This window comes from Talpa occidentalis, unplaced genomic scaffold (assembly GCF_014898055.3).
Source record: "Talpa occidentalis isolate TD23 unplaced genomic scaffold, MPIMG_talOcc4v2.1 talOcc4.3, whole genome shotgun sequence".
In the NCBI taxonomy this organism is placed as follows: Eukaryota; Metazoa; Chordata; class Mammalia; order Eulipotyphla; family Talpidae; genus Talpa; species Talpa occidentalis.
The window spans coordinates 121744257-122032614 of record NW_023603184.1 but is presented as its reverse complement, the minus strand read 5'-3'; the positions used below and the strand labels follow the sequence as shown (position 1 = coordinate 122032614).

The 288358-nt window shown below is 36.0% G+C and overlaps 1 long non-coding RNA gene across 1 annotated transcript; it reads left to right on the top strand.

The window, feature by feature from the left end:
* The first annotated feature begins 93047 nt into the window (after positions 1-93047).
* Positions 93048-211367, top strand: LOC129146651 (uncharacterized). The gene is made up of 4 exons (XR_008553629.1): positions 93048-93094; positions 118929-119017; positions 200947-201137; positions 211281-211367. It is a non-coding gene; the product is annotated as an uncharacterized LOC129146651 (long non-coding RNA).
* Positions 211368-288358: the final 76991 nt, after the last annotated feature.

Genomic DNA, 288358 nt, shown 5'->3' with positions numbered 1-288358 from the left:
AAGTTGAGCTCATGGTATTCACAAAGCAGGCATGTGTAACCAGCACATCTGGCAGTGTCTGAAATGTAGGTGAATCCCCAAAGACAGAAATTCAATTTCCTTCTAACTTGTAGAGAGGTGAACTGTACCACTATAGTCCATGGACCAGAAAGAAAATTCAAAAATTTTAACTGAGAAATGCCATAATGGTTTGTGTCTTATAGGGCTTCAAATCTGAAATAACATGTAGCTTAAACCTGGTCTTTGATATACAAAATACTTAAACCTGGTCTTTGATATACAAAATACTTAATGGGAAAATGCTGCTGGGCTCTCTGTTAATGAAGAGAAGAGTAAGATGATTTCTTCCCCACCCCAAACATGGAGATTATATTTTAGTTGGGAGGTAAGAGGCATAAAGATTCAATCAACTTGTGTCTAGAACAGCTGAAAATAAAATAAAAGCAAATATCTAATACAACCCATGGTTACTAAATGCACATTTAATAAATATTTGTTAGATAGATGATCGATAGATGATTGAAAGATGATAGATAGATAGATAGATAGATAGATAGATAGATAGATAGATGTTGGATTATCTCAGGGCACCAGGAGAGTATTTTGAAAATATCTTATGATGAGTCAAAAGGGAGGTTCTGATGTTTTATTTTACTCATTAATAATAATTGATATTATTGCAATATGATGAATGAAATTGTTTTGCTTGGATAAGACAGGTTTCACTCTTTCAATGACTTCAGTAGTAGAAAAGATTGAGTCACTGCCTTGGGAATGAAATAGATGGAGGAAAGGAAGGAACAAATCAGGTGAAGATGAAAACCCTCAGCTTGGGGCTGTCTTTATATTTAACCAGAGAATCACTGAAGAAGCTTTCCCACTCTGATTTTCAGGTTAATCTGCCAGACACAGCTCATAAGTGGGAGTGGAGGTAGGGTTTTGTTTTGTTTATTTTTAATTTTGATTTTTTCTTCATCCTTTCAGTACACAAGGGGTAGATTTGGCCAGGGGCTGCAATTGAAACTGCTCTTCTTTTAAGTTTTGAAGAGGAGCAGAGTTGACTTGACTTACTTAAAATTATTGTTTTCCCTAAATGAAACTCAGGCTTTCAAAAAGAGAATTTGAGGAGTAGAAAAGATGGAAGGTATTTGACTTAACCAGTGCAGAGGTCTACTGTTTAAGGGAAATATAATTGAGACCTTCTAGAAATAATACAAGGAAATATTTCATTCAAGTGAAAATATGCCATGAAGGAGCACCAACTAGCTATATCATTACCGTTGTATAATAAAGGTGGTGGCTTAAATTTTTAGCTAGTTGGATTCCTTATTTTGTTAACCTTACTGTTGATTGTCTTTCCTAAATGTATTTTCTGTTCTGTAAGTACCTAATGGGTAGAAGACTTCTAAATGTCAAACCTGAAAGAAATTCTTTACCTCTTTAGTTCCACATTATACTTTTTTTGCAGAAAAAAATAATTTGAAAATTTTTCTCTATATTTCTTTCTCAAAATCTTCACTTTAACATGGCATTTTGCTGAATAATCAGTTTGTGCAAACATACCTTTGTACCCCTGCATCTGAGAGCTTATTTTCTTGGCTTTGTATACCTGTTAGAGAAATCCTGGTATGTGAAGTTAATTGGGAAAATGCCTTCCTCTTTCAGACAAACACTCCATCCTTCCCACTCATGGGGGTTCTGATTTATGTTTAAGTATTATTCTAATATGTGTGTATGTTAAAAATGGTCCTGTTCAACAAAGGACTGAAAAGTTGTATGGTTCTTCTTTATTCATGTGTTGATGTTTATTTGAATTTGTGTATTGGAACCTGCATCCCTGTGGTATATTTTAGGTTATAAATTCTTAGAGGACAGAAATTGTTACTCTCTGATTAACTTTGTATATCTTCCAGCATGGGTCTATGTATATACAAAAACTTAATGTATTCAATCTGTTGAAAAATTGCTGGGCCTGGGATTCTTCAAGGGTAAAATTGTATTCTATGATATTTTCATTTAAACATGGAATTCGTCCAGACTGATTCTTTCACAAAGCTGTCCTAATGCAAGATTATATATGGAGGAGAATGAAAGCCAATGCTCTGATTTCACCAAGTAAGAACAGAAAGGGCATAATATATATGTAACTTGCATCTGCTGTGTGACAGGTAATTTCACTGCTTTGCACAGGTTACCTGTAAAGGATAAAATAGTGTATGTGATAGGTCATAATATTTAGAATAGACTTGCTTGAGTTTGAATTCCTTCTCTGCTAGTAACTAAACTGTATAATCTCGAGTATTTTACTTGACTTCTCTTAAATTCTATTTACAGTTTAATGCCTAGCTCATAGCATCATTACAAGGATTTTAAATGGTTGCAATTGTTATCAAGTAAGAGTTGAACTCATTTGGTAAAGGACAAAACTGAGGGCAGAGTGTTACTGACTTACCTAAAGTCCCATTGCAAATGCCTGGCAGGTTTTCTTTTCTAAGTCCTATGAATATTTAAGAGCTAAATAACGTTAGATTATATTTTTCTTAACTTGGCTAGTGGATGTGATCTTGCTGAGTTCTTAACACTGCATGAGGGACAGTCATGATATCTGAATGGCAGATGAAGGAGAAACTAGACTGGGATATTTGCCATTGTATTAGTTGAGGTTTTGCCGTACTAAAAGAAGACCCAAGACAAGAGTGGACTTTAAATCAGAGACATCCTGCAGGGGAAGAGGAGGGAGAGGGATCAGAGGGAGGGAGGGAGGAGCACAGGGGACTGAGGCGATGGCACACGGGAGCACTGGGGAAGGAAATTCTGTGGGGACTACACCTGGGGTGGGGGGGAGCAAATATTGTTTAAAAATGAACAATAATGTAAAAAAAAAATTTTAAAAACTTATGTACTTTTATTAAAAAAAAAATTAAAAAGTAGAAGCATGCTTCTCTCTCAGACAAGTAAATACAGTCTAGAAAATGGTCCAAAACACTGGGGATTCACAGTTGTTCTAACTTGTATTCTGGCACTAAATCAAACTCAGCTCCCAACTTGTAACAGATGATAATTGTTCCTTGTCCAGAGCACCCAAACAGCAGGATGAAGGAAAAAGTCAGGAGAAGGCATCCTCTTACCCCTTAGGGCCTTCTAGAAAGTTGTGTCCACCACTTCTGTTACTATCTGTTGGTCAGAATATGGTCACAGGCCACACTAGCAGGAGAAGCTGTGCTGCCATGAACTCAACTGGTCTCTAACTGAGGAAGGAGATCAGTTATTAGGGGACAACCATTTACTTGAAATTTTTGTCTTTGTGAAACTAGTTTGAATGAAGTTGTCTCTTTTTTACTGGTTCTTATGCCTTCAATTTGTTTAAGAAACTATTTTCATTGATTAAAAAAAACTATTTTCATTTTTATCTAATGGAAAATTGGATTTTCAATTATAGTTCATTCGAGGGGATATATAAAAACTGAAAATTATATTTAGTAATAAATATATCATTCAAAGAGCCCAGTATTAATTGAAGTTTTATATTAAAATATGATGCATATTAAATTAATAAGTGAAATGGCTAAGAATTATAAGCAGTTTTTTTTTTGGAGATGCCATTCACTTATTTTTTCCCCACCACCATCCCTTATATCTCCTTGACTCTTTCTCTCTCCTCCCTTATTAACCCAGTTAGCAATCCTTTTAGTAAAATTTAGCAATTTTTTATGAATTTAATATAAACTTGAAGCTAGACTTATTAAATCCAAAGTTAACTTACTGGACTATTACTTAAGACCCTTCCTTATTTGCCTTTGTATCCTGGTCAAACTGGTCTATTGTAAGTTATAGACTATAGTACATAGAAGATGCTAAATGTTTTGCCAATAAGTGAATAAATATAAGAATGAATATTTGAGGCATGTAGTGCAGTAATAAGTGTCTCCAAAGTGAAAAAACACTTTTAGCATTAATTTTTTGTGTCTAGGGTGGCTCTGTTTCTCATGCCCAGTCATTGGGAAGTCAGAAGGTACTCATTTCAAAGCCCTTGCAGAAAGCTCCGTTTCTCAGACAGCCTAAATCTTGGGGTACTTGTTACTAATTTATGAATAAGAAAGTCCTGGTTAGTCTTCCAAGCATTTTCTTTATTCCTTCATTTCATTTGTCTTTTGACTTTTGGGAAAACTAACCATTCTTGAAACACAGTTAAGCTGGCTTTCATGAAAACCTTGCACTAATCTTTGCCCTATTAAACTATTTACTTTTCAGTCTACCCAAAATCTGGTAATCCTACATTAGAAACTGAAGTACAGATTCAACATAAAAATTTTACTTTCTCTGTTTTTCAAATAAATTGCTGAAGATTTAGAAGTAAGGGGAAAAAAATTAGGTGATTAAAAGTTACCCATAATTACCTGAAAATGTATATAATTAAAAAACACTTTAATATATTTCTCCAGAGTATTTATTTACCCCTTCCCTTCTTCCTGCATTTCTGCCCTATACTTTCCCTCTATTTCTTCCTTTAATTGTTTTTTATTGAGGTAATGTTGGTTTATACCATTGTTTGCATTTGGGGTATACTGGCAATCCCTTGGCCCTTCAAGTGTTATTACCATAGTGCAGGTGCATGAATAGTGGCATCCAGAGTCCACCATCTTAGTCCTTTGTGCTTCCCTCTCCCATCCTCCTCTGGATTCCTCAGTTTAATAATCAATTTCCCAGGGTTAGCTTTTTTAAATTTGGCCTTATCTATATTGTCTAGTTTCTCTATGTTCCACTTACAAGTGACACCATTCAGTATTTGTCTTTTGTTTGTTTGCATATTTGTTTGTTTTTAAAGATTTATTTATTCATACAAGAGCTGGGGTGTAGGCCAGAGGTGCAGGGAGGTGAGAGGATTCACCAGAGACAGAGTAGGGATCAGAGCAGGCAGATTGACTGAAATACACTGAGGGGAGCAGTGGGCGAGACAGGAGAGGTCTGCTGTGCCATGTGGGTCACCTCCCTGGCTGGGGATGGAACTCGTGCCTCAGTGGCTGTGGATTGCATCATAGTGCTGAGACTTAACTCCTTGCACCACCAGGGATGCCCCAATATTTGTCTTTTTATTTGTGACTTATTTTCCTTATCATAATCCCTTCCAGCTCCATCCATATTGCCGTGAATGGTATGAGTTTATCTTTTTTTGACTGCAGAGAAGTATTCCATTGTGTATAACTATCACAGCTTCTTGATCTGCTCACCCATTTGGGGGCATTTAGGTTGTTTCCATATTTTGGTTATTCAAAATGGTACTGCTCTATCTATGACCATACCACCCTGAATACAACTGATCAATTCTTTCTTCTTTATTTCCCTCAACCCATATATAAAAATGGGTCATTTTGTAGATATAACTTTGTATCATCTTTATTAAAAATCATAAGTAGTTTTCCACATTATTAAATGTTATTTGATAAATGATTTAGAGCACTATTATGTTTTATAGCATGACTTCAGTGTCATTAAGCATTCATCTATTGTTGAGCATTTGTGTTTGGCACATGATTCTATGCAATGCTACCAAACACACCTTAGCATATGATTAATTGATAGCTTTCTAATTTCCTTCACTATATTTCTGGCTGTGGAGTTAACATGTCAAAAATACATCACCTTTGAGAGAGAGAGAGCGCCAAATCCTAACAATTAGATAACCAGGGACAAGCTTACATCACCTTTGAAAGATCACAAATATGTATTTGGATATTATGTTCCCCGGAGAGACTCAGGTTATACATCTGGTGTTGTGTGAGCACCAGTCCCATCATACCACTCCCATTATTGATAGTTGTAGGAATTTTACTGTTTTTCAAACTGTATTTGTGAAAAATAATAGCTACTTATAGTTTTAATTTGTTGTTACCTATTTCATGTCATACACAAGTACATATATACAGTTATGAGGGAGAAATAAAGCCTCTCAGGCACACAAATCTGAAGGAGTTTGCCAACAAAAGACCACCCCTGGGTATGTTGAAAGGAGCAGTCCTATCTGAATCAAAATCAAGAAAACTCACAAGAAGTTAAATTAAATAGCTAGAACAAAAAATTTCACAAGGAAAAGGGAAATTTATAAAGAATAAGAGAAAAGTTATTAACATATTTTTCTTTATAAAGGATGCAATACAACAATAGAGAATATTTTTTAAATTCTGTGAAGGAAGAAGTTTATAAAACTAGACTTCTGAATTTGACCCAGACAGAATTCAAACACCAGTATCAAGTAATTACTCAGATATATTCTCATAGCAAACAAAAATAAAACCATGACAGAAATGTATGCAGGATTCAGGAAAAGAGGGAAATAAAGAAATGAATAAAACATATTTCTAAATATATGAAAAATTACACTAAATGGCTTAAGATAATTAAGAATTGAAAGTAAGAATTAATATATTGCCAGTATAGAAATAACTGGTGATACATACAATATATAAATATATATAGTATATAAATAAAGCAACTGTATGATCAATTAAAATGGTATGTATTAAATTTATACATGAGCTGATAAAATTGGGATGATGGGAATAAGTTTATGGGAAGAGTAATATTGTTCTCTTGTTTAATCCAGTAAGAGGCTATTGAGACTGATTAAATTATCATTCTAGATACTGTTTTTAAAAAGATGACTTTAAATATTTCAAGAGTTAGGATGTTTCAGTTGCAGTAATAAAAAGTATAACTCAAAGTAACCTAGATAATGGGGTTTTGTATCTTCTTCTCTATGAAGAAGTTCCAAGGTAAGGCAGCTCCTTGGTTTATTCTTCTGGTGGCTTAAATATAACCTAAGGAACTGAGCTGCTTTAACTTTTCGTTCTGCTGTCCTCAGAGGATGGAGGTTTCTCTTCAGAGTTGAAGACATCTGGAAAAGGATATCAGCTTTTTTGGATAATCATATCTATTTAGGACAATACACTGTGAAAGAAGAGAGTTTATGTTTTTGTGTGTGCTTTTATATCTTTCATCAATGTAGAAAATGTTTCCCAGTAACTCCCAAGATTTACTCTCATTAGACAGAAATTGCATCACATGACCATGATTAAACTAATCACAGCTAAAAGACTACCCACAATACACCTGAACAAATAAAAATCCCTGTAGGACCTGCCTGTCCTGATGCAGATGAGTGTGCAGAAGAGAATGAATACTTAAATGGAAGCAGAGTTCTTTTAGAAAGGATGGGAAGAGAAGGCCTCTCCTCGTGGTGCAGCGGTTGAGTGCTGGGTTGCAAAGATGCCCGCAGCCTCTACAGCACTGGTTCGATCCCCGGCCACCGGGCGAGGGTCCCACAAGGCGCACAGACCTCTCCTGCCGCCTGCTCTCCCCTCAGCAGTGTACTTCGGTCCTTCTGCCTGCTCTGCTCCCCGCTCTGGCTCTGGTGAATTCTCTCACCCTCCCGCGCTTCTGACTGTACCCAGTGCTTATATAAATAAATAAATATTTAAAAAAAAAAAAAGGATGGGAAGAGAGAAGTAATGAGTGTTGGCAGTATATGATATATCCAGACTGCAAAAGGAATAAATATGGGTTTAATAAATTTTCTTAAGTAGTATAAATATCTGGTATTAAAGTAATAAAAGAGAACCAGTGAGAAGGCATGAAAAATATAAAAAGTAATAAAGTCAACATGTCAGTAATCATAGTAATTATAAATGAATTCAATCCAACTTTTACTATATATTTAGTTTGGGTAAGAGAAGAATATATATGAACATACATGCCTACACACAATATATACCAATAAGAAAATGATATTCTCTTCAATAAAAAGTTTCTTTAAAAACTGTTGCGACAGGAACTTTGTTGCTGCTTTGCAGTGGGATGGCGATGAGGGACACAACATTTGTGGGGCAGGTTTGTAAGGCAGGACTCTGCTACTTGAGCAGAAGTTCTGTCATTTATTGAAATCATACAGGCTAGTAAAAGGTGATCATGAGATAATGGTAGGAGGAGTGAGGTCCCCAGGGGGCCGAAGGTTTATGAGGAACAGAGAAGGGGACATTGTTACCCTACGTCAAGAGACATTTGCGTCAGCCAAGTATTTGATGTTATCACAGGCAGAGTTATCTCAAGACCACCATGGAGATAGTCACGTAATCAGGTCAATGGTGGCCTAGTCATTTCCAGACCTGCCTTGTGATATGGCCTATTCTCTGTAGGTTGTCAGGGAATGTTTTACTGTGATTTACAGATAGCAAATATTTCACAGTTGCCCATGAGTGGCCATTAGTAGCCAACTTATAGGAATAAAGAAGGAAATTTGCAAACCCATGTTCATTACAGCGCTATTTACAATTGCCAAGCTATGGAAAAAACCCAAGTGCCCCCCAAAAGATGACTGGATCAAGAAGATGTGTTATATATACACAATGGAATACTGCTCAGCAATCACAAAAAATAAACTAATACCATTTGCAACAACATAGATAGAGCTGGAAGGGATTGTGCTAAGCAAAGTAAGACAGAAGGGGTAAGATTAATACTGATGGTGTCGCTTATATGTAGGTTATAGAGAAACCAAACAGAGGGTTAGATAAAGACAAACTTTAAAACCAACCCTTGAAAGCTGACCACAGAACTGAGGCAACCAGAGGGGAAACAGGAGAAGGGCAAGAAGAAAGTGGGGAGAGAGCACAATGGTTATGGTGGAGGACTGTGGGTTCTTTGGTGGTGGGTGCACTATGCTGACTCTACCTGAAGGGGGAGATGGTGACTACACCTGAAGGGAAGACCCTATGCTTCCAAAACACTAACAGGAATGTACACCAATATTACTTAAAAAAAAGTAATAAAAATGTTTGAAAATAAATGGAAAACTGCTAATGAAAATAAAGTAGGTATAATAGACCATGACCTGATACAGACCACCAAGGACATATAAGGTAAAATATAGAGGAGCAAATAATATGGCATTTAATAGAGGTGAAAATGTTAGAAATGTAAAGAGAAATGTAGAACTTCAAAATACAGGAGACATTGGCATGATTCTCTGAATAGTCAAAAGATCAAGTTCATAAATTTAAGGACTGGGAATTTGGAACAATTAATACCAACAGACACATGTGAAAAGATTTATTAAATTTATTCAAGTGTGTGTGCAAAATACATGAAAATTGACCTTGAATTCATAGCATTTACTATTTTCCAGGCACCATTCTAAACTTAAGCCTGCAGTCCTAACCATTAGGCTAGGTCACAAAGAAATTGTAGATAATTTCTTCAAAACAAATATACTAAGCATGATATTTAACCACAATGTGATAAAATTAAGAATTAGGAATCAAGAGAAATAAAAAATATCAATACACATAAAATTTTTAAAACACCCAATAAATAATTCCGGGTTAGAGAGAGAATAAAAATTCAAATAAAGTATTTAAAAATGAAGCATAATGAGAACATTACAAATAAAGGGAAAAAGCCTTCTGATTTGGCCAAAATGTTGCTAAGAGAAGAAATAATGACCTTAAATCCATTTATTAGGAAACAAGAAAGATTAAAACCAAGTGAGTCTAGTATTCAACTGAAAGAGCTGCAAAAGTCTACAAAAATAAACAAAATATAAGCAGGAGGAAGAAGTAAAGATAAAAGCAAAAATTAATAAAATGGAACACCACTAAATTTAAAGAAAGTAAACTTTATAAGGCTAACAGTTTCTTTGAAAATAATAAACCAATCTTCAGCAAATGTAAGGATGAAAAAATGAATTTAAAACCATTCTAAAAGAAACAGAACAGCACTACAAATATAGAATCGATTTTTAAAGAAAATACATTTTTTAGGAAAATATAAATTATCAAGAAACTGGGCCTCTCTGGTGGCACAAGGAGTTAAGACACAACCTATGAAGCTATCCATAGCCACTGCAGCATGAATTTGATCCCCGGCCAGGGAGCAACCCACATGGCGCAGCAGACCTTTCCTGACTAGCCTGCTGCTCCCCTCAGCAGTGTATTTCAGTCAGTCTGCCTGTTCTGTTCCCCACTCTGTCTCTGGTGAATCCTCTCACCCCTCCACCACCCCGCATCTGGCCTGTACCCCAGCTATTGTATGCATAAATAAATAAATCTTTAAAGAAAAAGAAAATTTTGAAATGACAAATTTTGATCTAGCCAATGTCAAAACATCATAGAGTTACTGTGTCAAGGCACGCATAGAAATAGACACTCTAATCAGATAGATGCATGAACTAAATGAGTCAGTACATGGGGGATTCCTATTTGAAGTGAGCTTCATTGTAGTTTTAAGAGGGCTATCTTTGGAGTCTTCATTGGTTAAAATTCTCTGCTCCATTCATCACTGAATATGTATTAACTTCAGGCAAATAATTTGCCCTCATTTATAAAGTAGGAATAAAAAATACAGTATTGTTGGGCCTCCCCGGTGGCGCAGCGGTTGAGCGCTGGGTTGCGAAGCTGCCTGCAGCCTCTGCAGCGCCGGTTCGATCCCCGGCTGCTCCCTGGCCACCGGAGGAGGGTCCCACATGGCGCGCAGACCTCTCCTGCCGCCCGCTGCTCCCCTCAGCAGTGTACTTCGGTCCTTGTGCCTGCTCTGCTCCCCGCTCTGGCTCTGGTGAATTCTCTCACCCTCCCGTGCTTCTGACTGTACCCAGTGCTTGTATAAATAAATAAATAAATAAATAAATAAATAAATAAATATTTTAAAAAAAATACAGTATTGTTAAATACATTTTTGTATAAATTAATTTTTGCAAAAGTATTATGTAGCTCATACCTGCTCAAAAAAGAGATTTAGTAAGTTTTAGCTCTTATTATTACTATAATTCACTGATTTAGCAAGCATTTATTTATTACCAGTTTGGACCAGGCTTGGGAAGTTTTGATATTGTTGTTGCTATTACTATTTCTATTAAGAAGAAATGGACTATTCAAGAAGTTGTAGAGGAGGGAATGGATTACTTGTTGGGGAAAAAGACCCCTAACTTCTAAACTGTATGCAAAAAGTTTCCCACATAGATTAAATATGTTTTAAAATACATTAATAGTGTTGCCTGGAATTTGTAAGCCAAGTATCAACTACATTATATATGTAATTATACAATGTACATATAATTATACATGCATTAATTATGTGTACATTTTATGTACCTAATTATATCTAGTATATAATAAAAATATTCATACATGTTATATGTGTGTGTGTGTATGTGTATGTATATATATATTGAACTGTAGACCCAGGAAAACTTTTCTACTTCTCATTCAAAGACTAAGACTTCTATTCCATTTGCTTTGATCTCTTCAGGTTTACTAATTTACACAGGTTAAGTATGTTTCCTCCCTCCCTCACTCCTCTCTCTCTCTCTCTCTCCCATTTTCTCTTTCATTCTTAACTGTTCACCTTTCACTCGCATATCTCAATTCATTTTTTGCAGTGTCAATTTTGTTTTTTATTTCTTATGAGGCAGATTTTCGTAGTCTTAAACTTGACAATTTTAACTGCCTTGAACTGCCTTTTCAAAACAAATTTTTGTCATTTGATCAGTTTTTTTACCTCTTCCTTTATATAGATCATATTTTTTTTGAATGTCTTTAAGAATCACTGGAAAGATGTTTCCTAAAATTTAGCTTTGTTTTCTGTAATTAAACCTTTGCCTAAGTATGCTTCTTTTTCAATAGCCACTATTTTCTGACTTAGTGTTTTAGAATCCTTTTATTCCCTTCATGTGAATGTGTGAATGATAGCTATTTTGTTGTTCTTTCCTACTTTTTCATACTTGAATGAGAAAAAAAATGACTCTGGTAGATTTCAGTCTTCCTGGTTGGTAGTAGATTTTCTCTTGGATTTGAAGTGAACACCTTGAAGAAGGTGCTCCCTATGCATATCTCTAGCCTAGTTTCTATGCTGTGCTCAGGTCTTATTACCTGCATGGCTCTCCTGGGCTGAGGAGATTCCTGAGTTGGTGTCAGGGTGATCTATTCCTGAGCACTGCAGTTTGCCGGGTGCTCTGCAGTGTCTGTAAGGGACTATAGTGTTAGCGCTCCACAGTCTTTTCTCCCAGTCTGCTGTGTTTACCTCTTCAAGTACTGAATTTCTCCCCAGGATTCAATCCTCTACCACATTTCAACTTTTGTCTTCAAAAGTGTATATAGAAAAATATAAACACTGAGGGATAGAGACTGAGATGCCTTGTGGAATCTCAGGGAATTATAGAGAGGCTGTTTCTCTCCTTGTCTTGTGGAGGGTTTCAGGATTCTCAGGTAAACAGGGGCAGTTCAAGGTACATGAAAACTCCACAATTCTGCTAAAAATCTTTTCATTCCTAGAAGGTGGGCCTGTGTGGGCTGTGATGCAGGTGGTGACCACTGCTGAGAGCTTGCTGTGAAGCTACCATCTCAGCCTTTCATCAGTATTTCACTAGGAAGATGAGTATGGGTGAAGCAGAACTAACAGTTCTGCTTCTGAATAACACATTCAGTTATTTTTGCTTATGAAATAGGTTACTTTATTTTCTAACTATAAAAGTAGCATGTGTACTTTAGATGACACATGGTGGGGTACTCTGAAAAGCTGAGGAGACTAGATTCATGTGACGCATTCTTGCCACACACACACAAAGTAAGGGAAAACAAATCTTTTGGAAGTAATTGGTATATTTATTACCTTGAGTGTGGTGATGGTATTATGGGTATATGTGTATGCCTAGACTCATGAAAATCACTGACTTAGTTTTATTTTTTTAAGACAAGCTTCAGTGTAACATCGAGTAGAACTCTAAGTCACGGTAGGCCTAAGTCTGACGTTTCTCTGTTGATAGGCTTGCTAGAAGACAACAGTTTCTCATGGTTTGATTTCAGCTCTGAAGTAGTTTTGATCTTGCTAGGACATTAGGTGGCATATAGTTCTGTTATAGGGCAGCCCCGATATTGAACGGGTTGCCTGGCTCAACCCGTGGGTCCTCACCCGCGCGCTTAAAAGGGACTTATTAATACTCCACTACAGGCACATGCAAAAGGTTAATAAAAGGTTTATTTACAAGGGAAAAGGAAATAAGGAAAATGTACAACTCAGGGAGAAAATAGGGAAATAAAGTCTTTAATGCGTGCTACCCGATCCGCCGACCTGGAAACCCAAAGTAACTCTCAGAGCTGGCCGGACACTGCTAGCTGGTGGAGAGCCAAAATGGGGGGACCTCCCCAAAGCCCACGTGTCTGTCTTTATACTCACTTTGCTGCTTAACCCCACCCTCAGGTCCCAGCCACCTTCCCTTTGGTGGTGATGGGATTTGGAGTTCCCAGTGTCTTTGGCTTTGGCCTGGGGTGGGGGTGGAGTCCACAAAGCCTGTATGGAATTAGCTTTAGGACATCCTTTTCCCCCTAATAGTTCTTAGGAAATATATACAGTGAAAAAATATATACATTTAGACATACAATTAAAATATATGTATAGACTCTCCGACCAGCAGAGAGGAGGAAACAACAAACCAAAACGGCCAACAAGAACAAACGACGCAGCAAGCGGGACTGGGAGTGGAAAGGAACTATTGCAGCCACCACACCCCGTGAACGGGAGCTGAGGCGAACCCTGCAGGATCCGCCGCGGCGGTGAGCGAACAGCTCCGGGCGCCATTAGAGAAGAACAAAGACCCCGGGAGACGCGCACACAGCCCGGGCTGCCGGTAAGCTTGCGCGGAAACGCGGCGCGCTCGGCGCGCTTGAAAAGCAAGTGCAGACCTGGATCGCGGCTGCCCAGGTCCCCGCGCCTGCGACCTAGGCTTGCGGGGAGACGACCTAGGCTTGCGGGGAGACGCACGGAGGTCCTCACTGAGGTGAAGGTCCCTCCCTGAGTGAGCAGGAACCAGGCGCCCAGGCACGGGAGCGGTGCAAAAGGCGCCCTTCCTGCGCCACTGAACTGGGCTACAGCCCGCTTCCTGGAACTGAGGGCTTTGAACTGAGACCCGGGGCACGAAAATTCGGGGCGTGGTTTCTCCACGACGGTGGGGCACAAGGCAGACACAGCACCCCAAAACTGTTGAGGTGTACCCTACCATTCCCGCTCTGTTCTCTGTCCCACGGGGTGGGGGGAGGTGAAAAACAGCCCCCCAAGGACAATAGGAGAGATCTCTGGCGCCACCTAGCGACCAGGAAAAAAAAGTCACTAACACCCTATAAAACAGGACATTTCTTAAGACTGCTTGAAAAGGGCAGAAGGTTTCTGGAGGACCCAGTGGCCAGCCGGGAAGTTATTCCACGCCAGGCCCCTTCCGACCAGCAGTCTGAGCCCACAGAGGGAGCAGGCACCCACGTCCAGGGCAGACCGGGTGCGCAGAAGAGTGTGCCTGAAACCGGAGGCGCAGGGACTGCATCCCGCTTCGCCATTTGAGAACAGGGACATTTCTTCAGTAAAAACTGCCTAAAACCAGCAGAAAGCTCCCCCAGAAGACAGAGATGGCTCCTGGAAGAGCCAGAGGGGAGCGGAGAAGTTCACCCAAGATGTCAGTCAGTCCGAGCAACACAGTGTCCCAACGCATACGACAAATTAGAAAACAGACAGTAGGGAGTAGAAGAACCACACGCAACCTAAAAACTCCTCAGGAAAGAAGCACACCACAAAAAGAAAACCACTCCCCAGATTGCAACGACAGCAACTTGGAAGAACTTCTGAGCCTTCCAGAAAGAGAATTTAAAATTGCCATGATTAAAAAAGTGATAGATCAGAAGAAGGAAATTGAGTCCCTAAAGAGGGAAGTAAGAGAAATGCAGGAGATCAAAGAATTAATGGAGGAACTAAAGAACTCTGGGAAAAGCAATGAAAGCAGAATAGATGAAATGGAAGAACGAATAAGTAATCTTGAAGACACAGAAATAAAAAGAACCAAACAGAAAAGGAAAGAGAAGTACGAAGGAAAAAGAATGAAGAAAGACTTCGGGAACTATCTGACTCCATGAGGAAAGGAAATATAAGAGTTATAGGAATTCCAGAAGGAGAGGAGAGAGATGTAGGAACAGAGAAAATATTCATGGATATAATTGAAGAGAACTTCCCAAATGAGAAGAAGGAGCTGAAAATTGATATACAAGAAGCAAGAAGAACACCAAACTTCCACGACGAAAGGAAAAACACAGCAAGACACATAATAGTAAAGCTCCCAAGAATCCAGGACAAGGAAAAAATAATGAAGCTGACAAGATGGAGGAAACAGATAACATTCAAAGGAAAACCAATCAGGCTGACATCAGACTTCTCTGAAGAAACACTACGGGCAAGGAGAGAGTGGAGGGACATAGTCAACAGACTCCAAGAAAACAGATGCCAACCAAGAATACTCTATCCCGCAAAGCTCTCTTTCCTCCATGAAGAAAGAATATGGACCTTCCCAGACAAAGAGAAACTCCGGAATTTCATTGCGACTAAACCCCCACTCCAAAAAATACTACAAGGAATCCTAAAGCCAGAACCTCAGAGGGACGAATAACAACGAAAGAAGACCAAAAAAAAAAAAAAAGTTATTAAAAGAATAAATAAATAAAATCAAAGAAAGACAAATAATGGCAAATACAGATGCTAACATATCAATATTAACTCTAAATGTAAATGGACTAAACTCTTCAATAAAAAGACACAGAGTTGCAGCCTGGATTAAGAAACAAAACCCAACCTTTTGCTGTCTCCAGGAAACACATTTAGCTACAAAAGATAAAAATAGGCTCAAAGTCAAAGGATGGAAAACAATCCTACAAGCAAATGGGCCAAAAAAGAAAGCAGGAACAGCTATACTTATATCAGATAAAACAGACTTCAAACTCAAAAAAATAAAAAGAGACCCCAATGGTCACTACATTATGATTAAGGGGACAATACTTCAAGAAGAAATAACACTCATTAACATATACTCACCAAACGAAAGAGCACCAAAATATATCAGACAACTGTTGTCCTCTCTGAAAACAGACATCAGAGAAAACACATATGTAGTGGGAGACTTCAACACACCACTATCAACAATGGATAGATCAACAAGACAAAAAATAAGTAAAGAAACTAAAGCTCTAAATAAGGACCTAGAGCATTTGGGCTTAACAGACATCTATAGAACACTAAACCCAAAAAAAACGGAGTACACATTTTTCTCAAGCGCACACGGATCATTCTCCAGGATCGATCACATACTGGGGCACAAGACAAACATCAACAGATACACCAAGATTGAAATCATACCAACCATCTTTTCTGACCACGAAGGCATCAAACTAGAAATAAATCATAAAAAGAAGGCAAGGAACTATCCTACCTCATGGAGATTAAAAGCCACACTACTGGAAGACCACTGACTAACGAGGAGATCAAAGAAGAAATTAAAAAATTCTTTGAATTGAATGACAAGGAGGACACCAATATCCTAAATGTATGGGAGGCAGCAAAAGCAGTAATAAGAGGAAAATATATAGCAATAGAAGCTCACATCAAAAAACAAGAAAGAACTCAAAGAAACAACCTAATCTCGAAGCTCAAAGATCTAGAAAAAGAACAACAAAAAAACCCCAGAACCAGTAGAAGAAAAGAAATAATAAAAACCAAAGCAGAAATAAATGAAATTGAAACTAAAAAAACAATCCAAAAGATCAATGAAACCAAGAGCTGGTTCTTTGAAAAAATAAATAAAATAGACAAACCCCTAGCCAGGCTCACAAAGGAAAAAAGGGAGAAAGCACAAATACACAGAATCATAAATGAAAGAGGAGAAATCACAACGGACACAGCAGAAATCAAAAGAATAATCAGTAACTACTATGAACAGTTATATGGAAACAAGTTCAACAATCTAGAGGAGATGGACAAATTCCTACAACTCTACAATCACCCAAAGCTAGATAAAGAAGAAATAGAACACCTAAACAGACCAATTACAAGCAGCGAAATTGAAATGGTAATTAAAAACCTCCCCAAAAACAAAAGCCCAGGACCTGATGGATTTACAAATGAATTCTACCAAACATTCAGAGACGAATTAGTGCCTATCCTTCACAAACTCTTCCAAAAAATTGAGAAGGAAGGGACAATACCAAACACGTTCTATGAAGCCAATATTACACTAATACCAAAACCGAATAAGGACAACACAAAAAAGGAAAACTATAGGCCAATCTCCCTAATGAACACTGATGCAAAAATCCTCAATAAAATTTTAGCTATCAGAATCCAACAATGTATCCATAAGATAATTCACCACGACCAAGTTGGATTCATTCCAGGGGCACAAGGATGGTTTAACATCCGAAAATCAATCAACGTTATCCAACACATCAACAAAAGAAATATAAAAACCATATGATAATATCAATAGATGCTGAGAAAGCTTTCGACAAAGTGCAACACCCATTCATGATAAAAGCCCTTGAAATTCTTGGGATACAAGGAACATACCTCAACATCATAAAGGCCATCTATGACAAGCCAACAGCCAGTATCATTCTCAATGGTGAAAAGCTGAAAGCAATTCCATTAAGATCTGGAACAAGACAAGGATGTCCACTCTCACCACTGCTTTTCAATATAATACTGGAAGTCCTAGCCAGAGCAATAAGACAAGAGAAAGACATCCAAGGAATCCAAATAGGAAAAGAAGAAGTCAAACTATCACTATTTGCAGATGATATGATAATATACATAGAGAACCCCAAAATCTCCACAGAAAAACTAATTCAACTCATCAATCAATTCAGTAAAGTGGCAGGATACAAAATCAACACGCAAAAGTCAGTAGCCTTCCTATACACAAACAATAAATCTGAAGAAGAAGAAATCAAAAAAACCACCCCTTTTATTATCGAAACAAAAAAAATCAAATATTTGGGAATAAATCTAACAAAAGAGGTAAAGGACCTATACAAAGAAAACTATAAAACACTGTTAAAAGAAATAGAAGAAGACACAAAGAAATGGAAAGACATCCCCTGCTCATGGATTGGAAGAATAAACATTATTAAAATGGCCATCCTACCAAAAGCAATATACAGATTCAATGCTATTCCAATCAAAATCTCAATGGCATTCTTCAAAGAAATAGAACAATTATTGATGAAATTCATATGGAATCACCAAAAACCCCGAATAGCCAAAGCTCTACTGAAAAAAAAAGAAGGAAATGGAGGCATCACACTCCCAGACTTCAAACTATACTACAAAGCCATAATCATCAAAACTGCATCGTATTGGAACAAGAACAGACATACAGACCAATGGAATCGAATAGAAAATCCAGAAATAAACCCACAGATTTATGGTCAACTAATCTTTGACAAAGGAGCGAAGACTATGCATTGGAGCAAAGAAAGTTTGTTCAATAAATGGTGCTGGGAAAACTGGGTCGCTACATGCAAAAGAATGAAGCTTGACCACTACCTCACACCATACACAAAAATCAACTCAAAATGGATTAAAGAACTAGACATAAGACCTGAAACCATAAAATACATAGAAGGAAATATAGGCGAAACACTACGGGATTTGCACATCAAAGACATCTTTACAGACACATCACCCAAAGCAGTGATAGTGAAGACAAAGATAAACAGCTGGGACTACATCAAATTAAAGAGCTTCTGCACAGCAAAAGAGACAATAACAAAACAAAGAGAAACCCCACCAACTGGAGAACATTTTGCACCCAACACTAATGATAAAGGACTGATCACAAAAATCTGCAAAGAGCTGATGAGACTCAGCAACAACAAAGAAAATAATCCAGTCAAAAAATGGGCAGAAGAGCTAAAAAGAAACTTCTCTGAAGAGGAAATGCAAATGGCCAACAGACATATGAAAAAATGTTCAACATCACTTGTAATCAGGGAAATGCAAATCAAAACTACCATGAGATACCATCTCACACCAGTGAGAATGGCACATATTAAAAAAACTAGCAACAACAAATGTTGGGGAGGATGTGGAGAAAAAGGAACTCTTGTGCACTGTTGGTGGGAGTGCAAACTGGTCCAACCACTATGGAGAGCTGTGTGGAGATTTCTGGACCTACTAAACATAGAGCTTCCATATGATCCAGCAATTCCACTCCTAGGTATTTACCCAAAGGACACAGAAACATCAATTCCAAAGAGCACCTGCACTCCTATGTTTATAGCAGCACTGTTTACAATAGCTAAGCTTTGGAAACAACCCAAATGCCCAAAAATAGATGACTGGATCAAGAAGATGTGGTACATATATACCATGGAATATTACTCAGCATTCAAAAAAGATAAACACATGCAATTTGCAGCAACATGGATGGCACTGGAAGGGATCATGCTCAGCGAAATAAGCCAAAAAGAAAAAGAAAAATACCGGATGGTCTCACTCATAGCAGGAATCTAGAAAACTTAAATAAGGGACCAGGAAAATGAATATAAGAAAGTGAAAATCAAAATCAACAAAAAACTATGAACCAGAGACACTTTTTGGGGGATGGGGGGCGGGAGGGGAAGGATTGGGGTCAGAATGGGGCGTTTGCAATTGTATGGGGGAATATAAAAATAAAATTTAATATTTAAAAAAAAAAAATAAAATAAAATATATGTATATGTAGTTTATACATACCTACATGCACATGTATTATGCATGTATATAGAAACATACATTTTAAATTGTATATCTATACATTATGTTGTATATAGATTGGATTTATTAGGTATTGTATCTATGTGTTAAATACACATGTAGAACATGTCCAAACCTCTTAAAACCTGAAGAACCAAGAGGGGGCTACTCTGGGCTGACTAAGTCAGAGCCTGGCTCAGGCATGGCTGGAGGCCCAGGGGACTATTAATTTCCTCTCTGATATGTTGACTTTGAAGCTTTCCAATTATCTACCCAGATTTGTGGTTTCCAAGGCAGGAAGTTTTTTGAATCATTGTGAACAGAATATCCCCAGTGCCAATTCACTCAAAGGGAAGAAATTGGCATTTCCGTATATTATACAAGATTGAGCAATCTGATTGGTTTTAGTTTGTTTGCAGTGAGAATTTGTAACACTCTCCACAGTAGGAAAATTGGGTTATAAAAAATCTCTTAAAACAGTTTGACAATTTTAGCAAGATCATTTCAGGATTAAATTTACTTCTGTTTGTCTTTTATGACACTTTTGAACTAGACAAAAAAGACAAAATTTTCCCTAATGAAAGTTAATCTGCCTGTCTTCACGGCCACTTACACTGTTGGAATTGATGGTGTTGCTGATACAGATGCTGTATGGGGTTTAGCCTTGTCCAGTGGGTGACTTGTCTTTATTGGTTTCTTGTTTATCACTTAGAGAGATATTTGGTCCTCCACCACAGTCCATGGTGCTCCCTTCCTCCTCTGCTTTCACTTCCCCTTGATAGCTTCCATTCTACAATCAGATGTCTATGGTTAGTAATTGGTTTGGTTTTATCTGATGCCTTGTTTTGTTTTTCTATGTCCCACATATAAGAAGCACTAATCTGTATTTGTCTTTCTCCTTCAGAATTATTTTGTTTGTATAATACCCTTCAGTTCCATCATGTCACAAAACAAGTTAATCTTTTTTTTATATTTGAGTTGAATTTCATTGTACACACACACACACACATACACACACACACCCCTTCACGATCTACTGACATGTAGATTGTTCCCATAACTTGGCTATTGTAAATAGTACTGCTGTGAACATAGGAGTGCATCTATCCCCTTCAAATTAGTGATTCAAATTAGTTTTGCATTCTTTGGGTAGATACCTAGAAGTAAATTGCTGGATAATAAGGTAGATGCATTTTTAATATTTTGAGAAATCTTTAGACTGTTTTCCATAGGGTTGGGCCAGTTGGAATTCATACCAACAGTGTAGGAGTGTTCCATTTGCTCCAAATTCTTGCCTGTACTTGTGTCTGTTCTTTCAGATGTGGGCATTTCTTATAGGTATGAGGTGCTATCTCATTGTGGTTTCCATTTTCATTTTCCTAATGACAGTGATGGTGAGCGTTTTCTCATGTGCCTGTTGGCCATCTGTATGTCTTCTTTGGAGAAGTGCCTGTTTAGCTCCCCATATTTTGATTGGGTTATTAGTTTTCCTTTTGTTGAGTTGTGAAAGTTCTTTGTAGATCTTGGATATCAACACCTTGTGAGATGTATGGTGTTAAATGATTTTGGAGTCACTGAGGGAATGCTTTTTCTTTAAATATTATTCAGATATTCCTTACAAATTGATAATGCAAAAAATACTATAAATGTGATTCCTTGTCATCTAGAGTATAGAAATGGAGTAAACTGTGATTATCACTCTGAGTGGCCTGCTGTATATACACTGAGTATTCTGAACACCAAAAGGCTCATAACATTTGCAAAAAAAAAAAAAAAATCATCTCGATGCAAAATTATGAGTTAAATGTGAGGGATCTTTTGTCTTTTTTTTTTTTTTTAAGATTCTCCTCTATTCACAGTAGAGGGTATAAAAGGAGGCCAAGCAATTTTATGTCCTACATCACTTTTTCTGAGTCAATAGATACATTCATCCTTTAGATAAACATCTATTCTATGAGCACCCAAATGTTATGTGCATCAGAGAAACATTCTTATTTGCACAAAGTCGCAGCCTATTTTTTTTTTTTAATCAGTCTGAACCTATAAAGTCAACTATTTTTTTCACCAAGCATGCACTCTGTGACTCATTCTTTTTAAAATTACAAGTTTGGTCATTTGTTCATAATAAATTTCTAAGAAAACATGTTAATTGTATAATTTGATTAGTATTTTAAAACCTAAAATAGATTCATTACATAAATAAAACTGAACTATTTCATAAGGTACAAACTTAACTATTATAATGTCTATATTATGACGTTATTATCACAAAATTATTGTATTAGTTTTTTTTAGCACTAGGAAGATTTGACTATATCCTTTCCTTAAAATGCTAAACTTTTTTCCTGAGTGGCATTTGTCTTTATTAGAGTTTCATGCATTTTACTGTGAGGGGTGTGTTTTCTTTTTAAAATTAATTTGCTATTATTTTCCCCTTCCTGCTCCAGTTAACTGAGTCATTTATAATTTTGTCAGATTTATTTATCTATCCAAGGCACCAAATTTATCCTCAAGTCATTCTTTTAAACAGCAAATGAGACCAAAAAAGAAAACATTAAAGCACTCAATTGCTCACAAAGAAACTGCCAGTTTAGTCAACAAAATTTAGACTTCCAGTAAAAACAGAAAACTCTCTGAGGTGTAGACCCCAATGGCTAAGAAAAGCCACAAGTTCAAGTTGACCTCGCCAAAAGCATTTATTCTTTTAGCCAAACTTATTAAAAGCAAAATTCATTTGAAGGGAAGAAAAAAACCATGCTACTGGATTTCATAACATCAAGATGACAGGCTACAAAAGGATTTTATTTTTAATAATATTACCTACTGAACATGACTCTAAATCTGTTTTTCTTTCAAGTTCCTTCCTTTCCAGCTACTTCTAGAATAGGCAGTCCACCCTGTGACTAGAAAACAAAACATCAAATTTGACAGGATTTCATTTTCAGGAAGTATTGTGTTTTCTTATTAATATTATAATGTAAAGACTGTCCCACCTAATCCTAGGACAAAAGATAAACTGACATTAGATCAAATGCTTTAAAAAGACAATAGCTGCTTGATGCTCTTTCACTTTATAGAAGCCTAAAATGGTTCAAAGGCAGAGCCCAAACTAAAGTGCAGGCTTCTCTCAGAAACCAAGCTTTTGTTGTTTTGTGTCAGGGAAGAAATGTTATTTTAAAGTTGTTTGCATTTAATAGACTATGTATGGCTGGCAGCTGGAGGAAGCAAAGTCACTGATAGCTGAAAGGAAAAGGATCTGGCAGGACTTGTGAGGTTCACAGTCAACACTAAAGATCCTGAAATAGAATTTTCTACAGCAAGAAAAGCCATGACCTTCATCATTCCAATGGCATTGCATATCAGGTGGAGATGTAGCAATATTAACATTCTCTTTTCTTGTCTGAACTTTCTAATCAGGAACCAGAATTGAGATAGCATTGCTAAACAAAGGGAAAATGTTGGACTTGGGTGGCTCTAGATGGGCATTTAGAAGATATTTGGAGGAGGTGTTGAGATGTGATAAACATTTAGCTTGAGCTGGATTGTAGAGTTTTATATAAAGGCTGGAATCTGACGTCATCATTGGGTAATATATTCAGTTGTATGTATTAGCATGAAGAGCTGTGACTCACCTTCTTGGGAAACAGTTAAAAATGAGGGTATAAGAGGATATGACCTTCTCCTTATGTCCTACCATAGGGTAGTATTGCCGATATTCTGACTTAGCAACACAAGAATACGAAGAAGAATTTAGAAAATAATTTTGGTCTAAGTGCAGAAAGTAGAGAAGTTAGAGATTAGCTTCAGATAACAGTAAAAGCATCTCACATAAAAGAGCAACTAAACACAAGAACTGCTGAGGGATACTGGAAAATTTCTTGGTTCATTTAATATAAAACTAAAGCATAAGACCAGCAAGTCTATTTAGTATAGCATTTGCTACATAAAGCTCTGGGCTGTTTGTTCACATAGGTTGGTGTTCAAGTTTGAATATGTCTGATGTAAATAAGTATACTATTTCTAAGGCCTTGAAGATTATATCTTTTCTTCAAATGTTAAACCTGTGTCTTAAGGTCTGTTTTGTCAGTTAGATAGGATTGTTGGATTCTTTTGAGGGGAGAGGTGTCACAAGTCTAATGTATCAAGCCTTAGAGAGTTCTCTGAATATCTGTAAAAATAAATGTGGAGAATAAATTTAATGAGACTGTGGTAGTTCTAAGAATATTACATGATCTCAGCATAAATCAGAAAAATTTTTCTAATTGGCATAAAGTTGCAGAGATGATTTTTAAATGATTTAAACTAAAGCTGAGCTTATAAGCTATTACTATATGATAAAAAGATACATATATTAACATTATTTAAAGGAAGCATATTATTCAAACACTATTCAAAAATCAATACTGCATTTCCCTCCTTTTATTTACATTAAGTTATGCTTACATCTCATGGGACCTTAGTTCCTAAAAGAGGAAAGTTTGATGACTTTTAAGTATGGCTGTTACGTAGGAGTTATTTCAGTTGCAGGATTCATGGGGCCTTAGATTTCATCTAATAACTTCTCTAATTTTATCTGGAGGTGCATGAAGAAGTTGGGGAAATATATTTGAGAGTGAGCAGGGAAAACAGACTTGTGTACATATCTAGAATCTCCTGATAACTTTAAATGCTTCTGTTGCCATAATTACCAATATATATCTCACATTATACATGAGATCTGGTCTTCACAAAATACCTGCAACTGTTTTTTTTTTTTTTTGAATGTTGATATAAATCTACTTTTATGAAAAAAATCATATGAAGATAAAGATATTTCTCTTATTCTCTGCTTTATTTCAACTACCTAGAACAATTTCTGATATACATTAAATATTGAATATGAGAAAATATTCTGATACAAATAAATATTGTTGGATAATGGTATTAATAAATTGGCAAGTTAAAATGGAGCAGAGTCCCATAATAATTTTCTATCAATTCAGTAGTGGCGGGCCTCCTCTGGTGGCACAGTGCTTGAGCGCAGCGCTGTGAAGCTGTCCGCAGCCTCTGCAGCGCAAGTTCAATCCCAGCTGGCTGGTGAGAATCCCACATGGCAAGGCAGACTTTTCCTGACTCACCCGCTGCACCCCTTAGTAGTGTATTTCAGTCAGTCTGTTCTGTTCCCTGCTCTGTCTCTGGTGAGTCCTCTCACCCTTCCGCACATCTGGCCTGTACCCCAGTTCTTGTATGCATGAATAAATAAATCTTTAAAAAAAAATTAAGTAGTGGCTAGGATTTTTTTTTTTTTTTTAAATCTAGCTTTTCCTTAATCTGGTTTATTTAAAAGGCATTCTAGCTGTAGTAAAGGATATTGAAAGTTTTGCCTTTTTTATTTTGATAAAATCTTCTCAAAATTAAGGAGTAAAAGTCAATTGAAAAAACAGTTTGTCAAGAGTGTACACCAGCTCTTAAACTTGTATCTCTCTTCTCTCCAAACCCACCCTCCATATTCTGCTTTATGATGCTGGGGCAGGGTTGCAGCAAACCACATTTTTGTTTCACCAGCTGGTTCTCTGTTAGGCTCAGCCAATAGGGGTGCTAGACAGAGAAGGGAAGCTGCTTTTTCTATATCCTATTACTGTCATTGCACATCAACTGCCTGTGGGTCCTGACTGCTCCCTGTTCTTGTGAGCATCACCCCAGTAACACGTCTTCATCTCGTGGCAGCAGTGCCATTCCATAGCAGTACATGAGTCAAATTTATAGTGATCCAACTGTAGAACCAGCCTTATCAGACACCTAGAGACTCAGGCACAAGCCCAACAGGGCCTTTCCTCAGAAGTGTGGATTTAGGTTCCACAGGATTTCTCCTCCAGCCCTCTAATTTTGAATAATTCTAATTAGTTATCTTTATTCCTTCACACCTAGGCATGGCAATTCCTTCTCACAATCGTTACCTTCTCAACACCTTAATGTTTTTTTTTACTTATTTAGTTAACAGTTGTGTAAGCAGTTAACACTTCTTAACATTAAATTCTCTCTGTCCAAATAACTGGCATCATTTTTGACTCCAAATGGGACCTCCTGATTTTTCTGTTATTTTTATCAAGTTTCTCTCCTTGATTTCTTGAATTGTTCATGCTACTTGATTGCATGAAAAATGTCCATTTAAAAATGCCAAGTGATGTAAGCAAGAGACATTGCAAAATTGTGAAATAACTGAAATGTTTGGAACACTTCTACCATCTTCTCCATCCCTTGATACTTGCTTCCTCATACTTGTTTCTTCCTTTGCCCTACTCCTTTTAAAGAGTCCATCCCTCTGGATATTTCTTCCTCTATTATTCCCCCTCTCATCTTGAAAATTTTCTTCCCTTATTCTTACCAAACCGACATCCTCATCATAATCTCTTTTACTTTTGAAGAGGAGGTGAGGTCAGTTCTTTCTTCTAAACTCATTAGACAAAAGTTAGTTACCTCATGGAAAAGAGAGGGGGACCAAAATCTTTATGCAAATCGTTATCTCAAAATCTTTTTGAGATCAAATTCAATGACCCCTTGTCAGTGACCATCTGGCAGTTGTGCACTTAGGATCTACCACCAATTTACACGGAAGGACCTAACACTTTCCTATTTTCTCCTACCTTTGTTTATAAATAGAAAGTGGACGATATTCTATCCTAGCAAAGAACTGGAAGGACTTGTGGCTGGATGAGCCCCTAACTTAGAAATATAAATCTCATAGACAGACCCATATTTGTGCAGCCATGCTGCCAGAATCACCCTCTGATCTTAGCTCTTTGGTTCCCATAGTTTGATTGGAAGGTTTCTTAATGAGTGTCTAGGTTTTCCATTTCTCACCATCACCTCTAAGTGAGAAATTTTTTTCTAAACTCCAACTCTTAAGGGTTTTACTATGGCTATCTTTCACATGGGAGTAATTTGCTTTTCTAATCTGTTCTAAGGTGTCAACAGTTTCATAGGTTGTGTTGTCCAAGAATATTTGTATTTCAAAAGAGTAGGTTCAGAAACATCTTTTCTTAACATGAATGTTAAAGATATTATAAGAGGTGAATTATGGCCATAAAACAAAAATTCTGTTTTTTTTTTTTGTTTTTGTTTTTTGTTTTTTTTGGTTTGGTATAATTTTCAAAGAATATATTTCTTCATCCTCAAATCAATCAAGCTGAGAGTGAAACCAGTCTGATCTGACTTCTACTCCTGGAATGCAGCTATATGGTTCAGGAAGTTTAAACATCACATAACTATATAAATAAAGATAAATTGCTTTTGCATCTTACCAGAGATATGTTTCAAAAGAGAATGGCAATAGAAAAAAAAAATGTCTGTAGTCCTATTATGGTAAGTATAAATCAATGTAAGGTGAATTTATTTTTATTATGCTAATTGTCAAGCATTCATAGTCTCTGCCAAGAAACAGTTTGTTTTTCATTTGCTTTTTGACAAAATTTGAAAAATAAAAGTTTGGATCTGGATCAGAAGGGGCTTAGAAATAAAATAGCAATGTGTATTATGAGATATTTTTTGGAGTATGGTTGCAATGACTATTACTTAATAATATGTGCTTTTTTTAATTTTGAAAAAAAACCTAGTTTTGAATTTTAAAAAAGTTTGTAAGCTTTTTATTAAAACTGTCCTCACATACATTTCCTAATACAGTCATGTAGACTCACAAGGGCTTCACAAAGTGTTTTACTACTGAGTATTAGAATTTTTATTTAAAAAGTACTGTGATTTCATTTCTGAGAAATGTTTTCTTTCTCCTAATACTGGTGGTATCAGGTAATATAAAGTAGTTTTGAGGACTATTACCTAAAGGTCATGGAAGAAAGAGGTAGGCACTAACCCCGCCACCAATTTCATATTCTCACCAATGTGGCAGAATCCTTTGACTTCTAGAATACAGATGTAGAAAAATCAGATATCTTAAAGTTTCTTTGAATTTTCCCCAAAGTTATTTGGCATTTCTTGGGCATTCATTCTACACTCTCACAGAGGAAAAACAGTTCTCTTTATTTCACAATGTCTTCTGAAGTCTGTGCATCCCCTATAAGGAGACATAAAACATAAGGTGTTGAAATCTAAGCACTATGGACAGTAAATGTAGGCCAATACCAGTGTAAGAAGATACACAATTTTTTATGAGAAATCTCTGATCTTCAGAGGAAAGGTTTCTGTTGTATGTATGCACACACACTTGAAATTCTTGAAATGAAGTGGAACATCTGGTCACTTCACTCTAGTATTTCTTAATTTATAAGGATGTGAAAATTTTAACATCCAGTATCAGAAAGTCATCAATCTGTGATAATCTTTTCATTCACTTTGACAGAACAGGTTTCTTGAGAATATGGCATGAAACTATTATTAAGAAGTTGCATTTGTGACTCATTAGGAAAACACATCTGTGAACTGAAAATGGAGTCCATTTATGACATTAAATCTAGGATTCAGGTAACAGAACCTGTTGCTTTTGCTGTAGATTAATTCAAGATTTTATGAAATACGTATGTTTTATATGACGAAAAATAAGCATTCCTAAAAAAAACAAAAATAAATTTTGAAGTTTTTAGACTTTTCCTAACTTTTCAGGATTTCCATATTCCAATATATTTTCCTTGAGTTAATTTTGACCTACATGTTCATTTTGAATAGAGAAGTTATGCTAAGCTGCATTAGAAGTACAATATAATTTAACACTCTCACTAACTTACAGATGTCTAAATGAGTTATATTGCAATGTATAGTTACTCACATTCAGGTGATCTATTAGAGAAGAGAGACAAATTTATAAATCCTGGCCAAAACATTTTATAATACCTCTGGACCTGTTTTATCAGCTATAATTAAAAATGATAGAACTGATGATACATTCATTTTCATCCACTTCTAAATGTTAAGATTCTATCTGCATTTCTATTTTACATTTTTATTATAAACATAGTAAGTACTCACCTATATAAGTAATATGGAAAGCATTTAGAAGATGTTAAAGGAAACATTTTAAATCCATCTATAAAAGGATAGCAGTTTGTACAAGATCTTCCAGTCTTTTCTTTACATTGAACAAGTAATTTTTTGTACTTAGAAACATGCAATCTATATATGTTCTTCTAACAACTTTTTACAATTAAAAAGAACAAGTGGAGGGGCCTCCCCGGTGGCACAGCACGTTGAGCGCAGCACTGTGAAGCTGTCCTCAGCTTTTGTAGCATGGGTTCGATCCCGGCCGGCTGGCGAGAATCCCACATGGTGAGCAGACCTCTCCTGTCTTGCTCATTGCTCCTCAGCAGTGTGTTTCGTCAGTCTTCCTGTTCCATTCCCTGCTCTGTCTCTGGTGAATCCTCTCACCTTCCCATGCATCTGGCCTGTACCCTGGCTCTTGTATAAATAAAAAATAAATCTGAAAAGAAAAAAAAAAATGAGTGGATTGAGCAAATGTGGTATATATGCACAATAGAATATTAGTCAGAAATCAAACATGATAAACTCATGTTATTTGTGGTAACGTGGATGTTGCTGGAAGAGATTATGCTAAGCAAAAAAAGGCAGAAGGAAAAAAATAAATACCAGGTGGTTTCATGTATTGGTTTATACAGAGAAAGCAAACAAAGGGTCAGACAAAGACAAAGCTTGATAGCTGACCATATACCTGAGGCATCCATGAGGTGGGAGGGAGAGAAAGGTAAGGGAGGAAGATCAAAGCTGACCAGGGGACCAGCACAGTGAGTTATATAATGGTGGGAGAGCTATAGTGACCTCACCTGAGGAAAGAAATCCTATACTGTCAAATAATTAACAAGGATGTTATTTCATTAAAAAGAAAGTGAAGAATATGGCAAAGCTGAGAACACAAAGAACTTTTCATGTGAATGAATATACGTAAACATCTTCCTTTTAAAAGGATACGGAAACTCCCATTGTATGGATGCATTAAAATGCTCTTTAGAGTATTTTAGATAATTAGGTTCTTCTCAGTTTTCCTTATCATAAACCCACTGCAATGAATTATCTTGTACATATTCTGTTCCACATATGTTTGTGCATGACCAATTGGTCTTTTGGAATAAGCACTTAAAAGAGAAATCATTGGGTAAAAGATATACACACTTTTATTATATGTTAACAAATTGCCTACCATATGGTTCAAAAAACATGAATGAAAATAAGGTTTAAAAATCATTTCTATCAGCAATTTATAGAAGTGTGATTTCCCTCATCCCTTCCAATATTGAATAAATTATTAATATTTTATTGAAAACTGAGAATCTTCCCTTCAAAAAGTGTTAAATAATTTATTATATTATGCTTGCACTTTTTTTACTGATGAAGATGACCATCTAATATTTTTGATCTCTTATATTCCTCATTTTTTAATTGCTTGTTCATGTGTTTAGCTCATTGTTTTCCCTATTATGTTTGTCTTTATTCATACTGGTTATAAGCCTTTGTAGTTATATTAGTTTTTTGATAAATCTGTTACAGCGATTTCTCCCTAGACTTTCATTTGTCTTTCAGTTTTGCTTGTAGTGTGGAAATATTTTCTTTGTTTTCAATAGCTTTTAAGTTTTTTTGTTTGGGTACAAAATTTTAAAAAATATATAGCATTCCATGTAAATAAACTATTGTGAATAGAATTTGGTGCCTCAGGTAGACCCAGACAAAAATAAATTTCCTTGGAGCATCTTCCATGGAATCTATAGTCCTTGGGGACATAGGGCTTTATGTATATGTATGAAGATTTGAGAATTGGGGGATTAAGTAGTTTCCTGACCATTTGAAATGCAGAAGAATTCCAAAAATAGATTTGGCTCACTATACATATTTGCCTGGACAGTGTCCAGTGTTTGGTTTTTATCAACCATGATATAGTTCACAACTAACAAGTTCAGATTGAATAGCATACAATGATTTTTAAAAAATTAATACAAATTTGAAAGGATGAGAGATCAGCAGATCTCTATTTACATTTACAAATAATTTTCTGGTAAAGTTTTTGATTCATGGAAAGAAATTATTTTATCCTTAAAACAAAATAAGGAATCTAGTCAAACTTTGTAAGTATTTGATATGCTTCTCATTATATATTATTTACAATATAGTCTTTCAATATAGTCATTTATTTTAAAACATAAATACCTATGCTCCGTGTCAGAAACAGAAATATAGCACAAATAAAACTGAATTTAGATCTGGCTCATACTTAGAATTTTTGCCACTGACACGCTATAATTTTGGAGAAGGGCCAGAATTCTTACATTGGTCAATCTGTCCACTTTTTTTCTTTCTTTTTTCTTTTTTGAATAGAAGTTCTTGCCATTTCATGCCATCCAGATTCTCCTAAAGTCCTTTGGGAATTTAAAAGAGTCAAGTAATAATTTTTATTTGATTAGGAAGGAAGATACTTTATAAGCATTTAGGTTCAGGCAGATGATGCTGTGGAAGGAAAATGTCCATCATTCACACTGTAATTTCAAAAGATTTCATTTCTCCTTCAGCTTCGCTGTCCTCATTGCCCCTTTTCTCAGCTAGTGAACTCACTTGTTCTTAAAATAAAAGGATCAAGGCAGACATTTATTGATTCTCATCTTCATCTCACACTAATTTCTTTATTGTACAGAACACATTCAATTTTTCTCAGTCCCAGCAGAAGAGCCTCAAAAGTGCTAACCCTTTTTTGCTTCACTAGATTGAGGTATTTTGCCCCCACACTTTCTCTTCTCCATTCCATTTCTCCCTCCTTTGGTTTCAGTAGTTCACATCTTTCATCTTAAGGAAGGCTTTGCTTAATTTAGCTGCCATCCTTCCAGTCAAATTCTATGTACTTTCGTTTTACAGTAGACATCTACCTATATTGTCTTCCCAGCATCATTTCTGCCCTTAGCCTTGAAGCATAGTTTTCATCCATCCCACTTACTTTTAAAATGTTCAAAACTCACCATTTTTGTTTTCAAACACAATGATAGATGCACAGTCTCCTGGACCTGTTTGCAGTTTTTGACATGATTCACTGTTTTTCCTTCTTGAAACTCTACTTCTTTGTCTTTTGTAAAATGGCCCTTTATTAGTTCTTTTTCATCTACTTACTTCTGTCCTTTCATTGAATGATTTTTCATATGTTTATGTTCCTTTTATATATTCTGTCAGTTACCATATAGTATCGTGAACGTTTTGGGGCTCAAAACGTGACAGGTTTTTGGTGGTATGACTTTGGGAAATAATTTACTGATCTGTTACTTTCTTCTCTGTAGCATGAAGATATATACTATCAGACTTGAAAGGAGATACTGAGTGATGTCATTTTTGAGTCAGTGGGTTTGGGGTGCAGGGTCCTTGGATTCACTCTGGGAAAGGTTTCAACAGAGCGCCCCTTTCAGCGGCACATGGGGAGTTTTCCAGGTGGGTTTCTCCACCAGACAGAGACTTTAGTTATATTGAAAAGAGCAGGTTTATTAGGGAAAGGGACAGAACTGAGTAAAAGACACTGGCATAGACATAAGCGGGCAGGAAGAGCTGCCCCGAAAGGGACAGGATTGCTGAGAGGTTGCAGGCGGGCGGCCATGAGGAGAGCTGTCTCAGCTGTGGGAGGTTGGTGAAGAGAAGCCCTGGCAAGTTCTAGGTCACAGGCAGGCCGGAAGGCTGCTGCCCTGCGGAGGGAGAACGAGTTGTTGAAAAGGAGCACCTGCATAGATGCACAGTTGGGCAAATGGACTGCTGCCCCCTGCCAGTGCAGAGACTGCACTGATACAAACTTCATCTCTTTGGGAGGGGCTCACTACTTCAGGGAGTGGCTAGTTTGTTGCTGACTTTGAATAGACTATGTAGAATTTGAAAGGGACCTGAGATTCCATGATGGGCCTAATCTCCATATCTTTACCTTTGGGTCTGAGCTCTTGACAACCCCTTCAGCAGTCTAATACCTGCTTGCATCTTATACTTTGTAATCTAGGAATTGGTGCCTAAGGGTCCTGGTTTCCATAGCTGGGTTAATGGCTATGCTAATCCCTTCTACCCCCACCTCCAGCTCTTGGGATTGTGTGAGCCAGATTTCTGGTTTTGTGGTGCCTCCTTTCCAGTTTTTCTATTCTTAACCTCTATAAATGAGAACCTGTGTAAAGGTGTTACAGGGCAGGGAGAGGGGCAGCCCAAACCCCACAAACCTGCCTATTCTATATGGGTTCTGCCATCCGCTGCATTAACACAAAACATGAGACTTTAATGGAAAGGAACTTTAATACAATTAGGAAACAATACAGGAAAGGCAAAGAATCTAGTTTCTAAATCAAGCACCCAAAGTTACCCATCCCCTCGTGGGTAAAAGTCCATCCAAATGGGATTGCCCCAGAGCAAGGCCCCAAAGCCTGCCACAAGTCTAAAGCATCTTCCAGTGGGGACCCACAGAAAAGGGTCAGAAACAACCAGACAAGCCCGGAAGGAAAAGAGCAAAATCAACATCAAGATAAAATCTGCCATTGTCACCTCCCCACGGGTCTCACCCACATCTGTGTCACCCAGTCCACGACCAAAAGACAAGCAGTTTCTTCACATGTCTCTAGTCTCCATGTGCCTCCTCCAGGTCTCCTTCTGGCTCCATCCTGCTTCCTTCCTTCCTCAGTCTCCTCTGCAGCTTCTTCTCTTCCTGCTCAGCTCCACCCTTCCTTAGGTGGGGCAGGGAACCTGGAACCTCCCCCTTTCCTGGGGACCATCCTATTACAATGGCACCTAACATGGATATAGCCAGAGTTAATGCTAACCTACACAAGTTTTTCATGTGTGATTCTCTCCTTGACATCTTTCACAATTTTAGCGCTCAAACTTTTCTTCTTTTCTGTCCACATGTAGTTTAGGGAAGCATGTACTATACAATTTAGTCTTTAATTATATGCCAACTTTTATCATTAATTACTGTTTTATGTTTGTTTTATCAAATTACAAAGTAGACATCATCCCCAGCAATTCAACTGTATGTCTATTAGCACTAATGTATGGTCTCAGTTTTCAATAAATGATAGATATTTATGAATGAATTGACCTGATGCTTTCACCTTGCCCAGCTTAGGATTTATAACAAGTAGTTCAGAAATTATCAATATATAAGGAGTTTAATATCACCATGGTTTCCTTGCACAAATGTGATTACACTCTAAAATAAAAAATATGTGGGTGCTAATTTGTTAGTAATGACCTTCATACTCTAGATTCCATTTTTCGATAACACCCAAACATCTTTTCAACAATTCGTTGCAGAGGAATTTCCAGACACTGGCAAGATGGTGAATAAAACAAGGATTCTTCTCTTAAACAACTCCAATGTTAGAGGGAGACAGACAAATAGGCAAGCAATTCTATTAGGGTGTGGTAAATAATATCAGATGGCAAAGAGCTGGGTATTATGATATACACAGAAAAAGTACTTAAATTATTCTTTGGGGGCAGGATAGTCTGAAAAGCCTTCCAAAGGAAATACTTTTTAAGATGAAACTTAAGAATTTACTTCAGACAATAAAAATAGGATTAACATCATTTGCATAATTACATTTAAAAAGGGATGCACATCATTTGCTTTTAAATAAAATGTTTTAATGTTTGCACTCCCTCCTCTCTTTTTTTCCCCCAAATTACTGCCAGATTCTGGATCTCTAATGCCCTAAACTAGGCTTCTAGTTAAGAAATGTTGGAAAGAATAATTTAATTTTAGCAATCAAATAGAAGAAAAATATGAAAAAAAAGTGAATGGTCAATTAAAATAGACTTTTCCACTCAATCACAGCAAGGGGGATCATGACAAAAAGTTTCAAATTTACTACTCTATATTTAGAAGCTATTAAACACAAATTTTAAAATGGCATCTAACATACAGAAATGGGTAAAAAAAAAAAAAAAAAGAAAATTCATTGGATGCAATGTCAAAACCACATTGTCAAAGACCTGAATTAACACATATACTCCCACAATCAATGTGAGGCAGAGAAACTATTTTACGACTGGGAAATGTCACACCAAAGGACATTTATCTTTCCTAACTTGGTTGTGTGTGGAAAAGGCTTATGGTTACTCCTTTTCTTCATGAATGAGTTTATTCAAAATGAAGATAACATCTATACCTCAGAGGGGATGGAGAAGAAAACAAAGACAAGATTTGAGTAGTGCCTGCCCTGACCTCAGAAGAAGTCATTGTGTTACAGGGCAGGGAGAGGGGCACCCCAGAACTCCCAAGTTACAATTGTATATTTTTTTGGTGAATAACACAGTGCCCACAAAAGGGTAAATATTCAAATCAATGAATATTGTCTTGTTCCCAATTTCCTGTTTAGAAAGAAGGGAAAATGTTTCCCTTCCTTTTTCCTACTGCAGCATAAAATTAAAGCAAATAAAAAAGAATTCAGCTTATCTAAAGTCCCCATTGGGAAACCAATGGCTCCCATCTCACAAACTCTTTGTAATTAGCTTTAGGGTCTCTCACCTAATTCTTTCATTTGAATTAATTAAAGTATGTTTGAATGTGACAGACATTTCAAAATTCCCTATAATCCAACAGGAAGAGCTTTTTTTATCCTTTTTCATTCTTCTTTTTCCCTCCATGACTATAGAAGTGCCAAGCTCCGCCGATAGTGCCACAATGCTGCAAGGTTGTTTACCTTCGCTCCTTCACAAAAGATAATCCAACAAATTACATTAATTATAAACCAATATGTTCCGTTCAATTCCCATATGAGCCAAACCTGGCGATGAGCATCTGCTCTTATTTTCTGAGCTTGGTTTTGAGGACAAGATTCACAACAATGCTCAATCTATAATTAACAGAAAAATTAAAGATGCAACATCCCGACATCCTGCTTTTTGAAGCAGTATGCTTAAAAATATACATGCCTACTCCTGGCAAGCTTTTTTTCTCCCCAACTCAGAAATAGTCTATTGTTACCCCTGGCATGGTTTTGTTTGTTTAAAATATTTGCATCTATGTTGAACTTAAAAAAAAAAATGCAAATACTTTCTACAAAAAGAAAGAACATCAATTTCCCACTGTTGCAATTTTTTCTTAAAGTTAGGGCTTCTTGTGTTCCCAAATAATTTGCTCTCTCCATCCCCCTTTAAAATGATGCTTATTGTATATTGAACATTTTGTTTCATGTTGAAAAAAATAGAAATGAACCAAATTTATTTAGGATACCTGATTTTCTTTTTCACCTGTTTGATCCACAAAAAGACATAATAGTAAGTTGTACCAGATACCCATATACAACTACACATATATTTAGCACATTCATCTTTTACTGTATTCATGGAAATCCCAATTAAACATTTGGTGGTAAACAAATATTTAAAATATCTGCATTATAGATACCTAATTCATATAAAGCATCCATATGTGATTGAATATAAATAAGCACACTGTTTAGTACACCCACACACTGCACACAAAATGAATGGAGAGCAGGACAATGAATGAGCTTCTGTTTTTCTTGTTCACATTGTAACACCTGAGTCTGATGTAAAAGTGAGCATTTTTAACATAACCATTTTGAGATTCTGAGAGGAAAGGCGTCACAAAGTGAGTTTAAATCTCTGTTTCTCTGCAGTATTTATTTTCATTTATCTTTATTGCAAATTCAGTCACAAAAAGGAAAGGTATTTTGCTTTCATTGAACTTCCTCTGCTGATCTTCAACACCATCCTGTTAAACTTAGAAATTCTTGCCAAGATGGAGTTAACTTTGTCACTAAATTTGTAACTGTTGGGGAGAGACAGATATAGTACAGGGTTACTGGTTCTTTGAGTGATAGTGTTACGGAGCAGCCCCGATATTGAACGGGTTGCCTGGCTGTGGGTCCTCACCTGTGCGCTTAAAAAGGGACTTATTAATACTCCACTACAGGCACACACAAAAGGTTAATAAAAGGTTTATTTACAAGGGAAAAAGGAAATAAGGAAAATGTACAACTCAGGGAGTAAATAGGGAAATAAAGTCTTTAATGTGTCCTACCCGATCTGCCGACCTGGAAACCCAAAGGCACTCTCCGAGCTGGCGGGGAGCCAAAATGGGGAATCCCCCAAAGCCCACTTGTCTGGTTTTATACCAAACCTGGCTGCTTAAACCCACCCTCAGATTCCAGCAACCTTCCCTTTGGTGGTGATGGGATTTGTAGTTCCCAGTGTCTTTTGGCTTTGGTCTGGAGTGGGGGGGCAGAGTCAACAAAGCCTGTATGGAATTAGCTTTAGGACATCCTTTTCCCCTTACAATTGAAAGACCAGGCAACCTTGTCTGGGTCCCACTGAGCACCGTGTGACAAGATTGGAGTCTAAGTGCTGAGAACACCTGGTCTGATCTCCCACATACTCTAAGCAAAGAGGAAGTTTATAAGTGGGGGAGGCAGCTGATTCTGGCTTCCAGTTTATAAGGGCCTGTGATTTCCATGTTGATAATCTCTCCAAAGGAAGTGTTATATATAATTGTAAACAAGATTGAAAAAAGGAAATACTAAGAGTAAAACCAACTTAGTTGAGTTTCTTTGAGTAAGTTATTGTTAGACGAATGTTGTAGTCACAAACTGGCAGTTCTAGTGGATAGATGAAGTCAGTGAGGACAGATCCAGGATTTCCCATGTCTTCACACAGTCACCTTTAACAGTTTATTTTGTTCTCAGTTTTGTCATCATATTATTTCAAAATGAATGCCAGATACCCATGCAAGATAGCCTCATATGATATAAGGTGGCCATTACCAGGCTACCTGGGGTTCACACTACAGATGTGTGTGTATTTAGCTTTTCTTATACTTCAAAAAAAAAAAAAATAAATGGCACATGCGTCTCTCAATCTGTATGATGTATTGGTGATAGAGTTTGCCAGATATATGATCATAAATATTTGTTACTTCTCTTTATCTCAAATTTTCCATGTGTGAAATTGAGATAAAATTTTTGGGCTGCCTGATTGATCCTATTTTGTGGTGAAGAAGCCAATGTGTGGATTACTTGAAACCTCATTGGGAGCAAAAACACTATGTGATCCGTATTTCATGCTCTTTATATTTGACACTGAACTAAAGTGCAAAGACAGGTGATGTATTTGCTGTGCACCCCAGGCCCCAGTGCTAGTCACCGTGAGGACTTTTCCAGGAAGGAGCAGAAGTCTGCTTTTTGCACTCACCCTCTCTTGCTGCCTAGTCAACCACAGAATGCCTCAAAAGGCAAAACTTCTAACCACTATTCTTATTGTCTTCTGGGGTAGTTTGACCCTGTCAGGGGACACTTCCCAAACATCACATTATTCAATTTATGATTGATACTTGAAGGGATTAAGTTGACCCTGAAGAGTCTGAAATTAAGGCTTTGTAAATCCCAGGTTCCTGAGGTTTTATCTACTCTGCCAACTCTTCAATGAAGTTTACTGGCACAGCCCATGATTTCCAGTGGGCCACATTGGGAACAATCAGTTTGGAACTCTCACCATCCCATCAGTCAATAAGCTTCTTGTACCTCTTCTGTTCCAGATGTCACACACAAAATATGGTCAGACTTAAATCTCTCATGTGGTTGGGGACATTTTACATTTAGGTGAGGACTCATTATCTTCTTTAATTCACAATATTTATTGATTGCTCCCTCTGGTCTGAATATTCTTTCATGGACTTAAAAGAACAGACATAAAACCACACATTAAGGAGTTCAAAATCTAGATGAGGAGATAAAATCCACAGGCCTAAAAGTATTTTTATAGCACTTATTGTAGTATGTTTTCAATGTGTCCTTGTCTCCATTATATTTCAGTGCATTTGTTTTATAAAGAATATTTTTTAGAGAAGTTTTAGTTTCACAGAAAAATTTAAAGGGAATTGCAGAGATTTCCTGTTTATCTTCTGCATCCACACCAGAGCAGTATATTTGTTACATTTTAAACTGACACAATATCATGAACATCCAAAATCCGTAGTCTACATTTGGGTTCATTTTTGGTGGTGTATATTCTATGGGATTTTACTAATATATGATAACAAGTATTCATGATTATCGTATTATATATAAAGTATTTTCAATACCCTCAATATCCTCTGTGCTCTGCCTACTCATCCATGTCCACCTTCTTCTGGTCTTTGGCAACCACTGATCTTTTCATTGTCTTTCCAGTTTTGCCTTTTTTAGAATGTTATATAGTTGGAATCATGCAGTAGTAACCTTTCAGATTGGCCTCTTTCTAACTTATATGCACTTAAGATTGCTTCATTTCTGTTCATGACTTGATAGTTAATTTCTTTTTAATACTGAATAATATTTCCTTGTCTGGATACATCATGGTTTATTTCTTCATTCATCTACTAAAGCAACTATTAAAGTTGCTTTAGGTTTTGATGACAATGAAAAAAATTGCTATAAATATGTGTAGGTTTTTTGTTAGGACATACAGTTTCAAACCCTTTTAAGGTATGTTACCACACCACTCTGACCACAAAGGCACTCATAGTCCTCCAACATGATCCATTGTACCCCATTCCACTTTGCTCTCCCCTCTCTCCTGCCCCCTCTAATAGCCTCCATTCTATAGTTTGATTTCTACGGTTTGTTATATTGGTTTATTTTATCTGAACCTTTGTTTTATTTATTTCTGTTCCACATATAAGTGACATCATCTGCTATTTGTCTTTATCTTTCTGACTTATTTCATTTAGCATAACTAAACCCTTCTTGGTCCATTAATGTTCTTGTGTAAAGCAAGTTTATTTGTTCGTTCATTCATTCATTCGTTCATTTATTCATCTGAGTAGTATTCCATTGTGTCTATATGTGCTACATTTTCCTAATCCACTCATCTGTCTTTGAGCACTTAGATTGCTTCCATAAATTGGTTATTGTACATAGTGCTACAATGAAAATGGGAATGAATATATACCTTTGAATTAGTGTTTTTGCATTCTTCATAAGACCCAGCAATCCTGGGTCTTATTTTTTTGTTTTGAGAAATTTTTAATGTTTTGAGAAATCTCCATACTATTTTCCATAGGAAAACCAGTCTATATTCTTACCAACAGTATATGAGATTCCTTTTCCTGCATATCCTCACCAACACTTGCTGTTTCTGATCTTTTTTGATATTCTCCCATCTCACGAGTGCGAGATGATATCTCATTGAGGTTTTGATTTGAATTTCCTTGATGATAAGTGATGAACATTTTTTCATGTGCCTATTGGCCATCTGTATGTCTTGGAGAAGTGTCTACTTAGCTCTTTGCCCATTTTTTGATTGGGTTATTTGTTTTCTTTCATTGAGTTGTATGAGTTTTTTGTAGATCTTGAATATCAGATGCTTGCCAGATGTATGGTGTGCTAATATTTTCTCCCATTCTGTATGGTGTCTTTTTGTTTTAGTGATAGTTTTTTTTTTCCCACTATACAGAAACTTTTCAGTTTCTGAAAAGTTGAACTATGTAGGTTCTGAATTCTTTTCCATTGATCCATAGGCCTGGTTTAGTTTCAATACCAAATTGTTTTTATTATTATAACTCTGCAGTATAGTTTGAAATCTGGTGTATGGTACTACTGTTGTTCTTTCCTCTTCCTTCTCCTCCTCATTCTTCTCCTCCTTTTATTTTTTCTTTTTTGTCAGGATTGCTTTGGCTATTTGAGGTCTTTTCTGGCTCCTTATGAATTTCAATACTGTTTGCTCTATTTCTTTGACAAGTGCATTGAAATTTTGATAATGATTGCATTGAATCTGTATATTACTTTTGGTTAAGATTGCCATTTTACCAATATTCTTTTAATCCATGAGCAAGGATTATATTTGCATTTCTTAGTGTAGTCTTCCATTTATTTTTAACAATGTCTTATAATTTTCTTTTTTTTTTTTTAAGATTTATTTATTTATTTATACAAGCACTGGGTATAGTCAGAAGCGTGGGAGCATGAGAAAATTCACCAGAGCGGGGAACAGAACAGGCAGACTGATGAAATACACTGCTGAGGGGGGCAGCGGGCACGGCAGGAGAGGGCTGTTGCACCATGTGGGATCCTTGCTGGTGGCCGGGGATGGAACCGGCGCTGCAGAGGCTGCAGGCAGCTTTGCAGCCCAGTGCTCAGCCACTGTGCCACCAGGGGAGGCCCAATGTCTTATAATTTTCATTGTACAGGTCCTTTACATATTAAAAAAAATACAAAGGATGGAATTATTTCATATTTTTGTCTACTGCTCAACTTAATAGAAAGGAATTGGAGTCTCATATCTGCTTGTGCATTCAAACTGTTGTAATGCATGACTTGGGTTGAAGAAAATATAGACTTATACAGACATATAATAAAAAAGGAGGAGTTTTAAATAACCTTTTTAAATATGAATATTCTGTTTTGATATCATGGCAAAACTGGACAAATGGAACTTTATTAAAGGTAGCTGCAATGTATGCTTTAAATCATTAACTGATGAGCTTTTAAAATTTTGATACATTAAAATCCATTGATTTTAATTACTTATTTTTTAATTAATTACTTATTTTGAATGTATCTTTTACCCAGGCATAATTTGATTTCTGTATTGCTCATTTGGAAAATACTAAGTTATGTAGGTCTTCAAATGTTGCCACATTTTATTATACTATTTTAAAATTCACATTTGTTTGTTTCATCTTTGATCTCATCAGAAAAGTCTTAGGTATTAGAAAACTATGAAGCCCATAGTGATATTTATAAATTTTCTATAACTTTTATTTTTTGATTGTATTCTCAAATTTACCTTTGGTGCCAAAAATTCTCAGTTTTTATTAGTTGAAGCAGTAGAATTTCTGTGTTCACTTGGGGTAAAATATCTAGTAATCATCCAAACTATTGTCAGAATGATATTAGTTTATGTTCACTCATTCCTTTAAAGAAAAATAATATTGAAATAAAAGACAAATGATTATTTCAGCTTATAACCCAAACCAAGTGCCTTTACACAAGAAAATCATTGTACTTCAGTGTCTGCAGCAAAAGTACCATGTGTGTAATTCCCTTTTTCTTACACAGATGTGACTCAGATTTGCAATATAATAAAATTAATAAATTTTATAGCTTCATCAAGGAATTTCTTACATGAGACCTACTTTTTCTTGATAAGTAATGAATAGCAAATGATTAACAAAGAATACAGTAGCAGTTTGATACCTTTCCCCTTGACTTATGCTAAGGGACCAATGGTTGTATCCATCAATTTTATTATGTCACTAGTATAAACGTCAATACAGAAAAAATAATAAAAATCAGAATATAATTACAAAAATAGGTTGACCTCTTATATGTCCTAAAAGAGTCTTGGAGACCTTTAAGCATGTACATACCACAATTTGAGACCCTCTGATTTGGAACTCCAAAGGGTATATGGAAGGTTTATAACACTGAATGTTAATAGGTTTGTATATTTCTCTTAGGGTAATGTCCAGAGCCTTCCCAGATTGCTAGAGATGTCACATGAGCCCAAAAATTATAAGAAAGATAGGATGTCAGGAGCCATCCAGTATGTTGAAATGTAACCAAGCAGAAATCTCAGTACTTGGCTACTTTTCAAACAAAGAAATTTTGCTTTAAAAATTTGCCTTTTACCAAAGTCACACAGCCTGTACATGGTAGATTCAGGATAGCATTTCCATTTCTTTCAGACTTTAAGCTCCATATTTTCATACCCTATGCTAAACTCAAGATAAGGGATTTAAAAAAAAAAGGCACAGGAATGTAAGAATGGTAAAGATGCAGTGGGTGACCCCAAGAATTTTGCAATCTAGAAAGGAAAATGAGGCAAATAAAAAAGTTTAAAACACAAATACCATAAAAAATTATAGATAACACTCACCTAGAGTAATTGGGAGAGAAGGACTTTAGGTAAAGGGAGTCTCTTCAAATTCAGAGACCAAGAGAGACTTAGTGATCCTGGAAGGAAGATGACATTTGGGATGGATCTGATGGATGGTAGGGTTTTATAGAATAGAAGAGATTGTTAGAGATAGAAGCAATGACATAAACACAGGCAGGGAGCCAGGAAATTGAGGGTTGTGTGTGGGAAACCATGAGTAATCTATTTCAGCTGGAGTGTCTGGGAATCATATACAAATGAACTTGGTAAAATGTATTGGAATAAGACTGCCATATGCCAACCTAAAGAGTTATATAAGGCCTGGGGTTCCACAGTGCCATTGAAAGATTTTTGAATGGGGTTGTCATATAATTGGACCCTACTGCTTTGGTGAATTCTTGGTATAAGAGTATTTAAAGAGTAGTGTTTATTTAATGCCAGGCTATTTTAAATTGAAAGAATTTATGAAAAACAGTTTATTGTTGATGTTATAACGATAAAAAAGAATTATTTCCTTTCTCTGGTAAAAAGATGAATGAACAGTCTATTGAGAGTGGATCTCCATAGTTGCCTGAGAACATTTATTTGCCTAGACATTTCCTGCTTATCATTGGATCAATACAATGGAGCCATTACTAGAATTTGTCAAAATGATTTCTACTCACACTCTTTGGCCAATGTTGAGTGTGTGACCTAACAAGGGAAAAGAGCATCAACCAAGAGTTCTTATTAGTCTGCTAGAACTCCAATATGAACTGCTAAAACATTTTTAGATCTTCTTGGAAAGAATAAAGGAAGCTTCAATGTAAACCGTAATAGAGGATAATGAGTTAATGAAAGCTGGAGTCCCATCGTCTTGTTCTAAAGAAAGATCATCCATAACTAGGGGACTTCCTGGCCTTCTATTGCTAAATGAAGGTCCCTAGTCACAGTGACCACCACCCTAGAGGTTGGTAGGAGTAGTCACCAAACTTCTAGGTATGGGAAGTCTGAGGTTGTTTGCCTCCCTCCATGTGTCTCACAGAGCTATTAGTTGCCTATTAAATGGTTTCTAATTTAAATGAGAAAGACTTATTAATACGCAGGTCTCCCACAAATCCAAAGCCCTAAAGATTCATTTAAATGTCATCTTTCTGCTAAAAATCAGTATACTATTGTCTGAATGCTACAGCCACTATTATCAGTACCAGCACCACTAGTATGGTAGTGACCATTGATGATGGTTATATGGTGAACACTAGCTATTGGACCTGTGCAAAATGCTCTCTATGCAATCATCTGAGGTTTTATCTCCTTGATTTTTTTTGCAAATAACCTGAGGCTTAGAAAAGTTAAATATATTTTTCCCAAAGACAGTTGTTAAAGAGAGTCTGTCCACAAATCTAATGCCCCAACTCTCTTCCCTTACCTAGCTAATGCCAACATATTCGTGTCTCAATTTAAATGACTTTGCTTCAGAAGGTTTGCCTAATTCACGAGGCTTAGTTAAATTATCATGTTATAAGTTCTTATGTTCCTCTTACTTGTAACTGATGCTGATCTCATATTGTACATACTGTTTAATGTTTTTGCCACTGGACTCAAAGTTCGATTAGGGAAGGGACAATATTTTCCTATTTTCCTTCAGCATCTCTTCATTGATATGGTGAATTAACATAACCTAAAATATTTATAGTACTCATGTTTTTGAGATGTTTCTGTTCAAAGAATGAAGCTATCTGAGAAAGCACATATTTAGGTATTACTACCATTACTGCTTCTTTGGAACCTCTTATCTCAGAGACCTAGAAAAACGTCCTACAAAACATGTAAGTTTTGATGAGACAGAAGAGGAAGTAACTGCTAATAGGCACTAAAACTGGTTGAGTACCCAATGTGGTGACCCCAAGCAATGATGATTTATAATGAAAATACAGGTCATCCAGGATCATCAACCCCAAAACAGAACAAGGAAAGTAGAGATAAGTTTGCAACCTGGGGCCTCCCTGGTGGCACAAGGGGTTAAGTACAGCACTGTGATGCTATCCACAGCCTTTGCAGCACAAGTTCAATCCCCGGCCAGGGAGCTACCCACATAGTGCATCAGATCTCTCCTGTCTCTTGCCTGCTGCTCCCCTCAGCAGTGTATTTCAGTCAATCCACCTGTTCTCTCCCATTCTGTCTCTGGTGAATCCTCTCACTCCCAGCACCTCTGGCCTATATCCCAGTTCTTGTATGCATAAATAAATAAATCTAAAAAAAAAAAAGTCTGCAACCTGTGTGTTTTCCACCTAGGTATACATTCACCCAAAACATTGTTTATTCTTTGCCCTCAATAGTAGCACCAGGTATATTTCTTAGAGTAAGGAAGACTAAGTAAGTATAACCAGTGGGCAAAGTTGAAATTTGAAGAATATAAACTCAGAACTATTTGAGATCAAGAAACAATGTTCTTCTCTTTGGTTGATCAGGCACTAGAATATAGTGTATATGTTTTGATCAAGTTATTATAATTTTTTTTTTTTTTTTTTTAAACTTTTTTTTTTTTTAAAAAGATTTATTTATTTATTTAGACAAGCACTGGGTACAGTCAGAAGTGCGGGAGGGTGAGAGAATTCACCAGAGCCAGAGCGGGGAGCAGAGCAGGCAGAAGGACCGAAGTACACTGCTGAGGGGAGCAGCGGGCAGCAGGAGAGGTCTGCGTGCCATGTGGGACCCTCCTCCGGCGGCCGGGGAGCAGCCGTGGATCGAACCGGCGCTGCAGAGGCTGCGGGCAGCTTCGCAACCTAGCGCTCAACCGCTGCGCCACCGGGGAGGCCCTTGATCAAGTTATTATAATTTTCTGAGGCCCACTAGTTGGCTAAATCTTATTCTATCCTTTCATGGATATTGTTAGATTATTTGCTTTCTTAAACTTAGTAAACTCTTGTGAGTTTATGTTTTATAGAAATTAGCATAACAACTGAAGTCACAAAACAATACTGCTTACTTTATTATGTGAAGAGCAAATTTATATGTTCTCTAAACATTTTTTAAAATGCTGGTTGACATTGGAAAAATTGATTTCATGACCCAGTAATGGATTACAGAACTCTTTGTTGTGATTTTTATTTTTAAACACATACACATACATTTCTGACTATTCAGGGTCAGTGTGTAAAATACATATTTTAACATCCCAAGCAAACAAGTTTGAAAGGTTCTATTCTAAATCAATGTGGAATTCTCTTATCACTTCTTGTTTGGAAAAATCTGGTATACCCTTTGCTGAAAACTCTCTGTTAGGTCTCCTAGCACATCTGTAGCCTGAAGGCAGATCTCCCTTTTTTTCAGAATTGAAGGATTTCTACATATATTATTGATGCTATGATCTGTCTTGTTCAGAGGCATCCAGACCATCAACAGTTTTTTCCTCTTTTGGAGAAATACTCAAGGGTAAGGAGGAGCAAAGGATGAGTTCATTACTGATTGGGATGGCAAGTCTTTTTTTTTAGTTGTTGAGCATGGCTTATAAACATAATTATCCTAGTATTTCTCAAGTGTCATGGAGTAGAATTTAATGAAGTTCAGCTTTATTAACTAATTTCCCCTTTTCTTGTTCTTTTAAAAAATTATATGTCTGTGAACTTTTTAAATGACTGAGTTTAAGAGCATCTTTTCTAGCTGGCTTGAAGGGGAAAAGAGTTGTTTTGCCTTTTAGTAAAGCATTGTCAATATCCTCTAAGATCAGTTAAATCAGAGAAGAGAAAGATGTGAAAAAGGGAGATTATGCAAGTTTTTACAAATATACAATTTAGGCAGTGATGAGATTCGAAGGTTAGTGCAGTTAGCTCACTGGAGAATTTATTAGGACAGCATCCTGCAAAAACTAGAACATAGGATTATTTATTTTTCCAGGGTAACATTTTAACCCCCAGTCTGTGAACAAATATTTTTCTTAGTTTATTTTTTAAAGTCCAGTCATCAAAATTTTGACTTTAACCTTGTTCCTCACAAATGAGATTTGAATCTGCCTTGATTATTGTTTTGGGTATAACATGTAATGGAACTATTTTATATCTTTAAATTAAAAGTTTTTTTTTTTTTTTTTTTTTTTTAACAATCTCACTATATACAAAGTATGAAGAAGTAGAGTGGGGGATTTGAAGATGAAACAAATACCAAGGAACATCCACAGAAAATAAATATGTGCCTATTTGAGGCACTTCTCAAAAGAAGACATCCAGATAGCCAACAGGCATATGAAAAAATGCTAACCATTACTTACTGTCAGGCAAATGCAAATCAAAACCACAGTGATATACCATCTTACACCTGTGAAAATAGCCCATATCAAAAAAGATGTGAAACAATAAGATTGGCCAGGATATGGAGAAAAAGGAATCCTCATATACTATTGGTAGGAATGTAGACTGGTCCAGTCCTTATGAAAAACAGTGTGGAGTTTTCTCAAAATATGAAAAATAGATCTACCATATGATCCAGCAATTCCACTCCTAGGTATATGCCAAATGAATGCAAAAACACTAATTGAGTGGAAACATCCTAAGTTCCCAATGACAAATGAATGGATTAAGAAGATATGGTTGTGCGCAGACCTCTCCTGCAGCCCGCTGCTCCCCTCAGCAGTGTGCTTCAGTCCTTCTGCCTGCTCTGCTCCCCGCTCTGGCTCTGGTGAATTCTCTCACCCTCCCACGCTTCTGACTGTACCCAGTGCACGTATAAACAAACAAACAAACAAATAAATAAAAATACATGCCTCTTAAAAAAATTAAAAAAAAAAAGTAGATATGGTATATCTACATAATGGAATACTACTCAACACTGAACAAATATGAAATCTTGACATTTTTGAAACATGGATGGAGGGGATTATCTTTAGATGCTTTTCAAAATTCACCTCATTAGTCTAAACCTAGTTGAGGTGGAAAGGGCTGAAGAGTTTTCAGAAACTGTGAGTAAGAAACCAAACATTAGGAGAGTAGATGCTCTTATTTTTTTATCTCAAAAAATTCAAAGTGTTTTGGAAGCTGTGAGCTGGGAACCATGAATGAAGACCAAATATATATGAGAAATACTTCACACACACAACAAAATAAGTTATAATATCACATAAGGTTTAAGACGAGACTAGGGTAAAGACCAGTTCGAAAATTGCAGTTATAACTCAGGCAAGTTGACAGCTATTGAGATGATGGACTTAATTAACATAACAAAAAGACTTATTGTATGTTTCTGGCTTGGGTGACTATGTGGATGGTTGTGCTGTATATCCAGGCAGAGAATAAAAACAGAGCATGTTTTTTATATTTTGGTAATAGTTGTGGATTAAAGCAATAAAATGAGGTTGTTTTTTTAATAAGATTGAGTTGGAAATGCCAAGTTGTAATTAGTAGGACAAAAATGGATTTATAGTTCTGGTGCCCAGTGCTGAGCTATGAGCTAAATATTAGACTTGAGAGAATTAACAAAAAGATAGATGTTGAAACTGTAAAGTGAAGAAATCACCTAGAGAGAGTATTAAAAGAAGAAAGCAGAGAACTTAACTATTGAGATAGACATGGAAAATAGGAACCTTCAATGGAGACTAAATAAAATTGATCTGATGGGTAGGGGGAAGGCTTAATGACCAATGTCATCTAAAACAATGGAAGGAAGAGTTTGAATAAGAATGGTATGGTGAGCAGTTTCAAATGCCACAAAGATGTCAATAAAATTAGAACTGAAATATTTTACTAGAGCTAAGGTTATCAGGAACCACAACAAAAGCACATTTAGTAATGTGATGGAAGCAGAAATGATATTGCAATGAGTTGAAATATAAATATGAGACAAGGAAGTAGAGACAAATAATACAAACTACCTTTCTGAAAATATTGGCTCTGTAAGGAAGGAGAAGCTAAAATAACTCTTAGAGAGAAATTAAGGTCAGGAGATGGTTACTTTTTAGAAAAGAGATACACTTGATTGTAAAGGTGGAAAATCAGATGAAAAATAGACAGTGGAGGTTGAAGATATAAGATAGAGAGACTTGATAGCAAGATGTTTGAAAAGATATGGAAAGCAAAGCAAGATGAGGAGATAGATGCTCAAGAGGAAGTGTCATACTCATATTGAAACTACAGCAAATGAATAGCTAAGTAAGGATAAACTTATATGGAGTGGAGTAGGGGAGTATTTGAGAGTCTCTATTCACAGTTGGTCTCTATTATCTTTGTGAAGCAAGATATCAAGTTTTATGTTATAAGGTAAGAATCATGGGAGGTGGATAGGAAGAATGGAGAAAATTTGAAATAACAGCAGTTATATTAATAATAGAGTGAAGATTAGTAAAGACTGAGGACATGGAGGATTTCTGTGCAGAGCTTAAAGTCCAAATGATGTTTATAATTGTTTTGGCCAGATTTTAAGTTGAGTAAAACTAGTATGAGAATAGTTGTGAGTGGGAGGTGTAGGCTCATTTATAAAATATTCTAAATGCTAGGCTAATGAATTTTATTAGACTGGTAATAATGGGTGCTTGATAAGGTTTGGGGAAGGAAATTAAGGGAATACTGGATTAGAACCAATTGTAAGGTACTATTCAGATGATCAAACAAGAAACAATTTCACTACTATGAAAGTAGTAAGAATGAAGAATCAGAAGTAATTTTTGAACAGTGAAATCTATACGTTTCAAGCGCTGACTTAATGTTGGCAAAAGAAAAGGAAAAGTTGATGGTGATTTCAAGGTTTCCATGTCTAGATGATTAAGAAACTGGAAATGGCAAGGTCAGGCAGAGGTTATGATGGGATTGGTGTTGGCCATGCCCAATTTGAGATGCGACCATGACATTCAAAAGGTAGCAAAGCAAAAATTATTGGACATGGAAGGCTACTGATGGAAGGGCAGGTGAACAAACTTGGAGAGATGTATTGGGTGAATTGGAGTGTGGAGCAAGTGGGAACAATTGAGATGAATGGCATACACAAGTAAAGAATGATAAGGGTGTCAAAACCACAGGGGTAGTTTAACTATGTAAAATATATACTATATTTTATTGGCACAAGATACACAGTTTTCACAATTCAAAGTTCCTGAAATTAAAATATAGATTACAATTAATGTCAAAAAATTTTGGTAATCTCAAGGAGGAAACATTAGCTTTTGTAGAAATTATCTGTCTCTTCAATTATTCTGTTAATTGTTTGCACAGGTGGATTCATATGAGGTTAAGTTCAATGTGAATTCCTAGTAATGACTTAAAATCTCTTTTAAAGGGTTACACTTCTTGTGGTATCCAAATGAATAATAGAATAGAAGACTCCATGACTTAGCATTCAATGGAAACTGCTGAATCTTTCAGATTAAATGAAAGTATTTTAAAATCAAGAAGTCAATGTAAACAATTCATAAGTTTGAAGGGATGTTACTTGTAAAGTAACATCAGTTTGTCAATGGCATACAATTAACCCTAAAGAGAATATTGTAAACTTCAAAACCTAGTTAAGAAAATGAAATATAACAAGTTTAATGAAATAGAAAATACATATGTAGCACAATGTTTTTTTTTAGGGTTTTTAAAAAATATTTTATTTTATATAGTTCTTACATCATTTTTCATTTTTGCACAATGTGTGCATTATCATTTTGGTTATATTCCCCATAAATTGCACCCCCCCTCTTATTTTGACCCTAGTCCTTCTTCTCCCCTTCCCTCCCCCGCCCCCAGTTTGTCTCTGGTTTATAGATGCTTGTTGATTTTGATTTTTACTTTAACCCCATATTATTGATATGTTTTGAATCATGCCTTTCTTAAGGATTCTACTGAGTTATTAACATAAGCAGAATTTTGAAAAGAAACTTGTTACTGTAGGGAAGTTTTGTTTTGTTTTTTTAAAGATTTATTTATTTATTTATACAAGCACTGGGTACAGTCAGAAGCACGGGAGGGTGAGAGAATTCTCCAGAGCCAGAGCGGAGAACAGAACAGGCAGACTGACGAAATACACTGCTGAGGGGAGCAGCGGGTGGCAGGAGAGGTCTGTCGCAACATGTGGGACCCTCACCCGTTGCTACAGTGACTGCGGGCCAGCGCTCAACCGCTGTGCCACCAGGGAGGCCCTACTGTAGGGAAGTGTTACCTGGAGAGAGTCATAATTAATTTAGAGAGATTTAGGCTTAGTCAGGGCTATATTAGCTGTCTAGGTTCATGCTTAGGAATACTGTTGTAGATTACTGTATATTTTATACAGAGAGTCAGTTAACCTGCCCCCAAAGGTGTTAATCAATAATAGATCTTTTTGTACTTATTTTTAGACCCAATTCAAAAGATATGTGAAGTGAATGAACTTTGATTGCATACATATCTACCACCTCCACAAGAAAAATCATGTAGTGAATGAATATTGGTTGGGCATGCTGCCACTTCCTCACTTTTAGAAATCTCTCCTTTTGCTATTTGCAACAACATGGATGGAACTGGAGGGAATTATGCTAAGTGAAATAAGGCAGAAGGAGAAAGACAAATACCAGATGGTGTCATTTATATATGGAATATAAAGAAACAAAACAAAGGGTCATATACAACTAAAGCAATTACTAACACTAGAACTCTGATTGTAGAATTGAGGTTACTGGAGGGGAAGGAGGAGGGGAAAGCAGAGTGGGTGGGGGCACAGCTGACTGTAGTGGAGGATTATGGCTGCCTTAGTGGTGTGGTAATATAATTCTGAAAGGTGTAATGTTATACCCCTAAATCATATAAAACATTGTAAGCCTATGTTCCCTCAATAATGCAGGGGATTAAATAATCTCTCCTTCTCCCAGATGCACTCACAACCAGTCTGGTATCCACAACCTACCCTTTGACTCTGCCTTCCTGTAGTTCCTGCTCTCCAAAACATATCAACTCCCTGGTCCTGTGTCTTATTCCTCTACATCGTACTGTCTGTAGAATGAATGAATAAAAATATTGATTAACTTTTCTCACTCCCATTCTTAACAGCCACTCTATACAGTTATGGTAGTAAGTTGAGACACCAAATTATAAGAGCTGAATATTATAGACCATGTGTTCTTTGTTCACCATAAACTGATGCAGTGATGGAGTGAAACTAAGCTTATGGGGATTGAACTAGATAAGTGTGTTTGGGGCTGTGCGGGAGGGAGAAGGAGATGGAAAGAATTTGGGGAGGAGAATTTTATATATAAATGGATGTAAATCTAATAGTAGATAGTTGAACACAGTTTTTATGAATAACTAGGGCATGTATATCTTGGTTAAATTGTTTATTTTCTTCCAAGAGTTAAGATATGTTTTATTTTCATACTTTAGGGGCATGAAAATATAAAGAAAAAATAATCCAGTATTTGAAAAAATTATTTCATACACACATATATATACACATATGTATGCACACATACATACATATAAATATGCACATTATGTATTCCTGTGAGAATCCAGAAATATTCCCTTGGCCTGAAGACAGATGCTGGCAGCTTAGAGAAAGAATCATATCTCTGTAAATGGTATTCTGGAAGCAGTCTTCTAACCAAGGAAGAGCAGAAGCCAAGTGTTCTAGTCCCTGGTGCTCTTGCTTTCCTGACCACAATGTTAGGATGGGAATCTGGGAATCTTTCTGGGAATCCCAGGGATGCTGTCCTAGAGCAGAAACATTGACATTGGGAAATTTCCTGACATTAGCAGCCTTCCATACTCAGCTCTCTCAGAGTATGTCAAAAATGCAGTTAGCCCAGGGGACTGTGGTGATGGGTCATAAGTGCGATGGTGGTAGGAGAACTACCGGGACTATACCTGAAGGAGAAATCAAATACTATCAAAAAATTAACAAAGATGTAAGACAATGAATACATAAATATGCAGTTAGTGCTTTAAATAATATTAGTTTGAAAAATCTAGTAGTCCAATAGGTAAAACAATCAAGAGAAGGAGCAAGAAATATTGACCAGATTGTATTGTTTTGAATCAAAAATGTAAATCATTGTGAAATGTCAGAGGTGACTCTGAAGAAAAGTCTCTAGTTGTGGGTTATTTCTTCTGCTCTACTGTTAATTAGCTAATTTCCTTTAGCTTTCTCACTTCTAAAATAAAGGGAAATTTACAGTGTAACTGCTGAAATCACTCTCCTGTAATATAATTTTAGATTACAGATTTTGGATCAGGTGACTTTGAGAGTTCAAAACCTTTTTTCTTTTTGATTTTCTCTGGTATATCCTGATTTACCCTTATTTTAGCATTTTCCTATATGCTGAGCAATTTGTTCCAAGGTCTGGCCTGGCTTCTATTATCTGAGTTCTCTCTAAATGGTTTTTTTTTCCCCCAAAGTTGAATGTATTAGACCCTCCTAATATGCTTCAAATAAATGACAGGGTTAGATAAAAAAATTATTAATTGCATCTGGAATCCTTGTCTTTGAATTGTTTTCATAACTGAAGCCTTACTGGAATTTGTACGTGTGAGGAGGAGCATAATAAAGCATTTGGAATTTACTGATGATTTTACTTTATTTGGTTTGCAAAATGCATCCTTAAGTGAGCCTGGAGCCTCATTTAATGTGGGATCCTGTTCTAAGTGAATGGAAAATGCAAGGGAAAAATTAAATAAAAGAACAATATAATCAGCTAAAACCAAAATAGATGGGAATTGGGATTGAGACTGTGAGGATAAAGAGGGGTGAGCAAAGGAGTGAGGGTAAATAAGCACCCAAAGCATTTACTAGCCCACATTATTTATTTATTTTCCCTAGCCAATCTGCCTTTCAGTGGGGTCATGGGTAATAAAAATAATAAAAGCAGTAGGTCCAGCTTCCCAAGTGGCAATTCAGCAGTGGTACAATCAGTTAATATTAGGCAACTGTGGTTGGCACAGACTGTAATAATAGTACAGTGAGCTGGAAGGGGTTTTCGGATGGGAGTTCTGCCCAAGATAAACCTAGACAAGCAACCAGTGACCAATAAAGCTTCCAACCAGGGTTTCTAATTGGGATCCAGTGTCATTTTCACCTTGCTGCTCAAGTTAGTACAAATAAATATAATTAATTTGTAAGATACCTCAAGGAAACAATAGAATGCACAATAAAGGAAATAACTCAAAAATAGAAGTCAGTCACATAAAATGAACTAAATAACAAAATAACTTTTATCCTAGGCTCAGCTCTACAAGTCATGGTCCTTACTGCCTCCCTCTACATCCTTCCCCAAAGCATATTGTGTTGAACCTCCTTTACTTTTGACCCAAAGCAATTTTATTCTTTCCTCTGGCTTCTCTTATTTTCTCCTGCCCTCTGCCTATTTCATATTATAATCCTGCTAATAGTAGTAGAGCTCGACCATTCTGCCTATGAGCTTGGTCCTATTTGGTTGTATTCTTGGGCACATTGCTTAATTACTTTAAACTTCTATATTCTCATCTATAAAATGGATCATATATCCACCCTGTGGAATTTTTATAAGAATGAAATGATGCCATGCTTATAATATTTATTTTATAATACAGTCTCTTGCACACAATAAGCACTTAATAAATAGAAGCCACTATGAATTTGTCATTAGCTGCTTAACTCTTATCACATAAATTGCATATAACTAATTAATTTTACTTAGATTTTTCTTTCCAATTTGATTTTGTTTGCTCAGGTTGCTTACTAACAGAGCATTTGTTTAACAAATGTAGCGCTAACTATGGACCACAACTAGCCCCAAGCCAGAAGCTTTCCAATTTTTTACTTTTGCCTGTGATAACCTAAGTAACATTAAAATTCCTATTCCAATCTTTACACATGAAATCTTCCCAAATGTCCTTAAGGAACACCAAAATTCCTTTCCAAACTCAATATCTGTGTTGCAAAAATGAAACTTTATTACTTTGTTTGCCAATTATTTCATGGTGAGTTTTTCCCTTCCTATATCTTTGCTTTATTGTGAACTTTAGAGACAGAAACGTTCCTTATCCTAGCGCAATGTTGAATTTAGAATGAGCAGACACAAGAGTGAATAATTGACTTCTTTCCAAGCTGGCTAAGTTGACTAATCTAGACCAATACCAGATTCCTCAAAGTTGACTTCTGGCCCTAAAATCTTGCAATATCAGGTTGCATTTTGTAGTAAAGTAGCTTTATTCACATATATTATTGTCCTCATTAAAGACACTATAATGAGATACAAAGTTTTGACTCACATTTTGAAATGAACTAACCAGTGTTTTTCCAGGAAAAATAACAGAAATATTTTACCTTTGGAAAACGTATCTAACAGGGCATACATTCTTTAAGTATCTAACTTTAAAAAACTTGAATAACTCCCTCTATATCTATCTGTCTGTCTGTCTATCTATCTATCTATCTATCTATCCATCCATCCATCTATCTATCATCTATCTATCTACCTATCTAACTACCTATCATATGTCATTTTGAGTGAAGAGATGCTATGGGGAGATACAGCATTATTTTTAAAGAGTAATTTAATTTTTTTTAAAGATTTATTTATTTATTTATACAAGCACTGGGTACAGTCAGAAGCGTGGGAGGGTGAGAGAATTCACCAGAGCCAGAGTGGGGAACAGAACAGGCAGACTGATGATACACTGCTGAGGGGAGCAGCGGGCGGCAGGAGAGGTCCGCACACCACGTGGGACCCTCGACCGGCGGCTGGGGATTGAACTGGTGCTGCAGAGGCTGCCGGCAGCTTCGCAACCCAGCGCTCAACCACTGCGCCACTGGGGAGGCCCAAGAGTAACTTAAATTTATAGCTAAGGGAAGCACCCGACACTTATGTGTGTTGACTAGTTTCTAATGGACCAAATTGTTCTTAAAGTAATCCCTTCAGAAGCTCACTGAAGTGCTAGAAGCAGCTAAAAATGATTTCTAGTTTTCTAAAATAATTTCTTTGCATTCAGATTTAGATAGAAACATCTTGAGTGGGAATTTCTTCTCCTTGGACCAAACCCAAGACTAAAAAAATACTTATGTTCTTTTCTTTCTTTCTTTTTTTTTTTTTTTTATAATTACGAAGTTAATGGTCTACTTTTTGCAGTTGTGGGCAAGTCAGGTTTCACGTTAGAATACCTCGAATATTATAATAGGCTCCACTAACTATCCTGTTTTCCATGGAACTAAACTGTTATATTCCACAGAATTTTATTGAAACGGGAATCTATGAGTCACATTTGAATTCATCTCTTTAAAATACATTGCAACCCTCTATTATTTTTTTTCAACCCATCTTCTCATAAAACAACCCTGGTTAGCCACTTTAATGAGCAATTTTGTCCCTACTTTTATTCCTTAATGAACTTTTCCCCTCTGGCTGAATCCTAGTCTCATAGTTTATTTTCATTGCTATAGTGACATCGGTCAGGGACAACTCTGTAAAATTAATCATCACATTAGACCAGGCTTCAGCACGAATTCTTTGTTGGAGCAAAATGTAGTTCCATAATCTCACTAGCATATCCTCCTTTGGTGTTGTAGTTCTCTTTTTTTCAATCTCAAGATTATTTTCTATAAATCAATAGAATGTAGCAAGTTTGGGACAGAGTAGAAAATACAATGACATTCTAACAAACCAAAGATATAAGAGAATTACTTTGCTTCATGTTTATGTTATGGCTAGTTAAAAATGTATCATAAATTATTGCTGAATTAGGTTTTTAAGGATTTTAAATAAAAGCATTGAAGTTACTCATGATTTATCTATCTTCTTAAGTAAATTTATATAATAAATAAAGATAGTGGTTCAAAGACTTAATGGGGTAAGCATGTTGGTTGACCACACATCTACCCTTAACCATAGCTGAATCATATAGTCCAGTAGACATGACTCAAATAAATGAACATTCTTCAGAGACTTGGACTTGAGATAATTTCCTTTGTGCAACACTTACTGACTCTGTCCCCAACTGGTAAGGCAGTGATTCTTCCTGCAACATTTGTGCGGTTTAAGTGAATTTGAGATGAGCTTTTAAAGAGTAAGAGTGTCTATAAGCTAAAATTCAACCTAACTATAGGTGTAACTGTAAGTCATTAAGTTAAATGTCTAATATCCAGTAGATTGAGTAAATCTACTTTGTTTGGATTTGAGACGGTGGAAAAAAGTTGTTCTCATGCTCTGTGCTGTCAAACAACTCCTGATAGTTTCATTAATTGATTGATCATAGTGTTAATATAGCATAGTACAGTATAACTTTGTATTATTGTTTCCTTAAGAGAACTTTGATTTAGTTCTTTATTTAGTAATTCACATTGCTGGTAGGAGTATTTTCTCCTATAATAAATACTGGTTTATGGCTTGTACCTTTCAGGGCATAAGCCCTAGATTCCTTGATTCAAAGTATTCAAGGCATCAGAAAATCAGAGGCTCCAAGAAATTAGGTTATTTGCTGAAGATATACAGCTGATTGTTTCTGAAACTTGGTTCTCCTCATTCCCATGTGCATTCTTATGTGCTTCCTCTAAATCTCTTGTAGTGTTTATTGCTCAATCATATTCATTCCTCCATTCATTCAGTAATCCATCTTATCTTTGATTCATTTCAAATTAATTTGAAAGTGTCAGTTCAGTTCCCCCTAAATATTTCATTGTATGTTTAATTAATAGCAGTTCAATATTTTTTAGTTTTTCTCTTGCTAGAAAATTTTCATGCAATAAAAAACATAAATATTAAGTATATATGTACTCTGAAGTGTGATATATGCATACAGATGTGTGACTCAAACCCTATTAAAAATAGAGTGTTGCCATCTCTCTAGAAAGCTCCCCATGTCCCTTCTCAATCAATTCCTGCTCTTAAACAACCAGTGAAAATCACTGTTCTAATTTTTCCCTCCAAGAAGTAGCTTTTTCAGGTCTAGGATTTAATATAGTTGGGCTTATGTGATCTATATTCATTTATGTAAGTTTTCCTTAACATAATATTTTTGAAATTCATCCATGTATTATATGTAGCACCACTTTGCTCTCCTTAGTAGCTAAGTAATATTCCTTTTTGTGAGTATACCACAGTTAGGTTACTCATTCTTTCATTAGTGAAAACTTGGGTTTGTTCCCATTTTTTACTATTATGACTACAGCTGCTATGAAGATTCTTATACAAGTTTATTTTTGTGTGAATGTTTTCATTTCTCTAAAGTGTTTGGAAATTCAATACTGATCATCAGGTATGTGTAGGTTTAATTTTATAAGAAACTGCCAGATTTTCCCCAAAAATAGTCGTTGGCGTTTTTACCTACAATACATGGGAGTGTTGATTTCTCTACATCTTCACCATATTTGGGGGTGTCAGTCTTTTCAATTTCAGCCATACTGATGACCTCTTGGTATTTCATTGTGGTTTAGCTTGCAATTCCCTGGTGACTAATGCAGTGAAGCAAGTTTTCAAGTGCTGACTGGCTAGTTTGTATAGCTGTTCAAGTATTTTGTCCATTTATCATTGGATTGTCTTTTTTGTTTTAGAGAAGTTCATTCTATTTCCTAGGACTATTTTTGTCAACTATTTTGTGAATATTCCCTCGCAGTCTGTGGACTGACTATTTACTTTATTGGTGGTGTCTTTTAATGAGTTTTTAAAATTGATTAAGTCTAAATTATCATTTATTTATTTTATAGCTATTGCTTTTTGCTTCCTATAAAATATTTGATTACTCCCAGTTATAAAGATTTCCTCTGACATTTTCCTTTAAGAACTTTATGACTTTAGCTTTTGTATTTAGATTTTTATTCATCTCAGATTTATTCTTTGTGTCTTACATAGAGGTTTGAGGTAGTTGCTTTTTCTTATATCAGTAACTGGTTATTTCTACGCCTTTTGATAAGTAATTGTTTTTTAGTTGGGGATTGTCTTATGCTTTAATCAAAAAGCAAATAACTGTATAAATGTGGAGCTATTTCTGGACTTTCTCTTCTGTTTCATTCATCTATCTGTCTATCCTTAAGGCTATGCCACCCTATCTTGATTACTATGTAACTTTACAGAAAGCCTTGAAATAATCGTGTGGAAATATACCTTTCTCTTCCTTTTCCAAGATTGCTTTGGATATTACAAGTGCTTTTCACTGTAAAAACATTTTAGAATCAGCTTGTTAACTTCTACAAAAGTTTCTGGTAGCGTTATAATTGGTCTACATTAACTCTATAGATTAATTTTCAGATAATAAAGATTTTAAAAACCAATTTGAAATACTTTTTAAAAAAAAATATTTATTTATTTATTTATACAAGCACTGGTCTGCGCACCATGTGGGACCCTTCTGCGGTGGCCGGGGAGCAGCTGGGGATCGAACCGGGGATCAAACCAGCGCTGCAGAGGCCGTGGGCAGCTTCGTAACCCAGCGCTCAACCGCTGCGCCACCGGGAAGGCCCCAATTTGAAATACTTTTAAAGTCACAGACAATTCACAAAAATATCAAAGAGTTCTTATATATCTTTTAACCCAATTTTTCCTAATGCTCACATCTTACATCATCATGTACATTATTAAAATTAGGAAATTAACACTGATATAATACTATTTTATAAACTACATCTTAACAGTATTGATCTGCCAATCCAAGAACATGGTACATAGATTTATTTGAGTTGTATTGAAATTCTGTAAGTAATATTTTTAACTTTTAGTATAGAAAATCTCATACCTTTTATGTCATGCATTCCAATTTTATTTTTGATATTATTATAAATGGATTTTACTTTTCAATTTTTGCTGCTAACTTATGGAACTGTAATTGCTTTTCTACATAAACAGTATCATCACCTGAAAATAGAAATAATTCAGTTGTTTCCTATTCTTGACTTACTCTCAGGTTAAGGGAGAAGTATAAAATATTTCATCACTAAGTATGATACTAACAACAGACATTTTTTGGTAAGTATTCCTTACAAAGTTGAGGAAGTTTTCTTCTCTTGCTAGTGTTTTGTCAAATGCTTTACTCTGTCTACTAAAATGATCACATGATCTTTCTCCTTCATTATCTTGATATGATTTTCATGTAATAAACTGATCTTACATTTATAGCATAAATTCTACTTCATGCTATTTTATCTCTTTCGCATAGTGATAGATTTGATTTTCTAATAATTTCTTAATTTTTTTGGATCTATGTTTATGAAGGACATAGATCTATAAATATATTTACCATTTCTTTGTTGTTAAATAGGGTCAAACAGCTTCACTTTACTAATAAAATGTTAGCAGAAATGCTGTGTGCCACTACTCAGTAGAAGCATTTACTTATCAGTACTCAGTTACTCAGTCCTTTCTTCTGATATAGCAATGGAGGAACACATGTTGAAATACAGGTTGACGGGACTGACACATTGAAGAACACTGAACCAACTCATAGTGATGAGCCACCCTGGAGTAATGAACAGTTTTTAAATGTTGGGGTTACTCTGACAAAACCTAGTCTGTCATCTTTTTAATATGTGGGTGCCAAATTTTAAGGCTATACTCACCTAAGTTCTTTTCATTTTTTGAGTGCTGCTGGTGGATCTTTACATGCACTTCATTTACTAGGAGTCTGTTTTGAAATGAGATCCTGTTTGCACGGTCATGCTACTCCTACCTCAGATATCCCAAATATTAGCAGATGAAAGAGTTCAAAAAGCTTTAATTTTAAAAAATGAATGACAAGTTAACTTACATTCATTAGGAGAGATTTTGTTATCTGAGTATTGTAAGAATATTGGATGCATTCCCTATTTGCTGTCCAGCCTAGCACACCAAAACAGTACTTAACTCAATATTCAACTCATTTACAAACAACAAAAATAAGGAATAAAACAGTGAGAACATGTTTGGGAAGGAAGAAAATGAGTTTATTTTAAACTTAAGCAAGTTTAAGGCCCTGTAGATCATTGAAATAGAAGCATAGGTTTGTATCTTAATATGACTTGAAGGAAGTATAGATTAAAGAATGCTGATCATAGAGACAGCAGTTAAGAACATGGGACTTAACAATGCTTTAGATGAAGTTAGTAATGAGAGGAGAAAAAAGAAAACACTAAGTATCTAGAAAGGATGCCTGCAAGGACCTACAAAGATCAGATAACAAACTGCAAAAACGTGAGGAGAAGTAGAAGAGAAAGAAAAAAATATAGTGGGAAGAGTTTTAAGATAGAAGGGATGACCTAGTCTGTCAATGGGTAAAATGAGTGAATAAAATGCAGACCAGGGGCCTCCCTAATGGCGCAGGGAAAGACAGTGCTATCAAGCTATTGCCAGCCACTGAAGCATGAATTTGATCCCCGAGTTCGATCCCCAAGTTTGATCCCCGAGTTCAATCCCAGGCCAGCTAGGGAGTCAACCCACATTATGAAGCAGACCTCTCCCGTCTTTCCCACTGCTCCCCTCAGCAGTGTATTTCAGTAGATCTGTCTGTTCTGCTCCCCACTCTCTTTGGTTAATCCTCTTTCACCCACCCCCCACCTCTGGCTTACACCCCAGTTCTTGTATGCATAAATAAATAAATCTTAAAAAATTTTTTGACCAAAGCTGTGCCACCAGATGTGGCTATTCCTTTGTTGCTATGGTGAGAACTATTTCAGAAGAATGTTCAGAGTAGACCTATACTCTAACTCTTGATGTTATCTTAAGAGCATTTGAAAACTCAATTCCAAAATTTTACAAACATATTTAAAGTTTGAAGTTTGACCAGGAACTAGCATATTACATTCTCCAAATGTACAATGATCATATGATCCCAAAACAACTTTTTCAGAAAAGTTGAAAAAAATTTTCATAGAATCAAATGCCTCCTACATACCAGACATGGGGTCAGGTCCAGAAGTTGTAACAAGTGGAACAAAGTGCCTGTTGTTCATGGAGCTCTCATCCTAATCATATGTTGAAGATGAACCTGAATGATATGTTGAAATACTCAAAAGGAAAGCATTATTCCTAAAAACATAAAACGTAAGAAGCAGCATTTAAACATTGTGAAAGCGTATTCATACATACACTAAACCAGTCATTTGATGGGTCTTAAGAGGTAGATAATTCCTTTGAAAGATGAATAGACTTTGGATGTCTATTTAGTCATCATAGGAAACCAATACATTTCCAATGATACTAGGGTCATGCACAAAACAAATCTGTTGGCTGGCATTTGAAGTTCTAACTACCTGCCCCAACAAACAGAACCACAGAGGTGAAAGCCACAAAAATAAAATTCAGTCTTGATTGCTGAAGTAGCACCACTGTACTTCCATTTCAGTAATGCGCATTAAGTTTTTGAGGCTGACTTATGAAGCAATGGAGCTACACAGAAAATTTCAAAGAGCCATTCTTGCAGAGATCAATTTTTGACAATATGTCATTTTATTTACCCTCAACATGTTTCAATTAACCCTTATTCATTACAATTGTTATATTTCAAGGAACCGTCAATGATTCACTTTTGTATTCTGCATCATCGCAAAGAATGATATCTTAACATGTTACTATGGAAACAAATTTGCCATCAAAAATACATTCATCATTAGGTTACTTGTATCATTTGGGGGGAATTTAAAAAAAATATTAAGTCAATGTTTTTACCTCTACACTCTACATAGACACTCTGTGGTCATCACACCAACGCAATAAGATAAATCAGATAATCGTTAACTAAAAAACTCCATGAAAAGAAGCAACTACTTGAATATGTTATGAAAAAAAAATATTCTGAGTTCTCAAGACATGTATCCCACCCCATGTGTTTCCTTTTAAATTTGAAGCATTGCAACAGAACTTTATAGAATAAATATTCACTGTGCAATGGAATGTGTAGATCTCACACTTAAGGCTGTCAAACTTGACATGATACTATCCTTCTTAGAGCATTACTCTCTAGAAATTAATTACAATTTGGGTAAAAGTCAGGGAGTAAATTGTGGCCACTTTGAATAATTCCATGCAATCCTTTAAGGAAATGAATTTGAGATCACTTTTTAAGCATGTTACTAAAAATATATTTTTCACCTGATGGCTCTGACTTAGAATATAGAATCAATAAGAGCATCGTCTATTTCTAAATAAAATTTTTGTTTGACTTGAATTTAATGGATATCTACTTCAGAGAATAATGCTTACTATATCTGATTCAAAAAAAGAGTAATAAAGAGCCTAGACTAAAAATATTTACAGCTTAGAATGAAATCAATTAACTATAAGCTATGTACCATATGAAGGAACGCTTAGATCTTTTTTACTACAACATGGCAAATGTATTTGAAGGTAAATATACTAGGCTCTACATTTGCAAAGGTGGAGGCTTTCAAACATTGCAAATTTATGAATACCACTAGAGTATGAACATGATTTGAAACAGTGCAGCTAGTCTTGCTCTGCTCCTGGATTTTCATTTGATTGAATATATATAGTCAAAGAAATATTTCCTTGCACCTTGATATCCTGGAGTTTTATGGTAGAATAAATATAATTTAACCTTAAAGCTTACTGGGTTACCATCAAATACGTATCAGTCTGCCCAGGGCTACCTGAAATCTTACCCTTGTGTTTCATTCTTGGATATGAATGTTCTTGAAGGCATTTTCTTGCATTGTAGGCCAGTTTCATCTGCTTTCAAGTCGTTACTCTAAACTTTCTCCTCTGTGACTTTTCAGTTCTCAAGAAATATTCCTCTGTAGCAATGTGATCAGCCAGTGATGCTTTTCCTATAAACTTCACATTATGAAGCAATACAGATAAACTCCACAAAGCTCATCAACCAGTTTTACTTGTAATAGAGATTAATTTTGTAGGCTGTTCTTTTTTTTCCTCTTATTGCTTCAGTTTACAGGTGTCTGATATTTTTTCTTAATCACCTATCCATATAGAATTTTAATCATTTTTCATATATACTCAAACCACAATCAAATAAATTTTGATTGTTATCTCTTATTTGATAAGACATTTGACTGATTTAAACAGATCCCTGAGTCATTCTTTCTCTTTATATACGTATTTTGGACTGGAGTTTAACCTTCTGTTCTTTCATTAGTTTATGAGTTTAATATTAATTTCTTTCCTTTAAAAAACAAATCTTTGTTTTCTCTTTATTTTAGTCTTTAGCAGGAAAATTTGACTTGGGGAATTTGACTTGCGGAATTGACCAGATAACTGTTTTCTAAAGAAATGTATTTTTGTCAGTTCATGGTAATTTCTACCATACCTGGTACCAGAGCAGAATGAGATACAGAGAACAGGGAGCTAGGTGGGTGCGCACAAGTTAAGCGATTCACTCCTGCATATCAATCAGAGAAGTACACACATTATTTAAAGCAGAGAAAATTCTCACTTGTAGTTTTTTATGATTGCTAAACAAATATTCAGGCAACTAGACAGTCATTTCTTGTGCCCATTTCTTCTGTACTTCTTTTATATAGTCATGAAAAGAATGAATTACCACAATATAATAATGTAATAAAATTAATGTCTTTGAGGGAGGAATAGTATGTACTGATTCATGAAGTTTTTTTAACATTTGCATAAAACAACTGTAAGAACAAAGAAAGTAGGGCTAGTGTTGTCTAAAATTTCTCCCTCTAGTGTGTATTTATTATGTTTTTAGCAGACACAGCTCCCTAAGTTTGTAAATAGGCCACTAAATATACCAGCATATTGTAAAGGATGCCTCCAATAAATAGATGTTTTGGACATGGCCACACTTACAGAGGTTTCTAGTGAACCAGAAGATAGGAGATGCAAAATCTTCTGATTTTGATGGGAACTCAGAGCTATCTCCCACACAGAGATACTCTGAGGACTGTCTCATTTTGTATCTCCTAAAAGTCTCTATCACATGCTCTATAAGTGTCCATTAAAGGTCACCGACCACAGTAATGACTGACTAATCTTAGTATTCTCTGAAGTCAGTGCTCTAGTAGACAGGTGGGCAGGAAACAGGAAGGAAGGTAATATATTGTTACTCTTTTTTGTCAATTCTCTCTTCCATCTTTCTTATATCTCAAATGTAAAAAGATAAAAGTTAAGGTAGAAAACAATAATTATAATCAAAATAGTATCACTTATTTAATACTTAGTATTATTATAGTAGCAAGTGCTAAATTCAGAAGCTCTTATTAAACTACCAAAAACCCTTTAAGGTCAGGGTAGAGATTTGTCAATATAATAGGTGAAAAATTTAAGGCTTGAAGTGGTTAAGGAACTTATCCAAATCATACAATTTCAGAATTTAATTTTTCCTGGCACTGCCGAGTCAAAGTTCTAAGCCACCATGCTTACTTCTATCACTGGGATGGCAAGTTATTAACCATAGATTAAAAAAATAAAACTATTGTAAACAGAAATGAACCAAATTTCCTTTTTTCTATTCCTGTTGTTGCCCCAACCCTAAAACATATTGATGTATGTAAACACCTTCCTAATATAATTAAACTTAATATCCACCCTATTCTTAAAAAAAAATACAGCATACACATTCAAATCCCATTATTATTGAAAGAATAATAATACAATATAGCATTATCATTTTATATTATTTATGATGGCATTTAAAATAGGATACTAGTATTACCTATTGTGACAGTTGAATGCAATTATTATAATGTGATTAGGCTTTTCTTTTAATGGTTGTTTATATCCTTAATTTTCCACATACTGTGCAAATCTTATTTTTATAAGGTTAATTACAATTACTCCGTCTAGGAGACCAGTATTCTTGCTATTTAGGATTTTTAACCAGATTATGGTGACAACTTCACATTATGTCTTTGAAAGAACAGACAATCTTGTATGTCTTCTATTTGCCATATTTTGAGCCTTAGGCTTACAAATAATACATTAAGAAATAATCAAATAATAAGATACCATACTCCAATTTAATTCAGCAACTAGTGATGACTCAGTTAGTTTTTTGGATTGTTTATTACATGGAAAACACATTTTTAAATTGTAGCTGAATATGCTGAAGTAGAGTAGACTAAAAAGTAAAATATACCTTCGAGTTTTTTTTAATAAGAATAAATAATTCTAAGTAATCTTAAACAAATTCACAATTATAAACACACAGACAACTTTCTTCAATTTTTCAGAACTGTAGAAATTATTTCTATGATATATTTGCAATTTAGAATTTATGTCATCACATGAATTCATGAACTCTTTTATGGATTACTAAAATAATTCTATAAATGGTTTTCTTACCTGTTAGCATTACCATCAATGTTAATTAAAAATTGCACAGTCAGATTAATCTCCTAAAATAGAACGTTTTATGTTACTCATCTAAGCTCAGAATCCTTCCAGATGATCAGGAGATTCCTCAACATGGCATTCTCATGGCTACAGCCTCTCTTTTTACTTTCCTATACAAAACCACACTGAACAGCTAGTCGTATATTTACCATACTTGCATTTCTTTACCTCTGTTCATGTTGTCTTTTATCCCCTTTCATTGAGACATATTCATATGTCAAATAATAATAGTGTGTCTTATAGTATGCATAAGATTCTGTTTACATGTCTTTCCTAGCTTCTCTCCCCCACTGTCCCTTTGCCTCTTTGACAATCTTTATTTCATACATTCTGCTTACCGTGATTGCTATATAAGCTCCAGAAAATTCCCACTCAATTCTGGATTCTCTACTGCCTTATAATACACAACCACATACATAACACACACAAAGCGCAGCATTTTTTCATGGTTTATTTGAGTCCCAAATTCTGGAATTACATAAAATGAGAAAGAAAAAAAGATGAAAATTGAGTTACATTTGAGTTTACAACTTTTAATGATTCTATGAAATGTTAGTTTGAATTCTGGGTTTACAACTTTTAATGATTCTGAGAAATGTCAGTTTGAAGTTAGTTATGATTCTGTTAGATACATGTAATAAGAACCAAATTAGGAGTGGCATATAAGAAACATTACACATGTAACAGGAAGTTCAGATTGTCAACAGGATGTGGGTAGATTCATCCAGTGGTCCAATATTACCATCAAGGTACCTTTCCAGCTCCCTATTTTGCTTTGAATTCTGATGAACTTACTGGAAAATAGATGGGTGTTAAGAACAATCAGAACAACTTGGGTTGTGTTGTTGACCTTTGACAGGAAAGTAAGGATCCCTTACTGTGCTAGAAGGACAAAGAAGAGCTTTCCCTAATGTTACTGGTCACCTTTCCTTGTATTTCATTGATCCAAAATGGGTCGTCTGCCCATTTGTAAACTAATCACTGTCAAAGTGTTTAGCATGTGAACAACCAGTCCTACCTTTGTAGTAGAGGAAGGGGCAGCTTCTGATGAGGCACTTGGACTATGTGGGGAAGAGGTGGTGATGACCAAGTTTGAAGTTGTATTAAGGAAATGCTGGTAATGGAAACTGGTTGAGCAAGGGGAGTGTCTACTGCAGATAGACAATAAGAATGCCATGCCAGGATGTTTTCAGATCCTGCAGTCTTGTTTCCAGGTCAACTCTGTATTTTTGTTATTGGTTGTGACTTTTGGAAACAGATCTGCAATAATTCATTAGGATGTTAATATATTAAGATGTGCCTTCCGTGATTATTGGCTGATTCACTGCCATCTGGTCAGGCAAGAGATACATTATACACAGCAAAAAAGGAGAAAAATAAATGATGGAATCAAAATATTATAAAGTAAAATATATGAATTAGAAATAGGCTATGAAGAGTAACATGAGTATTTTGGAAGAGGTATATTGAAAATTTCTTTGTTGTATCTATTTATAAGGTGGTAAATGAGTTCTTGTTTTCCAAGAACTGAAACATTTAATCACTCTCTAGGTAATTTTTCTTTCCCCAAATCCTCAAGCCTTCTATAATGATCACATGGGTTTTATGGTTAGGAAAACCAGGTTGCTATCTTATAATAATCATTGGCTTTTTCTCATTGCAGTTACTTATGTCTGATCAATATCACTTTATTTTGTTAACATTAAAAATGGGGATAAGTCCTCTGTGCTTAAGACTACTCTTAAAATGCTGAACTTTTAAAAACATTAGATGAAAAATATAAATATTTTGCACTTGACTTATCCTTCATCATACTAAAATATAATTGTGTTGATGCCTTCCTCTAAAGCATTCAATTTCTTGAATTGTCTATCATGGGCAGACATTATCTATTGATTTCCCACTCTGAAAAAAGTATATTGTTAAGGATTTAGTATCTCTACCCCTCTATGTACCTGATACTTTCCTGTTATCTCCCACTGTATTAAAATTTAAATAAGATCAATATTCATTATTGCGATCCATTAACTCAATTTAGAGTCAAGTAATGTGCCATGGTATAGAGAGTAAAATTTAGGGGGAAAGTATATGTATTTTTCTATTAGAGGATGAATAGAACTGGTGCTCTATTCCCATAGTTTCATCTTGTTTGCCTAAAAAATTCTACATTTCTTGGAATTGACAACTGGTTAAGTAATTTCTCCTACCATTTAAGGAATTAAAGCTGTGCATACTTTCTGATTTTGTGTGCTATTTGGCTTTCAAAGTTCTTGAAGACCTCCCATATTTGCAACTGCCCCATGTTTGCAAATAGCTTGTTTTGTGCTGGTTATTTGACAGATAATGTTTGGATGTTTTTGTTGCTCCCTGTTTTTATATATAGGTACAATTGCGTAATACGTTTCTCTATGTCAAATAAGGTTATTTATTTGAACTTGACAGAATCCATGCCTAACATGTTCAGGCCCTGGTCTTTGCCTTTCTATATAGATCTTGTGCTCACTTTAAAAAACCCTTTTAGAAACATTGTCTCATTTGAAGAAAGAATTAAATACAACTCAGAGTCTCATGTAGGACTGAATCTAATTTGATCAACTGGTAGGTGGACATTGTTGTGTTAGATGGAAAAAACAGAAGCAGTGTCATTAGGATTTCATGAAGACAGTCTCTTTAAGGCAGCAGAGACCACAGCTATCTCTTACTCCAAATAGTAACAATATTTATCTGGGGGAATGCAAAAGGAACAAAACTATTTAGTGTCCATTGTTTATGTAGCTTTAAACTACAGACACTAATGCTGCCGAGTCCATATTCTTAAGTGTGAAAGAAAATACTTTCTTCTTCTACCTCGTTAATCCAAATTTTATTTGTAACACTCCAAATTACCTACTACATAACTATATGCATAATTGCCTTTTGTTATATTAAATTACTTCAGTCTCCTGAAAATATTGTGAGATAATATATGTGGAAACACTTTGAGAGAGTACTCAGCAAATGATATTATTATTAGCAATTTGGCAAGCTTTTCTAATAAAAAGAGCATGTATATCACAGAACTGGCAACTAGAAGAATTCTTTTTCATTTTAGAACTTCGTCTAAGTCTGCATAAACAAAAACAAATTGTCACTTTGTCTCCATACCACTTGAACCACAAAAGCTCACCTATCCATGCACTTCATCTGCTAATATTTTGGTTTTATATCCTGAGTTAAAATGTGAGATCATTCTCCCCCAATTTAATTTTTTGACAGTGAATATTTATACTAAATTTAAATTAAGTGTAAAAGAGCAGATTGATAAGAACACCAAAAACCTTGTAGATCAACCAATAACACCAGCTGTCCAAATTATTCTACAGCATTGCAAAGGTTCCTCTAAACTGCATATTTATTGCTGGATACATTCCATCCATATGACGTACAAATTTGAGATTTATACTTTTAAACATAATAAGATGGAGTTCTGCCATGCCTACTGGGTGATAAGTAAATGCATACACAACCAATTTGGTTTAAATCTCAGTCCATAATATTTTTGCATTAATCTTAGACCATACGACTTTTTTTTTAGATGAAGTACTTATAATTGTAAAATGTACAATCTCTTTTCTATAGACTTTCTTTTCAAGGTTTCATAAAAACCTCAAGGAACCTCAGTCTTACGAGAAATATGACAGTATCATTTCTGTTTTATGTACTTAAAATGTCCTGATACAGACATTTATTTATACAGTGACTAAGTAATGCTTGCTTACAAACTACTGAGTCCATTTATAAAATGTATCTTTAAAAGCTTTTCTTATTTCTCCCATGACCAAATAGTTTATAAATAAACAAGTTAATGGTTGAAATATGCAGACTAATATGAAAGTGAAGTATTTGGTGGTACTGGGAATAAGAGAAACCTCACTGATTTTTAAGAAATTAGAAAATACTGGGCAGAATTAGTGGGCAAAAAAAAAATCAAAGAATATTTTAAACAAATACAATTTCATGCCTTTCAGTTGCACACAATGGCTCAAATTAGGTTAGAAAAGAGTGCCCAATTGTTGTTTTCATCAATAGACAAGTCTGTTTAATTAGTAAACATGTTTTACTATATAAATGAGCATTTCTCAAGCTCTGAGAGTTTTAACAATCCTTGTAGGGTGAGTGAAATATGTGTACATATGGAGGGATGAAAATGTACCCCAAAGTTATATAGATATGTAAATGATTGACAAATTATTAAAATTTGAGGAAAAAAAAAACAACCCTTTATAGAATCTCTGTATTACCCAAGAAAAAAGGAAAGTAAATGTTAAGTTCAATGTAAAATGGTGCGTAGTTCAGAATTGAAGGGTTTGGAGAATTTATACTAACAAGGTTTTACTAATGTGATATATAATCAAGTAACATATGAGATGTTCAGAGTGTTGAGAAATTTCTGACTTTAAATTCTATTATTAGTATTATTATTGCATATCATGCTCTTCACCTTGTTCAAGGGTAAGCTTATCTGATCTCCAGTAAGTCTTAGGAATTTAACAACAGAGTTAATATGGCTTTAGTAGAACACCAAGATCTTTCTATTTATAGATTTACAATGCTATCCTATATGTATTACCTTAAAACACACCCTTTTGTGGAATGTGCTCAAGAGTAATACATGTGAAGTTGCTCTTTCTTCTGACTTTGACTTTCGCCAATTTCTGTTTCTTCAAAGTAGTCACCGAAGTGGAATGTCCAGAGCCTTGGGTGTGACTGATAAAATCATTTTCAAAAAGAAAATTTTAGAATTGCTATTTGTGTACAATTTTATCTGATCCAAATCTGTTTCTTTTGAATATAATTTTTAGCGCACATATTGGTGCAGTACTCTCTGTTTAAAATTTGTAAATATGCAAGTTGAGGTCCATCAAGTAACATGTTTATGTAAAGAGGTATAAGGATGATTGGTTTAAGGGTTCTTAGAGCTGTTCCATTCAGCTTTCCACCTTATTTTGGTTTGTTATATGTATTTTCTTATTGTTATTTCCTTTCCTAAAAGGCAATACAGTGTTTGCTCATCAAGCACACAAGCTTGTCTTTTGTCTTTCCCTTTTTGTCCTGATATGCTGCCTACACAAAAGTTTAGTTATTTTTTATTTGAAATGATAAAGTGCTGTGATTTCTTTATGGTCCAAACAGTTTTATTTTAAACATTATAAACATTTTTTTTATTGAGTAACATTGTTTTACAACACTATTTATGATTCACAGGTATAGGATCACAGATCTTCTTTTTCATGATTGGAAGTTCATTTTTCAAGTTGTAAACAGATTTTAATTTCTATTCTAAGTGCCTTGTGACCTGATGGAAGTTGAAGGGCTACTATGATTTGTTCCTTATTGGTCTTCTATTGAGTCAGCTAGTCTCCAAGGCTTCCCACTTGCCCTCCTGTAATGAATGTACACTGTTCATATAGCTGTAGACGATATTTGGTGCATATTATGGTTATTGTTGTTCCTGTTGATGTCGTTTTTATTGCTATAGACTTTTGACTTATAATAATAATCACATAATGAACAGAAGCCAGAGCTGTATAACTAGAGACTTTTTCTTTTTAACAGCTGTTGTCTGCTCAGAGGTGTAACTTGTAAGGTTCAATCCTTTTCCCAAAATAATAATATAACTTGCTAAAGGCACAATTAGGTCAAGAAAAGTTCTCTTCCATTTGTGATTTGTAATATAATAATACTGTGTTTGCTCAAGGCGGGTAGGAAGTAGATGGATGTATTTATAAATTTGTATGTCAGATTTGTCTTTTTACCTGTCTATATGACAGAGTCCAGCACATTGTAGGCACTCCATAAATAGTTAATGAATAAGTGAGTACATGAATGAACAAACGAGTGAAAACATTTTATTTAACAATACTTTGAAATGAAAATTTTAAAAGCTCTTTTGAATGATTTAGCAGTATAGGCTTTGGTTATCCTTGAATCCTAAGAGTGCTGAATTAAGTACTGGAATTGGGAAACATCTGTACAGGATACTATGTAAGACAAACAGTTCTTTGCATATAATTACACATTTTCTGGGTAGAACTTGTGAAAACACAATTGACATTAAGGGAACTAGAAAAAAAATACAACGCTACATTTTAAATTCAGATTTGTAATTACTCAAATGCTAAAATATGAACTAAATTTGTAGTGAATGGTGCCAAAGATACCACTGACCCAGTATTATGAAGGGGATGGGAATTATATTTTTAGAAGTAGCAATAGATTAATTGTGATCTATGTTGTTTTGACCTTCTTCTCTTTGGAGCTAATGGCATATCCTTGTATAGATAACCTTAACAGAATTATCTTTTTCTCTGTTATACCAAAGCACAGAATGCAGTTAACTTTTATCTCTGAACACCAAAATGGTTCTCTGAACTTACTGGAACAATTTCCTCATCAATTGAGCTAATCTTCCTAATTCTAAAGGCTGTATAAACTTGACCCAATAGGGGCCTCCCTGGTGGTGCAAGGGGTTAAGACAAACACTATGAAGCTATTCACAGTCACTGCAGCACCCAGGGAGCTACTCATATGGCACAGCAGACCTCTCTAGTCTTGCCCGCTACTCCCCTCAGCAGTGTTGTTTCTGTGGATCTGCCTGTTCTGCTCCCCATTCTGTCTCTAGTGAGTCCTCCCACCACCCCCACCCACACATCTCTGGCCTAACCCAGCTCTTGCATGCATAAATAAATAAATCTTTAAAAAAAACTTGAACTAATTATAAATGGATAATGAAAGAATCATGCTATCTATAAGTTTATGACTTGTGTAACATTTTCCTCTTTAAAATACTGATATGAGCATAATATTTCTTATCTTGATAGAGACCATTGAAGGTCAAAACTACTACTAGAAGTTTTAAGAAGTTAGATCATGTCCATTTACTCACATCTTTAGCCTTATTTCTGACTTCAGTTATCGGTAAATTGCATTTGACTTATTTTTATTATTTAAGTTTCTGTTTCAAGTAGTTAGGTTTATATTAGTTTTCTTTGTGGTCTGGACCCTGAACATAGGACCTAGTGAGTTCCTGGTTTTATATTTTGAGAATTTATATTATGGAGGAAAAATCTAAATAAAAATGATGTCTCATACAAGTTGGATATTTCTGTTGTTTTTATTATTTTTTCTTTGTTGAGTTCCAGTGATGAGGTTCTATCACATCTTTATTATTAAAAAATTTAGCAACTTTAGGTACAAATGTGGGGAGCTCCTCAATCTTAATCTAAAATGGAATCTGTTCAAATTGGCACATCCTTGACCAGAAAATAGATATATATTGATAGTACCTTTGAAAACTCTAGCATCTTCCAATTGGAGACTGTGAACAGAAATAACTGCAGAATAATTTTTCTCATTGAATATGTACTGTTTGAACACCCAAGAATTGGGCTTAAAATGAGGGGTTGTTTTTTTTTCTGAATATGAAGCCAATGATTAACTTCATGCCTTTAGTCATATTTATCAAATGTTTTATTTTAATAGGTGGCATACAACAGAACTCAGGTACTATTTTTAAGTCCTTATACCAAGAAATATATATACTCGCTTTTGAAAACAAAAAGGTGAACTTTATAAAAAATAATTTAATTCCCTGTTCAAGCTTACTTTCTAATATTTTCTAAAGTAAAATATTTCACGTTACTTTTAAAATGAAACAAAAATTGAAAAATCTTTTTTATATGAAAGTAGGACACTTTTAGAATATAGGCAGTACTAAACCATATACATTAAAACATAGCTTTGGCTCTTTTTAGTAAACACAAATATAGATAAGTTAAATGGGTAATTATTTTGATAGGGTCAAAGATTAATTATGTTTATTTGAAAACTGCTTATAATATTACTTTGGATGTATGAAGCAACAAACAAACAAATAAAATGAGAGTCTTTGTGTGGCTCTATTCTTAGAGGAAATGTGTATTTCCCAGGATTTTTAAGTGTTCATAACTTGGATGTCTACCAGTAGTCACCCTTTTCCCTTCCTTGGAACATCAATCACTTTCCACACAGCACCTGGACTTGAAATGATGCTTCAAATTAATACATGTTAAAAATAAAAAATTTAAATTTAAAAAAGTTACCCAAATGCTCCTTGCTTGTGACAAGAGAAACAAAAAGAGAAAAATCCTTATTTGTAGATTTTTTTTATATAATCTTGCTCAGCTCTGCCAGAACTCCATTTTAAAACCTTCACATCCATTGTAATTGGTGAGTTGCTCTTTTTTGTGAGCTAGGTATGTGGTTTATTACCCTTTCTCTGATAATACTGGCTTAATTTTTCCAAAGTCTTAGTTTAATAGTAAGCTTAAATGATTATAAAAAAATAAATTATATACTTATATTTCCCAGTTTTAATGAAACATTTGGACAAGCAGAATTATTTACATGCATAATCTATGCTCCAAATTTTTTAAGATAATTAATAATTTTTTCCACATGGATCTACTTCTTTTTATTTACTGGTTTAAAGGATAAGTCTATGCAATAAGATTCCATCTGCTCAGTTACGTATAATTCACCTACTTAATTTTCATATTACTGTTAGAAACAGAAGATAAGAATCATATTAAAATATGCCCACATTTCTTGTCACTGAATCTCAGGTCTTCTGAGCTGAATACTGAGGAAAGTAATCAGTACTAAGGTCCTGCATACTCATTGCTTAATAAAAATATTGTATCATAAAGCTATTTTGATCATATAAATGTTTATTATATTTAAATTAATGCTTATCATTTGAAGTTAATAAAGCTAGCAAAACCTTAATAGATAACGACAAACTACTATTAAAAATAATGTATATTCCTTTAGAATATAGCAAGTGCTAACACAAAAAGGAATAATTGACATTTAATGTGCTCTTGAAATTTGTCAAATTCCTTTATTATATGTATATATATACACACATATATATTTCATATATTTATATATACATATATTTTATTTACTTTTCACAAGATTACTTCAAAGTTAACGTTAGCATCTCTTGTTTTACATAAGAGGAAACTAATAGCCAAAGAAGTTGTATAATTTTTCCAAATCATACAGCCAGGAAACAGAAGGATCAAAGATCAAACCTTGTATTATTCTATACAGTGCCCATGGTCTGATCTTCCCCCTATACCATGCTATCCATGGATTTGATTTTGGAGCTCATCTAGTTCAAATCTTCACATAAAGAACTAACGTACAGATGCAATTATGATTTGCTCAGGAGTTATAGCTCAGAGTAACTTCTACTTTGCTCCCACTGAATGATCTGAAGCAAACTGCAGGGATTAGAGAAGACTGAATGAATGGGATGGACAGAGGATGAGGATGGGAGTCACGAAATTGATGAAGCACTATACCAGGAGTCAGGAAATGGGACTCTCTAGACCTTAAAAAAAAAAAAAAAAGATTTATTTATTTGTGCATACAAGAGCTGGGGTGCAAGCCAGAGGTATGGGGGTTGAGGGGTGAGAGGATCTACCAGAGACAGAGTAGGGAGCAGAGCAGGCAGATTGACTGAAATACACTGCTGCAGGGAGCAGCAATTGAGACAAGAGAGGTGTGCTGCACCATATGGCTTAGCTCCCTGGCCAGGGATTGAACTTGTGCTGCAGTGGCTGCCTAGAGCTTCATGGTGCTGAGACATAATCCCTTGCGCCTCCAGGAAGGCTCTAGACCTTTTCTTTCTTTTTATGACCCATATGATCTTGAACCTGTTGTGTAATCTTTTTATGCCTCAGATCCTTCAGCTTTGTAATTGGAGTCATGTTGTCATACTGTGCTTCTTACCTTAGACAGCAGTTGAAAAAATCTATTGAGTTAATGTATTAAAAATTGACTTTGCAAATGATGAAAGATTTTATAATGTAAATCATTTAAGATCTATAGTAACATCCATTTAAGGGTACATAGTTCAAAGCACACATAATATTCCATAAACTTTATAATACTAGTCACTCAGGGAAATGATATATGACATACCAATTAGTCTTCATTGGGCCAAAAATTGTGACTGGCTGCTGCAGAAGCCAAGTCAAATTTGGTTGCCAGACAACAGAAGGTGATGAAGGGATTCTTTCTGGGTGGCTCAGGGCATCCCTAGAAGTTAAAATATCCAGTCCCTGTTTGATAACTCTCTTTTTTGTCTAATACCATTACATTAAAATTCTAATGTGAGGAGAGCAATATGGATTCTTTAGACATAGACCATTTGTGCAAATAAGAGCAAAGCATCTCTACATCAGCACATCTAATGAGTCTTAAAGTGGATCTTCAAAAGAGCAATTTATGCAATTTATTTCACATAGAATCTTTTAAATTCTGAAAACACGAGACAGTGAGTAGACAAATATAAAGCATGTGAATTTAAGTGAGTTGACCAAGGACAGAAAGTAGAACAAGTAAGGCTAATATCCAAAGGAGGTTGGACAGTTAGTACTAAAGTATAATCTATTAACTTTCAGTTCAATAAATAATGTATTAACATTTCTTTGGAAGAACATACAGGAATCTGGGAGATGATGTTTTATGAAGTCCTCTGAAAACCAGACGTGGGCTTGGAAGATAACATCTTGCCTTAGAACAACTCTTATTTCAAAGGTTTACAGTGAATTAATCTTATATTTCTCTTCATGGCATTCCCAGGAAGCAGGCAAAACTGGAGGCACATTATAAAATCCAGATACAGGATACTGGGACTCAAAGAGTTTGTGCTCTCTGCCTATTATCATAGGGGCAGCAGGTGTTAGAGTGCGGGAATTTTGACTTACAACTAAATTATTCCATGTTGCATCTTTAAGAAGAGAATTCAAAGCTGACCTTTGTACCTTTGCCATGGAGGACATTGTTGATAATTCACATTACCACTTTATGTATAGAAAGCCGAAGATAAGTTTTTTAAGCAATAAAAACCATATTAAAATGGTTTGCCTGTCATTTTAATCTCAGAATCTAACTCCCTTTGAAGCCAAAGGAAATTTTTAGATTAAATGGGGGAATATGAAAGAGAAAGCCTAGTTCTTAGCTCAGATTGTAAATAGCTTCTCTGCTAACCTAGTACATCTTCATGTCCCCTCTTGTCTAGCAGGATTGTAGAGAGTGTTGTTTTTGAAGTTCCATCAATCTATTAAACATTAGACAGAAGGTTTTAGGAAACAGGCCATGTGTATTGTGACGTACAGTCCTGGAAAGAAAAATGATCAATCTGTGTATTTGCCTTTTAACTAGTTGTAGACAAGTTGGCCACATCCTTGGCACATTAATGAATTCTGTCATATCTCATCTCTACTGCTCTCTTATTATATGAATTCAGATCTCTGTTTGGCAATAAAAATAAAGTCACTGATTTAAGTTTCCACTTCCAAGCTACAGCTCATGGTCCCTAATAATCAAGAGACTGAACTACCATAAGGAAAAGAAAAAGTTTAGTAATGCGATTTGTAACATGTGACTCAAGTTAGACTTTATTTTCTGTAAGTCCATTCACAGAGATTGATTTTTGTAAATGTTTTCTTTCAGTAAGTATATGGTCCTACATGTCTAGCGACTTACTTTTTCTTCTTCTAAAAGAAGATTTCCAGGTAGATGTAGGATTTTAAATGTTATTGAAAATGTAGGGGCTTTCTCATTTTCTCATGAATTGATTTAAATATAAATTCTTTAAATCTCCACCAACACCAAAACATGTGTGTGATGTGTTTTTCCCAATTTGCAAGGAAGTGATTGAAAAAAAAAGCTCAGAAGTCACCACTATATCACCCCCATCCCCAGCCCCTAGTGTCTCTCCCTTGAAGAGGCCTTTCTAGAAAATAGGGCTACTTTTCTTAGCATCTGGTCTCTTTTATCTGGCACATTGATTCTGGCTTCTTTTTATCTAGGACAGCCTATTTATAAATCAAGTATAACCACTTAGATCTCTCAATTAGTAACCCCACCCCCCGTGTATTTAAATTACTCTTTAGGATAGATGCAAGTTCTCCCAAATGATGTGTGTTAAGAATTTAAAGGCTTTTTTTCATTCATTGGATAATGTCAAAAGGACAGAGTGAACAGAGCATTTAGAGAATAAAATCTATATATTCTAGACATTATCTTGAATATATCTTGGCAAGTATGTCTATACTCTGAAACCTATGTGTTTCTTTGAACAAAATCTTTCTATTACAAACCTGGTCTGCTTTTCTCCTTATTTTGGACTCTGATCATTTATTCTGTCTCTATAAACCAGTAGTAAGAAGATCTCAGCAGTCAATTTGATCAACTTAAGTTTTCTTTCCCTATACTGTGAGTTGCAAATATGTCTAGTGAATAGACATAACACTAGAAAAATATTGATAAATTAATATTTAATCTATGATTCCATTGTTTTTTCAAGTCACGGAATACTTGTTCCTCACACTGGAGAATTTTCCATGATAAAGATTATCCCCAAAGAGAAATTCACTTTTCATCATGTATACACTATTTTCACCAAGCTCATACCAGAGCATTGTTATATAAAAACTATAATTTAGTAGAGATTATCAAAACCAGGCATTTTCCTTCTACAGAGGCAAGCTTGCCAGGAGGTTAGACTTTTTCTTATCTCTGATTGTCTTGGTTTGCAGATTATTCTGAAACTTTGCAAGTTAAAAATATATCCTCATATGTTGGGGCTAAGCCTTTACTAGCCTGCACTAATGTGCAGTCAATACACTGAGTTATATGTCTATACAATTCTTGAGGATGCTCGAAAGGAATATAACCAAAGCCCATTTTCCCACGTACTAGTTTAAGACAATGCATAGACTTAATTTCTAAGTGAAGCCCAAAGTCACTTTGTTTTCCACAATGTCTATGATGGGAAGTTCAGCATGTTTCTTTTTTTTTTCTTCACGTTCTCCTTTAAAATGTGTTTGGAGGACTGGCAGCAAGCAAGCTTCCTCCCCAGAGAAAACAAACCCTGCTACTCAAGTCACTGATGATGGCTTATTTACTTCAGTGCTGGTGTGTAATCGCATTGGCACTTAAATAATGATCCTGTCTTTAAATATATGGCTTTCAAGTTTTTATTTTATGCACTAAACTCAAAGTTATTGCTTTTATCCTTGACATTGCCATTGATTTGGTAAGGAGAACTTTCAGTATTTTTTTTTAAATAAAACAAACAAAATTCCACTTTCAGTAAAATCTGCAAGCTGTCTCAACTTTGTAGAGTGACATTATCAAATGACAAAACCCAGAACCTTCTAGAAAGCAGAACTTACCTTATAAAACTGAAAAAGAAAAATACATGTGCATGCATGCACACACATGGAGCCTTTGGTAATCTCATCTTTGAAAGACGGTACAAGCACCAGAATTGTATAGAACCAGAGTTGTGCAGTCTTTGACATTCATTGTCTTGTCAACCCTTAAATAAATGTGGTTGCAAATAAAAAGACAGTTATGTGTAAATAAATGTTAATAAGCACATTTCCAGAGCTTCCTCATATGTATGCTTATATGGGAGAAGTGAATAGACATACTCCTGAAAATCTGGCCTTTCCAGTAGATTTAGAATCATCATTGAGGAGAAGTGTCCAACTAGGAAATTTAAGTAAGTTTAACAAAAGCCATGTTAACTGAACTTCTCAGTCCTTTCCTCACTTCTCCAAAAATCCAAAATCACAACCTAAATATCATTTTATAAGATTCCTCTTTTAACACATTGATTTGTTAATTATATCATTATGTAAGATACTCTTTTTTTTTTTCTTACTTTATGGAGAAGTCTACATGATGTATTGAAAAAGTGTGGATTTTGGAATGAGTAATAATTGAGTTCAAGTCCAGGCTATGTTATTGACCATGACTTTTAAAAATTACTTATTCTTGACTTATATGCTGTAAGATATGGATGGATAGAGAATTAAATAATAGTAGATAGTCCATAGCAGATATTGAAAAAATGTTTTCTCTTACCACTCTCAATTTTTTCCTAATTAAATAAAATATTGAGCATCACATTCCCCATGAAAAATTAATTTTCCTACCATTAATTGCAATAATTTGTGTAATAGAAACAGGTGGGATATGACAATTTAATAGAAAATTAGGACATTGAGAGTGACAAAATAAATGTAAGCACATTTAAATGAAAGGAGAAGCAATTTGGTTTGATTATATAAATTGTAGCTTAATAATAGTGCACAATCTTTTGGTACGTAGCAGACTTTTAATCAGTTTCTCTCCAAATCCTATTTAAATCTCTAGACACACAAAAAAATAAAGTGATATCAGCACCAAAAATGAAAACTCTCAGGTAAGCTAGGGAAGTAATTTGGAAGGGATTCATTCCATCCACATGAAATCAATAATGACTCAGGAGAAGCCAGGAATTTACAAGGTTTTGTTTTTTTTTTAATCATGGAGCAGTCCCTTGTAGCTGACAACTGGAAGGAAAACATTCTCTTATGTTCTGCCTCCCAGGTGAGACATAGGATACATTGACTTATAATAAGAAACAGTATAACTGGCCAGTAATGAGACAAATGAAGGGACCCATGGAGCATTCACAGTGGAAATTTTATGGATTTTGATGTCATGTTGCTGATGAGACAGTTGTGTTTGGTGTTAGAAGCCCGGTGTCTGCAGTTATCCTTGGAGTGAATCCTTCCCCCAGTACTCATTGAACCAGATATTTATGGTACACTGTCCTCATCTGTGAAATAGAGATTAAAAGCATATGCTGTTTTAAGAATTAAATGATATGGTACATAATAGTGTTTGTCTTAGAGTCTGTCACAGATTAGGCCCTCCATACATTTTATAACAATAGATACGATTATCCTTGAAAATGTAGAGAATATTGTGATATAAATTTATAGTACATTGATGTGTCTGTATATGAGTGTGTGTATGTATAAAATAACCTCACATATTCATATATATATGCATGCATCAGAATCTTAACAGTGTGTATTTTAGGCAGTGGAATTGTGAATCATTATACTTTGTAATTCTGCCTATTTCCAAGCTTGTTGATAAGAAACTTTTATATTAGCTTTAGTATGGGGGTGGGAAATTAGGAAATAAAATGTTTCAAACTAGAGTAGATTTCCTATAAAGTCTATTTGACTCAGTAAACACTGAACAAATAATTTGAAGACAAGAATATGAATCTAAACTCTTCTGAGAATGGCATACAAAGTTCTACACAACCTTGTTGAAAATCACCTTTGCTTTTTCTTTTATTTTCCTTATACTACAGCTTAGCTACGTTACTCATCACTTCCAAACACAAGGCTCCTTTGCCACCTCGACTTCATTCTCCTGTTACCCAGATCCCCCCACACTCATTTCCTAACATTTTAGGTTCAGGTCAAGTTGTTTTGCCAAATTCAGATTAGAATTAGCTTCATTTTTTTTGTTGTGTTTCCATAGAAATGCATTTGTATATTTAAATACATTGTTTAAGTTTAGCTACATTATTTTCCCCCCAAAGTAGAAAATATGCTTCCTTTTAACCTCTGGGAAAGAGGATAAAATGGTTCTGCACTTTTTATAGATAATCTCTTTAAAGATTTTTATTTTGTGAAAACACATGGTGAAAATTCCAAAAGTACAAATGAGTGCTGTATAAATGGCACACAGTTATGCTTCCCATAAACTCTGTTCCCTAGCACAGAAGAAAACTCTATCATCAGGTTTTTGCATATTCCAAGGCCATTCTATGGCTGCAAAAGAATATATGTTGTTTTTCTATTTTTAACATTCAGCTTGCACTTTGCTTTGTAGATTTAGTACTACATTTGGGGGATTGTTTCATCTCACTATGCTTGCTTCATATGACTACATAGTATTTAATTATATAAATTTAACAAAAAATTAATACTTGTTGACAGTATTTATCTGTCTATTTATTTATTTGTTTGTTTGTTTATTTATTTATACAAGCACTGGGTACAGTCAGAAGCACGGGAGGTTAAGAGAATTCACCAGAGCCAGAGCGGGGAGCAGAACAGGCAGAAGGACCGAAATACACTGCTAAGGGGAGCAGCGGGCGGCAGGAGAGGTCTGCGCGCCATGTGGGACCCTCCTCTGGTGGCTGGGGAGCAGCCGGGGATTGAACCGAAGCTGCAGAGGCTGTGGGCAGCTTCACAACCCAGCGCTCAACCGCTGCGCCACTGGGGAGGCCCTGTTGATGGTTTTTTAAACTGTTGAAACTACTTTGCAATTATAATGTGAGAATAACCATAAATGTATGTATTTACACATATATGAAAATATATCTAAGTTTCTAAATGTGAAAATTTCATTTGTACTTTGAATTTTAACATGAACTTCAGAATAAGCTTCCTTAGATTCAAAATAACCCTGTTTCTATTTTATTAGAATTCTAATTATGGATTAAGGGTAATTGATATACATATCATGTTACATTGCCCTAAATGAAAATTACACTGTTCTACTATTTGTTACACATTTTTTTCTTTAAAGTTTGGCACATTTCATGGTTTTTGTTGCACTTGTAAATGTGATTTTATTTACACTGTACTTTCTGATTGGCGTTTGTATAAAGAAAAATTGTTGGTTTTCATGTATTAATTTTAGTTCTAGTAACTTAGTGAGTCTCATTGTTTCTGTTTTTTTTTCCCCCACATTTATTTGGAAAGTAATTACCTTGTCTACAATTTTTAATTTTACTTTTTCCTCTCCTAATTTGTTATACCTTATATCTTGAGAATGTGGTTAAATACTCATTACATAGTGAGTTTAAATGAAAAATGTTGCTTTTCTGATATGAAATTGCTTCAAATTATCCCATTAATAATCATATCAAGAAGTAACATATTCATATACTATCATATTTTTCTGAAGTGTTATTGCACTATAGCCTATGTACAACCACTTTTTAAAGTGTACAACTTATGAGTTAATATATGTATGTATCTTGAATTATCACCATAGTTAATGTTCTTATTTGTAACCCCCAAAGTGTTTTTTATTCTATTTTTGTTATTTTCAAACCAAGAGAATTATTGATTTTTGAAATTGTTTTATTGAGATAAATCTACATCCCATATAATTCACCCATTTTAAGGGTGCACAGGGTTTGTAGTACATGTTCACAAAGTGATACAACCATCACCACAATCCAGTGTCTTCACAATTTTACATTCTTACCAGCAGTATGTGAGACTTCTGATTTCATCAGATCTTCACCAATAATTTGTTGGTATCTGAATTTCTATTCTAGTTTTCCTGGTAGATGCGGTAACACATTGTGGCTTTTAATTCCCTGATGATTAATGATGTTGAGTGTCTTTTCATGTGTTCACTGACCATTGACATATCATTTTTGTAGATATATTAGATCCTTTTCCCATTTGTAATTGATTTATTTCCTTTTGTTGAGTTGTAAGAGTATTTTATTCTCTCTAGATACTAGTCCCTTATTAAATATATTATTTGCAATTATTTTCTTCCTTTCTGTGGACTGAAAATCCACTTCCTCAATGTGAGTATTCTGGAACAAAAAAAAATTTTTTTAAATTTTGATATAGTCCATTTATCTATTTTTTGTTTGTTATGCTTTTAGTGACATCTAAGGAACCGTCAGCTCAACAACAAAAATAAACAACACAATTAAAAATGGGCAAAAATTATTTTGCCTGTAGATCTTTCTCCAAAGAAGATAGACAAATGATCATGTAGTATAGGAATCTGACATTAAGCTTTTGATCGTTAGCTTGCCAATGCAATCAAATTAGCAGAAAGCACCTCAATGTTGCAGCTACTGTAAAACAACTAGATATGGAACCAGGATGTCCCTACCCATAAAGTTCCCCTTTTAGAAAGCCTTGTATAAACTAGATAACTGACTGGTTGGGTCACCCCACTTTTCCTTTTCCTCACCCCATTTGGACTCTTAGGTTTTAAATTTGTCAATAAAGAATGAATCTGTAAAAACCTAGGCTACACTCCTTTAAGCCCTTATAAAAACAGAGTTCCAGATCATATCTGTTCCTCACTAACTCTTTCTCCACTCTCACCAACTGTGTAACCTTGGTGTGTAGACCACCTAGGACTTGTAAGTCATAAATCATTCTTTTTCTCATTTTTTGCTGAGGTGAGTTTTGCAATCCTAATAAGAACTACAAGGTACAATTCAGCCACAACATTGATTCCATGTCTATGAGGTCTTGCCATAAATAGTCGGGATCCTAATACTCATCTCAGCTATTCCTAGCCAGTAGCATCATTATATATGCTCAGATCTACAAAAAATAGATGAATAAGCATATAAAAAGATTCAGCATCATTAGTCATTATGGAGAGGCAAATGAAAACTTCAGTGAGATACCATTTCACACCTGGTGGGATAAATAATCACAAAAGAAAAAAAAATACAAACTTTGTCAAGGAACTAGAGAAATTGTAATCTTGTTTACTATTGATGGCAATGTATAATTGTACAGCTACTGCAGCAGGTGGTTTGGTGTTTGTTTTTTATTTTTTAAATTAATACTAGCATTTGACTCTGAAATTCTACTTTTAGGTATATACCAAAAGAATTGAAAGCAAACACTCCAAAAGATACCTGGACACCAATATTTATAGCAGCTTTAGTTATAACAATGTGTGAATAACCCAATACCACATCAATAGATGACTGGATACAAAAATGTTATAAATAGATTCTATGGAATATTATTCAGCCATAAAAAAGAATGAAAATTTTACATACACTACAGCATGGATGGACTTTGAAAACACTATGCTCACTAAATAATCCAGACACAGAGCACGGGTATTATATCATCCCACTTATTTTATGTCCCTAGAATCAATAAATTCATCGAGGCAAAAAGAATAGAGTGCAACAGATGTTGAGAGCAGAAGTTATTATTTAATGAATATGGAATTTTTGTTTAGGATAATGAAAAGTTTGGGATAGAGATAGTAGTAATGATAACATAAACTTCTGAATACTTAATTCTCCTTTCTAGTGTGAATGATATTTTTTAAAGATTTATTTATTTATTTATACAAGCACTGGGTACAGTCAGAAGCACGGGAGAGTGAGAGAATTCACCAGAGCCAGAACGGGGAACAGAACAGGCAGACTGACGAAATACACTGCTGAGGGAAGCAGCAGCTGTGGCAGGAGAGGTCTGTCGCACCATGTGGGACCTTCCCAGCCCAGCACTCAACTACTGCACCACCAAGGGAGGCCCTAGTGTGAATGATTTTTATCTAATTTTGTTCCCTAATTATCCTGTTAGAACCTCAAGTAAAATATTTAATAAAGTGGTGGAAGTAAATATTCTTATCTTGTTCCTGATCTTAGGAGGAGAGTATCCAATTTTTCATCATTAATTATAATATTAACTATGGATTTTCATAGATATTCTTTACTAGATTCAAGACATTCCCTTCTATTTCTAGCTTGAGTGTTTTTGCCATGAAGCTGTGTTATATTTTATGAAGTAGCTAAAGAGATGACATTGTTTTTTTCTTTCTGTTCTATTGATACAGGAGGTCACATTAATTATGCCTCAGATATTAAACCAACCTTGCATTGGTTGCCTTAGTTCTTTTATGTTGGAGATGTGAGCAATGAGCTAATTAGGTATTTTGGTACATTTATTTCTCATCAGCTAAGTTTGAATGCAATCTGTTTTATATACTTATAGACCCCTTGCAAATCTCTAGCATAATTTCCTTACATACAGTAATTTTTTCAAAATCTAGATATTTTTATGGAGTTGATATATTTAGGTAGCCACTACTACAATTTTTATCTCATGGTGACCTTTGCTTGTAGCTCTTCAGTTTCAACTTGGAGCTTAGCATATATTAATAAGAGAGGTCATGAGCAACTCCCACAAATCGAAGATATTGCCTTTCTCTTATTCACACACCCCCACCTTAGCAAAGATTATATCCATAAGTCAATCAGCAAAAGCCACATGGTCCTGGAAATGGCTCTGTGTTGTTTTCCATGACTAAATTAAATTTTTAAATCAGGTTTCAGATTGAAAACAAGGAATCAAAATAGCAATTCCAATGAAACCATTTTATTTATTTTATTGAAGTATTGTTTTACATCCTTGTTAGTGTTTTCACAGTATAGGATTTCCCCCCTCAGCTATAGTCACTGTAGCATCCCACTACCAAAACACCCATCCACTATAGTCCATTATGTCCTCCCTCCCTCTTTACCACTCCTTCTTCTCCCCGCTCTGAATGCCTTAGGACTGTGGTAAGCTTTCAAAAGTTGGTTTTAAAGTTTGTCTTTGCCTGGCCCTTTATTTGTTTTTGCTATATTCCATTTGTAAGTGACACTGTCTGGTATTTATCTGTCTCCTTCTGGATTATTTTGCTTAGCACAATCCCTTCCAGTTCCATCCATGTTGCTGCAAATGTCCTAAGTTTATCTCCTTTGTTCATGAGTAATATTCCATTGTGTATATATACCACATCTTTTTGATCCATTCATCTTTTTGGGGGTGCTTAAGTTGTTTCCATAGCTTGGCTATTGTAAATTGTGTTGTAATAAATATAGGAGTGCAATTTTTCATTCACATTAGTATTTTTATGTTCTTTGGGTATATACCTAGTATTTGAATTGCTGGATCATAGGGTGTTTTGAGAAACCTCTACATTGCTTTCCATAGGGACTGGACCAGTTTACATTCTCTATAACTATCTAAGAGGGTTACTTTTTCTCTACATCCTCACCAGCATTTGTTGTTTCTGTTTTGTTTTGTTTTTGATGTGGGCCATTTTCACTAGTGTGAGGTGATGTCTCATTGTGGTTTGATTTGCATTTCCCTGATGATAAGTGATGATGAACATTTTTACATGTGCCTGTTGACCATCTGTTTGTCTTCTTTGGATAAGTTCCTATTTAGCTCCTCTACCCATATTTTGGTTTTTTTTGTGTGTGTGTGTGTTTTTTTTTTATATTCCCCATACAATTGCAACCCCCTGATTTTGACCCCAATTCCTACCTTCCCTGCCCCCCCCCAAAGTGTGTCTCTGGCTCATAATTGTTTGTTGATTTTGATTTCTTTCTTTCTTAAAGTTATTCTTTTTCCTGGTCCCTTATTTAGGTTTTCTAGATTCCTGTTATGAGTGAGACCATCCGGTATTTTTCTTTTTCTTTCTGGCTTATTTCGCTGAGCATGATCCCTTCCAGCACCATCCATGTTGCTGCAAATTGCATGTATTTATCTTCTTTGAATGCTGAGTAATATTCCATGGTGTATATGTACCACATTTTCTTGATCCAGTCATCTATTTTTGGGCATTTGGGTTGTTTCCAAAGCTTAGCTATTGTAAATTGTGCTGCTATAAGCATAGGGGTGCAGGTGCTCTTTGCAATTGATGTTTCTGTGTCCTTTGGGTAAATACCTAGGAGTAGAATTGCTGGATCATATCAAAGCTCTATCTTTAGTAGGTTAAGGAATCTACACACAGCTTTCCATAGTGGTTGGACCAGTTTGCACTCCCACCAGCAGTGCAGGAGAGTTCCTTTTTCTCTACATCCTCGCCAACATTTGTTGTTGCTAGTTTTTTTAATATGTGCCATTCTCACTGGTGTGAGATGTTATCTCATTATAGTTTTGATTTGCATTTCCCTGATTACAAGTGATGTTGAACATTTTTTCATATGCCTGTTGGCCATTTGTATTTCCTCTTTGGAGAAGTTTCTTTTTAGTTCTTCTGCCCATTTTTTGACTGGATTATTTTCTTTGTTTTTGTTGAGTCTCATCAGCTCTTTGTAGATTTTTGTGATCAGTCCTTTATCATTAGTGTTGTGTGCAAAAATTTTCTCCCAGTCTGTGGGGTTTCTCTTTGTTTTGGTTATTGTCTCTTTTGCTGTGCAGAAGCTCTTTAATTTGATGTAGTCGAGGCTATTTATCTTTGCCTTCACTATCACTGCTTTGGGTGATGCATCTGTAAAGATGTCTTTGAGGTGCATGTCATGTAGTGTTTTGCCTATGTTCTCTACCCATATTTGATTGGGTTATTTGTTTTTGTTGTTGTTGAGTTATGTTAGCTCTTTATAGATCTTTGATATAAGTCCCTCATCAGATGTGTGATATGCAAATATTTTCTCCCATTCAGTATGGTGCCAATGAGACCATTTTAAATGACAAATAAAGATGTAAAATATTCCTTACATTGATAATTGAAAGGAACTATATTGGAAGATCAAAGTGATCTCCTTTTAGAATGACGAATTTCTGAATATTTCATTTTCTGAAAGTACTTGCTGCTCATATTCCTAGCTGGTTGCAAAATATTGAGTTGTAAAATTCTGTAATTTTATCATTCTAATTTACTTAATAAATTTAATTCAACTTTTAAAATATTTTTTTTAGTCAAGCATATAACCTCAACATTTAGAAATCATTATCACAGTAAGAACATTCTTGGTGGCTTTATTTTTTTTTAAGATTTAGTTATTTATGCATACAAGAACTGGGGTGTAGGTCAGAGGTGTGGGGGGTGAGAGGATTCAGCAGAGACAGAGTGGGGAGTAGAACAGATGGAGTCACTGAAATACCCTGCTAAGGGGAACAGCAGGCATGACAGGGAAGGTCTGCTTTGCATGGCTGGGGGTTGAACTCAGGCCACAGTGATGATAACATGATAATGCTGAGACTTACCCCCTATGCCATCAGGGAGGCCCAATATCTTGGTGTTTTTCAAAAACAGCACACTACCAAATTTCTTAGAAAAGTGACCCATGAACCAAGGCATTCAAGTAAAATTTGAAAAAAGAAAAAAAAAATAGAAGCATAATTTCTGTTGTTCCTAACAAAAGTTTCAGGACATTGGGGTTTCACTCAAATATATGGGGTAAGACTTTTGGTGAAGTAGGTTAGGACAATCCTTTCTAGATCTAATGAAGTAGTATAAAAACTGAAACTAAATTATGACAGTCCAATAAATTGTCTTGATATCATCCACGGAGTCACTTTGCTTGTTATATATGTCACCTCTAACTCTAGATCACCCTGGAACAACCTACATCTATTGTAAAATTCTGTTTCTCACAATTGAGGCTTGTGTGCTCGCTGTCAATCTGACTTCTCATTCTGGAACCGCTTATGGATTTTGGTTGAAGAAAGGTGCTTTTCTTGTTTTTCATCATTAATATGTGTATATATGTATGTGTGGAGGGGTAGTGGGTAGATAGATGGATGTTTGGGTATGTAATTTTATAACCTCATTAGGGCTAAAGATTGAACATTCTTGCTTTGTTTTCAACATTAATATGTGTTTGTATAAGTGTGGGGGGATGCGTATATATCTAAAGACAAAAATTCAAATAAATACATAATATAAAATTCAAATATAAAATAAAATACTTTCCACTAAGGGTTTAAAACTACACAGAAAGATGGTACATGCTCAGATGACTTCTATAATATTTTGATAACCAAAGCATAAGACCTGATTTTTTTAAAAATAGGCTTCATTTTTTAGAGAAGTTTTAGGTTCACAGCAAAAATTGAGTGGAGGGTATAAAGATTTTCCATTTTCCCCCTTTGCCCACATATGCACACCTGCCTTCATTATCAGCAGCCCTCCCCCCCACCAGAGTTGTGCACTTACTATACTTGATGTATCAGCTTCACCATAAATCTATAATGTATATTATGACCACTCTTGGAGTTGTATCTATGGGTTTGGACAATATATATTTATATACATCCATTGTTATAACATCAGCCAGACTATTTTTTTCTGTCTTAAATATCTGTGTTCTGCCTATTCATCCCTCCTTCGTGCCAACCTCTGACAAATGTCTCCATAATGTTGCTTTCCCAGAATATTACAGTTGAAATAATTCAGTATGTAGCTTTTTCATATTGGCTTCTTTAGCTTTGTAATAATCCCAAAAATTACCTTTTAAGGGGATTTCTTGGTGGTTAAATCCAGGGGTTAAGTGTTAGCGTTATCTCTGCTATGGCCTGAGTTCAATCCCAGCCAGGGAGCTAACCCACATGGCGCAGCAGACCTCTCCTATCTTGCCTGCTGCTCCCCTCAGCAGTGTATTTCATCAGTCTGCCTGTTCTGCTCTCCACTCTGTCTCTGGTGAATCCTCTCACCCCCCACACCTCTGGCCTATATCCCAGTTCTGTACACAGACACATACAATGCATTAGCCTTTAAAAATATCAAATAATGTAGAAAATAAGCTTTCCTACTCAGACTGCACTCCCATCTTATTTTGGTCTCCACTCTCCCTCTAAATCTTGCCCTAGTCCTAGAATAATAAGTGAAACTAAGATCAATGATAGAGCAAGGCTTGGTGGTCTAGTGAGGGGCAAGACAGATATAAGGCTCTGTATAATTACAGGATAAGCTGGTTAGGCTGCAAAAACAATTCACCCCAAAATTTCAGTGATTTAAAATGAAATGTCTTATTTGTCCCTCAAATTACATGTCCACTGAGATTGCTTGTACTAACTTAAAAGCCAGAGTGATACCAACTGAAACCTGAGTGTGTTAAAGGGAAAGGAGGGTTTTGCAGGCCATTAGCTCCCAGGAAGGGTTCTAGTTCAGGGTGACACGCACTGCTCCTTCTTATAGTTTAGGGCTCCTAGTCATGTGACCCTCTCCCACCACATAGGCACAACCACACAATCCTTAGAATAGTGAAGTGGACATTGAGCAAACTACTCAGTGTTTGTGAGCAGCATTAGTAAGTATGTTTCTATATCAACTTTTTTCATGTGATGTCAAAATAGCTACAAAATCTGGGGTCACTCCTATCTTTTAAATATTATATGCTGCCATCATTTCCTGGACATTTTAAAATAGAACTGTAACTTCTGTTAAGGTTCATTGCAAGTGTTGCAAAATAGTGTTTTGCATTACTGCAGAGGCAGGAAAAAAATGGATAACCAATGTCATAGAATAAACATTTTTATAGAATCTTAGAAATGGAGGGAATTTAACCACTATGTAATTCAATCTAACTACTTTTAGATATTGTACACATTTATGTGTAAGTTCATACATATTTATGTTTGTGTGTACACATGTATACATATGCACAATTGAATATGATAATCATATGCATACACACATATATATATACATATTATTATTATTCTTTTGGCATCATATATGTAGTTAAGTCCACACTTAGCATTATTGATAGGTTCTTGGAAACTGTGTCTATTTTTTTTAAAGATTTATTTATTTATGCATATAAGAGCTGGGGTAGAGGCCAGAGAAGCAGGGGGTGACAGGATTCACCAGACAGAGTGGGGAACAGAGCAGGCAGACTGATTGAAATACACTGCTGAGGGGAGCAGCGGGTGAGACAGGAAAGGAGAGGTCTGTCTCGCCATGTGGGTTTCTCCCTGGCCAGCCGGGGATCAAACTCATGCTGCAGTGGCTGTGGATTGCTTCATAGTGCGGTGCTTAACCCTTTGCACCACCAGGGAGGTCCCAGAAACTGTGTCTTTAAATGAAATGGTGTCCTCAAATATTGTCATCTTGTTCAAATTTCCCAGGGAATTTTTCCTGGCAAAAAAAGCAACATCAAATGAGACATCATTTGAGGATCTTCTATGCACATGTTATCACAAATATTAAGCATCTTATAAGATGTGCTTATAAGTAGGGATGCTTATCATTCATATATATGGTATTTGCTATTAGAAAAAATAATTATTTTGTCAAATACAGTGTCTTGTATCTGTACACAATCTGACCTATATAACTAGTGAGGGTGAAAGGAAAACTTCAGTTTCCATCTCTTCTAGCTAGACCATCAACTCTTGAGTTGATTCAATTGAGTGTTATAGCTAAGTTATTCCTTCATTGTGCTCTCATTACTTGCATATTAGCTTTCCTTGCAGAGATGCTTAGAACCTAGATGGAAATGAATGGAAAGTTTTGAGCTTAATTATCATCAGTAATAATTTAATGATTGCAATAAAATATTAAAGAATTAAGTATCAAACTTGAAGACGAAGATAAAGTATGATCAGGATGAAGACCATAGAAATGATTAAAATATAAAAAGAACTAATAATTTATGTGAGAAAATTAAGCCTTTGAGATGTTTTGGTTAGTACATGCCAATGGGTATAAACCTGGACTGATACATCTGTAAAATCTGTATTTTTTTTTTTCAGTCTGCCTGTGAAGCAGGTGGTCATATACTTTCCCTTCCTGAATGCAGGGAAAGACCACATTTCCTATGCTCCCTGAAATTGAGACTATATGACCAAGTGGGTGGAATTTGTATATGCCACTTCTGAGGTCTAGCCAAAAAAGTCATTTGAGGATCCTTGGTTCTCTCTTTCCTTGTCAGAGCAAACTCTGAGCGCATGTGTTATGGCGTCTAGCTCCAAAATGGCAAAGCTTTGGTCAGCCTGGTCTCTTGTACTTCACACCAACTTTCACTGGGCATCATAAAAGCAAAAACCTAGATAGACAGATAAATGGACAGATAGGCCCATCTGGATGTAGCCAGTGAGATCCTGTAGTTATCTTGTAGATGTAACACAATCTAGTCCATCCTGACTAGAGCATGTAGTTAGAATTTTGCCCTTAATTTAATTACAATCATATGATTTGGGGGGGGGGAAATATCTCTCTGATACAAAGGAAAAATAAATCTAAACTTCTTGGTTTAAAGAATGTTCTAAACACTTTAAATACTATTTTCTCACAATATATTGATCCTATTAGACAGTTATTTTGGGTATTTGGCATGCTTTTTAAATTTGACAAAATTGAGTCAATATTTTGAAATCAATAAGGATGTAGTACCAACTTTACACCCTAAACTTTGTTAAACCAGCAGCGTGTTGTAACTAGGTATTTTCCACCTATAAACTATAGATTGTTATAAGTCTGTAAGTACTGTAAATCTGTAAGTCTGTAAGTACTTTTAAATATGAAACATCTATAGAATTATGGGAGAAACTGCACATTCTTTGACATTCATTTATCTCTAGCTACTAAATATATTGCTCAAATAGATTGCCTGACACAGACCTGATCTGATCCAACATGCTTTGTTTGACCTAGTGATCTTTTCATCTTATAAAGTTATGTCAATTTTATGACATATCAAGGAAAAGAACCTCAAAACTTCCCTGCTGGGAAACTGACAGTCTTTTTGCATAAAATACATTCCTACATGAGAGCTCTTATTTATTATATTAACAGAAAACAGAAGAAAATTTGCATTTTGAGTGCTATGGAAAAAGATCCCAAAGTCATCAGTTGTTCTGAGCAACATATTGTACATGTTCCCACATGACAATTGAGACACACACTCATTTGTTAATCTCTGCAGCAGCAGCTCTTACCATTCAAAATGGAGCAAACCTTTTTCGAAGAAGTTCATTTGAAAGAGGTTAAGAGCAATAGCCTTATTATGACCTCAGAACAGAACCATTTTCTGCTTCATTCAGAATTATGCATCTGAACACAGAGTTCTTGCTGACTCCTAAGATGCCTTTATGCAAATCAGAAAAGGTAATTCCCTGAGTGATCAAGTTAGAAAGCGGGGTGCCTGGCAGTGCACCTTTGTATGTTGTACAAGCTCTACAACAGCATGTTCACCCTGTGAACATCTTTAAATAAGACCTTGATGATTGGTAATGTATGATATTCTTTACAGACTATCGTTAGTCAATTCTAAGAAGGTCAGAATATAATTACAACAGCTAGGTTTCTATTTCTCTCTGAGGATTCCTGGGTAACATCCATCTGAAGAATTGCTACTTAGCACAGCTGTGAACCTCCTGGAAAAGCAGCTCATTCTCCTCAGCTCTTTATTGGAGCTGAGAGGAAGTAAGAATCAAGTTCTTGGTCTACTCAGGAGTAGTCAGGACACTTCATGGCAATGACAAAAACCCAAGTCAACTTGACTTTGGAATGGAGATTGATGCATTTGAAAAGGTTTCTCAATGTCAACACTAATGGCACTTTGGGCTGGATGATCTTTGTTATAGAGCATTTATGGGCCATAATTGGACTCTGCCAAGTGGTTGCCAGTGTCACTACTCACCCAAGGAGGTAACTAAAATGTCTCTAGATATTGATGTCCCTTGGGGGCAATATTTCTCCTAGTTGAAAATCAATGAAGAAAAGTCCAGGAATATCACACTCATACCCAAACAAAAGGGACCCAGGGCAGACTTATTTTCTATGAGCTCAACATGTCCAGGGGTATGAGGGTGTAGGGAGAATCTTTCTCCACATACTCCCAGGCAGGGCACATCTTAAAGTTCAGGAGAGGACTAAGTAGTTCTTTTCTTTGCATTGCCCAAAACAATTCTGTCTGCCTCTCCTCCTCTAATCTTCCTAATAAGTGGAGATCTCAGGTCAATAATGAGAAAGTAAAGTACTTGGTTGGGAAAAAGAAACTCACATTAATAAAGTCTAAACTGTTGCGCTTATTACAAGAGTAACTATCCTAAAAAAAAAAAAAAAACCTTATATAATTTTTCTGAGAAGGGAATTTCAAGGGAAGGAGTGTTTTCTGTTGGCCCCACTGCACATGTATTATTATTCATTAGGTGTCTGCTGCATATTTGACAGTGCCAATATTTGAGTCTCACCAATCTGGCAACAATAATCCCCACTTTCATGGCTGTCCTGAAAATTAACTAATTGAGCACCTAACTCAATACCTGCTATGTAGTAGGCACCAACTGGTAAATGAAAAGCATATACATTTCTTCAACCCATCTTTTGCTAATGTGTAGCTTCTATTGTTGTGTTCTAGTTAGGGCTAATCTATGTCAATTCTCAAATTCAGTAAAAGCTGATCTATTTGGTAGACCACCAACTGGATATTCTTAGTCTGTTCCATCTACACATTTACAAAATAGTTATGACTTTTATCCTGCAAGTTCCTGAGAGGCCTTTGGAATCTAAAACTAACTGAATTCTGAATTCTGTAAAGTCTCCTTTTAGGGCTAAGTATATTTTGGCTTAATAGTATTTCTCTGAAAATAACTAATTGTCCCAAAGATTAGGCAACCAGAAAAAATTTGCTGACAATATTAGCTAATTTAGAATTTCCTATATGAAACTTTATGTCCTATTCATTTCAAATGGGTCCCATGAGGCAAACTTTCTCTAAGAAAATAAAGTTGTGACTCAGGAGCTGAATAAAGGAACTGGTAAGATATAGAACATTTGCCCCCTGAGTCATCAGTTCAAATGTGACCCCAAATTGTTAACATCTGAGTGCTGTTTGCTAACCTCAGCGTGATCACTGGAGGAAGAGAAGCCACATCACATGTACAAAAAAAAAAAAAAAAAGCCAGCAAAATTGTGGGTTGTTCTCAATAGAGAAGCAAGGTTAAAATGAACCCTAGACCTTACCTTTGTCTTCGCCTGCATCTCCCACAGCATTGCCCTAATATAAACCAATGCTGAGATTGATTTTCCAAATAAATCAGGTGTTGCTTTATGTATTTTTTCCTAAATAAATGTCAACTAATAAGACACAAGTATTGTATTTTTGTTTTATCAAAATATCATTGACTAGAGTAGGTTGTATAATGAGTGTAATAATTGCTATAATATCATAACTATAAATAATAAAATAGTACTAATAAACATTTACTGAGAATCTATGATGTGTCAAGCACTATGCTAGCATCTTACATAGATTCCATGATTTAAATTTCAGAACATTACTAGACAGTAATCATTTCAGAGTTGAGGAAATTGAGATGCAAGTCACTTAGTTATTTTATCCAAGCCTACATGTAGCTAATTAAATCCAAACTCAGGCTTTTTAATCCCTGTTTTTCTGGCTCTACAGTCATATTATTTCTGTTATGTGTTTTTATTTCTCACATCTTGCTTACATTGACTGTTTTTTATTCATTTATTTTCTCTATTTTGGGGGTTATCATCTTGACTAGAGAGTCGCAGACTGACCATTAGATTGTGTTTCCAGTTAACCACACTAAGATGGTCAAATCAAGTTATGCTTTAGATTAATCTAAAAAATGTGATACTTAAATCTCTATAAAGGTAGCTTTTATCCAAAAGCAACTTTTTCTAATCATTTTTTAACTAAATAATTCATGGATATGTGTAATTTTCTTAAAATGAGAAATTAGGCAAAAGGAAACCTTAACCATATGTTCGGAATGACCTATATGGAAATTAAAATTAAAAGAAAAATCAGAATAAATGTATAATTTTAGGGAATTAGAAGATGCCTTAACTTTCTTAATCTAAGTGATCTTATGCCATTTTTGAGATGGCTATGAAAATCAATCATTTTTAAAAAATTATAAACTTTCTCATTGACTTAATAATTATGTTGTATAAAGCAAAACCCACTGGAACTACATGAAATAATTTTAGAAGTTCTTAGGAAGTTAATGTTCTGTAAAGTCAGTTTCTAATTGAATTGAGAAAACATTTGTCCTCTTGGCAATCAGAGTCTTAGGAAGAAATATAGATTGACTCGAGTTAAGTTTCCTATGTATTTCTAAATATTCGTATCATGGTTGCAACCATGGAATGCTTGCTTGGTATGGAGTACATTCTAAAACAGAGCAAACTATCATCTCAGTTACCATATAAGTCATTGATTCCAAGTTTTTCATTCTAGAAACAATAGTTTTAGGAGTGACCAATTTTCAGTTAATGGATCTCATTGGGAGAATGAGATATCTCTGGGTTCTGAGTGCTCATGAAGTTGAGGTCAAAGAAAGACCCATTTGGACTAACTACAAGGTCAGTCTAGTGAAAGGCTTCCCCGTGTAATTCAAATGTGGCCAAAATCTGGTAGTGGTGCATGGTAACTGATAGCACATTTTAGCTGGAGAAATTAGCACAAATATCATGGAAAATATACACTTGGGCCAACAGCAACATTAACCACCAAAAGAATACCACCAAATTTATAAGGCATGGGATATTACATTTAATGGGCTATAAACCATAATTAAATTACTTACATATTTTCACTATCCAGTAATGGTGAAGAGTCATGGTTATTAGGTTTAGCTGCAGGAATCTCACCTATAAATATGCTGTGGGGTCAGCAGGATATCCATGTGCAGGGACAACCATGGGTACCCTGCGTCTGAATTGACCTTTATTAAAAGCATCAGGGAGAAACTGTAGGGCCAGCCTTGTTTGACCTCTCAGAACTTTTGAACTATAGTTGTGGAGCACAGTTGCTATAGAAGTCCTATATTCCCCTTGTATTTGACTGCATTTAGAAAATCACTCTGTTTTACAAATTCCAAAAAGGGAAATATCTGTTAGAATCTAAGAGACTGATTCATCTTCCTGGATATTTGGGTAAATTTGAGCAACATTTTTAGGCTGGAGTGGTTTAAAGACATTCCTGTGTACTTCAATACTTAGGCACAGATTCCATTTGCTGGATTAAGTCTAAAATCATAGTTTGAAAACTGGTAACCTGTAGCCTGGATATGACTAACAGGCATATTATGTTTTAAGAAATGTATTTCATTCCACCAAAAGCTGTAAGCATACAATCCTGACCTAATAACCATCCACCAGAGTGGGTTACTAGCTGAGCTGCCACTATGCATGAGCCACCATTTCACCAAAGAGGACCTTGTTGGTTTCTTTTTCTACATACCTGGAGGAATGTAAGTTTTTCACCTCTAAGTTAAATAGAGGCCATTGAAAGAAAATCAAATTCAATTATTTAAGTCCTACCTATTCTGTGGTCCCAAAGTCTAACTTGCAACCTCTGTCAGCACATTCTCTCTCCTTCTCACCAGATCTTAAAATAAAATAAAATCCCCTTTAAACTAATAGTGGCCTGGAATTATCTTTACAAAAAATGTAAGATATAATGAAAATAGGTAAATTATAAAGGTGTATCATTTGAATCTCAAGGCTTAAAGTTACCTTTTAATTCACCTGCTCTTTCCAACAAACCATCACAAGAATTATTATAACCACATTTCTGGTGAATGGTTAGTCAGCTTCTTTCTAGTGCCAAGGAGATTTGACTCACAGAAAGGAATTGGTTCCAGTATCAAAAATCTTTGTATTAAAATAATATTTCTTTTTTTTTTTTAAGAGGCATGTGTTTTTATTTATTTATTCGTTTGTTTTTTTGTTTATACATGCACTGGGTACAGTCAGAAGCGTGGGAGGGTGAGAGAATTCACCAGAGCCAGAGCGGGGAGCAGAGCAGGTAGAAGGACCGAAGTACACTGCTGAGGGGAGCAGTGGGCGGCAGGAGAGGTCTGCGCACCATGTGGGACCCTCATCTGGAGGCCGGGGAGCAGCCGGGGATCGAACCGGCGCCTCAGAGGCTGCGGGCAGCTTCGCAACCCAGCGCTCAACCGCTGCGCCACCGGGGAGGCCCTAAAATAATATTTCTTAAACAAAGCTTATTAGTATCTGAACTTAATTTGGTTTTAATCCAGAATAATGTGTCTTTTTGGTACTGGAATGAGAATCATGATAGACTGATTTATGAACCTTTTTGATGAATGGTCATTATTAAATTAACAAAGAAAAATTTCTTTGACTTAAACACAATATCTTTTGAAAACTAGGTTATTAAAGGGATAATTTTATAAATTTATTTACCCTATCCTTTTGAAAGTCAATAAGGATTTGTGTTATCTCACACAGGAAAAAGAAACCCAGTATTTTCTATATTATAGGGGAAAAAGTGTAGCATAAAAAAATTGCTGCTACTTCTGCCAAACACTTCTTCCCCAGAGGAGTGTTACAAGGCAGTGAAGAAAGCCTTCTCCTCTCCAGAACTGGGTGAGTTTGTAAAAGAAGAGTGAGAAGAGAGGAAGCTGAGGCTGTCAAATAATTTGTCTTGTGTCCTCTCTTCTGTGGCATCTATGAGATTGGCATGTTAGATAGTTTGAACGAGGAGAGGAACAGGCATATTTTCCCACATGGAACAATCAAAGGAGGAGGGTCATGCCAACGTGGGTCTAGTCCATTCAGGAAGAGGGAAGAATGGGTTGGTCATATAGGCTTGGGGATGACCAAAGAAGGGGGCCAATAAGTCAGGGAGCCAGAGACTAGCAATTGGCAGCCAGGCCAGCTAGTAGGAAGCTGTCTCAGGGACAAGGAGATGAGCTGTGAGTGAAAGTGGATCCCAAGCTCAGCAAACGCAGACCTGAGCACCGAGTGGAGTCAGTGGGGCAGCACTTTGTCCACCCACCTGGTCATCACCTGAGGGGAACCCCCAAGGGATACAGGAAATTGTCTGAGACACTGAGCCCTTTGTCCAATCTCAGGGACAATTTACATGTTTGGAATTTCTAAGTATTGAGAGTAGCTTTTTTTTCCCCTGCAACCTAGCAGATGTGGGCTCTGGAGGGTTCACCAGGTTATTTCTAGAATAAAGGAAGGAGCATTTCATATATTAGCATGAGTTAAAGTTTGACACTTTAACCCTTCTTGAAAATTGTGTTTAAAAACTAATGTTTCCTATTTGGTGAAGTTGCCATTGCAAGGCTGGTTTGCAGCCCCTTTGCCGGCTCCTCCTTCCCAGGGCACACCACCTCTCTCCCAAATCCTAGGCAACCCAGAGAGGGTCATCACATCTGTGTTCACACAGAAATCTCACTGGAAAAGGACCCATTGTGCCAGTTTTCTTCTGTCCTGACATCCCTACTTGTCTGGCACTTAGCCCTCGCTGAACATGAGAAACCATCTAGAGAACCTGAAAAACGGACACAGGTCAGGGGATGTTCCTAGTTAAATGGCCTGACTGAGATCACAGGCATAGATATTCCTTCAGAGCGCCTCAAATGACTTTTTATGTGCAGCCCAAGGTGAGAACTTAGTGTGCTGGGCCGAGGACTCTGGCTTTGGGGAAGTTGTAGCAAAGTGTTCACCTGAGGCAAGCTTCCAGTTGGCCCATCATGTGGATTTCCTGGGCGTTGCTGCTACTTTTGCCAAATACTGCTCCCTCCCTCAGCTCAGACAGCTCAGCCTGCCCCTTCAGTTTCCAGCAGAGGTGATGCTGATATGCCAGAGTCCATGAGGAACCTAAACTGGGCTTCACGAAGCCAGTTACCAGTTGGGCCAGGGTTCAAACTTCTGACACTGACTTTATCACCAGTGGACTTCATGAAGGGAAAACAAAGTCCAATATAAAGGAAGCTTCAAATCAAATGATGTTTTCAGTCAGTGCAAAGATAAGACATTGGCCAAATATGATAGGAGAGAACTGTTTCACTGCAGTGTTCATTCTCGCATCCTGAATCTGTATCTGAAGAGGCTGCCATGCTACCCTGGATGATTACAGACCATCCTGATATCTCGTGGAGAACATTCATTCAATTAACTTCATTTAATGATGACTCCTGGTGTGAAGCTCTGAGCTGAAAATAAAATGAGTGAGACACCCAACTTCCTGCCTTTGGGAAACTCATGTTTGTCTGTTTGTTTCCAATTTTAGGAACAACTTTTATTTAGTCAACATATAGGAACATAAAATAGTATACAGTTTCACTTGTTTCCAAATAGATTCAACATAGTTACTGCACTAACAAATATTCTCCAAAATAAGGACAATATGATATACCCTGGTGAAGGAGAGTGAGTGAGCAGGGTAAGGAAGAAATGGAAAGAAAATCTCATAAAAACTAATGAGTGCTGCCAGCAAGTAGTATATTACTTGGCTCCATACTCCTGGAAGTGCTAGGAGCGGGTTCCTTGATTTAGCTCAGACTTTAAATAACCTCCCAAAAGAGTCCAATCCATAAACTATTTAACTGAAACTTTTTATTTTATAAAATAGGTAAGAATTTTGAGGGGAAGGAATGTAGCAATTGGGAGAAGTCAGCACATAGAAAGTGTGATAATAAATGTTACCTTTCAATGGGAAAGAATTTGAGATAATTTCCTGAGTAATTCATGAAAATGGAGCATACAGGCCTGTGGCCTGTTAAAATCTTGAGCTCATTTCAATACTGTCTTGCTATATGTCATAAACACCACCCAGATTCAGCATGTGGAAGAACCCGGAATGGGAACTCGCATCCCCTCTAATGCCGGTCATGTCTCTATAGCAATAACTAAACTGATCTGGAACTGGGAAAAATTTCACAGAGGTGGGGCATGGTGAGAAGTTTTATAAGATGTCACATGTGTTGGAAACTTAGTAATAAAAGTTTATAAAATTTTAACCTTCAGCTTTTCCTTTTAAAAAGGTGACAAAGCAAATAGGGAAGTGATAGAAAAATGTATTTTTAACAGTGTCAGGAGAGCAATGAATTCTAAGTTCAAGTCGGTCCTTTTAAACGTATCTTAAAACTGCAAACAAGTAAGAGTTGGACAAAAACTATGGATCACTTGTCTGTTTTTGGCCATTTGTTGTGTGATTCTCATTCATCCAATTCTCAGAGCATGATGAAGAAGCTCTCCATTTACTTTCATGCTAGGTTATTAGTATGCATAAAATTGTATGTCCAGCATCAGAAATACTAGGTATAGTTTTCCTTTTTAGAAAGTGCTCTGCAGTTATAGAGTTAAAAAAAAATACAGCTTCTTGATAATCTGTAAGAGAGTTAATGCCGTTCAAATTTATTTTCTTTGGGAAAAGTGAGTATGAACTGCCACATTCTGACGTCAACATTCCACCCTTTTGCTTATTCTCTAGGTCCACAGCATTATTTCTGGAGGCAATGAGTTAGGCATTTTATTGAGAATAGTTTGTGTCTGAAATAATAAGCGTGTACATATTTTGTAAATTAATTATCCAAAACCAAAATTTATTAATTGAATAGATAAAAACGTCAGGCATTTTATAGGAACAGTCTAATTCAGAACCCGAAGAGGGAAGAGTAACAGCGTACATCCCTGGATGAGACAGGAAGCGCAAAAGATCACACCACTAATCCCAAATCCATTTGATTGGGTCAGAGGCTTCCCAGGTGCCTTTGTGGCACTAATTATCTCCTATGCTTACTTAGGTGTGTTTCTTTGTTCCTGTGTTTGTTTAAGAGTATAAGTTTAAGTCATGTCCTGTTATCAATCATTGTTACAGCTCATAATAGTTCAATGAGAAAGTCAGTTTATGAAAGGGAAGGCCTTGACCTGAATTAGCAGTCAGGTGAGTGAAGCCACCTTTGAGCTGAGAAATGCTATATATCAATATATCATCAACCAAACTCTGTTTATTATCAGGAGATTAAGATTTGCATAGAATTACATATTTTGCCAATATTTGGCCAAAACACTGTGATTTTGGATCTATTTGCCAATAGCCCTAACTGCTGGAAAGATGCCCCCCTATGTTTGAATGACTTAAAAGCTGTGATAAATTCTCTTTAAGTGGAGATAAGATTTACACAGGCTAGTTACTCTACACTGTAATGATTTTTAGAAATAAGTGAATAAAAATTGCTGCAGTTATAGCTGGGGTCAGTAAGGTGTTTGTAAGACTTAAGCAACTTACATTACAGATACAGAACAGTGATTCTTTACATCAGCAGTCTCTACCCTGAAATTATTTTAACCCTGATAAATTTGTGATCAGGAAACAGCAGATGCTTTTTGGAATGCCTGTGTGTGAGGCATTCTGCATAGGGTGCAGAAGTCAGAGAAAAATGAGAGACATCATCCTCACATTCAGGAAATTCACAATTCTTCACAGTGACCCTTAACTTGAATATTGTTAACCAACACTACATTTGAAGTGTACCTATTTCGATTAGCAATGGAATGGGGTGGGGGCATACATTTGCTACAGTGAATTAAAAAGATGTCAACAATAGGGGAAGCACTTCCTCAGCCTGCTTCATTTACCTCATTTATCACCCTCTTTGTTTACACTGTTTCCCCCCTGTCCTGGCTTTTGGTAAGCACATGGAGGAATATTGTTCTCTCAGATCTGTATTCTAGATTCCCCTAGTCCCACCTTTTTATCCCTTTTAAAATATATTCTATTTCATTTGAAAGCAGTGTGCTGAAGGAGGAAGAAAAGTGACATGAAAAGCTTTTAAAGAATGAAATTTCAAAAATGTATTGGTGGCAAGGACTCTTACCTACTTTACCTTGACAAAGCAAAACAAAACAAAACCCCCAAACAAAAACTCATGGCAACATTCCTTAAAGCAGCCCGCTCGCTCACCGACAATACAGGCATGTTGGAGGTCCTGGCTGCGGAGCAGGCTGCTGTGCTTCTGCTGCAGGAGCCGGTGGCAGGCAGCCCCTGCCGGGCGCTCACTTGGCTACAACAGCAGCCGCAGCAGCAGGAAAAAAACAATTCCTCCCCCAGTCCTTCAAGTTGAGACTGGCCATAACAAGTGCTTTACTTTCAGAGTAGCAGAGCTTAATCTGTCTTCCCTAACTATCCAAATTATCTAGACAGCAAAGGAATTGTTCTTCAGCATGTCGATGGGTGCTTTCTACCTCAGGTATGACACATCAGAACTTCAAAAGCATCAGCTTCTTAGGGTTGTTATTCCAGTAAAGTTCGTGTGCACTGCTGAATTGAGACATCAAGGGTAGGCAACTGGAGAGACCGATGAAATGGAGTAGTCTGTGACATTTCTTTGAGCAAAGCATTTTTAAATTATTTTTTAATTTATTATTAATTTATTACACCCTTCATATGTAATCAGAAATCAATCTGATATTCAATAATAATGGTATTCTGAAGCATGTTAGTAGACCTAGGAACAGTAGGATTCTGTTGCTTTATAATAACTCTAATTTACAAGAGTACAAATAATAAATCCTTGCTCTGGACTTGGATGGACAAGGCATCATCGTAAGAGAACAGTTGAACTTAGAAGTATTGTTTAGTATCCACATTGAGTAAGTCTAATTTTACTTTTTCTGTTTTCTGATACTAAGTATTGGATAACACAGTCCTAATAGAAGTGAAATAGCATTTACATGTCAGATTAACTCTGATGTACAGCTTCCACATCGTGCAAAACATAATGAATGATCAATATGCCATAAATATGAAATAAGATAAAAGATATAATTTTAAATAGTGATGAGATTCCCGATTTTGAATTCCTGAGCCCTTATTCCTTAAAAACTAGTGCCGATTTCTATAAGAAAAAGCTTAACTTTATCAGAATAAAAATAATTTTAATTCACTTTAATCAAATATCTACATTTTTAATAGATCCACATGTATCTCCCCAGTATTATTTTTAGGAAGAAGAAATTAAGGGAAATAAAACAAATTCCTACTGACTATCTATCACAATTCTACTTTATCCTCCCAGCAACCTGTGATGGTTTTATTACCTCTGCTTTTGCAGAGGAAGGACTTCGGTTTAAGTAACTTGCCCAGGTTTGTAGGGTAAGTGGCAAAACAAAGAATCACTGTCCAGGCAGTCTACCAAAATTTTCCATCTTATCTATCTCCAAAACTCTGATAAGCCATCACAACATAAAGGGAAAAGTTGTTTGCTTGTGTTTCTTTGGTGGAAGGATGTAAAGTTAGAAAGATGGTAATACTTTGAGTTTAGTGTGCAGACACCTAAATTCATCAATTTCCTTTCTCACCTAGCATGGGAGGAGATGATGGATCTTGTCATTTTTTTTATCATTCCTGTTCTAATAATTTTAAGAATAGTGAATAGTATAGGAATAATTAAATTGTTTAACATTAACAGACTGAATTATTTTAACTAAATATAGTCTTTATGACAGTCAGAAAAGCTGTATTTTAACTTCAAAAAACAGTTTTTCTTTCTCTCAAAATGTGATTTCCACAATGACTTTTATTGGCTTAGTGGGAAGACTGCCATCTACTGAATCAATAATACTTTTTCATGTACTACCTGATAAATTCTTAAAAACAGTACTGTATAGAAGTTAAAGGCATAAATACCTCTACATATATAGATATGAATCCGTCTACACATGCAAATGAGAGTCTTGCCACTTCCCCTTTGCCTATTTACCTGTGACTTGTTCTTAGACTCCAGATATGCAAAAAAGATGCAACCTTTGGAAATTCAGGCACTCAGCTGAAAATCTAATTTGTATAGAATTGGATTTATTTACTACAAAAAAATTCTAAATGATCTGCTCCATTGTTTGTCATCAGGCCTACCAGTCATGATATAACTAATGGGCTAAAACATATTTCTCCCTCACATCTCTGCTCCTACCTCATACTTTTATCATAAATCCAGAAATAGAAACTAAAGTTTTTCAAAGTGACTTTTATAATTTTTCACTGTCGTTGTGAACATAGGCCCTATTATCTAAAAAAGTTTGTTGCTAAGTTAAAAACAATCCAAAAAGACAATTTTTTAGGACACTCTTTGTCCTTCAGCCACATGGTCATCTCACCAAAAGGAAACTGTTTAATTTTCAGATTTATTATAATTAGTGATACAATATCCAATCATGCGGATTAATTGAATGGTTGCCCCCTTTCTTGCCCTGAGTTGCCCATTTTTTTTTAAAGATTTATTTATTTATACAAGAACTGGGGTACAGGCCAGAGGCTCAGGAGGGTAAGAGAATCCACCAGAGACAGAGCAGGGAGCAGAACAGGCAGACGGACCAAAAACACTGCTGAGGGGAGCAGCAGGCGAGACAGGAAAGGTCTGCTGCACCATGTGGGTATTTCCCTAGCCTGCTGGGAATCAAACCCCCACCACGGAGGGTGCGGACAGCCTTGCCACAGAGGCTGCAGACAGCCTCACAGGGCTGTGCTCAACCGGCTGCACCACCAGGGAGGCCCCCATTTTTCTTCTTTAGCTCACTGACAGCCCAGCATTGAAGTTAGCAGCAAATGAGTATATTCCCTCCTACTAGATCTTTTTGTTTATTTGTTTTTGGTTCTTGGGATATGTTACCCTTTGGAAGAATGAAAGTTTTGTCTTGGGTTTGATCATTTGAAGGACAGCTAAGTTAGGATTTAATACTTTTCTTTAGCCCAGGACTCCAATAAAGTGGCAAGTGGGTTTTGTATGAAAAATCTTTCCACCTCTATAGGTGGAATATAGATAAAGGTAATATAGCTATTACCTTTCTCTTGATTGATATTTCTAGAAAAATGCCATTAAATTTTGTAAAAAACTGACTGAAACACATTAAAAAGTGCTGAATTTTCAAAGTTTGTATTTTAATATAATATTCAAATACATAAGATTTTAAACTTAAAAATGATCAGGAAAAGAGAAGATGAAAAATCTACAATATTTCTTCATTATAATTAATTTCAACAAATGCTTATGATATATAATCTGTATTGTTATGTAATGAAAATATGTAATAATAACTGATACATAATATATATGACAAAGTTGATTACTTTGTTTTGTTTTCATGGATAATTAAGTCCATTAATATTGCAGATATATAAATCAACGTATAATGAGCTTTAGGATAATCCCTATTCGTATGGCTTTATTAATAAAGATAACTTAATCTGTAGCTTCCTAGAAACTGCCCCAACTTCCTCACACATATCTTTGTAATTAAAGTTTCCCACCAGGGCCTCCACGGAGGCTCAACAGTTGAGCGCTGGGCTGTGAAGCTGCCTGTAGCCTCTGCAGTGCCAGTTTGATCCCCAACCGCCGGACGAGGGTCCCACATGGCGTGCAGATCTCTCCTGCTGTCCGCTGCTTCCCTCAGCAGTGTATCGTCAGTCTGCCTGTTCTGCTCCCACTCTGGCTCTGGTGAATTCGCTCACCCTCTTGCTCTTCTGACTGTACCCAGTGCTTGTATAAATAAATAAATAAAATCTTTAAAAAATAAAAAATAAAAAATAAATAAAGTTTCCCACCAAAACTTCAAAATGAGAAGGAAATAAATTACACAATTATCACAGATTTGTTGGTAACCAAGATTTAAAAATGGGCAAGATACAAACTGTTTCAAAGTGAAACTATCCTCACTAGAAAAGATGAGAAAATTTCCCAGAGAAAAATAATAGAAAATATAAATGTTATATGTTTGAAAGAAACATTTTAAAGTTGTTGAATGTTTGGTGATTCTGCCAAATATGTTGCCCAACTATATGACTATTTAAACACTTCAGATTTCTGATGTACTAGGTTTTTTTTACATATTTAAAAGGGCAACAGAGAACATAGAACTATATAACCTAAGATAGTTCGGATGAAAATATTGAATACTTTGTTGTTTTCGTTCATCTATAAAATGCGACTTTGAGGATTTAGTCTGCAAGCTCATGTCCAAGTCTCTGATGGTATAATTTCATGAAATGTCTATATATCATTACTTTTTCTTCATCCTGCTTCTTTCCTGTGTTGTATCCACCTACAGTTATAACTGTAGCATCCTCCCTCCAGCATCTCCGCTCTCCTGGATCAGTCTTCTGCTAAGAAGAAAGTTGGTGAATATTTGTGTAGCATTTTGCCTTTTAAAAAAATGATGATGATTCCACAAAAAAGAAAATGTAAAAGTCTACAGGTACAAATACCATATCAGAAAAGAAATTTTTCATTTTTAATGAACATTCTCTAATTATCCTGAGCTTTCACTTATCATTCTATCATTTCTTAGACTTTTCTCAGACGTCTTAGTTTCTTTCTTCTTCCCAAATCCTTTATTCTCTGTTTATTGCCCTTGTATAGTATGGGGGTTAGGCTTTTATTTATTTTAACTCCTCCAATGTACATTTGACTTTTACCATAAATATTCTATTTTTATTTTTATTTTTTTTTTTAAATTTTTTTCTTTTATAGAGGCATGTTTTATTTATTTATTTATTTGTTTGTTCGTTTGTTTTGTTTGTACATGCACTGGGTACAGTCAGAAGCGCGGGAGGGTGAGAGAATTCACCAGAACGGGGAGCAGAGCAGGCAGAAGGACCGAAGTACACTGCTGAGGGCAGCAGCGGGCGGCAGGAGAGGTCTGCACGCCATGTGGGACCCTCCTCCGGTGGCCGGGGAGCAGCCGGGAATCGAACCGGCGCCGCAGAGGCAGCGGGCAGCCTCGCAACCCAGCGCTCAACCGCTGCGCCACCGGGGAGGCCCCATAAATATTCTAATGAGCACTTACGTCAGCTTTATCTTCCTGCACCCATGAGCCAGTTCTGTTTGTGAAAACTTTGGTGAAGGATCAACTCTCTGGTGGTTTGAGTACAGAACTAGAAATTAAGAAATAAGTATTTTAAACTCGGTTCTGTTAGATAAATTGTCAACTATAGCTTAGAGTTTATGTAAATATCTTTTTCTCTCCTCATTGTAAACAGCTATAAGTGCTCTGGAACTAATGTCTGGAGGAGGATAATACTGCTTTACTATACTCACCCAGGTTTGTCTAATACCTGCTAAATTCCATCTAAGGACAAAGGCTACTGTGAAGAGTTACTTGAGGGAGAAACTAGAGTTCTTTTCATAGTTTATTTCAATTACACTATTTAAAATTATGTAAATGTAACTCTTGAGTATTGTTTTTCCAATGGGATTTGTGCTATACCAGTAAGTTACTCAATCTTGATTACATCTAGTCCTGGTAACCATATTAACTAAGAAGACATATTTAAACAAATTGTATGCATCCTAACAAGGCTTCATAATAGTGCTATGCTTCAAATAAAAAGAAAACATATTCCTTTTGTTTCTTTGACTTATGACTAGAAGAAAAGTTTGATGGAAATATTATGACTTTAGCTTTCTTTTTTTCTTTTTAAACATTTATTTTTTTATTTTATATATTTTTACATCATTTTTCATTTTTGCACAATGTATGCATTTTCATCTTAGTTATAGTCCCCATATGATTCCTACCCCCCTTGTTTTGATCCTACACCCTTCTCCCCACCACCACCATAATGTGTCTCTGGTTTATAGTTGCTTATTGATTTTGATTTTTACTTTATCATATTAGTCTTTTTCCTGGCCCCTTATTTAGGTTTTCTAAATCCCTGCTATGAGTGAGACCATCCGGTATTTTTCTTTCTGGCTTATTTCACTGAGCATGATCCCTTCCAGCTCCATCCATGTTCCTGCAAATTGCATGAGTTTATCTTTCTAGATTGCTGAGTAATATTCCATTTTGTATATGTACCACATCTTCTTGATCCAGTCATCTATTTTGGGGCATTTGGGTTGTTTCCATAGCTTATCTATTATAAATAGTGCTGCTATAAACATTGGGATGCAGGTGCCCTTTTGAATTAATGTTTCTGTGTTCTTTGGATAAATTCCTAGGAGTGGAATTGCTGGATCACATGGAAGCTCCATCTTTAGCAGATTGAGGAATCTCCACACAGCTCTCCATAGTGGTTGGACCAGTTTGCACTCCCACCAACAGTGCATAAGAGTTCCTTTTTCTCCACATCCTCACCAACATTTGTTGTTGCTAGTTTTTTTTAATATGTGCCATTCTCACTGGTATAAGATGGTATCTCATTGTAGTTTTGATTTGCATTTCCCTGATTACAAGTGATGTTGAACATTTTTTCATATGCTTGTTGGCCATTTGCATTTCCTCTTTGGAGAAGTTTCTTTTTAGCTCTTCTGCCCATTTTTTGACTGGGTTATTTACTTTGCTTTTGTTGAGTCTTGTCAGCTCTTGATAGATTTTTGTGATCAGTCCTTTATCATTAGTGTTGTGTGCAAAAATTTTCTCCCAGTCGGTGGGGTTTCTCTTTGTTTTGGTTATTGTCTCTTTTGCTGTGCAGAAGCTCTTTAATTTGATGTAGTCGAGGCTGTTTATCTTTGCCTTCACTATCACTGCTTTGGGTTATGTGCCTTTAAAGATGTTACTGAGGTATATGTCATCAGTTTCACCTATATTTCTTTGTATATATTTTATGGTTTCAGGTCTTATGTCTAGTTATTTAATACATTTTGAGTTGGTTTTTGTGCATGGTGTGAGGTAGTAGTCAAGTTTCATTCTTTTGCATGTAGTGACCCAGTTTTCCCAGCACCATTTATTGAACAAACTTTCTTAGCACCATTGCATATTCTGACTTTAGCTTTCTGAATCTAACTCACGGGCAGTGTTTTGCGGAGAAATTACAATGTCTATTGTCTGAGTGGTGAACAAAAATAGGAACTTTCAAATTATGAATTGTGCTAACATCTGTTGGGCAAACTGTTTGCTTAGCCTTATTTTAACATTTCATTTCCCTCACTACCCCCTCTGTCTCTTACACATCTGGGAATGTGGTGAGTGGACCACAGAGGCAATTATAAAGCCAGCGTCCAGTGAAGGACCCTGAATTTTCCATTTTTAGCTTTTGCTGAAATCTAAGGATGTTCCAAGTGTGGCCTGCATGGACTCCACAGGAAGCAAGGTCTTGATTTAAAATACAATTAAAGATAAAGTTGCAACAAGGCAAAAGAGAGACTTTGCAAAGGCCAATTAATGCAAAACAAGCCAAACTCTAAGGAGTTCATTTGCCAAATATTATTAAAGACACTGAAACCCTTTCATTTGAGGAGATCACATCATCCATTAAAAGTATTTTAGAAGCAAGAATTAAAAATTCCAACATTCTGATGGAAACCGGTTCACACAGGCAGCTCATAAAAATTATCAAGGGCAGAAGTTTTGGGGTAGAACAGCTCTTTGTCCCTAACTTGGGTCTGTACTTCTTGATTTTCTTGGTAGCAAGTCACATAACTTTTTTAATCCTCAGTTTTTTTCATGTGCAAAATGGGGCTATGGTAATGGTAATGATGATGATATCTACTTCACTGTTGTAGACTTGGTTATCACATGCTTGACACGTGATAACCAAAATAAATATTATGAATAGCTGCTGATTATGAGATTGTTGAAGAAGGACCATGATTGATGATCATCTATGGAAACATTAAAGAAAGATTTAATACATCCCAATAGTGAGACTGTGACAGTGATTTTTGTGATGAAATGGGAAGCAAAGTAACTGACCAAATAGCATATGTTGGGGCCACTCACTGCAGAAGAGGCATTATCTGATTTGTGCTAGAAGAAACATAGTTCTGATGCCTTTCCTATAATCCCATCGACTGAGTGGGGAAGCATCTCACAAGGTCTAACAGTCCACATTTTCTCAACGACTTCTCACATTGCTACTATATTTATAAATTGGACCTGAAGACATCAACTACAGTGATATCTCAAAATCAATTAAAACACCATTCATTCCTCTCCAATCATTCCAGGCTTCTCCAAAAATTCTCTACTGGGTGCTAGTAATGTGTTTTTGTTTCATGTAAAACTGATCATAGCACTCACATACACAGACATATTTAAAAGGTTCCACTGCTGTTGCCTCAATCAGCCGCCACAAGGATAGCCCCCTGCGTGCTCTAGCCAACAGTAGTATTGGCCAGTTGCCCTGGTGCTTGAAGTCTCCTTGGCTTCTATTACTTGACTTATATAATATTCCCTCCTCTTTGAACACTCTAACTCTGGTCATTGAAAGGCTAATTTCCATTTTCTTTTCAAACTCAGGCATATTTCTCCTTGGGGAAGGATTACCTCTCCTTAATCCCACTTCACTCTAGCAGTTAGGGGAGCCCAGGAATATAATGTCCTATCCCTGTGAAACTTAAATACAGTTCTTTTTTTCTTATTTGTATCCACAGTATCCCCCAACCGGATTGTAAGTTTATGAGGTTTTGTTTATTGCTTATGTTATAGGACAGGGAGAGGGTCAGCCCAAACCCCGCAAACCTGCCTATTCTAAATGGGTTCTGCCATCCGCCGCATCAACACAAAACATATGAGACTTTAATGGGAAGGAACTTTAATACAATTAGGAAACAATACAGGAAAGGCAAAGAATCTAGTTTTTAAATTAAGCACCCAAAGTTACCCGTCCCCTCGTGGATAAAACTCCATCCATATGGGATCGGCGCAGAGCAAGTCCCCAAAGCCTGCCACAAGTCTAAAGCATCTTCCAGTGGGGACCCACAAAAAAGGGTCAGAAACAACCAGACAAGCCCGGAAGGAAAAGAGCAAAATCAACATCAAGATAAAAGCTGTCATTGTCACCTCCCCATGGGTCTCACCCACATCTGTGTCACCCAGTCCATGACCAAAAAGACAAGCTGTTTCTTCACGTGTCTCTAGGCTCCATGCGACTCCTCCAGGTCCCCTGGCTCTATCCTCCTTCCTTCCTCAGTCTCTTCTGCTGCTTCTCTTCTTTCTGCTCAGCTCCACCCTCCCTTGGGTGGGGCAGGGAACCTCCCCCTTTCCTGGGGACCACCCTGTTACACTTATAGAATAATCTCAATAAATATCACCTGAAAGAATGAATTGTTCCTATGAAGCTTTTCCAGACATGCCTTTTGTCTTTCAAAATGAATATTCATAGTTTCTGATTTTTACTCATTTGCATTAATATGACCCTGTTCTCCAAAGGTACAACTACTTAAAGTCTTAGGTCTTAAAGACATAAATGTAGAAGAAGCCTTAAAAAGTTATTGTACCTGCGATATATGCCACAAAATCAGAAGAGTAAAAAGTGGCTTATTAAAATTTCAAGGAAAACTCCAAACATGAACCTCATGCTTTATATTTGAAGAGGGCTCTCAACTTGGTTCTTATCCCATTTTTAGAAGTCTGGGTTTTCCCTTTACATAAAAACATTCAAGATTCATCAAAACCAGTTGGTGTTTTATTCATCATAAAATACATGCTTGGCATACATGTTAAATAATGATAAATGTTAAATAAGGATAACAATGAGGCTAATCAAAGACTGGTTTTAAATGTGTCTTATCTGTGTTAAATGGAAAAATCAAGCCCCTCTGTCTACACTGGCCACCTGTTTGTTGTCCTCACTGCTCTTGGTTTGAGGATTATAACATGTGATTAAATTACGGTCGTTTGGACTTCCCTGGTGGCGCAAGGGGTTAAGCACCACATTATGAAGCAATCTGCAGCCTCTGTAGCATGAGTTCAATCCCTGGCCAGCCAGGGAGCAATCCACATGGTGCAGCAGACCTCTCCTGACTCCCCGCTGCTCCCCTCAGCAGTGTATTTCAGTCAGTCTGCCTGTTCTGTTCCCCACTCTGTCTCTGGTGAAGCGTCTCACCCCCCCACACTTCTGGCCTGTACCCCAGTTCTTGTATGCATAAATAAATAAATCTTTAAAAAAAAATTATGACACTTCATAGCAGGATTGCAAAATTTGTTCACTGTCCTCTCAAGTCCCCTCCCAAACACCTGTAATCATGAGTGACGCAAATTTGGCTGCTGTGTCATTGTTTTATCAAGTTCTTAATTCCCAAATAACGTTTTTTAATTTATTTTTTGCACAACATTAGGTTATTATTTGCATCTTTAGAATTTGTTATAAACTACCATATTCCTCAGTATCTTCAAAGAGAAAATAAGATGGCTATAAATACAAATATGTGGGTAGAGGCAAAGGAATGGACCCTAAGAAAGAAATCCAAAGATAGTCTGTTAAATTAAGAGGGCAACTGAATACTTAACAAGGATGGTTTATTTCTCTTGCCCTGATTCTTTTATACCTCTCATTTCATCTGCTGTGCAATACCCCCTCTTTATGTAGTAGTTCCATGTACAGAAGAAATGTATCTACTTCAATAGAATACAAAACTATGTCCAACTGTATTCTACAATGGGAAAATAGTCACAAATATGAAATGAGTCAAGGCATTCAATTATTGCTCCTTTTCCTTTGAAGTAAAATGATATTTTGATTGTCAAATAGAAAATACAGTAGCATATATGTTCAGAATAAATTTGTAACTATCAGAAAGCCATTCATTACCTGGGAAATCTAATTTTCCCCCAATTATGCTACTCAATGTGTTTAATCATTAACTTGATAGGAGAAATTCAGTTAAAGAAAAAAGGAATCATAAGTCTTCATTGTTATTGCTAAATTATCTCTCTATTAGTGTATGGTAAGCATTGAATGGCAAAGAACATGAAATAGGTTTCTTAAAAGATAAAGTTTTAAGATCTCCTCTGCAAATTGATGTCAAATCCAAATAATTATTTGGAATAATAGAAAAGGTTCCCTGCCCCACAGATGAAGGGAAGATTGAAATTTAGAATTTGCAATAAATAATTAACTCTTATTTCTTGTATAATTCTTTGATTTCTTAATTGTCTTTTTCAATAAAAGATAATATAGTTTTGAGATCCCCAAAAGTTCTTTTACTGAGTTGCTTGGGATTTGGATATAAATGAAAATAATATTTTCAAAGTTCAGATAAATGAATCAGACCATATTTATAGTTTTGCCTTTGAAACACATGGCTTCAAACTGGAAAAAAATATGTTCCATTTAAAATAGTTTTTAAATGCATTTTGCAAACATTACTGGTGAGTGACATTGGTAATTCAAACCAAAATCATACTTAAAGTCCATCTTGTCTTAAACAAATGATATGCCTATGTGTATTAAGAAAACAATCATCAGGGCCTTCCTGGTGGTGCAGGGGGCTGGGCACAGTGCCTTGAAGCTGTCCGCAGCCTGCAGCACAAGTTCAATCCCTGGCAGGCCAGGGAGCTACCCACATGTCTCAGCAGACCACTCTTATCTTGCCCACTCCTCCCCTCAGCAGTGGATTTCAGTAAATTCACCTGTTCGGCTCCCCAGAGACAGAGTGGATCCTCTCACCCCCTCCCCCACTTAGGCCTGTACCCTAGAAGTATGCATAAATAAATAAATTCTTGTATGCATAAATAAATAAATCTTTTTTAAAAAAACAAGAAAACAATCACCATATGGTAAAGGGATTATAAACCTCTTAAATTTTACATTCTGTGTACATGCAAGTGATTGAACTAGTAGAGACATAATTCTGTGCTGTTTTTGCTCACAATAGCCCTAGAAACTATGGAGAAATTCAAAGAGGAGAGTTTTTTGTCACCATGAAACCTGAAGGGAGAACATGGCTGTCCCCACACATGGGTATATACAAGTTTTTTTCAAATACATTTATTGGGCATGTCCTATAAATTCCAGGTCCAATGTTAGAGAATGATAAAGTCAAAATGAGTAAGACACACCCCATCAATTTAATTCAGTCCAGTGGGGGTGACACCTATGTACATGGGGGCAGGAGAAGGATATTGTAAAAAACACTTCAGAATAAAAATTCAAGGCTAACTTCTATGTGATCTTTTAATTACTTTGTCTCCACAAGCGAAACTTCCTTTGGCCTTTCTTGTATAAATAGTGAAACAAATAGTAAATTCTGCTTGTCCTTGTAGGCAGCTGGTGAGAGCTCTCTAAGGTATCAGTGTCTTTAGGTTTCCTTTTGAAGCTGGGTTTAAAGAAAGAAATACTAGACCATAGATAGATACTACAAATGTTTGAGGGTAACTGAATACTCCTCTTTATATTTTCCATTCCCATTGTTCTGCTTTTCTCCCTCTGAATGGTTACTTATTCTGTATATTTTTACATATCCATATGTGGAGAAGATAGGCCCAAAAGCATTTTATGAAATGTAATTATAAGATACCACAAAGCCACAAGGAGAGAAAGAGCTTAAAAGAAAGGACAAAGCTAAAACTAAATCTTCCTATTTCACATACAATCATTTATCCCTCGGCAGGCAGGGTGACCTGGTAATAAAAACAGGTGAAAATGCAGAGGAATTGCTGCTTTCAAAGTGCAGAGACTTCCTGGGAGGTGGAGTTCCTGATCGTGGGAAGAGCAGAGTCTTAAGATAAAAATGCCAAATCGGAGATAGGTCCAGTGTGGGGAAATGACGATGTAAGATTCATGATCAGTTACTCTTATTTTATTTCACATGATTATTGTGATTTAGAGCAACACTTTTAAACATGACTTTCATAAGTCTGTGTGTATTCAAAGAGCCTGATTCTGAGACACTGTCTGAAGTAGGCAATCCAGTGGGTTTACAACCCTCCCCTAGCAACTTTTGAACTTTATTTGGACAGGATAGTGAGTGAGTGTGCGGAAGGGGAGTGGATATAAATGTGTTTTTCTAAGCAATTTCCCTTTAATTAAAAATGTGTTTTGGATTTATATTTATTTACACTTGAATTATCAAAATGTTCCTTTGGAAGAATTTTTTCCCTTTGAGGCATCTTAAGTCACCCTCCCGGAAGCCACATTTTGCCATAAGTAGAAAAACTCCACACCAAGAAGTTGGAGTTTTGTTCCAGACTCTAACCCTACAATTTTGTGTGGGTTTGAAACTTGGCAAAATGCATGATCCCATCCCTAATCACAATCCATAATAGTACAGTGTGTGACAGTGGGGACAGAAGAAGGACTCTCCCGAAATATACCAATAAATCCTCTTGGGATAGTTGTCTGTGTTTTACTGTTCCCTGTGTCCAACCATCCCAGGAGGATTTCCCTCCAAGCAGACCTTTCTTAGTCCCCAAGATATTAGACAAACAGTGATCCTGACACCTATGACAATGGCCCTCACACTGTAAATTACAGCTCTTATTACAGAGAAGCCCATCTCATGCACAGCTTGCCACTGACTTCAAAAGCACATCTCATGTGTTCTGCCTGAATTCTTGGGACCTGAAGCAGACTCCATCTAGGACATTCCCACATGGCTGTCTCTCTGACACACTGGGTTCTTCATCCCGGGAATAGTTGTGAATTGTAAAGTTTCCTTTCTCAAGGGCTGAGTATAAAAAGACAAGGTAGGACTTACACCTAAACCCACTAATTTGATCATTTTCAGTTATCCTATCACCTTATTGGGAAAAAGTAAGGTTTTCTCTGAGTCATCCAAAAGGAAACAGATATTTTCTTCTCTGGGGGACTGGGGAGTAAGGGGTAGGGCCTGGCTAATCTCAACAAAGTGTCTCTTACCTTTGCCAGTTTTGCTTTCTGTAAATGTGGCACTGTCTGACCTTCTAGATAACAAAGTGCTCCACCCTTGAGCATGGGTTTCTGTGCTGAGGCCTCCACCTGATTGTTACCCACAACCTCTAAACCTCTGTGGGTGGAAGCTCAGGTCTTTTACTGCATCTAATGGCATAGGTGGAGAGTGCAAAAGCAGCAAAACAATGAAAGTAATATGAGTGTCTTTAAAAGGTATTTGTTAGCACTTACCCATGGCCCTAACTATTATTTAAGGGAAACATTATAATTGTGGTGAAATTATAGATTACTGTTTTTCTCAGACTTCCTACAGTTAACCTCTACCCATTATGTTCCTATATTTGGAACAGTCCACTGAGCTACTTGGAGGAAGGCCATTAGCTCAGTGCTTGCAACTGGAGTTATAAGAGAAAAAAATAAAAGTGAATTTTTATGATAATTCTTATTTCATAAAGTGTCACGCTATTTATAGAAAAATGAGACAGTAAAGTGTGCTTTCTTTTAAATCTGGCCTTTACTGCACCCTATAATTTATGGTAATGTAATAAGTGATTTGAAAATAAAGATTTGAGACAACATTTCAGCATTAGTGTTTTTAAGACAAAACAAACATTCAAAATAAAACCTAAACCGCCAAAGTGAACTCTATCATTAAATGCCTACTTTTTGCTAAATTTGTAGTTATGGCAGCTCAAAATCTCAAACTCTTCAATTGTGACCTCTTGCAAAATAAAAATAATTGTATTATTTTCTGTGGCACAGGGGCATTATGGCCCATTATTTCTTTCCTCCCCAAAGTCCAAGTGGATTTGCTTCAGTTGCTATTAAATGGGATTAATGAACTTAGAGGATTTTAAATAACCATATGAGATTTCAGAGATGAGCAAACTGCCTATAATATTTCAGGCTCCTGATTCTGAATTATTTCAGTGTTGTCTTATCAAGCCTCATTGAATCTTACTCCATTGTACATTTATAAATCAGTGTGAACTTTTTAGCTTGTGTGAAATAAATTCAGACACCTCCTTTCCTGCCCATGGTATGAAATCTTCTAACATACTATTGTGCCAAAAATAAATGTGAGAAATACTGTAAATAATAAATGCCAGACAGTTCAATTGAGATCATTAATATTGTGAAGCAATTCTCTCATCTTCATTCATTATTTTTTCTGTCATTTAAGAAGAGCACACTGCCTAACTCAGTCTGTCATACAGGGTAAAATGATACAGAGGAGAAAGCCCTAAAGCTAAGGACACTATAACAATTTCCCTTCCTTTCCCACTCCCACAACATACTTCCCTCACTGGGTGGGTTGCTCTAAAATATTTTTATAACATCCTACCTTTGCACCCCTAAGTTCATCTTCCTTGCCAATGCCTAGTGCTTGCTCATGCTGTTTGATAACCCACAGGTGTCTCTGAGAACATCACAAAAAGGATCAGCCCAGTTGTTACTGATGTCAGGGATATGAGAAGTGTCAGACCTAATTGGAGGCTCAGGAGATGCAGAACCAGTAAATCTGGGGTCACACAAAGATTAATATCTAAAGATAATTTGTATGAAACTTGTGAAACAAATCATCAAGGATGTTGTCCATAGGTGGCATACCACACATTACTTTCTAACTCTTTCCTATAGTTAAACTGTATTCAAAATGGCCAACCAATGAAGACCCCATGATGGTCTTCTAAAGTCTCACATTCACACTCAGCGTGTGGTTGGCAGGTGTCTCACACCAACAGCACCTGAGTGTCCATCAGAAATGCAGCATCTACTAACTCAGAATCCACATTTTTAACAAGATCCCCAGGAATCCATATGCATAATCAAGATGACGAAGCATGTTCTAAACATTTGTTCTTAAAATGTGAGCTACAGACCACCTTAGCTGTACCACCTGGGGTGCTTCTTAAATATTCCTGTTTGGCTTACCATCTGGGTCCCATTTAGATCTTCTTAATCAGATTTTCTGAGGGTGATGCCCAAGAATTTGCATTCTAAAAAAGTACTAGGGGTCCTTGATGCTCAAAATGGATCCAAAGACTGACAGGATCAGCATCACCTGGAAGCTTGTTAGAAATGCAGACTCTCAGGCCCCACCTGCAACCTATTGAATCAGTCCCTGCATTTTAACAAGATCCCCAGGTGATTCCTGTGCACATTATATTCTGAAAGTCATTGCTCCAGGTGATTGTGCATACTAACATAAAAAAAAAAAAAAACCAAAATAAAAAACAACAACAAAAAACCTGTTATAAAATACATAATATTGTTGTAGGTATAAAAAAAAAAAAAAACAAACTTTGTGGTATTTGATCTCCTGTAGTTTTAAATGGCAAAGAAAAACACAAGCTCTTCCACCAGGCTCACTCCTCACAATTGCAGGGCCTGGGATAAACAGACAGTTGAGGCTCATATATAACATGTCTAAATGTTTAAGTTCTTAAATCAAGTTTAAACAATTGTCAAAACATTCTCTATCATCCTACTTGTAAAAATTTACCAAGTTTAAAATCTTTAAACTCCTTAGATTTTTGTGACAAAATGTGACAGAGCAAAGAGAACTCCGCCCAACTCTTGGTTTGTGACCTGTCTCTCTTCTCATTGCAGCCCAGGTTCTGTCCCACACCATGAGACCTCAAGGACACTTTTGTAGATACTTCACCCTACACCGTGGCAGCAGCTGGATATAGCTAGAGGTATGAGCTGACCCAGTTTTCCTTACTCTTGCCCAGAAGAACAATCCCAGAGAGGATGCCCATGCTGGCCCCAAGGGCCAGCACAGAGCCTTTCAGGAAGCAATTTCAGCTTCAGGTGCTTCAGGCATAATGCAAGAAAGGACATGTGACATGTCCTCTTGAAAAGTCAGTTCCTTAACCTGGGTTGGGGCCCATGTTAGAGCTCTCCTTTCAGTCTAAAGGTATTACCACTGGCAAACTGGATGCTGATGAACCCACCATATCAGAAGAACATATAGAATCTGACTAAGGGCATGCAACCCAAAATTTTGTAGCTCCTTAGATTCATTACTTCTCTGTGTGACTTTGAGCAAATTATAATCCTTCATTTTTTGTCAATAAATGAGGGTCAGAAATGAGAACACCTCATAGGACTGTTGTGAGAACTAAATAATAATCTACATTTTAAGCAATTAGCACAATACCTTCAAGATAGAAACTTAGTAAATGCAAGGAATTATCAATGTAGATTATTATTTTCCTAAATTTCTGCTTAGGCATGATTTATACTGCCAAAAACATTTGCTATCACATTTTGTAATATTTCATATTTTAAGTAAAGAAAACATTTTTGCTCATAACTAATAGGGCACCAGGAGATTTTTAGGTAGAAAACAAGTCTTTTTTTTTTTTTTAAGAAATATTTATTTATGCATACAAGAACTGGGGAACAGGCCAGAGGTGTCGGGGTGGGGGATGTGTGAGAGAATTCACCAGAGACAGAGTGGAGAACACAACAGGCAGAATGACTGAAGTACACTGCTGAGGGGAGCAGCGTGGAGAGAGGAGAAGTCTGCTGTGCCAAGTGGGTTTCTCCCTGGCCAGGGATCGAATTCATGCTGCAGTGGCCGTGGACAACTTCATAGGCTGCGTCCCAACCCCCTGCGCCACCAGGGAGGCCCACAAATCGCATTTTTTTTTTAAGGACAATATTTCTAGCACCAATCAGGCACAAGCTAGTGCCAAGAAAAGTAAGAGAAGGTGAACAATAATGACAAACCAAGTTGTAGGGTAACTGAAATGGTCAGGCTTTTCTGCCACTGGCCTGTGCTTATCACCTGGGGCCTTGAATACAGGGTGCACTTGGGAGTCTGGGCTCGGGGCACACATGCCTGGTGGTGGACACCTGTAGTATGGTGTGGGCATGCGCAAGTGGGCACACACCTGAGCCTGGAGGCTGAGGCTATAAGGGCAGCATCACAGAGAGTGAGGATGGTGGCAGAAGGACTACCAGAGGATGTATGACTACAGAGAGGCAGGATCACAAGAAGACCCAGAGAGAGAGAGTAAAGATTCACCAGGGCCTGGGAGGCCTGCCAGCCTCTGGGACCCTGGCCTCCCTGCCTTACTGGCCTGTGGGCCTGCCCCACAACATTTGGTGTTGAAAGAGCATTAAAGCCTGGAAAAAGCCACTGAGGACAGCAGGACTCTTCTTTTTCCGTCTGCCTGAATCAATAGAGAACCTGCCGAGTGCTTGCTGGCACTATACAAGTTAAACAGTGGGGCAGAAAATCAAAGAGAGAACCTTGAGAAGAGGGTACCTGGGGATCTGAGGAAGGAGGGAGTAGAAAATTTCATGCATTAAGAGACTACATTATGCTAAAGAAAGGTCAAACACAATGAGGAACAGAAAATTAATTCTTCACCTTTGCAGGAAGATAGTAATCGGTGATAATATCACCAACATTGCAGTGAGTTGGACAGATTGGCTGAGGAGCAACTGGAGTTGGAGGGTGTTCACTTCTCTTTTAAGAAGTTTAATTGTACGAGAAGAGGGAAAGAAAGACAAATGACTTCTTCAGGGGGAACAAGGTTAGGAGAATATAATCAAATACTTTTTAGTTTGTCTTTACATGTTTGAGAATAGAGACACCAACGACCCATTTATTGAAATATTGAAAGCCCCCTACTTATATCAAATTCAAAGTTCTTAGATTATGAAACAAATTTGAAAGATGAGAGGAAGATTCAGAGGACAGGGATAAGAACAAGAAGACATAGCTGACCCATCAGCCTCCCAGGAACACAGAGGGATTCTGACTTCTGACTTGAAATTATGGGACTCAGATTTTTGAAGTTATATTTTCTCTTTAAAAATAAAAGATCATCTTCTTAGGGTGAGATGGGTGGGAATGGAGCAAGGAACATGAGATGTTCAGAATGTCAGGCTTAAAATTGTGAAATAAACCTAACAGGTAAATATACGTTTTAGATTTGGTTATCTGGATATGGCTGGGTGGGCAGGCTTTTTTATGACTTTGATTGTGTGGATAATTGCCTCATATTTCCACTGTCTGGGTAGATACTACTTATGGATTTTAGATGTTTCCCTAGAGCTATGAACTGTCACCATAGTTCAAGCCTTACAATAGAAACTAAACAAGGCTTTTTGGAAGGAGAAAAGAAATGTTTTGCATCAAACTTCATGACGTGCCATGCTGCTAATGCGTTTTGAATTCCACACTCCAAAACATCTGGCAAGGCTCCCATGATTCATACATCCATTGAGAGCTTAGAGCTCCAAATTTAGTTAAATAAATTGTTAAGAATGTGTTTTTATTATATAAACTTGAGCTCCAAATAAGTCCAAATACTCTTGGAAATTTCAAACATGAATCCCATAAATAGTTCTCTAGACTTTGACTGTAAGGATCTTCGTGGCTGAATGATTTTTTAGCGATGATTTCAGTACAAAGAACATACCAATGAGTTGTCGCTTTGCTTTAGCCATTGCAAAGATTGTTTACTGACAGGAAATTTCAGTAATCGATAATTGATATTTAGTATGGCTATTTCTGCCCTACAAAGAAATATGTATACACTCAAAATATTTTGCTGTGTTTTGAGCAAATTTTAAACCTTGAGATAGTTGGCACCATGCCTAGAGTAATTGTTTCCTAGTGAAACATTCTCCATAACAATAATTAAATTTGAATTTATGAACGTGTTAAGGACATTTTACATTAAAACGATAATTAACTACAAAGAAGCTAATTTTAAATTTACTCTAGATGCTCTAATTTATACATTATTTTGAATTCTCCCAGTACCTAAAGCTTTCATGTGTACAAAAATCACCTTGGAGATCTTGACAAAAATGCAGATTCCAATTCAGTACGTCTGAAGAAGGACCTGTAACTGCATTTCTAACATATCCCCTGTGATCCCTGGGCCTCGGGACACACATTGAGTAGCAAAGAACTAGCGTCTTTCAGAAAGAGCAACCTGCAGATAGTTTAGGGATAATTTGGGAGCTGCCCTCTAGTCAAAATAATAAGGAAAGGCATTCTATAGTCAAAAATTTCTGTGATCAGTGCTTTTACTGATTTCAATATTTTTCTTTTGGAGATAGAAACTTCAGGTAAGCACAAAAGAGCCCAAACTCTCATGTTTTAATATTATTGCCATATTCACCCACCGCAATCAGAGAACTCTTGAGCATTCTGTATACTAGTAAGTAAGCAGCTCCTTTATTGCGACAGGAACTTTGTTGCCACTTTGCAGCCTGAACAGGAATGCCATGAGCGAAACAGCAGTTGTAGAGCAGGTTTGCAAGGCAAGACTCTGCTACTTGAGCAGAAGTTCTTGTGCCAGTTATTGACAGCATATTAGCTAGTAAAAGCTGATCATGCAACGATGGCATGAGGAATAAAGTCCGGAGGGTGGGATTGGAATGGGGGACAAAGTTTTACGAGAAACAGAGGCAACATCATGAACATATGTCAAGAGACATTTGCGTCAGCAAAGTATTATCACAGGACCGCCATGGAGATAGTTATGTAATCAGGTCAACAATGGCCTAGATGTCCCCGGGCCTGCCTCATGATACGGGCTATTCTCCGTAGGTAGTCAAGGAATGTTCTGCTGTGATTTGCAGATAGTAAATAGGTCACCGTTTCCCGTGAGTGGCCAGTTAGGAGCCAGCTCATAGGAACCCACACTCCTTCATTAGAGTAGCTGCTCTTAGACCACAAGTTCTAAGAGAAAGTACATTCTTTCTTTCATCACAAATGTGGAAAGGTGTTCTTATGAATCCCTAGGAATTTTTCTTTTTTTTTTTTAAGATTTATTTATTTATGCATACAAGAACTGGGGTACAGGCCAGAGGTGTGAGGGTGAGAGGATTCACCAGAGACAGAGTGGGGAACAGAACAGGCAGACTGACTGAAATACACTGCTGAGGGGAGCAGAGGGCGAGTCAGAAGAGGTGTGCTGTGCCATGTAGGTCACCTCTCTGGCCGGGGATCAAACTCGTGCTGCAATGTCTGCTGATAGATTCAAAGTGCTGAGACTTAACCCCTTGCACCACCAGGAGGCTCTGGGAATTTTTCTTTAGAATTATTTCTTATCAACTAATCAACATGGTGTGCATAGACTAGCCTACAAGTCCTTGCACACATGCCCCCTGCCTAACCTTTCAATTCTGTCACTACTCTGTCCCCAGAGGAATCTACATCTGCCCTATCGCCAGTGTGACCAGGTGCCCTTCTTCTCACTGTTTCCTTCGCCTTGTGCACTTTGGCACTCACTCTAGATCCTGAATCTCAACCCCACTTCCTGCTTAGACTATTCATCTCAGCTCAAGCATGGATTCTCTCCCAGGGCTTCTCTGAGACCCTGGCCCAGGGTAAATTCCCCCAGCACCCTTTTCCCAAGTCAGTTAACATAATTAGCAATTACACATGTGTTTCTTCCCTCAATTATTTAATGTCTCCCACTGAACCAAAAGCTCCATAAATACAAGAATTGGGTATGTTTTGTCTCCAGTTCTTGTCATACAATTGGGCTCTCTTAGGGTAAACAGTGGAGGAAGAAAAGCCTAAATATTTCCTTTCACTGGAAATATTTTATTTGCGCTAGTTTGGAGCCCACTAAGGGACATTTTATAAAACTCCTATGACTGTGAGGGAAGGACTTTAACATCTCCTTGATACTACCAACTCTATGATGATGGTTATTAACATGATATAACTCTAGAGCAAAAGGACTGACAGGGATTTAAATTTACAGAAGGAAGAGGGAGGCTGATTTTACTTGCTACACTCAACTAGTTAGTGTCCTAGGAGGATTAGAACCTACATCCTTGGCCCACAGGGATCATAACCAAGTGCATGTATGTTTATATTGCAGAAGAAATGTTTGCAGGGCCTCACCTGGTGGTGCAGGTGGTTGAGGGCCACACTGTGAAGCTGTCTGCAGCCTCTGCAGCACCGGTTCGATCACGGCTGGCTGGCGAGGGTCCTACATGGCGCGGCAGACCTCTCCTGTCTCGCTCGCTACTTCCCTCAGCAGTGTATTTTGTCAGTCTGCCTGTTCTGTTCCCTGCTCTGTCTCTGGTGAACCCTCTCAGCCTCCTGCACATCTGGCCTGTACCCTGGTTCTTGTATAAATAAGTAAATCTTTAAAAAACAAAACAAAACAAACAAAAAGAAATGTTTGCAAATATGAGTGAAGAGGACATTTTATGCAGTTTCTGGTCTCATTGAATGAACTAGCCAATGGATTAATATCTATAGTTTAGGATGGGTTTAGACATCAAACAACACAACATTTTCACTAATTTATATATTTTAAATCTCCCACAAGTAATATCACTTGAACCTGTTTACTCCCATCAGTCTCAGACTGCTGTGATTGTCTAAATTAGTTATTTTCTCCTGCATATATTTTTGATGCCTAGATTATTATATATATGTTCCTTATGGGTGAAGAGTTCCTTTACAATTGTGAGTTCCTAAGGGGCAGCGTATCTACAATTCTTTCTGAAAATTCACACATTATTATCAGAATAAATATTGTTCATTGACTTTGACACTAGAAAAATGAGCATGAAGTGGTATAACGCTACTTGAATAGAATTCATTTATTTTCCCTCTCTTTCCTTCTCAAAGAGATATCCTAAATTTGAATTTGTATTCTGCACTAATTATTTAATTTATGACTCACTTTCACATCCCCAGAAACTCTATTTTCCCAATGTAAAGTAAAATAAGAAATCATGCAGTAAAGTCTGTTAGTGGTTAATTCTGAAAATAAGTATTATAAAGGTTCAAAGATGCTGATGAGGGAAACACACAAGTTCCACATATGAAAGCCTTTAAGGAATTTGCCAACGCTTCATATGTCACTCCATGACAACCTAATATTAATGAATACATGTCTTGAAGGGGAATTCTGAATTAAGTGATGGTTTTTATTAATTTCTCAAACTGCTTTGGCCAAGTGAACCGGGGGCTCTGACTACAGAAGGTGGGGAGCATGGGCTCTGGCCCAAACGCTGTCAAAAGTTAAGAAATGGCTCCGACAGACATCAATCTGTTACTGTTCACAGGGCTGTCTCTTCCCCTCCTTCTCCTTCCAGTTATTAAGCAACAGTGTCAGTCATGGGCCCGTTCCTCTTTTCTCTTTTTATTAATGATTTAACATGGATATGTCATTACTGCTCTATACATCTTTATGCAGATGGCACGACTGTGCATTTTAATGGCAAATCTGTTTCTCACTTAACTACTGAACTGCAAAAAGACTTTGGCAGACTGGTTCCAGGAAAACAAACTGGTTTTAAAAGCAGCAAAAACTAAAACAATGGTTTTTGGCTCTATTGCTCATTGGAGCTTGAATAGTGATTACTTTAAAAACCAGAATGATTTTAGAAAATGGCTTATTAGAGGCAATTTTAAAATATTAGGTTAAATTTGTATACATGACTCAGAGTATGTAAAATATTGCTTTTTGGAAAAGTTACAAGACTGGACTATTGAAAGAATTTCCTTGAATTTAAGGGACGGAGTTGTTTTGCTTTTTTAAAAAAAAAAAATTCTCATTTTACTAATTAATCCCAAAGTCAATTTTTCTTTTATTCAATTTTCCAAAGACTAACCATTCAAAAATAAGTTGGACTTAAAAAATCTTAGTGTTTAATATAGGTACTCTCTCTATATATAAACTATATCTGCTGAAATTATTTTTAAGAATGAACAGTACCTGAAATAAATATAAGTAGGGACTGATTTTGGTTACATAAAACAAGTCATACTTCATATTTTAATCTATATAAAGTGTTTTAAAAATACTGTGCTTTGAAAAATCAACCCGGAACTATGGTGCATTTTTTTCTCCTTATTTCTGTTCTCTTTCTCTTCCTATCTTTCTGTACATATATTCAATATGTAATAAATAAACATTTAAATTAAAAATTCCTGTAAAATGCATGAACATTTTAAAATTGTTATATGTTTATGTTCATTTCAGGGTTTTTTAAGAGTATTCATTTTTGGAAAATAATGAAAATATATATTCACTGTAGAAAATACAAGGGAAAAAAAGAAATTAAAAGCCCTACGTATTCTCAGCACACAGAGTCCTTTTAATTTTCTTTATTGCTTGTGTAATCTCAGATTAGAAAGATGCTTTAAAGAAGTATCATAAAAATAAATTAATATTAGAAAGACTCTAAATGGTCATATAGCTCAGAGATTTCCAAACCTGTATTAATTTTGGGATTCTTTCATTATTCCAAAATTCAGTAAGTTGAACACATTGAGGAAGATCTGCCCAAAGAAGAATAGAAAAAACACCACCATATTATTCTGTTTTCCCTCTTCTCCCATCCTCTGGAAGAGCAGTTTAAAGTCAGCTTTTTAGCTCAATCCCCTTATTTTACAGGCAAGAAAAGCTGTTCCCAAAATGGTTACTGATTTGTCCAAGGCCACACAGCTAATACAAGAAATTAATTGTATTAATAAGAGAGGATTTTCACTCTCAAAGTACCCACAATGGAATGGAGGACCAATTATTGCAACACACTGTGACTAGGGAAAGCAATGGAGGCAATGAACACACAAAGGATAGGGCTTAACTAAGCTCATTTGATTTTACTTGAAAATCAAAACTTCCAAGCCAGTGTCTGAGCTTATATAAGGTATGGGATGGAAATCATTAAGCTTTTTTGTTTTCTACCAGTCTTCATTTCACCTTTAATTGATAAAATCAAAGTTTGTGAGATCAGAGTGTATAAAATGCAACAGAAGTTAAGGAACCCATGATCATTTGGAAACATTTGTACCCATCTAGTCTGAGTTAGTATAAATCCCTAAGTATTCCTGAATTACATAGAGGAATCATTTTCTCTTCTTTCCTTTTAGTCTTGCACTATTATGGGCAATGCTTTCCTATGCCCAAAAGAATAATAATGATCCCCAGTGAAATCACTATCAAAGTAATAAATATGTGTGAGTGTGCATGTGCACACACATGTAATCTAATGGAAATCAACTTGCTCATGCATGAATAGTGCAAGGCCCACATATTCTATGAAGTCAAAATACTATCAGTCTAAACTATGTGTTTAAATACTGGGAGATAATGCTAACCAAAAGCAAAACCCCTCAAGAGTTCCCATATAAGAAATGTCTTCTAGTGCAGCACATGCAATGAAGGTATGTTAGGTCACAGATCTTGAGGCACTGAATTTTAATTCATAATTTGGTCAGTACTAGTATCTACAAAAATGAAAAGAATTGTTGCTTTCTCAAGAAAAAAAAATTGGGAGTAGATAAGAATTAAGACTTCAATGATGGTCAAAATACTATCAGTCTAAACTATGTGTTTAAATACTGGGAAATAATGCTAACCAAAAGCAAAACCCCTCAAGAGTTCCCATATAAGAGATGTCTTCTAGTGCAGCACATGCAATGAAGGTATGTTAGGTCACAGATCTTGAGGCACTGAATTTTAATTCATAATTTGGTCAGTACTAGTATCTACAAAAATGAAAAGAATTGTTGCTTTCTCAAGAAAAAAAAATTGGGAGTAGATAAGAATTAAGACTTCAATGATGGTCTCATGGTAAATGCATCCATCCTTACTCTCATGCTAGTTGACCACAGTCCTTTTAATATCAACCACCAAAGCATGTGCAGAGCAACATCTATAGTCATAAATCAGGAAGGACTTGTTTCAAGAACACTGTATATATTTTTAAAAGCTTCACTTAAAGCATCCTTTCATGACAAAGTATAATGTCACTTTTGTTCCATCATAAATAAAGGGGATGCAGGAGAAATTCTTGGCACAAAGTTACCTGCCAAAAGCCAAATGTTTGAATTTATCATAAATGATTGATTGCCATTATTATGATTCTCTGATGCACTGGGTTAGTGGGTCACATCATTTTATAGGCTACATTGACTTCTTTCCCTTCCCTCTCTTCAACTTGTATTATGGAAACTCTCACAGAGGTGGGATGAATCTAAGGGGGTGAAAGTGTTGTGAACTGGTTTTACAAAAAGCTTTGTTTATTATTTCCACATAAGTCATTCCTCTCTGAGGTGGAAGAAAATGATTGGCAGGATCAGTGTTCTGGAATGGAAACAAACTTTTCTTTAAAAGTTCAGCTATTGGGCCTCCCCTGGTGGTGCAGCGGTTGAGCCCTGGGCTGCAGGGCTGCTTCTGCGGCGCTGGTTCGATCCCTGGCCGCTGGGGGGGGATCCAATCCCCGGCCGCTGGTGGGGTCCCACATGGTGCGACAGACTTATGCAGCGCCCGCTGTCCCCCTCAGCAGTGTGTTTCATCACTCTGCCTGTTCTGTTCCCCACTGTGGCTCTGGTGAATTCTCTCACCCTCCCGTGCTTCTAACTGTACCCATTGCTTGTATAAATTAAATAAATAAATAAATAAACAAATCTTTAAAAGTGCAGCTATTTATCAAAACTATTCAGTGTCTATTTACCACCTACTCTGTGCTAGGCACTGAGAACTCTGGAGAGGTAACAATAAACAACAAAGGTTAAGTCACTGTCCTCTTCAAGCTCACCTTTGTGTGGCAACATCGACAAATATTGTATCAAGGCGGTGAATGCTATAAAAAAAAAAAAGGCATTTGAGAGCAAAGAGTGAATTTTGGTGGACTGAATATTATTTTATGTAGTCTGATCAAATGGATTGGATTTCTGAAATAAATGGAACCAAGGCTAGTTTAGAGAAAACAAGCCACTAATGAGGAAAAAAAAAATCACCATTTCATTAATATTTTGAGAAATTGAAATGAAAACAACAATAAAGGAAATAATATGATCACAATGATTTCTAAAGACATGCACTTTTGGTGCAATAGAAATTTTAATGCAGATTCTAACTTTTCAGTTTGTACTCATAAAGGATTCAGATTTCAGATTTTTTTAAATGCTGAAGTAACTGACATTTTGGAATGAAGAAGTAACAGAGTATTAAAAATGCAGTTCAAAAGGCAGTGCTAATATGCTCCAACTAAAGGGTTTCTTGTTCCTCAGTTTTGAAAAGCATCCCAGGTGGCAACAATGCCTTTAGAAACCAAGAAGCTACCAGTTTTTAAGGTAGGAAACTTGCCTTTTTCCAAAGGCCTCTCTGAACATTTAATCCCATTTCTCTTTCCTATCCACTAAGGAAGGGTCATGTGTTAATATATCACTTTAATTGGAAAGCTTGCATGGTCTTGAACCCTCCATTCATGTGAACTTTGGTTATTAAAATGAACTGTACAACTCACGTTGAGGATAATTTCAAAAAAAGACATCCAAATAGATCCTTGGCTATATTAATTCTTGGATATATTAATTCTAGAAATGAATAATAGTAAGATATTTCATGTTATAATTATATAAGTTAGAAAAATGTAGCTAGTGCATTGTGCACTGCTTATTTTCTCCTTTATGGAGAAACTATTGATACTATAAATGTTAAATTTAAGATTTAACTTAGCAGGCAGAAAATAGAATAAATGTTAAGTTTAACTTCAATTTTTCAATTTATTGTACATGAATGTTCATCTAGACCCATGCATATATTGTCATGTTAAGTACATAGACATTTTGTTTTATTGTTAGAAGACTCATCATGGACGGATAGTTTGTTTTAGCTAGGAACTCGGTAGTGTTGATAGCATTGACACACACTGAAATCATCCTAAAAGATGTGGATTTATGATATCTGTGGAGTGAGAGTCACACTGGCCAACATCCAATCAAGGCATTAACATTTAGAGGCGGATCTTCCAGAATGAGAGAATAAAATCTTCTTTGTGTATAAATTGTTTTATTAGATAATGTGTTGATACTGCAATATTTCAATTCAGGTAGAAGACATTTTAATTAATATGCAGGTTAAAATACCTATAAATTTTAATGAAAATAAAATCCACCCTGTGCTAGATGCATCTTAGTCAGGCTACAAATGGAACAGGTCCTTGAATGAGACCTTGTATTGGGACCCAGGCTGCTTAACCTGAGCCTTGCTTAAAAGTAGAGACTTATGAAACTGGAGACTTTCAGACTCCAGTAATCTCAGCAGAGTAAGATAAAATTCAGTATGTCTGAAGACTTCATACCATCAAATTTGGCAAGGCAATGTGTTAGACATGTCTAGTCCTAAGAAAGGCTCACTGGTCTTGGCACCAAACATTCCCTTTGATGTCTCATAAACATGCCCTCCACCATTACTCTGGAGATGGATTTTTCTCTATCTTCTAATAACAGCCTGAGAGATACTATTTTTCAGAAATTGACTGACTGATTAGTACATGTATGAGCATGCAGAGAATCAAAGTAGTCTTACATAGGAGCTAATTGACCCAAACTCCCTCAGTGGAAAGGAAGAAACTTTTGAAATGGTCAGAAGTAGCCATTTCTATTGGTTCGTGCCGTCACTTGCATCCGCGAGGTCTCATTTTTCTGACCATCAGTTCAGAAAATAGGGGTGATCAGAATGACCACTAAGGTCTTTTACAACTTAAAATATCTAAAATTTTATTTTTCTCAGTCCTGTCTTAATATTTGTTGATATCAATTTTTAATGATCATCCATTACAACATAAGTGAGTTACCGTAGGACCCAGGCACAGGATTGATGATTTTTGATGTTGAGGATGAATAGAAGGTCAAGGGCAAGGAGTCCTCAATAGGAGATCACTGGTCTCAGAAATAGCTTCAGCTTAGTGAAAATTAATCAAGTGTAAAGAAAAATAAAAGTAGATTTCAAGAGAAACTAAGTATTAATTTATGAAACAAGTATACCTAGTATTTTTGTCAGGATTATAATTTTCTTAAGAACATGCGGATTAGGGGAAATTATGTGCTCTTCAAGGTTCGTTGCTTTGTCTTTCAGAATGTCTCATTAGTAGTCTTTGTCCCCTTTCTCATTACTACAAAACTAGGAGTTACTTAAATTCCCACATAAAATCCCTTTATCCATAAAATACTCTAAGAACACTCTTCATTATCTCTCATTCCTTTCTACTCTAATGTTTGAGGTTCCTTCGAGTATCTAATACAGAGGTTAAAAAAAATCGACTCTGCTACCTACAGGAGCCAGGCATGTTATGGAAATGAGTGAAGCGGCTAGAATAGAGTAATAAAGAGGGAAGATCGTGGCAAATCCAGCTTGTGTATTGCACCAAGCAGTCTGATTTTCCAAGATGAAATCAGAAATCTAGATTTATTGTGTGAGATATCCCTATGTTTAAAACAGTATGGGCCAAACAAAGTATGTCTTCATATCTGCAACAGAATTTACCTGTAAGACTACCAGCTTTTGGGTCCTGGATCTAGAGCATTTATATTCTGCATTACACAACAGAATATGGACACCCGCACCCGCATCCGCACCCACACACACACACACACACACACGCGCGCGCACACACACACACACTCTCTCCTATATGTTCAATATCATTTCATAAGAATTAAAGCGACCTCAGTTTGTCTGAACTGTATTTCTGTATTGTTAAAATGTGTAGTTCAATGCTAAATGTGTGGACTAACCAACTATATAAATGAGCCATTACATATGTTTGAAGCTACCACTGCTGTCTAATGACAGATAACCCTTGTAATGAAGTAGTTATTATACTCTCCTAAGCTATAGAAATTTTCCTCTTTTGAGGGCAGCAAGATCACAGATTTTTACTGATAGAAAAGTCACATTAGTTCACATATTTAAATTCTATCTCAATTTATTACTATTAATACTTAATTAAGTCAATTTGTATCTGTCAGCAAATGTCAGATCTGTCACATTTAGTGATATGGTTCAGATGACATTATTAGTGTCACGTGCTTTATAAATTCACTTTCCAACAGAATTTTGTTTCCTTGAAGCAGATAATTTTAGTAAGGCAAAGTGTTTGGCACACATGTTAGAATTAGGCATCTGTAAGATCTGACAAATTAAGTAATTTGCTGTATCAATTAAGTAATATAGTAATGTTTACTAATCTTACTGATTCATTAATATGGTAAATTTTTTATTTGATACATCCAGCCTTCACCAACTGCATAGTTTAATGAATCAGGATTTCATTAAGCAGTTTCACTTAAAAGAAGGATGAGACTAGAATCACTTTCTGGAGAAAGAATTAATAAAGATGAATTTCAATTGGATTCTACAAAAAGGTGTTTTGTCAAGGATATATTGATGGAGATAACAAGATATAAATGACAAAGTCAAGAAGTCATGAAAGCACTGGTTCTCAGGAAAGAACAGAACAGAGGGCTGGGGCTAAATTCAGAGATTAGGGGGCAAGGGGATGTGACTTTCACAGTGAGCCACTTGCATCCACATAAAAATCTTTTTTTTAAGATTTACTTTATTTATTTATGCATAGAAGAACTGGGGTGTAAGCCAGAGGTGCTGGGGGGTGAGAGGATCCATCAGAGACAGTGTGGGGAGCAGAACAGATGAATTTACTGAAATCTACTGCTGAGGGGGGTAGTGGGCGAGACAGGAGAGGCCTGCTATGCCATGTGGGTCAGCTCCCTGGCCAGGATCGAACTTCTGCCTCAGTGGTGATAGCATCATAGTGCTGAGACTTAATGCCTAGGCCACCAGGGAGGTCCCACATATAAAAATCTTAAGGCTTGGTGGCCACAGAAGAAGGGAAGAAGGGACACTGGGCTGGCAGGGTTTGTGCAGCAAGGTCCCAGTTTGCAGCGTAAACACAGTGCCCCAGGGTGTGCTTTGGGCTTTGCCTTCTATAGCAGCACCTCTGTGGCCTGGTCCAGGCTCTGTTCTAGGGAACTGACAGTCACTAGCCATGGAAAAGAATTGGACCATGTGGGATCACTCAAAGGGCGTGCATTTTAGGATGCAGATAGTTATCACCTGTAGAAAACAATCTCTAAACATCCTTGCCAGGCCCTGTTCAAAAGGCAGCCTGGCCAGCTCACTGATCTCCTCATCATAGGCACAAATGGGGGAACCCCACTGTGCAGTGACTGGTCAGAAGGGTACTGTTGGTGAGTCAGCAGCTCATTTCCAAAGTCACTTTGAGTGTCAGTGTTGGACAGAACTGGAGTGGAGACCTGGAGCATTCGCTCCTGTTCATCTCTCTGCTGTTACGGCAAAATGAGGCAACCTCTCTCCTCACCCCTCGCATCCCCTGGGGCAGGGGTGGTTAGTGGATTATCATCTGTGGGTAGTCTTTCCATCCTATTCCTTCAGGACTTTGCTTTTGGAGTCTCAACCTGTTCAGTCCTCAAAATACTACATATGGAAGCTTTGGCTTTCTGACATAGGTCTCAGTAGCCCCTTTTGGAAACCAAGACTGAACATTACTTCTTTGTCATGAAACTTGCCCAAAGGAATGAATTCTTCCAACTGAATAGGAAGATTGTCTACTATAGGTATGGAAACACAAAATACACACACACACACACACACACAAAGGTTTAAATTGCAAAACACACACACACACCAAGGTTTAATTTAAATAGCAATGCCACAAAGTTGAAAAGGGAAAGCTTTTTGTATAGCATGGGAAATAATATAGCATTAAAATTCATTACATAATACCTGATTTTATTTCAGAGGTTCTTTCACTGACTAGACCACCATTATATATCACCTCTTCATCCTTCATTTCTCACCTAAAGAAGTCAAGTGAAGTAGGACCTGGGGCAGAGGAAGGGGAGTAAATAAACTGAGGGAACACGTGAGGATGGGGAAGAACTACACCTTGATTATCCTCTCTGCTTGAATAGGAGACCTAGTGCCTCTCCGGATTACATTATTTTTCTACACAGGAAGAAAGTTGATGATCTAACAGATGTATATCTTCCTAGTAGTTTCTAATTTAATATAATTATCGTATTGGGATGGTATGAATTGTGTACAGATACTTACTCTTATTTTCCCAGGCTCCTGGGTCTTTCTCTGAGGAGAGCAGGAGCTCTGTGGTAGCAAGGCAGATCTATTCTGACATGCCAGCAGTCTGAGTTCTTGCTGAACTTGCTGTGTTTGAGAGCAGCAGGGCTCACAACTTGAACCCTACTTGTATGACATAATTTACAGAGATACCTACCCTCACTGCTATGTATTATTGGGTAAAGTTCTGAAGATTTCTAAGCCCCAGTGACTTCATCTGTAATCATAACTCCTAAACAAAGTTGTTGGGAGAACTATGAATATAAACGATATCAAATGACTGTTACAGAGCAGAATTCTCTCAATATCAACTGGGCAATTTGCCCCCATATAGAAGAGCTCAGCCTTCTTCCAATTCAGAATTTTTGGCTGGGTGTTCCTTTGTCTAGCTTTTATTTTTCTTGTCTCACATAGTTTACTTTTAAGGTAAGGAAAAGTTGACAGCTTTATGAAAAAAAAATCTGGGCATGAATTTTAATACTTAATTTACTTCCAAAATGCATTAAAAAAAAGGCCTTCTTTTTGTAAAAAGGCACATTCGTATTGTGGTATGACTACCAGTTCATGTGGTAGATAAGTTTGTCTGTAATATTGAATAGAAATGGAAATTTCCTGCAGTATCTAGAGGTCATAATTATGACAAATAAAGGACTTGAAATTCTCTTTCTTAAAATGATTTGGATATTTGTGACAAATTTGATAGTTACCTACTTGAAGTAGTGACATCTTTTGATAACTGAAATGAGCAGCCTCTTCAGATTGAAAAAATTCTTTTCTCAAATTTGTTAAAATTGGCACTTTTGGGGGGTGGGGGCGGGAGGGGAGGGATTGGGGTCAGAATGGGGGGTTGCAATTGTATGGGGAATATAAAAATAAAATTTATTGTAAAAAAATTGGTTTATCAGTGTCAAATACTGATGTGAAAATAGATTTTAGTATCATAAGTATGATATGAATGGAATAAAGTGACCCAGCATTGAGTCAGTAAACATTTATATGCTTTTTTCTTTCAATGCTTTTTAAAAGATATACTACACACTAAAGAAACAGTTAATTTTTTAAATATAGAATAAAAAATAAGGAATTAGCATTAAGGTGATCTGTGAACTATAGAAACTTGCTAAAATGAAAAAATAACTATAACCACCCCCCACTGGTAAATAATTGAGGTTTTAAACAATAGCCTATCTATAGAGATATACCTACAAATACATTTGTGACTATACTATTTAAATGTAAATAAAAAGTAGAAACATTTTTTTTAAATAATAAATTTTATTTTTATATTCCCCCATACAATTGCAAACGCCCCATTCTGACCCCAATCCCTCCCCTCCCTCCCCCCCCCCCCAAAAAGTGTCTCTGGTTCATAGTTTTTTGTTGATTTTGATTTTCACTTTCTTATAGTTATTCATTTTCCTGGTCCCTTATTTAAGTTTTCTAGATTCCTGCTATGAGTGAGACCATCCGGTATTTTTCTTTTTCTTTTTGGCTTATTTCGCTGAGCATGATCCCTTCCAACGCCATCCATGTTGCTGCAAATTGCATGTGTTTATCTTTTTTTGAATGCTGAGTAATATTCCATGGTATATATGTACCACATCTTCTTGATCCAGTCATCTATTTTTGGGCATTTGGGCTGTTTCCAAAGCTTAGCTATTGTAAATAGTGCTGCTATAAACATAGGGGTGCAGGTGTTCTTTGGAATTGATGTTTCTGTGTCCTTTGGGTAAATACCTAGGAGTGTAATTGCTGGATCATATGGAAGCTCTATGTTTAGTAGGTCCAGAAATCTCTCCACAGTGGTTGGACCAGTTTGCACTCCCACCAACAGTGCATAAGAGTTCCTTTTTCTCCACACCCTCGCCAATATTTGTTGTTGCTAGTTTTTTTAATATGTGCCATTCTCACTGGTGTGAGATGGTATCTCATGGTAGTTTTGATTTGCATTTCCCTGATTACAAGTGATGTTGAACATTTTTTCATATGCCTGTTGGCCATTTGCATTTCCTCTTCAGAGAAGTTTCTTTTTAGCTCTTCTGCCCATTTTTTGACTGGATTATTTTCTTTGTTGTTGCTGAGTCTCATCAGCTCTTTGCAGATTTTTGTGATCAGTCCTTTATCATTAGTGTTGGGTGCAAAAATGTTCTCCCAGTTGGTGGGGTTTAAAAGTAGAAACATTCTTAAAGTTCCAAACCTGGAATATTACATAAATGAAATATATACACACACACACACACACACATATAATACAATACTACTACAGCTGGTAATTGTTTGTTAAAATACTTGAAAAGGACTGTAAATATATATCAAGTTATAATTGATTAAGCAAGTAGTCATGTTACCAAAACGTTTGCATGCATTCCTCAAGATATCAGACTTTACCAACTATGGTCAGTAAAAAGGTCATGACTGTACAACTTGGGACACTTGATGGTAAATTAGTTGAGTCCACTTGTTATATATTAGAGTCCTACAAGTTTTCTTGCTGCCATTTAAGGACTTCCCTCTATGCCAGACTCTGATCCTTTATGCTCCTCGATATCAGCTGTCCTCTGGAGATCTGTCCTTCTCCACTGGCTGCAGCACTGCCCATATTTCGGGGGGGAGCTGGAGCAGTTGTGGCACGTCAAAGCTCTGTGCATCCTGAAGATACAACCACCACCCATGTGCTTTTCCTAAGGACAGGCACTGTGTTGCCTGCTTACTTGAGACCTCAGAGGTACTAAATCCAGTTCTGTGTTTATCCTCGATGTGGGTCTCTGCTGCTTGTCAAATTTGAATGGACCTTAAGATATTCTTTGTATGGATACTGTTGGAAACCCTATGGAAAAACTGCCCAAGTCCCACATTTATTAATCTTGAAGATCTAGTTCTTCAATATGCAAGCAGTTCTTCTCCCCAGTGTATCAGAATGGCAAGACACGTGGCTTTGGTTTGGGGGTCTAAATCATCAGAGGAGACTCTCCTACTTTTTGCCCTGGTCATCTTTTCCCCTTATATGGGCTCCACTAGGACCCTTCTGCCACCTGGTCTCAGTGCTGTTGCATCCATTGGGTGTTTGATTAACCTTGAACCACAAAGTGAGAAGTCTTGGACTCAGTCTCTGTTCTCTCAAACTTTCTGGAAATGGGCAATCAAGAGTATCATGGGGGATTTCATAATATCCTGAAAAATTTACATCATCTTTTTAACTTTATTCTTAGCAGAGAAGTCACTGTGTGTGTGTGCATGCACACACCCTTCTCCCTAATAATAAATAAAGCTTCATATTGCATAAAATATACAAACTCCATTATTATTAGTTTCTCCCTTTCTTCTTTATATCACTTTAGCTGTGGAAGAATATATTTTAGCTTATATACTTTCAGATCTGAGTAGGCTTCATCCCTGAAGTCAGTTTGGAAATGTGTTGTCATTTTAGTTGTGAAAATATACTGAGTTCATCTAACCCCTATGCCATCCAGACATATAATTATTTTTTTCTCTTATGAACAATTAAAAATTGAGTATCCTGACTTAGTTCCTAGTCTAGATCAACATATCTTGAGCTCTCCTTGGTTCAAGGATTAGTAGAGGAATCCGGTCTATATTTCAATAATCTTGGACTTTTTGTGGTCCTCAATCTCTAAAATTTAGAAATATCATACCAGCAATGCCCATAATTGGCTCTCAAGACAATTGTATATTTTTTATTTTTCAAAAATACAAGAAACAACAATGAAAATTTCAGTCTTAAAGTTAATTTGGTCTGTTGGAAGCTGAGACTTACTTACCAAAGATGTATTCTTAATTACTTCCATTAGAGATAGGCCAAAGTTGAAAAGGTCCACTAGGATGGAAAAGAACAGGCAGAATGAAAGGAAGGAGACAGAAAGGGAAGCAGGAAGAAGAAAGAAAAGGGAAATAAAAGATAAGGGAAGGGATCAAGATGAAAAAGTTTTAGATACCTATAAAATATCTGCATGAAAAAAGAAACATTTTCAAAAAGAATCTTATCTTGAAACTATTTTTTACCCAGATATTTGGTCCCTGAGAGGACATATTCTACAGACAATGGACTTTGAAAATTTCTGATACCTCCACAGAAGTCTATTTTTGTTGAACTTGTATCTCCACCAGCTAAATCTTAAATTTTGGAAAAATTAGAAGTAAGTTATGGTAACTCTTTTCTCGGAATAAATCTACATGACAAAAGGAGAGAGCAAATAGAGTGGTTTACATTGAAGGTATCCTATTCCAAAATAAAGCTTGAATATATATTGAAATTTAAATATGTCTATGTGAAGCAACTCTTTTGAGAAGAGCTTGAAATGATGTATTTGATATGTGCATTATACGATTATTGAATTAAAAATGACATTGTTAGATTCTAGGGTCTCAGGAATCACTATCTGAATGAAACTTAGAAATACCCAATTGATATCATGAAGTTTCCACTGGCTCCATTATGAAATGTGAAGAGCTAGTATTTGATTATTTTGCCAGGAGGTTTTAATTGTGTTTCCAGCCAGCCAAACAGATGACATTGTGAATACCTATATTTGAGGCTAAAATCTATACTTAAGCCAGTAAGTCTTTCACCTGATCCCACTAGATTTAAAGTCAAAAACAAACAAAAAAGAAGTTAAACGTTAGAATGAAATGAATAGTCCCCAGTGTAAGGAATAAGTCGGAAACTATGATAGAAAGAAAGAAGTGGCAGCTTTAAATTTTTATCTTTAGTGAAAGTCTTGATTCTAAAAAAGGTGGATGTCAAGTCAACTCTCTCCCTCCTTCCCTTCTTGGTTAATGATTCATCTATATGTCTTTTAAATATCACAAATTAATAAATTATGATCTACACTAAAACTGAAAATTAATGCTTTTCCCTAAATTTAAATGACCTTGTTTTGTGGGTTTAATGTATTTAATAAAAAGCAGAAGTGGGAATGTTGGACCTGGCATATTTGGAAACCATAAAAGAAGTGGATTTTTACTTGAAAATTAAATATCTAAAATCTTATATTAATGTTCTATAAAAATAGATTATAATGGAAATATAATGTGTTACAAGTAGAAAAACTGATTCTTAATGAGTTCTAGCAGAAACTTAATTAAATGTGCCATATAAAATTTTACTGATACAGGTTCCTACTATCTATTTACATTTTATAATATAAAATATTGATAAACTCTAGGTTTTCTTTTTAAAATGAGATTTTAGAATTATAAATTTAAGAAGCATGGGGTAAATATGCTGAAAAACTTGAATTCTTTGTGAAGGCTATCTTTAATTAAGGAATCATATATATGCCATATATTTGTATAATTTTATATATTATGTGTTAAGTTACATGCATTAAAATTATATACTTTCATGATATGAGTCAAGAGGATTTTTGATAAAAACTCAAAAATGTGGGTTTTTTTTTTTTTTTTTTTTGCTAATCTAACTATGAATTCTTTTGGGTCTTTATTCTGCAAACTTCATTATAACAATACATCGCATGAATATTGTGTTGATGAGGAATGTATCTTAGTGTAAAAAAGAAAAGTGTTTGTGCTTTCGAAAAGGGAGCAAGATAAATTTAAAAGCTTTAATATCAGCCCCAGATTTAGAAAAGTTGTTATGTATTTGAATACATGAAAATATGACGGTTCTAATATCACTAGAAATTAAATAGTAGGAAGCAGATTTTCTTTTTTTGTGTGCCAGCCAGAACTGAAATATATAAATCTTGCACTTATAAATATACATTATCTCATTGTAGATGAACCAGATGGTGATGAAATGAAACTCATGCACAAAATTTCAGATACTGAGCTGCTCAAGTTTTCCTATCTTCTCAAGGTGCAGAGGGAATGTGGACTTCTCCCCCTTGTAGGAGGTGATCTCTGCCAGCAGGAAAAGACAAGTGACTGAAAGCAGTCACCTTCTAAGAACTCCAAACCTGCAGCAGCACATACACCGATATCTTTAAGTTAAAAATGAACTGAAACTATTGCAGGAACTATCCAGGGAAGCCCTTATATGGCCAAACTGAGTGAGAATTTGTGAATGACTAGAGAATAAGGAGGTTTGTGCATAGCTGGTTCAGTGCATAGGGGGGTGTCAGGTGGGGGTTTGGGGAGAGGGATAACCTGGGTTCAGGCAAGAAGGGTGTCTTGCCTCAAAAGAATTTAGAAACAATTATGCAAGTGACTAACAGCCAGTCTGCTCTTTATTATAACTTGCACCAACAGTTGTAACAATATTAATGATAAGATGTTCTTCCCAGGGGACAGATGGCTCCTGCTGCCCTCCCCCACCTTTATATATTGTCTAGTTGGGTGCATTTTAAGGACAGAATAGACTGCACAGAAAATTTTGAACTTCAATCAGGAGTGTTATTTTATTATTATTGGCACTGTTATTTTGAAAGAAAAACTTAAGATTGTCAGATAAGAATTTTACTGATTTTCTCAAAGGACTATGCTTTTCATATAAAGAGGAATGGAGATATATGATTTTTAGAATTAAGAAAGTATAGAAACCCTATGTTGTTAGAATTAAATCATAAACATGAATATGGTATATTCCTGTGTCCAGTAAAATGACCCAAGCAGTATGTGTTAGTGTGATTTGTCTTAGTGTCTAGATTATGATCTCCGGCACTGTTTTTTTTTTTTTTTTCCTAATGAAACATGAGTATAATCTAAACAAATGGCTAATTTTAAATCAGAAGCCAGGACATGTGCCAATTGAATGTCTAGTGCAAGAAACAAACCCATTTCCAGATAGCTGGGACCATAGCAAAAGGACACAAGTCCCAATCTTAAAGGGTTCCCACTAGCCAAAACTGCTACAATGTGAACATCAAAAGGAGAATTTTAATTATGGTTATTGAAAAACATAAAATTTATGAAAATTCACAAGTCTCTGTTGTTACACAAAAAGAAAAAAGTTTGGGGTTCCCCTGGGGGTGCAGGCGGTTGAGCACATCGCTATGAAGCTGTCCGCAGCCTCTGCAGCGCTGGTTCCATCCCGGCCAGCCAGCGAGGGTCCCACATGGTGCAGTAGACCTCTCCTGTCACACCCGCTGCTCCCCTCAGCCGTGTATTTCGTCAGTCTGCCTGTTCTGTTCTCCGCTCTGTCTCTGGTGAATCCTCTCACCCTCTGGCGCATCTGGCCTGTACCCCGGGTTCTTGTATAAATAAATAAATCTTTAAAAAAAAAAGAAAAAAGAAAAAAAAAAGGTTAATCTAAAATGTTCTAAAGACAGAGAATAAAACTCACTCTTCTTGAACAAATTGGTTTATTTGACTCACTTATTGTATCAATGAACAACCCAGAAATTAATGAATGTCAAATAAATCTGTAAAAAGGCATTTCTGGCTGAAGGAGTCATGGCATTAGAATGACCCTATAAGTTGTGCCCACCAGGAAGACAAAGACAGTACATTAAAATTTAATTAAATATCACATCAAATATCCATATGCATTATATAGTCCAAAGAATACAAAAATGGGAGACTATATTAAATTCAAAGCTTATACAAATTTCAAAGTTATTTAAAGTTAAAAGGATATGTCATTTTTAGTGAACAGGAACCTAGGAAAATGGGCATAGATGATACTGCAGTAAAGTTTATGCCTCACCAGACAAGCACTCCCAATTTTCTTCCTTTTTCCTCTACTTTAATAAACCCTGTTTTGCTGTTGTTATTTTTTAACTTCTTACATTCCAAGGGCAAGGAACCCCAATCAGAATTGCTGACTACCACATGATGGCAAGGCAAGCTGGCTCAACCAGAATATGCGGATGGAGATGCTGATCCCCACCTACTCTGCCGTCTACTCCTGTGTAACCCTATATAAATACCGCCCCCTGCCAGAGTGGGACAGGGGTCCTTCAAACTCTGGTCTGCTGCCTTTCACAATTTGTTGACAAATTAAACTTCTTTCCTTCTCCTCAAACTCTGTTTCATTTTATTGGCCAAGGGAAAATGGAACTGAGACCGGCCAGCATTGGTATCATAAAGGTCACTTCTTTTGTGAGTTATGGAACCACAGATACAACAATTATAAACAGAGTACAATGAATCTTATCAGTCATGAGTTAGAATCTCTTCAACATTACTCCAATTATCATGTAATTGCCTCAGTTACTTGTGATGGTAATTCTTTCCCTTGTGTCAAACATCTCCCAACTCTTGGAGAATTTGAATTTATCATTAAAAAAAAAAAAAACTCAAAAGAGTCCAAACCATAATACTACAACTTTTTTTTTTTTTTTTAAAGATTTATTTATTTATTTATTTATACAAGCACTGGGTACAGTCAGAAGCGCGGGAGGGTGAGAGAATTAAGGACCGAAGTACACTGCTGAGGGGAGCAGCGGGCGGCAGGAGAGGTCTGCGCGCCATGTAAGCAGCCGGGGATCGAACTGCAGATGCGGGCAGCTTCGCAACCCAGCGCTCAACCACTGCGCCACCGGGGAGGCCCATAATACTACAACTTTTTAAATAAGAAATAATTTGTGTATATTTATGAACTATAAAACAAATGATTGTTGTAAGGTAAATCTAATGTGAAATAAGTACTTAATTGATTTAGATTTAGGATTTTATATTACTGATTTTATATTAAGTATTGAAGCTTTTAAAATAATTTAAGTTCTGGGGCCTCCCCAGTGGCGCAGCGGTTGAGCGCTGGGCTGTGAAGCTGCCCGCAGTCTCTGCAGCGCCGGTTCGATCCCCGGCCACCGGCTGAGGGTCCCACATGGCATGCAGACATCTCTTGTTGGCCACTGCTCCCCTCAGCAGTGTATTTCGCTGTCTGCCTGTCCTGTTCCCCACTCTGGCTCTGGTGAATTCTCTCACCCTCCCACGCTTCTGACTGTACCCAGTTCTTGTATAAATAAATAAATCTGAAAAAAAAATTAAAAAAAATAATTTAAGTTCTGGATTATTTATAAATTTAACTTACTAGAATTTAATAATTACTCATTAAAGAAGTTTTATTTGAATTAGTTAAAAATTTATTTGAACTACTTAAAGAGAACAGGTTAATAAATGCACTTTTAAATATTCTAATACATATGATAAGTCAAGGCTTTAATGGGATCAACTATTGCTTAAATTTTCCTTAAAGGAAATTGTTTAAATGTTAGATTTAGAATAACATGATTCACAAGATAAACTTAAAAGCATAGAAAAGGTGTCCTATGCTATCTCACTGGTCTCTTTCAGTTTTAGCCAGATACGTCTTGCTCTAGTCGATGATATGGCATGACTTTGCACAGCCACTTAACTTCCATGAGCCTCATCACAGTCATCTCTAAAGTGGGGTAAATTCTAATTTACAAAGTTGTGAAAAACATAAAAACAAGAAGACAATCTTTAAAATCTACAACAGGGGATGATGTATCAAAGTTGTCCCATAACCCTTAATTCTTTTTGTTAGTAACAGTTGAATATAAAATCTTAATGAGAAATACCTTCACTAAGCATCTACTGCTACAGGTTAAAGTTCAGATGCTTTACCCACAGGCTCTCATTGAGGAAGCTGGGGAACATGTAGCAGCTGGGGAAGATGTAGCATTATCACATTTTACAATTGAAAAGCCTAAGGCCCAAAGAAGTATGTAAATCTCCAAGGGTCACATAGCTTCTAAATGATTTGGGATTGGATGCTGAGTCCATCAACTTCATGAGATGGTTCTCCCATGCCTTTCTGCCTGAAAACTGAATTGGAGACAAGAAAACAAGAAATGAAGTGGGGGTACAACTGGCAGGAGCCTATTATCAGAAAGTTCATTGGGCCCTCATCCCCCTTTACACCCTACCCCCCACCCATCCTCCTCTCTGGTATTCTCAGGTCAACAGTCAGAATTCAAAGGTTTTGTAAGGTCAGGAATGGCCATGGAGCAGGTTTTCTATGATCCCATGCAGACGGGGTAAAGGAGGAGAGAGTCCTGGAGACCTCGGCGGGTTTTCAGGCTTTTATTGGGATTTACCGGGTACATGGCAGGTAGGGGTGCTGGGGGGCTGGGAGGCTGGCAGTCCTCCCAGCCCCCAGCAAGTCTTCACTCTTTCTGGGCTCTCTGGTGTTCTCTCTGCTTCTTTGCTCTCCTGCTTTTCCACTTCTCAACTTCTGCTGGCGTCCCCATGACACCGCCCCTAAAGCCCAGTCTCAGTCCAGGTGAATCTCATCTACCTATGTCCACACCCTGCTCCAGGTGCCCACCATCAGGCATGCATTCAGGACCGCAGGGTTCCCTCTGCTCTCCTAATGGCGGGAGGGCAGAAAAGCCTGATACTTTTTACTTTACCCTACAGATTTGTTTTGATTAAGTTTTTTCTGTTCCTTTGGTTTCCTTACATTCCACATATGAATGAAATCATCCAGTATTTGTTTTTCTCCTTCTGACATTATGTATAGCATAATCCCCTCCAGTCCCATCCATGTTGTGGCAAGTGACAAGATTTCATCATCATATATATATATATATATATATATATATATATATATATATATATATATATAGCCGAGTAGTATTCCCTTGTGTGCATAGGCCATCTTCTTAATCCATTCTTTTGTCATGGGCACTTACACTGCTTCCATAACTTGGCTATTGTGAATATTACTACAATGAACAAAAAAATAGTATTTCAATTAGTATTTTTTTTAATTGTTTGGTTAGATACCTAGGAATGGAATTGCTGGATTTTTTTGGCAAATCTATTTTTAATATTTTGGGAAACTTCCAGACTGTTTTTGTTCAGGGGAAAGGATGTCCTGAGCAAACTCCATACAGGCTTTGTGGACTCCACCCCCAGGACACTGAAAACTACAAATTCCATGATCACCAAAGGGAAGGTTGTGAAGACCTGAGGGCGGAGTTAAGCAACTAGGCTCTCAGTTGGGGTATTTAACTGGCATGTGGCGCATCCGCTGGCTTGGCCATGAGGTGTGCTAGGTTTTTCACCAGCTCAGCGGGTCATTGGGATTCCAGGTCAGCGGAACAGGTAGGACGCATTTATGAACTTATCTCCCTCTTTTTCTCCCTGAGTTATTCATTTCCCATTTCCCTTCCCTTGTAAATAAGCCTTTTATCAACCTTTTGCATATGTCTGCAGTTTAGCATTAATAAGTCCCCTTTATGCGCGCGCGGGTGAGGACCCACAGTCAGGCAACCCCATTTTATATTGGGGTTTGCCCTGTAACATTTTCATAGAGCCTGGACTAGTCTACATTCCTAACAACCACATAGAAGGGTTCCTTTTACTCTACATGCTCACTAACATTTGCTTCTAGGCTTTTTAATATGCGCCAATCTCACAGGTGTGAGTTGTTATCTCGTTGTGGTTTTGATTTGCATTCCCTTGAGATAAATCAGATAAGGGTTGTTTTCATGCACCTATTGGTCATCAGTATGCTTTGGAGAAGTGTATTTTTAGAGTCTGCCCATTTTTGATTGGATTATTTGTTTGCTTGTTGTGGAATGGTATGAGTTATTTGTAGAGCTTATCTGACCCTTGTCAGATATATTATGTGCAAATATTTTTTTCCTACTCTGCAGGGTGTCTTTTCATTTTAGTGATAGTTTCTTTTGCTGTGAATAAGTTTTTTAGTTTAATGTAGTCTCATTTGTTTATTTTTGCCTTTGTTTCCCTTGCTGTGGGAGTTGACAACATATTTTCAATAGCAATCTCCAACCAGTTTTCAGAGTCTCTACAATGAAATTACTCTTTTTGTCAAAAAGACATATTTTGGTGTGTCAGGTTTTCATTACCCTACAATAACCTTGAAAAGTAAGTCGTTGCACTTCATTAACTTCCGAAATAGTAGCCATTAGCCACATATGGCTATTGAGTAATGAAAATATGGCTAATATGAATTTAGTTATACTATAGGTGTGAAATATACACTAGATTTCAATGTCCTACTATAAAAAAGATATAAAATATCCCATTAATATTTTTACTACTTATTAATTGAAATGACAATAATCAGATATATATGCATAGGTTAAATAAAAATTTTTATTTTTAAATGTGTTTATTAGAAAATTTATATATGTTTTTTGCATCGTATTTTTACTGGACAGCACTGCTCTAGACATGGATCATAATATCTAATAGTTAAAATGAGCTTGATTTTAACAAGGGGTTTGGTATTTCATTTGTTCTTACCTCCATCCTGAAGAGCTGCACACATTTTGGCATATAGTAGATTTCTCTGTTTATAATATTAAAAACTCTCAGAAGTATATATAGTCTTTTTAACATCTTTATGAAGTTTAATTTACATAACAATTTTTACAGGATCTATACTTTAGAGAAAAAAACAGGTAATTACACATACACACACACATTTGCATTACCACACAGTTGGAGAATAGATTTATTTATGTAGAATGGATGTAAGCACAATGTGTCCTTTTTTGTCTAGTTTTCAACATTTATTAGTGCCTGCCATTTGTTCTAAGCACTTACATGCATTAATTCATTAAATCCTAAAAAGACTCTCTGGGCCTGCTAATCCTAAGTGGCCTGTTAGGCCACCATTTTGTTACCTACAGTTCTTTCTTTTTTTAAAGATTTATTTATTTATGCATACAAGAACTGGGATAAAGGCCAGAGGTGGGGGTGGTGGTGAGAGGATTCACCAGAGATAGAGTGGGGAACAGAACAGGCAGATTGACTGAAATACACTGCTGAGTGGAGCAGTGGGCGAGTCAGGAGAGGCCTGTTGTGCCGTGTGGCTGGCTAACTCCCTGACCGGGGATCAAACTCATGCTGAAGAGGCTGACAGACATCTTCATAGGTTGCGTCTTAACCCCTTGCTCCACTCGGGAGGCCCTGTTACCTATAGTTCTAAATCCTAAGCAAGGTCGGAATGGTCCGGTTAGGTACAGGAGCCCAACCCTGCAAGGGGCCTTTCAAATTAATCAAGAGCACAAAGCTGGATCACACTGGGAAGGCTATGCATCCCGAGGTATGACCAGGAATGCCCAGGGGTGTAGAGGGGGGTGAGGACCTACCTTTAACAAGGGGCCCCAGAAGCTGATCAGTGGACCACCTTGTTGATAATATTGAAACCATGGCTGGGGAACTAGGGCTTGATTTCAATTACAATACCGAGTCATCAAGCAGATAAGTGCCTGGAGAGTAGACTCACAATCCCCGATAATATAGATGTCAGCACATTTTCTAGTTACCTTCTTTCCCTTTTTCTTTTTTCCTTCTTCCCATTTTACAACTGATGCTATATCATTCTTCCATCAATAAAAAGGTCAGAATCTTGCTCTTCAGCAGCATCCTGCATTGTGTAGCCTGCTCCCCGACTCCCATTTCTTTATCAGTGTGGTATTGCTCGACACAACAAGACTCTAGTCTCAGAGAGAAGGAAACGGAGGTTTTCAGAAGTTGAGTAGCTTACCTATGGCCCCATAGCTAAGAATTAAATGTACCAGGGTTTAAAATCCAGGCATTCTGACTCCAGAGTCCCACTTCTATCATTATGTAGTACTTCCTTTCATTACTGACAGTTTTTGACTTTGTAAAATGAAAAAGCAAAATAGATTAAGATTTGGTGATTAATTACATGGATAGAAAGAAGACTATAAATATTACAAATTCTTGCTGCTCCTGTAAATAAAAATCTCTCCTTTGGCATAAGTCTCTGAAAGTACCTCATTGTTACCAAGTTCAGTGCAGGCACTACTCCCCGACACCAAAAGATATAAAGGTTCACTGGAACTTGCATGCCCTGTGCCTTCTGATTAAAGCCAGCTGACACTAGGTCTCTTTTTAAAAAATTTTTTCACCAAAAAAATGTATCTTGCTGAGAACTTAGATGCCAATTTCATGTGTATTAAAATATCAGAATTCCCTTCAAGGATTATAATGGGAATCCTGGCAGACCCTTCCTTGCATCAGGTTTGAGTGGGTGGTTCTGCTGTATATATCTGTTGTCATGGCATATTTGTGCAATAAAATTAAAATCTTCGTCAGGAATCAGATAGAAGTTTGATATTTTTTATTCACTCTTCTCTGTTATTGCTTATCATCCTTGAAAAAATATTTTTTTGGCATCTTGAAAATAAAGAATCTGGTTCCTATTTCTTTAGGCTATATAAATATACCCTGTTTATATTAAAATGATAGGCAAATACACTTAATGTTGGAAAACATGACCACAAAAAATATTATTTTCCTCTCTTTATTAAATACCCTGATGTACATACACTTTTATTATTGGTGAAATTTTGCTCTTGACCAAAAAAACCATCACTTTTAACATATTTAGAGATTCCTTTTATGTGGTTGAATATATTCTATGGTACATATTATTGTGGTTATAAAAATATGGAAGCCTATATTTTATAAGTACAATACAGCAATATATGTTCTAGTATATATGGATAATGTATTTTGGATAATGTATTTGTGGATAATATTTTTTACAATTATAAGTATTTCAGCATTTTACATTTTACTAAAAATTTAACTTTTAAGACAGAAATGCAAGTCAGGACGATAGGGAGTTGAATCCATACTTCACTATTTACATGCTGTATGACTTTGAACAAGTCCTTTAACCTCTCAGATTCTCAGTTTCCTTACATTTATAGAAAACAATATTTTTTCTCAGGTTGGCTGTGAAACATACAGAATTAACACAAATTTAAAAATCTCACATAGTGGGTACTCAATAAATATTACCTCCCTGTACCTCATCTCTTTTGTCTGTGTCCAATTTAACAAATTCACCTAAAGACAATTTTTATGTTCATGACTATCCATTCACAATTTTGAAAACTACTTATAAACCACACTAAAAAAATCATATTCTTTCCATTTTTAAAGGGCAAGTTTGTCCTTCATATAGATTTATAATGTTTATATTTCCTATGTCTATCTGTTGGCTATTTTCACTTTTTTGGAAGACATCAGTAATTTCAGATGATATCTAGCAAATAAGAACATTTTGTGTAAAATATCAAATCATAACATCAACTAATATTTTCTTCTATACATGGACTACTTGTGAACAATTCTTAACTGTTAATATTAGATTGTATTCAGCAAATTATGTTTATGAAGTAAGTTGAGATGAACCTCAGGTTGTAGCAGATACTCTTAGAGCCTGGCATTTCATCACCCTGTGCTACTTCTAATTCTAGCTTTCTCAGATGGGTACAGTGTGTCCCACCTTAACCAAATGTACCATCTTGCCTTTCTGTCCTTCAGGACAGTTAGCTTTGGTGATATGCTTTGTGTTGGGAATAAGAAAGCATTGATTGGTTGCCTTGTGGATCTGAAAAATAGTAAAGTTATGTGATCCATTTTCTTATTTAAGATTTGTTTATATAAGAACTGGGGTACAGATCAGAGGCGCTAGAGGGTGAGAGTATTCACCAGAGACAGAGCAGAAGCTGAACAGGCAGATGGACCAAAAACACTGCTGAGGGGAGCAGTGGGTGAGACAGGAGAGGTCTGCTGTGCCATGTGGGTATCTCCCTGGCCAGCCGGGAATCAAACCTGTGCTGCAGAGGCCGCGGACAGCTTCACAGCACAGCGTTCAACCTGTTGCACCACAGGGGAGGCCCCTGATCCAATTTTTTTAATGAATGTCAGAGTTGTGGGAAAAGAAAGTAATAAAGATTGAATTAAATAAAATTTCTGCATCACTATAAAAGTTGTATCATTGGATATTCTTAAAGAAAGGGAGAACATGAAACAGTTGGGTGGGTGGGATGAGAAATTTCCAGATACTACCTAGATCTCTAGCTCTATCTCTAATTCTAAATCATTTATGGTGTTGTATTATGGTGTCCACATTGCCTCTATAGTAAAAATTAATACAATTTTTTTAAAAAGTTACTGAAATGCTAATGAATATGTGTAATAGCCAACTCAATAGGTAATATACATAAGAGTATAGTTTTTTTTTTTTAATTATCCTGCATAAAGCATTATACAAATATGCCTGACCCTTATTGTCTTTTGGAGAACAATATAAGATTTTACATGGTTTCCAAGCACAACTCTAATATGTTCAAAATGGGCTGAATAAGCTTTTGTTTGGATCAGTCACTGATATCACTTCACCTCAGTGTGGTTTTTCTTTGTTCTAGAAGTGAATTAGACATATAATGTAACAATGTACAATGAAGACACAGATAATTTAATAACAGAATTTCAGGGAAACAAATGAGTTAGTGAATTGAAAAAAGGTAGAGTATTACACATTTTACTTTATTAGTGTCTTTCTTAATAAGCACCAAATTCTCATAAAAATGGTTCTTATTGAAAAGAATAATTAAAACTGATTTTCTTTTTTAAAATTTTTAATTTTTCTTCAAATGGTCTATCAATAAATATTTTAATATTTGTGATCATGTTAATAAGTAAAATTTAAGCCACAAAAGATATAAAGAGCATATCCCTTAGCCATAGATCCGTACCCCCTTTTCCCCAGGAAATTCAACATGTTTGGGCATGATTTTAAAAGTTTGATTAGAATCTGAAGTAAAACCTCTCAAAATAATTCCCCCAAATTTGACCTATCTAGAGTTGATCATGCACCTTATTAAAATTGGATTCTTCTGTTAGCAGCACGTGGGATATTGTATCAGTTAAATCATAATAGTGAATCCTGGAATCAAAGCTAAAATAATATCTCAAATCCATCATTAGTGCTTCAAATAACAAAAGCTGACATTTTGTGCTCATTTGCAGTCAGCAGGAATTTGGCAGGAAGATATCAAGTAGAGGGTTTCAGAAATTTTTCACAGAACTGATAGGACATCTGTATGGTACTCTTGCTGGTGAAAAGCAAACTTTTCTCACCAGTGTGAATAAAAGATTAAAGCTAATATGTGTCCTATCAAGCCACTCTTTTGCACTTAGAAAAATGGTACTTATGCAGACCATCCTCTGTACAACAAAGTGCGCAAAAAACCTGTGGTATTCATGCAAGCTTTATTACTTTATTTTTCACAATAGATTTTCTGCATTGTGTACCCTGGCAAGTGGGCAGATCATTTCTCACTACCCAGACTGTGCTTTCCAGGCTCGTTGGCCTCCCTCTTAGGAAACAGAAGTCACCTAATGAGAGCATGGCAGTCAACTCTTATTTCTTGTGATATTCTTTATATTTGAAAACTAATATAATTAAATGTATTTAAAACACTTTTTAAAAAAATATTACTTTTAAAAATTTTAAAAATTTATTATTTTATTTTAAACACTTTTATTTAAAAATAAAATTAAAATACCTAGTATATATCTACCATATATGTATATATTTCTATATACATATATATATACACAATGTATATGTATATATACATTTTTTATTTTTAAAATAACCTACTACAGGGCAAGCATTTTCCAGGTTCTGGAAGATAGCAGAAAAACAGTGTTTCTGTTATTACCTAGCTGAGGTGCTAGTGAGGAGATAGACAATAAAGACACATATGCCAAGTTGTGAGAAGTGTCCCCCCCCAAAATAAAAGATAAGAGTAGGGTTCTGAAGGGGTTGTTAGAGAATGACTAAAAAATGGTCAAATTGACCTCTGATGTCATGTGAGGAAATAAACCTTATTTCCCTAATTGATCTGAAGACCCTCTATTCAACTTTCCAGAGAATGGTTGCTTCTAGCTGGCGAAGGGAGGAGATGAGATTGGATGGGTATACACATGTTTCTAATTGACTGATACTGTTCTGTGTCTTAACCTTGGTGGTAGAAATATGGGTGACCATTTTATGTTCTAAACTATAACGCATTTTATCTGTTTTGTGTGTATACTATTTTTCGCACAGATACTATATTATTGTATATATGCCAAAAATATATAATGCAATTATTATATATAATGTGATTGTAATATATGTAATGAACAAATGGAAGAAGGAAAAATAATAGATTTAGGGAAGTGTCTTTTCGTAATTTAAATAAATAGATCTGGGCTACATTGCTAGGAATGAGAATGAAACAGAAAGTGACAAATGGGAAATGACCATGGAAAACATAATGCAATCACAGTTTTGATCCTGGAACATGGAGTAAGAGAAGGGAGACAATCTAAGATGTCTCCATGTTGTGAAGCAGCAGTATTAAGAGAGAAAATGACTTAAAGTAGCAAGTAGAGGGTCTCCTGGTGGCGCAAGGGGTTAAGACAGAACCTATAAAGCTATCCGGAGCCACTGTGGCATGAGTTCCATTCCCTGCCAGGGAGCTACCCACATGGTGCAGCAGACCTCTCCTGACTCACCCACTGCTTCCCTCAGCAGTGTATTTCAGTCAGTCTGCCTGTTTTGTTCCCCACTCTGTCTCTGGTGAATTCTCTCACCCCTCTACCCCTCTGGTCTGTACCCCAGTTCTTGCATGCATAAATCTTTTAAAAAAAAAAAGTAGCACGTAGAAAGAACCTTACCCAGGAGCAAGGTTAGAGATAGAAATTAATATTTGATAGTCATTTGGTTGTTATGATAGTTGACTAAAGAAAAGAGGATGCATTCCTTAAAGAATTTCTTTGTCAAGGGAGAAAGAGGAAGTTAAATAAAGCCTGCTATCCTTCAATTTATTCTTCACAGTGATGCCAGAATAGTATTTCTAAACCACAAATTGATCATGTCACCTCCATGGCCAACCTCTTTATAGCTTTCGGATGATTTCCAAACTCAATACTCTGCAACAAAATGTTATTTATGTTCTGATACTATCTCCAGCCAGCTCCCTCTCCTGTGATGATCACCCAACCAGCCTGTATGTCAGTCTGACTGGAGGGCAGGCCACCTTTCACTACTGCATGACATTGTAATTACTTTCCCTTTGGCGGGATAAAACCTGATCATCACAGCAGATCCAGCAGCTCCTCCTTTTAGAAGCTTTTTCTTACTCCTCTTAATTGACCTGAAGGTCCTCTATTCAACTTTTCAAAAACCTTCTTATGGCACTATTGTGCACTTACATACTCTTATAATGTTTCATATTTTGTTTCTTGCTTACAGACTGGGCTAATTTTCATTTCTGGATTTGTATTTTTTTGCTATAATTACACCAAATGGGTTTTTAATTAGTGTTAAATAAATGAATGGGTGATCAGATAGGTGAGTAACAGATGCATTAGCCAAAGAAGGCATCAGAAAAAATGTCAGGAGGGATTTTCGAAGAGGAGTGAAAGGTGAAGATATCATGTTACATCCAGGCTATGGAGAATGGGAAAGGCAACAACACTTGCTTTTACCAGGAGGAAGAAAACAGTGAGCTCTTTAAGTTAAAATTCAGCCAGAGCTGCAAAAAGGCCACACAATATAGGGTGGGCACTGAGACTTAAGTGCAGCATGAAGACATCACGAGTGCTTAGTTCTAGTGAGAAGTCCAGGGACTAGGGGGAACAACAGCAAGGTCAAAGTGAAAAAAAGACTTTTAGAAGAGAGTAGACACACACACATGCTGAGAGAAGCAGTGGAGGGTTCCCTAAAAAGGAATCATTACAGAGGAACAGCTCGCCTAGGGACTGGAATGTGGGCTGTGGGCAGTGGTGCTGGTAGGCAAGTATTCTGCAGCAAGGGCAAGGCTATGACTGAAGTTAGAAATTTAGAGTTAAATGGAGAGAAGGAAGATGAAGTCATTCAAAGAGCTAGGGGTGGGATTATCCGTAGAATGGTGAGGGGTTAGTTGGAAACAACTGTGTAAGGAAATGTATTTTAGTTTGAATGGGAAGGGAGGGAGAAGTAACTAAAAAATGAGATCTGGGACATGTATTGTGGGTTTAGGGTTGTCTGGGTGATTCCATATTATCATAGATCAGGGCTGGAAAGCAGGTAGAGACTAGTGCTCATAGCTGATAATGATAAGCCACTCAACTTTCCATTTGTTTGCATGTCTAAAACACATGTGTAGTTCCTGTCTCTCCCAAACCTGATTTGTTCAAGGTTCTTGGCACTTAACCCAGTGTAGGGTAAGAGAAAAATTAGCAGACTTTTCTGCCCTCCCACCATTAGCATTAATGATGGATCCCTGAGGTCTTGAATGCATGCCTGATGGCGGCCACCTGGAGTAGGGTGTGGGCATGCGTAGGTGGGTTCACTTGGGCTGAGACTGGGCTCATAAGGGCGGCGTCACGAGACGCCAGCAGAGCGAAAGAAAGAAAGAGAACTACCAGCAGAGAAGCAGAGGCCATGAGAGAACACTGGAGAGCCCAGAAATTGTGAAGATTCACAGGGGGCTGGGAGGCATGCCAGCCTCCTGCCCCCCACACCCCCAGCACCCTTTCCTGCCGTGTACCTGGTAAACCCAATAAAAGCCTGCAAAAGCCACTGAGGGCTCCAGGACTCCTTACCCCAGGTCAGAGAGATCCTGCACTATCCCTTCCTGCCTCTATAGCTGGCCCATCACTTTCCAGTTCTGTGAATTTGAGCAGCATATTTCATCTCCCTAAGCCTCAGTTCCACATCTGCAAGTGAGATTACTAGCTCAAAAAGTTACCATAAAGAATACCTGAGCATGGTGCTCAGGAGTGTCCAACAAACACTTCGTAGTAGTAGAATCGTGATAATGCCATTAGGACTTATAAGGCAGGCTTACTTTTATTTTTCATCACTTTTGTAATGATTATAAAATAACAAACTATATATCCTTCATCTCTTCATCTACTAGGATAATTGGCCATGTGATGTGACGCCAAGGAAATCAGTTTCTGAAATGTTAAAAAATCTGGAAACCTCTGATGACTATTAAAAAGTTTCTTAGCTAGTGAATCATGTGAATCTTCACATTCAGGTATTCAGGATTTAGCATTATACAGCTGAGGATTCAGCCTTCTTTTTAAATATGGTTGGCATGAACACATTGAAGGTATGAGCTGAAAGACCACTGCCTGGTTTGATGTCATTTTTTTAAGCAGTTGCCAAAGAAATGCAAGCTCTGTAATTTAGAGTGAGTGAGTGGGAAAGAATAAGCAAAGTAAAAATTGTTAGTTGATTTTAGCGAATGAAGTTGGTCCCCTGGAACCAGTTCTCTCTAATATTAAGTGACTCTCAGTTGCTGCTCCAGAAATCGTGACAATATCTTTGAATTTGGTTTCTATAAAGGGACTGAGACTGATTAAACCCACCACAGCCCTGGCTTTCAGAACCATATTAGGCATTTGTGAAAGTCTGCCCCACAGAACATGATCTAAAGGCTGCCAAAATGAATGGCAAAATGGCTGCATCTCAGAATATTGTTAGTGGATTACTTCTATCTATAGATTATTTTTAAAGGTTATTTGCAAACTGTAATTTTAAGTCTGTTTCATGTGCCTGACATTGAAAAAGCAATACAAATTTGAGTAGCCATCAAACTTTCTAGAGAGAGCACAACATTTATGAAAGTATCAACAGAAAGTAACCATTAAAAGACAAGTACAGACATAGGTTAGGATAAGATTCTGAAGTTTAGAAAACTGAGTACATGCATGCTTTATAGTAAAAGTATAGTACAAAAATATGCGTATATTATGATACATTAATTTTATCACAACAACTGCCTAAATGATTTCTAAAATAAAAAGTTCATTGTCCAGTGTCAGGGAAAACAAGCTTTCTGAGTGAAATTTTACTTACCTAACCACTGGCTCTAACATTCCCTAAGCTCATTATTACACAGTGTTTATAGTTCTCAGAGCATTATCCTCTATAGAGATGGAGACTATTTTTCATATGCCAAGTCAGTCTTTGATAGAGTATTGCTCTCATTGTGCTAAAAAGTAACAAAGCTACTTTCTATTGTGTGAGGAATTTGAGACACAATTTTCCCAAATAATTGCCTTATTGTTCAAACCTGGGTATCTTGGAAAATTCCCTTTTAAGCAATTGTCAATCAATTTTCAAATATTTATGAACTCCCACTTTGTGTCCAGCCCAGTGCTTGGTCTTGAAAGTTACAGACTTAAACAAGACAGACATGGCTCCCGCTTCCAAGGAGTATATAGTCTGTGGACTGGGACACGCAAAATATAAGGTATTACAAGAGCTGAGAATCTTAGCAAGGTGAATACAGAACAATGTTGGAATAAGAGCAAGTAACAAAGGAATTCATCCATTTCCAGCAAATAAAAATAGAAAGAACCTATAGATGAAAATCACCCCCCATATTTTGATTAATGCATAGCTCTCTTTAGCATACTGCACATACATTATTACAAGGCTGCAAACATTTTATGCCCTGCCACCTCTCAAAATGATTTGAACTAGGTAATATTTCAATTAGCAAATTAGGCTTAATATACCTTCAAAACAAACAGTAATACTTTCCTTTCTCTACATTAAACTTTAACCAAGACACACAACCCCAATCTTTGTTGCTAAATTTGAATGCTCTGGTGCTTCAGCTACCAAAAAAGGAGCAACGAGTCGAGTCATCCATTCTAGAAGGTGCGGATCTGTGCCTTCTCACGTGCGCGCACTTTGTTTGAAGGTCTGTCTGGATGTCTGCTGCAGCAATAAATATTTTTCCTTTACCACATGACAGCATTTAATTGACAATCTGAAAAATGCTACTAACAAAAAAGCGATCGGCTCTTTCCTCCAGTATTCTATCATCAATTATCTTACGATTCAGAATACCATAAAATATTCAGATCACTATGCAATAAGAGGCTGGAGATGGATGCCATTGTGAGGTAGCATATGTTCAGCAGCAAATGCTCGGTGACCTAGGAAGTGCGTCTTCCTCTCATAACACATGCCTTGGACAATCTTAACAGAAGTTCTGAAGTGGCAACCAAAACACACTTCCTTCCCGACAGATGATGCATCCTGTCATATTTTTTTAGGAAAGTGATTTAATCATTTCAATGAAATGTTCTTTGAACAAAATTAAATGTTAGCAGTTTACACACTTTCTACCTGCTTCTGTGCTACTTTTATTTACTAGCCTTGTTGATGGCAGGATACAAAGGCAAGTCTAGACAAAGCTAAGCTCTAGTTCTTTATGAGAAGTAGTTTTAATATATATGTTTATGTAAATGTGTTTATATACATATAAATATAAAACTATCCTTTTTAGGTTTCAGTTTTTTCATCTCAGTTTAGAAAGGACTTAGAGTCTTGATCTCATCACCTATGTTCCCTTAAGACAATTTAATGAAAAATAAAATAAACAATTTATGAAAAATTTACTTCTTTCCATAGAAAGAAGATTGCATTTTGTCATATAGGTTTAAAAAGTAAAACCTGAATAAAACTATGGCAATCATTTGGTCAAATTTTAATTTTTATACTTGAAAAACTGGAACCAAAGCAGTTAAAGAAATTGCTCCAGGCTATACAGGTGTTTAGTTGCAGAAATGTGATTAGGGCCCTGATGTGACTGTGGCTTTAATTTTTATCAGTAAAATGGGTACTTAAGAAAACTGATTTCTATTTTTAAAAACTGGTTCCTATTCGTAAATTGACCAAAAATTAACAGATGATAATGATGGCTACAACCAAGGAGTCAACGTGACAAACTAAAAGGCCAGTTCAGTCTGACAACCTGAACTCCAACCTTGGTTTCGCAGGCACCTCTCTTGCTCCTACTCTTGCTATTATCACCTCAGAAAAAGGAAACCAACTCTGAAGCTTCATATAATTACACAGAAAGTAAAATGAATTTTTTTGAGAAAAGAGTAATAAATTCAAGCTACAATATTAAAAACAAAACCAAGGATCAAGACTCAAATTCACTGGTGTAGCTCAGGACTTAAGAATCCAGGCATTGACTTCACACACATCTGAGTTCACATTTAAGTCTGCCACTTGGAACTGTTTATTTAGTTCACCTCTCCATGCCTCACTTTCCTCATCTGTCAAATAGTTTTAATAATATTTACCTCCTAAGATTGATGTTAAGATTAACCAAGATTGTGCGTATAGAACTGATTTTAGTATTGGTGTATAAACACAAATCAATTTAACTATTTCCCCATAATTATCTCGCCCCAAAATGTGGCTATCATGGTCACATTCCTTAACTTTAAATTCACTTTTGGTTACAGAATAACATATATTTGCTGTAACAGAAAAGTATACTTATCAGCATATGAAACTCACTCCTGATTTAAAAGCTTCAAATTCATAATCTCATATTTGATTCAAAGCTCAGACTGAATAGGACGTGTAGAGGCAGGAGCTAGAGCATGCTGGGCCTTTAAACATTTTGTCTTTGTTTTTCTTTCTCCTACTTTTCTTTCTTCTTTTTTTTTTTTTGAAAGATTTATTTATTTTTTTATACAAGCACTGGGCACAGTCATAAGCGCGGGAGGGTGAGAAAATCCACCAGAGCCAGAGCCGGGAGCAGAGCAGGCAGAAGGACCGAAGTACACTGTTGAGGGGAGCCGCGGGCGGCAGGAGAGGTCTGCGCGCCATGTGGGACCCGGGGAGCAGCCGGGGATCGAACCGGCACTGCAGAGGCTGCGGGCAGCTTCGCAACCCAGCGCTCAAGCGCTGCGCCACCGGAGAGGCCCCTTTCTCCTACTTTTCATTCCCAACGTATTCTGTCCTAGAACCCAGTCACATCCAGGGCAGCTCTCCTTCCCCTCCGTGAGGGAGAGAGCACCCACTCAGCTGAGGTGACTGGCAGGCTGTCAGGGAGGGAGGAGACTGCTTTCACACTGCTTTTGCTGCTTTTGGTCCCGTGGGCACAGCGCTGTACTGTTTTCTTGCAGAGTGTGGGGCCCTGGAGCCCTAGGGCTCCCTGAGTGCTTCGGTAAACTGAGTTGCAGGGTGGCACCATCTTCTCTGAAGCACCCTGCGCCTTGCTCTCCTCAAGCACCTTTGATTTTAGCACATGCTCTGGGATGCTCATCTTCAGAAGCTCGAAGTCATGTGCAGACATTTCCAGTGTTCAGGGTGCATTAACCATAGTTCTAGCTCCTGTAAATTAGACATTTCAGGGCCCTCCCTGGTAGTGCAAGAGGTTAAGACAGCACCGTGAAGCTCTCCTCAGCCACTGCAGCACACGTTTGATACCCGGCCAGGGAGTTGATCCACATGATGCAGCAGACCTCTCCTCTCTCGCCTGCTGCTCCCCTCAGCAGTGTATTTCAGTCAGCCTGCCTGTTCTGCTCTAGTGAATCCTCTCACCCCCCCCCACAACTCTGGCCTGTACCCCAGTTCTTGCATGCATAAATAAATAAATCTTTATTCATTATTATTAAAAAAAAAATCTAGACACATCAGCATCTGCTCCACATGCATATGGCAGACTTGTCTTGTTTGGGGCACCTTGATAATATGCCCAAGTCACCTTACCTTGGCCTCCTGCTTCCTTACTCCCATCAATCCCTAGCCCCTTGTCTCTCTTCCTAGCATAGCCTTCACTCTCTGGAGCCATGCCCTCCAAATGCATAGCTATCCTATCCAACCTGGATTACTTGCTGCAAGCTCTCTGGGGCCAGATATCTCTAACACTAACAGATGTGCAGTCTGTGCTTCGCAATCCTCTCGTATGCTGGATTCCGGCAAGCGAGGCAGCTAAGCACCTGTCTCATCACTGGCCAGGTACCGGGCAGCTGTGTACCAGAGCCTGTGAAATCATTCACATTAAGCGACCTACACCTGATTTCCCTGCCACACCTGTCCCCTCCCCCTGGCAATCACAATGATGCTCCCTCAGCCCCTCTCCCTCCGCCCCAAGACTGATCCCAGTGCTAACTCTGTGTCCTTCAGGGCATAGGCCATCCTTCCTCTTGGCAACTCTAACAAACTATGTAGTGGTATTTGTCCTCTGTCTGTTGGCCTTATTATTTACCTACATATAAGTCTACTTTACATAAATACACTAAATTTAAAAACACAGGGAATGTGCATCATACATCACTTTGCTCTCCCCCGTGTTGTGGGAACTCAGTCCGCAAGTCCCTCCTATTTTCTACCTTTGGCTCTTGAGTGGCCGTGGGAGGTTTGAATGCAGAAAGTGTTGAGCTAGGAGGCAATGAGGTGCCACGCTCTCCTTAAAGACATGCCAGGTCTTTGATCATGACCCTTTCACTTAGGCATGGGTAAGAGAAACATGCCCCATGCTCCTGCTCTTGGAGAAATTATACTATAAAACCTTGGTGCAAACAGTATACTCTCCACAGACCAATGACTTTCAGACCCCAGTGGAACAGAGGTGATTGGTGATGCAGAGACTCTTCTGACCAGTTTCTTCTGAAAAATGCCTATGGGGCATATTGCCTACTGGAAGCTCCTTAAACTTAATTCTACTTGGGCCTCCCTGGTGGCACAAGGGATTAAGACGCAGCATTATGAAGCTACACGTGGCCACCAAGGCATGAATTCGGCACCCCCTCACCCCCTGCCCCGGCAGCAGACCTCTCCTGTCTCGCCACTGCTCCCCTCACCACTGTATTTCAGTAGATTTGCCTGTTCTGTTCCCCACTCTGTCTCTGTTGAATCCTTTCACCCTCCCATACCTGTAGCCTACATCCCAGCTTTTGTATACATAAAAAAAATAAATCTTAAAAAAAAAAATGTGACAAATGATGCTGTGCCAGTTGCATGCACCACACTATAAAGCAATCTGCAGACTCTGCAGCATGAGTTTGATCCACAGCTGGACAGGGAGCAAACCACATGGCGCAGCAGACCTCTCCTGTTTCGGCCGCTGCTCCCCTCAGTAGGGTATTTCAGTCAGTCTGCCTGTTCTGTTCCCCACTCTGTCTCTGACGGATCCTCTCACCCCCCCCCATCTCTGGCCTGTACCCCAGCTCTTGTATGCATACATAAATAAATCTTTAAAAAAATAAGATGAAGACAAAGAAAAACCTAAAGCAATATTAACACTTTCTTTGTTTTATATTTATTTGTTGAAATTTTTTAGATATGTATTTTTTTCCTTTTCAAAAGCAAGATACACATATTGCCCAGGATAATTAACATGGATACAGGCACAGGCAGATAAAGTAAGTTTACTGTATATAATGATTTATAATCTTCTTCCATGTCTGGAGAAAATTAGTAGTATGTACATACTGGTCATGGTGCCTACATGAATTAGGTGGCAGAGAGGCAATCTGTGTTCATCATGAGAATGGAGACTATCCTGCTACGCAAGTAAAACATGTACTCTAGAAACCAATTTCTGGATAGCAAACCCTTCAAACTTCCTATGTTGGATAGGGAAGAAGTTAGTAAACTTTATCCCCTGTAATAAACTAACCAGCACTCAGATTATTGCATTAGGAACCAAGTTACTTCAGATTTATGAGACTTTTACTTTGAAAAAGACAGGGCTATATACAATAGAAATCAAAATATCAAAACAGCAGTAGGAAAACATAACAGAAAGAAAAAAACTTGTTTAAAATGGGACAAGAATTTATCATTGCTAAATTTGTTTCATTATCCTAAAGAAAGACCTATTGACAAAGCTATTTATTTATTTATACATGCAAGAACTGTTTCTAGACCAGAGGTGTGGGGGCTGAGAGGATTCACCATAGTAAGGAACAGAACTGCCAGATCTACTGATACACACTGCTGAGGGGAGCAGCGGGCGAGACAGGAGAGGTTGGCTGTGCCATGTAGGTCAGCTCCCTGGCCGGGGATTGAACTTGTGCTGCAGTGGCTTGATAGAACTGGACTTCCAATCTATGTGCCACCAGGGAAGCCCTGACATAGCAATTTAGATTCCGCTGTTTTGATGTGATTTTAAAGCTTCTGTGTTAAAAAGGTGCCTTAAAAATATAACACCATAGTTTAGTACCAACTGCTATAAACAGCAAACATCCTTGGCCTGCACTCCATATATACTCCCACCTGTTCCCACCATTACTAAAGACATTCTTTTTGGCTTTGTTTTGTTTTCCTTATTCACTTACTTGATGTGTCCATATTTATAAACATACTTTCCTTTTATAATTACATAAAGCAATAAAGACATTAAACATTCATACATACTGTGGTAGTATGCGAGCCATCTTTAAGAGCTAGTTACCTGTTCCTCAAATCATAATTAAGAGGCTTAGTAATGCTATATCTAGCAATGTAATGCATACCTATTGTTTAGTACCAATAAAACTTTTGAAATGGAAGTGAGCTTTTTCCACATGGCTAAGATTGACAGGAAAAATCTTCTATGATTGTTCATTTTGCAATAATTTCTCTCCTCCTTAATCTAATTCCTTCCCCCAACATACATAGATACACACAGTATTTAATTTATACCCAATTAAAAAGAATAACATATTCAGGAAACCTACAATATCCCTTAGATGAAATCCAGTCTTTTTATAAGTCCATTAATAAACAGACAATTATGTCAATTAAAAGATCAGTATGACCATTGTATTGTAAAGTGAATAACCACATATTTGGGGTAGAAACTATCTAATGAACAAGTATATACACTGATACTCTGAGAATTTGTCAAGTCTTTCCTTTCTTTGGGATGCCGGATGGCACTTTTTGAGTAATTGAGTAATAAGCATAAAACATTTAGGTAGATATAATTTATCTTCTAAACGTTGTCTAATCCCCACCTAAATGCAAAGTGTATGTGAATAGAGTCAGTTTTAAAAGTAGTAAGGATATATTTATATTTTAAAGATATACATCCACAGATTTTAAAAAAAAGAAGAATTTCTAAAGTTTTGCATTTTTGTTAACATAAAGCCATTTCCTACCTAGGACCCATCTGGCTTCATCTCTCTGTCTCATTCCCATCACCCCTCCTCCATGGCTGCGCTCCAGCAGTTGTCCTGTTATACACACTGCTCTCTCTGCCTGGGCCACACCCCTTATGCACACTGCCCTCTCTGCCTTGGACACACCCCTTATGCGTACTGCCCACTCTGCCTTGGCCACGCCCTTTATGCACACTGCCCTCTCTGTCTTGGCCACACCCCTTATGCACACTGCCCTCTGCCTTGGCCATGCCCTTTATGCACACTGCCCTCTCTGTCTTGGCCACACCCCTTATGCACACTGCCCTCTCTGCCTTGGCCATGCACCTTATGGATCCTGGCTATGCCCTTGAACTCATTCTTGTCAGATTTGCTTAAAAACTCTCCAGATTTCAGTCTTGTCATATTTTAGAGTTTACTCCCCTTCCTAGTCAGTTCTTCCATTATGTATTCCCATAGCTCACTATTGCTGTCCTTTGAAGCACTTTATCACTGCTGTAATTTTTCATTCATTTGTGTGACCGTTGGCTAATATCTGCCTCTCCCACAAAACTCTAATAACCGTGAAGGCAAGGACCATGCCTTCTTGCTCATTATTGCATCCCCAGGGCCTAACATAGTGCCTGGCACATGGTAACCATTAAAAACTACATTAACTAAATGAATGAATTAATTTAAATAATAATTGCTGTTATTCTAGATTTTAGGACTCAGCCTACACTAAAATTAATGGTGTATTTGCACATTTCCACCCACCAAAGTTCTGTCTTCCTTCTCTTTTTTTTCTCTGACATCTGAGAATGTTTCATGAGATCAGTGTACTAGGATTATCTTTCCTTTCCCCATTTATTTTTTAATGGAGTCACAAAATTTAACTCACTCTCCAATTTGGATTTTAGAAAAAGGAGAGTACTTTTAATTCCATCTAAATTTAATCTAGTTCTTCTCTGCCAATTACCACCACCCCCATCCTAAACTCCCACACATTTGTTAGCAGAAAAAAGTCAAGTATGGTTTAAAGTCTAGTCGGATCCAATAATTTCAATAGTCCATTTAGAGATTAGTCTCTCATACAAATAGGTGAAATCTTTCAGGCAGTCCTTTTTTGTTTCCCTCCCAAAGGTGGAGTCTCTATGTAGTTTACATGACATCAGGACAAAAGAATTGAAAATCCCGGTCTTTATTCATGACAACCTACATCTCCATCAGTCAGCAGAGCAAAGCCCTTTGTTTACTAATATTTGACTTGCTGGCATTGTACCTGGACTCTGATACATAGTGTAACTGAGCATTTAGTCTATCATGGCTATGTCAGAGACCAGGATTGTTCTCTGGCTAGTAAGAAATATGGCTCATCCTTTATGTGTATCTAAAGGTATACAAAGTTAATTTACTGTCTGCCAACATAGTTATCAAATCTATCTTATTGTCTTGTGTCAACTCTAACAGAAACATCCTTATTTAATGAGGGTTTAATATCCAAAATATATAAAGTAAACATACAGCTTAATAGCAAAACCCAAACCATTTCAATTAAAAATTAGGCAAAAGAACTGAATAGATATTTTTCAAAGAGGACACAATAATGGCTAACATGTACTTGAAAAGCTGTTGATCATCACTAATTATCAGGGAAAAGCAGATCAAAGACATGATGAAATAGAACCTCTCACCTGCTAGGATGTCTATTATGTGAAAAAAAAAATGATAACAAGTGTTGGTGAGGATGTGGAGAAAAGGGAACACTTTTGTATTGTTGGTAAGAACTTAAATTTGTCTAGCTGTTCTTGGAAACAGTATGAAGGATCCTTAAAAAGATGAAAAGAGAATAACCATAAACACCACCCATCTCACTTCTGGTTATTTACCCAAAGAAAATGAAAACAGGATGTTGACAAGATATCTGCTTTTCCATGTTCATTGTAGCATTATAGTGATTTATAATAGCCAAGTTATGAAGAAACCAAAATGGATGAATGGATAAAGATGGATGCGATACACACACACACACACACACACACACACAAATAATATGTATATTTAAAGTTGCTAAGAGAGTAGATCTTAAATATCCTCACCACAGAAAAGAAATGGCAACTACAATGGCAATACTATGATTATTACAATGGCAATAATCATTTTGTAATATCTGTTTATCAAATCATCACCTTATATATCTTAAACTTATACAATGTTTTATGTCAAAGATGTCTCAAGAAAACTGAGAAAAAATGAAGTATAGTATAATTTTTAAACTTAAGGTACATTTTTCTCTGGCTCCGTAAACTGGTCCATATTCTTAATAGTCATTTGTACACCCCAAGTAAAGCTTTGCAACATGCCTACTTATGCACATCTTAATGCATAAATGGGGAAAGGCTTTCAGCTCTTTCCTAGTTCTGGGACACATATGTTGTTAAGTTTAGGGTTTTATTTGGTGAGGAACCAAACCAGGGTTGGTTTGAAAGAGACATATTTTGTAAGTCTCCCAATCTGAGAAAAAAATAGTAAAGGTAAGCACTTTGAAAGTTCACTGAGGGAAATTATGAAGTCATGTTACCCCAAATTTTAATTTTACAATAAAGCTAAAACTCAGAAAGACTGCACGATTCACCCAATTTCACTCAGTAAGTAGGTGTCGAGCACTACAAACAAACCCTTGTCTTTCTATTACCAGTCCCTTGAGTCTTTCCTCTATACCACACTCATCACAGAATAGGGTGTATTGGAGAAATCACCAAGACTCTGGCTTCTGCCTTCACTTTGAATGACTGGTTATTCTTGCCAGGGAAGGTCGGGCAGAGCGTATATACAGACTCCTGATTTCCTGCACGCATCTCCCAGAGGAAAGGAAAAGGGAAGTGGCAACTGAACTCTAAGAATCAACTCCTAGAGACTAAAGACATGAGAACATAGGAAAGCAGAGAAAAGTGAGGAAAGAAAGATGGATGTGAGGGAGAGCCGGAGGAAGAGGGAGATGGGAGGAGGGAAGAGAAAGAGGAAAATACTGGGGGAAGGGAGGCTGGTAAGAATGTCAGCATTGGAAATGGAGGTAAGAGAGGCAACCACTGCATCCTTCAAATTGCAGAAGACTTCCACATATCCAGAGAATTGTCAGAAAGCCTGAAGGAGCACACATCTATACATTTCATTTTGTTAATCAGTTTGCATAGCATTCAGGATTAATGGAAGGAATGTAGTTTATAAATGTCACTTGTAACTATAATGTTCACCCTGTGCCATAATTTAATTCAATGAAGCTAAAGGCTAGTAAATTTAGAACCAATAAAAGGAAATACTTCCTTCCATTGTACACTTCACCCCTCAGAGACCATTGCCAGGAGGTCATTGACACGGTGCCAGCTTTGAGAAGGAATTTGACAGGCCACAATTAGATATATATCTGGGCAGTCAAAAGGAAGGTGATTTAAGAGCTACAAAATCCTATGCTTTAGTATATTATGGAAGCCTGTGCAAGGGTCAGGGAGGTACTTCACCCTCTTTACTCTGCACAGCTTAAGGTGGATTAATCACAACTGCTTTTCAGAGTGAAGGACACCATGTGGATGCCAAATTTCCCACTGAAACCAGAAACTCTGCTTCCAGCAGGGACAAAACTTGGAAAAGGGCCAAGAGATCCTGCAGAAATCTCCTCCTCTAGCTTTCTGAGAAGTTTCTCAAATTTCTCTGAAGTGCAGCTGAGGAGTACCTTTGGATCAATTAACCGCTCTCCCTCTACTCACCGTAGAGCTCTTCCCACTGAAGAAATCTATCTCAGGAACAATCCCCACTGATTTCTGCCTCAGTTCAAACTCTCTATCAGTAACTTCTTTGGAAAGAAAGGGACGGGGCAGAAAACCCTAAATACCGTCCCTTTCCATTTTAACTCAGAGCAAGAACTTATGAGGAAGTTGTGCTGATATGCTAGTATCCCTGCAGTCCAGAGGATGGGCGGGGGTGGGGTAGGGTGGGGGAGTGCTTACCCCTAGGCACAATTTAGAAGTGTAAGGGAGTATATCTGTCTTCCAGAGTGGGACTCTCCTGGGTATTTACATGTGAAAATACATCACTTAGTTATGTACTGTTACTTATACAAGTACCTGGGTACAGTCCAGATCCGTGGGAGGGTGAGTGGATTCACCAAAGACAGAGTGGGGAACAGAACAGGCGGACTGATGAAATACACTGCTAAGGGGAGCAGCAGGCAAGACAGGAGAGGTCTGCTGCACCATGTGGGGTTCTCCCTGGCAGGCTGGGATCGAACCCGCACTGCAGAGACTGTGGATCGCTTCACAGTGTGGCGCTCAACTGCCTGTGCCACCAGGGAGGCCCAGTTTTTTCTTATATTACAGCTAAGGCCTTTTACTAATTTATTTAAGATGTCTTATATTTTCTCTGAATTTCACTTTATAATGGTAAGGGGGATCTTGTAAAGTATATGTTGTAAAAAGGGAGCATGAGATCAGAAGATGTTTGAGAACCACAGATAACTAAAGCATGCGTTGCAACAATTGCATGTACTTGCATGAAATTTTCCACCTGAGTGTTCAGTTTCCTGCTCTGTATCTCACTATTGATTTCTTCAAATTTATTGGTCACTCACTTAATGATTCTCTTCAGTTAAATACTGATTTTATTGCCTTTGGTTACCTGTTGTTATGGTCTTTATCTTCTAAGTTCTGGACTTCCCATTAGTTGGAAGATCCTATTTCTTTGTCTTTGTCCTGAAAGGCAAAAAGCCTGTTTTGAGGCTACTGGTGGATCTTTTGACAGCAAACTCTAGCTGTGTGGGTTTTCTTAGGTAAGAGCAGAAATAATTCATATAGGGGTTAGAAATCAGAGTTGGAAAACATTTAACTTGCAAAGAATGAATTACTGTCTCTAAACCTTAGTTTTTTTCTTTTTAAAATGTAAGTAATATTATCTTCACGAGGATGTTTTAAGGATTAAAAGAGACACCTCATGTAAAAGATTTATTTAGCATGATATAAACTATAGACATGTGGAACTCTTTATTCCTGGCTTTTAAATTACTTATGTGATTCTTTCCAATATCAATTATATATTAGATTTTTAATGACATCCATTTCTTACAGAATTTTGTCATTAAGAAGAGTGAAATTAACCCAAATTTAGATCTAAAGTATAACTACCAGTTATTGGAAATACACTAGTGCAATTGTTTATTATTTCTGCTTGATCCTAATTAGCAGGGTGAGAGATGCTTTTGATACAGCATGAAAGTGTTTACTTAATTTTGCTATTCAGTACTCTCAAGGGTCAAAGCTTCTGCTTGAGTGCTTGGTCAAGCCTTAAACTTTATGTGTTTTGGCACTGCTCTGTAACAGAAGCGTTCATGGCTGAAACTGCCAAGTGCACAGAGTAAATATAAATTTTTAGCAGTACAGTAAGTGTTCATAATACTGACTGTCAGTGGAAGGCTATGGAATGCTTTTATGATTCCAAGTTTTAGAAGATCAACAAGGCTTGTGAAGGGCTATGGATCCTTCAAATCAAAGCTGGTGATGCCCGCAAATAACTATTATACATATAATAATGGCCATAACATTTAGCATCAAACAAGCCAAGGACCAAGTGGCCAGGTGCCAGGATCTAATTCAAGTTTCATGACAACTGTCTATGAACTGTATAAAGTCCCCATCAGTCTTATCTATAAAACCAGACTATGACTGGTAGAAATCTACCTTGCAGTGTTGCTAGGAGAGAATGAGATAGAACATGTGAAAATGATATCATAATTTTGTGCTAGCCTTTATCCAATTTTCAAATGTATTATTGCTAAAAATCCATAGATTTTTTCAAGCAAGCCAGTTGCATGGACACAGGCTATATGATGGTGCTGAATAACCTGTTTTATATTAAAGCTCATTAACTTCACAAGGATCTTCGGAAATCATGCTGACTATCTCCTTTTAGACAGTTTAATTTTAACAAATGAAGATAAAGATAATAATAATCTTCATTTAACAAATGAAGATAATAGCATATTCTCCTTAAGGTTGATGACCTACACTTTTCTCGGCTATCAACAAATAAATGCTGGTTAAACTAAGAATCTGTACTGGGGCCTCCCTAATGGCCTAGGGGTTAAGTCTCAGTGTTGTCATTGCTGTGGCCTGAGTTCGATCATCTCTGGCCAGGGAGATAACCCATATATGATGCAACAGACCTCTCCTGTCTTGCTTGCTGCTCCGCTTAGCAGTGTATTTCAGTATATGGGCCTGTTCTGCTCCTCTCACCCCTGCACCTCTAGCCTATGCCCCATTTCTTGTATGCATAAATAAATAAAGATAAATCTTTTAAAAAAATAACTAAGATCTCTGCTGAGCTATGAAACGTCTTTAAGGAGATGAAGTCCCCATCATGCTTATCATGGGATGGATTCCAGTGACTTACAGAGAAGACCAAGTAGCCTTTAAGGCACTGCCTCCTGAAGCAACTTCAATCCATTTTTCTCTTTAACTTGTCTCACATGAAACCCCTATGCTGTCTATAGAATAGTGGAACAAATCTGTATCACTCTGGCACTTTTCTATAAATATTAAATCCACTTACTGTTAAAAAAAATGAGTCATGTGCCACCCTCTTAGATTTTATTAAATTAATTTTCAAATGCCATTATTTTTTGAGCCTCAAAAGATAGCTTAGTTTAGCTAAGAATATGCTTTGCCACAGAAAGGATTTGAGGTGAAATCAGAAAATTTTCTGCCTTAGAATACTATTCTGATGACCTATGAGTCCCAAATCTCTGGCGAATCACACATTTTCAAAATTGATGATATATACTATTTTGATTGCTCTCAACTGTTTTATGATTCTTCATATTATATCTTTAACTGTAAAAGACAAGGGCAGCATCTTTTACTTCTGTCATACCCCCTATCATACCTAACACAGAGCTGGCAGTCAGTGCAATTTTAATATACATTTTGTGACTTCTCCTAGGTAACATGAATAATTCAATAACTCCTTTGTTAGAATGATCCTTTCATTCATTCAACAGCACATGCTGTTTATCTTTTTATTTAGAAAAAGAAATGTTCCAAATCTTTAAACTGGTAGAGCCTGAAGGGCACTTTATGTCTTGTTCATTCCTGTGCTAAGTGGCTAACTTTCACCTTCTCACTTTTCACCTATTACTACCTCCAACTGGTTATTCAGTTTTGTCAACTCTGTCTACCAAGTATCGCTCCATTCCAGTTCTTCCTGTCTACTTTTAGTCCTACCTTCCCAATTCAAACCCTATGTCTTTCACCTTGGCTATTTCAAGAGCCTCAAAATTGATATTTTTCATCTACTCTTTTTCAATACAATCAATATCATAACCTATTTATGGAATACTATGTACTTGGTACTTCCTATGGACTGAGAATACAGACAAGATGCCAGCTGTCAGGAGTTTTCATTCTGATGTTCAGAGACAGATTATACAAAGAAATCAAAATAGACAATTCCAGGTTGTTTTATGTACTGAGAGGGAAATAAGATACAGTGATGTAATGCTGATTGGTAGGTATAAAGGGAGAATCCATTTTTTCAGGAGAGGCATTTTGAATTTGTGGCATCTAACTGAGCCTTGAAACATGAGGAGCCATCCTTCTGAAGCACTGGCTAGAGGGTCTTCCAGACATAAGTGGTGCACAAAACTGGAGTAAGACATCAACCTAGCATGAAGGGAGGCTTGAGAAGGTCAAAGAGTCAAATGAGTTGAGATAGGAAGGGGAGCAGGCTGCAGATCTGAAAGGAGGCAATTGAAATGAGTCTGGATTTCATTGTAGGAGCAGTTTAAAGTGTTTTAAGTAGGGGGATGGCATCATATAATTTAATTTTTAATAGCCTACTCTTGTCCTAAGAAGCTAAGATTGTATACAAGCAAAGTCTAAATCAAAAGGCGAGGTAGGATACAATGCCAGCAATCCAGGTAAGAGAATCCCAGTAACAGATGGAAAATGAAATGAAGAAAACACTATGGTGCTGGAAAATGAAATTAAGGAGACAGATTTAGGATGTGTTTTGGAGGTTGGGAGTGAGACAAAGGGAGAAATAAAGAGTGGCATCTAGGTTGAGGCTTAAACATCTAGCCGGAACTAATTTTATCATTTACTAAGATGGGCAAGAATGAAGAAGGAATACATTTCTCTTCATTCTCCACATGCAGAAAATAGTTGTCCTAAAAGTTGAGTCTTAGTGTGTTTTTGCTTACTTTACTTGCTTAATTTATCTGCTTATTTATAATTATTGAAATTATATTTCAATAATTTCCTATCTTTTCTGATATCAAATTCAAGCATTATATTCAACACATGACATCACCTGTACTCACCCTTCCAAAATCCAGTGTTCTTGCCCACCCCACCCCACGAGGCCCCCGCAGCTGCCATCATCATGAGTTACCCTCTGCTTCTCTGTGGAGACTCTGCTTTCTCTCTTCTCCAAGCCTCAGCCCTCACTATTTCTTCTACCTAAAATGTCCTTGTCCCTCATCATCTCTACTGCAAGGTGATAAGTTATCTTTTAAAAATGTTTGCTTTATTTAATCTTTTCGTGTGTTTTGTTTATTTACCACGTATGAGTGAAATCATGTGTTGGTCTCTTTATCTGACTCAGTTCATGAAACATGACATCCTCTGGGTCTATCCGTGTTGTTGCATATGGTAGGATTTCATCTTTATTTTGTAGCTAAGTAGTATTCCATTGTGCGTCCACAGCACAGCTTCATAATCCAGTCATCTGTCAATGCACTTACAAACTCTTGGCTATTTTGAATGATGGTGTGATGACCGTGGGAGGTGCATCTATCTAAATTTGCGCTTTTTTTTTTTTAATATTTGGGGGTTAAGTACCCAGGAAGGGAAAACTGGATCATTTGGAATTTCTATTTTTGATTTTTCTGAGGAAACTCCATACTGTTTTTCGTAATGGTGACACACAATTTATCTTCCAAATGCAATCTATATGTTACCTCCTCACCCAGCTGAGTTCGGGATGCCCCTATGTCTCCTGGTTTCCTGGGTCAGCCTCAGGCAATGGATTGGTCACATTATACTAACTGTTTATGTTTTATCTGTGAGTTTTATATCAGTAAGGAGTCTTACTCAGCTTTCTATCCCCAGAATCCAGGAAGAACATGGTTGTTATTGAAAAACCGTTTCTTAAGGAAATGGGAACTTGTGACACATTTCAAACACTACCTTCTAAAACAGCTGTCAGTCTACCTATAGAGCGAGACTGACAGCTGACCAGAGGGCATTTAGAAACCCATAGTCTACAATCCATCACCCACTCCAGACCTCCAGGACCCTGGCTGAGATGAATCATACTAGCTTCTGAGAGAAATAAGTTCCTTGTAACTGTTCTGCAGCTACTCTTGGTTTGATTTATTTTTGTTTGTTTCGGCCCCTTAGGTGCATGGACCTACAAGTGGAAAGAAAATTTCAAAATATCCATATATATACCTGAATTTTAGCAACATCCCTGCTAGTGTTAAAAACACTGCTATGAATCAGAGTGGCCTTTAGGAAATCGTACTATCAAATAAGCCAAATCATAACTCGCTGAAGGACCAAAATGACCTGCACCTGATCTCAGTGACCACATTATTTTCTCTTTCTGGCTGACAGGGTAGAGTCTTTGTTCATTGGTCCCCTACTTGTTACACACGTTGCTTACAGTCTACCATACTCCCCTTTGACACACTTGTGTTGGTAAAGCTGTTTTTCCTTTTCATCTTTTTTTTTATTTCATCCTCTAGTTAGCTTCATGGATATTCAGAAACATAAAAAATATTTTTGTACAGAAAAACTGTCATCGGGATAATTTCTTTATGGTTCCTGAGACTAGCCCCTGCACTTTGAGACAAGATGTTTTCTTAACAAGGGAGTCCGTTTTAGTGTATGAAAGTCACAAAAGTAAACATTGACCCCCTCTTATATATTATACCATGTCTGTGTGATGCATGCTGAAATATGCTGCCAGTAGATTTATATTCTAATAACTTGATTTTTAATTAGTGAGAAACCAAGGCAATACTAGTTAAATGTCTCACAAAGCATTGCAGATGACTCTAAATGCCTTATGATATAAATACCTTTAGTAAAATGAAAACACAAGTAGCTTTGCATATATTTATATGTTTTGCCCTTTAAGTTTTGAGTTTAAAGGCTGAAAGCAGAGACAGTGGTACTGGGAAGACAGCTTCTTCTGAAGATCATTGCATTCAATTAGCTCAATTCAGTTCAATACAATTTTACGGGACACCTACTACATGCCATGGTCTGTGTGGGGCACAATGGGAATTGCAGGGCACAAAGACAAGGAACATAAAGGTCTGCTGCCAAGTTGCTCTTGAAAGCAGTGAGTTTCCTAAGGGAAGTCTTTCCTACATATTTAAGCGGACTCAAAAGTCAGGTCAGGACAGGGGTAAGGAGTGTGTCAATTCTGGGGTCCTAAGCATTTTATTGGAAATTGCTCAGTCAAGCAGTTATTAGGAGTGACACAGCGCTATTCATTATCCTTCACCTCTGAAAAATAACTCTTCATTTCTCCTGAGAACTTAAGGTGTTTTTTATAAAGTATTAAAATTTTTCAAGTAAAACAGTTTAAAACAATCACAACAGTTTAAAGGTTAAATTATCTGAGTTTCTTCTCTGACATTTCAGTTCTGGATGAGAATAAAACCACTGGTTCATTTTAGCCTTAGGCTAGAATAAAATTCCTAACCAAGCATTACCAAAAGTTTTCCATTAGGGAAATAGGATTAGGTGAGTTTTCTACTCAGAACTTTGTGACAAAATTGGTGTTCAAGACTGAGAAGGAATGAGTAGCACTTTAGTTCATGTAAACACTTCATTCATTCATCCAGCCTGACAGCCACCTAAGATTGCTCCAAACACAGATTTACTGGGTAATCTCTCTGTTTCAGGCTCTCTATCTTGTGCTTTACTTTCTTATTCTCCCATTATTTCAAATGCAATTCTCATTGGGCAGTCCCATTTTGGTTAGTTCATCATCCCTTCATTTTTGGAACAGCACACTTTATTTCGTTGACTTGTTTGTTGTTCTAACACTAACATGCCGTCTGCATTCTGGGGCACTTCTTTTCTTTCCTTGAAAAAGTATAAGAATCCTCCAGACTGATTTTATCACCTCTTTGTCCCAGCTATTGCCCAGCGTAGTGACTGACTGGGTACAGCAATATCACAGAAAGTTGGAGGTTCTGAGTTGCTTTGAGCTTGATGGTCAGCAGTTCTATGAGTCAGTAGAAGAGAGGCAGATGATGCAATGAACATGGAAGAATATTCCAAGCCAGCATATCTCTCATTGTTTCCATTCCTGTGCCTGACTGGAGAGGTCCTGCTTGTCTTCTGTTTTGTCTTTGATGTGTGTATTCATTTTCTAGGGCTTCCATAATAAAGTACCATAAAACGGGTGACTTAAAACAAAGGAAATATATTCTCTTGTAGTTTTGAAGGTTAAATGCCCCAAATCAAGGTGTTAAGTCATACTTTTTCTGAGACTGGTAGAATTCTTCCTTGTGTCTTCTCAATTCTGACACTTATCAGCAATCATTAACATTCCTTGGCTTAAAGCTGTATCATTCCAGTCTCTGTCTCTCTCTGTACATTGCCTTTTCCTCTGGAGCTAAAATTCCCTTTTAAAATTTAGATACCCATCCTAATCTAGTTTCACCTCAACTTAACTTGATTACATCTGCAAAGACCCTATTTCCAAATAAAGTTCCAGGTGGATATTAATTTTGAGGGAACACTATTTAGTTCCAGGTAGATATTAATTTTGAGGAAATACTATTTAACCCAGTATAGTACCCAACTCCCTGTCCTTTTACCCTTCAAAGTCAGGTTGTTGCTACTCAGAAATACTGAACTAGTCATTGTTCAATTCTTGTGCAGGCAATTTTAACTTATGCATATCGTGTTGCAAGTCTTTCTTAAAATCTCAAATTACCCAGTTTGAATGTGTCATTAGTATCCTGCTGAGACATAGGCTGATACACCCATTCTCCCATATATCTCTTATATTACCTCTAGATATTTCATTTTCCTTTCTAGATTTTTCCACCATCACTATCCTCTATATCCCCTTGTTCTTTTCCCTTCCCCCCAAGCCCTAGCCTCAGAGCCCTTAGGATGTTTACGAAGTCCACTCGTTTTTGAAAATGTTTTATGTCATCAAATAGTCTGCTCTATAAATGTCCAGTATCTTTCTGACACTTTCATGAACTTAATGGTCCCAAATTCCCATATTGTTGAAAAATGGCTGCATTTCATCTTACTGCTGTATGAATAGTGTGTATATATCACATCTTTTTGATCCAATTATCCGTGTCCCTGTGACTGTAAGTAATGCTACTATAAACATTGTGAAACATGGGCATTTTTGTAGGTGGTTTCATATTCTGTGGCTATATACCCAAAGTGGGACTGTAGAGTCATACAGTATTTCTATTTTTAGTTTTTTAAAATAAATCCAGATTGCTTTCCTTAATGGTTACAGCAGTTCATAGTCCCACCAGCAGTGTAATGGAGTTCCTTTTTTCTCCTCTTCCTCTCCAATACTTGTTGCTGGGGGTCTTTTAAATATGTGGCATGCTCATGGGCCTGAGATGGCATCTCATGGCAGTTTTCATCTTTATCTCTCTTATGAGAATACTCATTTCGTCAGTTTTCAGCCTCTGAATATTCTTTGTGGATATTTGTGGTGAATTGTCTGTTCATATCTGCTGCCCATTAATTGGGTTTTTGTATTTTTATTGTTGAATTAGGTGAGTTTTTTTATACATGTTGGATTTTTTTTAATATTTACTTATTTATACAAGCACTGGGTATAGTCAGATGCGTGGGAGGGTGAGAGAATTCACCAGAGCCAGAGCAGGGAGCAGAACAGAGAGACTGACAAAATACACTGTTGAGGGGAGCAGCGGGCGCGGCAGGAGAGGTCTGTTGTGCCATGTGGGACCCTTACCAGTGGCCGGGGATAGAACTGGTGCTGCAGAGGCTGCCGGCAGCTTCGCAGCCCAGCGCTCAACCACTGTGCCACCAGAGAAGGCTCTATATGTTGGATACTAATCCCTTGTCAGTTATGTGTTTTCTCCCATTCAAAAGGGTGCCTATATAATCGTCTGGTATTTTCTTTCACCATATAGAAAATTTTTAACTTGAACTAATTCCTATTGTTTATTTTGTTTTTAACTCCCTTGCCATAGAGGTTTAGTCACCAAAATATCTTTCTTGTTGATATCATGGAATGCATTGCCAATATTTTCTTCTATGTATTTTATTTTTGCAGGTCTTATAGCTAAATCTTTAATCTATTTGGAGTGTGTTTTTTTGTGTGGTGTTAGCAATTAATCCAACTTTATTCTCTTTGGTGTGATCATCCAATATCCCCAGCACTATTAAAAAGACTGTCTTTCCCCCCATTTTATGGTCAAAAAATTGCTTCATCATAGATTAAATGCTGGTACCTACATCATTTTATTTCTTGGCTTTTTATTCTGCTCCATTGATCAACGTATCTATTTTTGTGCCAGTATAGGATTGTTTTCAATACTGTTGCTTTATAGTAAAGCTTGAAGTCAGGTAATGTGATACCTCCATTTCTCTCTTTTTTTCCAGGGCTGCTCTTGCAATTCAAGGTCTTTGCATTTCCATGTAAATTTCAGTACTTTTTGTTCTGTTTCCTTGAAAACACATTGCTGGTATTTTGATGGGGATTACATTAGATTTATATATCACTGTTGGCAGGACAGTCACTTTGATGGTCTGGATTCTGACTCATCCTGATGGGTCATGTTGTTTTTTTCCTCCCCCTCCAGGTTAAATGATTTAAGTATCTGTTGCCTCACTAGTCATTCTTCTGTTGTTTTATAGTAAATGATTTCGAATTTCTTTCAAGAGCCTTGGTGTTGGTAAATTCTTTAGTTTTTGATTTTCAGTGAAAAGATGCTTCACTCTGACTTGAATGTCAAGCTTGCTGGGTACAGGATTCAGGCTGGTTGCCTTTTTCTTGAATGATGCTTGTAATGTTTTTACTGAGAAGTCCGCTGACAGCCTGATTGGTGTTCCCTTATAGTTTCCCCTGTTTTCTCTTGATGTTTCTAATAGTCTGTCTTTGTTCTTCTCGACAAGCTTTATTATAATGTGTCTTGGTATATAACTGTCTGGTATTGTTATTTTTTTTTAATCTTTGGGCCACAGCATCTGGTTCATTTCCCAGGCTGAGATGATTTTCGGTGATTATTTATTCAAATAAAATAAATTTTCTCTGGCTTTTTCTTTCTCTTCTCCTTCTGGGACCCCATGATATGGATGTTATTTCTCTTTAAGTTTTCCCAGGCAGCTCTTATGCTATTTTCATTTTTTTCTTTTTTCATTCCATTGTTCTAGTCATGTGTTTTCAAGTTCATTAATTCTCTCCATTGCTTCTGTTTGTCTGCTATTGAGGCCCTCAATTCTATTTTTTAAATCAACTCCATTATTTCTAAGTGTAGCTGCCTCATATTTTCCTTATCTTTATTCCATTGTTGTTTTATTACATCCATTATTTTTTTAGTTTCGTGCACCTTCTTTCGTGCACCTCACTTCCATTGAATTGGGGCTCACTTCAGGTTTTTTTTTATTTTTGCTCTAGCATTGGTGATGTATTTTCCTGTCCCCTCATTTTTAATATTTTAATAGGAATAATTTTCAGGCTGTTGTCTTTGCACCTGTTGGAGCATCTGAAGACTAGTTCCAGGAATGGGTGAAAAGGGCAACCAGAATAGTAGAACACAGAAGCCTCACATCTACAGACTCAGGAATTTGAACCCCCTGCTGGGCTGTGGGTGCCAACGTTTGTGGTGGAGACACATACATCCCCTCCTCTAGGTCTCTAGGCTCTTAGTGTCTCTTACAGTCTGTTTCCACTTCCACCCGAGGTTATTTTTAAGCATTACATACAACACTGGACACAGACCGTAGTTTACATGGGATCACAGACCAGGAGATTTTCCTCTTTTCTATTCCAGCACAGTTTTATCCAGGGTTATTTGCTCCTGGTATTGGCAGGTGCTTCAGCTTTAGTTTCTTGAAACATTTCTGTTTTGGTTTTAGTAGTGGGGCTGGGTGGGGGAGCAGGTGTTTGGCCAGCTTAGCCTGGGCTTCCAGCAGTAGCCTCATCTATAAGGAAGCCCAGGTGCTCTGACCTGATTCAGGCTACAGCTGTTCTATATTAAGTGCCTCAGGCTCACGCCAGCAGTCCTCACTCTGCCTGCACCCCTGCAGTTTGTCAAAAATGCATCCTTTGTCCTGGGAGCCTGATCGTGCTCCCCCTTATCCACTGCAGTGCTGAGGCTCAGGATCCCTGATACCGGCATGTTCCCAAGTCAGTAGCTGTAGGCATCTCTGCGAAGCAGCCTCACCTCCCTCTCATGACTTGCACTGCCTGCTACCACTCTAAATAAAGTTCACTTGAAGTTCTCCTACCCCTTTCGGCTGTGGCAGTGCTGCCAGTGTGTACTGTGGTCATGCATTTTTCCCTCCAGGGTTTTTTGTCTTTGTTTTACAGCAGTTTAGTTGGGAGTATCTGGAGAAGGCAAGCCAGGGTCTTCAATTTGTGCGCATCTTGCTGGACCTTCCCAACATGCTCTCACTTGCTTTCACGTAACACTTAAAGCGGAAATATTAAGGGCAGAGACTATTGAGCTAGGAGTGGCTTGATTTGGGCCCGATAGCCTTTGTGGGGGAAAACAAACCTGCTTCAATAAATGTTTGCTCATTGTGTTAATTGAAATAAATTTTTTAAGGTGTAGCACTGATAAAAAGAACTCCAGATTCAAGAAAACCAAAAGGATGAGAAGGAAATGGCATTCAAATACTGTGGTGGACAAAGAGCACAAAGGTTTTCATATGAAGAGAAATATTTTAATAAACATGGAAAAGCAATAAGGGGACAGGAATATTAAATAATTGGTTAACTTGCTAACTTTGAACACAAAGATGTTTTAATTTGTTTCTCCTTTCATTTGTGACATACTGACATATCCTTTAAATTCTAGAATAAATCATTTTAGTATTCTTATACTACACTTTAATTTAGGAATTATTTATTTATTTATTTATTTATTTTTTTGTGGGACCCTCGCCAGTGGCCGGGGAACGAACTGGTGCTGCAGAGGCTGCAGGCAGCCTCGCAGCCCAGCACTTAACCGCTGCGCCACCAGGGGAGGCCCTAATTTAGGAATTTTATCAATTAAAAATGAAATTGAAATATGAAAAGGAAATAATAGTTCTTATTTTTATGGTATTATTTTCAAACTCGGAATCCGAGTAATGTTAAATTTGAAAATTGAACTGAAAATTTTTATGTTTACCTTCCAAAACAACTCAACTAGAACAGGATTTAATTGTTCCGTGAGTCTTTCTCTCCTAAAGATTTCAAAGAATTTGCTGATCAGACCATCATGGATCGATAAATACTTTGATAATACTTTACTAGTTTAGAAATTTCTTCTATAATAACTAATATATTTACGTTTTATATTACTTTGGCAATTTATTGTATTACAAATACCCATTTCATTGAGATTTAGAAATTATTAGTTCAAAGCTACATATGAAAGGTAGTTATTATTTTTAAATTTTCCTATCTGATAATATCCATCTCTACTTCATAACAACAAAGCATTAACAATTACAATGGTAATAATACTATTTGTCAGTTCATTGCACATTCAACAAGATATCTAACTTCAGATAAAACCTTCCTAACATCCAGCCAATGTGCATTTGTATTTCTTTTTTCCCCCCATGTTGGTCTTGCCAGAGGATTGTATATTTTATGACAAAGAAGCAATTCTTGGCTTTATTTAAAGAATTTACATCTTTTTTAATTTAGTAATTTTGGGTTTTATCCTCATGTTAGATTTATCTTTACTACCTTTTGTTTCTTGAATTTAATTTTAGGCATTTTAACTCTTCCTTAGTTAGTGATCAAAGTATTTAAAATGATGACATTTTCTCTGATTATAACTAGTACGAAGTCTTATGCATTACTATGCTAGGTTGAACCCACAGGAAATTTACTTTGTACTTGATGAATTTTCACCTAACAAAAGTGATTATTTGATATAATTCAACCTAATACATATGATTTTTGTCATAATTATTTTCTATACTTTCTTGTTACAAAGATTATTTTGTACCAGAGGTTTACATTTCTTATGTTTTAATTTTTACTCATTTGTTGTTCAAATAAACAAATTTTTGATATTTTTCTACAACATAACCTAATATTCTTTCTGCACTCAAAAAAAAAGTTTTCCTTGATTTTCTAGATGACATTTCATTGCCTGCTACACCATTTCTCAACATGTCCAAGCTGTCTCAATGCACCACTCAGACCAGCCAGACAGGATTCATATTTCCCATGCCCACCTCTGGCTTTGCTCACATTGGTCCTACCCTATGAAGTACCTCTCCACTCAACTTCACTAGTGAAGATTCCTTTCTAATATTTGAAAACCAGAGCAGAGACACTTCTTCTGAGTAGGCCTCTCTCATGTCTTCAGTTTTAACTTTGCCTCCTATTTGATCTTGGTTAAATTATTGATATTTAATGTAAAACTGAACTCCAGTTTATTAATCTGTGCTTCTTATAGGCTACTATGGAATTAAGTGACAAAAAATGTCACATTCAAAAGAAGAATTCCTGGTATGCATAAAATCAATTAGAATTTTCCTCTCTCTTATACCTGGTGACAGGTATAACTTTACATTGACTTCATCATGTATACAAGGCCCTCAAACCAGATCTTCTTGAAGCAAACTGCGATTATTTAATATTTATTAACTGCTTTATCAATTGACCCATAATTGCATTAGGATTTATGTGTCTTTGAGTTAGTTAAAATTAGACTGTAACTCCTTCTTTATAGTTTCCAATGAACCTGTTACAATGCCTGACAGATAATCACCCTTATTAACACTGTTGTCAGCCTGAATCCTGAAGATGAGCACTACTATTAAGTCATGCTTAGTATGTATCTTGCATGTGTTATGTGCTTTGCATATATTATCACATTTACTTCCTTAAGGAATATTTACTAGTATCCTTAAAATGAAGCATGGAAAGATTAAATAAGGATTTGCAGCTAATAACCAGAAGTGCTGGGATTTGAATCCAGGCAATGTCAGGACTTGGCTATTTAAATACTACATTGTTGGGGCCTCCCCGGTGGCACAGCAGCTTGAGCTCAGCGCTGTGAAGCTCTCTGCAGCTTCTGCAGCATGGGTTCGAGTCCTGGCCGCCCAGGGAGATACCCACATGGCACGACAGACCTCTCCTTCCTCACCCACTGCTCCCTTCAGCAGTGTCTTCTGTCTGTATAAATAAAAATAAATCTTTAATAACAGAAATATTACATTGTTCACATAGTGAAGGTTTTGAGATTAGCAGCAACTCAAACTTTGTTTTAAAATATCCATATAAATTTTTATCTACCTTTTAACCTGAGTATATTCTGTTCTACCTGAAACAGCATAGTTAAGAAAGTTACCAGAGTAAAACTTCAAAATTTGGGCCTCCCCAATGGCGCAGCGTTTGAGCGCTGGGTTGCGAAGCTGCCCGCAGCCTCTGCAGCGCTGGTTCGATCCCCGGCTGCTCCCCGGGTCCCACATGGTGCGCAGACCTCTCCTGCCGCCCGCTGCTCCCCTCAGCAGTGTACTTCAGTCCTTCTGCCTGCTCTGCTCCCCGCTCTGGCTCTGGTGAATTTTCTCACCCTCCCGTGCTTCTGTCTGTACCCAGTGCTTGTATAAATAATAAATAAATCATAAAAAAAAAAAAACTTCAAAATTTGTTTAGTTGCCTTATAAAGCTATTACTGTGGTGGTGATTTAAGCTCTTTTTTATCTGTGCTATAAGAGATCTAATGCATTCATAAATAGTCTCCAAAAGGCATGTAAGAATAGTGATTAGTGAGTCTAAATAAATGGCAAAATCCCTGGACGCTAGTTCAAAATAATTAATTTTGTCTGAGTTCACTAAGTTTAACCATGCATTTACCAGCAAGTCCTTCCAGCCTTCTCTTCTATTATCTTTATTAAAATACATGCCTTAATATCTGCAAAGTGAAATCTAAGAGTAACATGTTAGTATTCTACTTCTAAGATAAACTATTTTTGACTATCCTACCAGCGACCTTTTTTTTTTAAAGATCTATTTATTTATTTATTTATTTATTTATTTATTTATTTATTTATTTATTTATTTATTTATTTATTTATTTATACAAGCACTGGGTACAGTCAGAAGTGCGGGAGGGTGAGAGAATTCACCAGAGCCAGAGCAGGGAGCAGAGCAGGCAGAAGGACCGAAGTACACTGCTGAGGGGAGCAGCGGGTGGCAGGAGAGGTCTGCGCCCATGTGGGACCCTCCTCTGGTGGCCGGGGAGCACCTGGGGATTGAACCGGCGCTGCAGAGGCTGCGGGCAGCTGCGCAACCCAGCGCTCAACCGCTGCGCCACGGGGGAGGACCCAGTGATCTTTTATTAATGATGCAACTATAAAACAAAAAAGTAAGGTTCATATCCTGAGTATCTTATCATACTGCATACTTGAGGAAAAAACAGCCTGTTATAAAGAACTTCATGAAGTATTTTATGGAAAACACTCCTCCTTGAGCAGAATACAAAAATCAGTCACAATGGTGTCTGACTCACACCATAAAGTTGTTGCTTCCATCATCATTGACTGATTACTGCTTGATCATATTTTCTTTTTATTTTTATTGTAGAAAATACACTTTTTCCCACAATAAGTTCTTGAGCACAAATACAATAACAATTTGGGGAGAGAGAGAAAAAAAGGAATCTTAATTTTATCTGCACAAAGGGACCTATTAGAGTTCAGTTGTGCATATAATTGTATTTCACTGGAGTATTCTAAAGATATCTTCCTTTGGAGATAGTTCTTTTAAAGAAATCAAGAGGAAACTTGTTTTCGTTGACTGTATGGTTTGGAAATATTGTAATTCCATAGAGATGTTGTATTTATTTGTGCAGAATAGATTTGCAGAGCTGCAAGTGTGATATGATAAAACATCACATGACACTGATTACATTCCAGATAAGAGTCATCCTTATGATCATTCAGAGCATAACTCACAGCAGGTCTCTCCTGTTTCAAAAAAAAAAAAATACTTATTTAAAAATATTTATTGTTTAAAAAAATACACTTATTTAAAGAAATTTCCTCAAAAATGATTCGAGGTTTAACCTTTTAAAATTTAATGGTTTACATAGTCACCATTAAATAAATATGTGTATTTGAATGAGGGATGAACAAGCTTTCAATTTTTAACACAACACCCATATTTTCCCCGAGGCCTTATTTGACTCTTGTTCTGGAGAAGCAATCCCCTCCTCATGTTCATAACTCCCCCTATTTTATAGGGAATATTGACAAACAGGTAATCCAACAAATATTCCACATTTCCCTTGCCAGTGTTCCCATACAGGAGTTGTGATATACTGGAGCAATGGGAAACAATTCAGTAGAGTTACTGTTTAGCTCCACTAAGAGACTCAATAGAGAAATAAATATCAAATTGAGTGCTTTAGCTATTCCATCCTTTTCTCTGATACTGCTTCTTGGGTATTACCAGCAGAACCAAGAAAAATGGAAGACTGTGATATGATAGCTTAATAATGCTTCTGATAAAAAGGGAGAGCTAGAGTGAGAACAAGAGGATGGATTTACCTCTTCCTAGTAAATATTAAGATATATGAAGAAATGAACTTCACTATTTAACTAAAGAATGTAATTTTATTTGTATTTACTGTATGTTTCCTTACACCAGTGCTCACAGTTTTGTGTAAAAACTGAGGCCATGGAATACTTTCCTGCATAATTCAGGGGCCATTCGAATGTGGTGTCTTGTACATCCCTGCAAAAATTGCCTTCACATCACTACTTTGTGAAAATGCAATTTTATTCTGATAGAAAATTACTCCATCAATATGCTGTGTGTATGGATTGAAAGATAACATATAATTATGTATATGAAATAATAACTACATGTATGCAATAACTTAGGTTATGAGTAAGGATTAAAAGTAGTGAGGGTAGGTAATGGAGCATTTACTATTTTTAAAGTAACACTCTAAATATAATATAGAGTATCAAAATTTCAACTTAACAGTTAGATTGCCATCTGTTAAGAGATACTGTCATTTTCTTTCTTCCGTTCTTTCTTTCTTAAATATGTAAGATTTCTATTTGGTATTGTCTATGAAGCCTGAAACAGACTTTGAAAGGTTACATATGTATTGTAGAGTGTTCCCAATTCATTCTAGATAGAGTCCAAATGATATAATAGGATTTGGCTTTTATAACATAACAATAGGAGAGCAATACTCAAATGCTAAAAAATCCAAGGAACTTAAAACATGTTTTCATATGGTATGTTTGTTTTCCTCTTATATTTGCCTACATATCAGTTAACTGATAAACTCTAATGATCTGAAATACAATTATATTTACATCTACATCTGCCTCATCACAAAAGCATCTTACACCATTATTAAAAGAGTGCCACAAAAATCTCTTAGGCATCATAAAATAACTCGGAATATTTTAAACAGAATAAGATGTATAATATTTCATTACTTCTTGCACATTAATAAATGGGAAAAGTAATTTTGAAGGAATTCTGCATAGTTATTATAAAACTTTAAGAATAAAACCCAGGACAGGGAGTGGCTTCATCCTTCTACATTTTTTTTTAGAGAAAAGTATAAAATGTCCCAGGTTAGAAAAAGCTCTCTGTACATTAACCCATCAGGGATGAAGATTATAACTGAACAATTAATGTTATGCAGTTAAGTAGAGAGTTTGTTTGTCTTTGAGCTGAATTTCTTATAGCTCACAAAGCAGTTAAATAGCGACATTGAAGTATGCATTGTTTTGAATGTCTCCAGCACAAAAAGAACGTGGTTCAGTTTGAGAAGAAATCATTTCTGGACTCTGGTCATTGTTGAGAACTTTAAGGGTTGAGGGGTGCTCTATTTCGAGTTCTGTTTCATTTCGTAAGCTTTCGGTTCTGACTTTAATTTTCCTCAGCTTGCCTCGGAGAGGCTGGTAACGACGAAATCTTGCTCACAAGCGTGTTCAGAATCTTTCCTTTAAACCCGCCCCAGCTTTATTTTCTTAAGTGACTTAATCAAAGGTAATTCGAGTTCACATTTTTGTATCAATGGTTGTATTTAAAGAGGTCTTATCTGATTTCCATCACCAATTACAGGCTTGCATTTCTTGTTTATATCCATCTTGGAGCTGACAAGGGCCCGGTTTGGTTTTGATAGGAAGTCAAGTCTTCATCTCATGTCAAAAGTCCCTAAAGCACATTTGTTCTGGTAAAATTATATCTCGGGAATGATGGGTTCTAATACAAAATGAGGATGTGGTGGCATGGGGTGGTCCCTGCCACTTTGTTTGAAAAATAAATTGTGAAACCTCAGTAGTAAATATTTGCCTGAGAGAACACAGTGGGAGGGAAATTACAGTGCTGGGGAATATTGCCATTAAGAGGACTGAAGTCAGAGGTTAACGTAACAGGAGTTGGTCTAGTCAAAAAGGTCAAAACGGGCTGGCCCACTCAGCAGAGAGCCTCTAGATGACTTTTAACTATTTTTGGCAAGATAAACATCATACCATGCTGCCTTTGGGAGCAAAGAACAAAGGTCGAAGACCCAGGGGGATTAACTTCTTAAAAAGAGGTACAATATTTAACTTGGCTGCCCTTAAATGCCTTGGGTTTTCTGGCCTGCTTTCCTTACCAATGGAATTCCAGGTTTTGTTTAAAACAAATAGTGCATCTTTTAGAAGTCAAGATTCTAACACTGCAAACCTAATACCACAAGAAACCATAGATTGGAAGTTAAATTGTAGAATGGTAGTTATTTTAGAACATGGAGGTCCACTTTGTTTTAGGGCTGTGGGCCCCTGCCACACCACCCCCTGAGCCCCTCCCTTTGGTCCCTACAGCACCGTGCGACCCCTGGCACCTGGCCGTCCCACTCTGCTCTGTACCTATCAACTGCTCATCTGTCTCTCCCAGGGATGTGGGTTTGCCGAGCGCCTCCTAGTCTAGCTGCTGTGTGTTGACATTGCTCAGCTCAGAGAGTTATTCTGGAGCCAGATTTCCTTGGTTTGCTTCTTCCTAGCTGGGTAAAACTGGACAAGCTCTTTAACCTCACTGAGCCTCAGTTTCCTTGAATGAGAGTGGGAAAAATAATAGTACCAATCTCACCCTAACTGGGTCACACATCTTATGCTCAATTCTGAAATCCAGAGTGTTCTAGAAGCTAAAATTTCTCCTGAAATTTGTAGCAAACCCATTTGAGGGCAAAACCTGGGCTGAACTAACATGAAATTATAGGCTTTATTGCTTCCAGTGCACTTATTCACACTTTCAATGCTGAAAAGCTTAGGGGCTATTGCTCCAGAATCCTAGGGTATTATATACTCTATATGCATTGTATTGCTGTTTTAGCAACTTAAAATTTTTGATTTTTGATTCATATCTAACTGCAAAAATTTCATGTTAGAAATTTTGTATACATGGGATCTAGAAACCAATCATAATCTGTTAATTATGATACGAAGAGAGGCTCAATAAATGCTGCTGCTGTTGCTTGTAAAGATGAGTGCTCATTGGTCACTTACAGAGCACTCTGAACTCTGCACCAGCCTTGGTGAGGCCAAGATCTTATCCAAGTTCACACACTTAAGAGGTGGGAAAATAAGAATTCCAAAAGAGGCAGGTTAACTCCTAAGTGTATGCACTGAACTAATACTCACATTGCTGGTACTAAATCCTGACTTCCAAATCTTCTTTAACGAAGTCAGGGCGCTGCTGTGAATGGAATCTGAGTGCAGTATAGCCAATGGTATTTTAAGGTTCTGTATTTTCTACTGAATTTCTTGCTGACACTAATAAAATCAGGGAGCAAGCTTCCGAGAGAAAGATCAATGACATATTTTGTGTGAGTGTGTGTGTGTGTATGTATGTTAATTTGCTCATGGCACCTAATGATGTTAAATACTTAGCAACTGCTCCAGTGAAATAATCAAAGTGTGCACTATACAAGTTTTCTGTTTTACTTTCTCTGAAACACTTCTGTACCATCAGACAGCAAATATTTGAATGGTAAAGTTATTTAGTATTTTTTCTTTCATTTTAATATTGTGTCAAATATATGACACAAAAATACCCTCAGCATCATCTAGTTGTTTTATATCACATGTAAAACTTCATGGAAAAGATTCATTGATTAATGGTATCCTTTATTATATAGACATCACACTATTTCTTTATGGAAAAATGCCAGTGTATAATGAAAAAATGTTATTTCTTCTCTTTCATGCCAAATAGCTCCTTTGATTACTATGAGTCCACTTTGTAAATGTGTTATATATCTTTTGGAATCATGGTGTATGTGATTAGTATCTATCTATAGAAAGTCTGTTTACTATCTTTTATCTAACGAGATAACTCTCACTTAAGTTATCTAGTAAGGACCATTAGTAATAGTATGTGGTGTGATAAAAAAAAAAGCATAGATACCCTGTGTGCACGGATTGTTCTAGTGTCCTACTTTTTCACAACTTCTAATATCCATACTCTTTGTGACCATCCACACACATATTCTGAGCTTGGTCATATGACTTGTTTTGGCCAGTGAACATAACAAAGTCAATGAAAACAGAGGCTTGCAAAAGTGCATTTCTGTCTTCCGAAACCCCTAACCTCCTGCAACCACTGTGAGAATATGTAATGGTGACCCCGCTCGGGATGGGAGAGGTATTTGGAAGAGTGAAATCATTAAGCTGAAGCCAGCCCAGTCAAGCCAGCGCATAGCCACATCACCAACTTTGTAAACATTAGAGCAAGCCTAGTTGATAGCCACAGAGCCCAGCCAGAGGGCAGATCTGCTACGTCAAACCATAGACTCATAAGAAATAATAAGCAGTGGCTGTTTTAAGCCACTATGTTTTAGAGTAGTTTCTATTACAGAACTTAACTATGAGAATTTACTTTGCTCTGTCTCATTTCCCTGTCCATTGGAATAGATGAGATTGAATTTCAGTCCAGTTTTGAAATTTGATGTTAATTTTTTGTATTAACTTTGTGTTTAAAGAATTATAGTTTGCACTTCAATATTATCAGCAGCAGCAATCAGCAGCAGCAGTAGTATCATTGTGATCCTCAAACATTAACACACACGTGGTTGGTTTTAAATAGGACTAAGCAAATGTGTTAAAGAGTTTTGCCATCTACAGCAGAGTTCAGCAAACTTTTTCTGTATAGAGCCAGACAGTCGTTTATAGTTAGGGCCATATGGTCACTGTCACACCTAGACAGTCTGCTGTTGTAGCACAAAGTGCCATAGATGATATGTAAAAGAATTGCCGTGCTATGTTCCAATAAAAATCTATTTACAAAAATAGATGGTAGGTGGGACTTGGCTCACAGGCAGTAGTTTGCTAATCAGTGATGAAGAAAATTTTAACTCAAACTACTCTGCTATTGTCATCCTGAAGATCAGTGGTGTTTATTATTTTCTCATGTATCTGTTGACCATTTGCATATCTTTACTGAAGAAATATCTACGCATATCTTTTGACCATTATTAAAATCAGATTATTTGTATTTTTGGCATTGAGTACTTCTATATTTTGGCTATTAACCCCTTACCAGGTATATGATTAGCAGATGTTTTCTCCTAATCCATAGGAGATTGTTTTGTTGTTTCTTCCACTACATGGAAGTTTTTTAGTTTGATGAGGTTCCACTTGTTGATTTTTGCTTTGTTTCATATCATATCAGTAGTATCATATCAATAAAATCATTGCTCAGGCCAGTATCAAAAAGGTTGTCCCCTATGTCAGATAGAGACATTTAATGTGTATATATCCCTTTGGGCAGTATAAACATTTAACTTATTCTTACAATTCATGAGCACAAAAAGCTTTCCATTTACTCATGTCTTCTTCAATTTCTTTCATCAATGTTTAGTATTCCAAGTATGGATCTGTTAATACATCATATTACATTGATTGACTTTCATATGTTGAACCACCCTTCCATACCAGTTATAAATCCACTTGGTGATGGTGTATAATAATTTTAAGGTGCTGTTGAATTCTGTTTGCTAGTATTTTGTGTTGCAACTATGTTCCTCGGTAATGTTGGTTTTGTTTTCTTGTGTTTTTTTTTTTTAATTTTTGTCTAGTTTTTGATATTGGGCTATTGATGGAGTCATGAAATGAGTTTGCAATGCACCCTTTCTTCAATCTTTTCTAAGAGTTTTAGTATTAGTTCTTAAATATTTGGTAGAATTCTCCAGTGAAGTCATTTGTCCTGAGATTTTTTTCTCTTGGGAGAATTTTGATTACTGATTTAATTTACCTACTAAATATAGGTCTGTTCCATTTTTATATCTCTTCATAATTCAGTCTAGGCAAGTAGTATATTTCTAAGAATTATTCATTTCTTCTAGGTTAATAAAGACTGCTATTGACCCCCCCCGCCCCAGTGAACTTTTCAATTTTAGTTTTCCCATTCTCCACCTCCAACATTTTTGTTTGTTTCTTCATTTTTACATTTTCTATCTGTCAATATTTTTATTTTGTTCATGCATTATTTTGTTGAGCTGATTGAACATTTTTCTCAGTGATTTTGAATTTTTGGTCAGATAATTCACATACCTCCATTTTTTTAGTCTATTTCCAGTTATTTCCTTTGTTTTGTTTATTGCACCATATTTCCCTATTTCTGCTTTTGCTTTTGTAACTTTGTGTTGGTATTGACACATTTGAAAAAAAAAAAAAAAAAAAAAAAGCTTCTTCAGCAAGGCTTTAGTGACTGTCTTCTTACTGGGAAAAATCTTCACCAATTGGCCCAGCTAGAGATTCTTGGGGCTTCTCAAACTTCTCTGTGGATTTCTTCTCTGGATTGGAGTACTTAATTCCCAACAAGAAAGTTTTTCCAGTTTCTCTTTTCAAGAGTCTGTAATTTCTTACTCTCAATGGAGCAGATTTTCTGCAGCAGCAAGCTACTTGATTCTCTTGTTCTCAGTAGTTTCTAGACATCAAGATTATGCTGCATCCCACCAGTGCTCAGCCACAAGTGAAACAGAAACCGGTCTGTTAAGCAGCATCTAGAAAAGTTGGGATGCTGGATGTATGCTACAACTCTTTCCCCTCGAAAGGAACAACTGGCATGCCTTTTCCATGCTGAGCCAAGGGGAGGAACAATGATAGTCCAAACCTTTGCCTTTATTTTCGTCAGTTTCCAGCTTGGTTTCTTTCACTTTATTGCTTATGTTCAGGCAAGACAGAAATCAGTTCCTTAGGCAGCCTCCAGAAAATTCTGCACATTGGATGCATGTTTCAGTCTTCTCTTTCCCTCCTTAGGGAGAAGGGAAGATCTGGGAATTTTCTTTCAATTGCTCCCTGCTAAGCTTAGGGAGGGACACTGATGATGAGAGGGTGGCATGAATTTTCTTTGCAGTTCAGTGCACCTGGTTGCATGTGTACCTTGGATGCCAGATTCTCTTAGCTGTTTCCTGCATATACCACAAAGGAATTGGTCTGTGTCCTTTTCAATCAGTGTCTCCATGGGGAGAGGGCCTAACGTTTCCTGGTTTACCATTAATTTAACATTATCCCTCTTTCTGTTGACTTTATTATTCCATAATGGAAGTCACATTGCTTACCTGAGGTTTTACCTAAGAAGAAAGGTATTCTCAACAAAATGGAAACTTTGAAATGAATAGAAATAGAAACAAAAAAGAGAGAAGTGTAGGTTCAAATAGTAGAGTGAAAAATCATGTAGGTTTCTATTCTCACACTGTATCAAGCAAATCTTAAACCACTTTACTCATAACAAAGTTAAAAACAAAGTGTGTTCCGGACCTCCCCTGGTGGCGCAGCGGTTGAGCGCTGGCCTGTAAGGCTGCCTGCAGCCTCTGCAGCGCCAGTTTGTTCCCTGGCCACGGGCGAGGGCCCCACACACAAAAAAAAAAACAAAAAAAAAAAGTGTGTTCCTTTTCTAATACAGGATCAACAAATATTCAAGTAAATACCAAAGACTTTCAATTCTGACTTTTTTAAAAATCTCAGTTACAAATTAACAATTTGTAATCATATTTAACATTCAAGTCTTGCCCATATGTTACAATAAGAACAGCTTCCATTTGCATTCAATAAATGTTTGATAAATGAGTGAATGAGTTCACCCTCTTTTAGAATACAGAGTAAAAAATAAACTTCTTTCTGATTAAACTTTATTATGAACTCTAAGATACCCATAACTAGGTGACATGGCTAATCCATTGGCAAATTGGAACTAAAATTAAATATTCACTGATAGAGACTTTGCCTAATTTTGGACATAAAGCCACACTATATTTCATGCTTAAATCTGTACCTAAAAATTATGTCTTTGTTTAGCACACCAGGCTTTAGCAAATAGTAACTTTTCTATACATTCTATCAATAATCTATTAGAAAATTTGATAGGAAAAATGATCGTAGTCTAAGTTGCAATAAAAAAAAGTTTCATAATATAAGACATGTCATATAAATATCTAAATAGTCCTTAGGCACATAAATGCTAGAGTCAAGCTGCCAGGGTGTGAATCCTGGCTCCATCACCAGTAGGTGTGTGATCCAGGACATCTTTTTAAATGTACCCTATTTCCTCATGTGTTAAACATGTTGGATACTAATAATAACTATCTCACAGAGTCGTTGAATGGATTAAAAGAGTGAATATGTGAAAATTAATTGAAGAGGAGCCTAACAAATTGTAAGTGCTGTTGTTGGGTTAGTTTATCATTATCATTGCTGCTATTGCATGAAGAAATTCACAAAATGCAATAAAGGATAAATCTTGTAATGGATGGAAATAGAAGAAAATACCGTATTTCAGGATAAAGTCAAATTTACATTATCTAAGATAAAATTTAATTTTATATAGTAAAAGGAAATAGAAAAAATATTCTCGAATGTAATATTTCAAATGAATCTAATATTTTAAAAACTTAAACTAAATTAACCTGTAAATTTGATGCAATTTCAATCAAAATTCCAATTTGGTTTTACAGAAATGGACAAGTTGATTAATAAGTTAATTTGGAAGAGAATATGACAGACACAGCTGAAAATTAAAAAAATAAAAAATATTAATAAAGATAATGCTTTAACATTTTAAGACATACTATAAAGCTATTTTAATTAAAATGATTCTGTATGAATTCAAGAAAAGACAAACATTAACATGAAAGAATAGAGAACAAAGAAGCATTATATATAGGAATATATATATATATAATGTGAAATAAAGGGCATATAAAATAATCAGTGAAAAGACAGAATTTTTAACAGCTTGTATTGGAAATGGCTATCAGTAGGGAGAAAGTAAAGCAGGCAGTTGTCTCACACAGAAAAAGTCACACTTTAACAGAAATGTACATTTTTGACGGATTCAAGAGCTACACATTAAAATTCACCAAGAAAAATATTCATACATTCTATACAGAACACAAAATGAAGAAGCTATTAGGAATATTATTGTCTTTTACTACATTAATAAAGATTTAAAATAATAGTACAGTAACAAAATAAAAAAAACAGGTAAAATAATAGGATAAATTATTTGACATATAGGATTCAAATTATTAATATCTACACTGTTAGGTTACAAAAACATCAATTTAAAGAAATGAACTACAAATATAAAATATATATCTGATCAATGAAATGATGTCCAACCTCACCATTAAACAGAGAAATGTCAAGTTTTGCTATTTTTGCCTATGAGATTACATAAAATTCAAACATTGTAATATTCTATTTAGTTGGCAATGTCCAATGTTGCCACTGAGAGAACTATACATCCCCTCCCCAAATTAAAACTTTTAAGAAGTTTGTAGGGAAGCTTAATAATAATATATGAAATAAAACTCTAGAATACTACACACATACCCAAAACTTTCCTCACAAAAATTATTTGAGGTAGGTACTAAATTATACATCTTTTAAATATGGAAACTGAGACACAGAGAGGCCAAGTTACTTGTGGAAGGCTAAAGATTTTCAATCCAGGTCCTCTACTCCCGAGTTTTGAGCGCATTTGAAACCATGCCCACCCATAAATTAAATAAAAATTTTAATGCTTAAACTTTACAGAGATAGTTAAATAAATAGGCAAATAAAAACATAGTTATACACACAAAGAATGGATGTAATTGGCCTCAAAGGGTATATATTAAAGTATTAATAATATTTAGCTATAGGATAAAAGTAGAGGAGAATATGTATTTTTATACAATATATTTCCATATTGTTTGAAGATATATAGCAAGCATGCATTCACCTAATACTTGTGCAACTAAAAATAACTGATCTAAAATAACCATCTAATCATTATTCACGTATATATGAATAGTCATTTATTCAATTTACTATCTATAAGATGTTGGTGGCTATATGTGGAAAATTATTGATTATGACAATAGCTAGAAGTTGAGAATTGATGATATCATCTATTTCAAATGGCTTATTGGTCAATGAATGAAGCCATATTCAAATTTAATCTGGCAGGCTAATACTGCTTGACTGTACAATATAAAATACATTAGAGCATAGCCATATATCCATTTTGATCTTATATCATGTTCACAGCTTCGATATCTGTATTACTAAATAGTTCATCTCCCTTTCCAATATTTGTAGTTTCCTTTTCATTTTCTGTAAATGGGTGACTAGCTTCTATAAGATGAAATCAGTGTAGAACAGTCCAAAATCTTGGCAAGCCAAGTCCCAGGTTATTAAGTAGTTATTTTATTCAAATTGACTTCTGGCCATGTCACCAAGAGCAACCCCAGGCATCTGAAGGCCTGGGACCTGGAACAGACCCACTTCTAACCTGAATCCCACCTCACTGTGCTCAAAGCAATGCAGAGGGGCAACCTGAGAAAATAATTACTTACCATTCAAATGTCTTATGGCAAAAGGGTGCCCCTGCTGGAATACAAGGGGAGGTTCTGATGTCTGTTTTCTTGGATAATTACATTGTCTGAAAGTAATACAGAAATGGTTTTTGATACAAACATCAGAAAACAACCAAGATTCTTTATGATACAATGTGATATGAAATGATTTTATGTAGATAAAAATTTAAGGCTAGTAAAATTCTAAAGCTTGATTGCTCATGGCATAATATTTCAAGCCTCCAATCATTCCATTTTAAAATACCTCAAGTTTACAATGATGAATCTGAAAAGCACTAACAAATCCTACTCATTCAACTCTAGTTCTTGAAATGGCATCTGCCTTTGAGCTATAAAAATAACAGATGATTTTTTGATAGCTTATCAGTTAACAGACTGCTTAGTTAGGGTAGCACATTTTTATGCTAATGTCAGCAGAAGCAGGAGAGGGAAAGAGGGAAGTGAAAACACAGAGCACCACAGTGGAGAGAGAGATTTAGAGTCTTATTATGACTAAAAAATTAGGGAGTTTCTTCTTCAGACTTCTTCCATAAGGTAAGGTGAGACTTAAGTGACTTGGAATTGTTCAAAATCAAAAAATAAATCATAAGGTAGGTGAGAGAAAAAATAAAAAATGATTTGTCTAAATCCTATACCATATGCCTTATACTGGGCACAAAATAATGAAGAAACTTCATGGATTAGAATTCTGTTGAAGTGCCAGTGATGTCGGAGATTTTTTTTTTTTTAAATGTCAGTATGACATTGTAGTTTTAATGTTAGGATTGCAGTATTAATTCCAGGAATTCAAACCTTGTCAATTGAGAAATACCACTGAAGTCTTAATCTTTTGTGTTCATATTGACTAAAGGAAAATGGAAATAGGATTAATATTAAATTTTCTAAACAATTTATAATAAACCATGCCCAATAGAATCTTAGATTGGAAGAAACCTAAAGTTCCATTGGTATAACAATTATCCAGAGTCTAAATTCTCATTTTCAATAGCACAACAATAAAGTAACATGTATTGGTAATACTACATTTAAATATTATGCTTAAGTATTTGTTGTGTTGGAGAGACTACTAGATTTCAATCAGCTGGGAAATTAAAGAGTTGCAATGGGAGTGGTGCTTTTACTTGAATCATAGAAACTTCACCAGATAGATAAAGAAATGAAAGAAAGGGTAATAGCAAAAGAAAGGTAAAGGCTAAGAATTTCAAAAGTTCATTCAGAGAACTTTGAGTACTCCCACAGAAGACCACAGATTGTATTGGGGGTTGGTAAAGTTAACCTGGACTGAAGATTGAAGATTCTGTATATCAAGCCAATGGATGAGCCAAGATTGAGTCAAGTGAACAAACAGATTTAATTTATGTTCAGAATAGATCGTTTTGACAGTTTTGAAGGATAAATTGAAGATGGTTATGGTGAAGTGAGATTTCATGCAGGAAGGAATGACATATTAGGACTATTTCTATTTGCTAACAGTCTAAATAAAATATAATAAGGGGCTAAACTTAGTCAGAAAAGGAAATTGATGTGACGTATTTAGCAGGTAATTTCCAAGTTCAGAGGCAGAAAGAGTTCAGGGTTCCTGCTGAGCTTCTGGAGCAAATGACTAAACAGTTGTATATCACTGGTCATGAGGACAAAGAGAAGCTTTGAGAGGAAAATGATGGGTTTGAGGGGACCTGTTTTGTCCAGGTTTGTCAGATGTTAGAAAATGGGTCTTGAGTGTTCTGGATCAGGGAAAAGTTTGAAGATTTTCATTTCTCCACATGAGTTGCATGTAGGAATTAAGTCTTACTGGAAATAATTATAGTGACCTTTTCCTCGCTCTAAGTTTAGGTGGCACATAGCTGCATGATTCTTTATATATAGGAGATAAACTAATTTATTATATAGAATGCGGAATTTGAACTATAGGATGTCATTCTTTCTGTGCACCCAAGTTGAGATAGGATGAGTTCATTCAGAGAGAAGAAAGAGTTAAGAGGAATAGCCTTCTGTATTTAAGAGTCACAGAAAGAAAATTCCACAAAAGACCTAAAACAGTCTCCCATAGTGATTCGGCATGATACTTGAAATTTGAATTTCCAAAATAGATTTGTGAAAGAAAACAAAAAAAGTTTCAAGAAAAAAAAAAATCAAAGTCATCAAAGACTCAAGTGTATGGAAGAGAGGTCATGACAGTCACATTTCTGGATTATCCATTGAAACAGTGTTGTAACAGGAGGAAATTTTGCTTCTTAGATTCAGGTACTAGAAAGTCATCAATAACATAAAGAAGACCTATCAAGTGGTTAATTAAAAAATAGATGTGAATAATTTGAAATGAAATGGAAAATATAGACATTTTGGTTCAAATGTAGGGAAATTTTTCTTCAGTGGCAATTTTGTGTGTGAAATTTGAGTCAGGTCTGCAATCTCTCACCACCAGCAAGTTTGCCTCCAAGTGATGTTATGCTTCAGAGATAGTTCCATTTTGTAGTAGGCTCTGACATGAAAGATGATCTTGTTTACAGAGAGCCAAATTGTTCTCAAATAGTTTCACTTTGTCACATACCTACCCCCTGAGTGTCATGTGAAGATGTGCTGAGACTTCTGAGGAACATCGTTTTAAATACCCAGTGATAGATGTAATCTCCGGGTCCCTGTGAGCCACTGACTCTGCAGGTGGTTCGCCAACCAGCCACTTGTCTAGTGGTGTGGTTTCCCTTCATTCAGTGTTCTCCTACACCTACCTAATCTTGCTCCACATTTTTTAGAAAGTGCCCTTTGAGGTTTGCACATTATCACAAATGAGTGATGTTTTTTCTTCACCCTTTTTTGAATTTATGGTGAAAGTAAAATTACTATAACTCAGGAAAAGAAAACTTTAATTCTTAAGAGCAGTCCTTAAATGATCCTTCATGGATAATTGCAATACTGACCACATGTTATATCCTCTGTTAATATCTTATCTGCATAATGTAATTTAATTCTCAAAATAATACCATGCTGTACATACTATCCAACCAATGGGAGACTGGGGCAGCAATAAGTATTTTGTCCAACATTATACAGTAGTAAGTGACAGGTCTGGAATTTTATTATTTTTGTTTTATTTTGTAAAATATTTCTTTTTTAAAAAAAAGATTTATTTATGCATACAAAAACTGGGGTACAGGCCAGAGGTGCTGGGGGGTGAGAGGATTCACCAGGAACAGAATGGGGAACAGAACAGGCAAGGATTGACTGAAATACACTGCTGAGAGAAGCAGTGGGCAAGTCAAGAGAGGTCTGCTCTGCCATCTGGGTAAGCTCCCTGGCCAGGTATCAAACTCATTCTGCAGTGGCTGTGGATAGATTCATAGTGTTATGTCTTAACCCCTTACATCACCAGGGAGGCCCCCAGGTCTGGAATTTTAATCCAGGCCCACCTGACTTCACCCAGTATCTTCTTCATAATACATGAGGAAACTGAGACCCAGAAGGTGTTTTATTCAGTTTCTAGCTAACCTGCAGTAAAGGATGGAAACCCATGGTCTCTAATTAATGGTCCAGTACTGTATTCTACCTACTGCTTCTGACAGGGGTCCCCAGAAGGTTATAAGGCAAGTGTTAATAAGGGGTCATGGTTTTGTGGTTCTATAAAGTTTGTTGAGTTTGTGTTTAGAAACAGACAGGTTTAATAGTACTCATGAGAATAAGGAAAATTAAAATACTACTCAATATCTGACAAAATATTTGCAGACCTCTGGTGCTTTATTAAGCTGACAAAATTGAGTGAAGTGGATTTAGCCAGTGTTTTATAAATCCCACAAATGAAATCTCCTTATAAAAATCCTCTCACAAAGGTTTAACATCTCTCTTGTGTTGGAATGTATGACTTTCAAATAGGTCTGCCAGTGGCATAGAAGAAATTATAAATGTTGTAGCAGCAATGAGAACATTTCCTAGATATCCGAGTCCTTATTTGGTGGTAGGGAGGGATGGGAGAAAAACAGGAGCTGCCAATAGCAGAATCTTAATAAATTCCCACATGTTTTTCTAAACCTTTTCTCATTGTAGCTTCCACCCCCTTCTCACCAGTCTCTATTGGTAGCTATAAAACATTCCCAGACTCTAGAAGAGTGCCTGACCCATCATAAATATTCACTAAATATTTATTGAGTGATACATGTTGGTGTGTGGCTATTGATATTAAAAAAGAAAGAAAAAGTTGCTCTTCTCAAAGTTTCTTTCTAGAAAAGTGCAATAAAACATTCTATATTTTTCAGGCTAAGCATCATGTGGGTGATTCTAGATATTGGCATGAGGAATTGTTCCTGACAAATAAGTGAGTTAAGAAAAGAATATAATGTATTAATGTGACTTATGTTGCTGTCCCTTACAAAGAAGGATGCATGATACTATGAGGTCTGGAAAAAAGGCGTGGGGGGTGGGGGGACAGGGACAGAGAGAAGGATTGAGGGAAAACCTTGCATTGAACTTCAATTCAACTCCTTGAATTGAAATATAGCTTATTTTTCCCCCAGTTTTTAAGATTCATCAATAAGTGGGAGGTGATTTTTGATCTGTGACTGAGTAATAATCCGCAAAAGTTTGTGCTTCAGGTTGTGAGTCTTAAGTCATATGGTGTTTTTTCTTCCTTTCAACAAAACTATATACATGAATCCTGATAAAAATGGGAACTATGTCCGCCTCTTCCTCTGCATGTTATTGGCTCTCTCTCTGTACACTTTCTACTATGGCTTCAATTATTTAAGTTTATGGGGTTTTGTAGTAAACTGTTACAGACTCCTGCATAAATATGGAAGATCAGGGCTCTCTTCCCAAGGAAAGTAAAGCCTATATGGAAACCACTTTGAAAAAAGTTTCTGTACAACGTAAAAAAGGCCCAGTGATGGGGGAAGTGCTAAATCTAAACTAAGAGTAGAGAAGGAAACAGTCATACAAATTGATCAAAATTGTTTCAAAGTTAGATTTTTGAAGTGTACTAAAATCATTAATGTCAAAGATGTTTACTGCTACTACCTTACTGACAGAATAAAAGATGAGATTTTTAACTAATGATAGAAATGTGATAATTATCCTGTAAGATGACAGCAGAAATACAATTGCATTTCATTATTTGGACCAAGTTAAACCTCTTCCATAAAATTATAGAATTTAACCCCTGTCTAATTACAGGGGTAAATTGAAACTTTTCTAATGCATAAGATTCTGAAGATAGGCCATTTGGATTTATGAATCAGGTTTTTAAAATTTTATAACAGAATTTATCATGCACCTAATTTAAGCCAGCTGAGGGATGCAAGTACTCCAAGGCTTACATATTGTCTAGTATTAACAAGTCCTATGCAATCACATACATTCAACAGATTCCAGGACAATTCTAAATGTGTCTACTTCCCCTGAAATAAGTATATTTATGTGTATTATCTTACAGACATGGGAAGAATAGCCTAATCTTTATTGTACTGAGTCAGATTTCTGAATTTAATTTTGAAATATGTTGGTGTATTGAAGGTAAATATACAAAAAGAAAAATATATTAAGGTAGACAAACAGTATGTCTACAGACATAAGACCTTTGAAGACAATTGGGCTACTTATGTATTAATGATTGTAAGATAATACATTTTAATTTGAATAGCTCTATAGCTTAAGCTTTGCATTTTCAAATCAAGGGATTTGTATAGTATCATAATATAATATCATCTACTATAATAAAAATGTGGCTCCCTTAGTTTGAAAAGTTCATCAAGTATAAACAAATTTAGATGTATGGTGAACATTTCATGCATAGCAGATATACACCTTTAACTACTGGGGGTTCTCTTCTATGTTCTTATCAGTAAAAGCCACCGTCTGAAAAAATGCAACCAGTTATACAGTGGAGTGAATGTGGCTCTTAAATGGAGTGTGTTACTCCTTCCCACTCTACTGAATGAACTGTTAAAAGACCAAGAAGGCTGTCATAGAGATATCACAGGAAATAAAGAACTTCAAGCCAAGGGTGTGTCCAATGGGGTTGGCATGGAATGACAGACCGCCCTCCCCACATGGAAAATCTCGTCACCCATCTGAGATATCACATAACGGTGGCAGCGCTCCAGAGACAGAATGAGCTCCACCTGTTTGCAATGTGTTTAGCTATTAATATTTATGTAGTAATTCAAGGGAGTAAAAAATGACAAAATGAACCAAGTTATATCACTGTTGGTGCTTTCAACCAAGATTTCTCAAAAAAAAAAAAGTAACAGCATGAATCTGTCCTTCGCTGTAGGAAGAAATCGTGTGACATCCTTACGATGCCAAGGAGTGTTGAAGAGAAGGCAGTAGCCTTGTCTTTGGCATGCCCCAAATGCTTACTCTACCATGACTTAATAAGAGAATTTTACTATTTGTAGTTGTGTTTCTGACTCATGCAAAAGCCATATAAATCAGAAAAAATATGTTCTCAGAGTTCTGCTAATATTAGCGAGTCATAACATTAAACTCAGAAGAGACAGAAATAGAACAAATTTCTCATATGAAACAAAAGAAATCAGAAAAATGGTTGTCTTTTATCAATGTACCAAGGATATTTTGTATTAGGTCCTGGCCACTGTCATTCACAGAAGCCAAAAATAGGTGAACAATCATCCCTGAAGATCACTTCCTTGATGCTTATGACCTTGTGATCCACTGTTTTGGCTAAATTGTCTTTGAAGTTTTTTGGGTTATTGTTTTTCTGGACTATACTCCACCTTAAGAAATGAACTTAAATGTCATGGTAAAATGACATATTCTACTGTAATGTCTTCTTTTGAAGACTGATCTTGCAATGTGTGGCATAATGGCAAGATGCAAAAGTGGACCAAGTATATTTAACCTCCACTTCTGCTTCTGAGCAGTAAGGCTGGTATGATGAAGTAGTTCTTAGTATTGGGGTCAGACTATGGGAATTGTAATGACAAATCAAAATTAGCTACTTGACTATAATTTTTTGAACTTTTTGAATCAGATTAAACAGACATACAAAGAAGATGGCACTGCATTGAGATAGAAAGTGGGGTGATGGAGCTGCAAACCAAAGAATGCCTCAGACCCCAGAAATTGGAAGAAGCAAGGAGTGGATTTTCCCCTAGAGGCTCTGGCTGGAGTGCAGCTCGGCCAACACCTTGATTTTTCTTCTGACCTCCAGAACTGAGAAGGGTAAGTTTCTGTTGTTTTAAGTCACCAAGTCAGTGGCAATTTGGTAGCGCAGTCACAAGTATTAATCTGCTGGGTTCTATTTCACATTTTATTGAGCAGCTACTAATTGTGAGAACTGAGAAAGGATGATAGGTATTTGAAGATGAATTTCATCATCAATTCGGTAAGAACATATGAAGCACTTGAATATACTTCAGCTACTGAAAGATTTACTAACTTTTTACTGTAGACATGTAAGCATTATATGTTCTTTCCCAGATGATAGTAATTAGTTTTCCATACTTTCTGTTCTTATTATAATATTGCAGATCTTTTCAGTGACCTCTCTTCTCCAAACCCTCTACCATTTGGGTACTACCTGTCTCTGTCTTCATTTATTATAAAACTCCTTTTCCCATTATACCCACTTCATCTTCCTGAACTACTTTCAGTTCCTCCAATATACCATCCACTGTCTCATCACAGAGTCTGTCCATTTACTATCTCTGAAAACACTCTTATTTCCTCCCTGACTTTGAGGCTATTTAACATTCCCACACACTATGCTTCCATGGAAACCCTATACATCCTCTACCATTATCTTCATTATTACTTACTATATTAGCGGTCCAATATGTTTTCCCCAATTGACCACAAGGTCAGTGAAGACAGTGTGTTCATATTATTCATCATTGCTTCCTTATCACCTGCCATTATGAGTACACGGTTCACAAATTGTTAAATAAATATGTGTTGGTAACTGAATGATAAAATGACTGAATGGATGAACATTATTCCTTGCAGACTGAAATACCATCTTACATGTTTATTCGCTTTTCAAAATATGATTCATTTAAGTCAACATGATTTCGTTTCAACCCTAGGCACATAGAGTAGACCCTGAAAAATATTTCACTGTTGCAAAAAGACTCACCCAGATTTCAATTTCCTTCACTTCCATCACCTATATTTACTAAATTGGGTTTGTGATCTAAGACAAGTATATAGATAACCTCTGCTAATCTGTTCCCCCGCCCCAACCAGGGAGGGAATTCAATTATGATTCCACAAGAAATGAGATATGTTCAAAAGTTACAAACACCTAAGACTTATCTCCACTTGTTTTAGACAACATGCCTAGTTACTCACATGACACTCCTGTGCCCTGCATTTTATATGTTAGCCCGTTGTTGGAGTTGACGCCAATTTGATAGTGATCAAAATTTGTTCTCATCAATTGCCAACTCTTTGGACCTTCTGGAATTAGTTAGTGACCATAATTCATTTCTGGTGGAAAAGGCTGTATGCAACAGCCAGCTGTCTTAGCAGGAAGGAAAATGATTTGCTTTTTCAAATTGGCTTTAAAAAATGTATATTCTGCCAGACGGCCTCTGGGCATGTGTATGAAACATCGAAAACAGATACAACAATACACATGAAAGAGAAATAAATTCCCAAAGCAGGCTCCCCTAGAAGTAGCCAAGTGAGCTCTACTGATGGAACTGAATGAGCCTTCGAAACGTTACTCTTCTCAGCTATAAATGGCTTTCCTCTTTGAAAATATGGAGGAGGGGTAAGTATACACTGACCCGCTCTATGAATTAAGATTAAAAAACAGTGCCACACCTTTCTCAAAGGCTTTCTTATTTTAAGTGTCCTCTCTATTTTAGAAAAATATTGCACCACAGAAATACTATCACATATTTTCAGGAATCAACGAAAAGCAAAAATCAGCAGCTCTCTTAAAATTTAGAGATGCTTATTAAGTTAACATTTAACTGCAGTGACTCCTTTAAAATGTCTTTAACTTGCCATCTTTTTAATACAAATATATTCTTATACTCTGTTCAGAGGGGAATCTAGAATCCATATTTAATGTTCTGATTAATGATCATAAACAATGCTTCTAAGAGGTTTTTTTTTTTTTTTTACCTGTGTATAATCAAGTCATCTAGTTACCAGTAACTGCAAATGTCACAGATTTCAATGGTCTCTTTGGGACTTTTAATCTGTTTGCTTTTATAAAGAAGGTGATTTTATTTTTACATTAAGGAGGCATTAACATCATTAAATGGGCTCCCACTTTATGATAACTGCAAATGTCACATTGATCCAGAAAGATAAGAAAATGTGCTCATCTTTGGAACAAATATCCAAGGCATGAGCAGGCAACCCACACTATTTGCATTAAAAAACAAATTGTATAAATGCAGAAGATTGATGTACCATCTGTTCATGTCCTTCACTTTTCTGGCTCTTCTGTGTCGAGATATTTTTATGGAATAGTTACGTTTATTATTTTGAAAATGAGCCACAGGTTAAAGAAGTTTACGATCGGTAATATAACTCGCAGCTACTGGTTTAGTGGATTCCAGGTACTAAAGCATACATTATGTACACTTCGTACTATTCAATGCCTCTCTCTGTCACTTATGTGGTCTGATGTTCACACCAAGATAAAATGTATACAAAGCTAGACAGGATATTTAGGACCAAATTCAAAATATCTCACTAAGATGCCTCTTGGCAAAGAGAAGGAAAAAAGTCCTTTAAAAAATTAATGACTTCAAAGCCACTGGCAATAGGCATTAACTTGTTCTGTCACTCCCAAGGAAAACAAAGGAGTAAAACAGAGTAAATAAATAGCTCTTTGAGGGAAAGTATATTGGATTTTGAAAAATCTTCTAAGGCAAAACTTTCTTCTTTCAGTTTGTCATACCAAAATCACTAGCATATCTGCTAACATGAAATTTCATTTTCCTTCTGCCCCTCTTTAATCGCTAACACCAACAATATTTACTTCCATTTTGAAGTTGAAAATGTACTTGTTATCAGAGTTATCTGCAATAAAATGTAAAGTTCCATTGCGAGTATACTATGTTTTTGTTGACTGGACAACATAAGAAAGAAAAAAAGGTGGGGTGGGGGGCTGGTAATTGTGCTGGAGGAGGCAATGCTACAATAATCGCCCTCTGCTGGTAACTGCCTTACACACCAGAGGCCAGATTTTTTTTCTACCGTAGATTTCCAAATTGCAAAAGTTACCTCTTTTTGCTATGAAAAGTCTACATTTTGTGATTTACATGGCTAAGTACCATTTATTACACACGCATTTTGCATATGAATATTTATTAAAATTGATGGCCCTTCAAAGTCTGACTTTATGCTTTTGTCATTCTTGGTTTCTGATTAAAAAAGGAATGACCAAAATTTAAAAACTGGAAGGATATTTTCTGATTTCTGAAAAATTTTGAAACATTTTTGGCATAAAAATCAAAAGCTGTGATGAATTTTGTAACATAAACTCTCCCCATGTATTCCAAAGGATACCTGATTTTGTACATTCCTAACCACAAAGGAGGTTACCATTGTTGGAAAGCATAGATAACGATAGCAATAATACAGGTTTCTATTTCATTCCCTTCTCACTAAACCTATGAGGGAGCCATTGGAATAACTAACCATACCATCAATAAGAAACTTCTTTTAAGAAATTTAATTTTAGCATCTGCAATTTTGTTATCTTTTTCCCAAAAATTCCGATCTTTTTTGTAAGTGATACGATGGACTACATAAAAAAAAACAAAACTCACCTGTTTATAAACTTGGTCATGTCACTTGGCATGTCTGGGATCAGAGGAGATTATGCATCCATGAAGGTCCTCTGTAATTCACCTAGAATCAGAACATGTATTTAAATGAGGGTAGAGGGCTCAAAAAGATAGCATTACAAAGAATTAAAAAAATACACAGACTAGAAAGAAGTGCTGGCAGAGTTTACGAGAAGAAGAAGAAAAAGAAGGGGGAAATGTGTGAACATAGAAAAAGGCACTACAGAATATTTTAGAATACCTAAAATAGCAAAGGTATAAGTTTTCTTGATAATCAAATTGGAAAATAATTACAACCATTTTACATAGTCAAATACATATTAAAGAAAGAGAAAGGAAACTAGACACCTGACTTTTTTAATGTTAAAATTAAATCATTCTCTTAATCCTCATTTTCCTCAACTTCAGCTTTTTCTTAGAGTTGTTTTCATTTAACCCTAGACAATAAATTGGTCCACCCAATGACTTCCAGACAACAAGGATAAAGCTGACGATCAAGTTGGAAATGTGATATGGAAAACATTAGTAAAATAGAGACTTTGCTCATTATAGAACATAAGTGACCTTCATATTGTATATAGAAGAATAAAATGTTGTAATACAATCTGCCATAGCATTTTATAAAGGTCAGAGAAAATGCCTATAAATCCATATTTACTCATGAAAGGAATAGAATTCACTCTGAGAAGAAGTAATGGTTAAAACATTTTCTAATTGCTAATATTGGAAACATGCAGAAAAGTATATACACACATATATACATATTTTTCTCATTTTGAAAGTCTAAAGGAATATTTTCATTTGAAACCATACATTGATCAATGAAAAAGACTGAAATTGCCTATTGTAGCACATTCTTCCTTATCTGCTTGCACAATTCCAAAACAAAAATTCATGTTGCTTCTTTTTCTGACAGGAACATTTTTTATTAAATAATTACAAATGCATTCCATCTTGGTGAAATCCACAGTGTCTAGTTCTGGTTCCTCATGTCCCCATGAGAAGGCACACACACAGGACCTTGGGGACCTAGAATATAAAATGGATCTCAACACACTTTTCTGAATATACAATAATCTTTTGCCTCACCATCCTCCAAATTACAGTTGTGAATTTTTATTTTATGTAAAGAACACTAAAATTTCAGTTTATTGAACTTACATCCTGTTCTCTCTTTATTTCTTTCAGAGGTAGTATTTGGCTCTTTTCTCTCATGTTTTATTTAAAAATAATAGTATACAGCTGCAAAATATAGCAAGTATCCAGTACACAATTGAATGTTATATCTTCTTTAGTTAACTACTCTGTTTTGATGTGTAGTATCTTAAATCACCTACATTTCTTTAAAAACAATTTTAAAGATCTGTCTGTTCTATAAGACATAGAATAGGTAGCATTAGTTTATTGTATTTGTAGTATAATTCAATGTACATTTTTCTTTTTTACACTATTTTCAAAGAGTGAATTACTGGGGACTTTTAGAACTTGTTTTTCTTGATTGGAAGGAGGAACTCATCAGAATGTAGTCAGTATTTGCATTGTGAATCCTAAGGTTACTTGAATAATCGTGGATGATTATTGAAAGCTGATATAAAACATAGTTTAACTGTTGTAGAACTGTTGTGTTAAGTCTCTACTTAGCAAAAGAAAAGATGCCTTTGAGTTCCTTAGCAAGCTCTTCCATTAAAACAATGTCTTTCAATTGTTTTTTCAGATACCTGTTACTGTAATGTAGCTAGATTTTATCAGCTTAAAAGTTACAAAAGGTTGTTACAATATGTGTTCAGGAAAATAAAAGTCAACAACTCTTTCTGTTTACCCTGTCCTTTCCTGGATATTAGCTTAAGCTTTGTTGAGCTAATGCCAAAATCTGACTTTCCTTTTGTAAAAAAATACTCTTAAGAGAAACTATTTATTTTAGCCAAGATAGATGACATGATACTTACTTTTACATATTAAAATCAGAAACATTTATGTTATTTTAAGAGTGTAAAACTTAGATATTAAAATCATTCCCAAACTTTTTCTGTGTTGTTTATGCAATGGACCAAGTTTATGCATTTGATTTTTTAGAGGGAGGAAATGTGGGGAAGCAAATGAATCGGCATAACTTTAAGAAAACACTAAAAATAAGTAATTTTGATCTCAGTACATCTTTTTAAATGCGTGTATCAGATCGTAGTAAATTTGTCATTTTTCTCATCAGTCACCTTGCATACACGTGGACTGCAGGCAGTTCGGTGAAAGAGACGATGGCAAGCTGTCTACCGCACTCATTACGGGTTCACTCCCCGTCTAAGACAGTTCATTCTGATGTGAAATGCCTTAGAAAAATAAACTCTCAAGACAGAACAAAGACCTGTGGTTTGGGGAAAGAGTGACACCCCACTCAATGCTCAGCAATTGGTTTCACATTCACAACGTAAAACCCTTCTACATCAAAGGTCTGTGTGCCAGGTCCTGTTCACACTGCTCAAATACCTTTCTCCAACAACTAAGGGAAATCATTCATATTAATTGACATCTAAAATAGAGGCACCAGAAATTCACACAGTGACTACAAAATAAATGTGTGTGGAGATAGTGTGGCAAGTCAGCCAACTGCCCTTTCCAGTTAAAGGGTCATAAATAGTTCCTGTGGGTAAAAAAAAAATTAGCTAAATTGATTGATTTAGCCTCATGTACAACAAAATAAGTACCAGCAAGGTTAATAAATACATATATACACATACATTAAATAAAATATGTATTAAATAATGTGTATATATATATTGTTTCCTTTCTTAGGGCAGTAAGTTATGATGCAAGAATATTTTAAAATATTTCATTTTCAGTCCTTTCATGTGAATTTTAAGTAGATCAAACCAAAACACAAAATTAAAGCCTTAAAGCATGCATGTTTTTCCATATGTGTGTGATATAGCAAAGAAAACAGGTAGAGGGAAAAACATAGCTAGTAAAGTCAAAATTTCTCAGTAACATACATGCATATGAAAAATGTATACGCACATATATATGCACATGGTGCACCACATTTATGTAAATAAATAGGCATCATTTTTTCTCTTACATATATCTTATAAATGGGGTCATATTATTTTAATTACTAAAATATAAAAGCTAATACTTTACAATATGTATGTTTAATGGGATTTACAATAGTCATGAAGTGAAATATATTCTTTGAAAGAACAAGATCAATTCTTTGGGGGAAATAATTTTCAAGTTGGCATAAAATTGATTCCTAAATTTTTTTCCAATGATATCTATTGAAAAAAAAATGCTCAACTAATTATTGAACTTCTGTACTCTTAGAATAAAAACTTGCAATAACTATACTTGAGTTTAAGAAAAATAGAAATTTTGACTTTTATTGATTGAAAGAACTTTCAGAGAGCAGTCTCCTTTAATGCTGTACATAAAATATCTTTCTTCTATTTTGTGTTTGGCTTTGCTCTTTTTGCCCTGTCCCTCCACACTGCTACCCCACATAAAAACCTAGGTTAAGTTCCCATGCATTTCTCCTTTTGTAAGCCTGGGGTACCTCCTCCCTGTACTGATTAAGCACCAAAGTTATGCTCAGAGTTATATGGAATATAAAATTAGATATTGTCCCTGCCCAGTGGGCTCACAGTATCTCCAAATTTGCTGTAAAATATGTCTACATATTGTATAACAGATGCACTTCAAGTGCTAAATGTCTGGAGATAAATCTATTATTGACTTCATCCTCTCAACCTTTCCAATTTCCTTTATCATTTGTCAGCTCTCTTTATGTACATGCCCAGGCAGATTGGTAATTGCAGAGCATGTCCTCGATTTTTTAAGGAGTGCCACAGTCCAAATGAGCCATGACAGATTTTGATCCCTGGTATTAGGACACTAATGCCATTCTTGACCCCGATCCATGGCCATGTGTCTCTCTATGCATGTGGCAATAATATCCTCAAGTACATCCTAATATAAACTTTACATAGTGTCAGCTTTTCTTCTACCTTTTGGGAAAGCTCAGTTTTCTGTCCATTTTAAAATATTTTATACTTTTCTTCAAAAAGATTCTCTTTTCTTCTTGATTGGAGGGACAGCAATTGCAATGACAGTTAAAATACTGCAGATGACAAAGATGACTTTTTAACTATGTGCTTTAGAGCACACCTACAGTGTTGTTTTTTACATTTTTATCTTTACACTGGCATGTTTATAATTTGCAGTTCAGATGTGCATTAAGTACATATATTTGACCCACAAACAGAAGAATATTGCTCTCCTAATACTTCAGTGCTCTTGTACTTTACATAGATTAATTACTGAGGTATTGTTTTTACAGGGTCTAAGTAGAGATCTTAATTTTAAGAAAGCAGTTTTATATATTATAAATGTTAAAATCACATCATTCTTTCTCCTGCTAATTTCATGTCTATGGCTCAATAGTCACAGTTAAAAATTCAGATTTTAAAGTTGAAATGTGAGTTTTCATCCTAACTCAATACAACTTTTGTCATTTTTTTAATAAAAGTCGTTTCACTCCTCATCTTAAAAATAAAGCAAGAAAAAATGTAAAAATAAAATGTCCCCTTCCTCCCTCCCCTTTTTGTTTATTTCTGAGTCTTTTCTTCATTTCAAATGAGTTTTTAAACACATTTGGCAGTCAGTACCCCTAATCATTCAAAGAGTTGTGTGACAAGGGGGGAGCTGGCTAGATACCATCGGTTCTTTTAAAATGTATTAGTCTTTAACCACCTGTCTTCTTCCTTATAATTTAAAGAGAAAAAATATATATTTTGATGAGGAAATCAGCTTAATGATTCTATAATGGCGCTTTGGGATACATACTTTAGCATATCTCATAACTTAAGATGTTGTCAACATGATGGAAATGAGTTCATTTGTTTGAAGTTTTTCTTTTGGCAAAAATCATCTCTTTTACCACAATGGACCTACTTGGGGCAAATGAAATTGATTATCAAGAATGAATCTTTTCTATTGCTGTCTTTGTCTCTATAGCCCAAGGTAAAGCAGTGTGTTGGTTTCCATGTTAGCAGGCTGTGTCTGTCCCCAGAGTAAAGAGAATCTCATTGTTGCACTGTTGCCAATAACCTCTTCTATGTTCATTGACTTTCCACCTCATAAAATATGGTTTGGTCATTAACACACTAGTACCTGGTGATCTATTTTATATATCCTCAGTCTGATTATACCCTGTCATGTAAATACATGCTACATTCAATGACTTAATGGTTTTAACTGAAAGGATGTCAGTAGAAACTGGGGCCAATTCTTTAAAACAAGAAGAGCACGTATATTATGAAAGTAATTTGTAGCTTGCAATGACTTTAGTAAATCTTGATCAGGGTGATGTGAAACTATTTGACTTTAAAAATACAGTGTTTCTCGAGAAACAACATTTTATGTATTATTTTCCAGCATTTCATTAGAATTCTAAAATATCAAAATTGTTTTGGGGAGGAAGAACTAGGTTTCTTCTTCCAGAAATTTTTGACACCTTCACTAGAAGTAGGAGATAAGGGTTTTGATAATGGAGTCAGGATGGAAATCAGACTGTGTTATGTGTCAGGGGAGAAAGAGCTGGGCCCTCAGCGTTTCCTTGCCCGTGGTAATATTCACAGGCTGGAGAAAGAGGATGGGAAGCAGAGAAGGGAGATAATAAAACAACAGTGTGCAATTTGCTGATTTGGACCTATTACAAAGACAAAAGGAAGAAAATATAGATATTTTCTTAATATATTTATACTAATATTCATTAATAAACCAATGGTCTCATTCTGAAAAACTAACAGAAATTATAATGTGGCAATCAGATTTTATTCATTTAATAAATGTTTCTTAAGTGTCAACTAAGTACTGGGCATTATACTAAATCCTAGGGATGAAATGGAAAGTAAAAACCACACACAACCTGTTGTGTAGCTTACAGACTTGAGAATAAGACAGGTAATCATCAAACAGCAACACAACTGCAGGGCAGGTGACAAGCATCTGGCCTTGTTTGGGTAATCCTGAAAGAGTCTTGAGATTTGAAGATTAAGTTACCTTATCATTCTTTCCTTAAGAGGTAAAAATAATATGATAAAAATGACACATTAGTATCAAAACTTTAGTTTTGTGTTTATAAGTTTAGTAAAGGACACTAAATAAAGGTTTTATGTGTCTGAAGTTACTGTTAATTCATAACCTCATATGCTATTCAGATCTCACAATGGAATGCTCACAAGCAGTAGTTTTACTATATATCTATAAACTTCAGTTTTCAGTTTAAAATCTCAGATGTTTCCATTTGCATTTAGCTAAAAATTGGCAAGAATATTATCATCTCTGATCCAATTTTTTTAATGGAAAACTAATTTTGATTTATGGAGTGGCAAAAATATAAACATTTTAGATAAATCTTTTGCCAATTTCTAGATTAAAAAATGGTTTTAACTGTTAACTTTGGCCTTTTGAAGGATTATTTTTAACTGAACATGTCGATGTTTTTACCCTATAATGCTTTTCTATGTAAAATTACACAGTAATACCTTGTTCTGTGTCACAGGACAGAACCCTTTTGTGAGCCATTGGCACTTGTCTCCTCCACAGTGATAGTCACTGTCTAATGAAGCCAGAGTCTTCACATCATTACCATTTTGTCAGGCAAGTGTGTGATAGTTATTAGCACATTATGTTAAATATGGAAGCTCTTTTAAATTAAATTTAATACCTTATGTGGTCGCTTTTATAAAAAGAAACAAAGATACTAGGGAAAATATTCATGCTTGTCAGTGTTAGTGTTATGGTCTATTTGCTGATAATCTGGGAATAACTAGTTAAAGAGGTCTAGTAAAAAGGAAGCTTATGAGAAAAAAAATTCTGAGCACCAGCTTTATGGGAAATCAACTGAAAGGAAATTTAGAACATTGAAGCCTTCTGAAGTTTCCTCAGGAAGACTAATTTGATTGTTTCTAACTTTTTTCCTTTCCAGAAGTTACTTTGACTAATAGACAATAATACAGGAAAATTTTTATTAAAAAATAAATTAGATCCTATTGACTGACTTATCATTGTTCTTTGGTCTTCCCCTTTCAAAGCAATTATCCAAATTTATCATTATGGTCTTATTTGCTTTTTTCTTAACTATGTGTAAATACTTTAATAAACAATATAACAGCATAGCCTCTTTAGCTTTAGAAGTTAGTTTAATGAACCTGCTTTAAATGATTTTAGTTCTCAGCGCAGACAAGGATTAGTGACTTTGATTATTCTCAAGAATGATACATTTTGGATGTATTGCTCACATGAAATATGAGGGAAGATGTTTTTCAAGATCCTTTCTAAATTCTAGTTTTATATTTCACATTTCCAAAATGTGATACACACATGTACATATGCATACATATGTATGTACATATATACGTATAATACTGTATCATTTTTAACAAATTACAAATGTCTCACAATATGTGTATGCATGTATATGTACATACACATAATTTTTATCTGTTATATAGATCTGTTTAAAATTATGTATGTGCATCTCCATATATATATAATTTTTAACAAATTAGAAGTCAAATTTTTTTATTTAAAATTGCATTGAAATTATAATTTTTTGCCCCGACAATTTGCTAGCTTTATTGCAATGTCATTTATGTAAAATCAAATTTATCAATTTTAAGTGTAATTTTTATACCTTCTGACAAACTTATTTAGTCTTGTGAACATCACAGCAGTCAGATATAGAACATATTCTTCACCCCAGGTTCTTTGTGCTCTTTCTTCAATCAATTTCCTCCCTCTGCCTTCTATCACTGTTTTTTTTCAAAAAAATTTAACTATTGATATAATTGACATATGACATTATATGTTTCATGAGTACAACACAGTGATTCAGTATATGCATATATTGTAAAATAATGACCACACTAAGTCTAGCTAACATCTGTCTCCACACATTTACAAAATCTATGACTGTAGTTTTTCCTTCTCTAGAATTTTGATCTTTGTTTACTTTTATTTTTAACTGTCTATCTCCCTCAAAGCCTGTAAGGTCTCTGAGGTCAGGGGTTGAGATTGTTCTATATAGAAGTTTTGCAAATTAAGAGGAGCACTCAGACACATGAGTTTGGTGCAAATTACACTTCCCTGCAGCTAAGCTTGGAAGAAACAAGTACAGGAAAGAACATCAAGTTGGATGAGTGTGATTCTTGGATCTCTCTTAAATCCTTCATGAGACACATCCTGGTGACTATGCTAATTGTGCTAAATGAGATGAAGGTCCTGCCACATTGTTGTTCCACAAAACTGCTGCAAAGGCAATTGGCACCCTTGTGCTCCCTGCCATGCCACCCTGAAACACCAGCAAAATTGCTCCCTTTGCATTTAACCTCAAATGTTTGAATCTAAACTTCATATTTTGGTGTAACTTAATTCTGTGTTATGTTATGCACAAGTCAACTGATATCCATGAGCCTTCATACATGCAGAATGCACTGCCATCACCCAAGAATGGCCAGTCTATTGTCTATACACTGACTTATCTGCATCCTGACTTGGCCCAGGAGGTGCTGAACAAGGCCAGCCTGACCAAGATCACTCTCAACCTGTTTGAGTCATCTCTATCTATTCAGTGACCAGAGCAGTTGCTAGAATGGAGCAGTTATTCAATAAATAACTGTTCAGTCAGTCAAGGCAAAGTCTCAGTCAGTCAAGGCAAAGTCTCTGTTCATTTATCTGTAAAATATGCTTAAATCATGGTGCCCAACTCTTATGTGAAAATGTGCATAGGACACTGCGCATGATGCCCTGCACATGTTTAGTAAACAAAGACAAAGTACATATTGCTATGATTATTAGAATAGTCCTGCCAGTTAGATATCACCTGCCACTAATTATGCAGGTGATTCAAGAAGGATCTTTGCCACTTGTCCCATTTCTCCATTTTTCCTGGACTCAGGCATCTGAGCTAATTGAATCGCTGCATAGACATCACCCCACAAACATAGTTTTTATTTCTTAGTCACTGGATGACTGGTAAATGTATTGATTGGTCTAAGGTTTAGTGATTTTTACCAGTTTTAATGGAATCTACAAGTCAGTTTGCACTTACACAGTAACATATTTTATAGATTTTGACTGAGGGTAAAGCCTTTGATAAGCTACCACAAAGTGCACACATGTGTGTGCTTGTGTGTGTGCACATGAATGTGTGCATACTGCCAATGTAATTACCCCTGAGACTTTAGCATGGTGGGATTTTGTCTAATGGAGATTTCATATCCTTGTGGATTCATTATTTAAAGTTGAAAGTTCATAATGGAGACAATTCACTGGCTAGTAAGTGACCTGCTCTCTGTTCATGATTCTAATGCATGCATATTAAATGCTGCTGTGTTGTGATATGAGAACCAGAGAGCCACCTAATGAGGGACTCTGATATTTTAAAAGTTTACAACTAGAAAGAACATTAATGATCATCTAGTCCTACTCCCTAGTTATTTGAATGAAAGGTAAGTTGGGGTCCCCTTGAGAAAATAAGGGTGGGGATGGAAGCTCCAAGTTCCTTCCATTTCTCTCCCAATTCTGCCTCTGTGTAACTTTCTCTTGTCAACCGGTAGAGCACATGACTTCCCCAAAAATTGCAATATAATTTACTATCTACTTTTTAAATTAGAGAAGTTATTTTCTTTAGGGCCATTAAAAACAGTCAATTTATGTATCTCTGTCACATGCATTAGTATCCTCTTATTACTTGAATCTAAGCCTTTATTATCTATTAACTTTGTAGGATTCTCTACTCAAAGGACACAAAAACATCTAAGTTTATTGCAGCACCAATTACAATAGGTAAGATATAGAAACAACCCAATGCCCAAAAACAGATGACTGGATCAAGGTGTGGTATACATACACAATGGAATACTATTCAGCAGTCAAAAAAATAAACTCATGCCATTCACAGCAACATGGATAGAGCTGGAGATATTATGCTCAGTTAAATAAGCCAGAAGGAAAAAGAAAAATATTGGATGGTTTCACTTATAGAAGGAATGTAGGGGAACTAAATAAGGGAACAGGACAAAAAATAATTATAATAAATTTAAAAACAAAATTAACAGGGGGCCTCCCTGGTGGTGCAAAACATTAAGCATCAGCATTATGAAGCTATCCCCAGCCACTGGAGCACAAGTTTGAGTCCGGGCCGGGGAGGTGATCTACATGGTGCAGCAAACCTCTCCTGTCTTTCTTGCTGCTCCCCTCAGCAATGGATTTCAGTATATCTGCCTATTCTGCTTCCCACTCTGTCTCAGGTGAATCCTCTCACCCACCACCCTGCATCTCTGGCCTGCACCCCAGCTCTTGTATGCATAAATAAATAAATTTTTTAAAAAAATTAACAGGCTACTATTAATCAGAGACACTCTGCAGGGAAGGGGGAGGGAGAGGGATCAAAACAGGGAAGGGTATGTGTTCTTACACAAGGGACTATGGTGATGGTGCACGGGTGAATTGGTGCTGGGAATTTTGTGGGAACTACACCTGAGAGGAGAAAGCATACATTGTACAAAAAGGAAGAATCATATAAAATATATATATAATAAAATTTAAAATAAATAAACATTGTGGCATTCTGGAAAAAGAGAAACTAAACTTTTATGAGTAATTTTCTCACAAATATTCAAATGTAAGTTAAAAAAGTGGAAAACTTAAGGAGAAAAGACATCCAGGATTAAATACTGAATTTCCCTCAACCTATTCTCTGGTTTCTTTCGGACAATATTTATATGCCATAGTTACCGAAATTTAAAAAAAAAAAGTAAGACATCAAATTTGCAATAAATCAGTTGAGGTTTCCACTTATATTACATCTTTGACTAAACTATAGTTACTTTATTTTAGTGCCACGGGAGCAAGGATAATGCTGATTGATAACCAATTGATCTAGGCTCCTGTCAGTTTCTATAATTCACTTGAGAGCGCCTCTGGAACATCACTCTGGGCAATTCAAATAACCCAAAGTTGCATTAATAACATACAGAGACATTTTACATATCAAAGAGAAAACAGTCCCGCAGATGAAAGAGGACAACGGAAGATGGGAGTTAAAACACAGTGTCCACGTGGTAATAGCAAAAGGGTTTAGAAATGAGATTGGCAAGCTACAACTGAGGAAGAGACACGGTGGAACATTCAGGAATTTGTGTCCGTGGTCCTGAACAGTGCTACAAAAACATGAGCGAAGACAGAAAGTGATTTTAACAATGATATTGGAAATATTACTATCATCTCTTAATTTTTTAATTGTAAAAATGAGATGTGTGAGATTAGAAAACCAAAAACATGCAAAGGATAACTGCATTATGAAAATCCAGCATCTCTCCAGCTCCAGTCTTAACTGCACTCCCCTGAGACCACCGCTAGTGTTCCCTCACTCTCCCTTCACCTGCCTCCTGAATGTTCTCCAGCACCCACCCAGGGCCTGTCACAAACACTGAAGATAATCGCCTAGTTTTCAAATGATGCCCATGGAAGCAGACTGATTCTTGTAAGCCCTTTAAGGAAACCTATACATTTTCACATTTCTAGGGCATCATTTCACAAACCTACACTAAAAATCATCCAAAATTGAACATATTGGAGGCAATCAGCCAAAAATCAAGACTACACCATGTTAAGCATTAAGAGCCAAGAAGAGTGACTAGATGTCATGTGCAGAGCTGTGAAAACCCAGCCCATCTTGACAAAAAATAGATTTACTGTATACCATGTACTGTAAATGGCAGCATGTGGAGCGAGCAATCACATAAGCTAAAAGAAACTCTGTGACAAGCCACATCACAAGCTGAGGGCTGAGATGCAGATGAACTTTCTTGTTACTTTATCTCACAGTCTTTTGAGTAAAGTGTCCTGGATCAACTAATGAAGGTGAATATTTTTCAGCTCATGTCACTGACTCTGCTTTAGAACCCACAGTTTGGGTAAAGTGAAACTGTTTAGCTCATTTAGCTCGGGTTCCCTAAGCATGTCTTGGGGCTGCATCCTGCCATGGGTCAGACACAAAGCACTTTACATTCCAAGCGGTAGCAACATCAAGATGGAGTAGAAACATTTTTTGAGTATGAGATGGCAGATTAACTTCAACAGCTAGTACTTCTAGGATGTTTGTTCTATTCGTTCTGAAAGTGAAGAGGATTATTTAAAAGGAGAAGTCTGGCTTTCGATCTTATACATTTCTAACCCATGACAAAAGGCAGTAGAGAAATGTTGTGAAGTTCAATAATTTTAAGCCACTTACTCTTTCTATAGAACATAAAGACTAAATACCATTCAAGGTTTTTGACCTTCTATCATCAGAGATGTTTAGCCTGAATCTAAGAGTTCCTGGCAATCAAAACTGTAAGGACTCTTAAAATCTATTGGTATACATTTCTTTCTCCTTTAATAAAATATACCATTTAAACAGTATTTTCCAGAATTAGCAAATCCATGTTAACTTTACATATGGTAGGATGTTGTCATGACTTTGTTTTTAAGATACTTTCTAAATATTATAAGTAATGTTAGTATATAACATTTATTAGATGCTAAATTATAATTAATTACATGAGCACCAAACAATATACATTGTTTTGTTATACATCTATCATATACTATATGCCATGTATATACATTCATTATGCTTTATGTATACATGTATTTTATAATTAGCTACATAAGTAGATAATATATATATTTTTGAAATAACAGTATTTCTACCTCTTAAACCTATTGATTTAATGTTCACAAATTCTTCCTCACAGTCAGAAGCATTTAAATAGTGTCAGAGAACTCTATAAATTAGAAACAATCATATTTTAATACACAGGGCGTTGCTTTATCAACAGTTATTGAATATTCCATGCAGAATTATGCTTTGTGTTTTAGTATGAACAAAACATTTTTAAGAAACCATAAGCTTTTTTTCTTAAAACAATATATATTTGTATAAGCATAAGTAGAAAGTCTCCCACTGTAGTTATAACTTTATTGTATGGCAACCTTTAAGAAAAACAGTACTTATTGTGAAACCTGATTGCAGTTTCAATAGTTGCTCTCTCTTATTACTAAAAAAAAACCCCATATATTTAACTAGATACCATACACACTAACTTTAGTTCACTTGGAAATGCTCTAACCATTTTTCCCCCATGATATTTATATTTAAAATAAGTGTTCCCAAAGCTATAATTCACTGGACATGCTGAGCATTAACTAGATGTGTCCTGTTTTAACAGAAAAGTATATAATTACAAAGATATGATCAATTATTTTTTTCAAAGTAATGTGCTGAAAGGGTGTGGGAAGAAACCACATTGGTCTCCATATTATCTGAAAACAAAAATTGCTGGGAACCAGGAGGTGGACCGAGAGAGGAAATCTTTTAAGAATTGGTTTTGGGGAAGAAATTGCTTTCCTAGTAGTTGTATTATAATGAAATCAAAAGTCAGTGTCTACCACAGATTTCTTAGTAACAGGAAATGATATTTTAGATTATTCCATACGCAAAGCCACAAATGTAAAATGAATGAACTGTATTTCATCGGAGATGAAAACTGAAGCCTTCCTTTTTTCAGCCCCTCCAACAAAAGACAATTAGAGGTAAGAAACAAAAGATGACTTCTCCATCTCCCACTGAATAAATGTATTTTTTAAGTTCATCAAAGCTGTATTTTAAAGGATCATGGGTATGGCATATGTTTTGCAGAACACAGACATATCATCATCTCCTTCCTCTTTTAATCTGTTTAGATGTGAATAGGAACTCTCTCTGCCCCACTACCTCAAATACCTTCACAATAATTTGGTTGTTCTGCTACTACTTTCTTTATAATCCCATCATGTAATGTGCAGTGGTTCAAATTAGTTATTTAGAGTTCAGATCTGTTATTACGCTAACCCCATTCTTTCGTCCACTTACTTCTTTCCTGAGTTAGAACACAGAGTAGTTTCTTTGGGGCAGCTGAGTGCATCCTTCTATTTTTGCTTTTGTTTATAAAGATAAGCCTCTTGTAAGATATGTATCTGTCTCCCAAACTTTCAATCAGAAAACATAGAAGTAATAGTCTAAACTGAGTCCATCACAATTGATGGCTTCCACAACTCCCATGTAAGAAGTCCAAAAGTATACAAGCTGTTATTCAATGGTGTGGATGGATCGAGGGGCAGCTTAGAAAGACCAGAATTTTCTAGTTTCCTCAAACAAAAGGAACTCAGGATCAAGGAGTTTGCCCAAGCTTGATTTCTTTACTCCCCTTGGAATTTCTAGCATCCAAACTAACAAGCAGCTATTTTGGACCCAATTACCATTCCATCAATTTTTGTTTTAATGCTCCACCAAAATACAAAAAGAAAAAAAAAAGAATGTTCAAAATTGTTTAGCTGAAAACTAGTGTAAGATACATGGGCAACTATTTTCAATAGGCCCAGGTGCCCTCTGCAATTCCTTTAAGCTTGGGCTTATTACAGTTTTTTGATGCTTCTTTTTGCTAATATCATTTACAAATATGTTTCAGCAATTCATTTGTCAGTCCCTTCTTCTAGATCATGCCATTTTCTGAGCATTACTCTTCAATAATGATAGGACTTGTGATTTGTGATTAAGTATGATCTGGCAATCCAAACTTTGTCACTGTCAAAGTCTGAATAGAGATTTTATCAGGTGAAGAAAGGTCACTTATTTTTCAAAAGAAACAGAAAGCACTGGCATTGGTTTTCTTATCCCGAGCATGCTTTGAGCAGGTAACTAACAGATTTTACCTCCTTTAATATTCTCCAGCCCTTATGACACATAGATATTTCTATCTTTGTGACATAGATGTGGAGACTGAGGTGCAGAGAAGTGAAGTAATTTCTCTAAGACCTGAGCTGTATGTGAAATTAAATTTGTTGCCTACCTTGCTGGATTCTTAATTTTCAGTAATTCTTAATCCTTGGATTCCTTCTTCTTGATGAGAATCTACATTGTTAACTGAAAGAAAGAAAAATAGTTAATGTTTATTTTATCATACTCTCCACTGAAGATTTTAAAGTTGATTAGTTTTCTAAATTTTGTTAAATGGCAGCTAACCACAAGCTCTTTTTAAAAATATTTATTAATTTATTTTTTTATTTTCCTAAGTTACTCATTTTTGTACAATATTGGATTTCTCTCTTCAGTACATAGTCCCCATGATTCTCCCTCCACCACTGTACCCATGAACCATCAACAAAGTCCCTTATTCACAAACTCTTAATCAGCCTTCAACTGTAAGTCATAGATAAATGATGCTACAAGGAGCACCATGCAAAGTAAATCATCTTTCTCAGTCAAGATTATCTAAAATTGCAGGGAAGACTCTCTACTACTCCTTCCCTGACTAACCTTAATAAGAGATTTTAAACTTGATCCCTATTCTAGCACCATATATTTAACCTCTCACAGTTGAGTTACTCCTAGAGTTCAACCTTGATCTTTTCAAAACTTGCACCTAGCTAGTGTTGACCAGTTAAATGTTCTCCATCCAGTTCTCTAGACCATCCTAAGGGGAATAATTTGCCCCATAGAATGATTTCTGAGGCATCTCCCTGGTGGCACAGGGGTTAAAGTCTCAGCACTATCAAGCTATCAGCAGCCACTGCAGTACGAGTTCGATTCCTGGCCAGCCAGAGAGCTAACTCACATGGCGTAGTAGACCTCTCCTGTCTCACCTGCTGCTCCCCTCAGCAGTGTATTTCAGCAGATCTGCCTGTTCTGCTCCCCACTCTTTCTCTGGTGAATCCTCTCACACCCCCTGCACCTCCGGCCTGCACCCCAGTTTGTGTATGCAGAAATAAAAATAAATCTTAAAAAAAAGATTTCTGAGTGCATGCCTTAGGATCTAGGCAATGTTTTCAAAAACATGAGTAATCTGAAAGACAGTGCTTTATTGATTTACTATAATTTTTTAAATGTGTTAGTATAATTTTAAGTTTAGCTACCAAGAATTATGATCACCTCTTAATTATATTTTAGGGTTTTTTTTTTTTTTTTAAGGAATATGAGAATATAGAAAGATAGATTCCTAAGGCTAAGAAAAAGGAATGAAGCATAGTGTGGAAGTCGTTGTGCCTGATGCCCTACACTTATCATTTATAATAAATGATTTTTTTAAATAAATGTTTTTAAGTAACATATAAACACTGACGGTATAATCTTAAATGATTATGTGATCTGTATAGCATCTAGCATGGTTCTTGATAATAGTAGGCTCTTTAGTAAATGTTGAATCCTAAAAATGAAGGAAGAAACAAAATGAACAAGGAATGGAAGGATAAGATGGGATTGAAAATAAATAAACTTTTTTTTCTATTTAAAACTAATTTTTAAAGTAATTTCAGGTTCCTGTTGCCACTGAGAAGTCCACTAAAGTTTTTCAGAAAACTTTTTTATATTAAAAATAATCTCTTTACTTTTTACTAAGAAGTTAAACTCCAGAATTTAAGAAGAAAAATAATGAACTGTTTCAATAAAAACCACAAAAGTATATTGAAAATGTAAAACTGCTATGCTAAGAGACAGAGATAAATGTAATATTTACCCTCAAAGAGGCTGAAATTTGGAAGTAGAGTTTAGGCAGCAACATGAATGACCATCTCAAAAGCCCACTTAAGATTTTCCCAAAGAGCAGCAAGGATGCAGTGGGCAGGCAGATTGAGACAGAGCTTTCTGAGCCAAGAGCCAGGAGAACCAGGACCACAGGAATTCACTGAATGACCTCAGACCTTCTGTTCTCCAGTCTCTCTGTTTCTAACTCTGGAATATTAATATCTACTACACACTAATTTTTATGGGCATAGAAAGATGAATAAATGGGCATCAAAGCAATTTGATCTCTTCCAATGAAAGTTATTACTCATAAAATATTAGCATAAGTAGGTAGTCTTTTTTAAAGGCATTCCAGGTGTTCATTGAATTCAGCTTCAGTTTGCAAAAGCTACGTGTGTTTGTCTACAAATAAGCGTAAGCATTGACATATAAAAGCAATCACAGTCTTTCAAAATATATTCCGAATGGTTCAAGTAGTGTTTCTGATTATAAAATGACTTTTCTGCTGATAGACATTTCCTACTGTGTTTGTCAAATGGTAGGTTCATGGCTTAGTCAGGGACAAAGTTATTAAGGACATAAAACGCCATCTGGATGGAGCTAATAAACATAAAACATAACCTTCAGATACACTGCTGCAGTGGCCAGACTGTGCCAGGCCAGATTACCCTTTGTTTGTATTTAAATCTGAGCCATGTTCTAAGCCTTTGACTGTGCTAGTTTAGATGTTTCCCCTTGACTCAAATGCAAAGATTCCATAATTTGAGCCAATTCTCCTTATACGCCAAAGCAGGTATAGAGTCAAAGCCTCTGTGATTTATGTGTCATCTCAAAACTGTTCTTCCATCATTTCTTCAAAACTTTCCTGAAAGAGCAATTTTATTGACTTAGAAAGTAAGTAATTTAAAATTATAGAAGAAAATTTGTCTCACACTGTACATATTTCCTCTTTGTTAAGTCCAAGGAAATATGCATTATAACAAGGAAAACCTGACCAATTAGTAAGTCTCTTGAAAAGCATTATTTCCAATCCAAAAAAAAAAAAAAAGAAAAAATCATGCAAACACTAAGCTTTAGCCCTTAAATTTGTTTGAAATAGAAACATCAACATATTTCTATATAAACTTGAAATAATATAGCCATCTGATCTCTCTGGTATGAGACAAATGACTAAAAGACTCCCTAAAACTGTTTATAGTTACAGAGTTTATGTTGATGATTAAAATATATGAAACAATTAGGCAGTGGGGAGCAGACTCTTGAAGAATATTCCACAGAAATACCTTATTGAAGTTAGCAGTTATACTCTGTTGCTTAGGTGATACCCGATTGAGCCTTTGTTATTTGGAGAAAATTATTGATTATGGTGGACACTGTAACAGTCCACTCACTTGTACCCTCTTTCAGGAATGAAGAACTTATTTCCCTGCTGCCTGAAGTGTCCTTGGCACTCAGTCCTCAGCCATCGGCCATGTTTACCCAATACACCTGTGCTGATTGCATCATGCACTGCCATATTTCCTTGTGGGGAAGTGCCCCACTCAGTGACTAATCAGTGCAGCGGGTACAAAAGTCCAGACTTGGCACAAGTGAGGTCAACTCTGAGGCGCCATCCCACTGTCAGAATTCCCCTGAGAGTTGATGTGTGTTTCCATAAAGACCATTTTGTATCACTACTCTCCCACTCACTAATCCTGCTTCCTTCTCTTCCACAGGTGTTGATCCTAGGAGCACTCTCCAATTAACTTCCCTAACATTCACCTCTGCCTCACAGTCTACTTCTTGAAGACCAACATACTAGAGAAATTTCCTACAGGATGAAAACACCATCAACTGGAGCAGCAGAGATATCCTTTTCAAATCTCGCTTGGCACTTGCCAAGGGAGAAATATGTGCACAGGCTCTAGAGACATGCCCCAGATGCTAGTCAGCACTGGAAGAGTTAAATCGATTTAGTGACTAACAAGTAGGATTATTTTTAAAAGAAAAATCATAAAACACTATGAGCCATGCTATGCAAATTACTCTGAAAGCGATGGCAGTAAAGGCTGACTACTCAGCAACATCAATCCATACCCACAGGCCTCTGCAATTAGTCTACCATGGTGAAATTGCAGTGACAGACACATGTCTCATTCTTCATTTCTGTGTAGACTCAACATTTGAAAATTTCCTCTCTTCCTAAGTAAGAGGCATTTCATTAGATCAGAATGACAGCTATATAGTAAGAGTTTTAAAGCAAAAATGCAGATTACAAGTGGGAATGCTATGCAAAATGGTGATTAAATTAATTATGAGATCTTTTTAAAATTTTCAAAGCCACATTATGTTAATATTCCCCAATAGATTAGGAATCTGAATGCTTTTCTTTCAAACACTAACAGCATTAGGTAGGACTGTGTTGGTGTCTAATGCTATTTGGTTATTAATATTTCCCTTACACTCATTTATTTTAGTGATCCCATCTTTTGTTGATTGAGTGAAGTTGATTGTATTCAAGAAGATACACATTTATGTTAATGAAAGAGAGATTTCCAGAAATGTATTTTGCCACCCTCTTCTGAAAGCAGTTCTCTCTTGACACTAATCACATGGAGCAGATGCCATTGCTGAGAGTGTTGTCCTCTTTTGTTGTCACCAGTTTTTCTGCTTGACACCATTTTGATTATCAGCTTCTCTCTTGCAAGCCTTTCAGAGCTGGGAGAGTTCTTCTGCTCCTTGGGAGACCCCATAGCATTTACTGGCTCAACAATGGGCAATAGTCGATACACACTTGGAAAAAAAAAAAAAAAAGAATTTTTTTTTCCAGTATGATGATGTTATTTCATTTGTGACTCAGAAACTAAGGTGTTGACTGCAAAATCAATGAAATCATCTCCGTCTGTCTGTCTTAAACCCATGGATGTCTTTCTTATTCGGACAAACCTTTCTTTGGGCTTTGGGGATGCTCCTGCTCCGCCAAGTACCTCACATTTCCTGCTTCCTTTCCAGCTGGGCTCTTCTCTTTGTTCTCTCCCTACACATGCCAGGCACTCTGCCAGGTGCTGGGGATTCAAAGATTAATTAGCTACAATCCTTTTTCTCAACAAGAGTCTTACTCCACAAGGGGAGACTCCTATGTTTCCAACCTTTCGTACTTACATTGTATTAATTTAACATATTGTGCAGCTGCTTGTGCCAAACATTATTCCAAAGGCAAGGGTAAAGTTAGGGGGGAAAGCAAAATTCTTCTCTCATGGGGCTTTCATTTTGTGGGGATGCAGGCATACCCATCTTAAGTAGATGGATTAAATATAAGATATGTTAAATGGTGACAGCAGAACAAGGCAGAAAAGGAACAGACTGAAGCCAGACACCCTGTGCTCAAACTCAGCTCCACCAATTACCACTGTTACAAGCTACCATTTCCCTATGTCTTGGCTTCCCCAACTACAAAATGGAGAATAAAGCTAGTATTTCTTTTAAATACTATTTTTTAAAGCCTCTGCAACGGTGACTGGAATGACTGTGTGCCTGTAAGAACTACTAAATAAAGGGAAATATAGTGATAAGTGCTATGAAGAAAAAGAGTAGGGTCAGGGAGCTTGGGGCGAGGGGAGGTTGTAATGTTATATAGGTTCACCAGGGAAATCATCCCCCAGGAGGGACCCTGGAATAAAACCCGAAAGGAAGCAGAATGCAAGGCTTTCTGTCATTTTCAGAAGTATTCCAGAGTGAAGAGTGGGTGTTGCGAATGCTGTTCAATAGGAGTGTGCAAGGTGTGGCTTGAGAAGAATGAGTAGAGCTCAGAGTAGTGGAGGTGGGTCACTTAACAGGTGCCTCTGTGATTACCTGACTTCTTGTTTCTAAATCAATTTCAAGTTGCAATTACCACTTTTTTCTTAATTTTCAAAACACATTTAAGCAATAATATATTTAATGTATTTTTTTATAATAATTTTATTTTTATATTCCCCATATTTAATGTATTTTTAAGGATGGCTATCAGACATTAGGCCTACTGTCTGCATTTTTTAAACATTTTCCATGGTTTTCTCTTTGGAAACTGTAATATAATTGTCCATTTCCAATCTTCTGGATCTTCTCTCATTCTGGACTATTCCTCAAGGGTTATCAGCAGTGGTTTTGTGAGCAACATTTCTGAAGGTCTGGGAATGTAATTTGTTTCAACTTCATGGCTTAAATTTGTGGAGATTAAGGGGAGAAGCATCCCCTCTAGCCAGATGCACATCTCTCTTGGGTCCCCTGTTTCCATTGTGTCTGTAGTGTCTTTTCCAGTCTCAGCATGTAACAACTTCCTCAAGCAGTTTAAATATCCTTTGTTTTCCTCTTGTTCCAAAAAATCTCAATACAGGGGCACTAAGGGTCTTTCCTGACATCATTATCACATTTGACTTTTGTAGTTGACTTTTCTGTACTTCTGATTTTATGTTTTCTCTTTTATTTTTGTAATTATTCTTTAAAATTTGAGGTTATCAGAAAACTCACTGGGTAGACTTTTTTTGTTGCTGTTTTTCATTTGCTTATACTCATACCATCTACTTCGCTTCCAAATACAAGAGTGTATATCACAATATATTTATTTAGGTTCTTCCAAACTTCCATTTTTTGAGGTTGTTTCAGATCTCAAGCAAATAACTTACATTATTAAAATGGATTGACTGTGACTTTGGTGAACTCAGAAATTCCCATGGAAAGGGGGCAACCACTACTTTGTTCCAGCTGATCACATTGGGGCCAAATCTGGTTCCTTTTCAGAGAAGTTGAAAACATAATTTTTGTAAATCAGTTACATAGTTTCCTAGCACTTCATGGCTGTGTGGCTTCTTGTCTCAGGGTTCTGGAGGCTACAAGTCCTAGATCAAGGTGTTAGCAGTGGTGCTTCCTGCAGAGGTATGTGAAGTATCTACTTTGTGCCTCTCTCCCAGTTTCTGTTGTTTTCTTAGCAAACTTTGGCATATTTTTGGCTTGTAGAAAGCATCGCCCCAATCTCTCCTTTCATCTTCATGTGGTCTTCTCCCTGTCCGTATGTCTGTGTCCAAATTTCCCTTTCATAATAACACCAGTCATTTTGGATTACAGGGCAACTCTGCTTTGGTACCATATCATCTGCACTCATTACATCTTCAATGACATCTGCTTCTATCTCCAAATATGACAATATTCTAAGGTACAACAGGTTAGGGCTTTAGCATATGCAATTTATGGAGTCACAGTCTACTCATAACACAAATTACTGATTTTAAAATGTTAGCAATCATTCTGAATTTTTATTTTTAATTGCAAGGACTTTAATTTTTTAGAGCAGTTTTAAAGCTCAGCAGAAAGTTCAGAGGATGGCAGAGAGATTTCCCACATATACCATGTCTTCCTTATTATCAACATCCACCACCAGAGTGGAACATTTGTTGCAGTTGACTCATTATAACCACCTAAAGTCCATAGCTTACATTATAATTTTTAGGCTTACACATTGCACGGATTTGGACAAATGTCTAATGACAGGTATCCATCTTATAGTATCAACCAGAGTATTTTCTCTGCCTAGCTTGTTCTTAATCTATTGGCAGTCCATGAAAAACATACCTCCAAGTCAAACTCAGCCAGTGGATCATGAGTTTGTAATCTCTACTTCAGTTTTTACCCCCAGAGTAGCAGCCATGCCTCCTCATGGCAGGTGGAGGGGGTGTGAAGTGGGGTGACAGTATATTCCTGAAGCTAAAACTACTTACTTTACTTACTTGACCAGGTCCAGAATTATTCACTTTTTACAAATGATAGATAGCATGGTTACCTGCCAGCATGCTCCTCTTGTGCCTATTTCCTAACCTGGTCTGTCCTGACACTTAATATATATTAATGTTATGTATGGAGAGTCCTTGAGGTTATACACCACAGTACAGGCTTTTGTGGGGACCTCTGTGTACAGAAGTCATTTAATTGTAATGAACAGGTTTTTGTGCTTAAATTTTTTGAAAAGCATTAGCAAATGAACCCAGATATTCCCAAACTGTGAATATTTAGTCAAACTTCATTCATCCATGTCTTATTCTGCGTATTGCATTATAAATAATTAAGATTGAAGATAAAGTTGTAAAATATTCAAGATGAATTTTGCTTACACAATCTCAATTTTTTAACCTTCTGAATATAAAAATGTGATTATATGGTATGTGTCTTTAAATAAAATGGAACAAAATGAAATTAGAAATTAGGGAAAATGTTGAATGAACAATTTAAGCTAAGAGATTAAAAAAATATTTAGTTGTCGTTTTTAAAATCTATCCTTTTAATGAGTTGGGAGATGAAGGAAAGTTTTTAAAGTGATTAATTATAACTATTAAAATTGCATGAGGAGCTTTTTGTGTTATCTATAAAAATTCAGCTTGCAGATTTTCAGAAAAAATCTCTCTCTCGAGTAAATAAAACTATGAATAGGAAATTCCCCTCTTCCTTTCTTTTCCAAGTTTAGTGTCTATTTCCATGCCAGACAGGTTATACTTTGCTCTAGAAGAACATTTAAATATAACAAAACACTACACCCACTGTTTTGTTTAGGGTCTTATATATTGCCTGACTATATGGTTCTTTACCAGTTTTGCTGGTATCAATCAATATATGAGGTCAGTTATTTTTGAAAGTCATAGTTATAACCTTCTTACAAGATTTTTCATAATGTGGGCCTTATGCATATCAGGTTTATATGCAAAATTCTTCACAAAGGTAAAGCTAGTGTTCACTTTAACTGAAGAAGAGTTAAGGAAAGCAAGCCATTTGGAAAGAGTTCATGATGAGATAACTGAAGCATTCCTTCTCTGATCATAGGAAGCCCTGAGAAAATAGATCTCCTGCTGGGTATTCTGGTGACACAGAACCTATGTCTCTTGTTTGCTCCTGTCAGCCAGATTGGTGGGCTTCAAATCCCCTATTCTTCCCTGGGCCCTGTGCTTCATCCTTATGCTGATCTGAATTCTAAGATGCAAACAGTAGATGTCAACTCTGGCTTATTTATATAGAATAAAGAATTCATTGGCAGAAAGTCGGGTAACTTTCAAAATCAATAGGAAGTTCAGAGAACCAGGTTAAGAAAGCCAAGGAAACCAGGGAGCCTGGGTAGCAAGAATCCAGTCAATTTATGTCGTAGACGCTGACTGTCTAGGATAATGCAACAGGAATTGCAGTCACTGAAACATGCACTGGGATGCCAGTGGCATGCAGGGAGACCTCTGTCATGTTATAGGTCCCTTAGCTTGACTGTGCCTATAATCACTGGCATGGACAAGCTAGGTCAAATTCTTACCATTGCTCACAAAAAACAACTATTTCATTTCATTTTCCCAAACAGAATGTGGAGCTCTTCTACCCACTGACACTGGAATTTCTTCAAAAAAGAAACATTTAATTTCTGGAATATCAACTTTATACATATCCCACTAAGTTTCACCCCTTTGTCTCACCTTCTTAAACTTGAATTTAAAAAAAAAAAAAAAAAAAAAACCAAAATCCCTTACATTTAACTAACAAACTTTCTTTTGGAGGGGAGACAAAACAAAATGACATCAGACCGTTGCCTCTACATCAAACACAGGGCTCAGAGATGATGTCTCAAGATGATGACCTCAATCTTGAATGGATATTCTGATCCCTATACCTAGGGGTTCATATAGAGTTATGTGTCACCAACACCCTTGAAGTTCAAGGGAGATAGAAGAGTGAAAAGCAAAATAGTTACAGTTCACACACAAGAGAGCAAAGTGGGAAAATCAGGTAAAGTTATTATAAATACCTGTTTCCACAGCTGGTCATGATAATGTCTAAAATATTGATGACTTTCTGCTTTTATTAACCATCAATCTTTTTATCTTCAACCTACTCCTCAGACAATTGGGGTTTTTAATCAATGGTATGGCTTAAATTATTATCCTTGAGGAATGTGTAGGTTAATGTTCCTATTTATAGTGGATTCTACTAAATGAAACTACGGATGTTAATTGTATAAAAGAAGTATTATATAAGATTACCTGATTTTTGTTATTGTTAATTGTTTTTTTAAAAGATTTTTATTTATTTATTTATGCATACAAGAGCTGGGGTACTGGCCAGAGGTGCAGGGGGTGAGAGGATTCACTAGAGACAGAGCAGGGAACAGAACAGGCAGACTGACTGAAATACACTGCTGAGGGGAGCAGCGGGCCAGACAGGAGAGGTCTCCTGCACCATTTGGGTTGCTTCCTGGCTGGCCAGGGATTGAACTCATGCTGCAAGGCTGTGGATTGCTTCATAGTGCTCTGCTTAACCCTTGAGCCACCCGGGAGGCCCATTAATTGTTTTTAATATCTGTCTACACCCTACTTTCCCCTGGCATAAAGATTCTGAAAAAAAGCTAAATTGAAGTAGTCACTTCTAATTCAGTAAAACCATATTTATATCTCCTGATGGAAGCACTGCTTTTTAGATCATAAAACCTCTAAAAAGTAGAGACCGCCCCACTGTCATTCCATCGGAGTTTGGGAAGAAAGAGCAACATATATTAGTTACACATTTTTTTCAGAGGATTCATAGAATCTTATAGAATGATATTTAAGCTTGGCAGAGTAATTGTTCTTCTGGCACTTTAATAACATCTTGAGAAACCATTTACTATTATTCTATAAAGTCACCAGTTTTAAAAGATGAAGCATATATGAATGTGGTAAGTTTCTTGGTCAGAAGAATTCACATGTGGAATACTTTAAGAGTGTTTCAAACATTTAGTAAGTGCGTGAATATGGGTTGAGACAAACAATGCAGACCAAAAAGCAAGTAGCCGAAAAGCAAGTTCTGGAGTAGAATAGGTGAGGAACACTGCTTTAAATATTGATAATTCACTGGACTTCCAGTGATTTGGGGCATAGCAAACTTAGCCATGTTCCCTTTATTAACAAATTCAAAATATTAAATATATTTCTCACTTTCCAATGTTCTAAGAAGATACACAATTTTGAAAAAATTGAAATAAAAAGTAATCTTTTAATTTCAGAGTTTTCTGTCTAGGAGCCACCAGCTTTAAAATTACACAATTAAGAAGGGAATTTCCTTAGTACCAGGCACAAATTTCAACTAAATACGATACTAAAGCAGGCAGATTGAGGAGGTGAAGTGATTTGTATTTATTTGTAACATGTTTAGTTCTGCTTAATTAATTGATTACCTTAAAAAAAATGGAAGAAAACCTCCTACCCCCAACAAACACCATCACCATTGGAACTTGACTTCTTGATTCCCCACAAATACACACTTGTTGTTTTTTTTTTTAATTTTACAGATGTTTCTTATCAAACATGAAAATCAAGGCTATCAGCCTGATGTATCCTTTTTACAATTCACCCCTACTTTTTTCTATATTCTCCAAGAGCCAAAATTTGAGGAAATAATGTTGTAGAAAGTAAGAGCAGGGACTGAATAGTGTCAGGTTGCCTGATAAAAGTGTAGTCACAACTGAATTTCTGTCATCAGAGGAAGAAGTCTTGGCTTTACACATTTTTTGAATTACTCAAATTTTTGATGTATTGTACTGGCTCAACATCTTAGAGAACCAGATCTTGAGAGCAGGAGAGAATTCCACCTCTGTTAGTCAGAATCATGTAAGAATTCCCCCAAGTATTTGGATATACAAATCTGAAGTTTTGAACAGAGAGACAGGAGTTCCAGATTCCATAACTGCAGACACAGACTACAAATGCCCTCTGAGATCAGGTAAGAAGGATGGGTGGAGTGAGAAGCAATGAACCCAGCAGCTTCATCTGGGTGAGGGGGTGTTGGGAGGGATGGAGAACCCCTCAACTGTAAACATAGGAAGAAGCAAAGATGAGGACAGATGTAAGGTTACAGTATGCCTGTCAGAAATGTGATTGACTGGTTTACATCGTCTTTGGAAAACAAAGTCAGGTCATCACTGGGAATCTATATCAGGAAAATGGGGTAAAGAAATGAGCAGAAAGCATATTTGCTAGACAGCTGTGTTTGGAGCCCAGGATTGTATAGTAATTCCAGACTATAAGGCAAAGGAAACCTTCCCTCTCCCTCTTCGTTGGAATTCTCAGCAGCCCTAGTGTGGACTCAGAGAATATGCAGGAAGGACTGAGTGATGAAAGGAATGATAGAAATCATTTGCACAACCAATTTACAGAGTAAAAAGCAAATAGAAACAAAAATACTTGTTTTAGTACACAAAAAGGGTCCTGCCCTCCATGTTCTTTTTGAAAGGCTTCCTCAAGGAATAGATCCCTCGTAAGGTAGATCATGAGAGTCTTGCATTGTTGCTACTATTGTTAGTTTTTAAAAAAAAAATACAATTTAAAGGGATACAGCATTCTAGGAAGAAGACAAAAGCAAAGTAAAACAAACAGGAAATGTTTATCTACAGCATAAATAAAATCAGGCTATTTTCAGATTCCTCTGTAATACTAAATGGAAGAAAGAAGATTTGAGGGGGAAAGGTGACCAAAGAGAATATTATACATTTGCATTTAATCTGTATTAAAATATGCATTTAATCTGGGATGGCAAAATAATTATAATATTAAGTCTTCAGAAATTTAATACCTATGTCCTCAATTTAAAAAGTTTGAAAATCTATTCAAAAGACTGACAGGTAAAGGGAAATTAAAAGCTTAAGGATGTAGTATTCTTGAAAGAGTCTCTGAACACTAAAGCCAATTAAACAGAGAAAAATCAAAATAATTATAAATATGACATAAATGCTAAAAATAATTTTAAAGTAATGCCTTGTAAGTTTTTAATCTATGAAACATCTATAAACTGTATACCAAAAATAGTTATTAGTTTTATCATCCCAAAAATGAAATATTGGTATGTCTAGTCATTAAAAATTAGAGAAAGCACAATTATACAAATTTCACCATGAGAGTTAACCACTGACATATATTTCTGAAAATTTAGTAAAGTAATTTGTTTATCCATACAGTTTAAAATTTTAATGAAGTAGGATTTCCAAAACTGATTTAAAGAAAGCAGACTTTTATATAATCTAATAACTATGAAATTTTTTATAATTATCAAATAATTATATTAAATAAACATAATAATTCAAATGATTTTCACAGGAAAATTATTAATGACAAAAGTCATTATAATTGATAGTGTAACCTAAAAGGGATCACACAAAAAAGCTAAAGGTTAATGTCATCTATAAGTAAACAAACAAATTATTCTATATACTAGAAAATGTAATACTATTGTATATCTACAGTAATTATTTTATACTAGCAAACTTTAAAATAATTCTTAATATTTTTCTCCAATTCAAAAAGTAATATCTGACATAACTAATTTCAAAATTACATTCTAGCACTTATACTTTAAGGAGCAGTAAGATGATATACCAATAACATCTAGGATTTACTCAAGAAATCTACAATTTCAAAATTAGAGAATTAATTCATGTCCAGCATCTTTACTATCCCAGGATAAAAGAAACTGATCTTTAGAAGTCAATTCAGTTAAAACAGGAAACATATTTTCATAATAAGTAGTTTCTAAAAAAAAAAAAAACTCATTGGGACTGTATTTAAAATAAAAAGTAAATTTGTGGATTATATTTGTTTATTTCTAATAAAACCATGAGCTAGTTTTTAGAAATAAAAATGAGGCACAGGCTAAGAATTTCTTGAAAAGTGTTTCTCCATTAAGATTATATAACATTTTCATAATTATTATAAAAATTTCCTTCTGCAAAATTTTTGAAGGGGTCCATCCATTTTCCAAGGAACTTTTGAGCCACTGAGAGTGAAAATTTGCTCTCTTGAGTGCATTTAATGCCATCTACCTTTTTGATAAATTCTTCTGCAAATACTATATGCATCAATGGATTTCAGTATGATTCTAATAGTTGTTCAACATTTTCTTAATTCCATAAAATCACATTTTTATAATATTTGCTGATTTGCACAAATGTTTAGTGTCTCAACACCATATTATAACATAAAATTAATATTATAATGTGATACATTCATGATTAAGGGGCTAAATTTCAGAATTCATTTTATTAGTGAATACTTTTGGATACTGATATTTATAACTTTTTGTAATCTTATGAGCTCTGGGGTTTGAAAAACAAATGATATATGATGAGAACACATGTTTCTCCTTCCTTTTTCCCTCATACACATCATAAATTTATCTCACTATGAAAATGGGGGAATGGGACCATGTATCTTCAAAGTTATAAAAAGAACTATTCAGAAAAAAAAATCATACTTCATAAGAAAAAAGTTCATGTAAACTAGAATGACATAATTCATTAATAAGATCTTTTAAAACCTCAAACTATCATTGACTTAGTTAATGAGGAAATATTAGAGATAGTATTAAAAAATCAGTCTAAGTTAAATTCTGGTAGCACTATTATTTAATATATAGAAGTTCTGATCAAATCACTGAGACTAGAGGCAAATTTCTTGGAAATAGATAAAACTGTTGGAAATGAAATTATATAACTGTATAATTAGAAAAACTAGGGAGTAAATGAAAATATTATTGAAATAATAAGGTCCAAAAATTTGGAGGAGTTGCTCTATTCATACTTGCAGAAAAACTTATGAAATGTTAAGAACATTTAGCCAAATAGTTAGCAGAACTTACATGAAGAAAACTACATAATTTACTGAAAGTTATAAAAGAAAATAATAAATGTAGAAATAAAAATATTAGTGGAAAAAAAGACTTAATAATGTCAAGATGTTTTCTTACCCTCAAATTAATTTATTGGAGTAATACAATCATAAAAATTTCATGGACAATCTCAAAATAATTCTAGTTTCTTTCAGGAAGAATACACTGACAAAATTAACCAAGAGGAAGAGATGAAAAAGACAAGCAATGAAAGAACCTTGCATTATCAGAAATAGAAATATATATTATGGCATCACCATAGTGAGAAACACTGAGGCATTTGCTCAGGAAATAATGAATCATTGTAGCAAAGAAAATTCTAGACACAAGATATTTACACACGTTTAGAGTATAATGTGATACCATGTAAACAACAACTGTAGCACATACAATCACTAAGGAGGTACTGAATGAACAATATATAATTCTGTGATTTTTTTTTTTAGCCAGGAAATTATTTAACTATCATTTTCAGTATCAGAGATCCCCAACAAGTAGATGAAATTTGGATCTGTTTGGGACTTTGAGGGATTCCTAGAATCACAAGTTTTGATAGTCATTCATAGTTGAATGATAGGAAAGCAGTATGAATGAAAATATTTAAGGAATGATTTTGAGAAGTTATGTTTACGATCAAGAAATTAAAAGGAGTCTGAAAAGAGACCTTGGTCCTCAATGTCTAGAAAGTTAAAGGGGTCAGTCAGAAGGAGCACTATAAAAATGTCTAAAAACAACAGCAATTGAAGAATACACTGAATTTGAAAATAAATTAATCATTAGCATTTTGTGAAATAGCAGAAATCACTTTATAAGAGGAAAAGGAAAAATAAATGATAAATAATTTCATTCAAAGGTAGACTCTGTAGTTAAAGTATTTGGCTATAAGAAAGAAAAGAAGAGCTATAACAAAGATGCTTATAGGCAATCATGCTGGGTACTTCTACTTTTTTAACCTTTATGTTTTTAACCTTTTTGATGCATTACTTGGAAGGAATGTTTATATTTGTTGATATATAGTTTGCATAGTAAAATTCATTTTAGTCTTAATATTCTATAAATTGATAACTACATGTAGTAACTACTACCACAGTCAAGATTACAGAATATTTTCATCACTCAAAGCCCTTTCTCCTGTCACTTTGCAAAAAGTCCTCATCCCTTAGCATCTACTGATTTATTTTCTGACCCTACAATTTTGCCTTTCCCAGACAATAATATAAATGGAATTATAGAGTGTACAGTCTTTGGTGTCTGGCTGGCTTCCTTTACTTTGGGGATTTATTCAGGTTTTGCATATACCTTTTTCATTGCTGAGTAGTGTTTTATGAATCTGACACAATTTCATTGCCCTCAAAAGCAATCCTCACAAGTAACTATTTAGGGAGGTGATTTCTCCATTTTTTTCAAGACAGAACTCATGAACCATGAGGCTAATCTGCTTCTTAAAACTAAGAGCTAAATGGACCTGGAGCTGGGATTCACATCCAGGTCTGACTGCTCTACAGCCTCTACGGCACAGAAACACACTACACCTTAGACCCTAAGCCTGGGGAGGGAGTGTGGAGAGAAGAAAAATAAGGAATGAATGCAGATCTAGGAAATGGAGCAAATGATTTTTTTTAATTGTATTTACAATTTGTCTCTCATTGAAAATCACCTTACAATGTTTCTTTTTATATAAAACAAACTTGTTTTATTTATCATGTTTTTTACATCTTCTACTCCATTTTAGATATTTTAATGTTTTAAAAATATAGTATAAGAATTTGGGGAACTCAGTCCACTTTGCACCCCTGGAACATTTTAAAGCTTGACGCCAGTTGAACTTCTATTTGGATCTGTTCCTGGGGGACATTTGCCACAGCCACATGCTTCCATCAAATGTACAGTACATGATCAGAAGGATTCATACTATAGATAGAAAAAGGACAAACTGCATTTGAATCTGTTCATTTCTAAATTTAACGGTTCATTTTTGTGTTTATGTAGAACAGCATCAAAGCTCTGCTTTGCCAATACTGCATTTTATTGAATTCTTAGATTGTTAGTAATTCATCCACTGCCTGACTTTTGAATATCTCATCTTGCAGGAGTGATTTTGTGCATATTTAGAAAACAAGTTGATCAGAACTCCTGCTGCTTTGATCCCACCGCAAGTCCCCCTCCTTTCTTTGAAGATAATGAAGGCTCCCTGCAAGGGCCACCACCAGGGAATGTGCTTCACATCACAACACAGATGGCTTGTTTACACCATTTCCCCTTCTTCTAGAAATTTTTAGGGATGAGTTCAAATTTTTCTTTTCATTGCATTATGTATCTTATAATTCCATTCTAGTCAAAACCCAGTACTGCCCTTGATGTACAGGAAGTAACACAACATCTACTCCCTCCCAGCTGTTTACCAACAACTATTGAGATTATCTTTAGGATCACTCAGTGCTCACCTTGATGTTAGCAAAGTGACATCTAAAACCTCTTGAATTCAGAGCATTATCTCATTAATATAAAAAGATTTTAGGTCAGTTTTTTCTTTCTAAGTGAAAATAGATAAAGCCAAGACAATAGTCCTCATCCTTCATTGTAACCTAGAATTAACTAGGGAGTTTTTGTTGTTTTTTTTTTTTTTTTTATAAAATAGTGATGTCTGGTCCCAGCATCACAATTTCACACTTAACTGGGGGTGGGAAATCCTGAGCCTCCACATTGGTAGAATTTACTCAGGTGATCTTTATGATCACACTGGACTGAGAAACGCTGGATGAGAATCCGCAATTCAACATTCAATAGGATGACAATATAGGACTTTATTTGCTTTTCTCTCACCATCCTTATAAAGTATGTGCTTGCCATTTAAGGTTATAGGAGTGCATGGACGTGGGAAGGTTTCCATAGTGATGAATATTTATGGAGAGAGTGGTAACTCTCCTATCGTGCATCTAACAAGTTGGTGAAAGTGTTTCATAACCTTCTGCAGGAATATGATATTTATCTAGTTTCTGGAGAAATTTTTATTTTGGCATCATACCTTGAAGGACAGTCAGTAAGTGATATTCTCAAAATTAAAGAGAGACCCTTTCTCTGATGTGAAGAATTCACCAAGAAAATTACACTTTGATTAGAAACTCTAACCCAGTGTAGCTCAACTTCACCTTTATTTACATCCGGACAAGATGAGTCTTAGTTGTGGGTGTATCCGTATGTGTAGAAATGTTTAGCATCCCTCACCCTTACCCACTAGATGCCAGTAGCAGTCTCCAGTTGTAAAACCAAAAATATTTCCAGACATTGTTAAATACTCTGAGTTGGAGCAAAATTATCCCAATGGACAAAACGCTTCTGCAAGTATATAAATGCAATCTTAAACATAGATGGAAATATTTTATCAGGATCATTGTTATTGGAACATTAATGTATGCTGACCTTGATGTCATATTCACTTTTTCTCAAACTGGGTCAAAATGTTCATGGCAAATTGGGCCATACACTGTTATATTGATATTATTATCAACTTTCAAAACCTATCACATGAAGAGTCCCTACTTTTATCATATTAGGTGGTGTAGGAAACAGGAAATGGAGGAAAATATTATAGCAACATTTGGAGGTTTTGCTATTTTTAGGGCCCCCATCCCTTTTCAAATGCTCTGGCTCCTTGATGTTCCAGTTATTTACAAGTTGCCAAAGACTAAATTTGGCAGAGTCATAGCAGATTTTATTGATTTTGTTCTAGTTATCCTCTTTCATGTCCCTTCAGACTTTTATAACCCATGTCCTACTGTAGAGTTTACATAACATTATAAGAAAGGTAAAAGAAATTAGCTTGTTTTTGTCATTTTATCTATAACTTGGAAATCATTTCTCTTGGAAAATCTTGACATTTTGTCTAACTCTACCAACAAGTACTTATGAATAATGGCTCGACTGGAAAGCTGGGCCCCAGTGGCATTACTTAAGAAGATACATTTTTCTGTGAGCATGTCAATCAATATGTCAATTGACAAATTATACTATTTTATATCAACCAGGAGAATCATAAGGAAAATAATCTATTGCAAAACAAATTTAATAAAATTAATTTTAAAATATTTAAAGATCTTTAAGAACAATAGAAGATATGTAAATTAGAGCAACTCCATTCAGACTCTTAGAATTTAAGTGAGGAATCCTAAGTATAGAAACACCATAGAGATACTGTGGCTTCAATTTCAGACCATCATAATAGTATGAATATCGCAATACAATGAGTCACAAGAATTTTTTTCTTTTCTCAGTGGATATAAATTTAGGCTAACACTTTATTTTAGTCTATTAAATATTGATTGTTGCTACTGAATATTAATGAATATGCAAAATCAGTATGCATTCCTTAAATTAAAAATATTTTATTGGTGAAAAATTACTGTTGTCTGACCCTTATCATTCAAGTATTCATGACAGGTACCATTTTAATTTCTTTCAATAACTTTTCCTTGACTTTCATAACTTTCTGTTTGGCACATGAGGTCTAGCTTTGGGCTTATCTTGGCTTTTGAGATGCTTTTATTAAGCTCAATCTTTTCTAGCTCTGGATTAAAGTGAAAAGATGCAACTCTTCCATTCATTTGATCACCTAGAAATTTTACAGCAATTGTAATGGCCTGATTTCAATATGGTGGCAACTTAGGCATGAGAGACAAACCTAAGAAGAGGGATAGAGACAGGGAACAGCCTGCCATTAAAACATTCAGAACACACACATTTATCAGCTAAGTTTGATGTCTTTTATAGACCTAGTTAATGGTGTTCCCAAACAATTACAATAGTAACACCAAAGATCACTGATTATACATTACCAAAATAGATATGAAAATGATGAAAAAGTTTGAAATACTGTATTTCCAAAATGTGATACAGAGACATTAAGTGAAGACAGTTGTTGGGATAAAAGGTACAGATATGCTTGCTCAAGGCAGAGTTGTCAAAGTGTAGTCCCCATAAATCACCCACTGCTATAGTCCTTTGTGATCTTTCCTCCCCTGTTTTGACCCTTCACTTCCTCTCCCATGCTGTATGCCTCAGATCTATGGTCAGCTTGAAAATTTTGCCTTTTTCCTGACCCTTTTTTCAGTTTCCCTATATTCCATACATAAGTGAAACCATCCAATATATCTCTTTTTCCTTCTGACTTATTTCGCTTAGCATAATTCCTTGCAGCTCCATCCATGTTGCTATAAATGGCATGAGTTTGTCTTTTTTGATCACTGAGTAGTATTCTATTGTGTATATAAACCACATCTTCTTAATCCATTCATCTATTTTGGGACATTTAGGTTGGTTATCTTGACTATTGTAAATAGTGCTGCAATAAACATAGAAGTGCAGTTTTTTTTTTTTAAGATTTTATTTATTTTGTGTAGAAGAACTGTGGTATAGTTCTTCTGTACAGAGGTGCAGGGGGTGGGGGGGGAGAGGATTCACTAGAGACAGAGTGGAAAGCAGAACAGGCAGATCTACTTAAATACATTGCTAAGGAGAGCAGTGGATAAGACAGGAGAGATCTGCTGCCCCATGTGGGTTAGCTTTCTAGCTGGGATTCAACTCAGGTCTTCACGGTGGTAGTGCTGAGACTTAATCCCTAGGCCACTAGGGAGACCCAGGAGTGCAGTTATTCTTTAGAATTAGTGTCTTCATGTTCTTTCGGTAGATACCTTGTAGTGGAATCACTGGAACTTATGGTAGGTCTATTTTTAATGTTTTACAGACCCTCCACACAGCTTTTCATAATGACTGGACCCATTTGCATGCCCAATAGCAGTATAAGAGGGTTCCTTATACATCCTCCCCAGCATTTGTTATTTCTAGTTTATTTTAATATGGGCCATTCCCACAGGTGTAAGGTGGTATTTCATTGTGACTCTGATTTGCATTTCCCTGACAATAAGTGATGTTGAAAATTTTTTTAAAGATTTACTTATTTATGCATACAAAAACTGGGGTGTAGGCCAGAAGTGCAGGGGGTGGGGGTGAGAGGAGTCACCAGAGAGAGTGGAGAGCAGAACAGGCAGATCTAATGAAATACATTGCTGAGGGGAGCAGCTGGAGAGACAGGAGAGGTCTGCTGCGGCATGTGGGTCAGCTCCTTGGCCGGCCAGGAATCGAACTCGTGCTGCAGTGGCTGAGATAGCTTGATTGTGCTGTCTTTAAACCCTGTGCCACCAGGATGGCCCTGAACATTTTTTTATATACCTGTTGGCCATTTGCATTTTTTCTTTGGAGAGGTGTCTTTTTAGCTCTTCTGCCCATTTTTTGACTGGGTTATTTGATTTGATTTTGTTGACTTGTGTAAGCTCTTTGTAGATCTTTGCTATCAGTTCCTTATCAGTTATGATGTACAAGTATTTTCTCCCACTCAGTAGGGTGTCTCTCAGTTTGGTTGCTGTCTCTTGTACTGTGCAGAAGCTTTTTAATTTAAGATAGTCCCACTTGTTTATCTTCTTTGTTTTCCTTGCTTCTGGAGATGAGACCTCAAAAATGTTCCAAGATTTATGTCATGGAATGTTTTGACTGTGTTTTCCTCTGTATATTTTAGGGAAGATCCTGCACTATTCACATTAGAGTGCATTATTGATCCCTTACAAAAATAAGACGAGATGGAAATTTGAGACTATATGGCTGAAATTCACAAAAGTACATAAATTCCTGTAAAAATTCTAATGTGCTCTCCCATTTGTCTATATTTAAGTCAGGTTTTATTTTCATTAAACCCAATAGAAATTCCTTCTATTGGGTCTGTGGTTTCACTGTTTTTGTCAGTGGCCCTCCCACCATTTCTGAGACAGTTACACCCAAGCCAGAGTTAACAAGATGTTCCTTCTTCAAAGTCAAGCCGATATGTATTTTCTAATAGTTTATGGTTATTATACTCACAGGCTGCAAACACAAGGCTAAGAAAGATTCTTATATGTGACTACATGCTCTTGAACAGACTAGTTATATATTAATCTAAATCTCACATTTTTATGAATTTCAGGAACAGAATTTAACATGTAACTAACTCAAAACTAATAATAAAACTAAAGCTATATATTTACTTTCAGACATCATATTTTAAGCAAAAGTACACTATTTTTATTTTATAAAAATAACCTGAATGTTTTCCATTTCACTTCCAGTGTTTTCTCAAAGTGAAATCTGACTCATTTTTACTTGCAGTAAAATTTGAGACAGTCTTTATTTAAACAATTAGAACACTATGATGCAAGAAAGTTTATTCAGTATAGTAGGTACAGAATTAGCAAGAGTTATAATTCCCACTTGAGTTATTTATTACATATCACAGGGGTATAACAAAAATTGAGGTCATGTGCTATCCACTAGACCATTTAATCAACCTAACTGAGGGCAAAATTAAATGTAATTTAAGATTATATGAGGTCTCTTCATATCTATAATCCTTAACCACAGAGTCAAGAAAATTTTTCGTATTCCTGTACACATGATACTGACTCAAAGATATAGTTAATTTGACATAAAGCAGACCTAAAACTAATGTATATATACACATATACATGTATACATAAAATAAATTTTTAAAAAGGATAAGATAACTAAAGTTGTTTACAATTTTGACATTTGTATCTATTTTGAAACAAAATGCCGAATCAATATTTTTCTTATTCCTTTTTCTGAAATGATATTCCTCTCAGTGACATACTATATAAAACAAATAGGATTCAGAGCAAGCTGCAAGTGAAAGGTTATGTAGATTTTTAATATTCTCAGTATGATGAAAAGGTTAGCTCTGTTAATTTTCAAATATAGAATATATTATCTACTATGGCTTGTTTGATTTTAGCTGACAAATAGAAAACAGATTCAACTTTTGGCTTAGAGTAGATTATATTAATGGGCAAGAATGTCTGTTGTCATTTTCTCTATTTAGATAAATGACATTCATTCTATCATTATGACTGCGCATATTCTTCTTGATTGCTGTTTAGTTACTCATAAAACTACTTGCAACATCTTTGTCACTCAATGAAAGTTTGTAGCCCACAATAATTGATGGTCCTTCCACCACTTTTAAAACTTAATTTTGAGGGGCAGAGACAAGGGTTCATCAACTGATGAATGCAGTGGCATTTAAACATTTTTATCGTGGCTCACAGAATAAGATATATTTCATTTTGTAATTCAATATGAACATATGCTTGGTGTGTATGTGAGGCTAACATATATCCTGAAACTAAAGTTTTAGAAAACACCAATTACCCTTACTAACTCTAATAATTTCAATTCTACACTGCTCTATATTGTTGTATTATGTTTCACTAAAAATAAAAAAAAAAAAATTGTTTTGACCCATTTATTTTAAGACCTATAGAGAGGTTATCACTATAATTTGAAAAATGCCAAACTTCTTTACTTAAAATAACCAGCTTGGCCTCCCTGGTGGCACAGTGGGTTGAGCACAGCGCTGTGAAGCTGTCTACAGCCTCTGCAGCGCCAGTTCAATTCCCGGCCAGTCAGGGAGACACTCACATTGCAGGGCAGACCTCTCCTGTCTCGCCTGCTGCTCCCCTCAGCAGGGTGCTTCGGTCTGTCTGCCTGTTCTGCTCCCTGCTCTGTCTCTGGTGAATCCTCTCACCTTCCCACGCCGCTAGCCCGTACCCCAGCTCTTGTATAAAAATAAATAAATCTTAAAAAAACAAAATAAAATAAAATAACCATCTTTACCAATCACAAGATGATATCTATTAGCTGTAAGACTTCATGGCAGCTTTGAATCTGTATTACTCAAACACATTTTCAAGATTGACTCAAGTTTTACTTTTCATCTTTGTCCTATTACCATCCATTGAGACAGCCACTACAATTTTTGCTACCTGATAAGAAAAATAAAATCTTTTAAATGAAAATATATCAATTCATTTATTTAAGATAGGTATCTATTTTATGTATTTTTAAAAAGATTTATTTATTTATGCATACAAGAACTGGAGTATAACCCAGAGGTGTGAGGGTGAGAGGATTCACCAGAGACAGAATGGGGAGCGGAACGGGAGGATCTACTGAAATGCACTGCTGAGGGGAGCAGTAGGTGAGTCAGGAGAAGTTTACTGTGCCATGAGTGTCGCTCGCTGGTGGGGGATCGAGCTTGTGCTGCAGTGGCTGCTGCTAGCTTCATAGGTTGTGTCTTACCCCTTGTGCCACCAGGGAGGCCCTTTATGTTTGTTATTTATTCAATAGGATAAAATGGATTTTGAAAATTTGGCTTTCCTGTATTCACTGTTAATGACAATATCCTGATTTATTATTCCAAATCTGTATTTAAACAAATATTTCTGTTGGAATTTTTTTACATACATGAAAAAGTTCTTCTAGAAATCAATACCTGACTTGCAGTCTATAGCTTTAAATTCCCTTAGATGCCAAAGAAGGAAGGGCTGGGGGAGAGGTAAGAACAAAGAGTGAAGGCAGCACAGTGGTCTATGTTGGTGGAATATGGATGAGCTGATGGTTGGTGTACTACAACGGTAATACGTGATGGAGATATCCTAATACTACTTCAATTAAAAATAAATAGAATATTTTTAAAAGAAAACATAAAAAATAAACTTCACTAAACACTGTAGATGACTCATTTTTCCTATTCTCTTCCTGTATTTTTATAGTGGTATCACTTGATTTTTTTAAAAAAAAAAACTATCAATATACTTTAGTTAAGGATTTTTTCTGTTGATGAAATGTACTATATTGTCTCTGGTGGAAGCTATGCATCCCTTACCTGTGAGGGTAATGCTTCTAGCATTGTAATCGCACATAAACATTAACAACAAAATCTAAATTTCTTCTATTCACTTTGATGCCAAATTTTTAAAAAATACAGAAAGAATAGCAATATTCAGTGGAAATGAGAAGGGTAGGAGAAAGAGGAGGCATGAGGGAGTGAGAAAAAAGAGTAGAATGTAGCCACAGCTTAGATTTAATTTAAACTTGTGCAAAATGGTTGAAGAGTTGGTTAAAGGAATTAATTACTGGCTGTTCTTCATCAGGGTCATGGCTCATACCAAGGAAAATAGGAAATTTTTTATTAAATAAATGCAAGTTTCTCAAAATGAAATGGGTTGAAAGCTATGTCTATATCTGTCACTATAGCTGTGTCTGCAAATTCAGATGGGTTAGCTGAGAGGCAGCCTCTTGATTGCTACAGACAATTCCACTGTAACCAGTAAAATTAGGTAGCGATAAAATCAAATATTTTCCTACTGTATTGATGTTTGTACTATGTCAGAAGTTTCTGTGTATAGGTGTGATTTTTAAAAAGAATAAAATATAAATTATGTCCTTAGATATTACCCCTTTCTATACTGTAGTTAGACTCTAATTATTTCATTAAACATATTGTTAATCCACTTTAAATTATCTCAGTGACAAAATTTCAAATTATCCTTGATTGGGTAAGAATCTTGAAAATAAAGTATCAATTTAATTTTCTGCTTCTAGTTGCCATCACAATTCATGTTCACTATTGTGTTAGTTCTAATTTCTTTAAGAGTGATAAGTCTTAAAATTAGAGATAAAGTCTATTTCACTGATAGAGTTTGGAGGTGAAACACATTCTCAAAGCAAAATATACTTTGTTCTAATTGTAAAATCAAAACCAAATGAACTGAACTTCACTCCCCCTCAATACATTTTTGGAAAGCATTTCTTGATGCTTGCGTTTTTGCAATCAAACTTAGCCCTCTGTCACTTGGCCATGAAGATCTCACAACTATAAATCAAGAAATCCTTATGGGAGAGGAAAAGCAGCAATCCCCAATGCACTATGAATATTATCAGCAAGGAGTTTCGAGGGAAAACAAAGCCAGATCCAAAGCTACTGGTTTTCATTTAGAAGACAAGGTTATTCCATCGAACGTCATCTTTCAAGTAAAATCCCAGCAGGATACATCCATTTGTAACTGTGACAATTAACAGTTTCTATTTCCTATTTGAAAATTATGAGGAAGGTGGTTATGATTATGATGATTATTTATTCAGGTTATTTCTGCCATGAGACTGTTCTTAGGTCTCCACATTGTCTCTACAGTATGCTGTGTTCTTTGCAAAGGGAAAACCAAAATTACTCTATTAAGTGACCCTTGAAAATTTCCCCAAATCCCCATTTGGTTTGGATTTCCCTTAATCTATTCTAGGATGATAATATAGTAGAGGAAAGCATATGGTCCTAATAGATATTCAGACCAGATGTTAGTTGTCTAATACGTATCCTATTCCTGCCTGGCAGAGCAGAGGAGTCTATAAGAGATGGAGAAGTCATTAAGTAGAGATCTTGTGCATTCCACTATTCTCACCAGTTTACAAATGTTAAATTTCAGAATGCAGTACCTCTGGCCCTGTCACTTTAAATTTCTGGTCAGTGTTAACAGCATTAAACTTGTTACATATTCACTGTGGGGAGAGGACAGCGGGAGCATGGAAATGCAACTGAGATAAACTCCTAGGCACTTGTTAAAAATAGGAGAGCTGTGAGGACTAGATTTACTGTTTATGCACACTTCTGTTTTCTACAGCAAAGAAGATACAAAGTCTCCTTGAGAAGTTGTCTTTCCTCCACATACCCTAACCTGAAGCATGTCATTGTCTCAGTTCCTGGAACCTAATGCAGAATTGGTACATATTGGTAGTATTGATGTGATATACATTAATTAACTTAATGACTAAAAGGAAATTCATACTGGGATTTTTGGTGATGAGTGCTCTGAATGGAATTAGTTTGAGTTTGAGAAAAGTAAACATAATTAAAATGTCAATTATGTATACTACTTTGAATAATTAAAATCAGTTATAGACTTGTGATTAAAGTGATTTTATCACCTTTGTCTCTTCAAGTAGCAATAAATGTTCTTAGTGCAGAAAATATAATTTCATTTAACTTATAAGATAACATTACAAGAGAAAACATATTTTCAATGTCCATACTAAAGTGCCTTTTCAAAAACAAGTCACAGGAAGTTGTCTACATCAGTCACCTTCGTAAGGACGGAATCACAAAATGTCATAACCAACTATTCGATCTGTAGTTTAGGAGTGTATATGATCTTTTCAGTTTGAGTACTAAAAAAAAATACACATGAGCATGAAATGAAACATTTTGCACATGGGTAATTATGAAGAGAGACACAAATATGGTGCAAAATTGAAAGCCTTCTCTTTCCACATAGAGAAAAGACAACATTGCCCTTTATAGGCCAATTGGAAAGACTTTTTAATGAGAAGTATGGTTTGGAGGATAAATACTGTATGTTATTGTTTTAATCCTTAAAATCTGTTTTCACTAATTGATAATCGCTGGCAAGTAAGGGCTGTTAGTGATAAATATAGTTACGATGCTTCCGTCTTCATTTGCAATGAAAATCTGCTTTAAAAAACAATTTTTAATCAACATGAGCTAGAAAGAGAGAATCGAGGTCATGCACTGCCTACAAATTATGTATACAATTCTAAAACTGAAAACACTGGCTCACTGGGGCTCACATGAGCTCTTTTTAAATGACCTTTCTCTAATCACAAAAGGGTCTGGGGTCTTGTATTTAACACCAATGAGGAAAAAAAAAGAAAAGAAAAAAAAAATCAAAGAAAAGAGTAACATAGCAGTCCTCCTGTGTGTAATCAAGCAGAAACTGATGGTAGTTTTATTGGAAGACTCCAGGAAATCATAGCATTGACAGAAACCTGGAGGGCCCTGCTTGGGAAAGTCAGAAGGAAGGGGATTCTACACATCCAAAAAGGAAAATGCAACAGCCATTCTGAAGTTGACTACATCCTGGTCAGAACACATCAGTTGGGTGACAGGGCCGAGGGTGCCCAGTTCCTACATCTCTCCAATAAAAGTTTAAGTCCCTGGGGAGTGCTGCACCTCTGTGCTGGTCCGCGGCAGGGGAGACTTAAAGTGACTGAGTTTCGATTATCTGTCCATTCCGATATTACCAGAAAAAAGGGAAGAACAAGGATTCAACTCCCTTGGCTTCTGTAGTGGATGCCAGAATCTGGAATTATCCTGTCACCGAACCACCCACAATGGTGACTCTGAGCCATTAGTGCCAGAAGTAGGGGGTATGGGTGTGGGGTGACAAAACAGAATCACCTACTTGCCCAGAAGTATTTACAAATAATTGTCTTTTATATAATAATCTTCCTTAATTTGAAACGTATTCACTAATTAGAGATCAGTAATTTGGCATAAAAAGAATGTTTACACATTTATTTACTAGCTGTCCAGCTTAGTAAATATAGTGCCAATATAGGTAAAGTCCTAATTTATTGTCTTAGATCTCAATTCCTGACTTTTCTTCCTGAATGCAATCATTATTTGTTGCATTTTAGTTCCTGGGTTTTTCTATGTTTTATATACCTAGTTGAACCTTAAGTAATATAGCTTTTTTTATGCCTTCATATTTAAACTGATGACATCATAATGTAGTCTGGAACTTGCTTTTATTTCTCCTCAACATTATTTGCTAAGATTATTTGTGCTATCCATCCATGGTAATAGGAATAGCTTTAGCTCATTCTTTTTTATGGCTAATATTGCATGATATTACCAAAATTAATTGACAAATTCTTTTGTTGACTAACATTTAGATTATTTCCAATGATTTGTTATTTAAAAACATCGCTGCTTTATACATGATTGTACATTGCTTCTTTTGTATAGGGGAGAATTTCTCTAGCTTATATTCTAAGAGTGGAGTTGATAGTGTTAAGGTGGATGCATCTTTACCCTCTCCAAAGGGAATTTTCAATTCCCAGAAGCAGAATATAAGATTCAGTTGCTCTGTATCTTTACCTAAATCTGGTATTGTGAAGCATTTTAACATGAATGAATCTAATAAATGGAAAAGAGTTTCTGATTGTGGGATTAATTACATTTCTTTGATTCTGAGATCAAGAATATTTTCATATTTTATTGGTTATTATGGTTTCCTCTTGTGCAAATTCATAACTTGTGATCATTTTTATTGGTTTTCTTTCTTTCATTCTTTCCTTTTAAAAATTATTTCTAGGAGACTTACATCTGGGGTATTATTAAATATCTTTATTTAGTTTGTGGCTCCTGTTTTTATTTTTTAATATTATCTTTAAGGACACACAATTTTTGAAATGTTAAAGTTTTCAAATTTGGCTTTTATGGTTTGAGTTTAAGAAACAGTACCCTGTTGATACAAATATAGTCTTTTCATAATTTTGAATTTGCATTTTTTTCACATTTAGGTCTTTAATCCAGCTGGAATATATTTTTGTGTATGATGTGACACAGGGATCCAATTATATTTTTTCCCACATGGATAATTAATTTTTCCAGGACCATTTAGCAAACAGTTTATATTTTCCAACTGATCTGCAATGTTATCTTTGTCTTGTATCAAGTTTCCGCATGTTTGTATGTGTGTTTCTGGGTTCTCTACTTGTGCGAATACCATATTGTCTGAATTACAACTTTATAATACATTTCGATATCTGATGTTGTTACCTTACTCTTTTTCAAGTGATTTTTTTTTATATTTCTTGCCTGCTATTCAATATCCAGTTTAGAATTAGAACTTAAAATTGCATTGAATATATAATGAGCATCTTTGTGGCACAGCTCTCATTTTTTTTGTTTATTAAAGCCCCTCAATAAAATTTTATATTTTCTGAAAAGATGTGTACAAGTTTGCTGCTAGTTTTGTTTATCTTATAGGTTTTTAAAAATTATATTGCAGTATATATGTACTTAACTTACACTAACCAAAAAAAGTGATTAATTCTGTAAATTAAAAGTATTTACAATAGTCTTATTGAAGCCTCTTGTTAATCCTAACAATCTGTCAGTAGGGTCTATTGCATTTTATCTAATAACTTTGCATTGACTTCCAAAATCAATGCAAAACAAAATAAAACTTAATGCAAAGAACAATGAAATCATGCAAATTCCTTCATCTCCCACTGACATGATTTATTGTTATTGTTATTATTATTGAAAAAGATGATGTTTTAAATTTTTAAAGCTGACTGATCAAACAAAAATTCATTTTAATTCATTCAAGTTTTGACAAATGCTATGTCAAATGCTTTACTGGAATTGTAATATATATCATGTCTCTCTTCCTTGTATGTTTTCATCATATCAAGAAAAACACAGTTCTCAGTCTTTAGTGATACAATTTTCTCTACATAACTTTATACTATTCTTTACATATCATTTAAGAATTTGTTTCTAATTTGTTGTTACTGAGGCTGTATAGTCTCAATGAAGGAGGAGGGTAGGATATAGTGTATTAGGATTGAAGCGTATGGTGAGGTGTTTCTAAGCACTGTTGCAAGGTGTGAGGAAAAGCTGACAGACATCTGAATACTGAGGTCTTTAAAAGTTGACATGGAGGTGTTTTGAGTCTCCCCTTGATGTATATGGAACAAAATATTCATACCTTTACTCTTGTGTTAGTACCACTATTCATTGCTACCAGTAGATTTGAAGTTCTACAGGGTCACAACCATGATACTCTTTGAATAGACTTATGCCTTCAGATCAATTAATTCAGGTTTGGGTTCATTATCTGTGCTCAAACACTAGTGAGGGGCAGCCTTATACCCCTTCTTAGAACAGGCTATTTTGATAATAGCTATTTTGAAAATAGCTATTTTGAAGTATTTATCTGACATTTCCAAAATACCTGTCATCTCACTTTTGGCAACTATTTATTGTTTTTTTCTCACATACATTGTTTAGAATATATATGTAAAAAATTTTTTTTTTAATATTAGTCTATAGGAATCAGGGTCTGTCTAAAATCCTATGGCAAGTACTGATAGCTTTTTTTTAGCAGGCAATCAACCCAATAGCACTCAGGAAATACAAGCCCTGATCTGCCAACTGTAGAAATTAATCCTAAATGTCAGTTTAGTTTTCAGTGTCTTTACAGTGCTGTTTGGTGTGTGCCAACGGGTGGCCAATCTGAACCTAGGGTAATGATATATCCAAACTGTTTTTTCCCCCCAAGTCTTTCTAATACTGTTTATGGAATGGGCCCTGGCATTTATAAACAACTTTAAGGGGTCATTTTCCCAACCCCTTTCCTCTCCACAATCACCAATTCTTTCCAGTTACCTCAGCTTTCCTTTTTCAGTTTTTCATCAGAAAAACTGGGACTTTAGGTACTCTACTCTGCCTTGAGAGTATCTGTGTCCAGAATGAAGTGATGGGACAATAGAGGGATAAGAAAAAATGATAGGCATTCTTTCCAATCTCCTCAGACCACAACTGCTCTAATCAATTTTAGGTGACTGTGGACCTGCTGTTTCCACTGTCATTCTAGATTCTAGGACAGAAGAGAATGGAATAAACAAAACAAAAATGAAACAGAAATCTTCTAAATACTCTAACTTTTTGAATTCTAATTTCAGCATCTTGAGCCAGAAATAGAGCACTTTTCCTGGTTTTCTCTGGTACCTACTTCTGAGTTTTGAGCTGCTTTCAGTCCAGAAATACCAGGACATCAGGGAGGAAATAAAAATGGGAACTCACTGCTAGGTTTTTGGTACATACATTCATACAATTCTGTCTGGTCTTCTTCCCCATTCTACTTTGTAACCTGACAACTTTTAAGATTTTGTCTTTGTCTTTGGTTTTAAGTAGTTGGTATTTTGTCTACTAGACATAGATTTTATTGTATTGAGCTCACTTGGGGTTCACAAAATTTGTTAAATTTGTAGCTTGATACCTTTATCTCAGTTATATCCTCTTCAAATGTTTTTCTTCCCCCTCTCATCTTGTTCTACTTCTGGAATATTTTATGTAACTTTATATATGTATTTTCTAAAATGAGCATACTTTTCTCCCTGTGCTTCAGTGAAATTTTTTAGTGACCTATCTTCTAGTGCACTAATATTTCCTTCAGCTTATGTGATCTATGATTAGAAGCATCTACAAAATTTTCAAATTTAGAGATTTAAAGGAATAGACCTAGACTATCCATTTGTCTTCTTTTATAGTAAAATTATCAAATAAAATTTTTATCTTCATATTGTCTTTGATACCTTAATTATAGTTATTTTATTGTCTATAGTTACCGCAACATCTAGATTTCTAGTGAATTTTTTTAATGTTTTTTTTTTCTCTTAGTTTCTGGTCATTAACTTTTTATCATGTAGATGCTTGAATTTTTTTTCTGGATGATAAGCTATTTTATAATAAAATTTTTAGATATTTCTTAGGAGTCTGGGTGAGGTGATCATATCCAAAAAAGAATTTTTTCTTTTGGCAGGTAGATTATTTTAATTCAGGCTGGAGTTAGGCTTGAAGTCAGAGTAAAGACTTGTCTATTTCACACTTTCTCAGGTATAAATCTTCAGAGGTTTTAACTAAAAGTTTTACCAGCCCTTAACATCAAATGTTTTTTTTTTTTTTTCCCTTAGAGCAAAGAAAATGTTGAAAGTTCAGTTGTTTAGTTTAACTGCCTTTGCCTAATAATCAGCAAATACCATAAAGTTGAAATCAGAGCTGAATGTAAGAGTCCCCTGTCTGTCCTTTTCATTTCCCTACCACTTTATCCATCACATTGTTGATGCCTCATTACCTGTTCCTTAAAGGAGATTTTCTAGTAGTCTTCAATGGGAGGACTGTTCTGATATAATCTGGTAACACATAACTGGAAAGAGTTGCCTAAATTTCATTATATACCTTTATATTTCTGACAAGAATGAATACTACAATACAAAATTAAAGTAAGTATTTTAGAGAAACCTCAAATGCTAAAATATGAGAACTATCTTCATGCTTTATAGCTTTTCCTATTAAAAAATGTACCATATTTTCTAGCCAAAAATTTGTATTTTATTAGACTTATGAGAGTGGAAATTAATTTAAACACTATGGTAATATTTTCTTAAATAATTAAAATCAATATTATGTTGAAAAATCTTTTGATGGTACTAAAGTAATTATTTCTATAATTTACAATAAAATTGCTAGTATTTCCAAAGGACTTGCCCCATGCCAGGAAAAATGTAGGCTCTGAGATCAGTACTTAGTAAAATCAACTAAAATAAATTTCTCTTGAAATTATACGTGGTCAGTCACCAAAATGCAGTTTCAATTCTTATTTAACTATTCAGAAATAAAATGGGTTAGAAAGGATACAATTTCCCAATGTATTTCCTGATTCACATTCCAACTATGAAGTCACAAACACACTTTCTGCAATAATTCTATCTGCACATTGTTAAACTGAATAGCCTAAGTTAGTTTCTTTATATGTGGTGAAGAGTATTTGACCCTGCCCTGCCTATGCACTGCATTCCATGTTCTAAAACTTTTGAATTAGAACTCTAGAGACCACTTGTATTTACTTCAGCTTTGTACAACTTGGCATAGTCCTTTAGCAAGCTGGGCAAATGTTCCAGACTGAGAGATATGCAGCTTGAAACTAATTCACTACATATGCATAAAGTAACCAACTATTCTAATTTCACTGGGAGACCTTGAATTTCTATGTCTTATATATTCATTTTATTTCTCAGGTCATTCATTTGTTTTTCTGAATTTTGTTGTATCTCTTTGATTAACTGTTCTGCATTTTCTTCCATATTTTTGATTTTCATTACTATAGCAACTTTGAATTATCTGGTAGGATGGGAATATAAAATCTTTCATATCTTTGTGGTTGGATTCTAGAGAGTTGTTCTTGTGATGTCATATTTCCTTGAGGTCTCAAGTTGCCATGTGTTGGGTGTTTTTTTGTCTCCCCATTTTGATTATTTTCCTGTATCTTTTAAGTTTCTATATCAATAACTTAGAGATTTGAACTACTTCCACCCTCTAAGCAAGTGGCACTGTAGTTTTTGTATGATTTTAGATGTTTGGCCTTTCTAGGCTAGAGATATGATCATCCAACAGCTTAGTTAGAAGGTGGGGGAAAGTCTGGAGGACTGAAGACACTGGTGTTTTTGCTCTGGTGTGGGTGCAGAGTTATGTTTGAGGCACCATCGATATACCTCCTCTCTAGGATTCCAGACCCACATCTCTAATGTCTATGTGCTATGTGTTCACAAGGCCACCCCATAAGTCCTAAGGGGTGTGATGGGGAAATCAACCAAGTACACTCTCCTTTTCACAGGATACCTGATCAAGAGGGAGCACCCCAGCTGCCCCACACTTATTTCCCTTATTCAAATGTGTGCATTTCCTCACCACTTAGATCTACTATTCAACATGGTATTGGAAGTCTTTGTTACAGCAATTAAGCAACAGAAAAATAGAAGAAAGTATCCTTAATTGAGAATGAAGAAATAAATTTATCACTTTTCACAGATAATATACAGAAAGCTCCAAAGACTCCACTGGAAAAAGATGAAAAACTATAAATCAGTAAAGTAGCAGGATACAGAATTAATATACAAAAAGTAGTTGCATTCCAATATTGTTTTCCATAGGGGCTAGATCAGTCTACAGTTCTACTAACAGGGTATCATTGTTTTTTTTTCCCCACACCCTCACCAACATTTGCTGTTTCGTTCTTTTTGATGTACACTTTCCTCACAGATGTGAAATAGTAGTATCTGTTTATGGTTTTGATTTACATTTGCATCAGTGATTGTATCGCTGATAAGTAATGATGAGCATTTCTTCATGTGCCTGTTTGCCTGTTGCTTATCTATATGTCTTCTTTGGAGTAGTGTCTATTCAGCTCTTCTGCCTATTTTTTAATTGGATTGTTTGTTTTCTTATTTTTAAAAAAGATCTACCATATCGTCTAGCAATTGCATTTGTAGATGTTTACCCAAACAATAAAAAAAGTTTAATTTGAAGGGATGTATATACTGCTATGTTCATTGCAGTTCTGTTTACAATAGCCAGGCTATGGAAACAACCTAAGTATCCAAGGATCAATGAGTGGATTAAGAAGATGTGGCATACATACACAATGGAATACTCCTCAGCTATGAAAAACATATGCACTCTTGTTATTTGCAAAAACATGGATTGAGCTGCAATGGATATTGCTATGTGAAATAAGCCAAAGGAGAAAGATAAATATGAGATGATTTCACTCATACATTAAGTGTAGAGTAACAAGACAAAGGAACAGACAAAAAATCAAACCAAAACAAACCTAGAAATATGACTGCATGATTGAGGCTAAAAGAAAGTGAAGGTGAAATGGTTAGCAAAGTGTGAAGGCACTAAATGAACCATGGTAAGAGTGCCTTGGTATTGGGCATGGTATGGTAACATACATTTGAAGAAGTGTAAACTTATGCCTCTAAAGCATAAACAAAACCTAATTTTTTTATTAGAAAACTAATAAAAAAATAATATTTCCAGAAGAGACTACATTGTTGGCAATGCAAGAGAAAGGAGATGTACAAATATTAGGCAGATTCTGATTCAGAGACCAAGGCCTCCTAGACATTGACCTACAAGGAAATTCATCAACTGTCATATAAATGACAGTCTTTAAGAGCAATACAGGAGGGAAGGGAATACATATATTGGTTACTTCTATGCTGTTCTTTTCTTCTCCTTAGTTGTGTTCACCCAATGCGCACACGTACAACCAATATAACTGGTGTCAACCCATGGAGTTATGATAAAAGAAAAGAGACTAATGATTACATACATTCATATTCAGTAGTTTATCTTCTCTTCCTTAGGACAGGAGGATGTTAACTAAACCATCCCCCCTTCTGGCTTGTAAGTAAATACAATGGAAAGAAAACTATCTTCAGCTCAAATCATACTTTTCCACTTGTTTCAGACAAGATCAAGGTATTTATGGCTGTCACTCAAAAGAAGCTTCCTTAGATTCTGGAAACTCAGCCTAGGGTCCTCAGAAAGTTCTTACCATTAAAAAGCAAGTTTAGGAAGCATCAAAATGAACAATCTCATTCCTTTTTTCTTTTAGTTTCCCTAAAATCTTTGGGTAGATTTTTTATCAATTATGTAATGTAGCTAAGTTTACTAGGTTTTAATAATCATTAAAAATACTTCAAATATTTCTTAATATTTATGAAAAACTTTCTAAAAGTTTTTTTAAATGGTGACTAAAACATTCTGGATGGCAGCAAAACAAAATTATTCTGGGCAAGAACTATTAGTATATTAAAAATAAGCATTAGAGTTTGGGAAGGAAAATGCATAGGGTATAACATTTTTCATGTGGTTACAGTGAAGTAAGAGATTTGAAGGCAAAAACAAATCTGGCAAATTATAAGTTAGGGCAGTAATTCAAGGAAGTCATAAAATAGAAGACTTTTATTGCACCATGGAGACAGTTTGGTGCTATTAGTGAATTAAAAAGCATGTGGAACTGTGAGACTGAAAAAGATGGAAGCTTGAAAGAGTTGGTGGGTTAAATATTAACAAAGAAAAGATGTTTACTGACAGTTTCTGCAAACACACTCTAATAAATAAGATCCTCCAAGCACTTAAAAATAGAACTGTGCAAAGCCACAAAAATCCACGCTATTGATCTTTCCACCAAACTTGGACTCCTTCAGCAATGCATGGCTTCACTGTCATCAGAATTTGTGTAAGTACATGTCCTTTTGGAGAATACTGTCAGAAGAGTCAAAAACTAGTAAAAAAATTTGAAAAAGTAAAAAAAAAAAAAAAAGACAACAATTTTACACTTGTCTTTAAAAACTGGCTGCAGCACCCTGAAAAGCAGAAAGTGTGGTAGAAATGTGTGAATGGGAGCTTCAAACAGACCTGAGCTTAAGTTCTCAAGTTGTACAGTGTTGCCTCTCTGAGCCTCAGATTTCTTATCTCGAGAATTTGAGATCATCATACACACTTCTCAGGGTTGCTTTTCAGTACTTCTTAAGTTTAATGTGCAATATTAATCACCTTGTTTAGCAAGATATGCAAACCCAATTCAGTAAGTCTTGGTGGGACCTCAATTGTAGGATTCCAGCAAGCTCTCAAGTTGATGCTCCTCTGCCTGGTCCAGAAGCACGCTTTGAAGTGGAGGTTTTCAAATTCTCAAAATACCTTATTTTTTCCTTTATTAAGTTTTCCAGAATTTTTTGTTACAATTTACAAAAATAGCCCTTGGAAGATGAGATTGGGTTTTACCATCCTGAGAGGAAGCCCAGATACACTATGATGAATAGATGTGTCCATGGTGTTAAGCGGAGGAGGAAGTGGCCTTGTGTCTTCAATATACCTGACTAGACTTTTTAATTTATTCAGACTTTCAGCTCATTATGCAGCCCCCAATATACTGAAAGAGTGCCAAAAGTCTTGGCTACCTGTGCATTATGAAAATTTAAAACCTATTTAAAATGTATGAAAAGTCTAACAGAAATAACTACATTTTTAGACAACAAGAAGATCATGGTGGGGAGGTAGGGATCATTTCAGGTTCTGCCCTCCACACATAAACTCCTTAGAAAACTTTTCTCAAGAGCCATGGTAAAGGTTTGCATCAAACTAATATTAACTGACACTTAGGATTAGCCAAAAAAATCATATGGAATAGTCTGCTAAGAAAAGATATGCTGCCCTTGTAATGACAGGGCACACATATTGCTGCTGCAGTCTTAAACAGTTTGTCTTTCCTCTTATAATGGTTTTGTCAAAGAGGAAAGACTACCAGGTACTAATTTTATAAGCACAGTATAGCATCATTTCATAGATTCTTTTTCTCTTATTAATTTCATTAACAAATTTTAGTTTTGACATTAAGCAGATGCTGCTTAAAATATCCTTTGTACTTTTACTTTTAAGTGTACATTTTTAGAATTAAGGATAAGAAACAGAATTTAAAATCAATTCTATTTGAACTCTGTATAGTGCAAATATGCTGATGAATATATCTAGCTTTCCCTGAAATGCTAATAAAATTATAAAGTTCTTCATCATTTGTTATAAAAGAATGAAGAGCTATATCTTCAGGCGTGCAACCGAGCTTAGGGACAGATGATAGCTGTGGACTGATAGTAAGGTGACATCAATCCCCTTAAACCTGGGACACTGTGCACTTTTTTTGCTATTGTTGTTAAGATCAAACCAGACATAAATTCCAAAAGAATTCTCTCACATTGTAAGACTGAAAATGATAGCACTATTTCCACCAAAAATTATAATTACTCTCATGGGGGGAAGTTTATGCTTTTGAAAGTAACATTAAAAACATGCTTTCAAGTGACAGGCCCATACCCTCTCTATTTGTATTTCTTCTCCAAAGGTTGGTGAGCAAGGGAGGAAAGCAGAGTCCTATATACACCAGAGTCCTAACCATACCTGGGAAGGAAACAATGCTTTTACCATAGTCATAGTAACTTGGTAAACCTGAGGAATCTGTAGGTCACATGGGCAGAAATAAGCTACCATCTGCTTCTACCAGCAGGTGGATGAGAAAACATACAGTCTTTTTCACTAATTACCTACAACAGCATCTAATTCAATATTTTGCATGTAGAGATTTCCGTTCTATGTTTATAAATACACATATATGACAAAGAAACACTTATTTTAAAGATCTTAATATCTTGTTTGTTAAGTAATTAGTATTTAAGAGAGGGGCTATGTTGACAGCTCTGCAAACAGAAGTTTCCAATTCATCTGCTAAAGAGGTACTCACACACCCTGGCAGACTTCCCCACACTGCTCTGTTTAATGGTTTACCCATATTCCACATAAAACCACCTTGTTTTTCCCAAACCACCTTGGATATCCATCCCAATAATTAATCTGTTAAGTATCACAATAGAGAATATAATCTGTTCATTCCTTGAATTTTGGGAAATGCAAATGGAATGTCAAAATGTTTTATTTTTCTCCTGGAGGCACCTGTGCTATTTAATCACATTAACAAATAATTATAGTGAGGCAAAAAAATCCAATTGTTGTAAATTCAGGAAAATATTCTTCGACCATTATCCATGCAGTTGTTTTCATGTTTCTTCAATGCCTGCATGGCAGCAAATTCTAGGAATTCACTAAAATCTACCTTCTCTTCTCCCTGGAAAGAGTTGGATTATATTTTGCAAGGTCCCTTGCAATTAGGTATGGTTATGTGACTGAATTACCACCAGTGGAAGGTGAGCAGATGTGCTGTGAACTGATGTGACTTTCACACCTCATCCTCTAGAAAACTTCATGCCTGTTCTTCCATGCGTTGTTCCTTTTCTGGTTTATCAGGATGAAGTAATCCTGGTAGCCATGAAATATACATGTGAAAATAACAATTGCCTGGTAATTTTACCACACTTTTTTAATCACTCAGGATTGTCATGTTAAAAAGAAATAAAATTCTACTGTTTTTTGAGGCAATACACCTTTGAGGATCCAATTTGTCAGAGTTGTTGTTGTTTTCCTATGGAATTCAGGCAGCAGTCCTGGAACCTGAGAACCAACCCAGCATATTTCTGAGTAACATAATATTTAAATGATCTAAGATACTGTTCATTCTTTATTCCAAGCCTCAAGAATCTCTATAAAGTTTTCTTTAAAAGTTCTGAGTAGGGCCTCCCCGGTGGCGCAGCGGTTGAGCGCTGGGTTGCGAAGCTGCCCGCGGCCTCTGCGACCCAGGTTCGATCGCCGGCTGCTCCCCAGACACTGGAGGAGGGTCCCATGTGGCGCGCAGACCTCTCCTGCCGCCCGCTGCTCCCCTCAGCAGTGTACTTCGGTCCTTCTGCCTGCTCTGCTCCCCGCTCTGGCTCTGGTGAATTCTCTCACCCTCCCGCGCTTCTGACTGTACCCAGTGCATGTATAAACAAAACAAACAAACAAACAAATAGATAAATAACATGCCTCTATTAAAAAAAAATAAAAATAAAAGTTCTGAGTAATAATTCATATATGCTTACTCTCTGACAGAATATTAGTGACAATAAGGAAATGGGATTTCTAGAGATAAGTTCACTGATCATCAAAGCAAAAAGAATGGTGTTTAGGTTGTAAACACAGAGGAAATTGATTTATCATATAAAAATAGAGGATTCCCAGCTGAATTTGAATTTCAGATAAACTATGACTGCATTTTTTAGTATAAAGAGATCTAAAATGGTGTAAGAGGTAAAGTATGACATATTTATATTAAAATATTTTCATCATTAATCAGAAATTCAAATTTAACTGGGTGTTCTATATTTTATCTGACAACTCTTATCTGAGACATAGTCAAAGCACAAATTATTGTGCTGAAAATCAGGTTGAATTGATGGCACTACTAAAGGAATAAAAAGAAAAAAATGTTAAACTTAAGTGACACAGAAGATAGAAGCAAAATTTGTCAACAAATTGTGCTTAGAGGAAAATACTAATAGAAATGCAGGGAAAAACTGAATAAATGACAATGGAAACATCACATAATAAAAAACAAACAACTTCAGAAGACAATAAGTGAAAGATTAGTAAACATACATTGTAGTCAAACTAAAGAACATCAAAGACAAATATATTCTAAGGCGGAAGACCTAAGTCTAACAGTACGTTCTAAGAAAAATCTAAAAGAAATTCCAAAACTTCTGTGGATGAGGGAAAAAATAATAGAACATATACAAATGCAAAATAACCAGACTTTCTAAAGAAAATTGAGGCAAGAAGATGATTCATCATAATCCTTAAAATTGATAAAAAGCCACTGGATTCATCAGCGAGTGATATTACCAGTTAGCTTGTCAGGTACTGATTTTTTAGCAAGGTAGCGTTTATCAATAATCCATTAACTTATTCACAAATGTTTAGTCAAGTTCTATAAAATATCCTATGCTAGGCACTTATCTCCTTAAAATACTTAGAATTTGGATACCAGAGCTTACTTAGCTTAAATCCTAATATATTAAATGTATCACATCCTTAAACTAACACTTCCTGCACTGGTGCCTTCCAGGCACTGAGAAGGTGTGTTAAAAAGAATACAGTGGCCAAATATGTTGGGAAATGAAAATGACAAATCTTTGAGCACAACATTGCATGCTTCATATAAAAGGCTAAAATGTCTAATAGGAAATCTTACTTTGTTTGACGCAGCATTTCTTATTAAACACATTTGACCACAGATTTCATTTTTTTTTCCTCAAGAACACCAAGCAACAGCTCTAGAAATGCTCCCCTAGTGATCTGTGGAATCCAGTTTAGCAAAGTCAATGTTTTCATAATTTTTTTTTCTGAAATGTTTCCTAACTGTCACTTACTGAATGGGATACATAAACTTTGTCAGTTAAGATATTTAAAAATATAAATAAATAAAGGGGATATATCATCTCTCCTCTAATTGCCATTTGTTTCAGCATCTCTGTTATTTCCACAGTTATTTGTTGTGCTTTTGCAAAAACAGCCACAAGAATAAAAAGCACAGTGAAGCAACCAAAGTTGGTGCTGAAATTTATACCCGATGGTACTTAACTGCAGAAGTATTAAGATTACTATGGTACACATGGGGGCTCCTAGGCCCAGAATTTACTATCATTGAAATCACCCCTGAGTAGCTGAGTATATTACAAACACAACCCCATAAAGGAGACTGCAATATGGGAACAATGTGCTGGGAAAGCGTTTCAGTAAATAAAGACTCAGTGGGCTTTATGGCTTTTGGTAATACTTGTCACTTAATACAGTTTATAAAGATTTGCCTATTAAATTTTGTAGGGCAAAATAACACATCTTCCCATTTCTTGCAGTGATGCTGTTGACATAGGTTTCAAAGAGCTGCAGCTGCAGTCTTGCTGGGCCTCCCTCCCCAACTTTATTACAATACGTGTTGTTCTGAAATTTTCAATTCAGCTATAAACAATCTACTTTATCAACAACATGCTTTTGCACTTTTTGAAATGGTGCTTTGAGGCAGATAAATGAAAATAAGTATGGCAGAGTGCCAATAAAAATTCTGCAAACTGTATCTTCAGTGGCGTACAGATGAAGGTGGAACATTTTATTTATTTATTTACTGTTGATTCTGAAATCCTTTTTTATACTTACAAAAGCTGCTTTATTTTGTTGGCTGTTTGTTCTAATCTCAGCTGACACTTTTTAATAGCACTTTTAATCTACTAAGAGATTTTTTTTTGTGCAGGAGGGGAACATCTGGTATCTTTTCAATCACTGTATCAGCAAGGTATAAAAAGGGTGGAAGTTGGTGAAGTTTAAGTATATTTAAAGTGTTAGTTATTGCCCCAAACGACCCATTTGAATGTATAGGTCTAGATTCTAAACTGAGGTCACTCCACTCTAAAACTTATCAATTTAAATAGAGCTAGAGCTATATCCATATTCATATTTATATCTCTATGTCTATAACTATATCACCTACTATATATAGTATATATATACACATACATATATAATCATATGTATACACACACATATATATATATTCCTTTCTTGTTGTCTATTTTTAACATGGTAGTTCTTTCAATAGTTTTACTTCATAACCTTTCCTCTTGCGTATAAGATTCTTCACGAACTTTGCTTTAAAAAGACCTGGTAAATGGAATAACAATGAGAAGTAAAAGTCATTATATTGTGAAAGAAAAGAGACTATGAAAATTGAATTTCTCAGCCTCACACTGGTTTAGATTATGAGAACTTCAAATTCCAGTTTAATTCTCAGTAAGTAAATTTTAATTTTATGCACACTAATTAAAGATTTGCTATTTGATATTAGTTTGGAAATACCCAATTACAAATTACATTTGAACATCATAGGCTTTCAATTCTAAAAGAAAGTCCTTGGGGATCCCTTCTTAGTAATTAATAATTTTATTGAGTTTGGGGTAAAATCAAATATGTCCATGATCCAGAGTCCTCCACAAACCTAGAAAAACTTTATTCATTATTTTCAATTATAATTAGTGACTTGTCTAACAAGCTAAGAAGAAAATTGAAATTGAGTCATGTCATAAAGATTTAAAAAATAAACTTTACATGGACTTAATATAAAGGCTTGCATAAAATAAAAAATAAATAGCAATTATTCTGTTTTATCTGCTTCTATCTTTAGTTTATAGTGCCTGAATATGGAGAGTATCCATTACAAAAAAAAACTTCATAAATTTAGCAGTTTAAAATTTACTAGGGGCCTCCCCGGTGGTGCAGCGGTTGAGCGCTGGGTTGCGAAGCTGCCCGCAGCCTCTGAGGCACCAGTTCGATCCCCGGCTGCTCCCCGGCCACCGGAGGAGGGTCCCACATGGCGCGCAGACCTCTCCTGCCACCCGCTGCTCCCCTCAGCAGTGTACTTCGGTCCTTCTGCCTGCTCTGCTCCCTGCTCTGGCTCTGGTGAATTCTCTCACCCTCCCGTGCTTCTGACTGTACCCAGTGCTTGTATAAATAAAAATAAATAAATCTTTAAAAAAATAAAAAATAAATAAAATAAATAAAATTTACTAGTCATTTATTCTTGCTTATAAACCCAACTCCAAATGCATACAATATTTTATGATATATATAAATGTATTTAAAATTAAATACTGTAAAATGTAAGATTTAACCTATTTTCCCTGTCCTTATGAACAAGAAATAAATTTTCTCCTCACCCTGGGGAATTTCTGGAAATTAAAATATTCCTGACTATTGATTTAATGACTGTGACAGTTTCATGAATTTTTTTATTATATATTTTAAATTATAAGTTTTGAAATTATTAAATTCTAAAATTTATCTATAAAATATATAGATTGAGGGAATTATATATTAATAAGGTTGCTATATCAGCACGTTTTACATTAGGACTCATAAATTAAGATATTGAATCATAAAATACTTGTATGTTGAAAAATGAATACCAGTGATGAATAATTCGAAGCAGCATATTCACGACATTTCAAAAATAAAGTAAATTTGGACACATTGCTGTGACATCTACGCTCCCATCATATTGGCTTCCAAATCAAAATTGGATTAGAGCCATTCTACTTTGTACTTGAATACAAAGAGCAAATAAGAGAATTCTGGGAAAGCACAAACATGGAGCTGGATTTCTCAACCACATTGAGAGCAGAATTAAGGTTAATTTCCACCCACATACACACACAACAAAAGGATTAACTAAGGAAAATTTAAATTGATTTTTTATGGCTAACAAACAACAAAGTTATCACTGGACTGTTCCATGGCCTGTTTCCCTCACCTCTCACCCTTTACCCTTATCTCATCCTCAGTGCCTAGCATCCACAGCTGAAGCATTCACCAAGAACTTTTTTTTAAAGACTTATTTATTTTTATACAAGAACCAGGGTACAGGCCAGATGCGTGGGAGGGTGAGAAGATTCACCAGAGACAGAGCAGGGTATAGAACAGGCAGACTGATGAAATGCACTGCTGAGGGGAGCAGCAGGCAAGACAGGAGAGGTCTGCCACGCCATGTGGGATTCTCGCCAGCTGGCCAGAATCGAACCTGCGCTGCAGAGGCTGCAGACAGCTTCACAGTGTGGCACTCAACTGCCTGCGCCACCAGGGAGGCCCTCACCAGGAACTTTTGCACCTGGTTTGTGTTCTTCCCCATGCCTTGTCTTCTGCAACCACCACAGTTGACAATGTAACAAACACTACCCAACTCAGAGTACGATGTAGATTTCAAATGCATGAATTGTAAGGGTGGGCAGGTAGGACAAGAGTGTGACACTCACTACTCTGTGTGTCAGAATCCAACCACACGCCACCCCTCAACACTTCCTGAATATGATTCTAACTCTTGGCACACAAACTATATTCCAGTTAACTGAATGACCTTCCCTTAGACTCAATTTGTATAAAAGTCCTGCTTTTTCAAGACCCAGGTACTTGTTGCCCACTCAGTAAAAGCTTTCCAGGCTGCAGGGGGTAGAATGACTACACTCCACACAGTTCTCTAATCATCTTCACAGATAATTCCTCACTCAATTTTGCATGCATTGAGAATAGGAACTATGCTTTATTCATATCTCAGTAGTACAGTTTACTAAATATTGTTGAGTGAATGAACAGAAATGAGGATTCACTTACAACTTAGCGATGGTAGACAGCAAGCACAGATAGCATAGGAAATTGTAAGGCACACACAAGTTAAACAAGACATGGAACTAGTGCCTATGCACTCACAGGAAGGTGCTTCCTTCTAGAAGAGAGAGGCAGGGCAGATACTTGGGCCCAATGTGTTTGAAGTGCTGAGTGATAGGAATGATTTTATATCAGGCACAGAGAATAGTACAAACATCCTCATCATCATCATCACTATTGAGAACTTACACTGTGTTAAATATATTGAAATATTTTCTTTCAATCATTATAAAAACAGAGTGATATAAAGAATCTTACTATCCCCATTTCACAGATGACTTACAGGGGTTAAGTTACTTGTCTGTCCACATATGTTATAGATTATCCAGACTTGAACACAGACTCTGAATCCCATAGACTATTAATCTTTCCTAGATTCAAGCACATCATACAAAATACACTTTGCCTTTAATTTACTTTCTAATGTACTTCTCAGTCGGAAACCCTTTGGCACAATTTTTATCTGAGTAACTCTCAATCCTTAAGATTGACTGAGCAGAACAGGTTAATTAACAAATTCAATATGGCGACACCTCAGCACAAATGTTCTTAGAGTGAATGTATTCCCTCTTCTAGGGTTTGACCACACTCTGTTTAAATGACTTAACTAGCAATTTGAACATCTGGTGTGTTTATTTAATCTCTCAGCATTTTAACATCAGATTCTAAAATAGGGAATTATCAGTTCCTACTTCCTCAATTTTATGCTTTTTAACACTGAGAAACTGATGTGATATCCTGAAAAATACATCCTATAAATACCCAAAAGTGGCTGTTTTGCTAGAAGTAGCAGGAGTAGTGGCACTATTACACAGATGTGCACATTTTTTTTTAAATTTAGCACAGCTAACACAATTGCATTTAAACTCAGACACCTTTCAAGAAAGAAAACAGGGATATCCACATTTTCTGTGAAATGGATTTTCAATGTTATGGGCACAAGAAAAGACATTATTTGAGGGATAAAAGATGTGGGCAATTGGAGGGTGTATATAATTGATGGATGAATTTTGCAAAAAAAAAAAAAAGTTTTAATATGTGAAATATGACTTTGGTCAAATTGCCAAGGTCAGAGATGCTATGCTAAAGGAGACACTCCAGGTGAGGGCTAGGGACCCCGGGTGCCCCAGGGGCACTTTTAACATGACCAACCCCTTTTCTTGGCATCATTTACATTGTAGATTGAATCTCCTTCCTCTTGCCCTGTATGACTGCTCTTTTACTCCTGTTAAGAGCCATCTCTCTCCCAGACAGGAAATACCTTCTAGGAGAAAGAGAAAAGAAAGGCTGAACTTTGCAGCTTGGAGGAGCTACTTAATGCAAATGACATAAACAGCAAGGCCCAGGAAAGCTAAGCAGAATGAAGCTTGGGAGGCCCCTCTCTCTAGCCACACGCGACACACCCATCGGCACTGATAGGACTTAAGCATTCATATCAAGGGGCTGCTAACCCCTGGGCAGAGACCCGCCATATACACACTAGCTATGGAAAATGTATGAGGAAAAAAAGATTAACTGACAAAAAGTTAATTAAAACTGCTCTGATTATGAGGTAGAATTTAACAATTACTTTTAAAAATGCAGTGTGACACAGTGCAGCGCTGCAACTGAATTAATCATGAATGAGGAGAGGGATGTTTAATTTTTGTGTGCATGAGAAAAACACTCAACAGATTTGACAATTAGAGCAGGGTAGCAGCATTGCATGGCACAATGCGAGGCAGGTTTTCCCAGTGGTTTTTTGGGAGGGATCTAAGCAGATGTGCTCAAATATTTACAAATGCACAATATTCACATGCTCTTCAACTACCCGCCCTGCTGATTTCGCAAGAAGTCGCCTTCAATCTGGAGCCCTGAGCACTGTTTCTCCCAACTCCAGAAGAAGCCCAGCCCAGGACCCCTCCCACCTTCAGTCCAGGCATGTATTCAAGAAGCAGAGAGGGCCAGCAGGTGGCAAAAGAACAGAACTCTTTCAGCACTCAGCTTCCAATATTCACTTGGCCGCACAGAGTGGACCTTGCTGTGGTGAGGCAGGGAGTGACTGTTAAATGACTGCTCTCAGTGAGTTTGCCATAATCCAGCACCAGCTCTGTTTTAGGAGCTTCATTATTCTAATTGTGAGGGCGCCTTCAAGACCATAAATCACCTGCCAGCAAGGCCCTACAGGAATGCTTCGCTTCTCGAATTCCAGGTTTTCCCCCTGAAAATTTATGACCAAGAAGTCTTTCAATTACTACTACTTGTATTGTTACTACTAGCATGAACTTTTGGCTTTTTAACCTTTTATTGAGATATAATTCACACACCATACAATTTACCCGTTAAAGGTGCATAATTCAAGAATTTTTAACACATCCACAGTTGTGCAACCATCAGCACAATCAATTTTCAAACATTTTGATAACCCCTATAAGAAATCTCATAGTCTTTAGCTATCATTATCCCATTATTCCTTCCCCCAGCCTAAAACAACCACAAATCTATTTCTTAGCTCTATAGATACAAGTATTCTGGATATTTCTTTAAATATGACGTCATGAAGACTTCACCCTTGTGACATAATCACCTCCCAAAAGGACCCAGCTGTTAACACCTATTAATCACTTTTCAGGGTTATGATTTCAATAGGACTTTCGAATGGACACAATTTCATTCAGATTATAACATCCATATTGTAACTTGTATCAGTATTTCATTCCTTTTTATGGCTCATAATATTCTATTATAAGGATATAACACTTAAATATATAATGGAAATTTGGGTTGCTTCTATCTTCTTGTCATTATAAATAATGCTGTTATGAATATACCTGTACAAGTTTTTTATGTGAGCTTATATCTTTATTTCTTTTGTGTATATACCTAGAGTAGAATTTCTGGATCAAATAGTATCTCTTGTCAAGTGTTCTCTTTTTCTGATTGTTATTTTTTATATATTACATCCCATTTCATTGTTAGTTTGTAAATTTTCTTTATAGAGTCTAGATTTGAAAATATTTTCTCCTATTCTTAGGGTTGTCTTTTCACCTTGATGGTGTCTTTTGAAGCACAAAAGTTTTTAATTTTTATGAAATTCAATTTATTTATTTTTCAGTTTTGTTTGTGATTTTGGCCTCATCATCTGAGAAACCATTGCCAAATTCAAGGTCATGCAGACTTACTCATATGATTTCTTCTAGGAATTTTATGGTTTTAGTGATTATATTTAGTTCTTTTGACTATTTTTGGGTTAATTTTTGCATATCCTGTGAGGTAGGGGGGCTAAAATTTTCTTATGCATGTGAATATCCACTTGTCCTACCAACATTTATTCAAAGAGCACAGACATTTTAAAAAATTACAACTGCCTTTATTCTCATGCCTTCTCTAATTCAAGTCTTTGTCACTGCATACTAGTTTTTGGCAAGGTACAGAAGAGGCAAGAAGGCTGCTCAAGGGGTTCCCAGTTGATGATTTGTGCACATTCCAATGTTCATCTCTACTTCAGTCCACTTATAACATACTCCCCATATGGCCCATGAATTTCCAGGCACAAGCTTTCGCATCATAGACTTGGGCTTAATATGAGCTGTCCCATTAATCATGTCAACCAGAGAAATTTATTCCAGTTTTATAACTTGTATTTCTTATCTCTTAATTGAAGATAGTATACTGAAATCAACACCATGGGTTCTCTGCCCAGATGTCTTCAGCTTTCAGGGGTGCTCAGGTCCCAGCTCCTATATCTTGTACTTCAAATGGCTTGCAATTAAGACTTTCTTATAGAAGACATTTGAACCACTGGAGTTATTCTAGCATGGACAGAGAACTGGAGATATTGGAACTTTACAGGAACTTCATATAACCCTTATACTGGGAGTATGAAACCCTTACCTAAGCTGTAGTTTGTCTACCAAAGTTCTTTGGAGGATCATGATCAAGCTGGAACTCCAAGTGAAGTTGCAACTCGCTTTAATTGCTTCTTTTATCCCCTATTCTTATTCCCTCACTCCCTTACTAGCTTCATGTTAATCAAGCAGTTCCTTGATGAAAGGTTTGAACACAAATCCTCCCTCGGGTCCACTTTGAGGAAGATGGAATGTGCAGCTATATACCTCATCCAACTAGTATTTAAAAAATGAGTATGCATATTCCACATACAGAAGAATGAAGCCAGACAATCATCCTCTATTATCTACAAAATTAACTGAAAATGAATAAAAGACTTCAATACTAGAAATAAAACTTTCAGAAGAAAACATGAGTGTCACATAGGAAAGGATGTTCAAATAGAAACTATGATTTGTCATTGTGTTATTATTATTATTTAATGGCTACCAAACACTCACAATTTCTCAGATTGTCTAACAAGCATACTACAGTCAATCCATGAGTATTTGATTGATATCTTCACATTTTCTTATTGCTTCAGTGCAGTTTTCCTGTCTTAAGAGGATTTTTGTTAAGACTGAGAGGATGTATTCTACCTCCATATAGAGTAACGCTCTAAAATGAAACTGCTTTGAGTAAATACTTCTGATCATCTAATAAATAAATTAATATGAACTGATGTTAATCAATTCATGCATCTTATTAAACCCTGATAAAAATTATGTCAGAAAAGGATGACATAAAATATCTCTGAATAACTGTATCTTCCCCTTAGTTCAGGCCAGGTGTCCTGTCTCCTGAAGGAAAATTTTCATTGAAAGGGATATATTTGGCTATTATGTGTTGTTGTTTTATTTCCAACAAAGTAATGAAAAAGATTTAATCCTATTAATTATGATTAGGAAAGCAGAACAACTATTTGTGTGTTATGCAGAACCTATGGGTTTTCAAGGTCAAAAATGAGTCATTTCCTTATTCAAAATCCCTTTCAGAAATTTTACATGGCAGGTGTTCTTACTTTGTTTTGTATTCACTGTGAGGAGATTAGATTCTTTAATATATTATGTTGATCATCTTTTTAAAAGTATTTTTTCAGTTTTACTGAGGTACAGAAATTGTATTTATTTAGTGTATACAACATGATGACTCAGGATATGTGAAATGCGAAACACACCATCACCTCACCTGGCCATTATTTTGCGTGCATGTGGTGAGAAAGTTAACATCTTCTACTCTCTTAGTATATTTCAAGAATGCAATACTGTGTTAGTAGAGTAACCCAGTAATAACCATGGTCTACATTAGATTCCTACAACTTATTTATCTAAGAACTGAAAATGTATATCCCATAAAAGCTTCTGATCCTATTTTTTAAAGCAATTCCTGTGGCAAAAGAATTTACGTACTGTCATTCTGTACTGCGGCAAACTATTCCTGGAAAGAATACTGGTAGTATATGTATCACTATAAATCAAATGTATATTTTCAATAATTATCACAGATAGCTATTTAGTTATATTGTATACATCCACAATTACATGATAAAGGTACACATAAGTTTCATTTTGACAGACCATAATACTGTGCAATTTTCCAATGACACAAATATTATAAAGACTTTCATAATTTGTATCATTTCATCATCACAGCAGTCAGTCAGGTTATTCATTTTTTATCTTTTTACAATTAAAAAGTCTAAGCTCCTATAGTTAAGTGGTAGCTGAGCAATTCATCAAGTATTTGGGTTCCAATTTCTGGATAGTGTAGCTGCAGACAAAGAAAAAAAATATGGCTCCCTAGCCAATCGCTGCCTTTCCCAGACTTCTGTATCCTCAAGCATGGCTGTAAGACTGAGTGAAAGTGTTGAGTGTCACTTTCAGGCCATAATTCTTAAGGAATGGGTCTGAATTCCAAGTAACTCTTTCCCTCACCAGCATTTAAAGCAGAGGATTCTGAGACCCTAGGGATTCAAGATGGGAGAATCCTAGATCCTTATATCCCTGAAGAAAGAAAATTTATCTTCCACGTGCAACCATCCACACTGACCTGGCCTTTAGAACCCATACTTATAAACATAAGGTAATTCTACAGCCATTGTCCACATCATCATTGCTGTGAGCATGAGTGGAGGATATTACAAAGGCAGATTCCAACTCCCACCCAGAGAGCGTATTTCCATAGCTTGGGCACCTCTGTACCACCACCATGGTGGGCATTACCACTGAGGTTGTATGACTATTGATATGTACTATCATCAGGATGTAGTTGTTGAAGTAACATTGCATTATAATATTATATAGGCTTCAGGTGTGCATCATTATAAATCATTATCTGTTTAATGCATTATTTTTGCCACTAACAGATCAATTCTCCACCATGCAACTGATCCTTTTTACTGATTTGTCTACTACTTCTTCCTTTCCTTCTGGTAACTACTAATTTGGTCTTATAATCTAATAGTTTATTTTGTTTATTCCTTTGGTTCAGTTTCTTCATGTTGCACATGTGAGTGAAATCATATGGGGTTTTCTTTCTCCATATAACTGACATATAGAGTCATGTCTCACACAGTGATATCTTAAAAATACTTAAGTAATATTTTGATATCTTAAAAGTTTTTTCTTTATGAATATATTTATTATTTATTTTGTTGGAAATGGAAACCAGGAGAAAAAATTCTCCCAGCATCCATTTTTTTGTATTTTTTCCAATTTTATTTTATATATTTTTACATCATTTTTCATTTTTGCACAATGTATGCATTTTCATCTTGGTTATAGTGCCCATAAAATTCCCACCCCCCCTTATTTTGACCTTAATCCCTCCACCCCTTCCAACCCCCCCAAAGTGTGTCTCTGGTTTATAGTGGCTTCTTGATTTGATTTGTCTTTTATTATAATTAGCAAAATAAGCCAGAAAGAAAAAGAAAAATACCAGCATCCATTTTTCAGCCTTCCAAAGATTCAAATACTAAGGATGGAGCATCTGATGTCTTTGACTTGGGTCTGATGTCTCAGTTGAGGTTAAACCACATTCTGTGGAGGAGGTAACCAAAGAAAAAGTCTGGATACTATTTAAAAGGGGACACAGTGTGAGGAAACTGGAACTCAATAAAAAATTTATGTTTCCAGTCATCACCCAGATAATATAAGGCAGGAGATTCTTTCTATTCGGTACTTAAATAAATTCACATTATTATTAAAAGTTTAGTCTACACAATGGTATTCACTTATAAAAATAAAAATACTGAGATTTGCAAAAACATGGATGTATCATACAAGGATGTGTTATACATGGATGTATTATGGAATGTGTTATGTTTAGTGAAATTAGTTAGATGGAAAAGGAAAGCCCCACACGATTTCGCTCATATGTGGAACATGAAGAAACTGAACAAAGGAATAAATAAAATAAAACAAAACAAACTTTTAAACTATAAGACCAAATCAGTAGTTACCAGAAGGAAAGGGAGAAAAAGTAGTAGGCAAATCAGTAAAAGGATCCATTGTATGGCGGAGAATTGATCTGTCAGTGGCAAACATAATGCATTTACACAGATAGTGATTTATAATGAGGCACACCTGAAACCTATATATTATAAAGCAATGTTACTTTAATAAAAAAAATAAATATTAGGATGAAAAAACATTAGTCCAAAAATTTAATTTAACATAATGAAATTAAGTAATACCTTTAAAACCCCATATTTCTTTTTGCTGGCTCAAGGAAACCTTAAGAATACTGATGTCACTTTTATTAGAACTTCAGAGCTGGGAACTGGTTGGTGATGTCAGAGAAGTGGGTGCTTAGACAGAATGTTGCATAGGGATTTCAAAATTTCATTGCTTAAAGGGAAAATCTTCAAACTGTCTCTTCCTCTGCCAAAGAACACATGGAAATCTGGGGAAAATGGTAGTAATCATTAGTAGAGCCACATCAATTTGTCTGTGGTGCTGATTGAAAAGGAAATTGAATCACAGGGTGTTGCCAAGTGTACCCAACCTCTAACATTAGTCAAAACCAGTGAAATAGACAAGGTGTCATCTGAACACTTGTTACCATTAAGCACATGGATGCATCCACACATTTCTTCCAGACTGAAACTACTTTCATTTTAATACTGGTGAAACGTTTCTGAGAATATTAAGTTCTTAATTCAATGCATGACTAGATATATTATTTTGAATCCATGCTTTCAGCTGTTAAACTCTGAATCTGGATACATTTGAATGAGTTGTTTCCTTTTCCCATAAGAGTTCACTCTCTTTCAAACATAAGATGAAGTAATAAATCAACACCATCACCAAGTTTATGCCCATTCTTGTCTGTATGTCCTTTGATTTCATTTTGATTGTTCCATAAATACTATATGAGTTTATGTGCAAATATATATGAGTGTGTGCACAAATATGTTGCAGGTGTATGCTGTTTGAAAATGCATGTGAGGAGGCCTCCTTGGTGGCCTATGGGTTAAGTCTCAGTGCTATCACCTCTACGGCCTGAATTCAATACTAGGCAGCTAACCCACATATGGCACAGCAGACCTCTCCTCTCTACCCACTTCTCCCCTTAGCAGTGTATTTCAGTAAACCCAACTGTTCTGTTCCCCATCTGTATCTGGTGAATCCTCTAAAACCTACTCCACACCTCTGACCCACACCCCAAAAAATAAAATAAAGAAAAGAAAATAAAAAAAAGAAAATACATGTGAGGTTTGTGAAGGTGTTAGTATATGAGAGTGTGTATGTGAATGTGTGTATGTGCTCTAGAAATCAGAGAAAATCACATAAATTAAGGGTATTAAGCCAAATAGATATGAAAATGTTAATTTTAATACTGGATCCTAAATTTATGTAAAAACAAAAAGGATCTATTGCTTTTATGTGTATAACTTATTTCTTTAAAACTTTAAAGTAATTTGTGGTTTTAAATTAACAAAGTCTATACATTAGTAATATTCTTTATTTTGTGACTGCAATAAATATTCTCTTCTTCAAAAAGTCATATCTTGTGGTCATCAACTTTGCCATACGTGTTAGTTGGCTGAAAAAGACTGAAATGTTCTAAGAAACTTCACTGTTCTCACATTTGATGTATTCTTTTTTGTTATGATATTTAAATTTTTTATAAGGCAACAGGTTGTTTAAGTAGTGTTGGATAACAAATTTCTCAAAGATTTCCAGAAAACAAAAGTTCCATCAAAATGAGAAAAAACAACTGAGCAAAACTCCAAAACACTTTACTTTAAGCACTAACATGAGCTGGCTTAGCAGTGTCTACAAAGTGCCAGACCAACCTGGTAGAGAGAAAAAAAATCATTAACTTGCCTGGCGCTTTGGCTACATATTGCTAACTTCATTTTTTCACTGAAATGATTTGGCATTAGGGTGAAAAAATATATATATTGTAGATTGAAGAGCTTAAGAGCTTGCTTTATTCAATTACATGCATGGATTTATTTTTTTAATATAATTTTAAGAGTTAGACTTTTCTAAATTTTTGGTTAAAGACTGAATTAGTGGAAGGAAACCCTGGCATTTTCCTTTTAAATCAGATACTTCCCTGACATATTGAGACATCACTTTTCTCTTTGAAACATGCTTATTTAATAGTAAGATTTTGTCCTTTTTCTTAAGCATATGTTCTCTTTTTGAAATGAAATGTCTTGTGTACATCAAAAGAAAAGAGGAATATAAAACAAAATTTGAGCAATTATTGAGGAAAATAATAACTTGTATGAAACCAGTAGACTTTTCTAAAATTGACTTTAGGATTCTGAGAACCAAAGGAGAGAAGGGTTTGAGTTACATGAGACATTGTCAATTTTTTACCATTTTACTAAGCATAAAATAGTTGAGATTGACAATAACATTTCAAAATTTTTAGAAGTTTATGTACTTAATTCAATTACAACAATAAAATCATTCATTTTAAAATATTAGAAGCTAAAATATTAGGTTTACTAATTCACAAATGCATATTATATTAAATTATTATCATTTAACTTGTTATTAAGGTACAATAGAGAGATCTATTGGTGACTTCAGTTAAGCACAAAAATATTGTCTTAAGTTAGGACAATGAAATATGGCTTAGTTCACTTTATATGACAGGACAAATAGATCATACTTATTTACCCATCAGATATACTAATCATTAATAATGAAGTACTATCTATTCAAAAATTGCAATTCAACATTCCTTCTTGAATCCATCTCAAATATTTCTGAAGATTCATGAATCAAGCAACATAATGTGATTATTTGCCATTTTTAGAATTTTAGTTCAACCCCTGGACAGATCATTTTCAATTCACCATCTTTTGTTTGTGTTGCAACATTCTGCATCTCTTGACACTTCTGCAGAATACCTGTTATAATGTTTGTCTCTTCACCTCTTCCATACCCTAGTGTTCACACCTCGAGGAATTATCATGTTACAAGTAAACAAATATGTTCTATCTACCAGTTTGCAAAAGTGGGCAAAACAAGTTTTTTTTACCACTACTCAACATACACTGTAAATACATCTCATGCATGCTTATTAAGTTTTAATTGAAACATTAAATCTGAGACTAAATTACTATTGAATGCTGTTAATTCTTTCATATTTTGGCAAGCAAACATACAATTGCTTTTTGCCTTTGAGAGATATTGGTGGCTCAGAGAAATAACTTAGAGATTTTACCTGCTTAGAAAAAAAAAGTAAAATGTTTTTAATTCAGCTGTAAGACTAGATACAGGATAATAAAGAATGTATTTTCCCAAGAAAATACCATGTTTGCATCATGATCTTGTATTTCTTTGGGAAAAACTGAAACTGTCCTGTAATCAGTTGAATAACCAAATGTGATTCTCTCCCCATACTAGTATCTGATTCTGCAGGGCTGATTTGAAACCCAGTTCATGAAGGTTATTCTTTACTAACTTCCAATTTAGTTTATGGATTTTACATTTTCAGGGATGACTAAATGATTCATAAAACCTGATTCAGGCAGGGAGTACAATCAGATCAACTGCTGGCAAAAACATACTGGATGAAATAGACAAATGAGATAAGCTGGACCATATTGCCTAAAAAAATACAACCCTAAAAATGTGCTTCCATGTTTATTTGGAGATAATTATTTCCATAGAGCCATAATCATGACGTGGTGGTGTGGCATCTGCAACAAGCAATTTAATATTGAATTTCAATGTATAAAGACAGTGAGGAGGAGACAGAAAATTATGTGAATAAAAAACGTTACCATATAATGTCAGTGAATGTCACAAATTACACCCCTGGTCCCTAAGTTGGCTAAATTTCTTGATCATTATGTTAAAGGGAAAGTACATGTTTCTTCCTCTTTTACTAGTTCAGTATATATATATATATATATATATATATATATATATATATATATATGAACAGCCATCATTCCATTGATTGTCATATATACAGGTATTGTGCTAGGTTCTAAATACATATAAGGTGATACTTACATATATGTCTATTCAATATAAACATATATGTATATATGTGTATACATATATATGTATATATACATAAAAGAAAAAAATTTTTTAAGATTATTTATTTATACAAGTGCTGGGGTACAGGCCAGAGGCACAGGAGGGTGAGAGGATTCATCAGAGACAGAGCAGGGAACAGAACAGGCAGACTGATGAAATACACTGCTGAGGGGAGCAGTGGGAGAGACAGGAGAGGTCTGCCTTGCCTGTGGGACCCTCTCTGGCAGGCCAGATTGAACCAGCGCTGCAGAGGCAGTGGGCAGCTTCACAGCGCTGCGCTCAAACGCCTGCGCCACCAGGGGAGGCCCAAGAAAATTTTTTTAAAGTCTCACTAATGGTGTTAAGTTTAAAGAGGAGCTGTCATAAACATTCAAACATGTAAAAAGCTCCTATTGGGGGATGTAGCTTTTCCCAAAAATAAGTGGAGTTAGAGTTAAGTTTTCAAGCTAACTTAATTTTTCCTTCAGGTCCATGAAAATGACAAAGAATGCTCAAATATGTAAAGAAATGGTATTCTTTTTTCCTGATGCCATTGTGCACATATAAATTAACAGAAATTGTGATTGTGTATCAATGATTAAAATTTGGGAGAATCTGAAACATAGTAGTGGTAGTCAGCACGTGCTCAGCAAGTTTTCAGGTTCCACTCAAGGATTGTTTTCTGAGAATATCTGTGTCTGGTAAGCTGTCAGTGAGAAGGTCTTCATAGATGGGCAGTATTTCATGTCTTTCAGTTAAAGAAAGGATTTACAGGAGTTTCTGTGTCAGCTGATGTTCTGGTAGCTTAAAGTATAATCCCTACACAGAATAAAAATTATCTATCATGAAGAAAAAATAACTTTCCATAACTAATCCTTGAAAATAATGCTCACATGGAAAAATCTTACTAATTGATTGTTATTTTAAACATGCTGGTCACTCACTAGGTCCTTGTGAGAATATGTTTCCCATGAGTACTAGCAATGAGTAGCACAGACTACTCATCACAGAAAACAATTCCCTTTCAACTCCCTGGACCCTTTCCCCTCAAGTCATAATAGGCTCCTGGCCAATAAAAACATGCTTCAAATATGTGGTGAAGCATGACCAGACCTTCCCAACCATGACAGAGGGGTCCAGAAAGCTGAGCGAAGGAGGGAAGATAATTACCATCAATATGCCTCCCACATGGGAAACTGTTAAACTTATCATTCCTCTCAGTGGTATGTTTGATGTAATATGTTCATTTTTGTGCTTATTCTTATGTTTCAGGATGTTGTCTAGGAAAAGGTGTCTAGACAGAATGGAAAAGAACCTTTTCAGTTTGCTTCATAATGTTGTAAAATGAGTGGCAGAATAACATAGCTGGTCACTCTGGCAGACACTTCTAGAAGAATTGTTTTCCAAAAGAGTTTGTGATACAGAGAACATTACTTTGAAATCTGAGTGTCCCAAAAGTGTTAGGCAAGCCCATCCTTGCAGCTTAGGATACTCTGAGAACTGTACTCAGCAAAAACAAACAAACAAAAGAAAATCAACCCTAATTTTAGATAAATTGCAAAATTATTAGCTCTCTGAAACTTAGAAATATGACCACTGAGCAGCATCAGGGTCTGTGATTCCACTGCCCGGAGCTACAATATTGTGCAATCATTCACTGTGTGTCCCTGGGTAACATGGAGCTGTCACTCTAAAAAGAAAAATAATGATAACCAACATTGATTGAAGGTCAGAGACATTGGACTGAACACATAATAGAGATTATGCAATTTAATGCTCCTTACAAAATTTTGTGAACATGTTAGGATATGAGAAAGCATCTTATATAAAGATATAATCTGTAATAATTATGTTTACCCTTGATTGAGTAACTACTCAATGTCAGAAATCATTTATGAACTATTTTAGTCATTGTATATTCATAAGAAAGATTTCACCATGGTTATTGTTCAGGAAAATAAGTCTAAGAAATCTTAATTTACCCAAAGTCACAAAGACCTAGGATTCAAACTTTTATTCAGTTACTAAAATCACCGTTCTTACCCAAAATACAAAGATATTAAATCTTCTGTTTTCACAGGGAATCTCTATGGGGACCCAGTGTATCTGAAGTGTTTCATGCTTTACCAGCATTCATCTTTCGGAATGAGCATATCTCTTTTTGTTATATGGTTTATAGCCTATATTTATAAGTCAATACTTTTTTTTTATCTTTCCTTATATTTTATTAGAACTCAGCTCAAATAAACTAAGTATTGGGTGTTCTAGATGGCTTTCTTATGTCCCATAAGAAATATGGTTTCTTTTAAAGCTGGTTCACAAACTGGTCTTCCACAGACCAGGTCTGATTTGACCTATAATTACATATTGCTTGACTAGAAAAATGCTTAAAATATTGGGCCAATTTTTAAAAAGCAAGATTTTTTAATATAAAAATCTGGACTTGAACTGATTTTAAACATTCAAAAGTCTCTAATCGTACTGTGCCCACATTGTCATAGATTAACACTTGGTGAGAGAGAAGTAGACAGACAGTAGAACACAGATTCTATCTACAATGATTGCCAACAATTTCTGATGCTTTCTCTATTGCTACCATGTCACCATCAAAAGCTATATAATAAGTGAAATTGGATGGCTGTTTTTTCTATGTGCCTGTAGGAAAGTATATTTCTTTGTGAAAATGAAGACCATGGTCACATATTAACTCACTTATTACCCCTTCTTTAACTTATCTATTTCATTCTCTCTTTTTTTTAAAGATTTGTTTATTCATGCATACAAGAAGTGGGGTATAGGCCAGAGGTGTAGGGGGGTTGAGAGGATTCACCAGAGACAGAGTGGGGAACAGAACAGGCAGACTAAAATACACTGCTGAGGGGAGCAGGGGGCGAGACAGGAGAGGTCGGCTGGGCCATGTGGGTTTCTCCCTGCCTGGCTGGGGATCGAACACATGCAGCAGGGGCTGTGGATTGCTTCATAGTGCAGTGCTTAACTAACCCTTGTGTCACCAGGGAAGCCCCTCATTCTTCTCTTTTCCAGTTAGTTTAGCTAACAGTTTGTCAATTTTATTGTTTTTCTACTCTCTACCTCCACTTTGATCTTTATTATTTCATTCTGCCAACTTTGAGTTTATGCTGCTCATCAGTTTCTATTTTCATACAGTGTAAAGTTGGATTGTTTATTTGAGTTCTTTTTTCTTTTTTTGTTTTTATTAACATAAAATTGATTTACATCATCGTGTTTGTTTTGGGGGCTATAGGCTCAAACTCCCACAAATGTATATTCTCACACCATGCCCATCACCAAGTTGTAATAATCCTTCACCATGCTCCATGAGGTTCCTCTAGTTCCTCTCCCATTTCAGCCCCCACTCCTTCTGGTTGTCTTGTTTTTGCAGTCAGATGTCCAGGATTTATCATTGGTTTGATTTCGTCTGACCCTCTGTTTTATTTTTCTGTATATTCCACATGTAAGTGAAGTCATTTGGTATTTGTCTTTCTCTTACTGGCTTATTTTGATTATCATTATCCTCTCTTTTTTCATCCATGTTGTTGCAAATGGAAAGAGTTAATCTTTATTTATACTTATGTAGTATTCCATTGTGTGTGTATGCCATGTGTGTGTGTGCATGCACACACATGCACAACACATTTTTTGATCTGTCCTTTGATACATAGGTTGTTTCTATAACTTGGCATTATAAATAAGGCTGCAATGAACATGGAGTGAGTGAGTGTGTGTGTGTGTGTATACACAAATTAGTGATTTTGCATTCTTCATGTAAATACCTAGAAGCAGAATTGCTAGGTCAGATGCTAGGTCTTTTTTTAATGTGGTGTTTAGCACTATCAGCTTCTCTCTTGGTACTTTTTTGCTGCATACCATAAGCATTAGTAGGTTTTATTTTGATTTTTCTGTTTTGAGGATTTTTAAATTCCCTTTTGACTTCCTCTGATTTGGTGGTTATTCAATATGTTATTTAGTTTCCACACACTTGTGTAACTTTCCATTTTATTGATGTTACTAATTCTATTTTAGTTCCTTATGATTGGGAAAGATACTTGGTATAATTTTTTTTTTGATACTTGGTATAATTTTGATAGTCCAAAATTGTTAAAACTCTCTTTGTGACCTATGATCTATCCTGAAGGATATTTTGTGTACACGTAACAAAAAAATATATATATTATGCTACTTGGTAAAAATTTTTTGAAAGCTGTTTAATTTTTTTTCAAAATGTATATCACCTTTATTTTCTCTTTTTTAATTTATATATATTTTACATCATTGTTCACTTTTAAACAATATTTGCTCCCCCCTTCAGGTGTAGTCCCCATAGAATTTCCTTCACCAATGCACCGGTGCACCATCACCTCAGTCCCCTGTGCTCTTAGATCCCTCCCTCTCCCCCTTCCTCCCCTGCAGGATGTCTCCAGTTGTCTGTTTGTTTTTGTTTGTTTTTTATTGATATTATTTTTTCCCAGATGCCTTATTTGGTTTCTCTATAGCCCTACTATAAGTGAAATCATCCAATATTTTTCTTTATCCTTCTGATGGAGCTAGAAGGAATTATGTTCAGTCTTTTTTTTTTTTTTTTGAGTGTTTCTCAAGCCTGCTATTATTAATTTCTTGTGTGGATGTTCTATTATTAAAATCGGGGTAGTGAAATTGACTACCATTATTGAATTGCTGTCAATTCTCCTTTCAGATGTGTCAATAACTGCTGCATATATTTATGTGTGCATTGGGTGCACATATACTTATTATTATTATGTCTTCCTGCTGAATTGATGCATCTATCATTACAAAATGATCTTTGTCTTCAGAGACATTTTGACTTCAATCTACCTTAATCTACTTTAAATCTACCTGAAATCCACTTAAATTTTAAAACATACCTGGTTATGTTAACATAACCAGTCACACTTTTTTGGTTCCCTTTTGTGTGGAATGTCTTCTTCATCCCTTTGGTCTATGTGTGTCCTTGAATCTAAAGTTTCTTGTAGAAAACATAGATCTTGTGGTTTTTTAAATCTACTCAACTATTCTGTTTTTTTTTTTAAACTGGGGAGTTTAGTCAATGTGTATTTCAATTCTTATTGATAGAAAATGATTTGCTATTACCATTTTGTTAATAGTTTTCTGTTTTGCTTGTATTTATATTCCACATTTTTTTCTTTTAATATCTCCTTTTGTGTGCCCTGTTTTTCCTATTGATAGGTTTTGACTCCTTTAGCTTTTCTTTGTGTAACTTCTAGAGATTTTTTGAAATATTTTTATTGAGGTATCATTGGTTTACAACACTGTATATGATTCAGAATTATAAGGTCACACCTCTTCAGATGTATGTTACCACATCATACCCACTATCAAGACAATTTCTTTGCTACTACCAAGGGGCTTATATACAATATCTCAAATTTATAGCAGTCTATTTTAAGCTGATAATAAATTTCACTTGCATATATGAACTCTCTGTTTCTCTCTCTTCTCCCCCACATTACATGCCATAAATATTACCTGTTTGTTATCCTTTCAGTTACAGTTGTTTTAATACTTTTAACTTTTATAGTAGGATTAAAAGCAATTTACCCCGGGCCTCCCCAGTGGCGCAGCGGTTGAGCGCTGGGTTGCGAAGCTGCCCGCGGCCTCTGTGGCGCCGGTTCGATCCCCAGCTGCTCCCCGGCCACCAGAGGAGGGTCCCGCATGGCGCGCAGACCTCTCCTGCCGCCCGCTGCTCCCCTCAGCAGTGTACTTCGGTCCTTCTGCCTGCTCTGCTCCCCGCTCTGGCTCTGGTGAATTCTCTCACCCTCCCGCGCTTCTGACTGTACCCAGTGCATGTATAAACAAAACAAACAAACAAATAAATAAAACATGCCTCTATTAAAAAAAAAAAAAGCAATTTACCCCAACTGTTACAGTAATACAATATTTAAATTTTCCTTTCCCTAATTTATTTACTTGCTACTTCCCTAAATGTCTTGTAGTTTACGGCCCTTGTTCAAAAGCTTCACTTTTTTAACCACGCTTTCTGAGCTGTGAGGAAGTCTTGTGCAGCTGGAGATGTAGATGACTGAAAGGCAAGAATACTAAGAACTCTGCCAGTCCTTATTCTCATCATCCCTTATCTTTCCTAAAGGAATTTCATTTTTTTATAATCTGTTTTGTTAAAATATTTGCAAACAACTTTTATTTACATACATGGTAGGGTAACTAAAATAAAATTTGGAAACTATCCTTGCAAAGATGAATTTTAGAACATAAGTAACTTCACCTGGTTATGAAAAATATGATTGGGTAAGCCATATTAGTACTTCATATTTCAGAGTACTTAATCCCTGAAGTTCATAAATAATTATATAAAGTAATTTGTAAGAAGGCAGGAAGTAACACCTAGAAAAATTCTTCTTTTACCCTTCCATAAAGGATCACCTCAATTTTAGTTCTCATAATCTATGCTTGCTGATGTTTCTAAAATTTTTGTTTTTTTTAAGATTATTTTTTATTTATGCATATAAGAATTGGGGTGTCGGCCAAAGTTGTGGGGTGGGGGTGTGCTGAGAAGATTCACCAGAGAAAGAGTGGGGAGCAGAACAGGCAGATCTACCAAAATACACTGCTAAGGGGAGCAGTGGGCAAGACAGGAGAGGTCTGCCTCACCATGAGTGTTAGCTCCCTGGCTGGGGATGGAACTCATGCTATAGTGGCTGGCGATAGCTTGGCAGCATTGACTAGCCCCTTAACCACCAGGGAGGTTCTTGTTTCTCAAATTTGGATCACGACTTCTTATCATTAAAAATGGTACCCAGTGGGTAGTATAATGGGTCTGATCCAAGAATTCTTGGATTAGACCTTCCAGGTTTTATTCCCAGTTCCTCCATTTAATAGCTATGAGATTTTGCACAAGTTTTATTTTAACCTCTCTGACCATTAACATCCTTATAGAATGAGGAGAATAGTAGTCTTTACCTCATAGGTATGTTGAGGACTAATCAGTTATTGCATACAAGATATTTAGTGCCACAGTAAGTTCTCAATAAGTATTAGCAATTTTCCTCTAAGGTGAAATACAGGCAATGAAATTCTCCCAAATATTATAAGCAGTTCATTCAGAATGAATCCTTCAGTCTTGCTGTAAAGCTGATTCTCCCCAGGTTCTCCTATCTCAGTAAGTTTTAATGTTATCTAGAATTGTGTTGACCAAAAATATAAGTGCCATTCTACTACTTTCTCTTACCCTCCTTAAACAAATAATCAGTATTAATTTTTTCATTAATTGCAAAATCTGCCTTGAAAACAACTCATTCTATCCTTTCATATTCTCATTTGTCCTAGTCCAAGGCACCATTATCTCTCATTTGACCTTCTGCTATATATTTCTTACTGGTCTCCCAGATTTTACTTTTGTCTTTTCAAAAATGTTTTCTGGGCAGCACAAGACTGAACATGGTAAAACAAAAACAAATATTTAGATCCTACCACATCCTCCTTAAACACTTTCTATGGCTTACCACTGCTTTTGAAATAAAGTTTAAATTTCTCAACAAATTGAACAGATTCCCAAATCTAGCTTCATTCCAGATCATTCTCCCTCTCTTAAACTTGGCTCCAGGCAACCTGACCTCATTTTAGTGCCGTAAGTCCAAGAAAATCATTCCTGCTTTTGACTCTCACATATACAATTCTTTTTGCTTGGGCCACCCATTCTCTTTATATGACTTGCTTCGTCACATGTTCTAGGTATTGTCATAAAGCCAAGGTTTCTAAGATTTGACTTGACTTATTTGATTTCAGGAGATCTCCCTGTCCATAATTCCCTATTACTATATCCTGATTGCATTTTCCATGATTTTTAATTTGTAATTGCACACAGCAATTACAAGAATGAAAGAATAAGAATGAATAAATGAACATATGTATATATACACATGCACACACATTGTATTTGTTTCCTCACTTAATATTTGTTTTTCTTACTAGATTATAAGTCCCACAAGTGAAGGGACTATGTTTATTCTCACCAAATATCCACAGTGTCAATAAAAGACTTTAATGAATATTTGTGCAATAAACGCATGAAAAAGTTTCCCAGAGTGAAACTATGAAAATATTCAATAAGGATAAAATGTTCAGAATGAGTAAAAAATTTTGAATTATCAATTCATCCCAAAATAACATTTCAACATCCTTTGAGTCTAGTACTGTGCTACAGATATGAAATAGGTTGCAATGAAAGCTGCCCCACTAGCATAAATGAGATGAAGGGAAATTCCTTCTCTCCTCCTTTTGGTATCATAGTGACTCAAACCAGCATGAGAGAATCACTGTGTTAAACATGGCATTGTACTAAATTGTCACAAGAAAAATAAACTGAGCGACATCTCAAGTCTTCAAGAGTGACAATATAAATCATCAAGTGATTCTAAGATTGTTCTCGCTGCTTTTAAAATAAAAAAAAGTTTAGATAACTTGAGGGGAATACAGTTTTCACCTTAAGGTGAAGATTTGATTTCTTCGTGTATTTTTATTAACTGCTAAAATCTATAATACTAACTCCTGTATATAGTACCCTCTAACGCTAATACTAATATTCTTTCCTTCTACAGAGTAATAGATATAAGCATTGGTAACAAATATAAGGAAAAAGAAATGGGTCATCTATAAGATGTATTACGATAATGTGACAGAATTTCATAATCTGAGATGTTACTACATATTACCTTTCTGGAGACTTTTTTACCTTTGAAATAAAAATAGTCACTATCTAGAGGAAATTTTGTGTCATTTCCAATACATAGCTTAATTAGTCAGTCACTAGCTCCTACCGCTGTCTTCACGTGGACGGTCTCACTGCTTATGCACGTCTCTAAGCAGGGCATGAGAAGGACTAGACTTGAGAGCTGCTTAAATAAAAACAGAGCTTGCCTTTCATGAATCCACCTTCTGAATTGCATATAATTACTTTAGTGAGAACTAAAGAATACTCTTCTAAGGAAAACTCACACTCTTCCCGCAGGGGGCTCTGTGACCACTCCATTTATAGGCTTGTTTGATTGACTTACAAGTTTCCTTGGACACTGAGGCAACACTCACAAGTGAGTTTTATCGAGAACACAGAATCCAAGGCTTCTCCAACTCATACTTTCTACGAAGATGCAATTTGATGTCAATGTTTTAGGGCACGTGAAGCAGGGTTTCTCCTGTCTGATTAAGGCCTGACAAGTGCCTCCTCTTAGCCCTGGCACCTTGTTTCGATATATGTTTGCTAGTTTAGCTGCACAAAGAAACACATTTTGGGAAAGGAAAAAAAGATAAATAGATTTTGCCAGGTTGGCTTTGAACCTATCTTTCACACCACTGTGAAGTGCGCTGCCAGGATGTGCGATATGTAGTTAGAAGCAGCAGATGGAAAAGCATTTTTGAGGGGCTTTTTGATGGTTCTGAATCTATGCAGCATTTACACACCAAAGCATGCTTGTTCATCTGTTATATATTTAGGGATATTTAAACTGTGAACATTTGTCTTCCTTAAAGACTACAAAAGTATTTGGAGACTGAATGACTTACTAAATAGACATAGTAAATGGATCAATAATTAGTTTGACATCCCTTATTTCCCTGCCCCCTCACTCCCAACCAGCTCCTGGCCCCCATTCTGTGTTGCCTGGCAGTAGCCTTATGTGGGACCATGAGCATTCAATGTAATAGGAAAATGTCACAGCACCAAAAGAAAAATACCCTTCATCTTTGTGTGTGTGTGTGTGTTTGTGCGTGCGTGCGCGCGCATGCATGTGTGTGAGCATGTGTGTACTGGCTGAAAGGGCATTTTTAGAAGTCCTCTTGAAAATCTGTGCTAACTGGATTATATTTAATGTTGTCCTCGAATTCAGCAAAATGTCAAAGTTTCAACAGTTAGGAACTTTCTGCTTAGAACTTTCTCCTAATATTTTTAAATTTGATAGCAGAGATGAGTGCCACCCACACAAATATGTTTGAATGAGTGATAACTTATTCACTTTTTCCAATTGTATGTGTCTTGTCCTGTAGAGACCAAAGGAAATAAAACAGAATGCTTAAAATTGAAATGTGGTGCTACGAACTGAAAATTCGTATGTTGAAATGCTAAGCCCCGAAATGATGGCATTCAGAAATGAGCCTTTTAGAAACAATTAGATCTAGATGAGGTCAGGAGGGTTGGCATCTCATCATGGGATCACTGCCCTTGAAAGAGGGGGAGGACCAGAGTCTGCGGTTCCTTCCTGCTCCACATGAGGACGGCCATCAGCAAGCCAGGAAGAGGCCTGCACGATCAGGGTATCTGCTGGCACCTTGATCTTGGGCTTCCCAGCCTCCAGAACTGTGAGAAATAAATGTCTGCTGTTTAAACCACTCAATCTCTGGTATTTTTTATAGCAACCCTAGCTGACTAAGACAACTGGGAGAAGTTGAGAGGCACTTGACAGAACTAGCACCCAAATGGGCTTCAAATTCATAGTATTTAACTTAAAGGACTGGTAATTTCCGGAACAGCTTACATCAGCCATCTGTGTTTATTATATACTCTTGTACCCATTCCCTACCTTGGGTGCCCCAATATTAGCAATTTCAGGAAAAAAAGAGGTCGTGGCAAGAGCAGGTAGGCAGTTACTTATTCATGGCCAGCAAAATCACTGCTATAATGTGATATTCAGCAGAAATGATGGAATATTGACTAGATTGTTCTGTGAATTCTTAGACCCAAAGATTCCTTAAAAACTTTCCAAAGCCAGCCTCAACTCTTCATTAGGCATGACACTCTGCCCACCACTGTGAAAGTATTGTGTGGGATACGAAAGGAAAGAAAGGTAGCAGAACACTGCAAACCAGCAAACACAATGTCAATGAAATATCAGCAAAGTAAATTACAGTGTTTTCCAGAAAAAAAAAAATTATCCACTTTTGACCATCAAGGTAAAATTTATTTTTGTGGTACTTCAGTCATTGCTTAGGTTCTAAATAAATATTTAGAATAAATAAATTAAAAAATCATTTGGGTCCTTCCTTGGTACCACAAAGGTTAAATCTTGGCACTATGAAGCTATCACCCACCACTGTGACATGAGTTCAATCCCCGGCCAGGGAATTAATCCACAAAGTGCAGCAGACCTCTCCTGTGTCGCCCACTGCTCCCCGAAGAGTGTATCTCAGTAATCTGCCAGTTTTGCTCACCACTCTGTCTCTGGTGAATCCTCTCACCCACCCCTTGCACCTCTGACCTGCACCGCAGTTCTTGTATGCATAAATAAATAAAATAAATCTTTAAAAAATATTTACTTGTTTGAAAGCCAAAGATCGCTGATGATTTTTACTTGTCCAGTCTCTGACAGTTGGAAATCCTGATCATTTTCCTCACAGTCTAACCTCTAAAACTCCCTAAATTAATTAACATATCGAAGTACCAAGTACACATCATGAATCACAGAAGAGACCTTCAGTAGTTGCAGAATTGTTTTCAATTCATTGGTAAAGCAATATTGCCTGGCACATCTTAGGGGCTCAATAGATATTAATTTCTTTCTTTCTGCCCCTTCCTCTGTAATTAAATAAAAAACAAAAATCATGACATTTTTAAAATATGAAGCTTTGATAAATTTGAAAGAACATACTGTGGACTCAGGAATGAAAAAAAAAAACTTCTAACTAAAAATAATGTTCATGAAACTGATTTGCATTTCAAATTTTGGCAGTACACCTATGAAGGGTGTCTCTGGCTCAGAATTCTGGCAAGAGGTGATGAGGACTTGAACTAAGGTGGTGGCAGGAGATTGGAGACAAATGGTTATAAGAGGCAAAATAGCAGAATTGTCAGGACTTGAGTGCTGTCAACAGACAACCTGGGTTCCATCTCAGCACCAACCCTTACTAACTGCAACTCAAGAGCTTGCATGACTTTTCCAATCTTTGAAAAATAAGGAAGAAGATAATCCTGACTTCACTGATGGATTTGAGGAGGAAACAAAACAATACCCGTATTACAATTAGCAGGGTACCCAACATGTTTATGCAATAAATGTTGACCATCATTAATAAATGCTGTCAATTAATGTGTGCATAGCCACAACTAAAAATATATGTTTTGCTATTTAGTCCTCATTTCGTTCCCAATCACATTCAAATTTTTCACTGAAATGAAAATGATCACTCTATTTGGAGATAGGACTGTTGGTTCTATAGAAAAAAGAATAAAAATCAAAATCTTTAATTGTCACAATGAAATGTCTACTTGAGACTTGAAAATCTGGTGTTTCAATGTTGAGTGCTTCTTTAACCCAAAACACAGAATTCTATGTGTCCCAGATTCGGGACAAAAAGTCAAACTTGAACTGTCATTCAAATCTGGCCGACTTTAAGAGGGAAAAACATGCTTGAAAAATAAAGTCTAAAGGAGATCCTGCCCATCCACCAACTCCCCCCACCCACCAGTGCTCTAAGTGCTAGACTCCAAGTCATGATAAATGCAGTGGTCTAGGCCCAGTTAACTTTCCTTTAAGATACTTTGGCTATTTTTCTTTTTAATTCACAGTTTACAAAGATAAATCTATGTGAAAATGTTTCATATATTTTGTATTTCCAGGAAAACTAATAGAAATGAATTATCTATATGTAATTCTAAATTATAATTTCTGTTCTGAGAAGTCACTACTGAAGAAAGAATATGTGTATGTTTAATTTTTGTTTTTAATCAATAAGTAAACCATTTTTGTGGCCTCAGGGAATTTCATGATTACTTTCTATGTTCAATATAATTCATAATTAAGCTTAATAAAATTAATGGAATTGCTCTTCACCTTTTCCAACAATATTTTCCTTCATTATGGAAGGATATAGCTAAAAGACCTAGTAAGAAATTAGTACATAATAGATGGTCAGTATATGTTGATTTCTTACCACCATTAAGTATTTTAACAATAAATTTTTGTTTTCTTAACATTGTTAACTGCTATACATGA